Source organism: Zootoca vivipara, chromosome 11 (assembly GCF_965207765.1).
Source record: "Zootoca vivipara chromosome 11, rZooViv2.hap1.1, whole genome shotgun sequence".
In the NCBI taxonomy this organism is placed as follows: Eukaryota; Metazoa; Chordata; class Lepidosauria; order Squamata; family Lacertidae; genus Zootoca; species Zootoca vivipara.
This window is the reverse complement of record NC_142594.1, coordinates 49,338,937-49,627,294: the sequence shown is the minus strand read 5'-3', so window position 1 is coordinate 49,627,294 and position 288,358 is coordinate 49,338,937. Positions and strand designations below refer to the sequence as shown.

General features: G+C 45.6%; 2 protein-coding genes and 1 long non-coding RNA gene across 4 annotated transcripts; all 3 read right to left on the bottom strand.

Moving 5' to 3' along the window:
• Window positions 1–43,637: 43,637 nt before the first annotated feature.
• EXOG (exo/endonuclease G) lies at window positions 43,638–64,336 on the bottom strand. Of its 2 annotated transcripts, none has more exons than XM_035129957.3 (6): window positions 63,385–64,336; window positions 60,084–60,233; window positions 58,874–59,013; window positions 58,213–58,289; window positions 57,126–57,240; window positions 43,638–44,628 (listed from the first exon to the last, which is right to left on the bottom strand). In XM_035129957.3, the coding sequence occupies exons 1-6, from the start codon at window positions 63,590–63,592 to the stop codon at window positions 44,167–44,169; spliced, it is 1,152 nt and encodes a 383-aa protein (XP_034985848.1). In that variant the 5' UTR covers window positions 63,593–64,336; the 3' UTR covers window positions 43,638–44,166. The 2 variants fall into 2 exon arrangements, with proteins under 2 accessions (XP_034985848.1, XP_088509587.1); XM_088653461.1 differs by having other exon boundaries at window positions 63,244–63,739.
• A 14,718-nt stretch (window positions 64,337–79,054) lies between these two features.
• ACVR2B (activin A receptor type 2B) lies at window positions 79,055–203,980 on the bottom strand. The gene is made up of 11 exons (XM_035130394.3): window positions 202,803–203,980; window positions 114,954–115,161; window positions 107,099–107,208; window positions 101,698–101,849; window positions 99,827–99,970; window positions 93,223–93,366; window positions 91,141–91,289; window positions 85,923–86,037; window positions 83,890–84,028; window positions 82,885–83,015; window positions 79,055–80,438 (listed from the first exon to the last, which is right to left on the bottom strand). The coding sequence occupies exons 1-11, from the start codon at window positions 202,852–202,854 to the stop codon at window positions 80,244–80,246; spliced, it is 1,539 nt and encodes a 512-aa protein (XP_034986285.1). The 5' UTR covers window positions 202,855–203,980; the 3' UTR covers window positions 79,055–80,243.
• Window positions 203,981–254,472: 50,492 nt separating this feature from the next.
• Window positions 254,473–256,699, bottom strand: LOC148684308 (uncharacterized). Its single transcript, XR_015946255.1, has 3 exons — window positions 256,489–256,699; window positions 254,870–254,962; window positions 254,473–254,644 (listed from the first exon to the last, which is right to left on the bottom strand). It is a non-coding gene; the product is annotated as an uncharacterized LOC148684308 (long non-coding RNA).
• Between the last annotated feature and the right edge of the window lie 31,659 nt (window positions 256,700–288,358).

The following is a 288,358-nucleotide window of genomic DNA, read 5'->3' as shown; positions in this document are numbered from 1 at the left end:
GGCTGTCCCCCATTTTCATCTTCAAAATGTGGGAGGGCATGAATTTGTGCCCCACCAAAATAAGCCCACGGCGCCCAATGAATTCCTGGCCCAAGCGCAAAGCATTCAAGGCAGGTAAGCCTAAAGGATTAACTTGGTTGCTTGACCGGCTATCCTCAAATTACCAAGCATGGGCAAATGGCGCCCTCTGCCTTCTGGAGACAGAAGGCTGGCTCTCTGCTTTCGATTCCCTACACGCCGTGGTGCCAAAACAACATGCAAATATTCCGTCATGTAATTCCTAAATCGCTAGCTCAGCTGAACCAGTCGTGATCCAATACCAAGTTGAAGGTCTCCAACTCTGAAGCTGTTAACTGTGGACGTCTTTCCAAGATCCCAGCAAATGTGTCATGTGAACTACTAGCGATTCCGCATTTAAAGCTCAGGCATGTGTGTGTTGTATAAGGTTAGCCCATGTTTTTGCCACCCCGCCCCTCCATAATGTTGTGGCCTACAAGTCCCATCAGCACCAGCAAGTTTGGTCAATGTTCAGAAATGGTGGGAGCTGAAACTGAGAACTTCTGGAAGGCTTCATCTTGGCTGCCCCTGGGTTACATTCATGGAGGGAGCCGATCTCTCTGAACAACACGTGTTAGTCGTGGATCTTCCACCTGAGGAGTAGGTGCTGGGAGCCATACATTGGGGGAGGGAAAGCTACCATCATTGCCCTGCTTAAATGGTTCTCAGAAGTTAATACCTCTCCTAGCAATAATATAATCGATGTGCATTCCACTTTACAAAGTACAAGATGACAGAGTCCTTGCCCTGAGGAATCTACATGTAAAACTCACCAGAGGGGAAACACAGAGGGAGTGAGTTGGAGATATGTATGCATAACTCAATCAAGGGCCATATTTAGCCCCAATTATAGTTGTGGTATGGTATGGGGATTTAAGGGTTTGTGTTTGCCAAAGGCAGCACAGAAAAGGTAGGCTTTTGAGGTATCTGTATTTTAACAAATTACAGTTCCCAGGATTTTGGGGGGGGGCATGTGAATTAAATCTGTGGTGTTTACATGGTGTGTACAGGGTTTTTATTTATTATTTCTTTTTTAAAAAATAATAATTTTTATTGAAGATTTTCTTGGTTTACAAAAGTACATGCATTGTCTCTTATTTCAGGTTGTAAAGTTTTTTCTACAGATCAGTTACATTTGTTGAGAGACAGTGTTGAGACAGTATAAGGTTGGGGAAGAAAAGGAAAAAAGAAAGAACAAAGGGGGGAGAGGAGGGGGAGTGAAACCTATTTTCTTTTTTATAGTGGACCTGTGGGGTTTTGTGTCAGCGTCAACTGGATAGGTCCTCTTTCTATTTGCTTGTTACATTTCCTTGGTAATGAGATGCATTAAGTGGTGGTGGTGGGGGGGGTCTTTTTGGCCAGTATTCCTTAGAGAAAGTGATAATTTTTAGAGCTTCTCTCTGCTCAAGACATCCAAGCACTAGCTGTAGAAACCACCTAAAAATGTTGCTCCCAAAAAACGTTTCCTCTTAAGCCAGGGGAACCTGTCCCTTTTTTCCCACCTTGTCCTGCATTTGCTATCCAGAAATTTGCCGAATCTCAGTGTGTGGGGGAAGAAAAACTCTCCACAGGAGTGCCTTACTAGACAAATGCCTCTTATTTTGAGCTCAAGAGGTCATGATTTCACAGCAGCAATAACATTATATCTAATTTTACCCACTTCTTAAAAGATGAACACCCCCCCCCCAGCCGGTATGGATGCCTTTCTGCTCTTAAAGCCACAAAAGATAAAGCTTTCCAGTTGCAGGAAGCAGTATGCCGCGTGCCTTCTGACAGGGGCCATTATATTTGGGGTGGGCGGGTGGGATGTGCCCCCTTGATACTGTGAACTCCCGCGGCCCAGCTTTTCTCCCCCACCCCTTCTCATCCTCCATGGTAAGGGAACATCTGGTTTTCAATGAAGACCATCTTCTTTTCAAGCAGCACCCCCCAGTGGCAGTTATTGCAGGGGGGAAACAAAAAGCACAAGTTTCAACTGAGCAGGCTGCGGCCATTTTGTTAGGGGCCCTTGGCAGCCATCTTGCAAAAGGCCGCTGCTGCGGACGGTGTCAACTTTTCCATTCTCTCAATAGGCAATAAAGCACTTCTGTGACACTTGAAGAAGAAGCTGTTAAAGTAGCATTACAACAGCCACCAAACAGGCCACTAAACCTTATCTCGGGAGATAAGGCATCAAAGTGATTCGATTCCTAGCTGGGTATGTCATTGCTAAAACTTCACCAGCCAGCAGCAGGACATGAAAACTCAATCGCTGCCCAAGTGAGACTGAGGGCGGAGAACAGGTTGTCAAATTCTCGATGCCCATTTTTGGGTAACCTTTATCTTCCCGCTCTTTGCGATAATTCCCAGGAAGAACGGAAGGGCATAAAGCTTTTTGAATGTCATTTTACAGGCAAGCATTAAAATTAAATTTAAAAAACTATGGAGCGCCTCCTCCAACAATGCAAGCTTAGAACGGCCAATGGTGAAACAACAAAATGGCTGCACCATGGTTGTGTCAGGGTGGCCATGTTTAAAGTCATTTATGTTTTCCCGGGAGTCATGGGAGACAGGAAAAGTACCCGACTCCTGAGAAAATGTAAATGAGTTTAAACATGGCTGTGAGATATTCCCCTGAAGAACCAAGTGTGGCTTGAGAGACTCCCAATTCATTTACCTGGAGGAACATTTTCAGCCAGATTCTTTCCTCGGAGTAAAATTACTCAAACTATTTGCCTCATGCGAAGCCGGCAAATAAAAGGAACACAATACTCTTAAAAGAAGCTATTTCTGCTGAAAACATATATACTATGCCTGGATTCTAACAAATTGCATTGCTGTATTGGTGAGTAAGCACAACAATTTGCGATGGGAAAAACAATGTTCCATGCTGTGATACATCCTTGTCATTTTTCAGTGGGTTAAGTCGGGGGTGGCAAGCCTAATTCAGCCCAATGGCCACTTAAAAAAGAAAAAAGAGTATTTATAGCCTGCTCTTCACAGAGTATTTCAAGGCCCAGAGCAGGGAACAAAGTAACAAGAAAAACAATACGCAAAAGTCATGCAAACAGACAAACTAGTCCAACCAACACCAAAGTAACAATTCTGTCGCAAGGTAAACATGCTAAACTACATTGTCAAAAGCATTAGATTTCCAATCTAACCAAATAGCTAGGAAAAAACAAAACCTATGACATTTAAACAGATTAAACAACCAATGGACTTGGCAACTGTTCCCGCCCTGTTTTGCACTTATGGCAGTCCATTCGCTCCCCACTGGCCTCTCGCAGGAAGAAAGCCCCATTCTGTGCAAACCGACCACACTCTTTTGAGCAAACTTAACACCTTTTCACCCCACTCTCAAGAGCTCTCACATTGAGTGCCACAAATTGCCCCCCACAAGCATCTGCAACAGGAAATGCCCACTCTTTATCCATAGAAGCAACAGAGCAAGAAACAAACAAACAGGGGGAAACTCACAGGCCTCAAGATCGGCAAGGCATGCAGGCAGATTCGCTGGCCTCGCTTGCTTTCTCTTCTCCTTGCTAGCCAGCACAAAACAGCACCCAGGCTCCTCAAGGGCCTTGGGAGAAAGGGCTGTGGCAGCACTCCTTAGATAGGGATCTCTAGGCTGAAATTCAGGCAGGAAGCTGCAGCTGGGGCTTATCTCCTGCTTACGAGTCCTGAGGAAACTCACAGGCCTCAAGATTGACATCCATCCAGGCAGGCAAGAGGCATTCAAGAGCACATTCCAGTCAGGGGGTGGGAGACACTTGGGGGTATAAAACCAGGCAATTTAGGGGGTGCAGCCTGGGGAGAGTTTCAAGGGCCAGGTAGAGGGGTCTGAAGGGCCACACTCAGCCTCCAAGTCTGAGATTCCCCGCCCCTGAGTTCAGCTTTAAGTAAATACATGCAGAACATGGGTCGACGCCGTGGGGTGGTGGTGGATGGGCCTAGGGCCCAGTTTGTGACAGGTGGCCACAGGCTCTGGATCCGACACAACTAAATTTATCCATTATTTATTTATTCGATTCATATACCGGTCTTTATCAAAAAGACCCCAAGGTGGTGTACAACATTAAAAGCACATTGCAAAACACGGGTGATCAAAACGTAATAAGGAGTGTACTGGCAGACAGCCTAATAAATCTGTATTTTAATTAATTGCTTTTTATGTTTTATTGTAATTTTATTGGTGTTAGCCGCCCTGAGCCCAGTTTTGACTGGGGAGGGCGGGGTATAAATAAAAATTTATTATTATTATTATTATTATTATTATTATTATTATTATTATTATTAATAAAAGAGTTATCACAATAACAGTCCTCTCCCGGACCACACAAGTGGTTTTGTGTGAATCAGAGGTAGGAAGTATAAAACATGGCTGCTGGAGAGCTGAAAGCAAATCGGATAAACAAAGCAAGTTAGGGCAGAATGGGTACAAAGCAACGTGGTGTTAGGCGAAAGAGAGTCTGCACTGTTTGCTTAGATTGAGGGGCTAACCTAGAAAGAAGGGTTTATTAAGTCTGGTTTCTCTCTTATTTGTTTGGGGGGGTCAGCTGATAGCACACAGACCGCCACCACAACCTGGAGACTGTCCTTGCTCTCTAGAGCAGGGATGAGAAACTTGTGCCCTTTCAGAGGTTGTTAAGACTATAATCCTTATCATCCCTGGCCCCCAGCCCTGCTGGCCGGAGCTGATGGGCATTGGAGTCCAACAGATTCCCTTGTCCTGCTAAAAAGGCTGCGCTGGCAGGCTGGTTGAAAGCCTAGAGCCTTCGTGGCACAAGAGGTTAAGCACTTAAAAGCTCCCACCCCCAGTACATTACCATCATATTCCTGTTTAAAAGCACGACCATTTTCCAGACTGTGATTGTTGTGTAGGTGTGTGAAATTGCTCAGGAGTGTGTGCATAGAGAATTGCTTAATATACAAGACGTGAGTGGCTGGGTGGCTCTTGACTGTGCTGGTTTGAGCTGTAAAAGGCTACCCTTGCAGGACCCTAGAACAGCCCATAATACCCCACCCCAGTCTACACACTTAAATAATTTTCAGGGTTGAGAAGCCACGCGTGACAGACTTTGTTTATTTACAAACTGCCACTGAAATGACTTCCTATGCTTGGGGAACATACGAACATAGGAAGCTGCCTTCTACTGAGTCCGACCATTTGTCCATCCACCTTGATAGTGTCCACACTAACTGGCAGCAGCACTCCAAGGTTTCAGGAAGGGGACATTCCACCTGCCCCACACCCTGCCCAGAGATACCAAGTTGGCTTAGTTTTAACATTGTACTTATGTTGTATTCATTATTGCTGATAGTTGCTTTGAGGCTTTTGTGTGGGAAGTAATGCACGAATAAAATAAGTAAATAAACAATACCTTTCCAGAAATAATCCTATAAATTGTAATAGAATCTCAGCAACTACAATCCTGGAAATTGTACTTTTCAAATGAAAATTATTTGGGTTTCCTATTGCCTTCCCACTTCCCACAGCTCCCTGGGAATCATAGAATTATAGAGTTGGAAGGAGCCTCAAGGGACCTCAAGGATAATCTAGTCCAGGGTTCCCCAGCTGTTTTAGGACTACAATTCCCATCATCCATAAAAACTGGTCCTACTAGCTAGGGGTGATGGGAGTTGTAGTCCAACAACAGCTGGAGACCCAAGTTTGGGAAACCTTGACCTGGTCCAACCACCTGCAATGCAGGTGGAGCGGCTGCTGAATCATTTTAAGTCTGTGGTGTTGATCTGACCCAATAAGGGACACATTTGCAGTGGGAATCAGGAGGCAGAGTATTTCTTGGGTTGACATCATCAAACTCAGTTGGAATTGACTGTTTCTTTATATGAAGAAAGGTGGTTGGGGGCCCTGGGATGGAGAAACAAGCGGTCTTATTTGTCTGGGTGTTAAAAGCGCTGCAGGGTTTGCACTGTTACCGGATTTTACACTGCTAAAGGATTCGCATCAATTGTCTCCTCGGGGAGTTGCTGCCCAGCTATTCCAGTCCCCGCCCCGTGTCCGCCCAACATTCTGCCTGCCACCAGGTCCCAGAATGTGTCATATCAAGCCCTTCATTCAATGGGACTGCGGGGAACAGCATGTCACCATGCGAACGGACCTTCAGGATATAAGAACATCACTTATCTGAGCCTGGAATGGTGTGGAGAAGGTGCTGGCTGATGGGAGATACGGGCAGGCGTGTCTGAAAGAAGAGCTTTCCCTCGCTAAGTGTTGTGGCAGCAGCTCCCTCCTTTCGGTAAGTTGTTTTGAGATTTAGCTCTAATGGACACCTGTCAGAACAAGGGTGGCGGTTTTGGGAAATTGAAATATAAGCGCAAGGAATGTGTTTACGTGCATGTCCTGCCAAATCTAAAGGGTTCGTGGTAGTACTGGCTTTACATAAATACATGGGTGCGTCCCTAATCTCGAGGTAGCCATGAGCCGCCATTGTCCATGCTGGCTTGGACGGATGGGAGCTTGTTAGCCCCCACAGCAGCTGAAAGGCCACAGCTTCCCCATCCCTGTTCTAGAGGAAAAGGCAATGGCAATGGCTCTTGCAGGCATTTGCTTAGAGGAAAGATCTTTCTATTCTGTCCTGTTGCTTTGCTCTCACAAGTCTGCCTTCAGCAAGTTGCAGGGAGAAGTGAGGCCTCAGTTTTAGACACCATGTCCAGGCTGCTTGGTCCTCTGGAAGTGGAGTACAGAGCTTTCCTCAGACCCCGATAATGAAAAGGATGGATCCAGAAACACTAGCATTTCCCTCTCAGGGAAAGGGGAATAGTTTAAGACAGTATTTCCCAAGTTGTGGGCAGGGCTGGCTCTAGGGGTCGGCTGGGTGGCGTGGGCGCCAGGGCACCAGGGGGGCGCCGCGTGGCACGCAGCGCCCACCCACCAGGGCGCCCAACATGCTTGAGACAGCCCTGGTTGTGGGCCATGACCTTCAAGTGTGTCACAGGCTATATTGTTGTTGTTGTTTAGTCGTTTAGTCGTGTCCGACTCTTTGTGACCCCATGGACCAGAGCACGCCAGGCACTCCTGTCTTCCACTGCCTCCCACAGTTTGGTCAAACTCATGTTCGTAGCTTCGAGAACACTGTCCAACCATCTCGTCCTCTGTCATCCCCTTCTCCTTGTGCCCTCAATCTTTCCCAACATCAGGGTCTTTTCCAAGGATTCTTCTCTTCTCATGAGGTGGCCAAAGTATTGGAGCCTCAGCTTCACAATCTGTCCTTCCAGTGAGCTCTCAGGGCTGATTTCCTTAAGAATGGATAGGTTTGATCTTCTTGCAGTCCATGGGACTCTCAAGAGTCTCCTCCAGCACCTCCAGCCTTCAGACAACAGGCACAGGCTATATAAGTAAACTCAAAAGATTTACTGCTTGGGAGCCTTAGCTGGTATGATGAATCTCCCGCGTGACTTTTCCGTTTTGTTTGCCTATGTATGACAAAACTGCTTTCATGCTTGTGACCAAACTGCAGTTAGGCTTGAATCTTGCATTTTAACTCCTGTCTGGCAGCTGGAAGCAGATCCAGAGTGCGCCCAGCAAAAGGTGCTCACAGAGGGAGCCACTCTGAGTGACCACCACCGCAGCTTGCCTTAGGTACCTGCACATCGGAAACAAGCCGCGGTGGCAGTCATTCAAAATGATTCCCTGTACCACCAGCAAATCACCACTGGATTTTTCTGCCAGGGTTAGTCCGTAGTTAAGCAAAGGCGGTTTGAAGTTCTTCATATCTAACACTGCTTACGTAACTGTAATGTTTTTAGAATACATTTTTATAGAAATAACCCACAATCAGGTGGTTGGTGTTCTTGCATTCCCATAAACAAAACTGTGAATAACTATGCAAGTATTATAAATAGTTCAACAAATTCCACATTAATAGGGGCATTAAGTCCATATTTTGCTTGGATGTCTCCAGTAATGGTTATAAAAGAGGCAGCTAAAATGCACAAAACCAACAGCTACCATTTCCCACAGACCAGTGATCCGAAATCCGTATGTACATCTATTCCAGCAGCCTATTCTCACAGTGGCCTAATAGATGCTTGTGGGAAACCCGCAAGCAGGATTCAAGCACAAGAACATTCTCCCCCTCCTGCAGTTTCCAGCAACTGGTATTCAGAAGCATTACTGCCTCTGACGGAGGAGGCAGAATATAACCACTGATAGCTTTATCCTGTGAATTTGTCTAACCCTCTTTTAAAGCCAGTCTACTTGGTGGCCATCACTGGCTCCTGTGAGAGCAAGTTCCGTTGTTTAACTACGCAACTGCCTGAAGAAGCACGTTCTTTTATCTTCCCCTGAATATTCTGACATTCAGCTTCAGTAAATCGGCGGGTCATCATACCAAGTAAATTTGGGCTTGTGCGCCACCATGCTAAAAAGGTTGGGAATCCCTGCTTTGAACTTTAGAATAGGGAAGGCAGCTGGGGCTTGGAGCTGGCTCCTTGCTTCTCCTGCCTTAACCAGAGATTCAGAGAAGACAGCTCTCCAAGTCAGATCCATCTAACTCTGCCTGATTGTCTCCACTTGGTTCCTTTGGCTCCCGGTGGATGCGCCTGTTACTCTGCCAAGTTAAGACTCGGAAGCCATCTTTGATGCTCATGGAAGAACCTAAGTCAGGCATGTCCGACGTCCGTTTCTGGGGCCTAATCCGGCCCGCCGTTCAGCTTAATCTGGCCCCTGTGGCAGTTTATTTCCTGAGGTAAAATCCTAAAAACAACAACTTCAACCCTAAAAAAAGCTCAACAACTTCAATCCTAAAAAATAATAATCCAACAACTCTACAACTTTGGTCGGCCATCACGGCCCTTCACTTCATCAAATCTGGCCCTTCACTTCATCAAATCTGGCACAGCAGAAGGAACAGAGAATTCATAAACATTTGTGAAAGTTATCTGAAAAGGGCTTGGTATTATTTTTGTATTTTTCTCTAAGGGGATTCGGGTTTTTTTTGTGTGTGTGTTGCTCAGGAAAACTCAAGCAAGCCATGCGGCTGCAAGAGTTAATTTGCTTTATGATAATACTATTGCCTCAAGATGTATTTTCCACAGGACTCTCCACTTTTCCTCCTCTTTGCCATAAGGAGGCTTGAAAGGCCTCTATTACTTAGCAACCAAAGCAATTAAAGCAACATAGTTTCCCTCAGGTTCAGGTGGGTGAGGGAAGATTGCTAGAGACGTGTGCCTTTTTATTTTTATTATTATGGTGCTATTTTATAAGGTCCTGTTGACATGCAGATGAATGGTCAGTCATCTGGGTAGGTCTTTCCCACCTTTTCAGAATGGATAATGGTGACTACATTTTTGGATCTATTGTTCAGCAACATCAAGTACAGTACTTTGAACCAGATAAGCTGCACATTTTGAAAACAACCCTTCCCACGCTTCAGAACATCCCAAGAACACTTAAGGTTCAAAGAAAAAAATCAACTTGCGTTATTTGTTACCACAAGGGTACGCTGACAGCCAATAGCTCAGATGAGGTCAAAATGGATTTGATATAAGCAACGGCAGCTAAATATGGAACCTCTCTTTTTAGAGGTGGAGCACCTCTGATTTCCACTCGCTTGGGGCAGCCATTCAAACCTTAGCCTAAATTCAGTAAGGCAAGCGGTAACCAACCTTTTGGGGCCATTTGGAGTTTTGAGGAAATACTGGTAGGTGCCAGTCATGAAATGGTGGCCACTTCTAAATATGTAAGCAGAAAGAGAGACCAAGCCTCTTACAAGTGAAGGAAGAGGCATCTTGCTTGTGCTCTGTGCTTGCTTGCACAGATAAGCTTTTTGCACTTTCCCCTCTGTTTAGAAACAGAAGGGAAGGTGGTTAAATCACTGAGCCTAGGGCTTGCGGTTCGAATCCCTGTGACGGGGTGAGCTCCCGTTGCTCGGTCCCAGCTCCTGCCAACCTAGCAGTTCGAAAGCACATCAAAATGCAAGTAGATAAATAGGAACCGCTACAGCGGGAAGGTAAACGGCGTTTCCATGTGCTGCTCTGGTTTGCCAGAAGCGGCTTTGTCATGCTGGCCACATGACCTGGAAGCTATACACCGGCTCCCTCGGCCAATAATGCGAGATGAGCGCGCAACCCCAGAGTCGATCACGACTGGTCAGGGGTCCCTTTACCTAATGGGCTATGTTCAATGTAGGAGAGGCCAAGCGAGGTCAAACAGCAGCTGAGCAGGAAGAGCAAGCGGCCTCTTGTGGACTGTGAATTTTTGAGGGGATGCTTACTGAGACGATAGGGGGTACGGGGGGGGCACAATGGCAAAGGACTGGTGTAGTGAGACAGATCTTTCAGAAATAATAATAATAATAATAATAATAATAATAATAATAATAATAATAATAATTTATTATTTATACCCCGCCCATCTGGCTGGGTTTCCCCAGCCACTCTGGGCAGCTTCCAACCGAATATTAAAAACAGTACAGCATCAAACATTAAAAACTTCCCTAAACAGGGCCGCCTTCAGTTGTCTTCTGAAAGTAGAATAGTTACTTATTGCCTTGATAAGAAAAAAGTGGAACCTCAATATTTTGTGGGGGTTCCCCACTTTCACCCAAAATAATTTTTTTTAAAAAAAACCCTGATCCTTGGCCAGAACCTCAAAGTGTGACCTGAATTCCACCCCCTGGTGTTTAGCGCTGAACAACAGCAACCCTTAAGTTCAGTACGTGAATACCCCCCCCCCTTTTTTTATTTCCAAACATATTCAGCTGAAGATACACTATCCAGGACACATGTCCCATTTACATCCTAAAAAGAAACCCCAGGAAGCATTTAATGCTTAGTCCTTTGGAAAAAACCCTCTGAGAGAATGCAGGGACAATTAAAACTGAATGCTTGATGGCTTTCATCATGCTTTCATTTTTCCGGATAGCATTAAAATATGTCACTGTTAATTGTAGCAAGCTATATTTCCCCCCTGACAGTGCCTTTCACTTAGCATTTGATGAAAGGATTTTTAAAAATCATATATTTTTGTTACGGAGCGGTGGTTTGTGTGTGTGTGCGTGTGCGTGTGCGCGCGCATCTGCACACGCTTTCCTCAGGACAATGATGTTGCTTTACATTTCCATGTGCTGTACTTACTTAAATTGCTGCACACAATAACCACGCCATACTCTCAGTCATGTGAGAGTTTATTCTCTCCAGTCAGCCATGCACACCATTCACCATATAGCAAAGTTTCTGTAAGAAAGAACACAACTACCTTTAACGAAGCTCATTCATAGCAGGAAAGCTTCGCATCCACAAACCATTTTGTAGTAAAAGGCTCATATCTCCTTCTCCTTCTCCTTTTTAATGCCTGAAATAAAGTCAAAGGTAGCCCTAGAATGACCATATTCTCACTCCTTTCCCGCTACTATGCTGCTAGGAGCTGTACATAATATACACCGTGACCAGACCAAGGGCTAAAATACACGTGACATGAAATGTGTAAATGCATTTATGCGTCGATTTTTCCTGTAATAATAGCAATCACGGGAAGAAGGGGTGAGCAGGATCAGGACCACGATTCGAGGGAAGGGGATATTTAACCCTTTTGTCTTGCTGGCAATTGCCCTAAGCTGCATTGTTGTTGTTGTTGTGTTTATTACTTGCCCCTCACCAGCAGGTCCCAGGGCAGGTTGCAACAATTTTATAATTCCGAATTAAAAACAGTTAAAACAAATTACAGTGGAACCTTGGTTTACGAACTTAATCCATTCCGGAAGTCCGTTCTTAAACCAAAGCCTTCTTAAACCAAGGCGTGCTTTCCCATAGCAGCGGGGAACTCAATTTACAAATGGAACACACTCAACAGGAAGCAGAACATGTTCTGCTTCCAAGGCAAAGTTCACAAACCAAAACACCTACTTCCGGGTTTGCAGCGTTCTTAATCCAAGTTGTTCATAAACTAAACTGTTGTTGTTCATAAACTAAACTGTTCTTAAACCAAGGTACCACTGTACAGTTACAGGAACAGGGTGTGTCCTGAAAACAAACATCTCAAGTATAAAAGGCTAGGGTAAAGAGGTGTGTCTTTATATCCACAGAAAGTAGTGTAGTGAAGTTGCCAGGCACACCTCTATGGGGAAGGAATTCCACAATGTAGGGGCTGCCACAGACAATGCCCATTTCCACGCCACCAGAAACACACTGAACTTCGGGGGGGGGGGTAGAAATACCCCCCCCCCAACACCTGAGAGAGTCTGTAGGGAACAAGGCAGTCTCTCAGATATCTGAGGTATTAAGTTGTTTAGGGCATTAAACACCAGCAGCCCGAGCGCCTTCAATTGGGCCTAGAAACAAATACAGGAGAAGGCGTATAAAATCTTCATTTAGCCAATGCTTTCCCCCTTTCTCTCTCTCACACAGGAAAGACTGACTTTTCAAGATGGTACGTTCTGCTATATATACAACCTAAAAGCAAAATTTCCCTCCATGCATGCAAATGAATGCAGATTTAATCAAATAAAATCCCTTTAACCAAGCAGGAGCCCAAGCAGTTTCATATATATGGGGTCAAATTTGCTAATCATGCTTATTCTTATCTCAAAGTTTGTGGAGAAGGGGCAGCAGGTGTTGCCCCCCCCTCTTTATACACACACACACACACACACACACACACAGAGAGAGAGAGAGAGAGAGAGAGAGAGAGAGAGAGAGAGAGAGAGAGAGAGAAGCAACCAATCAATAAGCTTCATCCAAATACGTGCTGTCCTTCAGAGATCACTTTGAAAGCAGGCAAGAACTTGCACTTATTTTTTTAGAAGCTCCAATTTTGGCAAAGGAAATGTCTTCCTGATTCTGCTCATAATTTGCAACCCAACAAGAAAGAGCATTTCAAATGTCACTTGGCTGATCTTCTTGACTGGTTTGTTTTGTTGAGGGTTCTGTCTTGAGTTATATACCAGTTAAGCAATCCACACAGCTCAGCATTCTTTTGAGGCCCACTATAAATATACAGGTGAAACTCGGAAAATTAGAATATCATTGAAAAGTGCAACTTTTTATTTTTTATTTTTCTTTTAATTTTTACAAATGCTTTCTTTTGGAAATTCCGCAGTAATAAAACAAATACCCTGTTTCTCATATTTTAAGGCATCCCCATAAAATAAGCCATAGCAGGATTTTTAAGCATTCAAGGAATATAAGCCATACCCTGAAAATAAGACATAGTGATAGGAGCAGCAGCAATGCCGGCCGCGGCAGGAGGAGGAGGAAAAAAATAAGACATCCCTTGAAAATAAGCCATAGTGTTTTTTTTTGAGGAAAAATAAATATAAGACATGTCTTATAATATGAGAAACACGGTAGTTACAATCATACAAAAATAAACATTGCTATTACATTTCATTAATTACATTCCATTTATAATTGACCCGCCTAACGACATATAATTACAGTTTCAACAAATAAAGGCTTGACATATCTTGCTTTGCATGCCATGCATCTATCTCATATATTGGTTTCACCTTTTAAGTTGCATTACTGAAATAAATGCACTTTTCGGCGATATTCTAATTTTCCGAGTTTCACCTGTATATAGGATGCGGAGCAACATGGGGATAAAGCAATGCTGTTCTGCAATTCCAACTCACTATCAAACTTTGGTATCAAAGAGTGTGTGACACATAGCCCTGCTGGGAAAAGTTAACACATCATCTCAGACCCTCAGAAGAACAGACTGGAACAGATTTGTTTTATACAATGTGACAATGATTTATTAATTACATCAAAAATGGTGTCTCTCAAATGCATCCAGAACCCATTAACCAGCCTTTCCGGAATGAGCTGTTAGGATAGCCCTCACAAAGCTCGATCCCATATTCTGGTCTTACATTCAGCACATCTGTTTCTGTTTAAATATATTTTACCTGTACCCAGTCTACTGCAGTGAAAACAACAAACAGTCTTATCACACCTTAAACACAAACATATTTTACTATAGCACTTCATGCAGTCTAATCCTCAGTTACGCATATATTATAGGCACATGGTTGTAAGAGGGGAGGTGGAGTTGTAGGCGGTGGGGGTCGAAGGAAATGAAATGCAAAACGTGCAGATAATGGCACTTCAATCAGAGTTAGAATGCGTGCAAAATAAGCAGGGTGACCCTTTACAACAGGCATCCTCAAACTGCCGCCCTCCAGATGTTTTAGCCTACAACTCCCATGATCCCTAGCTAACAGGACCAGTGGTCAGGGAAGATGGGAATTGTAGTCCAAAACATCTGGAGGGCCGAAGTTTGGGGATGCCTGCTTTACAACATGGATACTAAAACAACCAACTGGACAATGCTGAGTTAATTAATATCTGCAGTGGGCTAGGTAGGAAGAAGCCATTTCTTCTATTAAGACCCAAATAGATAGAATTCAACTTCTTGATTGATTGTGATTCAGTTTCACACTGAAGCCTCCATCAGTGTGACCAGCTGCCATTTGCCTTCTTCTTTCCCAGAACTGTTTCCTGCATCAGCTGTGGTACTTGAATGTTCCTTATTTTCCTCTTCCCTTTCTCCAGCACCACACAGGACGCTGAGCCAAGGGGCTACAAATTTGAGAAGATCCATAATTGAGAAGGTCCATTTGGGGGACGGCAAATTTTGGCCTCGCACGGAGTGCCATGTTGCAAAAGATTACCAAAGTCTGCCCCTGCTTTCCCCTTTTGCATTACGTCTCTGTTATTGTAAGCCATTATTTTAAACTATGAACCACTTTGATTGCATTGGCAGAAAGGTGGTAAAGAAATGCAACACATCAACAAACTCTGGAAGATTGCAGCCTGGGGCTTAGAGTGGCTTGCCCAGGCCTGGTGAGTTTAAGGAAAAGAACAAGACTCAATTTGGGGAATCCCTGATTCATAGAGCAGCCACTATAGTGAAGAGCAGCCACACTCATATACTCGCCCTTCTGCAGCCCAGTGTTTGATCTTGCTGAAACTGCCTCCCTATTTTCAGGTTGTCAAATTAGCATTTGCATCAAGTTAATTTTCACATGAGTCACTGCTAAATGATTCAGTCTCTATTTGCACAGCCTTGAAATGGAACTGACCTTTCTCTTTCAGCTGCAGGCACAGGTAGGGATTTTAAAGGGGGAGGAGGGAGGGGGAGCTAGTCACACACACAGAAGCTAATGATCAAACAGCTTAGGTAGCCAGCATGTAGTACACACATGGAGAATTGCTTCCTCTTGTTGCCCCCACTCTTTGATCACTTCACAATCCACTTGTTACCTTTAGAATTCCTAAAAGTGCTTTAGACAAACATAACAGGCTTCAGCATCTAAAAGTATGCCACTGACAAGCTCCAGCACATGCACACACACACACACCAAAAACAAAACCCCAGGAGAGAGTGGTGTGCAAATGATTAACATCTGTTCAGACATTATTTAGCACTATTTCTTATTTTCCTTTGACTGTTGTTGTCGGGAAAAGGTTTTGGAAACAGAGTTGTTTTGGTTTTCCGAAATATGGAGAGCCATAAGGTCACTGGTGTTGTTCCTTCGAAACGAGAGAAAGGGTGGTGAGAGCCGCTGTGATAACAGCAGAACATGTCCAAAAAAGCGCAGGGCAATTTAACCTGGATGGAGAAGGGCAGTTGTTGAGTTCATTTCAATCTGGAGATTGCATATTACTTTCCCCCGTGGAAATGAATGGCACTCAACCACTTAGGTAGGAGAAAATAAAGAGATACCCCTGAATGGAGACATTATTGCATTTTTCTCCTATTAAACATCGTGCCTGTTCCAATCTTCATAGCTGTTAGTGTAGGCAAACATGTGCATGCCCAAAATGCTATTATTCCTGAGAATGTATTCACCCAAGAATCCACCAATTTCGTCTCAAGATGTTCTAGTTCTGAAATCTTTATAATTCAATGCTTTTTCCCTCCTCTCTCTGCCCAATATTTTATTTGCCAGGAAAGAAGTGCAGCTTCTGCTCTAGAGGTGGACTTCAAGGGCAATCCTAATGTAAATGTTAGATAATAATCCCTAGGAAAACGTGTCCATGTGTCTGTATTTATGTCCCTACAGCCGCATAAAGGAGAAGCAACAAGGCCCGCGGGGCTTGGACATAGATGTGCAGAACTGGCAAGTGCTCTAGATTGGAAACAAAAACTGATAAATGTGCACTTTGGTTTTCTGTCCTCAAAAGGGTATCGGGGGCCAAGGAGAGCTCAAAGAGACGCCGCATGCTATCCCCTGACTGTTGGCAGGGTGAAACAGGCAGCATGCTCACAAGGAGCACACAGTGAGCTCCAACTCTGTGGCTCCCACTCGGTTTCCCAGCTTTGCTTGTGTGCTCCAGATTCTACCTATGTTTATGAGAAGAGCTTGGAGCAGAAAAGCATGAGTCAAAGGATAAGAGCCTAATGGAGACTTTGCTTTGCTTTGCTCCTCTAGGAAGACGGGTCTGGCTTTCTGTATTACTGAAAGCCAGCCATAAGGACAGACAAAGACCATAAGCAAAGCGTATCTAGTCCAGAATCCTGTTTTTCAGAGGGTGGTGAGCCAAGTGCCTTTGAGAAGCCCGCAAGCAGGATATCAGGACAGTGGCCGCCCTCTCTCCTGCCCAGTAACAGTGGCAGATACCTATAATCCTGGAGGTAATATTCAGCCAGCCACAATGACTGCTCCACACATCAATGGGGGGCGACTTTTGCGTGGTCGCGCGCAGCCCCCTGATCCCAGAGGGCGACTCCCTGGTACTTTGGGGTTGGCACCGCCTTCCCAGGTAGGATGCCAGGGGTTCTCCACCTACCCAAGCCTAGCATCCAATCCTGCCTGGGGAGGTGTTGCCAGGGGATGGCCAGGTAAGGGGAGGGACTGTCCGGCTCACACAATAGAATTTGAATCTTACCTCCAAGCACCAGTTGGTTCCAGAGCTTCTCCCACCCTCCACACCCTTCATTCATGTTCTTTTGCAGGTTAACCTTTTCTCTACAGGTACACAGGCGCTGCTACATCAAGGCCGCTGTTGAAGGGTCAGAAAGGAATTTTCCTGCATTGGCAGGTTTCGCCTTTCCCATAGCAATACGTCACAACTTTGGTGGTGTCAGGCCTTGGGCGGAATTCTTTGGCGATTTTCCTAGAGGGAGGGGCGTGAGCCGGAGACCTCAACCCCCCCCTTGCGGCAACAAGATCAGGGTATTGGGGGAAGCCTTGACCATGCCAATAGGCGTCATCAAGTCCCCCTTCCAGCAGCGGCGAACAGGGGGCGGGCTCTCTCTGCTTGAACATATGTTCTCCAGAGCCAGCCCCAACCCCCATACATGTGGATAACCCCGAAGCCTCCCAGAACCCCGACTGGGGACTGGGAAGGATAACGCCCAATGCCTGAGCATGTAGGTCTCCCTACATCTGAATCTTAATAAAGTTGTGGCCAATTTGAATCCCATAGCACGTTGTCCTGCATCTTTATTCCGCTCAGGGGGTCGTCTGGGGTTTTGGGGGACTCCGTCTGTCCACGCAATTACTAGTTGCTGTTGATAGCCTCATCCTCCATTGATGTCTAATCCCCATTAAAGCTGTCTAAGTTTGGTAGCCACTACCAAGTTGGCCATAGGGGTGAGCTTTTTCCCTCTTCCCAACCCAGCCTGGAGAAGAGAGTTCACTGCATGTGCACCTTAAAGCACAAATTTAAAAACTACAATCTCAGTTCTTATTTTCTATAATAATAAAAACAGAATATTTAGAAATACAGCTGTGTGGGGTTTGTTTTCCCTCTCTCAAATTTCAGCTCTACTTCTTCATCTTCATCATCTGTCAAATTCAGCATCTTTACACGCTACTATGTCACTGCTGAAGGGGTTATACAATCTCTCAACCCCACCTGATAACTTTGCTCATTCATTTATCTAGCTGGGAGCCATGCTGTTAACAAGAAAAGGAAAAAAGAAAGAACCTGATTTGTGTACAACAATAGTGGTGTTATTTAAAAGCAGTCCTGTTGCACTGGGAAGATGTTAATGGGGGGCTATCTCATCTTTTGAAATAGCACAACTGTTAAAAATCCATCTGGGAGAAAAGAATCTTAATGCAAGGTAATAAAAGGAAAGGTGATGAATTTCCTTTTGTAATTCCCCCCGTTTGTTGCCTTAATTGTTTAATGCACTCCAATAGACAGTAACTCATCACCACCCCATCTCCTTCATTTGATAGGCAGGCCTAGCAAAGCTAAAAGCAGTACCAATTGGGGGGAAATGTGTGCAAACCTATGTCTACCCGCATGTCTACCCAGCAGTAAGAACTGTTGACTCCCAGGTAGGTATGTAAAGAATGGCAGCCTTGCAGTGTATAATTTGCTGCATAACCTTATGGCGAAATATAAATATGTGTATGCATATGTCTGTGTTATATTTAGTGAAGAGTGACCATGAAAAAGATATCAGGAAATATTTTGCAGGCTTTGGGAAAGATTCTTCTCATATTTTTATCATATGCTTTCATTTAAAAATCTTTACTCCCCCCCCCCAAAAAAAACCCCAAGCCTCTAATGGCATGCCAAAATGGGTACAGGGAGGGGAGCACCATCCAGCCAAAGATTTGAAATCTCATTCGTTTGAATTGGAGCACCTGCTTAGATCTCCCCCAGGATGCACTGGCTCCCGGTGGAGTACAGGATCAGGTTCAAAGTGCTGGTTTTGACCTTTAAAGCCTTATGCGGCTTAGGACCCTCGTACCTACGGGACCGCCTCTCCCAGTATGAACCACAGAGGACATTACGGTCCACAAATAATAACATATTGGAGATCCCGAGTCACAAGGTGGCTAGGCTGGCCTCGACCAGGACCAGGGCCTTCTCAGTACTGGCCCCGACCTGGTGGAACGCTCTGTCCCTGGAGACTAGGGCCCTGCAGGATTTGTCATCTTTTCGTAGGGCCTGCAAGACAGAGCTGTTCCGTTTGGCATTCGGACTGACGCAGTCTGACCCCACGGTTACCCTCCCCTAAGGTTTTATTTTATAATGGTTTTATCTTATTCGTAGATTTTTATTTTAAAATTGAATTTTAACATTGTATTAATCTGTGTTTTAACTGAATTGCTTCTTTTATATTTGTGCTGATATTATTTGTTGTTAGCCGCCCTGAGCCCGGTCTTGACTGGGAAGGGCGGGGTATAAATAAAAATTATTATTATTATTATTATTATTATTAAATCAGTTGAACTATGAAATGGATCGTGTCTATAGCATAAAAACAAAAATACAAACTCAACTCACATAGAAAAACCATTTAAAATCATACCATCGTAGCAACACAGCAACGAGTGCCTAAACTTTATGGCATAAAGGTTTTCCCAAGGAAGATTGCTTTAGAAGTTAATTACTTTTTATTTGAATTAAAAATGGCCAGAATTTGAAACTGGCTTGGCTACGGCTACGTGTGGAGACTCACACAGAATCAAGGAAGGGGTGAAGACATAGAATTTGTGAAAATGGCAGTTTTTCCATTAAAAGAAAGGCAGTGAAAATTAAGGTTCGAAGGTTACAGATTGTTCAGACACTGGTGCCACAAACTTAAAATTAAACTTTCTTTTTCAACACTGTCATAGCAACAGATAGTTATGTATGATTGATTGTGCAGCAACTATTTCTATATTTATTACATTTTATGCAAACTCCTAATGTTCAAGCTGCTTTCAGAAGGTTTTTAGGGAGGATGTGTGAAATGGAAATGAGGGGAATTCTGTTGTGAAATTCTTTTTTCATAGGTCAGAGTCACAGCTTTTGGATCTTGAAGTGCTGCTAATTAACACCCTGCTCGTTTGATTTACACCCCCTCCCAGGTGTAAGTTTTGTAGCCTTCTGCAAGGATATTTTGCTCACCGTTGCAGAGCATCACAGATAGGCAACACCGATCTGATTAGAGCAACGGTGTATCCTGGCAAGTTTGTTTGTCTTAGTGGAACCCCAAATGTTTGTTTTATAAATTCTGTTGCAGATGGAATCTGACAGCGATGCTAGGTTTCGAGAGCATACTGCAAGGTCCCGAGAAAGAACGAGAATGAAGGGAAGGGAGAATGAGAAAGAACAGAGAGTGTATTTTGCATATAGCGCCATGCTAGGGTCGGGTATGGATTGCACGATATGGATTGTGCCACGACCTCGACATCCAGCATGAATTTGGGCATGGATTCAAAGGGGTGAGGCATCAGTGGGGCTGACTGAGGAGGCGCAGGGCTCAAACCCCACCGCTGAGCCTCTGACTCCAACAATCAGGGACCTCCTGAGCCTATAAAGACTGCAACTCCCAAGCCTGGTTGCACTGAGGAGGCAGCTTCCACACTCCCAAGGGGTTTGTACTCCACCCTGTGAGCCTCCAAGGCAAGGAGTGCACGGCATAAGATCTTGGAGATGTGACAAGAGTGGCAGGCTCCAAGCCAGAGGGTTGCGCCTTCAAGGCTCTTCGAGAAGCAGAAAGCGAGAGGGATAGTAGTCTGCACCAATTCTATCTGCCAGCCTCCCTGTTGAGTTTTAAGGAGAAGGGGGTCAAAAAGCAGCGCCACCTTCTGGACTAGTTGTGAATAAGGAGGGCAGCAAGTGGGAAGCTGGCTGGGGTCAGAATGAAGTTGCTGGGGCATTGCTCCATTCTCCAGCCTCCACTGGGGCCAGGGAGTATAAAAGGGCTCAGTTGAGACTGCTGTTTTTGTCTTAGCAAGTCATCTGCTTCTGGGCTCTGTCTGTGGTCCTGAAAGCCAGGGCTTTGGGGAGGGGATTCCTGTTCCACACTGAATCCTGCCTGTCTGTTTCCCCGCTTGCTTGCTTGCTTGCTCCCTCCCTCCACCCTAGGCTGCTGGTCAAGTCTGCCCCCCCCAACCCTGCATTCTGCTCTGCTTCACTAGGCACTTGAAAAGGCATTGCTAACCTCATGCGGGTGGGGCTGTGGTCTAAAACACAGAGCCCAGGGCTTGCCGATCAGAAGGTTGGCGGTTCGAATCCCCGCGACGGGATGAGCTCCCATTGCTCGGTCCCAGCTCCTGACAACCTAGCAGTCTGAAAGCACGTCAAAGTGCAAGTAGATAAATAGGTACCGCTCCAGCAGGAAGGTAAACGGTGTCTCCGTGCGCTGCTCTGGTTTCACCAGAAGCGGCTTTGTCATGCTGGCCACATGACCTGGAAGCTGTACGCCGGCTCCCTCAGCCAATAACGCGAGATGAGCGCCGCAACCCCAGAGTCAGTCACGACTGGACCTAATGGTCAGGGGTCCCTTTACCTTTTAACCTGATGCTTATGGCTGCTCCCCCTTCTTGCCTTTTTAGCAAAACAGCAGGGACAGAAGGGCTTAGGCTGTTGGGACAGCTGACATGAAAGTTTAACTTTAAAGCACCCATACTTTCCCAGCAGCATATAGGGTCTAGACTCTAGACAAATGTTTGAAAAGTCAGCAGTGATCTTAAAAAACACATGCCTGATTTTTTTTTTTTTTACATGGGACAGTGCCGTGGGCACACACCCCGTTTTCATATCTGGCCTGTTCTTCCTCTCTTCCAGCTACACCCTCTGTGCTGCTTAATAAACCTTGATTGAATTAAGTAAGTGTTTCATACCAGATACATGGACATGAGGCTAGCCCCATTTCCTCTGCTTTCTAGTAATCTAATCGCAGCTGGATAATTAATGTCTTCTCCCCTCCCCCTCCTAGTGTGTTGAGCTTCAGGCATGTCCTGGTTTGAGGAGCAAACACAGGCTTCCTCCTACACAGGTTGTACAGCTGCATTGCCATGTCACGTGTCTGTGAGTTTGCACGTGTGCAGGCATGCTCATAACTGTTTGTGCATGGATTCCAAGTGGGACTGACAGGACTGGTAGTCCAAAACATCTGGAGGGCTCCAGGTTGGCAAAGGTTGCTTTGCTTTGACTGCTGCATTCATTTACTCTGCAGTGTCTTTTAAAAAAGAAAAGTGGGTGCTTGTTCTTTAGGTTAAAAAAGTGGTTCTTAAAGGGTGCCAGGAGAGGATGGAAACGGGGGAAGAAACATTTAAACATTTCAGTATAATGTATAGTATAGAATAGTAATCGCATCACATCGCATAATATAAAAAAATGTGCAGAATATGGATAGACATCTTTTCAAAATGAAAGCAAGAACATCAAGTGAAATGAAGGACAATCCTAGTTGTGTTTTCCAATGTATTTCTTGCCAATAAAGAATTCGGTGTGGCACAAGCAAATGTTTATTCAGAAAGTGTAGCCCAAAGGAAAAGGTTTGAGAACCACTGGGTTAAAGACAAGCTAGAAAAAGAAACCCAACCATATTGTGAAATGCTGTGTGAGCGTTACATAGCACCTTAATGTTTGTGCATGCTAGGATACATATCTGGGCATTAAATGCAATATGTACCCATCCACTCAGATATCGTAGTTCTAGAGAACCCTGGGGAGAAAGCTGAAACCCAAAGAGGAGGAGCACTCTTCACAATCTGCCCTCACAAAAATTGAACAGGACTTCTCCAGAGTGCAAAAACTGGGAGTGGTGGGAGGGGGAGGAGTGATTTATCTGGGATTCATCCCAGAAGATAAGAAACTGTATATAGTAAATGGGGATGAATGGAGAGCAGGGAACAATGAGAAGACGGGTGCAACAAGCAATATTGATGCAGATATCAACTTATATAAAAACTGCAGTTCATCCTCTCCGTTTACTATGTCAAGTGTGTGTAGCCCTTTGCAACAAGCAGCGCTGATGCAGACATCAGCACCCTCACACCATAGTTGGTCCTCTTGCTTTACTGTGCATGTGCAATCCTATGGCAAAAGCTGCTGGCTTTGAGACCGGGCTGAGTAGCTCCATGTCCTTTTGGCAGCAATATATATATTTCCCATACTCCCAGCTCTCAGGCAGGTGGTTCCCTGCCTGTGTCGACTTTTTTCAAAATGTTCATCCTTAATCTCTCCTTTGTTAAACGTGCCAGCAATAAACCTGCACTATTGTGCCTCTCAATGTTGTTCCAGCGAGATCTATAATCTGCAAGCTTTTCGCGAGGCTTTTCTCAGACTTTGCACACCGTATGTTTTTAGATGCGATTAAGGGGAGGGGCGGACACAAGTCCTCCCCCCCCTTTCTTCTTGGTCATGTTTTAATGTCATGTAGCAAGGGGACGGGGGAAGGGAGTTTTCCAGGAAACAATTCAATCAATTTTGTTTCCTTAATATGCTATAATAAGCACATTATTTGCGAAAGCTGAATGGCGAGAGAGCCTGAAGCGGCCAAGTCAAGCTGCCAGTGGGCCTTAGGCTGAAGCGAATGGCTAGGCAAGGTTTTGTGTAAACAAGCCCCAAGGTGAAGGCTTTTTTCAACAATGCTAGTGGGTTTACCAAACCAAGATCATGGCCACTGGTCCCATCACCTCCTGGCAAATAGAAGGGGAAGAAATGGAGGCAGTGAGAGATTTTACTTTCTTGGGCTCCTTGATCACTGCTGATGGTGACAGCAGTCACAAAATTAAAAGATGCCTGCTTCTTGGGAGAAAAGCAATGAGAAACCTAGACAGCATCTTAAAAAGCAGAGACATCACCTTGCCTACAAAGGTCCGTATAGTTAAAGCTATGTTTTTCCCAGTAGTGATGTATGGAAGTGAGAGCTGGACCATAAAGAAGGCTGATCACCAAAGAATTGATGCCTTTGAATTATGGTGCTGGAGGAGACTCTTGACAGTCCCATGGACTGCAAGAAGATCAAACCTATCCATTCTGAGCCCTGAGTGCTCACTGGAAGGACAGATTGTGAAGCTGAGGCTCCAATACTTTGGCCACCTCATGAGAAGAGAAGAGTCCCTGGAAAAGACCCTGATGTTGGGAAAGATGGAGGGCACAAGGAGAAGGGGACGACAGAGGACGAGATGGTTGGACAGTGTTCTCGAAGCTACGAACATGAGTTTGACCAAACTGCGGGAGGCAGTGCAAGACAGGAGTGCCTGGCGTGCTATGGTCCATGGGGTCACGAAGAGTCGGACACGACTAAACGACTAAACAACAAAGTGGGTTTACCACAGCTATCAATGCTTTGCTTAACAGTTATCGACCAATAATTATGCTTACAGCAAGTTTGGAAAGAGTTCCTGGCTTGCAGCTCCCCTAAAGCGACTCCCTTTGTAATGCTGCAGCAGCATAAGTGGAAAGCGATTGTAGCCACAGCTGGTCAGTTAAGAGAGACTTCATCGGGAGCAGGTCATCAAGAACAGCCTGAACCATAGCCTAATTATTATTATTATTAGCCCTGTGAGTTGCTTGCTACCCAAAGGTCTCCAAGTGATTTAAAACACATTTAAAAACATAAACATAGATACATTATACCATTAACAGATTTCATTATATATAACACTCCCCCTTCCCTCCCAGATACCTATGTCCACCTACTCCTGTTATCCAACAGAGAGAACAGGAGAACACAGAGACATCCTGTCTTCCTGGAGCAGAGCTTGCATAGAGAATAGTTACACCAGAACTCAAGTGTCACTAAACCCCCATGTGCAAAAAAAAGTCCCATGATTAAAAAGGTGTTGCCTAGTCTAGTACAGTTCATCGCCATAGCTGCCAAGTTTTCCCTTTTCTCACGAGGAAGCCTATTCAGCATAAGGGAATTTCCCTTAAAAAAGGGAGAACTTGGCAGCTATGTTCATCGCTCCTCTTTCTTCCTGCCTACATGGGAAGGCACTTGCTTTAATACACACACACACACACACACACACACACACACACACACAGTGTTTTAAACAGCTACAACGCATGTTGTTGTTTAGTCGTTTAGTCGTGTCCGACTCTTCGTGACCCCATGGACCAGAGCACGCCAGGCACTCCTGTCTTCCACTGCCTCCCGCAGTTTGGTCAAACTCATGTTCGTAGCTTCGAGAACACTGTCCAACCATCTCGTCCTCTGACGTCCCCTTCTCCTAGTGCCCTCCATCTTTCCCAACATCAGGGTCTTTTCCAGGGATTCTTCTCTTCTCATGAGGTGACCAAAGCCTCATACAGGAATACATATTGCTCCGCTAGGCCATTTTTGCTTGCTGAGGATGGAACCCGTTCTTCACTGCTGCTAGGAGGTGAGCAAAGGAGGCTGGCTAGGGCTGTGTAATATGGCATCCAGGTACGTGCATGTTTATCTCAGGTCATGATTGCCTGGCATGCATTTTTCAGACCTTAAGTCCTGCAAACAAGGCAGATTAGGCTTTGCTGATCAAGGGGTCTCTCTAGGCTGCTGTCAGCCACTTGGGACAAACCAGGCCTCATAAAGACCTCGCATCCATCTAGTTGAAGAAAAGAAGAACTGAAATATGGTTACATGTTCATTGTCCATTATTTGTTTCATATTGGTTTTTGTGTTTTCTTTTGAAGTTTTCTTTTCTTTTCTTTTATTATTGTGTGTTTGTGTTGCAAAATAATATATATATATATATTTAAAAAACAACAACATAAAGACCTCGGATCCAAAGTGACTGTGAAATTTGAGCAATTTGCCTCATCTGATAGCCTGATCCCAGCCCCACCTCACTTGCTTGTGGCTCTTTCGAGCCTCATCAACAGTTACAGAGTTCTCAGCATTCCCCGAGATACAAATCTGCTGCATTTCAAAAAGGGGGGGGGTTTCACCACAAAAATGCCAGCTTAGAAGCATTTTCCTCAATCACTGTGGTTTTGTTTGTTTAAAAAATAAGAAGACTTAATGTATCTAGTCAAGGTTGGATTCATTTTGAGAAGGCGGAAGAGTCAAACTGGAAAGGTGTGTGCATACACGCGCCGAGACGGGATTTCCTCTTGCGACGTTCCTCGGGGAGCTGTAAATCCAAGCTCCGCTCCAGGAAGACAGGATGTCTTGTACTTCACTCTCTGCCAAAACCTAATTTGAACTAGAATTAGACAGGCATTACTAATGTGTACAGTAACTCAAATTGATTAGCTGGCAATTAGAAAGAGTTGGTTGGTGGCTGCTGTTATTTTTGTTGTTGTTGTTGTTGTTGTTTCAGAGCAAGAGCCGGCACAGCTTTACCTCAAGAGGAAAAGGAATCCTCAAGGAGATCAGGCAAGTTTTAAAATCATAGCAGTGGTCTAAAGCTTTGCTACTCATAAAAAAGCTTGTGCATTAGTGGAATTGCTGTTGTGCTCCATTTTTCTTGCTTTCTCCGCTGGTGAAATGTAGCAGAGTTGGGGCAGGAGTCAAAACACTATGTGCTTCTTCATGCAGTGCACAGTTAAAACTATGGAATTCAGTCCTGCAAGAGATAGTGTTGGCCACCAGCTTGGATGACATTAAAGGAGGTTCATACAAATCCATAGAGGATAAGGCTCTCCTTGGCTACCAGCCACCATGGCTCTATTCTACCCCCACTGCCTCTGAAGACCAGTTGCTGGGAATCGCAGGTGCAGAGGATGCTGTTGCGCTCCAGTGCTGCCTTTGGGCTTCCCATGGGCATCTAGTTGGCCACAGTGAGAACAGGATAGGATGCAATGCTAGATGGGTCTTTGGCAGCAGGATGCCTTCTTCTGTTCTTACTGGCATGGGTTCCAAGTCTGTGCTTTTCATTTCCTGATTAAGGTCTTCTTCATGTTTCACCATGCAATCTTTTTTTGCCAAAGGTTCATGTCTTTGGCAACTAAAAAAGAGACGCATCGTCTGCAAAGACTTGTGTTCCAGAAGTACTAAAGGAGTGCAATTGGCTGTGGGCCTTGGAGACATGTGTATTTTTATAGAAACGACTAGCTGGCCCTGCACACGTTGCTGTGCGTTAGTCTGTGAAATGGAGGGTAATAGCCCCCCTTCAGATACCCCTGAGCCTCAGAGTCACCCTGAGTCGAGGCGAGATACTGTGGAGAGGGCAGGTTTCATCCCTGTGTCGTCGTCCCCTGTTCTGACCCATTACGTATCCCTGCCCTCTATTCGCCCCCCCACCTCCACTTGGCCTAGTCTGGAAAGCGGCCTAGTCTGCAAAGCCAAGGTGAGATATTGTGGAGAGGGCAGGTTTCATCCCTGTGTCTCCCACCCCCTGTTCTGACCCATTACGTATCCCTGCCCTCTATTCGCCCCCCCACCTCCACTTGGCCTAGTCTGGAAAGCGGCCTAGTCTGCAAAGCCGAGGTGAGATATTGTGGAGGGGGCAGGTTTCATCCCTGTGTCTCCCACCCCCTGTTCTGACCCATTACTTATCCCTGCCCTCTATTGCCCCCCCCACCTCCACTTGGCCTAGTCTGGAAAGCGGCCTAGTCTGCAAAGCCGAGGTGAGATATTGTGAAGAGGGCAGGTTTCATCCCTGTGTCTCCCCCCACCCTGTTCTGACCCATTACTTATTCCTGCCCTCTATTCGCCGCCGCCCCTACCTCCACTTGGCCTAGTCTGGAAAGCGGCCTAGTCTGTCTGATAATGGCCGCCTTGGTGGTTTCAGTTGCTTGGTTGATGATGTCATTTGGTTTGTGGGTGTGGCTTAGATTTCACAGGAAGGGAGGAGGTGGAGGAGGGTACTACGCCACTTGAGGGTGCTGTTTGACTTGGTGGAAAACCAGGTCTACACCTGCCCAGGTGTGTGATTTGAGGGATTTTTGCCCCCAACAACGCTCGGGGAGTGGCCTGGATCGTTGTGTCAAAATTCAGGACGATCGGTCAAGCGGTTACGGAGAAAAGTGTAGAACGCAGTTTCACAATTTTTACATTTATATATATAGATAGATGACAGTGGCCTTATAACGATTCAGACCACTGGTCCACCTTTTCTATACTACGGTGACTTTCTAGGAATGCAGGCAGAGGTGTTCCCCATCATATGTTACTTGATTCACTCACACTGTAAATAAATAAGTAAACTGGAAATGCCGAGGCTTAAACCTGGGGCACTTTACCACTGGGCTTTGCCAAATCCTGCACATTTACGGCAATGAAGTGCTTGTGAAACCTCCACAAACATGTGACGGGTTTGGGAAATGATATTGCACGATCCTTCCCAGATTTCTGCAGGTGTATTGGTAACAGGTAGTGCTAGCAAAATTTACCAGGGGCATTTTGCCCAGTCATGGGATTTTAGCTAAAGCAAAATAATAACAACAAACAACAACAACTATAAAGTGAAATTTGAGGCGGAACATAAGAATGAAAATGAAGTGTGCTGGATCAGGCCAAAGGCCCATCTACCGGTAGTTCAGAATTGTTTCCCACAGGCTCTTACTATTGGAATTCCAAGAGAAGCTGAAAGAACAAAGGGGTTGATTAAGACTGATTGCTTCTTTTCAGAGGGATTTTGCAAAAACTTTGCTATGCAAGTCATAGCATTTCCCCCTGCAGCACACAGTATGGCCTTGAGGGTGCGGGTTGATGAGAAGGGGAGGTGTCGAACTAGTTGGCCTATTGGTGGTCCATTCCCAGTATGTGATGAATTCCGACAGAGGACTGGACAGGTTAATGGAGGATGAGTGGGTACAAGCCAAGATAAATCCAATTAACCTCCAGGTTGAGTTGTGGTTTACTGCTTGGTTTCAGTTGCAAGAGTAGCAACAGCAGGAGAGTTACCAGTTGCCTTCATGCCCTGTTTGTGCGCTTTCTAGAAGAATCTGGCAGACAGGATGCTGGAACAGAGAGGCTTCTGTTCTGATCTATCATGGCTGTTCCTACATTCATATTGCAAAAAAAACACTCAAAAAACCTGCCAGGTGGGAATGAAACACCTAAGCCTCAGTCACTTTCACACTATACACTTCAAGAGGCTAACATGTCTATCAGGTTTTCATGGAGGGCAGGTGACCTGAAGTCTCCCACACACAAGGTATGGGATGGAAAAAAATGGATTTGCATAAATTGCATTGATTTGCATAACTTGTGCAATTTATTTTTGAATGGCCACCCGCACTTGTGCAGGATGTGAACTCCTGCTTTGACATCTCAGCCATAGTCCAATTTACAAAAGGGCACTTGCTGCCGGCTTTCTCAGTGGAAAAGCTTGTTCAGTGGAGCAGAAATCCGGTACAGGAAATGGAACGAAACTAGCCAGTCAACCTGCTTGATTTTGCCCCGGGGTTCCCCTGCACTGCTGGCAGCCTCTCCTCTTTTGTCTCACTGTTCAGATGCATCCATCTGGAGCAAAATGCTGTATGAGATCCGACCAGCAGCTGCCTGCCTGCTTCCTCCAGTTTCTGTTCACAGCTAACCAGGTTGAATCTATCTCACTCTTACAGGTTCAGCAAACTCTAAGCATTGCTAGGGGTGTATAAAAGATGTGCCGGAGCTGTGTCGTCTTCCCCTGCTTTGTATTGATTACGGGGCCAAGCCAATCCATAAAGACCTTTATGAAACTGTGTGTACTTATACCCATTTCTGGGCCAGGCAGAACCAGGGAAAATATTTGGTTGGGTAGAGCAATCCAAACTCTGTGACTGGGGAGCATTGGGCACTCACAACAGCCAGGATAGAAAATCGGTGGTAGTGGTTGCAGGGTGTTTGTGTGTGTTATATTTGATTCTATTTTATTGCTGCACCAGATTCATGCTTGCACATCTGAAGAGCTGGAATAGACATCTATTTAGGGCAGGCATCCCCAAACTGCGGCCCTCCAGATGTTTTGGCCTACAACTCCCATGATCCCTAGCTAACAGGACCAGTGGTTGGGGAAGATGGGAATTGTAGTCCAAAACATCTGGAGGACCGAAGTTTGGGGATGCCTGATTTAGGGGAATGGGTCAATATAGGATCCAGCAGATCCATGCCTGGCTCTGCTCTGTGCTCACCTCCGCAACACCCAGTTTCAGGGCCTAATGGGGGGTTCTGATGACAAACCAGGAAGTGGTGGGGCAGCAGCACAGACTATAAAGCTGCTCAGCTAAAGCCTAACCAGTGTTGAAACAACATCTGTCTTGCTGTGTACAATCTAACTCATGGCTGGACAGCTCCCCTGCACATCTGAAAGTCCTCATCCTTGATTTGCTGGGCAGCTCCCTGTAAGGCAGGGTTTTGAGCTGCATGGTAAGAACTGAACACTCAGTGGGGATACAAAGTTGGGTCTCTCTACCCCTAGTCCAACACTCTAAATGCACCATTACACTGGCTCACCTATACCACACAAGCTAACCCATCATTTAAACATATTAGGTGAGTCCTGCCCACATGTGGCTGCAGGTAGATAAAGGGAAACTCATGACAAGATGGACAGGATTCATGTGACTGAATTATACTGAAGAATAGAGGTGGAGGATGGAGCACTCAAAATGGGGAGCCGAGTGTGATGGCTAGACCATCTCTACATACTGTACTGGTCCAAGGGTAAACCAAGAGGCAAGGTCCAGGGCCAGTCCAAAGTCTAGAGAGTCCACGAGAGGTCAGTCCAATGAAGCTGAGGCAGGGAGCAGGGCCATAGCTGCCAAGTACCCCGTATTCCCCGGGAAACCCGTTTTTCCTTACCATTTCCTGGCGGTCTCCCGTTTGAGCTCCTCTCCCGTAAATCTCCATTAAATCCGCTCCTGCCAGCAGCCATTTTTCTGGTGTCAGTTTGCCCATCTATGGACACCAGAAAATGGCTGCCGCTGGCGCCGGAAATAGCTTCTACGCATGCCCGGCGGCCATCTTGGGGGTGGCCACATGGCGACAGCCATCTTGGAGGTGGCCGCATGGCCACCCCTAAGATGGCCGCCGCCATGCAGCCACCCCCAAGATGGCCGCCGGACAACTTCTGGTGCAACTTCCGGTGCCACTGCTATGCTGATCCCGTATTTTTCTGCGGGAGACTTGGCAGGTATGAGCAGGGCAAGAAACTAGGTGAGGTCAGGAGCAGGAACACAGGCAGCAATCCAGGGCAGGTCAGGAGCAGGAACACTGGTAGGAATCCAAGGCAGGTCTTGAAGCAGGAACATGGGCAGAGATCCAGGTCAGAAGCAGGGAGACAAGCAAGAACCTATGGCAGGGCAAGAACTAGAGCACAGGCAGGATCTGGCAATCAGCAATGTTGCTCCCGTAACCTGGGGCAGGATCTGCCGAGGTAATGGCTAGTCCCGATCCCCCGATGACTCACCATCCTGCCTTGCCTGAATGCGAGCACTCCTCCTGCACATACTTAGGTTTCTCCTCCTCTCAGCCCTGAGCCTCTGTAGCTTGGGAGACCCCGGAGGGTTACTGGACCCAGGAGCTGCCTCAGCCCCAGCCGGCAGTGGGCCAGCTGCTAGTGACGAGGTCTCTCCTGCACCTGGACCCAAGGCAGGCTCAGGCCCCAGATTCGGCTCAGCTTATCCTGGTTGCAGGGGAGGCTGAGTAGACGGAGGCTCCTCAGGATCAGGTCCCAACCTCAGTTCAGCCTCCCAGGCAAAGGGTCCAGTGCAGGCTGCGATTCCTCCGGCTCCGAGTCTGAACCCAAGTCCCAGGCAATCACACATACTCATTCATCAACAGTACGCATTGTATAGCTACTACACAGAGGTGGCTTCAAATTGCTTCACATAGTAGCTGTGTTTAGGTATAGCGGCTCATCAGGGAGATCGCAACAATTCAGTCGGCTATTTGTGATGGCATGAAAGAAACCAATGCACCTGTGTACCAGCTTTCATTTTACAGATGGTTTTAAAAAACAACCACAACCACCAGCAGAAGACTATTAAGTACATTGGAACTGGTTCTTTGCACGCTGCAAGTGAAACCTAAGCAGAAATTATGAGCCAGCTGACCTCTATAAACACTCAGGCTTCAAACTTGCTCCGTTTTTAAAAACTGCAAGATTGGACAAATCTAGAAATGTGACAGAATAGAAAGCTAGGCAAGAATTTACCTAACCCATGGCAATGACAAAAGTACAGCCTGGGACAATCTGTGCCCTTCAGAGATTGTCCAGGGCTAAAACTGTCCTAGTTCAGAGCCAGAAGAAGCTCTTTTGTTGCCCCGTCAGCTTCCAAATGGTGCCTGCAAGCACAGCAGCCAAGCAAACGACCTCTCCCTGCTGTCACTCAAGCTTCAAAGAGAAAACCAGGGGTGGTGTTGGTACCAGGATAGCCCAGAGCTGACTCCTATCTGGATGTCACACAGTCCTCAGGGTGGTGGCCCCTGCATGTGGCTGCAACATGGATTCTATGGTTCTGCTTCACTTTGGTGTGCAATGGATCACTTGTGGGTTGTGCATCAACAGTCAGTCAATGTTAAAAACAACCATGTTGTTGTTGTTTAGTTGTTTAGTCGTGTCCGACTCTTTGTGACCCCATGGACCAGAGCACGCCAGGCACTCCTGTCTTCCACTGCCTCCCGCAGTTTGGTCAGACTCATGTTGGTAGCTTTGAGAACACTGCCCAACCATCTCGTCCTCTGTCGTCCCCTTCTCCTAGTGTGCCCTCAATCTTTCCCAACATCAGGGTCTTTTCCCAAGGAGTCTTCTCTTCTCATGAGGTGGCCAAAGTATGTGACCAGCATGACAAAACCGCTACTGGAGCACGGAGGACAGTGACGAGTGCCGGAGCGCACGGAAATGCTGTTTACCCACAGCGGTACCTGTTTATCAACTTGCACTGGAATGCTTTCGAACTGCTAAGTTGGCAAGAGCTGGGACAGAGCAATGGGAGCTCAGCCCGTCGCAGGGATTCGAACCTCTGACCTTCCGATCAAGAGGCCCAGTGGTTTAGACTGCAGCACCACCCGTGTCCCATTGTCAATAGATGACTTGGTAGCTGCTGTTCTTAGATAGAAGATTTGTGGAAACCACAAACTTAACATTGGCTTGGTAGTCATTTCTCTCTTCCCCTGTGCAGGAGTGCTAAACTGTAGCTTTGTGTAGGGATGGGGGTGTTAGAGATCTCTAGCAGAGAATTCTCAGCACTGTAACCTAATTTCATCTCCTAAGGTTGTTGTTGTTTAGTCGTTTAGCCGTGTCCAACTCTTCGTGACCCCATGGACCATAGCACGCCAGGCACTCCTGTCTTGCACTGCCTCCCACAGTTTGGTCAAACTCAAGTTCGTAGCTTCGAAAACACTGTCCAACCATCTCGTCCTCTGTCGTCCCCTTCTCCTAGTGCCCTCCATCTTTCCCAACAACAGGGTCTTTTCCAGGGAGCCTTCTCTTTTCATGAGGTGGCCAAAGTATTGGAGCCTCAGCTTCACGATCTGTCCTTCCAGTGAGCACTCAGGGCTGATTTCCTTAAGAATGGAGAGGTTTGATCTTCTTGCAGTCCATGGGACTCTCAAGAGTCTCCTCCAGCACCATAATTCAAAAGCATCAATTCTTCTTCTTGATGGTCCAGCTCTCACTTCCATACATCACTACTGGGAAAACCATAGCTTTAACTATATGGACCTTTGTAGGCAAGGTGATGTCTCTGCTCCCCTAAGGTGGCACGGAGCTATTAGTTATATTGGTATACTAAAATGGATGTATGTTTGTAGGTATCTCAGAAATGCCACACACAAAAATCTATTATTTGTATTCTAATTTATAAGCCACTTTTCAGCTCAAGGGCCCCCAAAGCAGCATGTAACCAGATATAATACACTAATATGAAAAACATCACCAAAACAGGGGGTTGGACTGGATGGCCCTTGTGGTCTCTTCCAACTCTATGATTCTATGATTCTAAAAGAAGATAATTCCCATATGTGATGGATTTTTGTTAAGAAAACTATTTTACTGGAAAGAACTTTCTGAAATTATTGAAAAGTTGTAAGAAGTATAAGTAACACAGCTTGAATATATTGAAGGTATTGTGCTAAAATATATACAGGAATTTGTTTTTTTAATTTGACAGTCACAGCAAGAATAGCCACCTAGCAATGTGATGAACTGGGCTGTGATCATTTGACATCACATTTCCAGAGCACTCATTCTGACTCATGGGAATTACTAGGACTGACCTACACTATCATCTTAGGTGGTGAAGTTTTCTCAGGGCGTGAGTCTATGAGCTGGTACTATTCTACCATATCATTTCCTAATATTTAATGCTGTCATGACATATGGTGACTCAGCAAAATTGGTCATTTACTGGAAAAAGCCGGCTCTTGAGTACTTCCCAGGAAGAGACTGAGAGTGTTGAAAGCTGCTACACAGATTAAAGGTAAAATTACACATGTTAAACGTAAGGCATTGTCCGTCTGCTACCCCCTTGTTCAAAGTCTTCCATTATATGGAATTGAACAAAGCTAGTTGCCTGCATGTCTTGTACCTTACCTATTTCATGCCTGGAACAGAAAGCTAAGGAACAAGGTCAGCATGTATTATCGCATCTAAAATAGTTCAAGAGCCCTGTGAAAACTCCCCACCCGCTTTTACATTTGGCTAAAGCTGTTGCTAGGGTGCCATATGCATTGGTCAATCACTTTATATAACCAAGGGATGTAAATATTAAAGGAACTGTGCTATGTTTTTGGATTTTCTTGAAGTCCATTCAACACAACTAAAGCCTAGCACCAGAAGAACTATTGCACTTGTCCAATGCAATTGTAATTGCTACTCTTTTAAAGTTTTTGGTACGCTTGTACGTTTTCACAAATTGATGTAGTGAACAAGTTTCACTGCTTAACAGTTTAAGTTTTTCCTGGAGCAGAATGTGGACGTTAAAGAGCAATGGACAATAATGAACTAGCTGTGCTCTGAAACATACAAGGTAGCTTCCTACATCCATATTTTGCAAAACATATTCATAGGTTGAGAGTTGGACTTAAAATACCTGTAAGAGCAATATCTGCTTCAGCCACAGGACCCTGCGGAGAGGACTCTGTGGAAAAGCTGCTTCTGATGTATTCTTCTCTCTGGGGCACCCTACTTGAGCCAACCATTTGGGAATGTGCTTCATCTCTTATATTTATTCACAAATTCTCCGTATAGCAACCATTCCAGGTGCAAAATGCTTATCTCCAACATCTGGTGATGCATAGTTACTTTGAAGAAGATGAAGAGTTTGGATTTGATATCCCGCTTATCACTACCCTAAGGAGCGGCTAACATTCTCCTTTTCCTTCCTCTCCCACAACAAACACTCTGTGAGGTGAGTGGGGCTGAGAGACTTCAGAGAAGTGTGACTAGCCCAAGGCCCACAGCAGCTGCATGTGGAGGAACATAGACATGAACCCGGTTCCCCAGATTACGAGTCTACTGCTCTTAACCACTACACCACACTGGCTCTCACACTTTGCCTAAGCAGAGGCTGCAAATATTTGACAAGGGTGAAGCATGTTGTGAATGATGTGCTGTGCATCAGGACAGATGCAAAGTCCCTGTTATTCCACTGTGACTCCTTTACAACATATTTCCTCTTCTCATCGCAAGGCATGTCAGAAAAAATTACTTCGGTTTCGCATACCATAGAGGCTGCCTGTCCACCATCACCACCATACATGCGGCATGTTCCATCCCAACCTCTATGGTCGGTTCATTTCTTCTTGATAGTTGGACAACAAATGAAGCAGAGCAACCCCACAGTGCCTTAAGGCTATGAGGAAAGATTCAGATGATGTTCACAGTCAGCAAATAGCACAACTCTATTTTGCATCCTCGACATATCAGTCAAAGTTGCATTTTTTTACCTGATAAGGCCAGCCCTTTTCAGTAGGCAACTGTAGGCAGTTGACTAGGGTAGCTACTCTTAATAGGTGTGTGCAAGATTCCCCACCCTCCATTACTTAAAAGACTAGTCAGTTTTGTGTTTAGTTAATTAAAATCTCATTTGTTTTGGAGCTCCCCTTTGTCTTTGGGTATTTCCATCCCACCATCCTTGATCATTATTCACTGGTGCCTATAGCAACAGCTGGTTGATTTGTTCCAAGGCCTATCACACACACATCCGAAAAAGGCAGCTGCCAGAGGGAAAAGGGAAATTCCCTATCTAACAGTGTTTTGTAGTCCTCCTTGTGTTCAAAAATTTATTCGGAAATCCTTTGCAATCCAGTTCCTTCCCTTGGATTTGCTTGCAATAGCCCAAATCCTACTTATGAAATATTTTAATGTTGCTGCCTTCCTTGACTTGCCATTCTCTGAAGACCGACGTGCGCTTAGATAGCTTGAATGAAAACTAAGTCTTTCTCAACATGGTTCATTTGAAACAATGATTGTTCTACAACTGCTAATTTTGCCCTCCCCAGGTGGGAAAGCACCTAGACGCAGCAGTCTGGAGACTATGGCGGCAGTGCACTGCAGCGCAGCATGCCGTGTCGGACCTAAACAGGAGAACAAGAAGACCTACATACATCTTCCTCGACTCCTTTGACCTAATCCATCCAAGTGGACCCTCAATGTATTTTTAGGCAAAACCTTGAACCATTGTTCTGCACATCCTTGCAACTTAAGCGAACACCAGGTATCCCATTAATTATGGCAGCAGGCTGCTATTAGGAAATGGCACCGCTAAAACTATGCGTAGGTGGCGTTGATTAGACAGACTTGAATCAAGGGAAGGTACATTTCCCTCCGTCCCCGCTGATTGCAACTCTTTTGCAGCGTGGAGAGGGAAGCTTTTCCTGTGCACTTATGGGAGGAGCCCATTCAAAAATAACATGGCAAAAGATTGCTGCTTGTCTCCCCAGCAGAGTCAAAGCCCCTATAGAGCACTTTCTCATACAGTATATAATATTTTGTGTGTGCCCTCTCTCTCTCATGTACAGTCATTGCTAGGCAACACACATTGCCACAGGAAGAATGATCAGACCAGGCAACTTGTTTAAATACAGCTGAACAGCTGATGGTTCTATCTGCTATGTGGTGGCTAAATGGAATCGACAAGTTCTGAAGCGGTATGCTGCTAAACGCAAGTTGTGCGGGAAGGGGCAAGAGGGAGGAGATGGGGAAAGAGCTTTTGTGATTGGATCCTGCTTGAGGATTGCTTACAGGCATCTGGGTGGCCACTGTGAGAACAGGATGCTGGACTAGGTTGGCCTGATCCAGCAGGTTCTTCTTATGTTCTTAAGGGAGTGTCCATGCCTCGCTTGCGGGTCTCCTGGGGGCATCTGGTTGGGTTGGCCACTGCAGGGAAACAGGAAGCTATCCTAGATAGGATAGGATTCATCCTGATCCATGAAGGTTCTTCTTAGGCTCTTAGCTACTGAGAGCTGGTGTGGTGTAATGGCAGACACTGACCTGTCAATCAGGAAGTTCCCCTAATTTGAATCTCACATCAGCCGTGAACTCACTTAGTGACCTTGGACAGGCTAGTCTCTCAGACTACTCTGAAAAATAGGAAACAATAATACTGTCTTATGGTGCTATTACGAAGATTGCAACTTGAGAATTGGTGTGAAGCACACTCAACACTTGTGTGGGATGGAACACTGGGGCAGACAAGTCACAACAGTTCCTAGAGTGTCCACTAACAGGAACTCACCTGGAGGGACACCTGACTAAGTTCAGTTCCTGTTCCTCCAGATATGCAGATGAGATGGATTAGCTGGCAGAGAAAAGCCCCTAGCCAGCAGCCATTCTCTCTCTCTTAGCCATTTCTTCTTCAATGGGAACACATCTCCAGAATCTCCAGTTAGGATGGTTCTCCCTCTTGGCCTGCTGACAAGAGAGAGACCAGATGGAGCCTTACTTTACTAAGTAGTCTCCACATGTATATATTTGTAACTTTTCTACGTAAGCCTGCCTTTCTGAGATTATGCTGTTAACTCAGGATGCCATGTGAGTAAACTCTATCTTATTTTAATACTATTGTGTTGTGTATTTCTTTTAAGAGGGACAAAGGGGATTTGCCAGGAAGTATAATATTGAAGTATAATATTGTTGCAGAGGTTCTAACAAACCTAACACTCACGCTTTGCTGCGCACAAAAGGGGAATGTCACTCTGCTGATATTGGAAGCTTGATAACACAAGCTTGGATAGGATCTATTTAATAATATATCCTAATCCACATCCCTAACATTCTCACAACTTGAAAGTGCCATACTATTATTGGGAGTGCAAGTGGGACCCTGCAATGAAATGGGGTGCGTATGCATGTGGCTGTGGGGGAAACTTCAAACATCTCTCTTCTCAGGCACAGGGCTGCCCAGAGTGTGTGAATGGTCAGACAAGTAGCTGGTTCCAACTCCCATCTGCAAGAACAGGAGATCTTTCTGCCTGCCTTGCAAGGTTCTTGGATTCTAGGCACCGGTGCAAAGACTTTCTCTGCCTCCCCTCCAGCTCTGGCCCCATGCTGACCTTCTGGAGGGAGACAGCAAGGAGGAAAGGACCTGTTGGACGACTTCTGGCACCTAACTAGGCCACGAGGAGGAAGATGGATAGATATACAGGTAATTCCCCCTTTGTTTTAGGCCCAAGGTGTGAGGATTTTACTTCGTGGTGACAAGTCTCTTTCCCAACAGGCACGCTTCATCAGTTTTGGGGCAGAAATAGTAACACCATCATGAAGGCACGAGGTGCAACAAGTTGTGTATGTAAATAGCACTCCCAAATTGAGCTTGACCACTGTCTCTTTATGCAGCCGTCTGCAAGGTGTCTGACGAGGCTCCAAGCAGACACGACCAAGTACTGGGGTACATGAGTGCTGTTGTGCTCAGGTCCTGCCCTCAAGCTTCCTATTGAGGCATCTGGGAATTTTTCCACGGTGGAAAAAAATGCTGGACGAGGTAGGCCTTTGGTTCTGATCCAGCAAAGTTCTCCTTTAAGGCAGAGCAAAAGAATGGTCTGGCTTAGGACAAATTCCCTCTGTGGGTGCTTCCAAACAATGTGCTTGTCAAGCAATCGTCCTGATTTCTTTGCAAGGAGATGAGATGACATTGGCTATTCACTCTGATTTTGCCCCACACACTTTCCCCATCACTTTCCTTATGGCAAAAAAAAAAAAAAATCTGCCAGTATGCGATTGAATCCCAGTGGAAAATAGCATCAGTCTGGTAGCACCCTATAGGCTCTAAATGAAAGCACCAGGGGTGGAAACTAGGCCCTGGCTATCAGCATTATGCCTGGACTCCAGGGTAATAGTGGTAGTACAGAGAACAACAGAGGAAGTGTCCCTCAGTAGGTGAAACAAAAGAGATGGCTCCAATAATCAGAGAATTCATTCACCCTTGTATTCCATTGCACAACCCCCAGCACAAGGGTGCCATAGTCTCAGTGGAAGACTCCAACTCTCACTGCTAAAATAGGCAAAGGACTCCCACAGGAATTCTAAAAAATACCAACATGGAACTAATTGTGTGGATATTTTTTTTAACATAACAAACACACACTCAAGCCTCTGGGTATTCCCATCTGAACAGGATTGTTGCAGAAATGTGGGGTGCTGCACCTGTCACAGAATTTGATAGACGGAGAGTTTCAAGATTCCGTTTCGAGAAATAAAAAAGCTCTCACACAACTATACATGCCAGTTCTCATAGAATCATAGAGTTGGAAGAGACCACAAGGGCCATCCAGTCCAACCCCCTGCCAAGCAGGAAACACCATCAAAGCATTCCTGACAGATGGCTGTCAAGCCTCCGCTTAAAGACCTCCAAAGAAGGAGACTCCACCACACTCCTTGGTAGCAAATTCCACTGTCGAACAGCTCTTACTGTCAGGTAGTTCTTCCTAATGTTTAGGTGGAATCTTCTTTCTTGTAGTTTGAATCCATTGCTCCATTCTCAAGTTTATGCCTACGGAAACTAGTTTTAAAACATGCAATGAGCCTCTTGTGCAAGAGCAGAAAGCAGAACATGCTTTTTACCAGTGATCAGGGTGGCTGCCCAGCACTTTTCCTTGGCTTCCAAAGCAAGTATAAACACTAATAATTTGCAGTTTCTGGGAGCTTGTGACCAGGACTTGTAAACAGGGAAATTTGTGAGGGTGTTTTGAGGGGGAGGCCCAGCAAGCTGTGTCACAGTATTCGCAGAACCGAGAGACATGGACAGTGATGCAGCTGTTGCAGGAGCTGTGCCATGTTTGTTTCCCTGCCTGAGAATGTGAGAAACTATACCTACAGCAAGTTCAAACTGGTTGCCTTGCTGGAAGAGAAGATACAGCAACTCAAGGTCCACCCATCCACACTTCAAGCTATCAAGCAAGATGAGGGATTTCTCCATAGAGCAGAGCAAGTTGAAATATCTGAGATACTCCCTGGAAAGTGAAGTTATCTCACATGTTCTGCTGCTGCGTGCTGTATTTCTGCCCATGCCAGGATTTTTCTATTGCTTTTATTTTATTTTATTGGCATTATATTGTATCCATTTCTGAGTGTTTATCAGCACAAACCATATACACTGTGGAATAATTCAGCCTACAAAGCCATTTTCCCCAGGTCACATATGACACCCGTGAGTAGGGTAGGAAAAGGCACAGCTCCCTGCCAAAAGCAGGGTTTGGGGGGATGTGCAAAGTTGTTTTCCATTGCCCACACTGTTTGATTTCAAAACCTGCTTGCAGGCAAATGAAAATGCTTCATCTGATGTCATTGTGACATCAGATGACTGGCCCATGGGGAGTTGAGGAAGGACAAGATCCAGCCTACTAGCCAGATCCAGCTTCCCATCCCTTTTTTAAGTGACACCTCAGAAGTAAATCCCATTGAGTTCAATGAGGTTCACTTTCAGGTTAATTGGGCAAAGGATTGCAGCCTCAATGTCATATTCTCAGCTGCCCCAAGCATTTTCTTTCATATGTAAAGGCAGGATATGAATACTTTAATAAATACTGTAAATGCCCTCAGCCACCTGATTCCTGATCTGTCTCCACCCAGTCTCCTTGATACCCGATGCCCAGAACTGCCTCCCAGAATGACGATGCAGTGCTAACGCTTCCCCACACCCTTCACAATTCTCCCCCAAACCCCAACAGTTCCAATCAATGACCACAGCAAATTTAAAAACAAACAAAACAGTTGCTATCTTTCAGAATGCATTTCTCATCAGCTGGGGAACTAGAGCTTGGTATCAAAATATTTTGCTGCGTGAGACAGTGGCATTACTTTCACGCAGTTGGCGTTCCATTATGTTTTTGTGGAGATGCAGTGACTAAGGAACCAGGAGGCATTTGTATAACCCTGCACCGCTCAGCTGCTCTGTGAAATTCATGCGAGGGCAACGAGAGAATGTGGCACAAACCAAGTGGTAAACAAGGCACAGTGCAGGGGAGAAGCTATTCACAGGAGCAATGGGGGCACATCTCTTCTCACGCTATCACATACTGGCTGTGCAATGTACTCTTGTAAGTGCTCTGAATCGTTTTAGGCTTTTTTCTTCTGCTGCTCTCATGTGGACCAAAGGATGCTACCGGAACATTGAGTGCCTGTGGTGCTGTGGCAACGTCTGGTTGGCATCCATCTTTCTCGGGAGACATTGGAAGAGTGTGCCTTCGGTGGTGAAGTCAAACTGCTGGAGAGTTACAGCGCCTGCTGTGGCTATAGAGACACGTTTTGTTGCAATTGTTGAAGGTTGCCAGCAGAAACTTCTGACAAATGTAGAAACAAAATGGCAAGGCTTGTCTTCTAATTTTTGCAGCTTATGAAATTGCACTTTAATACGAGCACGGGTGGCGCTGTGGTCTAAACCACAGAGCCTAGGGCTTGCCGATCAGAAGGTTGGTGGTTCGAATCCCAGCAAGAGAGTGAGCTCCCGATGCTCAGCCCCTGCTCCTGCCAACTTAGCAGTTCGAAAGCACGTCAAAGTAGATAAATAGTGGAAAGGTAAATGGCGTTTCCATGCGCTGCTCTGGTTCGCCAGAAGCAGTTTAGTCAGGCTGGCCACATGACCAGGAAGCTGTACGCCGGCTCCCTTGGCTAGTAAAGCGAGATGAGTGCCGCAACCCCAGAGTCATCCGCAACTGGACCCAATGATCAGGGGTCCCTTTACCATTAATGAAACATGCAAACCCTGAATGGGTGTCTTGACAAAGATGTACTGCCTTTTCGTACGCTTATCAAAAAGCTGGAATTATCTGACATGTCGGGGTATTCCTCCCACACCATGTTTATTTTTATTGCTTGCTCTTATTCAGAGCTGCCAGTGGCTTTCCATCCAAGGGACTGATCACATCCATACCTGCTTAGCTTCAACTATGCTGCTGTCATTAGGTACTCCCGGACTATTCACTGGGCCTAAGATGGTGTCCTCATTTTAAAAAAGCAATGAAAAGGTGCCAAATACAGAGCCACTATAATTGTAATATAGCAGGCATTTCTGTGGTACCTTGGCAGAAGAACTCTTTTCCTCTCTGTAGCTCCACAAGTCTTTTCTTTTCAGAAAACTACATTTATTTGCTTCATCTGGGTTTTCTGTAACCAAGAGCATTTTGGTTTAACGTTAATGTCAATGTAGCAAAGTAGCAAAAGGGATTTAAGGTCCCCCACCCTGTTGGAAGCTTAAGACTCCAGAAGATCAGCCTTGTGATTATGAAGAAACAATGGCAGGATAAATATGGAAAACCATGTTTCAGTTCTCATCTAATTACTAGAACTGACTGTTTCAAAAATTACAAAATTCCATGGCTATGGAAAACTAGCATATCACAGAGGTTTGTAGGTTTTTAGTTTTCAATGTCAGGGAAGAGAGAGAGAGAGAGAGAGAGAGAGAGAGAGAGAGAGAGAGAGAGAGAGAGAGAGAGAGAGAGAGAGAGAGAGAGAGAGCCCCTGAGCCTTCAGGCATGAAGTCTTCTATCTCCATTCTTCTGTATGTGAATATGAGCAACAAGGGACTGCTAGAGGAAAAGCAGCACCTCCACATGATATCTTCTTCCTCACTGCAGGTTCCTTTCTTCCCAGCCCAGTGCTATGATGGGAAGAAAAGCCCATCCCATCCCACCTGCTGATCGACAGAAGTGCAGAGGGGAAGCTGTAGGTTTTCTTGTGTGTGTGCTGCATGCCTGTCCACATTGCATGTGCTGCTATGAGTATAGTGCAATCCCCATTTTCACTTTGGCTATTCAGCCTTTGAGAAGAAAAATGTCAGCCGCCTGTGTTCTAATAAAAAGCATTTCCATGCTTTCTTATGCTTGTTTGCTGGAGACTGTGTTGCTCCTTTGCTATTTCTGGAGGAAACCCAAGTCCTTTATCATCTGAGAGCAACCTGTGTTGTTGTTGTTAGGCAGTATTATTAAGAACGATACAATGAAGTGTTCTTTCTGTGACTTCAAGTCATTGAAGTTTGATTGTGAATTTTTTTAATATAAAGGTAAGGCAGCCCCAGCAACATTTCCTACAAGAGTGGAAATTTATTCAAAGAAGGAAAATGTAGGCATGAAATGTAGGATTTGTAACTGGGTTATACTGCTAAATAGTACTGCATGTCACTCAATTGACCACATATTATCAGCTGATAGCCAAAATTATCTGATCAGTCATATTGTTTAAAAAATAAGGATCCCACTATGTTGACAGCTTACCATTTTTTATTCCATTATGGTGTCATTTGTTAGCAAGGGCAATAGCGAGGCTACTTGCACTCTAGCCCTATCACAGACAGGGGCAAACCTAGCAACGTAGCAAAGCTTCTCTTACTGGCAACCTGAAATTATAGCAGGCTGTGTCCAAACACAAGCAGAGAAACACAAGCAGCCATTGGTGGCAAAGGTCACTGCCCAGAATTCAATCTTGCTTGTTACAGGAATCAAGGAGGAGGACCCTGTCAATAGGAACTGGCTGTCTGCTCCATAAAGTTCTTGCGAGCATTTAGACTGCGATCTTAGCTGTCAAAAGACACATAACATTTTTCTCTGAGAAGGCTTTCCCCTGCGGCGTGTAGAATAAAAGCAAGAGTCAAAATCTTGGGGAAACGTTTATTAAAAACTTGCTGGGGAACTTCCCCCCGTCCCCTGGTTCTTGAATCATCAGTTTACACAAATAGTCACTTTCAAATGAATTTGTTCTCAAGTGGCATTTCTAGAGATTTAGAGGAATGAAAACAAAGGCTGAAAAAAAATACAGCTCGCAAGGAATTGTATAATACCATTTCTACGGCATCCTGTTAGAAAAGGAAAGTTATATCTAAGGGAGGTCTACTTATATTCCCAAGATGACCATTTTCTATTTTTCTTATATTCCAGAAGAGATTCTGAATAAAACTTACAACAGTTGATGGATTTAGAAAAGGGCACAAACGAGTGACCTTAAGTCTCATTGCCAACCTGTGCCACAGGAGGCATTTAATTTCTCAGCAAAGTGCTGCACTTTGAGTATAGGCGCACAACCAATGGGGAGGCTTGTCCAAGTTTTCTTCTTAGTAGTAGCAGAGTCTCTGTACAACAGTTCCTTAGAGAAAACACACACGCTAAAGAGTATATACGTATACGTATTAACCAGATCTCCCTTCTCTAGCTTCCATTGACTTTTGCATTGCTAATTCCTCCTCCTTCTTTTTGTAAATCTTTAAGAGATATTCGTCAGGCTCAATTCCCTTTTCCTGTAATTCAGACATGATCTTTCCCAACCTTTCCAGTGTCCTTGCGCTCTGCAACTTCCGAGTGGTGATGTACAGAGTGAACTCTTCCAAACTCATCAGCTTACAAGTATCAACCTCACAGATATTTCTAATGTCTTTAGTTTTATTCACCTGTGGGAAGAAAACAAGGCCTGACATTCTCTCCAGGTCTTCAATACTAACTTGGAATTCCGGCAGCTGGCGGTCAAAGCCAATAGCGTCATTGGGTACCACGAAGGCCCCAAGTACCAAAGGATCAGTGGATGTTTCACTTCTTCGGGCCAGAATCACTTTGTAAAGATGTGAAGGTACAGCCACATCATCTTTTCCAATTACCTATCAGCAGAGCAGAGAGATTATATCACTCCAACTCATCTGAAAGGCCATAATCCTCCCAAATCTAGAACTAAAATTTTCTACATAATGTGCAGCTGCCAAACAGATTAAAAGGAACACCATACTGAAGACTCCACTACCCCAATATCAAACCAGCCGCAGTTCTCTCATGTAGAGCTGCCAAAATAAACTCAAGCTTATAATTGACAATGTTCCCATTCATGAAATACATAAATGAAATATGGTAAAAGGAAAACGTGATGACTATCTTCTATAGTTTAAAAACCAAAGACAAAGCCCATGGAATCTGTGAATAGTACAAGAGGCAATCAATATCAATATAATAGATTATTATTATTATTATAACAATGATATTGAAGTAATAGTACATAAGAATTTATTTGAAATGGTCTCCAATTGTAACACATGGAAATTAGGCACAATGTAGTCAAAAAAGCACTAAAAAGACCAAAAATATAAATTTCCTAGTGAAGAAGAATCTATTACAGAGTTATTGGTGAGATCTCTCAAAAGTCTGACAAGGAGACAAGAACAGATTTTGGAGAAAGACAGCACTGTAAAAAGCAGCATAAATTCTCTGTGAAGGCATGTTTACCCTACACACAATCTGGTTAAATAGCAGTGACCCTGCCTTCTTTTATGGTATCCTGGGAACAGATTAGCAGTCTCAATTATAAAGAACAAGAGGGACAAGTGACAAAATGTATAGTTTTCAGTTCAGGGCCATCACCTTTTCCAAGATACTGTACTGTATTCCCTTTCCTTCTCCCCTGCCCTCCATTTCTCATATCCTAACATACGCCCCACACAACAGTCAGTCAGCATTTTGTGATCATCGAGCATGCTCTTTTTTAAATTACTTTATTTATACTTATGCATCATGCAAACACTAAATAAAACAAGTAACTAATACCATAACAGAAAAAATACAAAGCCAGAAATACAAAAGTACAAATCATTCAGCATGCTCTTCTTTGGGCTGTTTTTTTAGGGGGGGGGTGTCTCCCCTCCCTTTTTCTGGACTTCTGCAAACCTTGGGGTTCCCCTTAGTCTGCTGATGCACTCTTGTGCATGGATATAGTAGCTTTGGCTAAATAGATATCAGCTCTCAGAGAATGTTTGCTATAAGTGATTCTTTGATCTTCTGGAAAGCTGACAAGTCTACTGTAGTTGGTTTTAAGGGAGCCATGACAATGAAACCAGTTTTAAACTGGCTTATAATGGTACTGCCAAGCTTGGGGAAAACATTTTATCAGGAGGGTTAAGCAGATGCTGCCTAAATCAACAATGATGTTTGTCTTTTCCCCACAGATTGTTTCAGAACACTGATTGCAAAAATTTCCTCTTGTACCCTATACAACTGATTTGCCATTAAACTGATCAAAATGAAGAGGTGCTAAATTTGCTGTGATTGCAGGAAAAGAAAATATTTACCAAAGTTGGATGTCTTTCATTCATAACACACACAAGTTGTTTTCCAGGTCATAGCTGATTACTTAAAAACAAAATGGTTTTAGTATCAGTACATCAGACTTAGGACCAACACCCTCTGCTTCACATAATAAAGTCACATATATGAGAGCAGGGTTTTCACCCAATTTATGGAACTTCATATAATAAAGTCACATATATGAGAGCAGGGTTTTCACCCAATTTATGGAACTTTTTTCACAAGTCACTGCATGAAGACAGGACTGCATTTCTATTTGAAAGCTACTCTGGGAGTAAAAATGCTTTAAATAGGCACATAAAAGCACACTGGAGCACGTATGCACATATCTGAGGGTAGAGCAAGGCCTGAAAAAAAAACTGCTTCCATGTGACTAGGGGCTCCATGTTGGAAGTATGAAGTATATATTTGTGCAATATCAACCATCTCAGATGCTACAATCAGCAGTATCATCATCATGTTGGTGGTATCATCCCTGAGGGCTGCCCAGCTGGCACTGAACTATGACAAGGTCTTTCCAGTGGTAGCTCCGTTTGTGGAATGCCCACCTAGTGAGGTGTGTCCATATTGACTTTCAGAAGCAATCTGAAAACATTCCTGTTTAGCCAGGCATTTGATGGCTGAAAGGAACTATTCCTGGCAACCTTGAGTTCTCTGGTTAAGATAATGTTTTTATTACAGTTTTTAGAATATTTTTAATATTCCAGTACTGTTCCAGTACGGATGTATTTGCTGCCTTGGGCTCTTTTGGAAGGAAGGGTGGGACATAAATAAATAAATAAATGTATTTATTTATTTATTTATTTAAATATATGTATTTTTTAAAAATAAATAAATGTAAAGGGTGATATATGCTGGGAGGGGAGAAGAACACTGGCAATGGAGGATCATCCCCCTGCTCAGTTGGAAGGATACACTTGTTAAAAATTCTGGAATTCTCAAACTGATCTTCCTCCTCTTTCATTCCATTCCATGTAGGAAGTCTTGAGTGACACACACACACACACACACACACACACACACACACACACACACACGGAGCACTCAGCTGTGTAGACATAATAGCTTTCTTGTTCTGTTCAAAGTTACAGAATCCGTTTTGTGAACAGCATGGAATCATGGAATCCTGGACTTCCGTGGTTCATGGGAGGGAAGTGGGTGGTCTCTGCTTGTAGGGCCCACCCACCCACCCACCCATGAGGCAGAGTGAAGCAGCCTGCCTTGGGTGGTGATATCTTGCGCAGAAGTGCCCACGCAGGTGCTCCACCCACCACAGGTGCAGTTGTGCAGCTACTGCTGCAACTTCCAGCGAGATCTCATGAGATCTCTCCGGAAGCTGTTGCTGTGTAACCCCAGGAAGTGAGGCTTCGGGCGTGGGGGGGGGGGCAGCATAGCAAAGCACCTTCCCTATTTTGCCTCCAGTGGTAAAATGGAATGGACTGCCTCTGCCTTCATGCACAGAGCTCCAACATCCACAAGGATCCATCAGTGCCTCTGGAGCACAACAAAGTGGATAAGGACTGTGTACTTTTATGTGATCAGCTATGGTAGTGCTTTCTTATTTGTAATGGGAGGTAGCAGTATCTTGCACAGAAGTAGCGAAAATACCAATCAACTGACAAATAGAGCAACAACAAGAACAAGAGACTAACTCCCACCACGTGAACGGCACTGCAAAAGACTTTTATGATTACAGTGCATTTTTGAGACAGGTAATGTGCATTGTTCCACATGACTGCTCAGCCCAAGCAAGCTGAAAAAATATCAGCATGTTCATAAGCTATGTCTTTATAGGTTTAAAAGTAATGTCTTCATTCTGAGAAGATGTTCAAGCATGGGACTCTGGATGTTTTATGCCCGAGTGCCACCTAGTGGCTTTTTAGATGTAGGTGCTCTATTCAAGAGCTTGCACATCAATTTCCATAATTTAGATCCGACACACATTTCTCTCGCTGCTTGACTGAGACAGACAGAGAGCATATGCCCTTATGGTAAGTGAACAGAAAGCATCTGAAAACTATTCATGCACACATGTCTTCTTTGATTTGTGATCATCTATTCACATACAAGGGATGATGAGAGTCACCATTTGCATCTTATGCTGCAGCAGCGACACAGTCTGGCCAGAGAACAGCAGTCGCCTTTTTACAGTGTCAAAGACTTGTCGTGATTTAAAAGCTAGCACAAATAAAAACAAACTACAGTATTACATAATGGAATTTGGTCCCCCATCATGCTATCTAATTTACTGTTTCATTTGTACGATTTATATCCAGCCTTTCATCATAAAATGGCAGGTCACAAAATACAAAAACAGTCTTTAAAAATAATAAAACTTAACAAATATGGAATCTGGTCTTGTATACACTGTTTATTTTAAATCATTTTTATACGGTACCACCTTTCATTTTTAAAAAATAACCTCAAAGCATGACTCACACCTCACAGTGTAACTGAGGTGGTCTAGGAAGATACCATGGTTAATTGTATCACAAACCGCTGAGACATCAAGCAAGAGCAACAAGGTCACACAGACCCTGTCCCTCTTCTGGGTCATCCATTAGGGCAATCAAGGCCCATTCCCTCCTGGAAACTGGAATGGATCTAGAATGGGTCTAGATAATTGGTCTTCCTCCCACCTCAGAGCCTTGCAAATGGACTACTAAGTACCTTCCACAAAATGGGCACAGTAGCAACCAGATGGTGCTATAATTAGCAGAAGGAGAGGATCCAAAAAACACAGTTCATAAGGAAATGGAGCAAGACATTGCTTAGAGGGTGGGGAAAATAAGTGGTTTAATTCAGGTGGCGCTGTGGGTTAAACCACTGAGCCTAGGGCTTGCTGATCAGAAGGTCGGCGGTTCGAATCCCTGTGACGGGGTGAGATCCCGTTGCTTGGTCCCAGCTCCTGCCAACCTAGCAGTTCGAAAGCACGTCAAAAAATGCAAGTAGATAAATAGGAACCGCTACAGCGGGAAGGTAAACGGCGTTTCCATGTGCTGCTCTGGTTTGCCAGAAGCGGCTTTGTCATGCTAGCCACATGACCTGGAAGCTATACGCCGGCTCCCTCGGCCAATAATGCGAGATGAGCGCGCAACCCCAGAGTTGGTCATGACTGGACCTAATGGTCGGGGTCCCTTTACCTTTTATAATCACAGTTACAGGATTGCTGAACCTCTATCAATTTTGTTCTGCTAACTTACTATATATAGATTTGTTGACACCACTGGGTTAGTTTGGAAGACTTCAGTATTGTGGGAGACCACAGAGAGTGGCTTGCCACCACACTGTTCTGATTTTGCTGAGACTGGTATAAAAAGGAACAGCTAGCAGAGGCATACCTTTATGTTAGATCTAACATAATTACCTTTACCCGAGTTGATTTAAGATAAGGTGACACCTAGGCTTTCAACAAAGTCTCCTTGCTAGTTGATTCCAGGATGGCATGTCTGTTCCATCAGTGAAGCTTTGTCCTGGGCTGACCAGAAATGCTCTCTCCTGAAGACAGGAGGGACCAGCCACACCAAATGTGTACAGTAAGCCACCATTGTTCAGTTATGATCATCTGTTGTAGTTAAACCTTTTGGGACCAGCAACAAGATATGTTGCACCAGGACCTTGTGGGTGATTTATTCGAAGCTGGGGGAAAATGAGCTGCTTTGTTGTTTTTGTCTATGCTTAACCCACATAAATGCCCCAAATTCACCAGCCACTGCTAAATCTTATTTTATGAGATCCTGTGGCTGAGAAAACTGTATTTATTTCTGGGGCACTCACAGTGAGGGGTGCTAGCCCCATCACCTGCTATTAGCATGTGAGGGCTTTGTTCCAACCTTAGTACTTCCTTTGAGGAAAGTCTTCCCATTTTGCAGCCCACCCAAAGAAAGCAGCTACAACAGGTCAATAAAGAGAGGGGAAATGCCAATCTGCTATGACAGGTAAGTGTGCAAAGCGAATGATTACAACACAAGGGGGAAAAAGAAATGTGTCTGCATTTCTGTCAATTACTGAAAGTATACCTGGAACAATGTTTCAGTGTAATAGCTTCTCTCAGTTTCGTACTGCTGCAGAAATCTGGGTCTCATGACTTTGAATCGTTTGATGGTGTTTTTCAGCTGGAATATTGGTCAAAATTTCTAACTTTACTAGACACATACCACATTATTCATAGGACTGAATGTCAGGAGCCACTGTCCCTTCTATTCTACCCTACCTGGGAGCAAAATAAATTACCCAAAACAAACTGTTTTCACAATGGCTACTGCACAACCCTGAAACTGGCATCAGTAGACGACCTGACCCAAACCCAAATCTGAACTTCTTGTAGGTGTCACAAAAACATTTATTTGAACTTAGCATTTGGTGGTGGGAATACATGCTGGCAATATGATGGGGTTTTAACATTCAAGGCAGAATCCAAATAAAAGTTGGTGTGCAGTTAAGTAATTATAGTGCAATCCCATGTTTAGTCATGATTATGTTGAGGTATATGGGCCATAGCTCGGTGATAGAGCATCTGCTTTGCATGCAAAAGGTCTCAGATTCAATTCCTGGCATCTCCAGGTAGGGCAAGGGAAGACTTAACCTCTGCAACCCTACCACTAGACAGCATAGACAAAACAAACAAACAAACAAAAACAGCTAGATGGACCAGCGGTATGACTCAGTATAAGGCAGCTTCCTGTGTTCCCAAGGAGATCAAAGCAATGTAACTGTGCTGGATTGCATTGTTAAGACCCATTTATTTCAATGGAATTTAAGCATTGACTATGATTGAAAACCAACTGAATAACCATCTGCCTTTGAAACTATTTATTGATTACATTTAGATAAATCTGCATATTACCCAAATGCCAATGTAAGTGCTTTTTTGAAATACCGAAATTAAAATAACTTTTCATAGATCATAGAATCATAGAGTTGGAAGGAACCCATCTAGTCCAACTGCCTGCAATGCAGGAATATGCAGCTGTCCCATATGGGGATCAAACCTGCAAACTTGACATTATTTTAATATTTGATAAACAAAAACTACTTCTAATTGTCAGAAGGAAACACCATCTTTAACAACCTATTGTAATTTTCCAAACAAAATTAGTATTTAAAAAGCAAAAGTAGTCTAAATTTACTGTCCTGTGAATTATAAGTGACCTTTAATCAACTACAACTTTCATTGACTAATTTACCAGTTAAACCCTGTAGTCCTATTTATTCTTCACTTTTTAAATTGGAAGTGGTATCTCTGGGAGTATGTGAGCTAACCCCCACCCTAAACAAATAGATAAGGTTGACTAGCATCACATCTTCCATTTACAAAATGTGGGTTTTATGGCACAAAACTGGCCTCATTTTTATGGGACAGAGAATACACAGAACTCTCTAAAAGTATCAAGTTTTCCAATACAGTGGTACCTCGGGTTAAGAACTTGATTCGTTCTGGAGGTCCGTTCTTAATTTGAAATTATCCTTAACCTGGTGCCACTGTAGATAATGGGGCCTCCCACTGCCACCGGGTCACTGCTGCACGATTTCTGTTCTCATCCTGAAGCAAAGTTCTTAACCCGAGGTACTATTTCTGGGTTAGCGAAGTCTGTAACCTGAAGCGTCTGTAACCGAGGTACCACTGTACAAAAATCCAAATGGGTCATAGAGGCAAGTAGTGTTCCATGCTTCCAGAAAGTCATTGAAAAACCCACCACTTAAAACTTAGAAGAAAAATGCATTTTCACCCAGCCTTTCCCTTAAGTTGGTAATACGAAACATGGTAGAACTTTGCCTGCCAACTGTTCCCCAGATCAAGTGTTCTTTTATATAAATAATAATAATAATAATAATAATATATACTGTTTTAGCAACAGTATCATATAACCCTTCTCCAGCTGTAGCAAAGAAAGTGACCGGAAGAAAATATTAGAAAAATACACCTAAAAAAGAGATACTTGCTCTGTTGGCAACATAAACAGGCAGAGTGTAAGAAGAAATATATTAAGATCTTTGTGAGTCAGTGCCCTCTAGTGAGTGGGCAATGCAATGCTGCCACTGTAAACAAAATTAGTGGATATCACTGGACCTTTGCCTCAGAGATGGCAATTACCTGAGATTTCTGCAGGGTACGGTCAATAGAAATCAAATTTCATCAAGACTTAGCTGCCAGCACACATTATCCAGCGCTGCACACTTCGCCTTGCATCAGAGGCAATGTTGTCAGATGCATTAAAACAACATCCACAGAAACTCTGTGCGCCCCAGTGACCCTTTCCTTCCCGAATGTACTTTAGAATCCTTGAAATCTTGGTAGAACTCTGTAGGCTCAGAAAAATAACCTTATTCCACCTCATCCTCAAACTATGTTGTTCAGCTCCAGGCAAGGCTTTGCCACAAGAACTGCCATACCAAATCAGGCTAAAGAGCCATCTAGCCAAGTGCTCTGCCTCTAATGGCGGCCAGCCAGGTGCTTCAGGGGAGCTCACATGCATGATGGAGATAGCAATCCCCTGTAAGCCTACTACCCCTATGAGTGATCTAATCCATTTTTAAAGCTGCTGGTGCTACAGGCCATCAAAACATTCTGTGGCAGTGATGACCACCACAGATGTGGACATACTGCTCCACTGGTCTGCCCTGAATCAAATTTTAGTCAAGTTCATTGGATGACCTTAGAATTGTAGCCTTTTAGAAACACATAAATCAGAGGAATTAATTTAACTTTCAAAGTGAGCCACAGACAACATTATTGATACTCATTTTTAATCAGCTATCTAGGACCAGAATAACGAGAAGGTGGGGTCCAAAAAATCATTTAACTGCAGTATAATTCTGCAGTGATTTCTAGACACACTATCCTCGTTTCAGAATAAGCCTGTGGCTTCCTTGGGCACAGTGTCTCCAATGAAGTGTTTGGTTTTCCCAAGCTGTTACTTGAGCGATGACATTGACCATTAAATATCTTCCTGAAGATAACATTATTCTAACAGATATCACCTCAGGCCTGGCCCGTTCACTTGAGCTTTATTATAAACATCCTTTACAGAAGGGAACTAACATTGGTGCTGTGCAGAATTCCCTTCTTCATTAGATTTATTGTTCTGGTTACAATTGTCTTAAAACAATATGAAGTATCCACTACTCCATTACTCTCCGGATTCCTGTTGTTATTGGGTGCATTTTACTGCTTTTGTCCTGTAAACACACACCCAGCTTTTCAATCTCAGAAGGCTCTATCAGGAGGAGACTTCAGGGAGCTCCAAGTTAACATGAAGTGAAACCTAAACTCCTAAGGGGCTTCTGCTTGATGTTACTTCAGTATTTACTCCCACTTTGGTCATATGTACTGAAATAGGAAAACCATGAAAGCCAATGAAATATAGGACATGTCTCTTGACCTGGATATGATTGAATCCTTTTGTGTCCCCCTAAAGGTGTAGACAGTACCACTAGGCAGCAACAAATGTATTGTGTCCTGCCTTCATTGTTTAAGGTAATTGTCCTTGAAATTAATGATTAAATGATAACATATTCTTAGGAGATATTATTAGCATTCATATTAATTCTGCATCCCTCCTTCAGACATTGTTATTCTTTTGGAATGATGTTTATCATTTCAATCTTGTGTATTAAATAGAAAATCTGCCTGCTGTGTCTATCACACTCTCTTATTCCCCATCAGCATATAATTTATTTTTTAAAAGCATACAAATTTTCTTAGCAAAATTATGAGTTGGTACTGTTAGTGATACACTTGTTTATTTTCTCATAATGCTTTAAAAGCTACTAGTCATCCCTCCAAATGTAAAGAATATTTGCAGAGAAAATGCCGGTAATGCTTGAGAAATCATAGAACTGTAGAGTCTGAAGGGTCTGCGAGGGTCATCGTCCTACCCTCTACAATGCAGGAATCTCAGCTAAAGCATCCATGACAGATGGCCATTCAACCTATGCTTAAAATCCTCCATGGAAGGAGAGTCCACCACCTCCCGAGGGTGTCTGTTCCACTGTCGAACAGCTCTATCAGAAATTCTTGTTTAGTCGGAATCTCCTTTCTTCTAACTAGAATCTATCTTTTAAACTCTTTCTTAGAAAAAAATACAGTGGTGCCTCGCTTAACGAATGCCCTGCTTAACGAAATTTCTGCTTAACGAAAGGTTTTTTCTAGTGGAGGTTGCCTCGCTAGACAAATTCATTTTATGAAAAATTCGTCTAGCGAATCGCGGTTTCCCATAGGAATGCATTGAAATTCAATTAATGCATTCCTATGGGCAAAAAAACAATTCAATGCATTCCTATGGGATTCGCTAGACGAATTTTTCGTTATAAGAAAAGACCCGTGGAACGAATTAAATTCGTCTAGCGAGGCACCACTGTATATGAAGTTTGTCCGAAAAACCCTCAGTGAAAACAGCTGGTCAAAGTTCTTTAAAAACAACTGTTTATGACAGACAGGTACAGAAAAAAGTTTTTAAAAAACCTTGTCATTAAAACTCAATTAAAAATATTTGCTAAAAGCCCAAAACTGCTTGCCAAGGCTGGCAGGGGAAGGGTTTGTCCCCAGTGTTGTACTCAAAACTTTTTCAGATCAATAATTAGTAAAGTATGATTCCCCAGCATCCTTAGAAATCCATCAAAGAAGCATAATGGTTCAAAATGTAGATGATCTGACCTTCCTCAGAATGAAAAATCCTGAGGTTTCATACAGGAGGTTTGTAAGACCCATTATCCACATGCTATTCACATTTTTAAAATAAAGTGAACAGAATAATTCAACATCATTAACAGTGAAAGGCAAACATAACTGAATAGCTATAATTGAATAACAGGGCAGACATTAATTAATGTGTATGCTTAATCAGCTAATTCACAAGCCATTTAGATTTAAGGTTTTGTAGTTGGGAAATCCCCTCCCAAAGTGTAAGGGCAGTTCTGTAAGAAAATGACCATTCCTAGAGGGCTTGTATAAATTCCCTTCTTTATTTGGCTGGTTTCATCCACTTTAAATCTGTTGGGGGAGGCAATCCAGGGCATTCTCCAACTCAGGGGGGGGGGGGAGACTAGGGATCTGATCCATGCTTATTTAAAACAAATCCAAGCCAGTAAGCCATTTTTGGTGGCAAATGCTTCCTCAGGCAGTTGGATACATTAACACATCACTAAGAGCCTCTGAACAGCTCTCATAAACAGTGGGCTGCATCCAAGCAACATATTCACAAAGTAAACCTGATAAAAATCACCTTGTAATGTTTTTAATATGCCAAAAGTCAGCGTGAGAAATAATCTCTTTGACCATCTTGCTTTCTGGTGGATGTGTTTCATGGCAGAAGTATATTTAACAGTGCAATTCTACACAGTCCTGTAGGACTTTGTTCTCAAGAAACTGTGTATAGCTGGTGTGGGGAAACTTTGGCCCTCCAGATGTTGCTGAACTACAACTCCCATCATCATGACAGCTGTGTTTGTGGGGAGTTGTAGTTCAGTAACATTTGGAGGGCCAAAGGTTCCTCACACCTGGTGTATAGAGATGCTGCCTAATATGGTTTCTCACAGCAGCACTGTATTTATTCATTTGTGAGAGTGATACTATTTACAGTCTTGTTTGCAAAAGAATTCTTATTTTTTCTCAACATATTTCGTTTGATTCATAATTTATCTAGTCATTCTCATTGTTTAAATTAAACATAGTTAGGTTAAAAATAAATGCTCCAAGTCTGTACATAGACTTCAGCAATGAAATCCCCTCAAATAAGAGACTTTCAATGAAATATAAAGCATATATAAGAGGGAGAATCCAGAGTCTGGGAATTATGGGTGACAAAATTATAAATTTTGCATTTAATATGGGTTCAATCTGAGTGAAATGTAGAAGGAAAAATGATTGCAAAGAGAGACATTTAGAAACAAAGATCTGCTAGCAGACAAAAGTTACTAAACTGACATTCTCCAGAGAACAGCAGTCTATAAAGCAAGATGCTGTCATTTTGATTTGCTCTGGACAAAGATGGAAAACCTGCTCCTGCCTCTCCAGTGACACAGAAGAGATTCTTCCTGTTGGCATTCTCTTTTACGTTTTCAGACATACATTTATATTCTGCAAATGTGTCTCCCAAATATCAAGTGTGGTCATCAATCTGTATTTGCAACAAATGCTTTCACCAAGGCAGACAAAACGATGGCACAGACCTTGAGACACACCAAATTCAGCCAACAGATAGCAGCAGCTTCAGATTAATTTCTTTGGTAATGAGAAGTAAGTGGTAACATAACCCAAGCAAGGAGCAATGCCATAAGCAATACTTTGGGAGTTCCTCTCTTTGCTTAAGAGATCTAAAAATAATCACATGTCCATAAGGGCAAAACAAAAACACAAAAACAATAGTCTAAAGTTAACTTTAAACAGTGCACAGCCACTGGCTGAAAACAATTTAAGTGAGCTTTGAAGAGGATATGGCTGTAAACCAGAGCTAAAATAATTATCTATGCATGTTTATTTATTTTTTTAAAAAATGTAAAGCATGTTTTAATCTCATATTTCTAGAATTCACAACATTACTTGCATCATATTACGCAAGTCACAGAACTTCACTTTTCTGGATGCATAATTTTGATTTGTTTCACACACAGTAATCACAGTTTTGTTAAAAATGCACCACTTGATTTCTAGTATTTACTGTCTGCAGAGATGGCATGCACTGCATTGCCTCTCACTGTTCTTACTCAGTTCTGTTTGCTGCCCACAGATTGTCACTACTCCTTCCTCACAATACATGACTTAAATTTTGCTACTTGGGCCACTGGACCTATTCTATGCACGTGATCCCATATTTATATTCATCAGCTGAGACCACAAAGCAAATCCAAAAGCATTACTCACCAGTATAAGGCCTCAAATGGTGCAACCTTACCACTAGTTGTTATTGCCTTTCTCGCACATGCAGTTCCAAGTTCAACTCCTAAAAAAAAACTGCATGGCAGAAACCCCTCCAACAAAATCAAAGGGGACTTTGTTCTAATTATATGGCTAGGTTCAACAGCTTACCTGATACACAACCCGTTTTTTCCCATCATCATCCATCTGAGGTAATGTCAAAGGTCCAGAAACAATCCAGACATCTTCAAATCTTTCAGTCAGTTCCCGGCAATACATTTCTAGCCTGAAATGAAGCCAAAAAAGTTTAAACATATGGACTAGCTTGGGGCTGGGGCATTCCAAACATACCTACAACAGAGAAGGGCAGTGGGGCATTTTAGGGGTGGGATAACATTTCCCAAGCTAAGTATATTAAGGTAAGCATGATGAGCAAATGTGAGCTTTAATTTTAAGTTTATTGCTGTATGGCGCTTTAGCTCGGTAACCAGATCACAAATCAGTTCTCTGCCTTGTTTGCTTCCATTCATATGTATCTTTGCACATGCTTGTGTTATTGTTTGCTCTGTACCATGGGGCAGCTATTAGTGGAAATTCTTTGTTTCCAGCATGTTGAGTCAATACTTTAAAAAGCCAATACTTTATTTGCACCTTTTATATTCAAGTTGATTGGTAGAAACAGTGCTTTGTTTCCAACATGCTCAGCAAGTAGAGGTCAGACTCAGAGTGTATCTGTTTACACTGAGTAGTAGGCGGAGACCCATTCCTGGACTCACCCACATTAGTAGCTACCAAATTAACAGAAACCATTATCATACTGTTTTCCCTGCTTGAAGCGAGCTAATTCTATTTCTGTGCTAGTGTGTGTCTAATTAATTGAATTCCATTCCATTCCATTGGATTTGTAGGCTTTAAAATGCCGTGCACTGTATGCCTTCAGGAAGAGAAATATTATAAATCTCAATAAATAAATATATGAACCCTGGACTCAGGCTTAATATGCCTGCCACTTGCCCTGGGCAGCACTTCTCTCTTTGCATAAACAGACTATAGGAGCTTTCAGGCTAGATCACCAGAATGCTAATATGTGTGCTCCTCCCCGGAGAAAGCTACATAGTTTCTCTAGTTTATTTCTTTATTTTTGATGCTTCTTCCCTTGCCTCCCTCTCTCCAGGTTAGGCTGACACATTATAAAAATGTTTAAAATATCACTAAACAAAATTTTACCTTGAAATTAGTTAATCTAGTAGCAATTTACCTATTCCAGAATCCAGCATTATTCTGAAAGTTCTGGGGTACAATGTTGGATAGATAAAATGTTTCTGCCATAGCCTTCTGTAAGAAAAAAAGAATTGTAAACTGAATTTTGGATGGATACCTAGACTTACTTAAATGCTCAGAATAAAGCAATCAAATGTCAATGTTTCTCTCTTTCAGTAAGAACCACTAAGAACATTCTAATACATTTACACACAGAACAACACTGCCCCAACATCATTCTGTTACATGATGTATTGCATTTCAAGACTGGTGCCTTCAAATTCAATCTGCTTTTTAAATTACTTACTTCCCCCTGGTCACTATGGGCTAGCACAGTCCTCCCCCAATTGTTGGTCTCCAGATGTTCTGGAGTACCTCTCACCATCTCTAATCAATGACCAACCATATTAGCTGGGGCTAATGTGAGTTGTAATCAGTTGGGTGTCAAACTGGAGAAGGCTGGGTTAGCAATATTTTCCAGTTCTCTCAAAGCACTTTCACAGCTCTGTCATTGATTTTAGGAACCATGGATTCTGTTCCAGTCCCATGCTTAAACTACTGCCTAGCTCTGCTGAAAACATGACGTACAAATTGTTTTTAATGTTCTTTCCCCTCCCCTTCAAACAAACAACAGGCCAAGAATTAAGTAGCAGTCCTACTGGTGAATATTTGTTATCCCCAGCTGGTGCCATATGGCCTCGTGACCAGCCACTCCCGATGTAGTCTTCATTCAAGGCAGTGAATATTGGAGGGATGCTAGGATCTGGTCTAAATTTGCAGTGTTTTCTGTCTGCATTGCCTGAGGAACAAAAACAAGTTGTTCAGCAAACCTTTTCTTTTTTTAAAAAAACAGAAACTATACTAAATGCAACTGACAAAACTGCAAAATAAACAGCAATCCTGAACAATATCCTAGAATACAGTCCGTTCACATGATATTGTGATATTGATCTCCATTATTATCCTGTGTGAGCTGGCAGTATGCATTCAAGACTCCCATGAAACTCTGCATTGCAAGGAAAAACCAGTAGGTGAGCTGTCTTTCAGGGAAGATTGTCCTCTATTACTGATGTTTCTTACTGAGAAAACTGGTAAGCCTCAGATGAGTTCTCTACTCCTACACACGTCATGGCACTTTGCCAATCACGCTGGTGCCCCTAGGCACCAACCCAACATTGCCTGCAGAGATCCACATGTTTAAGGGTCACAAAGGGAAGAGGATGTAGAAAGGGAAGGAATCACATGGAAATGAAAGCCTCATTAACTGAAAAAGTCCATATCAATGATAAACAAAAAGAAGGGGTTAATTACATCGATTAAAATGCCTACAAGCTTGAACCAAAACTAGTAGACATCCGTAGGATATGCTCTTAAATTCCACAGACATCCACTAACTATCTTGCACCTACTGTATCAATTTGAAGTCTCACCCATAGATGAAAATAATATTTCTGGGCTAGCAAGCAGCACCTTCATGCTCACATATGCTTTCTTCAGGATTTATAAATTTTGGCTGAGCTTGGCTTCTAGCAGGCAGTGAGGTTCAGTTTTCTCATGTCCAGATCCATAGAGGTAAAGTACCTGCTGCCCAGGTACCTGCTGCCCAGCCACTTCTGCCAACCACATCTATGAAATCTTGTGCTCTTTACAAGACTGAGATTGTTGCCCATTGACAGCTTGTGTATGTGGACAACATAATTTACCCACCTGACAGAAGAATCCTATGCATTTTTTACTCAGAAGCTCCACTATGCTCAATGAGGCTTACTCTCAAAGGTCCTATTACTCATGCACAGCCAGTGAACTGCTTCTAACCCACAAGTAAATTAATTACAAGTGATGTACAAATGCACACAAGAGTTCACTTACCCAAAGTCTTATGTTTGGAAATATGTTCAATCACCCACCTAGGCACTCGTTTTGCCTGATCATAAGATAATGCATGATTGGTGTAATATCTGATCTGTGTTCCAGCTGCAGGAAATCCATACTTTTCCAACACAGTCTCTGTTATGGGTTCTAAGAGAGAAATGAAGAGTTTTAAGGCCAGAACATGTGGGCTACAAGTGTAGCCAGAAAGGCATCAAATACCTAAGAACCCCATTAACAACTGAGAATTTACCCAAGTCTTACAAAACTCTTTTCATTTCTGGTAGTTTCAAGTGTATGAGGCTAAGCTCTGTTTCCATGCAAAGCACCACATACATGGGTGGTGCCAATATTATTGCAATGCGCTCTGTGTAGGGGTACCCTTGGGCCAGGTTGCGATGCTCCAGCTGGTACAAAATGCTGCAGCTTGACTGCTGATGGAGGCAGACTGCTGCCAGCAAGTAACACCAATGATTATCAGCTTGCAATAGCGACCCTTATGTTACTGGGCCAAGTTCAAGTTTCTTGTATCAATTTTTTAGGCCATTAACAACTGGGATCTAGAGTACTACCTTCAGGATTGCCTGGCTTCTCAATTGCCTGATCACTAAGACCATTAAGGAAGTCTCTGTTAGTTGTCCCTCATAGCCCAGGAACTATGCATTCAGTACAGTCAACTGATTCTGCGGAACTAATGATTAAAAATTCACCAGTTTTAATCCTCACAACAACCCTGTGAGGTAGGTTATGCTGAGAGAAAAGTGACATCATTAGCCCATGACCACCCAGTGAGCTTCTTGCCTGATTACTGTTATAAACTAATTATCATTAATATTATTTATTATATTTCCATACCACCCTTCATCTGAAGATCACAGGGCAGTTTATAATATAAAAAAACAAACATGCATACTGTACCATAATAACAAAAGCCTAAACCCCAGTTGAAATGGATTAAAATATCTGTTTCTTCCAAGAGCACCAGGATCTGGTCTGCAATCACCTGTTCAAGAACCTTTCCCAAGAAGGCACTACTAACAGTGTATAAGTTCTAGTGATCCATATTGATTACCTAATGCAGAGGCTTTAATGTAGTGGATCCTACTATCTGGAACACCTTTGCCCTGGAAATAAGGCATGCACTAAGTATTGCACCATGTGCTTTCAACACATGCTGAAAGCTTTACTTTTTACCCAGGCCTTCCCAGATTAGTCTGCAGGCGACGATTTATAGTATACTATGTTGGTTTATTTTATTATGTACTATTGTTCTGAACTTTTGTGCAATGTTTTGTGGTTTTCGAAATGTTAAATGGTTTATACATGTTTTAAAATAAAATAAATAATAATAAATAATAATTGAACTGGAAATTGAACCTGGGCCTCCCTAGTTCAAGGCTGATACTCTAGTCTAACCACTACACCACGCCGGCTTATCCAGAGGCATGTAGGGGCTACTGATGGAAGCAGAATAATGGGCTGGATTGACTTTTGGTCTGATGTGTTCTAACAGCAGAGGAGTCCTGCCACAAAAAGAGATAGGACCGGCCCAGGCATCACCCAGCAACAGAGAATTTGAAAGGGAGGTTGATGAGAGCCTACTTCACTTATCGCAAATTTAAAACTTTCTATCCTTTTTACTTTCAAAACATTTTAAAATGTTGTTGGGTTGAGAAGTGATGTGGGCTTATTGTGTACTTGTAACCTTTTGCCCACCACTTCAGATTGATTTTTTGATAACAGTTATACAAATACACTTAAAGCCACCATAAAATGAAAAATATGTCATTGCTAGCAATTTACTGCTGGTGTGATACAGCCAGACAAAACCACTTTCTCAATACAGTGCTGATTGATTTTCAATGTATACAGGGAGAAAAGAGGCAGATGTTATTTTTAATTCAGTTTATATTTAACAATTCAGGAACAAACCACAGGTTGTTTGGTTCGATTTTTGTGCCATGCTAAAAAAAACCCAGTTGTTTGCATTAAAAAAGTACTACTTTTGCAGAAACAAAAGGAAACAAATGTTTAAAAACAACTTATTTCAACACAAATTGTTATAAACAGAAAGCAATAGATAAAAGAAACCAATACTTTGTTCTCTTGTGCACAATTTTTTCAGACCATGCTGTAAAATGTAACTAGCAGGACTCCTAAGGGCCTAAAATGCCATATTAATGAAAGGCAAATTCACTGTAAATTTGTGCAATACTATTTTCCTTTAGAAATCGCTAACAGGGTTCTAGTGGCTATAGAAGGAAAACGTTTAACTAAAGATAGATAGATATGAATGGGAGACCACCAGGAGTCCCATTTCAAAGTGGAGTCTAGATAAATATCTTTTTAAAAAAATCAGTTTAAGTGTTGAAGAGAAATGTAAGCATTTGAGGAAATGTTAACATTTCATTTTCAGCCGCTTGCTGAAAACAGTATGCTGGGCTAAATGAACCTTTGGTCTGATCTTGGGGAAGGGCGATAATCAGCTCAGTCACACAGGGTTTCCCAAACTTGGGTCTCCAGCTGTTTTTGGACTACAACTCCCATCATCCCTAGCTGGCAGAACCAGTTGTCAGGGATAATGGGAACTGTAGTCCAAAAACAGCTGGAGACCCAAGTTTGGGAAACCCTGGTAGAAGACAAGCTGTCCCCAGGATATTCCTGGTTCAAGCCCCAATGGCACCTGCCTGAAACCCTGGGGAGCCTCTGCCAGTCCTTGTAGGTAGGCAATACTGAACTGGATGGCGCAACGGTCCCGATTCAGTGCAAGGCACCTTCCCATATTCCTATTTAATTTGAAACTGCGCCAGATCAACAATAAGGTAAAAGGTAAGCACTAGGAAAACAACACGGAAAAACCAACAGCAAAAACGTCATGAACAGCAGTACTGTAGTTTTTTGTTTTTGTTTTACATGGCGACCAAACAGCTACCCCAAACCGGTGCCCGGCAGGAAAACAGAAAACTCTCCAAATTATCTCGAAACTGTCAAAATTAGCTGTTGCGTATTCCAGAGAAATCCCTTTATTAAAAAAAAAAGATGTAATATTCTATCAGCAATATGCCTCTCCGGTCTCCCTTTTTTATATGATGCTCTTTTCTGGAAAGCTCTGAGGGCGCAGGCCCGCCGCTGAGCTGACTGAGGGCTGCCCTCTATATACCGGTAGCAGGCCCCACTTTCCCCCTCAGCCGCGCGTCGCCAACGGGCGCCCTCAGCCATCGCTCCGGCCGCCGTGACCGAAGAGCAGAGCTCCTGCAAGCGAGCCGGGTCGGCAGTTGCGCCTGCGCACTCGCTCGCTTACCCTCCTGAGGCGGCGGCAGCAGTGGCGGTTGCTGTTTTGCCGAGGCGGCGGCGGCCGCGGAGCTCTCCAGGGACGCGGGTGGGAGGCGGGGCTCCCCGAGGAGTTTGCGGGCAGCAAGGGCGGAGGCCGCGGCTCCCAGCGCCGCCCCGCACACGAAGCCGCCGAAGAAGCGGCTCCGGGCGAGGCGGGCGCCCAGCGACCCGGCCATGATAGCGGGCCTGAGGGGAGGGAAAGGAGCCTTGCCGCCTCCGCCTGCGCCTCAGTCAGCTTCTCTTTGCTCCGCCTCGTGAGGGGAGGAAAAAGCGCGCGAAAGCCAAGCTCGGCAACGTCCTGAAGCAGGGCAAAAATCTGCTATCCTCACTTGTGCAATCAACTACTTGTGAGACGGGTTGAAGAAAGAGTCCATAAACGTATTTACTGCAGTAAAATGCGCCCGCCCCCAAGCAGGGCCGGCGCAGCCGTGGGTGAGAGCGGCGGAGCTGGTGGGCGGAGGCGGAGCACAGCCCCGTGGAGCGCGAGTTCGGCGTTCCCGCCCACCGCGTTGCGCCCTCCCTCCAGCTCCGCGTCGCGCCCTCGGCCTCGGGGCTTCTCCGGCGGGACAGAGGCTGAAGCTGGGCTGCCCGGGGACGGAGGGCTGCGTGCGTGCCCAGGTGTCAAGTCGCAGCCCGAGCTATTCTGGGGCGCCCTTGTGGCTCAGCAGCAGGGCCGGTGCAAAGGGAAAGCGCCGCGCAAGAAACTGGGAGCGGGGGCGAGTGGAAAAGGCAGGTGATCTCCACGTGCATAGCGAGACGGGCTGCTCGACGCCCCAGCTCGGTCCCACTAGACCAGCCCTGTGGCCTACCTCGCAGGGTTGTTTTGACAAGGAAGGCGCACGAGAAACCCGTTTGCAAAGAGGGAAGGGCCGCAGGAGCAGATGGCAAGCCCCAGCTGGCGGAGAGGATCAGCAGCCTGTGAGGCGCGCGCGCCCGGCCACGGGAGGAAAAGGCCGGAGGTGGGAGCGCTCGGTATGTTAACTTGGAAGCAAACCTTCGGCCCTTCTGCCAGGCAGCAGCTCCCCACGACTGAGGCCATAAGCAGGACACACCCTGGGGTGGGGGCAGCCACTGGTCTCCTTCAGAGACCACCTGCCTCTGGTCCTGGAGCGCCGAAAGGATGATTAGCCTCTGCCAACTTGTCTAATCCCCTTTTAAAGAATGCTTTAGTTGAGATTCCTCCATTGCAGGGGGTTGGACTAGATGACCCTTAGGGTCCCTTCCAACTCTACACCTCTAGGATCTATAAAGTCATCTAAAATGAGGGATCACCACAATCTGTAGCTGCAAAGCTGTAGCTTGAATGCCCTTTTGCTCCCAGTCTCCCTCCCACCCATTCTGCCCCTTCCCCTTCTACAGTAAAAGTGTTGTAACCTTTCTGCAAGCACAACTTTCATAATCCCTGTTTGGTTTTGCCAATTTGAAAGTGGGCAGAGAGAGACAGGGATTTTTTTTTTTGCTGGTTCGTTTTTAAAGTGACAGTATAAAAGAGAGTTGTCAGTTCTTGTTATGTTTCCAAAATAAAGGTTTGTGAGGAATAATTTTTAACTGACAAACAACGTATTTTCAAGAGGAAAAAAAACCTATTCCCTACATTGCATCATCATACTGAATAAACTATATTTGTGTGTGAATTTCAAAAATGTAAAAGGATAAACAAAGTTTTATAAAGGGTCCCATTACCTTCCTCTCCTGACCTGCCTCTCCTGGGGGGAGGGGAGAAGGCCAGGGGCTGCAGTGCCCACCCCTCCCTTTGCCCCTGGATTGCAAACCAGCCATCTATCATGTTTCCTGGGCCACTTCCTGTGTGCAGGACATTTCCTCTGGGGGACTTGCCCCTTCTCCCTACAGCCCCACAACGTTTGCTCCTTGGGGTGGCTCAGGCTGGAGAAAATGAGACTCTTAACCTCAGGGTCCTGAGTTCGAGCCCCCTGTTGGGCAAAAGATCCCTACATTGCATGGGGTTGGACTAGATGAGCCCTGTGGTCCCTTTCCAAATAAGAGTATCATTAGCTCCTTTGGCTTACACTTCCCAATGGAGCAGTCTAATAGAATCATAGAAAAGGGACCCCAAGGGCACATGGACCTCCCTGCTCCAAGCCACCTTGCTCCCCCTCTTTCACGGCTGCCCTTACCCTATTTCTGGCTGGTCCAGCGCAGATCTTGGCTCTTGGCATGGATGACCAAGTTGACCTCAGCACGCTCTGAGAAATACCTCTGCACCCCAGCCAGGTCCTCTGGGTGCCACATTTTAAGAAGGGTGTTGACAAGCTGGAAGGAGGGCGACCAAGGTGGTCAAGGGTCTGGAAACCACGTCTGATGAGGAATGGTTGAAGGAGCTGGGTATCTTGAGCCTGGAAAAGAAGAGGATGAGGAGAGATATGATAGCCATCTTCAAATATCTTAAGGGCATGGAAGAGGGAGCATGCTTGTTTTCGCCTGCTCTGGAGGGTAGGACTTGAACCCATGGCTTCAAGTTACACAGAAGGAGATTCCGGCCTAAACTTCAGGAAGAACTTTCTGATGGTAAGAGCCATTTGACAGTGGCACAGTCTCCATCAGAAGATGGGGAACTTCTTCCTTAGAGGTTTTGAAGCAGAGGTTGGATGGTCATCCATCAGGGATGCTTTAGTTCTAGCATTGCGGGGGGGGGGGGTAGACAGCCCCTGTGGTCCCTTCAAAATCTACAGTTATTTAATTATAAAGTACAATAATTCCACATTCCGTTTTATCTTGGGAAAGGTTTTTTTTTAACTACGTATTTATGAATAGAACTGTTTTATTTGCTTTACAGGTGCATATTTTATTGCTGTAGATGACCTTGGTACTTTGCAGTGAAGGGGGATTAATAAACCTATGCGAACACAGTTCCAACTCCCATACAGATACTTGCTGGGCTGCTCTGCACTTTGTGGGAGGCTGTTTTGCCTTGAGAGGGGGAAGGAGGGCTTTATTCCATCAGAATCCCATTTCTTTAAAAAGAATAAAATAAAAATTATAGAATAAGAAACTACCTGTTTTCCCTCAGCTGCCATGTCTGTTTGTGGCATCACTGACAGTCCATACATAGCTAGGGATGGTGAAACATCTGCCCAGCCCTACTAGGCCTCACATTGGGGGGGGGGGGCACTTGTTAATAAAGAAATGACTGAGGAGTCCCCTCACATCTACTTAGCCTTCCCCTGCATTGGCTAAATAATCACATCCCTCATTTGTGTTGTTGGGATAAATTTATATAATATCCCAATGAACTTAGAGAAGAATATATCTGGTATACTGTACAGAAGAATATCAACAATCTGGCACAGATAATTTTACCCATGGTGTTTTGTTTTTCCAGAATCTGCTAAAACAGAAGGGAGAGGTCAGCCGTTACCCGTAAGGGAGGAAATATTCCTTTGAGAAGCTTCTCCCGAAATGGAAGGCACACGAGACTCTGTAATTCTCTTCTTTGGGAGGTGGGTGTCGTATGGGTGGCCTTAGCAAGCTGAATGCGAAGGAGGCAGGTCTCAGCCCTTTGGATTGTGGCAAGAACAACCTGGGAGCATCTCTCGGCTGCTGTGCTTGTACCTCCTCACTCTCCCAATCGCTACCTCCGCACCCAGCCAAGAACAAAGACCAACATCTCTTGTCCTTCGAGCCCCATGTTGGGCAAAAGATTCCTGCAGGGGGTTGGACTCGAAGACCCTCGTGGTCCCTTTTAACTCTACAATTCTGAGATTCTGTGATCTAAGGGCATTGCTTTCAAGTGAACAACGTCATTCTCAGTGCCCTGAAACACATTTAAAAGGCATTCAAAGGTTCTTATAAAAATAATATTTACTAGTTTTCCAATTGAAATTGTCGTATGATCTCAACAATCAAGCAGAAACCACCCAAAATGGCATGAGATATGAAGTCTTTCTTCCTGTACCTGAGAGATTTGAAGCTGTTAAAAGGGACCAAATGGGGAAATCCTTTCGATTCCTAAGAGGCAGTGAGTTGAGGGAGGCCAGGGCCACATCTATACCATTCGTTTAAAGTGCCATGAAGCAGCTTTAAACACTCGTGGCTTCTTACCCCAAAGAATTCTGGGAGCTATAGTTTGAAAAGGGCGCTGAGAGTTGTTAGGAGACCCCCCCTGTTCCCCTCCCAGAGCTACAACTTCCTGAGCGGTTTAACCACCCATCCTTCTTGCCAGGAAACTGGGAATTGTAGCTTTGGGAGGGGAATGGGGGGGGTGTCTCCTAACAACTCTCAGTCCCCTTAACCACCTACAGTTCCCAGAATTCATGGGAGGAAGCCATGCCTGTTTAAAGCATCATAGCACTTCCAATGAACGGTGCGAATGTGGCCTAATGTTTCCTCCCCTCATTTTTGTCAAACTGCTCATCTTGCCCCTGCATTATGGTATATAAGCTTCCATGAACCACAGCTCGTTTCATCAAATTGATGTTGTGACGTCCTGAAATTCACAGCCATGGTGAATGGAGAGGAGAAGAACACTCCATCTCTTGCAATCCAGCAGATCTCCTCCTGCAGTCTCCAAAGCACCTTCCTTCAGTTATGGCCACGGCCTTGTCCATTGCTCACTGCCAGTATTTCACGTTCATTTCACCGATGAAAACAGGGACGTCCTGTGGTTCTCTTCATGACTTTCATGGCTGGTCTCGGGGAAAAAGTTGCCGACTCCGGACATCCCTGAAAGGTAAAGGCAAACAGGACAGTGTCCACCCAGACACCTCCACTGGTTTCTGTCTGCCTAGGGCATCCATTGACATCATTTCAATGCAAATGCAAACTCCACCAGCCTCTACCTAGGGACATTCACCCGCTGCCATTGGGTGCCTTCCCTCCTCTGTTTGGCTGCCTGTTAACAAACCAGGCTTCCAAACCAGTTTTCATCCATCTCGGCCAGCGTAGCCTCGCGGCATCCACTAGCCTGAATGCAAACTCTTCCGGCAACCATCCACCACCTGCAACCTTGCCAGGTCCATTGCCAGACGACCGCCTGCTTCAGAGCTGAATATCGGCTGCCTTGAAGTAGCGATCCCACCAGCAAGTAAATTTTGAACTTGCCTTCTCCTTGCTCCACAGCATTTCAGTACCGGGTGATCGCCTCCTCCTGCCTACCAGCTTGCCGCCACGGGGCAGGAGACCACTAGAGCGGAGTGCCACCGCTGCTGCCTATTTCTCTCTGGGGAGGGCAACTGCCTTGGCCAACATTTATACCCACTCAGCTGCCTTTTTTTTTTTGTAGCATCACAGTCAACACACAATGGTAGTGGCTGGGGAGGCATCACCATCACCCTCTCAGCCCTCACAATGGTGGGTGCAGCTCAGCAACCATTGGCTCCTTGGCCTATTACCAAGGAGATACATAGGCAAAATCAGGTGGAGAAGGAAGAGCAACTGAAGAGGGAATGCCATTTGCAGTAAACGGGACAAGAAGCCACGGGTCTTGAAAGCAGATGGGCTGGCACCACCCTTGACCTCCCCTCTAATATCTCTGTCGCTCTCAAGTCTCAAGGTGTTCCTTCCACCATCCTTGTTTTTAGATATGCAAGGTTTCTCTGGATGCTGAGGACAGCCTCCCGAGTCCAGTTCATCCACATCCTGCAGGAATCCACTTGTGTCCGGCTTTCCATGGGAGACCTTTAAATTGCTTGAGACTCTCCAGAAGTGGCTTCAGTTTCTTCCCAGTAACATGGAGCTTCTCGCTTCTCGTGAGCTTCAACATAATCTCTGCCAGATTTGATGATCAACTGAGTGGAAATCTACAGTGTTGACTCGCGGCTACTGATCGAGAAGCTCTTTCTCCAGTTGCATTAATTCTCTTTGGCTCTCCTGAATTGAGGATCAGCATTTCTTCATCCCAGCTTTTTTCTCCAAGGAGCTCGAGATGGTGTACGTTGCAGCAAAAACAATGAACACAGCTACCTTGCCTACCAGAGAAGAGACTAATGGAGCACACTTCTGGGTGGTGTTGCTTACGGCAAAGTTTAAGAATGTATGATCTAGAATAGCAGTTTGCAGACTGATCCAGGGGATCCTGAGAGACATCAGACATTGCCTGTGAGAGGATAGTAGATGCAATTGAAAGGCACTTTGTCTTTTTGGATCTGCCACCTCTACAGTGGCTTGTTGGTGAATTGGAGGCACTGCTGGTGTCCTCTCACCCTTGTTCCTGATGCAGAACTTCACTCACCTCTTCTTCCATGACAGAGGAAGTGCCATTTTGTGGTTTGCCTCAGGTGCCAAAATGTCTTCAGCTAGCCCTGCCAGCAGCCATAAGGCCCAACCAGTCTGGCAAGTGCTCTGCGTTAACAGTATGTGTACTCTGTAGAACATTTAAGAATTGTAGAGCCTTTTTGGCAGAAGAAGCAGGTTCAAATGCTTTGAATAAATAAAATCAGTGCTTTTTCTGGGGGGGATGCAGGGGTACACATACCCCTAAACATGTTGTGAATCTTAGTTTGGCCTCATGGAGGGGCAGTATTTCAATATGAGTAGGAAAATAAGAGTACCCCTAAACATTTTAAAGAAAAAAAAGCACTGAATAAAATAACCCACTGTGGCACAAAGGGGTCCCAAGGCAGATGCTCTGTGACTTCTCTTTAGAAAGGTCAATATGGAATGTTCTTTGGGTTCCTTCATCAGACTGAATGAGGATGAGGGGAAAGCTGGCATGGTGTGAAAGTCACAAAGTCTGCAGTTGTAATAGCTTAAAGTGGAGTCCTGGAGGAGACTTGCAAGCTAAGGAATGAATGAATGAATCATTCATTCCTTCATTCATTGAATTTATATACTGCCTTATACCTGGAGGTCTCTGGGCGGTTCACAGAATAAAATCGAAATATAAAACCACACAATACATAATCAAAATAAAAGCACCAACCCCATAACCACCCAGGTTATTGTCAGGCTGAAACCCTAATCCTAGTTATCGTACTTGGGAATAAGCTCCATAGATTTCAATGTGGCTTACTTCTGAGGAGCCATGGTCAGCAAATAGTCATGGCACATGCCCTGATTTTTTTGGGGGGGGGGATAGGGAAGTTGTCCCTACAAATCACCAACACAGAATATTTGTAATTTACTGTTTATTTTAATATACAAAAAAAGATAAATTTGAAATAGTTCTTTCTAGGTTTTTTTCCTCCTATTTGTTGGAGCGGAGCTGCTTCACACAGGGCAAAAATACTACATTCATACTGGTTTATTCGGGCACCCTGAACTTAGCTGAAGCAGCAATACCCAAACTTGGCAGATCTAATTTCAAACATGAGACTCGTTTCTAAAATACCACAGTAAAAAGGAACAAAGATCCATTGCAAATTTATGAATTATGATACAATGTTTCAAAACATTTCCATTTCATAACTGCATACAGTGGATGTCTTCTTTAGGCCATCTTACATATGTATATCTATATTTATATATATAATATATATAAAAAAATCAGCACAATCCAAAAGGGGTTACACCAATGAGCTCAACTCTCTGTATACTTTTTTGTGTTTGTTTGTGTGTGTGTGTGGATACTTTAATATAAATCTTGTTAAGTCAGTAGTACAAGCTATCTCTGGTCTACTTTTTTAAAAATTTTAAGCTACAAGAGTGAAATATAACCTACAACATTTACGTTTCACGTATCTTGGTATACAAACAGTACATTGGAATTTGAGCCAGGACCAATAGTCATTTTAATTATTTCACCATCTGGTAGAGCTTTCTGCATTTATCAATTTCCTAAACTAGTTACTTAATTCTCATTTCTGAAGTTTTCCAAGAATTCAAGTTGGAAATCTTGCAGGAATAGGTTACTGCAAACTCCTCTGCAGGCCTTCTATGTACAAGTTAAGTAACACAGCTTAATAAGACATAACTATTCATCATAAAACTGATACACACATCTCACTATGCTAGATTAGTTTTAGGACTTTTATTTCCTTGAATAAAGCATACCATTTAGAAGTAGTTGATAAAAGGAACAATGGTTTTTTTTAAAAAAGAAAGTGTATTTCATTTTTTGTGCCCCCTCCCTTCCGAATTTTGTTCTATCCTGTGATGTTTACTGTAAGCATCTAATGGTATAAACAATGCAGAAAGCTCTTTCCACAAGAACTGACAAACTGTACTTAAGTCAACTTTACAGTAGGAAATTCACCAAACTTAAGGACAAAATGTGACAAGTATTCACAGGTGAAAGACTGTAGGCTTCAGTTCCGATATTCAAATAGTGGTAGATTGGCAAGAGGAATGCCCTGGCTTTGTGCAAATGTAGGGGCATAGAACTGGAGACCGAGAAGCATGTTTTAAAATCCGCAGTAACCACCTTTTTGCGGTATCAAAGCATCACGATCTTGCTATATGACAAAACTTTTAACTTCATAGGAAGTTTTGGAGGGGACAGGTAGTTCAGTCTCCCCTTCCTCTGTAACCATTAAAAACTTCACAAATATTTTACACTGATAATTTCGAAAGGCATTGGCGGAGGCAAGAAAAAATTATCTCCAACCTGCCACGAATTTCAATTTTGATAGGAAGGTCTCTCTTATATTGGTAAAACAGCATGTGTTTCAATGACCAGGAATAAAAATTGTAAGACTGAACAGATTATTATTATTTTAAAAAACCCAAACTATTCCCCCTACCCCCCTCCTAAAAAACCAAGATCAGTGAAAATAATGCTATAGATTTCCATTCCAGAGAAAATTGTAGTGCTCTTATTTGGAGAAGATCAGTCTCTACTAAAGGGCTCAATATGGATCACCCCGTGCTCTGTCCAAGTTGTACCCCTTTGGAACTTTATGTGCAGGGTCATGATAACCGGTGGCACCTAGCCGCCATGCCTGATGTTCCAAGTAACTTTGACCAGATAACCAGGAAATATCTCCCAATAAAACACTGAACACAGTAGAAATCAAGGAAAGGAAGCACTTGTTCATAACGCCCTCTTGCTGTACATACATCCAACACAATTAGAGCTTGACACACAAAAAAAAGCCCTTTTGGTTTAACTGGGAGTGGGGAAAGGAACCACAAGCTTCTAAAATGAAATGTAAGCTGCAATCCTTAGGGATCCATTTCCATTTGTTTCCTTTCTGCATATAAATTATATAACGTATAACTTATTTAACACTCGTGTGTAGCATGGTTCCTTGTCTGCGCATGTTACAATCTTGCAGCACAAAGAAGATTCCGGAAATCAACACTGTTATAATGTGAAGTTTGAGGTAACTGGTTCTTGAAATACCTGGATCACAGATTGCATCCAGAAACAATGATTGGATAATGAAAAGCAGTTTCTCTTCCCCTTCTCTCTGTAACATCCTGATTTTTTTGGGGGGGGGGAGGAATTAAAAAGAACTTACAGCAGTTGCTTTGCATGAAAATAAATGAAGGCACAAAGAAATAGCTTTAGACTTCGGAAATGAAGAGCTAAAAATAATGTTTCCACAGTTGTGTCTTAATATAAAAGGAAGAACTCTGTCCAAAATCAGGCTTTTTAAATTAAAAGTTGTATGTGTGTGTGTAAGAAACAGAACATATTGAGCAGGTTTTTAAGACAATGAATTGGAAACTTTTTATGTGTGTAAATGACAGAATTATTGATCCTAAATTTGACTACGAAGTGGTGGGCCTATGATTCAAGTCTGGCAGCAGCCTGAGCACCAGAAGCATGTAAAAGGAGGCTTCTGAAAACACATTCACAATTTGTATTTTAGAACATGACACTCTGTGGTTTAAGCAGTTTGCTGAGCTGCAATAGGAAGTTCAGCACCATGAAGACTGCAAGGGGTAAGCCGTCAGTCATAAAAATGGCACATGAAACTCATTTTTCATCATGGTAATAGGCGACAGGAAAACCTTGTGTCGTCCCCTCCCTGCTGCTTTCCAAGCCAGCCAACAATCTGATGGAAAGGGATCATGTGACTGACCTTGCTGTGTGTGGGCTCTTTGCTAGCCAGATACTGGATTAGCTTCCAAGTTGCTCCGGGCCCTCAAAATAACCTAAGATTTTGAGCAAGGATATCAGTCTCACCCTGAAATTCCAAGCTTAAATAGAAGATGCTTGGTTCAACAACTTCAGGGATCCAAAGTCATGAAATCGACATCCTTGGAGTGAAAAACTCAGGGATATTCTATCTCAGCCATGTTGTCTAAGTATATTTCTCAATCTTTTGATTAAGAATTTGGAAGCACCTGGTGTGCACGTTCAACAATTCTTCCCTTCTCTTTTTAGGGTTAACCACTGTGTGTAGCATCAGTTAAGGCTAGGCAAGATTAGCTTTAAACTGGGTTTGCCAATAAGCTTTAAACCTTGGTTGCAAATTCTATTTTCAAGCTTACCATGGTTAGCGTTAACAAAACACTATACTATACTGAAAAGGGAAGGAACAATGGAATTTGTGGAGGAAATAAGTAGTTGGGGGCATATGTGCCTGTAGGGTGCCCTTGATCTCATAACCATGGTTACTAGTTTGTGAAGTGTTAACTTTGCATTGGGATGCTGAGGAAGCAAAAGGCATTTTAGCTCTTTTGAAACTCTTGTTAGTTCACCATCTGTTTACTATGGGAAACTTGGCAGTGCCCCATTACTACTGTCAAAAAGTGAAACAGAAAGCGCCTTTACATTGCCCATTGCTTTGGTTACAGAAAGCAAAAGGCTAACTTTTATAACCCAGAGAAATTTGATTTGCAAATATTAATCAGTGCATTTCAGCAAGATGGGAAGAACTACCTGGAGCCCATTGCCAAAGGAATGCTGACAGAACATCTCTTTACAGATCATATTGTCAATGTGGTACATATACCGGTAGTCACTATAAACAGAACTGTTGGCATGTTATGGAGCACAAATCTGATTTACTGTGGTTTTCATAAATGCTTAATAGATAAGGCCACACAAATTATCACAAAATGCATCAAAATGTATGTTTTCCATAAGGAATTTGTATGAAGGCTACTAAAATATTTTTGATGTAGTAGTGGTGGTAGAATCTTAAGGAGGCCATGAAAAAACAGTCAAAGTCTGGGGCTTTGTTTCTGTTTTCGCAAAAGGGATTATATACAAGAGGAATACATAGCGAAGTCCACAAAGTAAGTTGGCAATTCATGAATTCAGGCCACCTTTTCTCTAGCTAGTTTTAAATCTGGCTTCTTTTTTGCTGCGACTGCACAGGATTCTTGTTTTCCATTTTCCTTGCAGAAACATTGGGCAATATTCGACATTAGCCATACTCAAGAGCACACTACTGAAACAGACTTAAGTCCATTAATTTCATTGAGTCTACAGTACTCTGATTAATGTTGGGTGTCATCCATTATTTTTTTACAAAATAATTTGTGTTACGAAATAGTTTTTTTCAAACACAGTGCAGTTTTCATTCTTCAGGTGTGTATGTATGTATTCAAAGGTCACTTCCCTTCTATATAGACATTTAAAAATACAGTAGACAGCATATTGAAATAATCAAGAAGCGAAACTCAGTGCTGAACATCTGTTTGTTTCTTAACTCTAAAAACATTAGTAGGACAATACTGCAACAGCGTTATGATCGTGCTTTTATATTGCCTTTAGAAAATTTGGATTTCTCACCTTTATTAAAAGCCCACAGCACCTACTGCAGCATATTACAATTGCTACTACAGGCAGACAAATCACCAAGTGTTCTGCTATTCTAAACCAGAGAGAAGTACTTGTTTTGCTTTATAGCTGCCACTTTTGAAAAAAGACATCACTTTCATATTAACAAATTTCAAAAGGGAACAAAGTAAGCACAATTTTAATATTCTTAAATTAGCACAAACAAGTACTTATCAAGGAGTGACATTTAGAAGCCCAGCAGAATAGCTATGTTTTAAAATATAAGCACAGTTATGATTCCTTTAATGCATTGCGGGCTGATAATGCAGTGCTAATGCTGCAAAGATCTAGATTAGCGGCGAAAACAATCTTGCACAGGGTATTTTGATATTGGTTACTGAAGAATGAAGGCTGCACCATAATTAATTTAACCCCTGTAGGATTCCCCTCTGTGTGAAGTGGGAAGATTTAGGAAGCCGAATAAGGTCCAGTCTGCAATCCTATTCCCACTCACCAGGGAGTAAGCCCCAATGAACTTAATTCTTAGAAGACATGTATAGGATTGCACTGCAAGAATAGTCAATATTTCAGGAACCAAAGTAGTTTAGAATGACCACAAAGGGTTGATTTAATGTTCGCAGCAGGTTTGGACTTAAACCAAAATCGTATAGGGGAAGAATTTACTCTCATGTCCCAGTGGCGAACTACTTTATTGCTATATCAAGAAGCAGCTTTAAATCAGGTATACAGAGCCAGCTGAGGGCCGGGAAGACTTAAAAAATACTAGGGATTCTGTGAACCTTCATAGTGAAAGAAAGCTTTGATCAAACTAACTGAGAAAGCTCAATCATACTGATGCTAAAATATTTACTATCAGTTCATTAAGCACATGTATCAGACACAAACGCTGTTATATTGCCAGAGTGGTAGCTGATGTGCTAGGAACGAAGGACACAAGACCGGATGTTTGCGAGCAATAGGCATTTTTATAGCTGACCACAAAGTTTTGCTTAACCAGCCAGTGACAAAATGATCTGTAAGGAGCTGCAAGCAGAGAGATGCCATCAACAGGTATGAAGCGGTTAATTTTGGTCGGGGGAAAAAAAATTGTGCGTCCTGCAGTAAAACAAGTTTAATGCAACTGAGAGTGGGAGATGTGGACATACTTCTCCCTTCACATAAAGGGAAGGTTGAAGTTGTTGTCTAGTAGGCTATGAAACTCATATGGCACTTTCAATAAATACTTTAAAGCTTCTTAAAGAAACCAGAATTTTGTGTGTTTGCTTCTAAAGAAGAGAAAAGCAACTGCTGTAAACCAAGCCTGTTTTAGCTATTACATAAATAACGCTGCAAGAAAATTTAAAAAAAGGAAATCCAAAGCAGCAAAGTTCTTAACAATAATTAAAAGACAGCACATCTTTTTCTCCACCACCATTAACAACCTGGATCGTTAAATCTCACATTGAAGAAGATATATAGGTTCGAGGTGTATTTAAGCTTAATTGTTGTTATTTCACTTCATCCTCTCCGAAGCTTCTGCCGTTCCTCTTTACAACATCAATCACAAAGATAAAAGTTACTTTGGGTCTTTTACACAAATTGTTATGTTGTCCCAGTTTGAGCCTGTTTTACATGTGACCAAATTCAGCCGAACCAGTTCAAGGTTGGGACCTTCCGAGTGCTTAGCTCTCACCCTGCCTTCTTGGGGATAGCAAAAGGAAGGGGTTGTTGAAACACTGCACAAGCCACAATGCCTAGTGGGCCACACAAACTGTGCAGCCCTCTCCTCATTTTGCTCCACAAAGGAGAGCAAACTTAACATGGGTCTGGCTACTCCAATCTCTAGCTAGCACACTCTGTGTTCTGGATTTACAGAGCGAATCCCAAGTCAGGTTTGTGAATCAAGTAAGAGTAGTTAAATTCAATACAGAAACACAGTGAAAAAGCGTAAACGGGAAAAGGCTTTGCCTTAAAAAGTTACCTCTTGTAGTATTTCAGCCAATAAAACGATTCTCATGTTTTAACTATTAGTATTCAGAGTTAGGCTCAAACATGATAGCCTTTAAGAATCATGGGTGGGGGCAACCTAAACATCAAGGAGGGTGTCTGCATTCGTCACATACAGCCATCTCCTGTATTTTAAAAATTAAATAGGTGCACACTCCTCAACTCTGAATACATTTGATCCTTAAAAGTAAATCACACTGGTTTCAGTGGAGTTTACTTCCAAGTAACTAAAATTTAGAATCAATGTGAAAGATGCATGTTTAAGCACTGTTGAGTCTAAAACTGGTTTGGATGTTCAAAAGATGCAGAGGGAGAGGAAGAGGGAGTGACTGCTTCTTCTTCTCACTCTTCTGGACCTCGGTTGTTCCCCCAAGGCAAGGGGTGCAATGCCCAACCCCCAGCAATGGAAATGCATTACCCCCCCCCCCGAATTGCACCTGGAAACATAGAGACACTTGCTCTTTCCTATGCAATGTCAAAAGCAACTCTGTACTGTTTTTATGGGGGATGGGGAAGCGCAATCCTTTGCAGGACACCTGCCTCATCAAATCCATCCAGTAGCAAGCCTACAATTTTTATTTTTATTTTATTTTATTTTTTGGAATAGTCTTAACTATAGGTAGTGAAACTGCCTTGGCAGAAATGGGCTGGGAATGAATAGCCCACAAGAACATATTTAAAGGTAATTTTTTAATACTATTATCGTCCTGTGAGTGTAAATAAAACAACTTTCTTTTGCAGATTGATGTTGTAGCCAGAGGAAAAAGTTAAAATTTCATGAGAACAAAACGAAAAGATGCACTGATCTTTCACTAAAAGAGCTTGTGCTCCCCTCCCACTGCCCTCCAAAAAGAAAGAGAATGGAAACAGCCTTTGCAAAGAACAGTGAATAATGCCCAGAAACCTTTTTATAGGCAGTTATTCTAAAACCGTTTACACTTATTTACAATGGTGCTCTATAAAAAAAAAATGGTAGCACTTCCTAAAATATTTTGGAACTTTTTTTTTTACTTTTTTTTACTTTTTTTTTTAAAACTCCCTCGTCGTAAAAGCCAACTTACATTAAAATATACATACTACAAGACAACACAACTAACAAAATATATAATAAAACTCATACAAGTAGAAAATTCTGAGGTATTTCTGGTTTGAGGTGATCTGTGGTCGTGAAGTTTTTTCAAAACTTTTTTTTTTCAGTTTAAACCTCGGAAGCCACGTAATGCGTTATGTGTGTTCGATTTTTTTCTTTTCTTTTAAAAAATCATTTGCATGGTTTGCAAGTTAAAAAAATATTTAAATGTTGAATCAGCAGCATTAGAAACATTCACTGATTAGAGCGAGTTTATGGCATAAATAGAATCGACTGTATTGAAAATACGCACCGCTGTTAAGATGAAAGAGTTGGGTGACAGAGAGTTCAGAGAACGAAGAAGTTGTCAACCAACTACGAACCTTGGCCTGGGTGTGACAGGCCCCAATGGGACAATGGAACTTACTTCCAAACAATGTCTACCAATATGCTTAGGATCGGGGCTGAGAAAGTACAAATGCACAAAGTGGTTTAAGTGCCATGGCTTCCATTAAAGAAGACTGGGAAATTTAAGTGTTGGGAGGCATTAATGCTTAAAATAAAATAGAAGCCCACAGAACCACATGCCCTGCCCCGACAATTTCATTGGAGATACCAAAAGAAGCTAAAAAGATTTGGAATGGGTTTTAATCTGTCACACAGATGTGTTCCAAGACACGAGCAGACACCATGGTTATCTCCACATATCCAACCATCCCTGACCACTGGCTAAGCCAGCTAAGGGGCTGGGGGGGCACCACATTAGCCAACCCCCCCGAATTAAGCACATTTGGGTGCATCAGGATATAACGGCTGAAATCCAGAACCTTTAAGAATTTCACTAGCCATGGTTCTCAAGCACATTCACTTGGAAGTAAGCCCTACTGCTCACTGGGACTTCTAAGGAAATCAGTTTCCGATCACAACCTTCTGCATTACACGCCAAGAACTGGTTGCAGGCATTAACGGACTTCTTTTTTAGCTTACATGTTTTGTTTTCCCTTGTATTTTTATTTGAAAACGGACTTTTAGAAACTCCAAATATTGCCCCAATCAGACGCCACATGGGAAATTTGCCCAACGCAGCGATTCAGCCCCAAGACCGCGTTCTCTGAACTTTTTTTTATTTTTATTTTAATAGGGGTTTTCTTTTTCTTTTCTTTAAATACCACAGAAGCCTGAGATAATGAAAGAAAACTAATTCCGCCGGCGATTCGCTGTGACCCAACTTTCTCCGTGCTCCACAGCGGTTTTTAATACTCTTGCCTCAAAACTTGCCCCTTCCTCTCATGAACTGTTTACCTGAGAAGTAGCTCCCTAAGCAGGTGTTTCTCCAAAATGCTGCCCGAGTTCAACGTCTCTCTCTCTTCTCTCCCGAGTCCCAATACTAAACTTTCCCCTTTCGATTCTACACCGTCAAAGAGTCAACCTTCTTCTTCTTCTCGGCTCCTCTCCAACTCCCCGCCACCCCCCCTCAACCCCCACATTACGGCGACACCCGTTACACCCGTAAAAGACACGTCTGCTTTTTTTTCTTCCTTCTTTTTTTTTCTTTTTTAAGCTCACTGTCAAAAATAGAAAAGGAACAGCAGAAAAAGAAAAAGTTGCGGGGTGTGAGAGTCTTGTTATGAGGTGTGATCTTATGTAACAGTCTTTTTAAGCTTGCAGCATGTCCTTGCAGATGGGTTTGCTTGGCATCACCGATGCCTCGCATAGAAAAAACAGACCGGACAAAAGAGAAAACCCAGAAAACAGGAATTATTTTTTCTTTTTTTTAAAAAAAAAGGAAAACAAAGCGAGTCCATTGAGGTCTTGAGGTACCTGCACCTTTATCTGCATTCATTAGTCGGCACTCGAATGCTTGCTGAGATGTCCTCTTTTTCTCTCCCCCCCCCCTCGTTTTAATACAGTAGAGCAATGTGCTGGTAAAATTGATCCAGTCAAAATAATAATAATAAAAACATCAACGACAATAATAATAACAATAATAATAATAACAATAAAAAGTCAAGATTAAAATAGCAGCTGCATTCATGTGTGTGTGTGTGTGTGTGTGTGTGTGTGTGTGTGTGTGTGTGTTGGATTGTGGTTTAACTTCTTTCTTTTTTAAAAAATCCAGTGAGTCTGGAAAGACCACCAAAAAAAAGAAAAGAAAAAAACAAAAACCGCGAACCAGGGTTTAGATACTTGACTCTTTGGGCAACAAGTCCACGTTGGTGACGGAGGTCACAATGGAAACGAGGCAGTCCGAGGTAGTGCCGTTGACTGATTTGCGTATCTGAGAAATCCGCTCCTCCACGCAACCTGCCGAGAGCCGTGCCTCTGCGTCGTGGTCCCAGCATTCTTCTATCGTGACACAAAGCTGTGCCAAACCCTGGATACAGAGGGTAAGAGGACAGGGGTGTTTAGCTCATAGGACACCGAGGGTGGAAGTCAGGAATGGCATTAAGCATAGAATCCCACTTTCCCTTCCCACCATGACTGACCCCCGCCTGGCCGCTACTAGCTGCTGCTTCCTCAAGCTGGGATAAAACTGGCTTATGTGTTTATTCTTTGTGTTTACGAAAGGCGAACCATATCACACTTTTTATATTGCAATTTACTCATTTCGGAACATTGATCGCCCACTTAACTATTGAAGGAAAACCTCTAAGTGGTGGGCAACATGTAAAAGAACAATACCAAACTATTATGAGTCAAATTTGTGGAGTCCGGCTTCAACGATTGGATTCAGTCGTAAAGAAAAGCCAGAGTGGATAGGTAAAGGTAAAGGGCCCCTGACCATCAGGTCCAGTCGTGTCCGACTCTGGGGTTGCAGCGCTCATCTTGCTCTATAGGCCGAGGGAGCCGGCGTTTGTCCGCAGACAGCTTCCAGGTCATGTGGCCAGCATGACAAAGCTGCTTCTGGCGAACCAGAGCAGCGCACGGAAACGCCGTTTACCTTCCCGTTGGAGCGGGAACACTTTGATGTGCTTTCGAACTGCTAGGTTGGCAGGAGCTGGGACCGAGCAACGGGAGCTCACCCCGTCACAGGGATTCGAACCGCCGACCTTCTGATCGGCAAGCCCTAGACTCTGTGGTTTAACCCACAGCGCCACCTGGGTCCCAGAGTGGATAAAGAGATGTCTAAAAACAGACAAGAGGGGCATCCTTTGCAGCAGAGGAAAAACAGCATCCTGAAGTGCCCTGAAAGAAAAGGCCCGAACCCAAGTCATCTCCAAACAACAGCCCATGGTGCAAGAAGCCCCAGCCATCTTGGCCAACAGTCAGGAATAATGGGAGTTGTAGTCTAAGACACCTGGAAGGTACTCTGTAGTGCTGCCAATAAGGTGGACGATTGAAGTGATCTAATAGATCTAAATACAGAGGCAGTATTTCGGGTAAACTGGCCAGGAGTAGTCAAAGGCACTGCCATGTTGGCAGGGCTAACTTCTTGTCTTCCCGGTCCAATCTGTAGTCAAAAGAACTGACAGCTCAGACACAGGCTTACTGCTTCAAGATCGAGGCCTTTGTGGCATGTTCTACAGATACTATTTTTTTCAACCAACACAATCTACCAGCCTGGGGAATTCATTTCATTAGTTCAACTCTCTTTTATTTTCCTTATGTCTAAATGGATGCCCAGAAGTGTTCTAAGGAACTGCATCCATATATTAATTGGAGCAAAACCCAGAAATGGTTTTAAAACAACTGCAACAGCAGCAGCAGCAGCAGTAACAACAACAACAACAACAACAACATAAAGCAGGTTTCCTGGGTCTACACAAAATCAACTCCTCAGAAAAACTGGTCACTTAGACCAAAACTCAAAGAACTTTCTATGTAGACAGGGGCTTGAGAATGCCTCTCCCTGACCCAAACGATTGGACCTGATTTTACACCTCTGAATCCTCTGAATTTCTGTTTCATTCACTTTCATGGTGTTTCTTTCATAAATGTTCTTATCCGTGTTTGTTTCTATATTATTTTTAAAATGTTAAATGCTATAAAGGTGCTTTTAAACAGATAATAAGATACATAAAAGCTGAGGAGAGAGAGAGAGGGCTGTGTGTGTCTGTGTATAGAAAAACAGGCCTGCCACTCACATCACATTACACCGCAATCTGCTTTTGAAAGTCCCCTCCGATTAGAACATAAATGAACAAAGAAAGCTGACGTAAAAAGAAAACACTGATCCAAATCTCGGCACAGTGCTTGGAACTAGTTCAAGGTTCCTCGAATTCAAGCCACATTATAATTTGAAATAGGGTTTCTTCTTTTAAATCCAACTAGAGAAACCAGGATGACCTGCTAATCTCCCTTTCTCTTCTCCTTGCTCCTCTCACTGCACTCAGAACCACTGCAAATCCAGGCAATGCTAATAGTATGTAATGCTGATATGAATACTAAAGGTAAAGGGCCCCTGGATGGTTAAGTCCAGTCAAAGGTGACTATGGGGTTGCGTCGCTCATTTCGCTTTCAGACCAAGGGTGCCGCCGTTTGTTCACAGACAGCTTTCCGGGTCATGGGGCCAGCAGGACTAAACCGCTTCTGGCACAACAGAACACCGTGACAGAAACCAGAGCGCATGGAAACGCCGTTTACCTTCCCATCACCTGGTGTGCTTTCCAACTGCTAGATTGACAGTACTAATACTACCACTACCGGTAGTAATAATAAACCCCACCAAATTTTAACCTAGAGGGTTTTGTCTTTTTTTAATGCTGCAAGTCAAAGACTTGTGGTTGACTTGAATGGGGCTTCCTGCTCTACAGCGCGGTACTTTTTTAACCAAGTTGCTAGAGAAGGGATTTAAACAGTATTAATGAGAAAGGACGTACAGGGTGTTTAAGCCAGTGATCCTTGAATGCAGGGCGTATCTTCTTGTGAACCACCACTTCTTGCAAGTCCTCGAGTGATGGATGTTGACCGATCTCCTCTTCGAAAGGCAGCACGTACTCATCTACTGGACCTGAGTTTGAATAGGAAGGAGAACATCATTACATGGCAGAGATCCTTGGGAAAGATAGAAAGCTCTAATTCAGGGTGACCTATGGTTGTGTACACTATCAGCTTAAAACAGAGCTGAGTTGTTTACTTTTTCTCAGTTTGGATCAAAGCTGGGGGGTTGGGGTTTTTTGGGGGGGGGAACCACATCAAAACATAATATTTCATAAGAAGTAACAGGATAGATACAGGATGAATATGGATTATGGCTAACGTCATGGAAGTGAGTAAGGAGGAGCATGTATACTGCCTATGTCTCCACAACACCAGAAAGTGGCAAAGATCACATTTCACACTTACATGCAGGTCCCACTATCAGAACTCTAGTTCTCCAAAATCTGTTACCCAAATAATTATGCCCAAACTTCAGTACATGAATGGCTGGCTCAGATCTCCAAACAGCCAGAGTTTGCCCACTTCCTTACTTGTTTTGCTGGTAAAGGTAAAGGGACCCCTGACCATTAGGTCCAATCGTGACCGACTCTGGGGTTGCAGCGCTCATCTCGCTTTACTGGCCGAGGGAGCCAGCATATAGCTTCCAGGTCATGTGGCCAGCATGACTAAGCCACTTCTGGCAAACCAGAGCAACGCACGGAAACGCCGTTTACCTTCCCGCCGGAGCGGTACCTATTTATCTACCTATATTTACTATTTCGTAAGAGTTTATATACTGCTTGATTGTTGGGGTGGAAACCTTAAAAGCGGTGAGGTGACTATGGGGGTCCCCACTCTGCTGGCAACATCCCAGGTGGGCAAAGGCACTCACAGAATTTCCTGGAAACCAAAGACAGTGGGAGTAACCCTAAAGTTGTATACACAATAGAGACCTTGATACTCACCATCAGCTGCTTTGCACCTGGAGACCAACTCCCACAAGACTAGCCCCATGGCATACATGTCTATTCTGAGGAAGGCGTCTCTCTGGAAGTTTATTGCTCCCTCTAACACCTCGGGAGCCATGTATCTTCTTGTTCCCACCTGAGTCAGAAAGAGGAATCAGCCGCTGGGACCGAAGGGTGGCAAATACAGAACCCCCATCCTTAACTGCAGGTATTTTTCTTCTTTAATTTACACCATACTTTTCCGTCTAGAAGGTGCCCCCTATTTTGGACGACTCAAATTTCAGAAAATGCAGAGGGGGAGATTACACAGGGTTGTTGAGCTTTTGGGAGGGGGGGGAAGATTGCTGTAAATCACTCACACGTCACAAAATCCGCCTCCTGTTTGTCCCCTTGCCGGCGGAAGCTGCCGATCGCCCGCCCAATTGCCGCAGCGTCAGCCAATCAACACCACCCATTGACGCAGCAACCAATCACACGCACAACAGACGCAGCAGCAACCCAAGCAAATGCCCACCCTATTCACTACCCATGTATAAGACAACACCAATTTTTTAGCATGATTTTTCAAGAAAAAAATATAGTCTTATACACGGAAAAGTAAGGTAGTCATCATTTGCAGAAGTAGGTGGAGGAGCAAGACTTTCCCATACCCTATGTAGGGCAGGTAGGGCTTCCCTCCCCCTGCCAACTTGAGTGCCATTAAGGTCATGAATCTGGCCATAAAGCATTCTCCACATTCAACGCTGCAGGGAATTCAGTGGGGTGTGTGTGGATGTGTGTGTTTGTGGACGTATCAGTACAGAGCTGAATGGTGGGGTTGTGCCCCCTCCATCTGCCCATCCCAAACAAAGAACTGTTGAATGGTCGAAGCGTATCCTGCAACATCCAATGTCAGCTTCTAGTCTGTGCAATTCTCTAGCTGTATTTTGACTGGGCTGGTCGCTGGGATGAGCCACCGAGAGCTCTTAGCATCTGCAGCAGAATCAGGCGGAAAGAGTGGCCCGCACTACGCCAGCCAGTTTCGAATGTTTCGCCACATTAAAGAACGTGCTAGCAAAACAACAAACACTTCACAGAGAAAGGTCCCAGGGTAACCCACTCACTGCTGTGCCTGGTATTCTCCTTGCAGGGAGTTGGATTCTTGAATATATTATAATACAGTGGTGCCTCGCTAGACGAATTTAATTCGTTCCACGGGTCTTTTCTTATAACGAAAAATTCGTCTAGCGAATCCCATAGGAATGCATTGAATTTTTTTTAAAAAAAATTTGCCCATAGGAACGCATTAATTGAATTTCAATGCATTCCTATGGGAAACCGCGATTCGCTAGACGAATTTTTCGTAAAACGAATTCGTCTAGCGAGGCAACCTCCGCTCGAAAAATCCTTTCGTTAAGCGAAAATTTCATTAAGCAGGGCATTCGTTAAGCGAGGCACCACTGTAATATAATCACACACACACACACACACACACATTTTTTGTGATTATACTCACTGCTACTGAGTGCTATCACCACTACTATTTCCTTTGCTGATCATGGCAGTCATTTGGTGTTGGCACCCATGGCACTTTTGTCAAGATGTGAGTACTGGCATCTCTCTCTCCTTTGATCCACCCCCACCCCACCCCCACACCGGATCTACAGGTGAATAATAAATTTTTAAAAATAAAATAATTGGAAGCATTCAAAAAATTGAAGCGCCAGTGGTTGAATAAAGTGGCAGAGGCCCATTCTGCCAATTGAGGACTTTACCACCTGATTCTGCTGCATGCGTAGTCCAGGGACTCTGCTGGACAGCACAGGTGGATTCCGAGAACAATGATGTGATCGCATGGAAATGTGGTTTTCCCAACAGTCAAGCCATAGTGAAGGTGACAACTAAGTGTGCCCATTTGTCTGACAACGACTACATCTTGTCCCCAAAAATGGTATAATTTCTTGACCCAAGGAAATGCTGTTGCATGCACTAAGAGGTGTTGCTAAGGGGGTTAGCGGAAGCAGACACTTTTGCTAAGCCGCAGGTCTTACCTGTCCGTGGGTGTCTCCTGGAGGTTTCCCAGGTTCAAACCGTACAGCCAACCCAAAGTCTGCAAGCACGGCTGTCAAGTCATTCTTCAGCAATACGTTTTTGCTCTTGAAGTCCCTGCAAAAAAAGGGGGAAGGATAATAATAATATTAATAATAATAATAATAATTTATTATTTATACCCCGCCCATCTGGCCGGGCCTCCCCAGCCACTCTGGGCGGCTTCCAACAGAAATATTAAAATATAATAATTTATTAAACATTAAAAGCTTCCCTAAACAGGGCTGCCTTCAGATGTCCTCTAAAAGTCTGGTAGTTGTTTTTCTCTTTGACATCTGGTGGGAGGGCGTTCCACAGGGCGGGTGCCACTACCGAGAAGGCCCTCTGCCTGGTTCCCTGTAACTTGGCTTCTCGCAGTGAGGGAACTGCCAGAAGGCCCTCGGCGCTGGAACTCAGTGTCCGGGCAGAACGATGGGAGTGGAGACGCTCCTTCAGGTATGCTGGACCGAGGCCGTTTAGGGCTTTAAATGTCAGCACCATCACTTTGAATTGTGCTCGGAAACATACTGGGAGCCAACGCAGGGCATGTAGGATAGAGAAGGGAAGTAAGGTCACAGATACCATCGCTCTGAAATAGGCAGTTCCAGGTGAAATATTGACTCGTCCATAGCCTATGTGAGTTCCGCTACGGATGTGAGCATGAGAAGTGGGTTTGATCTTGTTCTTTTCATTATCGGAAAGACCAGGAAGTAAAATAAGGCCAACCTGGAGACCAGCTCATCCTACACTGCCACCGGGGGGGGGGGCTGCCCAGTTGATACAGGCCCCCCTGACAGGGCCTTTTCAGTGGTGGCTCCCCAGAGGTGGAATGCCCTGTCTCGGAGTTTCATCCGTCTCCATCATCAACCTTCAGGAGGAATTTGAAAACATTCCCGTTTACCCAAGGATTTGGGGACTGAGTTATTCTGTTCCAGGCAACCATAATATTGTTAGATGGAAGAGTGTCTTTAACTGCTTTAAGACTAACTGTTTTTAGATGTTTTTAATTGTAACTTTTTAAAAACAACAACAACAACTGTTGTCTGTTGTGCATGCACTCAAAAGCTTATACCAAGAACAAACTTAGTTGGTCTCTAAGGTGCTACTGGACAATTTTTTTATTCTTTTATATATTTGTTTTGGAACGTTTGCTTTGTTATTGTATTGTATTATATGTTTGAGGAGGGAGGGAGGGATAGAAATTCAATAAATAAACAAAGACACGATAAGCTTCCAACACCCTTTGCTGTTTTTACGCCATCTAGACTCCTCAGCCAGGCCTTTTCCGGAGAGCTGAGTTAGGTGCTGTAACCGTAGCTGTTGCCCTGGTTCCCTCACTTTTTGTCCTTACCTACCCTGTAAGTTCAAAAGCCCTGGCGATTAAGTCATTCCTGAACTTTCTAACATTTTCAGCGTGGCGTGGGTTAAGAAGAAGGGATGTGGGTGAATATAATTAAATTACAGCCCTTAGGCAGCAGATGGCAAGCCCATGTGTGTTTGGCATTATAATTCTCCTGCCATCAATTCAATTCACTGTGGTAACCCTGCCGGTCGGATCGCGGGACAACCGCGGGGCCCAGCGACATAATTAATGAGGGCAGAGACAATTGTTTTCTGAAATCTCCTGTCAGAATACGTTACGGAGAGAGACACCACAGCAGAGAGAGGAGGAGAGTTCAGTGAGTTCCCAGGGTACAGAATACCCTGCAGGGGAACGGCATCCTCTCGCAATTCTCTATTCTTCTGAGAGAAAGATCTCCCTCACATCCTAAACATTGGAGGTATGATACAACTGGCACCACAGATTCCAGTGGCCCAGCTGGAGGGAAAAGACGTGGCACTGAAATTGGCGAGAAATATTTTGACAGAATGTTATTTATTCTACAGGGGCACCAACTGTTGTCTTCTGCATCAACAGCATCTGGGCCGGCCCTATGGGCAGGCTGGGTGGCGCAGGGCACTTGCCTGCCTGCCCGCCGTGCCCGCCCAGCACTGGCCGCGCAGCTCCGCCCGCCCGCCGCACTGGGAAACGGGGCAGGGCGGGGGCGCCGGAGGGATCCGTCGCACCATGGTGCCAAATATACTTAAGACGGCCCTGAACAGCATGGTCAAGAGAGATGGGTATTGTGGTCTAACAACATCTGGAGGTTGTGTTGTTGTTTTTATCATCATCATCATCATCATCATCATCTCAGGGCTGTTCACAACATAAAATGAATGGGCCTAATTAAGTCATGTGCATTCATTTCAACAGGTCTCCCCCGAGTGAAGCTTCAGCTGAATGCCTTCCCCGTTTTAAGAAAGTAAAACGGACAAAACGTCTGGAACAAAAAAGCCACTGATGACAACAATTGATGCTTCTCTTTCATTTGTTTAGGATTAAACAAAACAACTTTTGTTTAATACTAGGACAAAACGCCCAGGTAACCTTCATGAGGGGTGACCAGTGCGTTGCCATCTCAGAAATCCCCCAGCTTCTCTGGCCAGCTTTGATAAAGGAAAATGCAATAATCTCAGTGGCTGAACACATGCAGAATGACTCCAGCTTTGATACCCAGCAAGCAGGACAGGGAAACCCTCAGGAACTGCTGCCAGGAGATGGGCCAATGGCTTGGCTTTGTCTATGACAACTTCCTGTGTTCCTAGAGCTGCCCTTGAGGCACGTGAGCACCAATGCAATGTGTGAAAGGCTATGAATAAGGTAAGAGTTAATTGCATGGCAGAATAAGACACCTGGCCTAGCCAGATGGGTCTGCTAGAAATTGTTCCGGGTAACCCCGACCCCCATCTCCAAAAGACATCATGTCCCAATGAACTTTTAAAGCGATTGCTAATTGTGAATGGAAGCCGCTTGCTTTTGTTTAGGGGCAATAACAGAAAGCGGCGGTGGAAGGGGGAGAACGTTAGAGGAAGGAAGGAAGGAAGGAAGGAAGGAAGGAAGGAAGGAAGGAAGGAAGGAAGGAAGGAAGGAAGGAAGGAAGGAAGGAAGGAAGGAAGGAAGGAAGGAAGGAAGGAAGGAAGGAAGGACACCCCAGTATGGATTCAAAGAGGGGGCAGTTGCTTACGAAAACGGAAACCTCCTCCTCCTGCACTGCAGGGGGTTAGACTAATTGACTCTGGGAGTCCCTTCCAACTCTACAATTCTATGAAATCAAATTCTGTTACCTTGCTGGCAATTTAAGTGTGTGCAATATAAAGTGCCGTCAGGGGGCAGTGCAGCACTTAGAAAGCTAGGACAATAGTTTCCAGACTTTCTCCCGTCAAGGAATCCTTTCTGCATGGACATTATCCCTACCGGTATATATCTTCCATGAAAGCACTGCACACATACCGCCACCAACCATATCAACTGACAGTGCAAGCCATCTTCCACAGAGCTCCTCTGGCATTGCAGGTACCCTAACAGAGGAACCTCCGAGAAGCTTCCACACAGTCTGAAAGCCTCTGAACTGAGGCCATGCCAAACGGGGCTGGCGCTGATTTGGATTTTCATATTTTCAGCTGTGTTAAGTCTCCTGCAGTGGCCCTGACAGGAAGACTTGAGGCTCCTGAATGTTATTGCAGCATAAGCTTCTGTGGTCCAGATTCTACATGATCTGGACCCCTGGAGACTGAATGTGGACCCTCCACGCCTCATTATCCGGCCCTCAGAACTCTCCCACCAGGCCACCTTCCTCACTGGCCCGACTTGGCACGCCAAGTATCTTTGCCTGGCTGGATTGGCCCTTCGAGATCTGATGGAAGATAGAGGGGGCACGTAGGAACTGTTGACCAGAGCTAAAAATTGCATTTTCTGTTCTGCCCACTTTTGTTTATAGCTCTGCCCAGGGCTGGGATGTGGCCCTCGGAAGCTTGCCCAGAAGGTAATTTGGCCCTTGGAGTGAAAAAGATCCCCCATCCCTGACCATTATCAACTGATGAAGTAGATTCTTGGGCGCAAAAGCTCTTATGCCTTAGCCCAATGACACTGGACGGCCCATCACTGGCTACTCCTCAATGGAGTGTGTGTGTGTGTGTGTATGTGTATGTGTGTGTGTGACCATCTCTCCACCTAACTCACCTCACGGGGCTGTTGTGAGGATAAAATGAGATACCTCCATTTTATCCTGAGCTCCATGGAGGAAGGAGATGCAACACGATCAGTGAGCAAATGAACATTTCGAATCCTTGCTGTGCACCCTTATCATTCCCCTCTCTTGTCCGCTAAGAATTTCACTGTGCTTGAACACCTAGGTGGGTTCACACATGTAAGTAAAATGAGACTGGCCTGGTCACACACTGAGAGTTGTGTCTCTTTTCTTTGTGCTGTAGGTCACAGGGCTTGCTGGATAGAAGTGCTTCTCTCTCTCTCTCTCTCTCTCTCTCTCTCTCTCTCTCTCTCTCTCTCTCTCTCTCTCAACACACACAACTCTTTCTCCCTCTCCCTCCCTCCCCCCCTCTCTCTGCTTCAGAACTGAGAGCGGCTCCTTCCCACACAAACAAGTTAATAAGACTTGAGCAAAACGTCTTCCTTGACCTGACAATGTATTATGAGGGCACGCTCCTTATATAAAGCACCGCATAACACTGTCCTGATGCCTGAGGTTAATAATGACAACAAAAACAGGCCCCACGTTTGCTAAGAGACAGAAACTTGTTCAAAGTAGGGGAAAGAACTTGAACCAGGGTCTTCTTGAATCCGAAGACGGCTCTCTATTCACCGGCACTACAATGACTCATTTATTCCCTCTGCGCAGGCGGCGGCGGGGGGGGGGGGTGTTGCATTTGTTAGATGGCAACCCATTCTCTTCCCATTGCTCTCCCTCCCAGAACGTCTTCCATCATTGCAGCTTATGAAACAGGCACAATGTTATACTTACCATTGCTTGGTCCCGAGGAGCATAACCTGGTAGGGAAATTTGTATAAACCAGACTTTCCCAACCTGGTGCCCTCCAGCATTTTTTTTTTTGGGGGGGGGGGTTGTTAAAAATGGTACAGCCGTGTTGGTTGAGACTGATGGAAACTGTATTAAAAATCAGCAAGGGGGCATAAGATTGAGGAAGAAGGCTCCCCTTCAGACTGGTGCTGTATTGCAGATGAACACAGCTGAAACAGGGGACCTTCTGCATACAAAGTACACACCTTTTGATTTGTGGCACAATTGCCTACATTAAAAAAACAAACAAACAAACCTCACGTACCTGTGTGCTATAGCAGGTTTGTGGCCTTCTCCTTTACACCAAGGGACATCTTCATGCAGGTAAGAGAGTCCGCGAGCCATGGTTTCTGCTATATGACAGAGCTCGTTCCAGCTGACAATGTTCCCTTTCAGGTAGTCGGTCAAAGAGCCCTGGAAGAATCAGAACACGATGTGTAGAAAAGGATTCCCTTCCCCACCCCCACCCCGGCCGCTCAAAGACCCTTATTGCAACTAGATGGTTATGAGGGGCATTCAGTTCATAATATTTATTTATTTAAACAATTTGCCGTTATTCAGAGACAATGGAGTGTGCCTGCCGGGGTGAAGTCAAACCCGCTGGAGAATCACAGCGCCTGCTGTGGCTGCAAAAACCAGTAACTGCTGCTGCTACTTCCCATGTGTGTGTTTTTGTTTTTGCTGTGTTAGCAGCATCGAAGTGACCTCTCTGGGGTGCAAGTCTGGGCAGGATGGATGGAGGTCCTGGACTGCCCAGGCGACAAGGCCTCCTTCTTGGCCTCTTAAACAATTGCTTAGCTACAACAGTCACTACAGTGGTTTGCAAGAATACAATACCAAAGAAAAAGTCAAAGCTATAAAACCAGTCTTCAATTAAAATGCCAGCTGGAATTTTAAAAAAAAAGTCTTTAGTAGGTGCTGGAAATTCAGTAGGGAAGAGGGCTATCTGATGGCTGTGCATTCAAGCCTTGGGGAACCACTAACAATAACCCTTAACTTGGCACAGTAGCCTATGGGCAGCTCATGCAGACTTCTGGGCACTGGAGTTGTGTGCTGGCGATAGTCTTTCCCCATCAATGGTCTAGCCACAGCCTCTTTGCACCAACTGGAACTTCTGGGCCAGGCTCAGGGGGGTGCCCCATTTCAATGGCAGACTGCATTTCAATCATAGCTTAATCCTGACAAAGCGAAGCGCTTTAAGGCTGCCATCCAGTGTACATTTACCTGGGGGTTGTCCCACTGAACACAGTGGGAATTACACCTGAGTAAAAACAGGTGTACGATAATGAGTTGCAAGTAGTGTTCATTTCAATGGGGGAGCTAAAAATAGGCTTCAAGTTTCCCTTCTGGAATAAAACGGAGTTTAAAGCTGCTTAACGTTTGGCTGCATGGCACCAAACTGTCTGAAAAGCCCCTATTGAGTTCCAGCTTCTGCGAAGCATTTCGACAAGGTTCTTGAACCTTAGGTTGCACCCTGAGCAGAAAAACCCTCTCTAAAAGCAGAGGCATGTTTTCATTTTGGGCAGTGGACATAAGAAACCCACGCATAAAAAAACAACCCTCTGGGCTAAGCAGCCTTAACTGTGGCAAAATGGCAGAACCTGATGATGTTTGTATAAGAATGGCAAGGGAGCCCCACTGTGGTTCCCACGTGCGATATTGTGGCTGATGTGCACATACCAGGTTCCACCCGTACAGAGAGGCAGCCACACCCTTGGTGCCATAAACTCATTTCCAGTGCCACCTACCCTACCCTATAAAAAGCATTAATCAGAACCCTGGTAGCGGCGGCGGGGGTGGGTGGGTGGGTTGCACGACCCACCAAGGAACATAGTAATGCAGTGAAATTCAAAACAGTAACCATCAATTTCACATTTATTCAAAGTGCAATTAAAACTATTTAGTTTAATTAATTCTACAAAAGTGATCTAAATCCAGTGACACCAGATTTTCTAAGTCTGATGGCCGCTTGCACCTCCAGCGGTCCCCCTTCTGCCCCCTTGCCTCTTAATTCCCCTCTAGGCAATCCCACCGTCTCTCAGGAGGTGGAAGCACTGATAAAGAGGGTCTTTGAATTGGTGGATAAAGGAAAGAGGTGTAGGATCTGTCACTAAACTCCTTCCTCACTGTTTATCCCATCTCTTTCCCTTCTCTTTGTTTTGCCCTGCTCCTGGGAGGGTTAGTGGGCTTTAAGAACCTGCCTCACCTCTCGGCTTCCCCTACAAAGGGGGACAGAGGTGTGTGTGTGTGTGTGTGTGTGTGTGTGTGTTTAGAGCTGCTTCCCCTTCAGTTTGCTTCAGGTCTTCCTGCAGCTATCAAGATGACAACACAGTCACACATCTGCTACCTTGTCATGGTAAGCTGTGATCAGCCACAGCTCTGCCTCCAAGTTTGTTCCCCGCTTCTCTGCCGCGATGAACTGCAAAAGGTTTTCGTGCTTCATGCCCGGGGTGTTGAAAATCTCCCTCTCGCTCTGCCAGGATTGTTTATCCTGTAGATAGGGTGGAGGAAAAGAAAGATAAATGCTTTGGGGGGGGGTTGCCGTGTGGAATGGGCAATCCTACAAAAATGTGCATTCGTGAAGCTACGCAGCTGAAAATCTCGTACAAAAAGCCTGGGATTTAAAAGTTCAGTAAGGTGCTGAGAAGTCCCTGTTAAGAGATTCTTAGTGCTCTTCCCCACTCGGCACAGAACTCTAGGAGCGTTTGCACAAGGGCTCTTAAGAAGTGGCTTCTTCAGAGGTTCATTTCAACATCAAAGTATGGTCCATACACCCCCTCAGCCAAACATCTGATTGCACCCATGCATATTCACCTATGAATATTGAAGTGTTTTGGACATGCTGCCAGTCTTTGTCAACAGCACTGGAGCTAAATGGAGAGTCTGACCTAGTATATGGCAGCTTAATGCTTTGCAACGGGAAGAGACTTATATTGCTTTCTTGCGGGCAGGATAATCTCCCCAGGAGAAGGAAGAATTTCAAAACTTGTTTGTTGCCACACTATTCCAATTCAGTCGCTTCTCCGTGTCTCCATTTAAGCTTGATGGGCGTAACTTTCTAGTGTCAAGCTTAACTGATGCTTCCCCCTTTGCAATTTTTTTGAACAATGCAACTAAAATTACATTGGTACAAAAAACCTAAGAGAGGAGAAACTGCACATGTGTTTGCACGTAACACAAAGCCATGGTTTGTTTTACATGCAAATGAATAAGCGACGACTCCTTTCTCCAAAGCTTGGCTTATTTTCCAGCTGCTCTGAGAGCCTTCTGCCTCTGTGGCCTTGCAAGTATCTGAGGTGGGGTGGCCAAACAACCCATGGTTAAGATAGGTTGCTGGGTTCGGACCAAACTAGAGTTAAAAGTTAAACAAGCCATAGTTCATGAGCCAACAACAAACCTTGATTTCAGATTGTGGTTTGTTGCTAGAAAAGAAACCATAATTAGGCTGGAGGGGTGGGTTCAGATATGCAAACAAACCTTGACTTTGGTTGAACAAACCACGACTTAGCTTTATGTGCAAACCATGCCATTGTACACCACCTGAGATACCTTCTTTGGCAAAACAACACACACACACAAGTTGTATTAAATAATGGAACTATTCCTACAAAACTCCAGCTGGAGAAATTTTGCAGTTTCACTTAACTAGAAAACGTAGAGTTTCAAAATGAAAGTTCTGTTATCCAACATTTCCCACCTATCCGTTGTGTCAAAGAGAAAGGAGAACCAAGGAAATGTCAAATAAAGCTTAGCTAAAGGTTTTCAAAAGCAGCACAGAAAAAGAACAAGGACTAGATAGACATTAACCAGATTTAAACCTTTTGTGTGTAATCTTAACAGTTACAGCTTTCTAATCTGGATTAGGGCAGGATATCCAACTAGTTAGTCAGAGCTGGCTTGGAACAGATGACATTAAAATCTTCTTTAAATCCACGACGGCAAACAAATTGTGGAGGATTAAAAAGAATAAGGGACAGTGTTTAAAGATTTCTCAGAATATAGCCAAACTACAGACTTAAGAACTGGTTCAACAATCATTCCCACAGTCATGGGGATCCATAGGAATTTTACTTCTGTGGGGAAAGAGAAATAGGGTTCCCTGGTAGAGAATTCTCAGCATCTTCATCCTGCTCTCAAAATTATTTGGGGAACATCGCAGGGGATTAAACTGGCAGAACAGAAAGTATGGGTAGGCCTGCAGACAACTTGTAGATGTATACAGTATATGCTTCTCTGTTCCTTAATTCTAGTCATGAGAACTCTGAAAGCACAGCTGAAAATTGTGCACCAAGACAACTTAAGCAGGCATCTATAACCTGTATGCAGACCCATTAATCCCCTTCCACACCTCTCTCCTTGCTAATCTGGTTTCATCCTCCAATCAACGATGGGAAAACAATGTATGGACTTCTTCGACATCACCAAAACTGGCAATGGTGCATACGATCAACTTCTGGCTTAGGGGTGCTTCCAATGCTGCGTAAGCAGAGTTCCACTTGTGCAACAGGATTATTTTTTTAGAATCATAGAATCATAGAGTTGGAAGAGACCACAAGGGCCATCCAGTCCAACCCCCTGCCAAGCAGGAAACACCATCAAAGCATTCCTGACAGATGGCTGTCAAGCCTCCGCTTAAAGAACTTCAAAGAAGGAGATTCCACCACACTCCTTGGCAGCAAATTCCACTGCCGAACAGCTCTTACTGTCAGGAAGTTCTTCCTAATGTTTAGGTGGAATCTTCTTTCTTGCAGCTTGAATCCATTGCTCCATGTCTGCTTCTCTGGAGCAGCAGAAAACAACCTTTCACCCTCTTCTATATGACATCCTTTTATATATTTGAACATGGCTATCATATCACCCCTTAACCTTCTCTTCTCCAGGCAAAACATACCCAGCTCCCTAAGCCGTTCCTCATAAGGCATTGTTTCCAGGCCTTTGACCATTATGGTTGCCCTCCTCTGGACACGTTCCAGCTTGTCAGTATCCTTCTTGAACTGTGGTGCCCAGAACTGAACACAGTATTCCAGGTGAAGTCTGACCAGAGCAGAATACAGTGGTACTATTACTTCCCTTGATTCTAGATGCTATACTCCTATTGATGCAGCCCAGAATTGCATTGGCTTTTTTAGCTGCTGCATCACACTGTTGACTCATGTCAAGTTTGTGGTCTACCAAGACTCCTAGATCCTTTTCACATGTACTGCTCTCAAGCCAGGTGTGGCCCGTCCTGTATTTGTGCCTTTCATTTTTTTTATTTTTTATTTTGCCCAAGTGTAGTACTTTACATTTCTCCCTGTTAAAATTCATCTTGTTTTCGCTTTGGCCCAGTTCTCTAATCTGTTAAGGTCATTTTGAAGTGTGATCCTGTCCTCTGGGGTATTAGCCATCCCTCCCAATTTGGTGTCATCTGCAAACTTGCTCAAGATGCCCTCAAGCCCATCATCCAAGTCATTGATAAAGATGTTGAATACGACTGGGCCCAAGACAGAACCCTGTGGCACACCACTACCGTAGTTACTTCTCTCCAGGATGAAGAGGAGCCATTGATGAGCACCCTTTGGGTTCGGTCAGCCAGCCAGTTACAAATCCACTGAATGGTAGCATTGTCTAGCCCGCATTTTACCAGCTTCTTTACAAGAATATCATGGGGCACCTTGTCAAAGGCCTTGCTGAAATCAAGATAGGCTATATCCACAGCATTCCCTCATTTTCTCTGATTCTCTCTGGCTGCCCCCACCAAATCTACTCTGGGCATTTCCCCAACCTTCTGGATCAGACTTTGAGGGGCATGGGGTGGGGCTACAGGAGGAGGTTCTGTTGCACAAGCAGAAGTTTGTTGCATGAGCAGAACGCAGCTTTGCTTGCAACTCTTTAAAGACTTGGATGCCCACAAGCTGTAGGCATCCTTTGAACAAGTGGGGAAACAAACTAATAAGCCACAGTTAACCAGTGTTTCCTGTGACAGGAAAGCTTAGAACTATGGTTAATGGCTTCTAAGCAAGCCAGGATTTGTAAGATCCTGTCTCGTTTGGAAGCTGTGAATCGGAGTTTCCTGATTCACACATCGTCAAGCTAAGCTAAGGCCGACTGCAGTTTTCTGACTTATGAGGGAGGAGCAAAAAGGCACCAATGACTCAGCACCAAGCATTTTCTCTATAGCGCCAAAGTGGCACACTGTTCTGTTATGTTTCCAGAACAGAAAAGAAGTGTGGACATTTCAGAGGCGTGTCTGTTTAGAAAAGAACCAAAAAGAAACAACCAAGAAAACAATGTTAATTGTGCAGGAGGTTAAGTGCTGTTCTTAGATAAATGTGTCACTGATTTTTTTCCGGTACAAACAGCAATTTAAAATAGGCTATTTGCTTTCAGCCCTGGGCAAAAGCCTTAATACACAAAAATTGGGGGGGGGGAGTTGTGTGGGTGGAATGCCTAGAGGTCTCCCAAAGTTTTCTTAAAACAGAGCCACCTCTGATAATCACAAAACACTTGATTGGCTCAGATTTATAATGCAACCACAGTGGAGATGATACACCACTTTTGCAATTAACCATTGAGCAGGTGGCTTTTTAAAAGGTAAGAGCAAGCACAGGCGGCGATTGCACTTTGCATGGGTAGAAAATCCCCCGTTGGCATCAATGCAAGCATATTTTTTTTGGGGGGGGGGTACCTGCAAAAATTCCATGGCACCACCCCATCAGCTAGGGTCTCTATCTGAACTGGGGGAAGAGGGGGGCATCTGCAATTTACTTCTTAAAACCCCATTCACGCAACTGCTTATTGAAATAATGGAGCCTTGTCTAGTTTGGCTCTACCACGAGATCCTTTCCGAGACCTTTTGCGTACTGCAGAGCAAAGTTCTTTCCTATCACTACCAAAACAAAATATGTTAACATCTGAACTCAAGCTAAGGTGCCCTGCAGATGTCAATGTGTGGTTATCAGCCCAGCTCATAAATAGCAAGCGCTGCGGGAGGTGGGGAGATAAATGTAGTGGGAGCCCTTGAACGTTTGTGTCCAGCGAGGATGCTAAATGTTGCCCCCTTTATCACAGCAGATAGCCAACCTGAAGGCCCAAGAGTTCAAGGAATTCTACATTTGCTCATGGGGTAGACCTCCCAGCTCCAAGGGCACTCCCCCTCTTCTATGCACCTTAGCCATTTTCTTACTGATTGAAATCTATGTAGCTGAAGGAGGATGGCATTTAATAAGACGCTGTATTATGCAGCAACAGAGAATCCTGCCACAGTCACTGAGTTTTACCCAGATCAGACCCGTATATAATAAAAAATAAACTGGCAACTTGCTGCTGGCACCAGCCAGATTCCTATAGTTTCCACTTCTGCGTGCTTGGTCAGTCTCCAGACTTTCTCACATATTCTGTGTGCAGCCTGCATGTAAGAGACCATCTCCCTGTGGTCTGGTCTCACTGACCAATCCACCCACATAACTTAGCAAAAAGAACACTAGATGTTGGGAAGGGCGGCAACGTTCCCCACTGTAGTCCTTCATTCAGGCGCTCCATGGCGTCTCTGCAGGTTTGTGGTTGAAGACGGGAGACGACGCATCCATTGCATTATACTGTTCATTGTTGTTGTTGTTTAGTCGTGTCCGACTCTTCGTGACCCCATGGACCGGAGCATGCCAGGCACTCCTGTCTTCCACTGCCTCCCGCAATTTGGTCAGACTCGCGTTCAATATTGTTCATATTGATTTTTAATTGCATTTTTATTGCATCTTTTATTTCTTGTATTGCATCTTACTGCACTGGAATTTGAATGGTATGAAACACAATACATAAGAAATAAAAGAAGCAATAAAAAATACAATTTAAAACCATACAGCATCCAGCTGCAATACAGGCAGAAAAAACCATCAAATGGTCCACTAAGACCCTCAGTGATTCTCAAGGGGTCCAAAGGGCGGAAGTTCAGGAAGCGCCGACATAGTGGGGATTTCATATCCCAATATCTTTTTAACGAGACTTTTAATTCTCCATCAACCCACAGTACTTTTATATTCTGTCTCTCAATTATAATTGCTCGTGGCAGCATATAATGCAAAACAAACCAAGAGTACACTGGGGACAACCATACCAAAGTCTCTGGATAGCTCAGTTGGTAAGAGTGTGGTGCTGATAGAACCAAGGTTGCAGGTCTAATCTCTGTATGGGATAGCTGAATATTCCTGAAATTGCGGGGGGTTGGACTAATATCAGGCGTCAGCAAACTTTATCAGCCATGGGCTGGTCCACTGTCCCTCAGACCTTGTGGGGGGGACCGGACTATATTTTGGGGAGGGGAAATGAACAAATTCCTATGCCCCACAAATAACCCAGAGATGCATTTTAATTAAAAGGACACATTCTACTCATGTAAAAACACGCTGATTCCTGGACCGTCCGCGGGCCGGATTGAGAAGGCGATTGGGGCGGATCCAGCCCCCGGGCCTTAGTTTGCCTAGCTACGGACTAGACGATCCTCAGGGTCCCTCAGAGTCTATGGTCAAGAAACAAAGAAGCAGCAAACAAACCCAAAGGAGAAGGAATAAGGGACTGCAGAACCTCTGGGCCTCGATATGGTGTTGGACTACAACTCCCATCATGCCCTGGCCATTGGGCCGTGTGGCTGGAGCTGATGGGAGTTGGAGAAAAATAGCATCTGGGGAGCCACAGGTTTCCAAACGCTTGGCTTGAAGTCTGAAACAGCCCATGCGGTCTCCAGGTGCGCCAGTATTTCCGACCCTACAAGTGGTCAATCAATTAAAAACGGGCTCTGGTTAAAAATCAAGTTACCAACGAGAGGCGGGCAAGAAAAGGTTCCTGCATTGCAGAGGGATGACCCCCGCAGTCCCTTCCAACTCTACAATCCAATGATAATATACCTGGACTCCCTGCTCCAAGCAACCGTTGGGAAGCAAGTAATTCTGAACGGCAGGTACAATGCTGGCACTCACCTGTATGGGGAATATCTTGACTGCCACGTAGTCATTCATCAGCTGAGCTTTCCAGACACAACCAAAGCGGCCCCTAGCCTTGATCTCCAACAGCTGCAAGGGTTTAAGTCCAACCAACGGAGAAGGGGGTGGCAGACCCGGGTCCTGCGAACAAGATGTGGGAGATGATGTAGATAGACAAGTTGGAAGTTGGGGACATTTTTGTTTCAGGTATGACCCAAATGTGGGGTTTTCCCTAACCCAGGCTAATGAACTGATGCTGGCTTGGCAGATGCCTCCCCCAGGATAAAATCAGAGGGTTCCCAAGGAGCCTACAGGCAGTCTTTCTCATTCCAAACCAGGAGAAGCATCTCTTAGGTCTTCCAGCCTGGGCCTGGTGACATAAATGTAGGCGAGGGACTCTCCTTTTCCCAAGAAGCTTACTCAGGACTTTGCCTGCCTTTCCTGCTACCTTCCTTGGGAAAGTGGACCACCACTTCTGTTACTCGATGCCATTCCTTACACCCACTATTTACCTTTAAGGTCGTTTTGCATGTTATGTAGAAGCAATCCTAGGTTGTTGCCGCTGCAGGTAAACTGAATGGGGAAGCTGCAGCCAATCTCAGCCCCCTGGTGAGTGTACCCATATGAGACATACTTGCAGATATCTGGTTGTTGCATGCCTACGTTTAACACGTGACTGTTTTAAAAAGCTGAAAATGTAAATTGCCCAAGTCTCCAGACTGTAAGGGCTCGACGAATACAAAAGTCTGACCTTGGTAAGTTTTATCCCAATGCATTTGAAAAGGAATAATATGTTGTTCTCAGTGGCCTTAACACTTAAATGTACCCATCAGTACACTTTCAGTGCTAAGGAATGGCACTGAATTGTTTCTGAACCTCAAAAGTCTGATTCAGTAAAGAAAACAATGAAAAGAAATAAAAGAAAAATTTCCACCACCCCCCTTCCAGCGTTTCAGTTGACTGGCTTTAGCGTCATATTGTTATTCAACAGGAAAATTAGGCCAATGCAAACTCAAGCAACTTTTCACCCAACAGTCACAGAACTTTTAAAAAGTAATATTCTGTATGAAATATTCAAGGTTGATTTGTGGTGACTATGGTATTTTTTCTTGGCAATACCTTAACCGCTCTGCCTTCCCCAATTACATTTGCAACAGAATACAGTTTTGTTTTTGTTTTTTGTTTTAAAAAAAACACAACAGCAACAGCAAGAACTGGGTGGAAAGGTCTGTTTAACCCAGGCATCCCCAAACTTCGGCCCTCCAGATGTTTTGGGCTACAATTCCCATCATCCCTGACCAATGGTCCTGTTAGCTAGGGATCATGGGAATTGTAGGCCAAAACATCTGGAGGGCCGCAGTTTGGGGATGCCTGGTTTAACCCATCATCTAGCCAAGTAGTAGCCAGTTAAGACACCTCTGGGAAGCTCACAAACAGTGCTCAAAGGGGCGGTTTCCTTCTCCTGTTTCCCCCCAGCATCTGGTTCTGGGAGGTAAACAGCCTGTGTTCATGGGATTGCGCTAAGTTAAAGGCGCTTTGCAGCATACGTATTGTGCAGTCAAAACATTGTTGCGCAAGCGGAAAGGCAAGTACATCACTTAAGGTACTTACACAACAGGTTGCACAACAGCAACCAGCTGTTGCACGAGGGGAAAGAAAACCACGTGGCCGAAGACTGTCGTGCCACAGATTCCACAGCAAGAACCGGCTATTGCCCAAGGAGAATCGGCTGCTGCGCAGGAAGCTTCTCCCCGTTTATCTGCCCAGCTCTCCCTTTTAAAATCCTGTTTGCAGGAGCAGATTCTGCAAATGCTTAGCCGCCTGAAACCACCCTTACGTTTCCCAGGTACCCCTTGCTTCTCGCCTACCTCACTGATGTCGACGTGCCCGTAGGGGGGCTTGCGGTGACGGTACATCCAGAAGGCAAGGAGAATGGCGATGGAGAGGGCAATGATGGGAAGCAGAGAGTAAACCAGAATGTTGAGCAGCGAGAGGCTTGGCGGCGGAGGCTCATAGACCACTGGAGGAAGAGGAGGGTAGAAACAGTAAGGATCCCAGGCACGGTGAGAATTGTCTTGCCGCTTAAGACGAAATGACCCTTCGCTCCAGCACCCCAAGGCAGAATTCCATCATCCTGGCTGGATTTGGGTTCTTCATTTATTTTTAATTTGTTTATTGCGTTTATACCCCCAAAACAACCCTGTGACGTTGGCCAGGCTGAGGGACAGTGGCTGCCTCCACGGTAACATATGGCTTAATGGGGATTTGAGTTTATACAAAATGTAATAGGCTATTAATATCTGCATGCGTAATAGGATAATAACACTTTATCAATTCATATAAGACTGTATGGGAGTTTATTACATTGCATTTTTGTTTATGCACCTCTTTGTTCTCTGTTTTCACACACAAACAACCACACCGACCGTTCTGCCCTCACAGGGGTCAGTTATTTAGTGATAGCAAATCTGCATATTAGTACTGTATTAGGGTGAAGGAATAACAATGCTGCCCCTTTAAGAAAAGATAGTGCCTTTCCTCCCTTTTGAGACCCCAAGGCAGGTTGGGAAATGTAGGCACAGCAATAGTCCACTTCTATTGGCTCTGCCAGAGAGCAGGAAAATACGTCCCTTCTATTGGCTCTGGCCAAAGCGGGAAGAAGCCTCCCTTCCTCCTTTGTAATCTAGTGGCAGCCTAGTTATGGCAAAGCCCAAGAAGAAGGGCAAACTCACTTCGTCCTTATAGAGCTCCACAGAGAACTTTATGAAAAGCTTCTACTGTAATCATCTTCATTCAGAGCCATAGAACAGACTATTGGAATGTGAGCAATATTTCTACATGTGCCTTGATTATCTTCAATAAATCTATGTATGAGAGATTTGTGGAGTTTTGTTAATACTATCCACAAAGAGAGAGAAATCTCCAGACAGAACATGAATGATGCGTCTCTTTCTCTCTAACAAGAATTTGCAACTGAAAGTGGTTTACAAATCAGCCTTCCCTTTGTGCATGTGAAACCAGCCCTGTGGGTCTCCCAGAGCAATTTACAAATGCAAACAAGGTTCTCAAAGTATCAGCCTGCAAGCTCCCTAGCCCTGGGATTTTCCCTACCCTCTGCCTTGAAGAAAAGTGCATCCTGCTTTTCCTAGCAACTCACTGAAAACTTATGCAACTGAGTAACTCTCCTCACCCAGCAAACCTCCTCCATTGCAATTCCATGGACGTGCTAATTCTCCACTGCAAAGCCCACTTTTCCATTGCAAAGCCCAGGTACCTTCTGAAACAGCTAAACTGAAAGATTACAGGAATAAAACCCTCGAGAGAAAGCCACACCTCATCTAGTGTAGAGATATAGTACTGCAGCCTTCCAATTTTAAGTGTACAGTGGTACCTCTACTTACAAATAACTCTACTTACGAATTTTTCTACTTACAAATGGAGCTCCATCCGCCATCTTGGATGCGGTTTAGATAGGATTTTTTCTACTTACGAATTTTTAGATAGGGTTGCTTCGACTTACAATTTTTTTCTCCCAATGCATTCCTATGGGATTCAACTTACAAATTTTTTTCCGACTTACAAATGTGTGTTCGGAACACAATTCGTAAGTAGAGGTACCACTGTATTTGAACCAGATTCTTAAAGAAAATGGGAGACCATTCTGAAAACACAACCAAACAGGGGATGAGACAGGAAGCAGCTTCTGATACAACTAATGGTGGCACAGGGTCTTCAGCTCAAAACAGACTTGGGAAGCTGACCCCCAAAATGAGAGCTACCTTAGAGAGGAACAGAAGGCAAATCAGCTAAGGCAGCTTGACAGAGCCTGGGAGAGGTTGCAGAAAGACATTCTGGAGACGGATGGGGCAACACTCCTGGAGAATATGCCTCACCAGAGGACCCGCCTGGTGCAATGGACATCTTACACAGATTGCCTCTCCGCCATTTTTGCGCAACTACAGCCTAGTGATACCTGCGATGAGTGGCAGCTTCTCAAGCAGGTGAACGGCCAGAGGGACTCCACTTTCCATGAAGCCATGAACGCTTTGGAGAAGCGCCATAAAGGAACAAGAAGCAGGGCTTCTCACAGAGGCTGACAAGGCAGCTGATAGACCAAAGACGCATTCTCAAGACAGTGGGCCAGGCTTCTCTACTGTTAAGGTCTTGCTCCAGCTCCATCGCAAGTTCGTCAGTAGCCACTTCAGGGCGCCACTCCTCACAGCACAAACACTCTCCTTGTTCTCGCCGCTCCTCGCTGACATGGAGCTCTCATGCCCACTCTTACGCCAACAGATCGTCTTATCCATCCAGAGCATCATGTATAGCAGATGAAGTAACCCTCACAAAGGATGAGGCGGCAGCTGCGGGAAAGCGCGCTGAGAAGGAAGAAGTCTTAAGGAGAGAAGCTGCGGCTCTTGAAGCTAATCTTCGTACCTTGAAACAAGAGGCAGCAGCTGCATAGGTTGTCACACTCCCTCACCCTCATCTTGGATCGATCGCCAATCAGATTCTCAATCTGGATCCCGAGGCACCGATTCTGCTGCTACTAGGAGCAAACTGCTCTGACCTGCTTTGGGGCACCTTTCACCAATGTGGGCCGTGACGTCTTCAGACCTTGGAATGTGGTTTCATCCAAGACAAGGGGAGGTCAAGCTAACAGTAAGCGCTGGGCAGTTCTCTTTACGTGTTTGAGTATCCGTGCTGCCCAAATCGAGGTCCTTGTGTTCATGGGACACTTCCAGCCTCATCAATGCCCTGAGAAGATTCGTGGCTATACGTGGGCCTAGCAGACTCCTTGGGTCTTGGTTGTGGCACAAATTCTGCGGGTGATTTCTGCATGCAACCCTCAACATACAAATATGTTGCATCGCCCCTTCCAGTCGCTACACACCATTACCTCAAGTTAGAGAAGATAAAAAAGAGTCCTGCTATATCAGGCCAATGGCCCATGCTAGCGCAGGATCGGGGGGGGGCATGTCCTGCTTTGCCACCTGAGGAGGAAGCAGAAGTCTCACTTTCCCCTGCCCTGTCCCTCTCACCATACCTGCTACCACCAGCACTGCTTCTCTGCCCACACTCTTGCAATTTCGGGATCATGCCCGATCTGAGCAATTTGGGGTGTGGTTTTAGCTGATGCTGGCGGCACTTCTACGCTGGCAGCAGGGCGCCTATGGGGCACCCACCTTAGGGGCTTCTTTTGCCCCTTCTTTTGCCTGAGGCCTCCTCCTCAGTCTGCTTGATGGCAGAGCTGGCTGCGCCCGGCATTCTGTCCTCCGTGGCCAAGCCCACCAGCAGAAAACTGAACACAACAGCACTCTCCCTGCCTGTGATCAACTATTATCCAGAGGCATGCTGCCTCCAACAGTGGAGGCAGAATGCAGCCATCACGACTAAGCTTTCAGTTGGGAATAGCTTCAAACTAACCACCTGGCTGGGTTAAAGGTGCTGGTACCAGTGTACAAAGAAGCATTATACTTCCTGGGACCAAGATACTCAAAAGATTGTCTTGCCCTTCATATGTGAAATTGATCACTATACTCTGCATGGGAGGGCCTCCTTGTAGATACCATCTCAACAGGACTCCTCTTTGGTGGGGGGGGGCTACCTTTTGGAACCATTACATCTCAGGCAGGCACTGTCTCCAGGGCCGTCTTAAGCCCACCCAGCGCCCTGGCGCTAGGTCCCTCCAGCGCCCCCCTCCAGCGCCTCTCCTAGGGCCCGGGAGTGCCAAGCGGACCGCGGCAGCAGCGGGAGGCCACCTCCGAGGACTCCGCGCTGCGCCTCCTTCTCGTTTCCCCAGCGCTGGGTTCTGCTCAGTCAAGCTTTGCTACCAGCGCGCGCACCGCGGGACCAGCAAGAGCTGCTTGGCCACTGTGCGCACGCTGGTGGTGAAGCTTGACTGAGCGGAACCCAGCGCTGGGGAAACGAGAAGGAGGCGCAGCGTGGAGTTCTTGGAGAAGGAGCACAGTCCTGGCCAGATCGCCGGAACCCTGCGCACACTTGGCGCCCTTCCAGCGCCCGACGTTGTGGTTCTCCGCATCACTAGCCTCTATGGCTAGGACGGGCCTGACTGTCTCTCTCTTCACTTTCTGGTGTATGCCGAAGACCTTCCTTTCCCCACCAATCTTTTAAGTGAAGATTTTTTTTTACCCGAGTCTGCATCAGTACTGGCCTTCATCTTGTATACAGATAAATGCTTTTGCTCTTGGTGTTTTTCACAGTTACATTGCTAGATGAGTTTAAGTGCCCCGAGTCTCCCAAGTTTTTTAAGGGTGCTGCTAATGAAAAGTTTCACCTTGGTCACTTTTCTTTTTTAAAAAAATGCACTTCAAAAGGACTATAATGTGTTGCTCGCAAATGGTCTGTTTACCCCCGATCTGATTCAGCAAAAAAAGAAGGGAGAAAAGAAATTATTTTTCCCTCCTGCATTTCAATTAGCTTTGTCATCACATGTTACTCTTAACTAAAAGCATTATTTCGAAAGGGAAAATATATATATCACAATGCACCTTGCTCTAGCTTTCTGTCTGTGGCTTATACCGCTTGGCCTAGATTTTGATTTTAACAGAGATCCTGGTTTTGAATTCTTGTTTGCTTCAAGCCACCTGATTATTTGGGCCAGCTAGTTCTGGGCTTGAAAGCTGGCTTGCCCAAATCTAGCCTCTGCACTGGGGGAGGGCCGTAGCTCAGTGGCAGAACATCTGCCTGGAAAGCAGAAGGTGGCAGGTTCGATCCCCGGGATCTCCAGGTAGGACTGGGAAAAGACCCCTGCCTGAAACACTTGGCTGCCCCCTGTGAGTGAGAGTAGACCATGCTGAGCTAGATGAATCAACAGATCGTTACACAGCAGCTTCCCATCTTCCTCAGCACCACCACTTACTATGCCAGCTGCCATTTGGACAAGGGCTAATTGAGAATCTTAGCTAAATCTGTGTAAACCAGACTATCTCATTCTCTTCCCACAAACGTTCTGCCTGCAGTGATGCGCCCCAGAAATCCTGCGACAGAAAAGGAGCGCCTTTCTTTTGCTTCACGGGTGGAGAGAGACTAGCGTGCAATTCATCTCACCTGGAAGACCGAGAAACAACTAAGCGACATTCTGTAGAAACTTAAAATTTTTGAGAACTCCTCGACTTTGCAATATGAAATGCCACTGCTCTAATTAGGTTCTGTGTTCTATTGCCGAGCCAGGAATTCAAGGTTAGCAGAAACCCACTGAAGTCAGCTTCCAATACAAAGAGTTTTGTTCTTGATAAACAAAAGCCTCACCTTCTGGGCCAGTAACTTCGGGTAAGTGTGTGAACTTTTCATTGCAGTAGTTTCCCTCGCAGCAGCAGAAAAACACTTGTGGGCTCTCTTCTGTGGCCACACATTCCTGCCTATATATATAAATATATACAGCAAGACAACACAAAAGAAAATAAGATAAAAGTCAGTGAATTCTTATATTGCCCTTAGAAGAAAGGTGCACAAGGAATTATCTTTATCCTATTTAATGCCGGCTTTCTGCTGTATTTTGCCAATCCACTGAACCTTTTGTTATAAGGAGGCAGAAAGCTCGCCGCATGAGATCTCAAGAGCCCTTTACGCGCACAGGAACTTTGCAGAAGGGCGAGTTAAAACTCTTAAAGGTATAGCTTTAATATACAAGTTTAGCTCCTATATCCTTGCGCTTTGAGAACATATACATGCCCACACGTTACTTCCCTCTTGTATGTCAAAGGAAACAGGCAGAAGGGACAAGGAACCTTTTCAACACCACACAGAGCCACTGCAGCAATGTATTATGAGATGGAAGGCCAGGGCTAAGCGACCTGAAAATGCCAGCTGCCCCCAAGTTTCGTCCCCAGAGGCGTGTGCAGAGGGGTAAGGGACATGAGACGGCATGGTTCTTTCATGGTGCCATTAGAACATTTCCCAAAGTTAAGACACTATAAGCAGCAGTTTGGGGGTTTGCTTGCTTTTTTTTTTTTAGAAAAACAGTAATTTACAGGTGGAACTTTGCTGGCAACAAGCTAAACGCACCCTGTAAATGATTCCAGCAAATGCCTGCCAGCACAGCATTGCCGCAATTAAACCGCACCTGTATGAAAGTGGGCGCGGCCCTCTGCTTCAAATGACTGTGCTGCAAATGATGTTTGCCCCAGAGCTCGGAAAATTCCATTTTTCAGAGGAACCCAATCTCGTTCTCGAGTTCAACAGGTCCCCAAAGGAACAAGTTCCACTTTGCGTTCGTCCCTTTACAAAGTGAACTAGTTCCGTTCGTGTTCAGTTCACAGTTCAATTCAAGTTCATCCAAATGACCCTCGGAAACTTCAGCATTTGGATCGTTCAAAGCTGTGGTGCTGAACTATAAAATAGGATTTAAAAGCCCAAGGGAAAAAAAATCAAAACTAAAGTGGAATGTGAGTTGTTTACTTTCCCCTTAAGCTCTAAGGCCTGAAGAGTCTAAATAATAGTTTTTTAAATTAATAGATAGATAGATAGATAGATAGATAGATAGATAGATATGTAAGAGAATGAACTTGTCTGTATCCTCCTTCCATTATTTCCTCCATCCTGCAACAAATTAGTATTTGCTATTAGCACAATTGTGGTGTGTGTGACGCATTTGAGTTTGTCAAAACATTTGAGTTTGAATACTCAAGGGAGAAAATGTGGGTGAGTGGGTCGTTCACCTGCAATTTGTTATTTTGCTACAAGAGAAAGGGCTTGGCGGGTAGCTTTTGTGGGGATAACCCTGTGAATTAAACACGGCACTTTCCCCATATTACAAAACAGGCGTGGAGACTGAGTGCGAGAAGGCAACAGCCTGACCAAGACTATGCAGCTAGCTCACTGACTGAACTCAAATTCTGGACCAAGGATGCCCTAGCTCAAGCTTTCTACTTGCATCACAGCACCAACTCTTCCACTTATCCATGGTTGCTTTTGAAGTGTATAGACTAAACCCTTCAAGGAAGCAAAAATAGCTTTATGATATGTTTCCGAACCACAGATTTTCCTTCTTCTGCACCAGTCTGACCTGCTTCCCCTGGTCAAGCGATGATCTGAGCCAATGTGATAAGGGAGAATGATTTGTGGCAACTGCTTCCTGTGCGATGCTATCGAGCAATTGAGTTGCAGCTTATCAGGCAGCAAGCTCTGAGCTCATTTATAAGTTATGCCCGTTGATTCATTTGCACAAATAGCTGCTCACACTTGTGGCCAATGCCTCACGTAGGAATTGCAGTTCGCTCCAGGAGCTCTGTACTGATGGAAAGGGAGAAGACAAGAGAACAGAAACTTTGGGTAACTACCTCAAGCTGTCTGTAACAGAAGCAACCGGTATATGCCGACAAATTTCCCTGCAGTGCCCTCTCTCCTTTTTTAAAAGATTCCCCCCCCTTTGTTTACTTTCCCCCCCTCTTTGCATAACTTCCAGAGAGGATTCAGTCAGTGGCTATTGATTATATCAAGCTTCCTCAAACTGGGCCTTCCATGTGTTTTTTTGGCCTACAACTCCCATGATCCCTAGCTAGCAGGACCAGTGGTCATGGATGATGGGGATTGTAGTCTCAAAAAAATCTGGAGGGCCGAGGTTGAGGAAGCCTGGATTATATGGACCATAGCATAGTGGCAAAGCATCTGACTTGAACACAGAAGGTCCCGAGATAAATCCCTGACTATTATTTTATTTAATTAAATTAAATTATAACGTGTGCAGAGGCAGGTGACCAAGATGATCAAGGGTCTGGAAACCAAGCCGTATGAGGAATGGTTGAAGGAGATGGGTATATAGCCTGGAAAAGAGGAGACCGAGAGGGAGATATGGTAGCCATCTTCAAATATCTGACGGGCTGTCACATGAAGGATGGAGCAAGCTTGTTTTCTCCTGCTCTGGAGGCAGGAGAACCGACGGCATCCAAACCGACGGCTTCTGAACCAATGGCTTCAAGTTACAAGAAAGGAGATTTTGACTAAACATCAGGAGGAACTTTCTGACCTCAAGAGCTGTTTGACAGTGGAACGGCCGTCCCTCAGGAGGTGGTGGACTCTCTTTCCTTGGAGGTTTTTAAGCAGAAGTTGCATGGCCATCTGCCATGGATGCTTTAGTTGGGATTCCTGCATTGCAGTGGGTTGGACTAGATGACCCTTGGGGTCCCTTCCAACTCTACGATCCTATGAGTCTATAATCATTAAATGTGCATCCCACCTATCTTCCTCCCAAAGGAGCCCATTCTCATTGTCCACCTTTTCCTCAGGGCTCAGTCTGCGCCACTTCCCAAAAGGAGAGGGCAAACTCAGGGTAGCTCAGTGGCAGATAATCTGCTTTGCATCCAGGAGGTTCAGAGGTTCGATTCCCAGCACCTCCAGGTAGGGCTGGGAAATGATTCCCTGCCCCAAACCCTCAGAAACTGCTACCAGTCAGTGTAGACAGTACTAAGCTAGATAGACCAATGTTTTGACTGACCGTGTGCTCCTAGGAATTGTTTCTGCTCTATTAGTTATGGTCCTCCACTTTCAGTTATTGTTTATTGTTAGAAGCACATCTCCTGGTATGCCCCACGGAGGACCTTAAGGTCCACAAATAACAATATTTTTGAGATCCCGAGCCATTAAAGTGGCTAGATTGGCCTCAACTAGGGCCAGGGCCTTTTCAGCATTGGCCCCGACTTGGTGGAACGCTCTCTCAGAGGAGACGAGGGCCCTGCGGGATTTGACATCTTTCCGCAGGGCCTGAAAGACGGAGCTGTTCCGCCTGGCCTTTGGGTTTTGATTTGGGCCGTTTTAAAATGAGGCTGCATTTTAAAACAATTTTAAAATCTAAATTGTATTTTAAACTGCATTTTAATCAATTGTTTTTCTTTCTTTTACGTTTCATTGTAATTTTTTGATGTCACCCACCCTGAGCCCGGCTCTCACTGGGGACGGTGGGGTATAAATAGACATTTATTATTATTATTATTATTATTATTATTATTATTATTATTATTATTACAATACCATAGCTGCCAAGTTTTCCCTTTTCTCGCGAGGAAGCCTATTCAGCATAAGGGAAAATCCCTGTAAAAAAGGGATAACTTGGCAGCTATGCAATACTGGCCTGGGGAGAAAGCCCTCAATACATTTCAGAAGTCTTCCAAAGCCTTTGGCTGACGGTAAGCAAAAACCTGAGTAATCAAGGGACAAGATACAATGCATGTGTATGTGTGAACAGGTGCAATGGGGAGGCAAAATGAAAACAGCCGCTCTAAAAGCAGGGCCATTATCACCCTGGCTATTAAGTGTGCATTTCTGCTCTAGTAGGCAGCTCCGAATGACTAAGTTCTCTTTTTCTGCAGCACGTGGCTCTCAGAAGAACACGCTGCTCTCCACGTAATTGTACAGAACATTTCTCAGGGCACGCCAGAAATTATCGAGCATTTACTGTGTGAAAACACCCGAAAGCTCCGTAGCCTCCTGGATTTCACAACTACGAGGAAAAGCAGGCCTTTAAGGTTTGCTCTTATATGTAGATACACCAAATTAAAGGAGTGGAAAAGATGGGATTTAACAGGCCTGCAGTCATGTATAATAAAACTGCTCCTTGTTGCTGAAAAGATGGGAGTATTCCTTCCCTCCTCTATCGCAACCCTTTCTGGTCCCCAGTCTCCAGTGGTTTTGCGAACTTTCCGCAGGTTTTCAGGCATGGGATAATTTGATGGGGGCAGGCTAGTAAACTAATTGCAGTTACTTTAGTATAAGGCTCGCCAGTGACGTGGCAAATGGGGCTTTTTGAGCACTTGTGCTTCCAAGGGCGGGGAGAGGCCAGTAAACAGGAAGTGATGTCATAAAGCAGCGCCGGATTTAAGGCGATGCAGGTGGTTGCCCTGCACAGGGTGCCGAGCTGAAGGGGCGCAAAATAATAGTCAATAATAATTATTGTAAAAATAAGAAATATCTAAGGGGGTGCACCAAGTGTTGTCCTTGCTCAAGGCATGTTAGCAAAGTACGCCCCTGTATAGAGGAGAGGAGTTTGGGTCATTTATTAAGAGGGATGAGGAAACCGTGGTTCTTTCAGGTGTTGCTTGACTACAGCTCCCATGATCCCTGCCCACTGGCCATGCTTCCTCGGGCTGATGGGAGTTGGAGTCCAGCAACATCTGGAGGCTTGCATATTCTCCCTTCCCCCCCCCCCCGCCCCCATCCTCATGGGATTCTTTTAAGAGGAGGGTATGGCAAGCAGAAGTGGCAACAGTAGACGCTGGCATTAGATTACTCGTCGTCATCATAATTTATTCTCATTTATACAGGTGAAATTCGGAAAATTAGAATACCGTCGAAAAGTGCATTTATTTCAGTAATGCAACTTATTATTATTTCTTTCAGTAGCACCTTAGAGACCAACTAAGTTTGTCATTGGTATGAGCTTTCATGTGCATGCACACTTCTTCAGATATCTGAAGAAGTGTGCATGCACACGAAAGCTCATACCAGTGACAAACTTAGTTGGTCTCTAAGGTGCTACTGGAAGAAAAAAATAATTTATTTTGTTTCGACTATGCGAGACCAACACGGCCACATACCTGTTGTTGTTGTTGTTGTTGTTGTTGTTGTTGTTGTTGTTGTTGTTGTTGTTGTTGTTATTTATAATTTTTACAAATGGTTTCTTTTGGAAATTCCCCAGTAATAAAACAAATAGTTACAATAATACAAAAATAAACATCGCTATTACATTTCATTAATTACATTCCATTTATAATTGACCCGCCTAACGACAAATAATTACAATTACAACAAATAAAGGCTTGACATATCTTGCTTTGCATGTCATGCATCTATCTTATATGTTGGTTTCACCTTTTAAGTTGCATTACTGAAATAAACGCACTTTTTGACAATATTCTCAATTTCCGAGTTTCACCTGTAGAAGCAATTCATATGCTAGGTGCGCTACACAAATAAAAAAAAACCCACGTATCACAGCAATCCATAAATTAAAGGCGACCAAGAAATACGCAGCAGCACAAAGCTTGAGATGGGGGTGGGAGATATTGGCAGGAGGGGTGGGGAAAATAAAGGGCACTATACCGGCCAAAAGATGAGAAGGAAAGAGCCATCCCACCACCACAGCCTATGAGACTGGGAAGAGGACGGGGCAGTGGGTAAAGGTTAATGAGCCATAGAGAAGCTTAAAAGTGTTAAGAGAAGATATAATGAAAATGTGTTATCGTTGGTACCTTACCCCAGTGAAATTGGCTAAGATTTATAAAAATAAAAATTCAGACCTTTGTTGGAGATGTAAAGTAGAGGTAGGAACAATGTATCATATGTGGTGGGGGTGCAAGGCGATTAAACAATTCTGGACTAAGATACATGAAGAGGTGAAAAGAATATTTAAGAGCACAATTCTTAAGAAACCAGAAGCATATGTGATGGGCTTACGGTAATAACTAATGATATTCCCAAAGACAAAAAGAACATATTCCTCTACGGGACAGCAGCGGTGAGACTACTAGTGGCAAAAAAAAAAAAAAAATTGAAAACAGGAAAAATACCAGAAATATCAGAATGGAGAACCAAGATTTGTGAATTTATGGCAATGGCAAAATTAACAGCTTCAATTAGAGGCAGCTCCAAGCAAAAAAAAAGTTAACGAGAGATTGGGAGTGTGTAGAGACATATATGGAAAAATATGGTCATGGAAATAGATTTTAATATAAACATAAAAAGAAATACTCGCAAGGATACAAGATATTACAAAGGATAGAATCCTTAATTGTTAACACAACAAGAAACAATAATATAAATACCAATAAGATTGGAGGGAAGCAGAAGGTGGTATCTGAAGAATTATTAAGAACCTTTAAGAACATGATATAAAAGCAAAATGATATATGTAATTGGAAATATGTTGATTGATTGTGGCTGTAAGCTTTTTATTTTCAAATAAAAAGTAAACATAAAAAAGAAGAAGCAGCCTAAGAGTGGTAATGCCAACTGGAGAAATCTGGTTTCTGTAGGAGCAGGAGGAGAAAAAGACTCCGAGAGGGAGATCGTGTAGCATGGCTGATCTGCTAACTGCCGAACAGCAATTTAGAAGGCTGAGCAAGGCAAAGAAATGACAAGGAACATAAACTAAATTAGGAAGATTAAAAAAGCAGGGGGACGATGACGTGCGGGAGGGGGCTGAGAGCAACATCGCTGGCTAACAGATGCAATGCAGAAATAGGAAATGAATGAATTGCAGAAAAAAAGTAGGGCGGGGGAAGAGAACACTTAAGCCCTAGGAAGATAAGAGAAACTGCAGGAATAGAGGGAACTGCCTTATACAGAGTTGGAACAATGGTCCATCAAGCTCACTATTGCCTACACGGACTGGCAGAGGACATTCCCAGCCACTCAGCCATGGAGGAACAGGCTGAGACGACAACCCTAAACACTATTATCTAGGAATAATTCTTGTTAAAGTCATTGTGGCTTATTTCTGAGTGGACATGTATGGCTGTGCTCTTCAGCTGAGGTGGGGTTTGTGTGTGTATTTGGAAATTAACCAACTGTGAATGGAATGAACAGAATTGTCAAGTTGCAGTTAATATAGTAAGAATTGTAGATGTCAGCTGGTATTTTTGTTTCTTTGTCTTTTGTTATTTAAATTATTAGCAAATAAAAAACTATTTAAAAAGATTTATTTATTTATTTATTTATTTATTTATTTATTTAAAAAAAACCACCAGTCCATTTCAATGGATACTACCAGGGCTTTTTTCCCCCTCTCGCACCATTGCCATGATAAGAGAACAAGGGAGGTGTTCATGTTGAGATCCGGCACCTCTTTTTCCAGAAAAATAGCACTGGATAAAAAAGTGTTTCAGCCACTCTGAAAACTCAAGTGTTTGTGTAGGACGGGTGGCAAAATTTGCATCCATTGCTCCGCCCACTTTTGCCTCTGGCCCCGCCCAGCGCTGACATGTGGCCCTCCAGATGCAAAGCGGGAGAAGGCTCCCCCAGCTTGGCGTGGAGCTGCTATAAAGAAAGCTCCCAGCCTGAGTGACTTCATGGCTGAAGCTCTAAGCTCCATGGACAAGAGACACCCAGGCACACATGTAAGAAGGAGCGAGGGGTGTGTTGCTGCTCCCTGGTTCTGCCTGTGCCCTCTCACCTGTCGTAGCAGTTGAAGTCGTCAAGCCAGCACCCTTTCTTCACCAGTTCGATGGAGCCGGAGTTGTTTCTCCAGGAGGCGTAGCAGTGGAGGCGTTTGTCCTTCTCCCCTTCACAGCGCTCCACCCCGCTCTGGTTGGTCTTTTCCAGCTCCCAGTTGGCATTGTAATAGATGCACTCCCGGGTCTCGGCCTCACCATGGCCTGGCCCTGCAGGGGAGAAGCAAAATGGACATCGCTTAATGACAACAGTGCCCGGGTATGTGCCGTCACTACCACGTGCTTAGCAAGAGGGACAAGACAGCCATACCAGCACGCTAAAGGCTAACACAGTGGTTCCCAACAGGTGGTCCGGGGACCCCCAGGGGTCCGCGAGCTATGCCAGAGGGGTCCGCAAGATGCTATTAGAATAAAAAATATATTAAATATATTTCGCATGATAACAGATTTTTTGTTTTGGCCGCTTCCTGCATGAGCAGAGTCTAGCGCAAAACTAGAATTAGATAGAGGCAGTAGTTCTGCTGTATGCCGTTAGGTGGCTCTTTACAAACACTACTGTTTTTCAAAGAGGCAGCGCACGCATTCTACTAACGCTCACCTCCCCAAGATGCTTTGCGCATGTTGGCTTCATTTGTGCGCTACTGCGCAGGTACCCTGTCTTCTCCATTCCCCTCCCTCCTCCCTGGCGCGCGCTGCCTCTTTGCAAAACAGCCGTGTTTGTAAACAAAGCGTTGTTTTTCGCGGAAGCTACAGTTCGTGTAGTTAAAAATGGACCGTTGGTTAAAAAGTGGTTCATCTCATTAAGAACTGAAAATTAAAACTTAATGTATACTGATGGAGTACTCTGTTGTAACTGTAAAAAACGTATAAATATAAAATATAAAAAGACTCTTAATTTGGCTCTCACTTTTTAATTTTAGGATTAGGAATTAATGGGGGTCCTTGTCACAATAGCGGCTCGATGAGGGGTCCTCGAGAAAATTTTGTTGGGAACCCCTGGGCTAACAAATTTATTATGGCGTGAGCTTCTGGGGGCTAAAGTTCGCTTCATCTGATGCACCATTTTTTGGTAATCCTTGAACACTTACGGAATAATACATTTCCTACAGTGACGCTTGGCTATTGTTTCATCTCTGCTATAAGCCCATGGCTAGTTGGCTGCCCCTTGGGTTGCAAGGATAACAAGCATCATACCCAACACCACACAAAGAGCCAGTGACAGAGAGGAGGACGTTTAAGTTATGCCTCCAGGTCAAGCATAGGCAAACTACAGCCCTCCAGATGTTTGGGACTACAATTCCCATCATTCCTAGCTAACAGGACCAGTGGTCAGGGATGATGGGAATTGTAGTCCCAAACATCTGGAAGGCCGGAGTTTGCCTATGCCTGCTCCAGGTCCTCCGAGGTGCTAGGGTTGTTGTTTTTTAAAGGTATGAAGGCTTGCCAATTGGCTTACTGAGAAGGGAAATTTACATGCATATTCTGCCCAACCAAAGTGTGATGAAGCCTAAGGGGTTTAACTATTGACACCACCAGAGGAAACATGATGAGGAGCTATAAGCTTCAGAAATAAATAGCACGAGCCTCTTCCGTATGTATTTAATAAGGTGTCATTTGTACAAACTGCACATACTGTACTAGATTCACCACAACAGAAGATCCTGTTGCCCAGCAGTTTCACAGCAGCCTAACAAACAAACAAACAAACATACACACTGTGTTTGTTTTTTCAATCTGAAGAAAAACAGGAATGCAAAACCTCAACACTTATCTCCAACCTAGAAACATGCGCAAACCTTACAGTTCCAGTAACACACAAATGTTGAAAGGTGCATCGCACACAGAGGCCGCCCTCCATTTCTCCTCCCCCGTTCACAAAACAACAACAACAACTGCAAGTGATTAAGCAAAAAGTACTGTAGGTAGTATAGAAATACACACATTCCACCATTGCTCTTTCTTATCGCTAATATTAAATTAAAAACCAAGGTGCTCAAATTAGCAGTTGCATTGTTTTCCAGGCTAGCTACAAAGTAAGCACTTCGTTGAGAACTTGGACTGGGATTGGCTGAGTGCTACAGAGACCCAATTGACAAAAATGTTTGCAGAGCTTATCCAACTTCAAATAGATGTGGGACAAGAAAGAGTGTGTGGCTTTGAAATTCCTGGGTTGTTGCTGTTTTTAATTGCTTGACATTCTCCTTGGGAGGGCTGCTCCCATCATGATATTATTATTTATTATTATTTTAAAGAACGGTTTTATATAGACTATATAAAGTCTATCTAGCGAACCCATGTTGCCAAATCCAAATCCAAAACCGTAATAGGAAACTGCATATTTATGATGCGAGTTCAATGGGGCTGTAATATTCTCTGGCAAACGGTATCCATTATGCTGTTTGCAGCTGTGCTATTTTGGGGGGATAAAAAGCAGCAACTACAGCTTCCTTAATCAGACATCTGGCAACCGTGGTATTATCCCACTTTGTCCTTCAGTCAAAAGGAGAGGCCATCCTGCTGTCGGATGTTCAGGAGCCAGGGTATCAGGTCAAAGCTCGTGTGTGCTTGGGAAGCCATGCAAAAGACTGCTGCAGATTTAGGAGCACAGAATGCTACCTTCTACTGAGTGAGACCAATATGCATCTAAGCTCAGTATTCTAAATGCTGACTGGATAGTGGGTCTCCAGGGTTTTCAAGGCAGAGAATATAGGTGCCCGGAATTGACCCTGAGACCTTCTGCATGCAAATCAAGATGCTCTGCCACTGAAATGCAACCTTTTAAAATGTGTTTGATGTCAGGAAAAGCTGCAGCGGGGTCAGAATCCACAGGCAATGCTTCACCACCCCTTCAGTCAATACAGCAGCCTCCCCCCCCCCAAATCATGGGGAAATCCTTTTCTCCGAGTCGGAGGATGTTCATTAGATCTATATATAAACCTGAGCTAAAATTCAGAATCCTGAGCTACGAAACCCCAAGTGTGCTGTCAAGAGAGGCAGAACCCTGCAGCCCGTGAAAATGACACAAATTTGCATCTATCTCCTCGCCTTGCATTATTTATTCTCTTGCAGCTCATCATAGGGAAAGTAGAGAGAGCTTTCCAAGGTGCTTTCTGCATTTTCCAAGGCACAGCCTACACACCCAGGGCTGGCAGAAAGCAGATCAGCATCTTTTGGTAGATCAGCTAAGTAGACGAACTCCCAGTTTTGGAATGTTAGCAACAAGAGCAAGGAGTAGGCTTTGGTCTCACACACTTAACTTGCCTGATATATACAGGTAGGTAGCTGTGTTGGTCTGCCGTAGTCGAAACAAAATTAAAAAATCCCTTCCAGTAGCACCTTAAAGGTAAAGGTAAAGGACCTCTGACAGTTAAGTCCAGTCGAATGGCTCTGGTGTTGCGGCGCTCATCTCGCTTTACTGGCCGAGGGAGCCGATGTTTGTCCGCAGACAGTTTTTCCGGGTCATGTGGCCAGCATGACTAAGCCGCTTCTGGTGAAACCAGAGCAGCGCGCGGAAACACCGTTTACCTTCCCGCCGGAGCAGTACAGTACCTATTTATCTACTTGCACTTTGATGTGCTTTTGAACTGCTAGGAGCTGGGACCGAACAACAGGAGGTCACCCAGTCGTGGGGATTTGAACCACTGACCTTCCGATCAGCAAGCCCAAGACTCAGTGGTTTACACCACAGCGCCACCCGCTGTGTATCTGAAGAAGTGTCCGTGCACACGAAAGCTCATACCAACAACAAACTTAGTTCGTCTCTAAGGTGCTACTGGAAGGAATTTTTAAATTTTGTTTTGCCTGATACATGAGCAAGTTGTATATCTCTGAGCCTCGGTGTTCACAAATTGTAAAATAGGACCTTTCGGGGTTCAGACCCCTCATTGGGCAAAGGATTCCTGCACTGCAAAGGGGTTGGACTAGATGACCCTCATGGTCCTTCCAGCAACCTGACAATTCTGTGATGCTATCGCCATGTCAACATGAGCAAGGATACCATCAGCATCCTACCCGAGAAAAATACAAAATGTTTTTACGAAGGTAACGATATCTTTGCTGTTGACAAGAGTCTCCTCTTGCTTTGTATGTTGTTATTTCACAAAAAACATAATTAACTTGGATTTATTTATTTACTTGCATATCCAAGGTTTTAACACGCTTCCTTTAAGAAAGGGTGCACTCTCAGAAAGTGTTACGGGTAATTATCTGGCAATCGTTTTGTGCCTTAAGCTTCCGTGCAGGGTGGTTTTGTGGCAAGCTTTGCCCTCTATAGCAAAACTCCTTTCTCCCTCCCCTTTTCAGCTTCGTTCATTCATTCATTTTATATACCGCCCTATACCTGGAGGTCTCAGCTAGAGAGCTAGAGAGTTCCAGAAAAACGTCTACTTCTGCTTCATTGACTATGCAAAAGCCTTTGACTGTGTCGACCACAGCAAACTATGGCAAGTTCTTAAAGAAATGGGAGTGCCTGATCACCTCATCTGTCTCCTGAGAAATCTCTATGTGGGACAAGAAGCTACAGTTAGAACTGGATATGGAACAACTGATTGGTTCAAAATTGGGAAAGGAGTACGACAAGGTTGTATATTGTCTCCCTGCTTATTTAACTTATATGCAGAATTCATCATGCGAAAGGCTGGACTAGATGAATCCCAAGCCGGAATTAAGATTGCCGGAAGAAATATCAACAACCTCAGATATGCAGATGACACAACCTTGATGGCAGAAAGTGAGGAGGAATTAAAGAACCTTTTAATGAGGGTGAAAGAGGAGAGCGCAAAATATGGTCTGAAGCTCAACATCAAAAAAACCAAGATCATGGCCACTGGTCCCATCACCTCCTGGCAAATAGAAGGGGAAGAAATGGAGGCAGTGAGAGATTTTACTTTCTTGGGCTCCTTGATCACTGCAGATGGTGACAGCAGTCACGAAATTAAAAGACGCCTGCTTCTTGGGAGAAAAGCAATGACAAACCTAGACAGCATCTTAAAAAGCAGAGACATCACCTTGCCGACAAAGGTCCGTATACTTAAAGCTATGGTTTTCCCAGTAGTGATATATGGAAGTGAGAGCTGGACCATAAAGAAGGCTGATCGCCGAAGAATTGATGCTTTTGAATTATGGTGCTGGAGGAGACTCTTGAGAGTCCCATGGACTGCTAGAAGATCAAACCTATCCATTCTTAAGGAAATCAGCCCTGAGTGCTCCCTGGAAGGACAGATCGTGAAGCTGAGGCTCCAATACTTTGGCCACCTCATGAGAAGAGAAGAATCCTTGGAAAAGACCTTGATGCTGGGAAAGATGGAGGGCACAAGGAGAAGGGGACGACAGAGGACAAGATGGTTGGACAGTGTTCTCGAAGCTACGAACATGAGTTTGACCAAACTGCGGGAGGCAGTGCAAGACAGGAGTGCCTGGCGTGCTATGGTCCATGGGGTCACGAAGAGTCGGACACGACTAAACGACTAAACAACAACAACAAACCTGGAGGTCTCAGGGCGGTTCACAGAACAAAATCAAAATATAAAACCACAAAATATATAATCAAAATTTTAAAAACCAACCCAATAACCCTCCCCCCTCAAAAAACAAACAAACCACATTTTAAAAGAGCATAGAATGAGATAAAGAAATTGGAATAAGGAAATTATTCAAAAGGAATAAAACCTTTATTACTTTTCTTTTTCCCAAACTGCTAATAAAAGGCAGGCCTTGAGATGCAGAGAATGTGTTTAAAAGGACACATTATAACTAGCTCACACTGGTGGGAGGATGAAGTGAAGATTCTGTTTCTTTGAACAATCTCAAGACTTTTTTTTAATGAAAAGGCTTTGCTTTACAAAGTATTCCCCACCACCACCAAACAACAAAGGATTTATGATACTGTATTCAGTTGCTGAACATGGCTTAAGCCAAGAAAGAGAGACCATCAAGTGAAGAGTGAGGATAAAAGCTTCCATTTGACATTACGTGGCCTGCTAAAGTAAGCAATGCTTTTGGACTGGGAAGTCTGGGGTTCCAGTCTCCATTCTGCAAGGAAGCTCATTGGGCAGCCTTTGGAAAGCTTCTTTCAGCTTTGGGGAGCGTTTCACCAGATCTCGTTCTGCAGATCAGAGGCAAGACACATGAAACAGCCATCACCAAATGAACAGGAAGCGAGGGTCGCAAAAAGACACTTGGAAGTCAAATAAATCCAAACTTCTGGTTAAGGTAAAGGTTTTAGCACAGATTCCAACACAGGCTGAGCAAATGAGCTGTCCTTTGTAGCAACATATCTGTGGAAGAACAAGAGGAAGGACACAGGTGGTGGTGAGGAGGTGAACAGAACATCCCATTCCTGCACCACTAAGCTTTTTTTATTTATTTTACATTTGCTGTTTTCGCCCCCACTGCCATGAGGACCCAACCTGTGTTAGAAACTTAGATACGTAAGAGCTAGGCGCCAAAGCTCCTTAAACCAAGGTTGCAGTCGCCAAAACGGAACGTCTAGCTGCCATGCTGGGGCAAGACATATTTTTTAAAGAAGAAAAGTCACTTGATCCAGGGACAGTCCACATGTCTCTTGGTCTATTCCGACCTCTTTTTTCTTAATGTTGACAAGGACCGTTCATAACGTAGGGATATCCTTCACAACTGTGAGCAGAGCGGCTGGGTAAGTGAAGACAAGTGACAACAATTCACTGTAACGCCGTTCGCTGCTCCTGCTTAGGCTGCACAGAAAAATCACTTTGGTTCCCGAAATTCATTCCGATTGTGCAGATAAAATATAATGTGCAGTAGTCCAGATCCAAGGATTCCCCAGGCATGCACCTCCAGATGGTGGAGATGTCAGGCGCCATCCTGGCGCCCAGGCATCATTATTTGGTCGCAAGTGGCCAATAGTGAGGTGCAAAATGCGCCTGGCCCCTGGCTAATTTCGAACGCTGGACTCAGCATGTGCTCACTTTCCGTCTTCTTCCTTTTTTTTGGTAAGAAGCTGAAGCTGCTAAATTCCCCATGTGAAGAATTCTTACTTTTTGGATTTGCTGGCACTGCACAAAACCACCTCCTGTTTGTGCATATATCGCTGTCGGAACTTAACTACACCAGGCGTCTTACAGCAATATTTCCCAAACTGCGAGTCACAACAGGCAAGTAAGCCACAAGAAATAAAAAGTCAATTAATTACTAATTGAGGGCCTCTGGGAGTCCAAATTGTGCCTTCGACAGGAGGTGGCACTGCAAGTGCCCTGCATCTCTGCATGATGTGGCGTTCTAGATTCTGCCGCACACATGGGCTTCTGAGGCTTACCTGTATATACATTGGGTGCAACATTCGTTCTCACAATGTGAAGACGAATCAGAATTTTTTTTAAAAGGTAAAGGACCCCTGACAGTTACCGTGTTTCCCCTTTTTTAATACGTAGTCAAAAAGTAAGCCATGGCAGGGTTTTTAATCATTTGAGAAATGTAAGACATACCCCGAAAATAAGCCATACTTCCGCGATGTGCGGAGCAAGACCACTGAGCGCCCCAACCAGCTAGCGGGACCCAGCACGCTGGCTGTAACAGGAGGAGGAAGCCTGCCGGGTCGGGTCGGTGCCCGGAAGCGGCGGCGGCAATGCCGATAAAGCGTGCAGCAGTGCCGCACGGAGCACCGAGGGCACAAGCTAGCAGGACCCAGCTCCTGCAATGCCGGCCGTGGCAGGAGGAAGAAGCCTGCCAGGTCGGGTCATTGTCCGGAAGCGGCGGCAGCTGCAGCGCTAACAAAGCGCGAAGCAGCGCCGCACGGAGCACCAAGGGCACGAGCGTCAGGAGGAAAGAGAGAGAGGCTCGTTGCTTGTGAAGAGAAAAGTGTGGGCTCGTTGCAGGTTTACCTCACAGCTGAGGGGGCAGCAGGGGCCAAGCACCTTCCCACCCCTCCCCAGAGCCCAGCCCGCAGGCTGCTCCCCTCAGGAAATGCGGCTCTTCCCGTCCCCGAGGAGAGCCGCCGGCCCTGGAGCGCCTCTCTGCCGCCCGAGCGAGGCTCTCGAAAGGCCGTCTCAGAAGCGGGCAGCTCCCTTACGCCATCTCCGTATCCCGCCGGCGGGGTTACTCAACCCGTTCGGCAGGACTGCCCCCGCCCCCGCCTCTTTGCAGAGTTTGTGCAGCTTGTGCGGCTCTGCCTAACTTCTTGCGCGGCAGGCAGGCGGGCGTCCTCCCATCAGCGCGGCGAGCTTTGCAGAATCGGGTGCTGCAACTCGGAAGCCGGCCAGGCGAAGCTTAGCTGCCAATCAAAAGGACAGGGGTGTATGCAAGACGTTCTCCTTAGTTGCTTGGACCAGTTTGGTGATGGTGATAATTATGCCCTTTGTTGAATCGGTAGAATTGTAGAGTTAGAAGGGACCCTCGGGGGTCATCTAGTCCAACCCCCTACAATGCAAAAATCTCAGCTAGGTCATACATGGCAGGTGGCCATCCAGCCTCTGCTTAAAAGCCTCCAAGGAAGGAGAGCCCTTGACTCAGGATGGGTAGGAGGGGAAAGGGAGAGAATGCATAAGGATCCCAGGTTTAACCGCCAGGTACCCCCAAGTTTGAAATCCTGGAGAGCTGCTGCCAGCCTGGTTGACAGCAATAATGGTAGAGGACACACGTAGCATGACAAAAGAATAATTTTTTTTAAAAAAATCCCAGTTTCAATTGCTGCCATTGCTTGCTGTGTATTATGTATTGTATTTAAATAATCACCTTATTTTCTTGTTTCATTTAATGGATGTTATGTACATCATGTTGTGCATTATGTTACAGGATTATGTTGTAAAACCTGGATAGCTCAGTTGGCTAGAGTGTGGTGCTGATAATGCGCGTGGAAGAGAGCGCCGAGCATCCTGAGCCAGTGGGACCCAGTTGTACCGGCATTTTTAAAAAAGAAAAGAAAAAAAGACACCCCCTGAAAATAAGCCACCGTGTGGTTTTTTGAGGGAAAAAGGTTATAAGACGGTGTCTTAAAAAGGGGGAAACACGGTAAGTCCAGTCGCGAACGACTCCAGGGTTGTGGTGCTCATCTTGCTTTACTGGCCAAGGGAGCAGACAGTTTTTCCGAGTCATGTGGCCAGCATGACTAAGCCGTTTCTGGCGAAACCAGAGCAGCGCACGGAAACACCGTTTACCTTCCTGCCGGAGCAGTACCTATTTATTTACTTGCACTTTTTGGCGTGCTTTCGAACTGCTAGGTTGGCAGGAGCTGGGACCGAGCAACAGGAGCTCACCCTGTCGCGGGGATTCTAACCGCCAACCTTCTGATCAGCAAGTTTACACCGCAGTGCCACCCGCTTCAAAGGAGGCTGCCCATTGTATCCCTGCATAATTTTGCCTCCTTCAAATAAGACATGTGCTAAGATTAGTGCCTCATAGAGAAACACGGGCAACTGTTGCTCTCACATGCCCCAACAGTTAGCCTTTTCGGCTGTGAGAGTTAAGTGTGCCTCATGTCCAAAGTACTCCCAGCCAAGGAAGTTCTTCTCCTACACAGAAGCAGTCATTGCTCTTCCCCTCTGGTTCTTGGGAGACAGCGGGGATTCGAGCGCACCACCCCTCACCTTAACAGCCTCTTCCAACGCTCTCTGTGGCACCGAACCCCAGAAATCGCTGGTCCCCTTTCCTGGGCCAGCCCCCCGACCCTCTGCCTCCACCACAACTCCTCAGAGCCCTGCCACTTCACCTCTCAGGTGTTTGTGAAACATGCTGCTCGTATGATCTGAGCAGGGGCGCCCCAGTTCAATAGCCAACCCCTAAAGAGATTCATCAGGGAAGAAGTTTCAGATCTTCTCTGAAATGTGCTGAGTCTACCAAGACTGACCCCACCCACCCACCCTCCAGAGCTTCCCTATTGATTCTCCTTGATATTTTCAAATACCACAATTCCAAATTCAATTTGGTGGTAATTTGGTGGTGGGGGTGGAGGGACGATGTAATGCATGTAAGCAGGCAGGAAGAAGATGAAGTCCAGAAGGTCAAGTACCGGGCAAACTAAGCCCCCGAAGAACGAAGCTGTGCTTGTTTTCCTTTCTTTGCACCCTGTTCCACCTGAGAAATCAAAGCTCAAAAGCTGGCAGCCTTCTAGGCAGGTTGAAGCAGAGAAGGGAAATAAAACTGGACAATATTATCTCTGGGTTGCCAAGGCAGATTGTGTAAAACGTCGTTAAGGTACCATGGAAGAAAACTGCCTTATTGCAAGGGACCCCATGCCTTGGCAAAAGTTTTTGAAAGCTTCGCAAACTACGGTGCCCAGAATTCTTTGAAGGAAAGAAGGCGCTTAAAGCAAAATGTTAGAAACTCAGATATATGCTGGTGTCAAATGGCACCTTAAATCTAGGTTGTGGTCGCCACAACAGAATGTCTGTTCAACAAGGGCTTGGACTATTCGCCAAGGGTTCCTTCCAATGCTACAATTCTATGATTCTACAATCTCAGCTACAGTACATTGCTTGACTGTAGCTTGCTCTTATATTTCACTTGTCCCAGTATGCAAGAAGGAGAAACACACACACACACACACACACAGTGGAAATGGTATTAATCACAGACTGAGGCCGGTTTTTAAACTGTGGTGATCAACCTGGCGCCCAGAAATCTCATCATAGTCACAATTGGACCCGTGTCAGTAGCAAAACGCGCCTGGCTAATTTCTAACACGGTTTTAAAGGTATATGTGTGTGCACAGCCTAAGGCTCCAGGGAAGGCAGGATGAGGGCTTCTGACCACCACTACTAACCACAAAGCCAGCAGATTACTGCTGTTGTATTTATTTATTTATTTATTTATTTATTTATTTATTTATTTTAAAGCCAGGCGTACCATACTTGAAATGCCTGGGTGGAATCGTTGTTAGCACAGAGCCAATAAAAGTGTGCGACAGCTCTGTTAGCTGTGGCTACAGGGCCCACAAGCAACCCACTTTGGAGGGTGGATGTATGGAACTTGCCCCTCACCCTCCACCCCCACCCCCAACCCAACATGACCCTCCTGTGGAAACAGCCGCTGAAGGATTTTGAATACAGTACTTAGGCAGGGGGGAGGGTCCTGTGGGGAGGAGCTGCTCTGCCTCCATGTTGATAGCGACAGTAGCAGCAGCAGCTCTTCAGGAAACTGCTAAAGGTTTCAAGAGTGAGAAAGACACCATTCTCAATTTCATTATCGTTTTGCTCCAAGTCACACATATTGGCCATTCGTTGTCAAACGCCAAGACCCCCACCCCCCAAGCATCAACAAAGGGAACTGTTTGTTAATATTTTTATTCTGCCCTTCCTCTTCCCCACCCCCCTACCCCCACCCCCACCCCAGAAGCTCAGGAGCCCAGGGCTAAGTGCCGACTGGGACATAGGTCTCCCCAGCTGCAGTTCGAAACTCTAAAGCAGACTAAAGCATCCGTGGCAGATGGCCACCCAAACTCTGCTCCAAAGCCTCCAAGGGAGGAGAGTCTGCCACCTCCCAAGGGAGTCCGTCCCACTGACTTAACATCTCTTACTTGTCAGAAAGCTCTTCCTGATTGCTCAGTCAAAATCTCCTTTCTTGTAACTTGGATCCATCAGCTCAGGGGTCCTACCCTCCGGAGCTGGAGAAAGCAAGCTTGCTCCGTCTTCTGTGTGAAAGCAGGAATGGGTTTCAAAGCAGAGGTTGGGTGAAACATCTGTCCTGGATGCTATGGTTGAGATTTCTGCATTGCAGAGAAGGTTGGGCTAAATGACCCCCCAGGGTCCCTTCCAACTCAACAATTCTATGCTCTACGTCGGGATCTGCTGCCCCCGTGGATCCTGCCACCTGAGGTGGCCTTGCCTCGCCTCGCCCAAGCGTCCTGAAGCTGTGAGCGATGTGCTCCTTCCACCAGGGGGCAATGGAGCACTCTTGGCAAGTGGCGCTGCGGAATGCTGTTTACAAACTCTTGCCTGTTTGCAGCAGAAGTGTTGATTAGGGGACTCTTGACCTTAGCATGGGTGCATGAAAGAAAGAAAGAAAGAAAGAAAGAAAGAAAGAAAGAAAGAAAGAAAGAAAGAAAGAAAGAAAGAAAGAAAGAAAGAAAGAAAGAAAGAAAGAATATAGAGAACGAAGCATGTCCTCTCGCTTTCGAAGTTTCCCTTCATTCAAAACTGGGAACTGTTTAATAATTTGTAGCAGCAGAGAGCACCTTTTCTTAATCTGCTTTCCTTTTAAGATGGCAATTTCACCATCGTAAAAGTGGCTTTAAATCATCTTTTTTCTTTCCTTTCTCGACACTTACCACCCCTCCCCAAACACATACCACCGGACCCTGATGTGAAACTAGCCTTGGACGAAAAGCAAAACAGGAGGGAGTGAGCAAAAGGGCCATGGAGAGTCAGGAAGCGAGGCAAGGTCTCGCTTTTGTCAGGACACACTGGTGCCTCAAGGGGACCAAAAGGAAGCCAAGGCATTCCTGAAATTCTTCCAGGGGGCTAAAGAGGCAAACACACTAAAATAGAGACACTGGGGCCTTCCAGCTTTCGCATTCCAGTGGAAAATCCTGCCATCCCCCCACCTACCCATCCCGCTGGCAGCCAAAGACTGAACAATTAGCTTCTCCCCTAGTAAAAAACCATTGTATTTGAATGAAGCCACAAAGGAATGTTAGCCCCCCCCCCCAAAAAAAAACAACCCACACCAATAAAGAGCTTCCAGGAATTGTTCCTGTCACAATGATATTGGTGTTGTTGAAAGCAGGAGGCGACTTGGAGGACTCCCTTTATTTCGCAAAAGTGCGTCCGTTCCGCCTTTATTTCACACCATACATTTAAAGCAACATTGCTTCTCTCAAAGAATCCGGGGGGGGGGCGTAGTTTACTCCCCTGCAGAGCTATGGTTCCAAGCACCCTCAACAAACTACAGTTCCCAGGATCTTTCGGGATCTGCTTTAAACACATGGTGTGTATATAATAACCCAGCTCTTCCATCACCGGCTGTCAGAAAGCCTCCTGCCCTCTTAAACAACTTGGCCTCTGTCCTTATTCCTGGAACGCCTCCCAAAACACATAGCGGTTCTGCCTTTCTATATTCAAGTTTCTCCATGAAACCTGCCTTTTCCTGGAAGCTTTTAGCTTACAGCAGGCATCCCCAAACTGCGGCCCTCCAGATGTTTTGGCCTACAACTCCCATAATTCTTAGCTAAGAGGACCAGTGGTCAGGGATGATGGGAATTGTAGGCCAAAACATCTGGAGGGCCAAAGTCTGGGGATGTCTGGCTTACAGCCTGTGCCCCCCTCAGGTGTCCTTGGACTCCAACTCCCATCAGCCACCACCAGCCAGCATGGCCATGGGAATTGTAGTCCAACATCTGGAGGACTCTGGGGTTCCCACCACTGCCCTAAGCTATCTTTCTCCCTTTTGCTAATTCTCTGGTTTTCGCACCGTGGAAAGCTGACGCTTCTGTGGAGCTGGCATCCACATTCTAATACACTGGCATGCATTCTTGGGCTTAATGGAAGAGGGTGGTTTTGATCTTTTAAAGCCCTGAACAGTTTGGGAACTGAAGAATCACTTTCTCCTATTCATGCCTCCTTAGGGTGGTCAACACGAGAACAGGGCCTTTCCTGAGGTGGCTCCCCATATGTGGAATTCTTCCCTCAGGGAGGCTCACCTGGTTGGTGCCTTTGTTACGTATCTTTAGGCTCCGTGTGAAAACCTTTCTCTATAGTCAGGACTTTGGCTGATGAAACTATCTTGTCCCAGTAGCGATGTATGGAAGTGAGAGCTGGACCATAAAGAAAGCTGATCACCAAAGAATTGATGCTTTTGAATTATGGTGCTGGAGGAGACTCTTGAGAGTCCCATGGGCTGCAAGAAGATCAAACCTATCCATTTTGAAGGAAATCAGCCCTGAGTGCTCACTGGAAGGACAGATCCTGAAGCTGAGGCTCCAATACTTTGGCCACCTCATGAGAAGAGAAGACTCCCTGGAAAAAGACCTTGATGTTGGGAAAGATGGAGGGCACAAGGAGAAGGGGATGACAGAGGACGAGATGGTTGGACAATGTTCTCGAAGCTACCAACATGAGTTTGAGCAAACTGCGGGAGGCAGCGGAAGACAGGATTGCCTGGCCTGCTCTGGTCCATGGGGTCACAAAGAGTCGGACACGACTAAACAACAAGGGCCTTTTAAATGTGATGGTGGGAGGTGGTGGTTATTGGTTTGTTTCTGCATTTCTGTTGTGTATTTTTGTGTTCTCATTTTGTATATTTATGTTGTGAACCGCCCTGCGATCTTTGGGTGGAGGGTTTCATACAAATTTAATACAGAAAATAAAACTATTTGGCAGCTGAGATCTTGCTGTGCGTGCCACTGGACAACTGAGCCCGAGTGAACACATATTCTAAAACTTCAGTGCTGGCTCCCAGAAACCTTTCAGTATTATTTTTCTCATAAGAGATATGAAGGCACCGTTTGGGTGAGCCGTTTCCCTGTGGACGCAAGTATCTTCAAATCCAGATATCTCTCTTGGTAGCAACGTGCTTTAAAAACAAACACCACTCTCATTCCAATGCAACTTTTGACTCCACGCGGCAACTTATTGGACCAATATATTTCTCACACATACACTCGGCATCGACAGCTAGGGCTGTGTGCTTTCCAGCTGGCTTTTGTGAACTTTGATAATGCACTGCAGTTAACCAAGGACAAAAGGCAGCAAATCTGTGATAAGATGTCACACACAAAAACGCACTCACTCACGCACACGCAGACAAAAAGCTGAATTGGCCATCTGCTGCCAGTGTTCTGGGCATGCATGAACAGGCTAATCCTCTAAGCCATATGCATGGCGGCCCTTCTCCAAATTCCACACACTGAGCACCATCTCTGGAGGAGGAGGAGGAGGAGGAGGAGGAGGAGGAGGAGGAGGAGGAGGAGGAGGAGGAAGAAGAAGAAGAAGAAGAAGAAGAAGAAGAAGAAGAAGAAGAAGAAGAAGAAGAAGAAGAAGAAGAAGAAGAAGAAGAAGAGGGGGCCGCAGAACTGGCTTCACAATAGGTCGGTCACCCATCATTAACTTGCCTTTTTGAAACGGGAACACACTAATGGAGATGGATCTCTTATTCAAGGCTCTGTCCAAACTATCTAATGCAGCAGAGGACTGTAAGAATCAAGACATCCCTTTATTCGTTAAAATTTATGTCCTGCCCTGTGCCAAGGGAACAGGCCAGATTAGGCATTTTTTACATTAAAAAATACTGTGTGTGTGTGTGTGTGTGTGTGTGTGTGTGTGTGTGTGTGTGTGAGAGAGAGAGAGAGAGAGAGAGAGAGAGAGAGAGAGAGAGAGAGAGAGAATAAGCCCATCTATATTATAATGAGAGACTCGCCCTTTCTGTCCTGAAGTGATGTTAATAGATTTGCAGTTCGTTAATGCCTTCAGAGAAAGCTTTGACAATGCAGTTTTGCACAAAAGGCATCGTCCTGCGGAAACCTAATAAATAACACCTAATAAAAACCCAATAAACATCTGCACCATGTTCTTCAGCTGTGCAAAGCACATCACTTTGTTGGTCTTTCCTGCATCAATATTATCCCCGTGTCGGAGGTGAAGGCAGCTGGGTTGAAGTTGAGAAATTCATCAGGCCATCTACTAGGTTCATGGCTGAAGCAAACTTTCAGCCAAGGACTTCCAGGCTTGTTCCGCCCTCCGCCCCCCCTGCAGAGTCCGTACACTAAACCCTCCCTTGGATTCCAGAAACAGAATCCATTTGCCTCCCCAAACTTCCAGTACAGTAGCTGTATTTCTAGCTTCAGGCTAGCACACATGCACATTTCATGCATGCTATTTGCCAAAAGTTTCAAACTGTTACTTAACAGCATTTGCAAAACAGTCACTTGTCTCTTAACCAAAGTGGTAGGGAAGACTCCGGTGGCAAAAAACAACAACCCCACAAACACACCCACCACCCTGATAACCTGTGATGCTGGAGGACAACTTCCATCTACCTTGACCATAGACCATGGGTTGGTTGTGGCTAATGGTCCATAGCTCAGTGCTAAAGAATCTGCTCTGTATGCAGAAGGGGTCCCAGGTAGGGCTGGGAGGAGACCTCTGGTCTGAAACCCTGGGGAGCCACTGCTACCGGTATTACTGAGCTAGATGGGCCAGTGGTCTGACTGTATAGGGCAGCTCCCTATGGGAACTGGAGTTCAAAACATCTAGAGTTAAGTCAACTCTTCCCATCCAGGGACACCTGAGGGCTATGACTGGGCCCACAGTTAGAAGGGTAGGGCCAGGTAAACAGAAGCTCCGGTCAGAGTGAAAGTGGGCAGAACCACCCCTTTTGCAGGAGCTGCTCCTATCTAAGCCAACGAGGGTGCTTTCCAAAGCAAGAACAGAAGTATCGTGTCCAGGTCAAGGGAAGTAATAGGACTGCTCTATTCTGCTTTGGTCAAGCAACACCTGGAATACTGTGTCTACAATTTAAGAAGGTTGCTGACAAGATGATTAAGGGGAAGAGATGTGATTTGTTTTTGTTTAGTCGTGTCCGACTCTTCGTGACCCCATGGACCAGAACACGCCAGGCACTCCTGTCTTCCACTGCCTCCCGCAGTTTGGTCAAACTCATGTTTGTAGCTTTGAGAACACTGTCCAACCAGGCTTCCTGTAGCTACAAGATGCAGCGTTGCTTTATGGCAAAACGCACCTGGGTTTAGAGCAGGGCCCTGATACCAGATACGGCGTTTAACCTTGCTAGTTTAGATGTGTCATTAATTGGGGACTTTCTCCCCTCGTGCGCTTGGTGTCCCCGGCCAAGACACTGCCAATTAATCCCCTTCGCAGCTTCAATTCTGTCATGCTATACAGTTGCTGGGGCTACGTGGATGCTATGAGCAGGCAGAAGGCCCCGTGCTCTTTCCATAGTTACATCACTGTTTTCTTTCCTATGAGAAATCCAGGCCTTTTCAAACTCTGATGGGCTGGTTCAATTATCCTGGGGAATTCATTTCAGCCTGATTTGTTTAAGGGATCCACGATTAAAATGAACTGGAAGGCTCAGGCCCCATCGGCAGTATGCATTCAAAGCACTATAATGCTCAAGAGAATCCTGGGAAGTGTAGGTCTGTTAAGGGTGCTAGGAGCTGTCGGGAGACTCTCATTCCCCTCACAGAGCTGCAATTGCAGGATTTGTACCTGAGGGTAGTTAAACTGCTCTGGGAATCCAGACCTGAGTTGTTAACGGCCTCGTCAACTTAATACAAGGACTATGAACCTGAAATTAACACAAGAACCCAGAACCTGACCCTTGCCCACTTTCACTCAAGGGCTGTCGTCCACAGCTGCGAAATTAAGCCCTTGCCCAAGTCATCAGCCACTTGTTGCTTCCTGAAAAGTGGTTAGTCTCCAACCTACCCAGTGCTAGGAAAACCCAGTGCTAGGAAAACACCTTGCGCCCCCAAACTCACCCTTAAATAAGGTAGGTCCTCATCTCCACAGTGCCCCAGAAATGCAGCGACTCTCTGCAGTTTTATAATTTGAAATGGAAATGCCCGGCCCCTAGAAATATTTGTTTAGATGGGGAGGGGTATAATTTTTTAAAAAAATATATGTTATATATTATTATACACCCCAGACCTATATTTCAACATTCTTGGTTCCAGCATCAAACCCTTCGGCCGTCGGGAACAACAGATTCCTCAAACTCCCGTGTACAGCACAGCTTTCCACAAACCATCTACTAAAATAGATTACAGTATAAGCCTTCAGGAAGGACACTTGTCTTTTAAATACTTGCATAGTGTATGGCTGTTTAAATATTAATAGCGGTTTGGATCATCTCGAGTGGGAAAGTTCAAAGAGATCCCACTTGGTAGTTATTTGCACATTTCCAAGCTGAAGCGGATTTTTTAAAAAATTGCTTGTTGTTTTTTAAAATAAATAAATAAATTGCATGATCCCTGTGGATATTAGAACGGGGGGGCGGGGGGGTCCTGTTTGGGAGCTGAGCTGCTTTCACTCTGCATTTATATCACCGTCAAAGTCTTCTTTTAAAAGGATGTCTTTGTCTTATGCCTTCCTTCACCCGGGGCTGAGAGATCCCACTTGCGCAACTTTCAATAGTGCAACAGCACGCATTGCCCGCCCACCCACCTCCTCCTCAAGAACAGTCCTTGGCCCCTTGAGCAAGGGCTAAACTACATGTTACAAACAGTTGTGCATATCTTTTCTCAGATTTGGGGGGGGGGGGGGACAACAACCAAGAACTGAAATCAGCCTCTGTGGAGCAGCAGCAGTGATGATGCTGGTGGGGGCGGGAAGGCGCGATTTCCCACCTTGCATAGAAACAAAGCAAGTTGCCTTAATACAGGGTGAGACCCCCTGGCATAGCTGCCAAGTTCTCCCCTTTTTTAAGGGAAATTCCCTTATGCTGAATAGGCTTCCTCGCAAGAAAAGGGAAAACTTGGCAGCTATGCCCCCTGGTCCCTCTGGTTCAGTATTGCCGATACTGAATGGCAAGGCAGCTCTATGTGGGGGTGCCTGGGATCGAACCCAGGAGCTTTTTGCATGCAAGCCAGATGATCTGCCGCTGAGCTATGATGGCCTATCCTCCAACTAGCCATTTCTGTGCTCAAAACGATCCCTTCCTCGAACTATTTTGCTCCTCGTGCCAGATTCAAATGGTCACATTTTGTATCTAAGAGGGAGGGGCATGTCACACGCAGGCATGCACTCAGGCTGCAATATTAAAATCGACACATCAGTCAACCAAACCTTTAGCTGGTTAACCAGCAGGTGCCAATTTTAATTAGCGTTGGCAGATTTTAATTAATAAGGGTTAACAATTTAGGGCATCCCATCTTTTATTTATCTGCAGCTACCTTGGATTCTTGCTTGTTGCTGAAACGGGAAATGGAGGTGAAAACAATACAGCGTACCACTACTTACGAATGTTTCTACTTACGAATGGAGCTCCGTCCGCCATCTTGGATGCGGTTTAGATAGGATTTTTTCTACTTACGAATTTTTAGATAGGGTTGCTTCGACTTACGAATTTTTTCTCCCAATGCATTCCTATGGGATTCGACTTACAAATTTTTTCTACTTACAAATGTGCGTTTGGAACGCATTAAATTCGTAAGTAGAGGTACCACTGTATGCCAATAGTATATGTATTAGAAATGTGGCATTCTTTCAAAAACAGTGACTGGTTTTATTTGTTGTACTGTACATTATCTATAATAATAATAATAATAATAATAATAATAATAATAATAATAATAATAATTTATTATTTATACCAGCCCATCTGGCTGGGTAATACAGTGATTCATCCAGTATTAAAAGCTTCCCTAAACAGGGCTGCCTTCAGATGTCTTCTAAAAGTCCAATAGTTTTTTATTTCTTTGACATCTGATGGGAGGGCGTTCCACAGGATGGGTGCCACTACCAAGAAGGCCCTCTGCCTAGTTCCCTGTAACTTCACTTCTCGCAGTGAGTGAACCGCCAGAAGGTCCTCAGCGCTGGACCTGTGTCCGGGCAGAACTATGGGGATGGAGACACTCCTTCAGGTATACTGGGTCGAGGCCGGTTAGGGCTTTAAAGGTCAGCACCAACACTTTGAATTGTGCCCGGAAACGTACTGGGAGCCAATGTAGGTCTTTCAGAACTGGTGTTATGTGGTCTCGGTGGCCCTTCTTTGAGGTTTTGGCAATATGCAGTTACTTTAATCAGGATGAGTAATCAACTAAAACAGTTCGATCAGTGCACAGCCCTAACATGTTCTCACCGTCAGCATTCATAGGTATGCCTCTTTCCGCCATTACCCTATGCTCAAGGCAGCTCACAACATGTACTACAAAATAGAACAAAATTTAAATTCCTTGGAGGTTTTTAAGCAGAGGTTGGATGTCCTGGGTGCTTTAGCGGAGATTCCCCGCATTGCAGGGGGTTGGACTAGATGACCCTCGGGGATCCCTTCCAACTCTAGAAGTCTATGGTTCTCTGAATAAGTTAACAAAGACTATCTCATTTTCATAGAAACGCAGAAGGTGCCTCCAGTTGAGAACTTTGCGAGAGCTCCAGCTACAAGCATTATATCTGGAGCAAAATCTCCATCTTACCAACCCATAACTTAGCCTGTTATGTTACTTCCAAGACGGGTCTTCAGCTCTTGCTCAGGAGCTCAGAAGTGCAATATTGCGAGGGGAGGGGGGGATTCTCTGCCTCTGTCACAACAGGGAGAACACAAGAGAGAGGCAGCTAAACATGCACTTTAAGAGAGGAGAGCTCTCTTGCTCTGTGTAGCACACGGTTCAGGTAGAGGACGTGGTTCACTTAATCATTAAGTGTTGCCCCAGATGCTGGGCTGGTAAAATGTCACAGTAAATCCAAGCACTTCACTTCTTTCTGGCTGTGGATCATTTTTTGATAATGAATCAGGTGCAAACTAGAAATTTCATCCGGGCAAGGCTGAATTATGTCAACAGCAGCTTCAAAGTACGGTACACTAAACTGCAGTTAGAAACAGGGGAAGGAAAACACTTCCCACATCGGTGGGGGTCTGAGCCCCACGTTGAACAAAAGGTTCCTGCATTGCGGGGGGAGGGGGGCGTTGGACCAGATGAGCCTTGTGGTCCCCCCCTCTTCCGATTCTAGGATTCTTTGATCTGCAAAGATTTTTGAAAGCTGCTGTCCAAAATACCCAGAAGGCACCAGATTGGGGGAGACCGCTCTAGGAGTATAGGCAGGGTCAACGGAACAGAACAAATCTCCTCCCACTCCAAAAAAATATGGCCCACTCTAGCAGACATCTGGAGGACTGTGTACTTATCTCCATTACAGCCATGCTAAACCTATTCTACAGACCAGCCTTCCCCAACCTGGTACCCTCCAGATCAGGCATCGGCAACCTCCGGCCCATGGAGGCCGTTTATCTGGCCCACGGGCCGCCCGTGAACCGAGCCGCACGCTCGGCAAGTCCCCCCCCCCGTGCTGCGGTAAAGCAGCGCGGCGCGGCGCAGCGCAGGTACTCGTCGAACGGCGCCAAAAACCGTGTCTGTGCAGCCACAGAAGCGATTTCTGGCGCTGCAGACATTTTGGAAATGGGCAGCCAGCACTGGAAATTGCTTCTGCACAGCCACGGACATGCGCAGAAGCGATTTCCGGTGTTCCGGAATATGGGCAGCGCGGCACGGGAATCCTCCAGCCCACGGGCAGAAAACGTTGCCGATGCCTGCTCCAGATGTTGTTGGACTACAACTCCCATCAGCCCCAGCAAGCACACAGTTTGCAATGGCTGCTGTAGCCAGCAATAGCCTCCAATTTCTCCATATGACTTCATTCGAGGAAAGGAGCTGACCCGGAATGTCACAAAATGCAGAGGTCGCCACGAGTAGTTTAGTTGGCTTTAAAGAAAGCTCAGACTTCTCTTCCATGAACTTGTCTATCAATGGCTACTATCCATGCCACCGAATATTCAGTATTTTGGCACTGAATAAATAAATCAATAAATAAGCAAAGAAAGCAAGCAACGTATGAATTAGGATGTAAATTAGGGTACAAATTGCATCACGAGTTAAATGGGAAGTGCAAATATGCCTCGCGTGTGCAATTTGTTTTTAGAATAGAAATATACAGAATATGGCTTGATTGTGCAAATCAATGTTTTAAGTGAGGGCCCCCCCCCAATGTTGCAGAATAAACCACACTACACTGAGATTGTAAACCTTAGCAGAAGGGTCTTTTTGTGAGCTATGCCCATCTTTTCTTGTCAATTTCCCACTGAATTCTCTCTGCACATCTGGGAGATATTAGTGGAAAAGACAGCTCAGATCCATGAGGAGAGGGGAATAAGCCAGGAAGGAAAAGAAACAACCATCTGCTCAGACATACTCCACATATTCTTCCCTCAAAAAGTTAAGAAAATCAGTGACCCTTACTCAATCCAAGCAATGGCATTTCTCGGTTCATCAAAGTTTGCCCTTTTCTCCTCTCCCCCCCCACTCGCACCCCTATGAAAAGACTCCCAGGAATCCCTGGAAGAAGAAGAAATTGTGAAATTGCATTCATGGTAAAACAAAAGAATGGCGTCATTTCTGCAGTTTCGAAAACTCAAACCCTTGCCCTGATGTTTTGCTCTAAACCACAACTTTGACGCCAGCTTTAAGGGGGAAAGAATTATTTGAAAAGTTACACCACCACCCCAATTTTCAACCTTGCAGAAAATGGGTTTTGCAATGTTGATGTGCTGGAGCATGAACTGATACACTGACAAATCCTTCTCTCCTACATGCTGTTTTCTCCATCACCCAATGGACTATTTAAGGAGGTTTCCGCAGTGAATTCATACAGGAGAGCCTTTCTTGAGAGGAAATAAAATCCTTCGAATATGTTCAGGGCTTCACCTGACTCTTGGGTGACCCAAGTGAATGGGTGTCTAAGAAAAGGGGAGGGTGAATAGAAATGGAAGAGAACAGAGGACTTGAAAAGAAACTACAAGAGGGGAAAGAGCACCCGGAAATTCTCCTGCACCTGAGCTGTCATGATCAAAAAGATGGTGCCATTCCAATGCTTCATTTCTGCATTTTTAGGAAAACAGAAACCTGCTCTACGCCTTCTAACATTTGTGTACCTCATTTTCTCCATCATGGAACCAGAGGAAGGGTGGATCCCACACAGTCTCCCCCATCTGGGCATTGACCAGAACCAAACCTGCTTCAGATGGTTGTCTGATGTGCCTTTAGACCATTACCCTAAGGCAGGGCTTCCCAAACTTGAGTCTCCAGCTGTCAAAACAATTTGCCACCAATTAGCCCTACTGGTTCATCAGATCACCTGCAGTCTTCTTCCCCGCCACTATCGCTTTGTGGCGCTGTGGAGAGCAAGACCGGCCATTTCCTCTTCCTGTCAGCTGCCCCAAGTGGCACGGAAGAGTAAGGCGCCTCAGCCACAGGATTCCCCGGGTTAACCTTGCTGGCACCTTACGGCCATTTAGAAAAACCACTAAATATCCTTTCTATTGTTCCTAGCACGCTGCAATATAATAACCACAAGTTACTTTACCATTAAAGGGACGCGGGTGGCGCTGTGGGTTAAACCACAGAGCCTAGGGCTTGTCAATCAGAAGGTCGGCGGTTCAAATCCCCACGACGGGGTGAGCTCCCATTGCTCGGTCCCAGCTCCTGCCAACCTAGCAGTTCGAAAGCAAGTGCAAGTAGATAAATAGGTACCGCTACAGTGGGAAGGTAAACGGTGTTTCCGTGTGCTGCTCTGGTTTGCCAGAAGCGGCTTAGTCATGCTGGCCACATGACCTGGAAGCTGTACGCTGGCTCCCTCGGCCAATAACGCGAGATGAGCGCAGCAACCCCAGAGTCTGTCACGACTGGACCTAATGGTCAGGGGTCCCTTTACCTTTTTACTTTACCATTCCCTTCCTCTCCCACGCTTGCAACGAAGGACATTGTTTTAAAGGTCTCAGTTGTCACAGCCTCTGATCTGAAGTCTACATCACCCTTTTAAACAGATGCTGCTGCTTCTTTTTTTAAGGGTCTGCTGCTTCTGTTGAAAATTCATAGCTGCTGCCTCTGACAAGAAACGCTTAATTTATTTACTTTTTAGGAAAAGAAGCAGCAGCTTATCAAATCACACAGAGTGTCTTTGGCTCTTCTGCAGGGAGCCTGTCCAGACACACGACGCTTCTCCCTGCAGGCTGCCCTGGCTGCAAGTTCCCGCTGAAGCGAGTCGCGGCCAATTCACTCAAAAAGCCCCAAGCGAGCTGGCGCCCTGCATTACACGCACTCCATTCCCTGTCAAAGCGCCGGCAAACTTGAGTGTTTTCCTTGGCCGATCGAGCAGCCGAGCTGAACTGCTTTTGCCTGCTTTCCAAACACAACAGGAAGAAAGTGATGACAAGCTGAAAGAGGAGCATGATTAAAACGTAGGAGCTCGGGGCAAGGGAATCAGCAGAAACTTTTAAAACACACACATTTTAACTTACTGGAAATCAGGAAAGGTGTATTAGTCAAGACATCCAACGCGTGAAATATATGACAGGCTGCAACTCTGAGCGGCTTTCCTGTACAATTTGTTCGCCTTGATGGAAAACAAGGAACTCTGTGACAAGTTGTTGAATGTATGTTAAGTATTGCTAATGAGTTTGTGTGTGTATAAGGCACACTTAGATTATACAGTCTACTAGCAGTGCTAGAAACTGAGATGTGAAAGCTAGGAGCTAATTGGCACCTTAATCCTAGGTTATGGGCGCAACAACAGAATGTCTAGGCACACTTTTTTTCATAACAATAATACAAAGCTGAAAATGAATGAACTGCAGCTAAAATAAAATTAAAAAATCCTTCCAGTAGCACCTTAGAGACCAACTAAGTTTGTCATAGGTATGAGCTTTCGTGTGCATGCACACTTCTTCAGATACACAGTGTATCTGAAGAAGTGTGCATGCACACGAAAGCTCATACCTATGGCAAACTTAGTTGGTCTCTAAGGTGCTACTGGAAGGATTTTTTATTTTGTTTTGACTGCGTCAGACCAACACGGCTACCTACCTGTAACTGCAGCTAAAATATTATGTTCATTTTTCACATGGTCTAGTCTTTCCCATGCCCACACCCCTAATATTCTTTAGAGGGTCTTCAGAGAAGTGGGGAGGCAGAAAAAGGTCCTCCGTTCCTTCCACTTTGCAGTTTTCATCTGAAATCTTAGGCGCTGTAGTGGACCCAAAGCCCATGAAACTGTTCGCGCTAATGAAATTCCCTGTCGCAAAATGCGCCTAGAACAGTGGGAGTTTCGGACACTGCCTACTAGATCAGAGTGCTTGTGTTTTGCTGCTGGATTTTAAAGAAGGCAGATAAACTGACACACCATCACACACCAAAAAACCCCACACAATAGCACTCCTTTGTTCAGGGGTGGGGAACGAATGGCTCTCCAGGTGTTAAGACTCCAGATGCCTTCATCCCTTACCACTAGCCAGGTCTGTGGCTGATAGGAGTTGGAGTCACTATCCTTGCCTGTGGTGGTGGAGGAGGAGGTGGAGGAGGAGGAGGATATTCTTTCTGTACATAACAAAAGAAAATGTGTGTATGTGTTTGAGAAAAACAGGGGGAGGAGAGAACACCAAAAGGCAACTTTTAAGAATGTACCCATTCCTCTCCATCCACTCGGCCAAAATCCTGGTTCAAACTGTCCAACTCCTGCTTTGACCACTGCAAGATTTCTGCTTGTCTTTGACCTTCACAACTCAGACCTTTCTCATTGCTATCCAAAAATCTGCTGCCACAATTATTCACCTTTCAAGTTACTTGGGCCATAGAAAGCCACCTTGCACCAAGTTCTGTCCATTTGTCCATGTGGTGCCTCCTTTGACTGACAGAGGCCCTCCAAGGCTTCATGCACAGCCTGTCCCATCAATCACCCACTACATGGTAGACGTTGAAACCCCCCCCCCCCCGGCATTCTGCACAGAAAGCACATACTCCACCACTGAACAGCGGCCCCTGCTCTCAGGCACAGAACCCTTCCCTTCCTTCCCATCCCCTTTCCATATCCAGCAAGAATTCCATTAAAAACCCCGGGAATTTGCCCCAACCATTCCAGCCCTTGTTTCTCTTTATGTCCCTCCAATTGTAGAGATGGAAGGGACCACGAGGGTCAACTAGTCCAACCCCCTGCAACGCAGGGGGCTCTGAGATTAAGAGTCTCATGCTCTACCGACTGAGCTGGTTTAACATTTTTTATTCTGCTTTCTTTTGGTGGTGGTGGTGGTTATTGTTATGTTTGCACTTTTTCCATCAGCAAATCAATAAAATATTAAATATGAGAATCGATAGGTGTACTGTACGTTATTTCACCTAATATTATTTGTGTGTGTGCAACGGCCCCCTCCCCAAAATGTACCCATTTTTCTATGTGGCTTTTGTTTAGAGAATTAATCAGTTGTTAAGAGAATGAATCAGTTGTTAGAACATGAGTCTCGGGGTCGTGAGTTCAAATCCCACATTGGACGGAAGATTCCTGCCTTGCAGGGGGATGGATTAGATGACACCTTTGTGGTTCCAACTCTAAAATTCTATGATTCTAAGTGCAAATTTCAAAGGATAGCTGAATTTCCATTCATTTGTTGCTTTGAGAAGCATTTCTCTCCTATCCCTGATTTCTTATGCGCATGCGCGCGCGCACACACACACACACACAGAGTAATGAATCCACACTTCCAAAGATCTCCAGCATGCAATCTACAATGTGTGCATGTGCGCACATCAAGACAGCCAAGCGTTCCCTCTCTCTGGTTTTGCCTGAAGGCCATTCCCTGAACTAATTACATCCAGCCAGTTAATGGCCACGATGCTACAGCTGTGCAATGCTGTTAATTCTTTCCTTAAGCTAAATCCAACTGCAAAGGCTCGGCTTGACCTCTGCCCTCGCCCCTGAGCCTAATGGCTGGGAGACGGCAGGTGGTCCAGCCTTAGCTGGTTCAAGAAAGGTTAAATTCGAGGAAAGAGAAGAAATCCATGTCAGGGGTTATTCTGAAGCAGAACAAAAGGCCCTGGTGCAGCACGAACCATCATTTCCTCTGCCTTGCAGCAAAGATCACCATCCATCTCCTGTGGGTGGGGGTTGGGGGGAAGCAAGGCAATGAATGCCTTGCTTCAGCCGGCTAAATAAACAAGGCAGAATGTACACTTTACTTCGAGGAAGGAGTTTAATGCTGAACCAAGTGTTACGATCAGTAAAAAATGCCCTGGCCTAGGGATCCGCATGAAGGAGTGTGCAGAAGAACCAAAGTGTTTAGGCGGGGACGCAACTTGTCTGCACACAAAGAGGGGCTCCCTGGTTTTCGCCCCTATATAAAGGTATCCAAGTGCAGTGATTAATTCTGTTCCCATAGAAGAGAAGAACGCCAGACACCCAATTTATGTGATGGAAAGAAAAAAGACCAAAAGATTATAGCGGAGCCCCATTGTGGTAACGGCTTCCCCCTGACCTGCCCCACCAAGGGTGGACTTATTTTGCATCCCAGATCGCTGGCCATCTTAGGAACCAGATCCCCAACCCCCCAAAAAAACAGAACCGTGGGGGGGGAGGGGGAACCACAGACCACAAGTGGTTGCATAGGGGGGGAAAGGAGGCAGGAAGAATCCTGTTCCATGAGTGTGAATTCCATGAATGTAAACAGCAGAATTGCTCAGCCAAGGAACACTAAAATAGCATCTCTCTGCAGCCCACTCAAGCCAGGCGGTCACGAAAGGGTTAAGATGAACCCAGGCCCACCTAAGAGTGCAGAAACCTTTATTTATAAGGTGCAGGAGGGTGACATTTCTCCGTTCCAGTTCCTTTCCCCCCTTTAACCTTCTGCCACCGTGTCACCCTGGCATTTGATCTTTCGCCTCCATTCATTTATTCTTGTCACGGCTATCCATCATTGATTTTGTTCTCAGAGGGGAGGGAGGCCAGCCCTGACGCTGGCCTCTGGGCTTCCCACGCCCACACTCTGGCTCGCCAGCTCTGATCTCCAAACAAGAGCAAGGCCTGCCCTGGGTGCAAGTCGTGACCTTTGCTTGGGGCGCAAAAGGGGCTCCGGGGACCTTTTATCACGCCGTGGAATTTCGCCAGTGGAATTTCCATTCTGGGACCAATGGCTGCCCCAGACCAAGGCAGCTCGACAGTCACAGATATAACTTGCACATTGGAAACTCTCGAGTGTGTCGTTCCCCCCCCCCATGAGCTTCATACCCATCAACTCCCTCCCCCCTTAAAATGAGGCATCTCATTTTCTTGCAAGAGGTCAAAATAACCACTGCAATCTTGTACAGCACGTTTTTCAAGCATAGCACCCCAAGACACAAATTTTGGGGTGACATACAAGATCACTGCCCCCCCCAATGGTTTGGGGGCAGCAATCTTGCACAGCGGCACTGTGTCCCCTTAAAAACACTTAGAATCATAGAATCATAGAGTTGGAAGAGACCACAAGGGCCATCCAGTCCAACCCCCTGCCAAGCAGGAAACACCATCAAAGCATTCTTGACATATGCCTGTCAAGCCTCTGCTTAAAGACCTCCAAAGAAGGAGACTCCACCACACTCCTTGGCAGCAAATTCCACTGCCGAACAGCTCTTACTGTCAGGAAGTTCTTCCTAATGTTTAGGTGGAATCTTCTTTCTTGTAGCTTGAATCCATTGCTCCGTGTCCGCTTCTTGGGGGGGGCATGATATCACACAGGTCACGTGACTCATGCAGGAGTATGGATTTGGAAGATGGCACCCCAGATTTGCACCGTGTCATGTTGGAAGGTATGCAGCTTATTCACACGTGGGAAGTGTTTTTAGGGGGAGCACAGCTATTTGGGGGGGGGGGCTTTGCTGGTTGAACATGCAACAGGAAGCTGCAATAGGGAGCAGGGACTCAGAGCACTGGGTTCCCTAGGAAGGGAAGTTCATCTGGCACCCTCTGTGCAAAAAAACAAAACAAAACACTTTTGGTCCCTGCAAAAATACGCTTCTTTCCCCACCCCAAGGCTTTTTATTACTTTTTAGTGGTTTATTACTTCTCACAGCGGAAATAGTTCTAGGGATTTATCTGTTTGCATTTCTCAACTGCTTAATATTTTAAAAAATCTCTTAAGCACTATGCAGAAATGCTGCATAAAAAATACCATAAAAATAGCGTTGGAAACCAGTAAAACGGTATTATTAAAAAGAGGGTCCAATCTCACGGGTCAGGGAAAGCCTAGGGGAAGAAGAAGACGCATCTTTACGAGACATCTGCAAAAACTGAAGGGTCAAGCTTTGTTTATGGCAGAGGGACGGGCATTCCGGAGTGCAGGGGCAAAAGTAGACGAGACGTGTTCTTTTTTTTACATAGACATGGTTTTGTTTAACAGGGGGACGTGGTTGCTTGAGATGTAATTATGTATATTGACTTCTGCATTTTCTTTTTTTTCTGTGTTGCAGGTTGCCTAGGTTTCAGCAATGCACACATTTTATATGATGATAAAATAACACAACAAACAACACAAACTGACAGTAATATTAATAAGTGGAATGGGGAGGGAGGATACACATAATTTGCTAGATTGGATCATAGGAATCACAGAGTTGGAAGGGATCCCAAAGGTCATCAGGTCCAACCCCCCCCCCCTGCAATGCAGAATGTGCATGGCTTGATCCAGCCGGCCTCAGATCTTGAGGAACCTCCCTGACTGAACCCTCAAAGCCCCCGGGCTGGTTGGCTGCATTCAGATTTGGGGGCCACCCTCCCTTTGCGAGCTACCAGAAGGTAGCTTTGTGCCGCTTCACTGTTATAAAATCTACTCCTGCATTAGGAGGAGGACCAAAGGCAGCCTGGCTCCACGCCTCTCCACCCGCTCCTCAAACTCTCCACACCCTTCACTGGCCCCCGCTTTGCACCCCAAAACGGTCTGGATCATGCCCTTTAAATCTGATATGGCCTCTTTCTTGCCTGGATGGGAGATAAGAGAATAATAATCTGTTGAGCGTGCGCAGAGAAACTAGCCTGTTGTACACAGGGAACATTGACACTGCTTGCCCCGCCCACTCTAGCCTCTGGCCCCTCCCACAACTGGCATGTGGCCCTCGGAACGTTGCCTATAAGGGAATGTGGCCCTTGGGTTCAAAAACTCCTGAAGCGGAGCAATACCTCCTGAATCCAGGTCTTCAGGTCATTGCCCTGAGCAAAGAAAGCCGGCACATTTAAGGTCTCCATCCAGACACATTTGGGCCCTGAGGGTAATTTTGACAAACTCCCTGTTTTCTACAGTCCCGGGCAAAACTAGGTCCCTGATGACTCTGCCATATGTGATTGGTGGGGGGCTGCAGGATTTATACGGGCATCTCCTAAATGGAACTGGTATATCAGCACACAAAAAATGTGTTTTGGGTGAAGATGGTTTCATCCTAGTCTCATCTTGTTTTGATCGCTGCTGCTGCTGTTGCTAAAGATGTATTTATTTTTGGCTAAAAGGGAATACTTAAAACCAAAAATATTTTACGTCCCACCAATTGTGTCTTTTAAAAAATAAATGAATAAATGAAGAACTCCAAGTTGCTGCTGCTGCTACTACTCCCCCTCCCCCCACAGCAGCCGCTTCTGTTGTGCCCAAGATCAAAGCAGCATCAGCCATTAAAATAGTTGAAAAGAATTGTCACAGGGCTCATGTTTCACAGGTCTCGTACCTAAAATATGTCAGAAGCCTGTTAATCTTTCTTTCCTTCTTCCCACCCTCCCACAAACATTAAAGAGCTATTCAGCTGGTAAAAGTAGCATTTCCAAACTGGGCAGAAAGCTGACCAAAAAAAATTAGTCCTTTTTAAGCAATTTTAAATGGTTGCAAAAAAAACAAACCCAACATATCTATGTCCCCCATTAGAAATCTTAAAAGGGTAAATAAATCTTAAATATGCACACACTGAGAGAGCGAGCACTGGCCACAAAGATGGAACTTCTGTCATGCGAAGTGGTTCAAAGAAATTCTGTGGCTACTGTGTGAATAGGGGAGCTGGTGAGTCAGAGCAATTAGAATGGGTTCCTATCAGTGGTTACGGGTTTTCTTGTAATATTATTGAACCACTGAGGCCCAGGCCCTTAGCAGAGATGGCCCAGGAACCCAGGGCATCTGATGTGGGGACTTGCAGTCCTGGAATAGGAGTAATTCTGGCTCCAGAGCTGGAAAACAAAACCAGCTAACCCCAAGCCCACTTTTTGTTGCTAGTGGCAATTTAGGAATACATACAAACTGCTTGCTTGTGCGTGCATCGGGGCCGGCTCAGCCGTGAGGCAGGTGAAGCAACTGCCTCAGGTGGCAATATCCACAGGGGTGGCAGATCCTGATTTAGATCTTTCTCTCCACCACCATCTTGTTCCTGATGTAAATCTTCCTTGGCCCCTTCCTCCCTGGCGGAAGGGAATTTTGGGTTCTGCCTCAGGTGGCAAAATGTCTTGGACTGGCCCTGGGCATGCGTACACCATTTATAAATGTAGCCAGGATTCTCTGGTTCCTGGCGTCATATCAACAGAAAGCCCAACAGCAGATTAGGCCCCTGTGCAACTCTGTGGCAAAATCTTCTTTTACGACTTGGTAGGACGGAGGTGGCTGAGCTCATTTGGGGGTCCAATAGCTCACGGTGGGCTCTGCGTTATGGGCTCTATGTAAACCTAGAAGGAATGCACAATACTGCTAAGAAAAGGCCTGTCTAATCCAGCCTCCTCCTCATCTCAGTGTCCTTACAAGATGCCTATGGGAAGCCCATAAGCAAGACATGAGGGCAACAGCCCTCTCCTGCTATTGTTCCCCAATAACTGGGATTCAAAAGCATCTTGCAAATAGCCAACATGACTAGTAACAGTCAATAACCATGAATCTGTTAAATCTCCCTTTTAAGGCATCTGACCTGGGGGCTGTGTTTGTGGTCATGAATTAAAGTGGCATAAGAGTGTTTTAAATGCATAGTGTGGATGTGATCCAGAACCCAGGGTGAACCAATGGAGCTTTTCATTCCCCACACAGATTTCCCTAGTAATTGTAGCTTTCGGGGCAGGGGGCATAGGGGTGTTAGGGGAGGGGTAGTGCCTTTGGTGGGGGACACGTTGCGTTCCTTCTGGGGTATTTTGTCCGCCTTTGGTCCCCACCCTGCACTCAGCACTCACTTGTAGCTCCTAGAAGCTGCTAGCATGCGACAGCGGTCGCACCCTGGAAAACAGCTTCAACTGGCCAGTTAAACCAGGTGAGGGGAGCTGATGGGTCTCAAACCCTCAGGGAGTTAGGGGCTTCCCCTGCATGCGGAAACAGGCTCCGGAGGATTGAGGGTACGAGACCCATAGTGGGTCCATCGGTCAAAAAGGTGTTTTCTGCATGTGCCATAGAGGGAAGTAGGGGCTGGTGGGAGCTCGTCCACCTGGGACGGTAGCCCATCGAGGAGAATGAAGACTCTGATCCTAAACCTCCACTGCCTTGCGAGATATTTTCTGGAGAAGAAAAGGCTAAAACTCTACACCAGGGGTCCCTATACTAAGGCCCGGGGGCCGGATGCGGCCCAATCGCCTTCTAAATCCGGCCCGCGGACGGTCCGGGAATCAGCATGTTTTTACATGAGTAGAATGTGTCGTTTTATTTAAAATGCATCTCTGGGTTATTTGTGGGGCCTGCCTGGTGTTTTTACATGAGTAGAATGTGTCCTTTTATTTAAAATGCATCTCTGGGTTATTTGTGGGGCATAGGAATTCGTTCATTTTTCCCCCTCAAAATATAGTCCGGCCCCCCACAAGGTCTGAGGGACAGTGGACCGGCCCCCTGCTGAAAAAGTTTGCTGGCCCCTGCTCTACACAAATCCAGAGTGGAGTCCCTAAGACAGTTGGACGGTGCCTTGCACACCTCCTGCAGCCAAGCTGGTGCAAAACGTCTTGCTCTGCTTTCCTTTGGACCACATCAGAAATGCCCCGGGGTGGGGGGGCGGGGGCGGTGCGGTCTTGTGGTTTGGGCAGCCCAGGGTAAAAAGGTAAAAGGTAAGGAACCCCTGGATGGTTAAGCCCAGTCAAAGGAGACTATGGGGTTCCAGCGCTCATCTCGCTTCAGGCCAAGGGAGCCGGCGTTTGTCCACAGACAGCTTTCCGGGTCATGTGGCCAGTATGACTAAACTGTTTCTGGTGCAACGGAACACCGTGACGGAAACCAGAGCGCATGAAAACGCCGTTTACCTTCCCGTCACAGCGGTACCTATTTATCTACTTGCACTGGTATGCTTTCGAAGTGCTAGGCTGACAGAATCTGGGACAGAGCAACGGGAGCTCACCCTGTCGCGCGGATTCAAACTGTCACCATTTTCAGATCAGCAAGCCCAAGAGGCTCAGTGGTTTAGACCACAGCGCCATCCACTCCCCTGGGCAGTCCAGGACCTCCATACACACTGCCCAGGCTTGCAGTGCTTCCTTGCCAACATAGCGGTTTGACTTCACCCCTGGAGGCGCAATCCATTGTCTTGAGAGACAGAGGAATGCCAACAACAGGGTTGGGGGGGGAGACTATAGTTCCCAGGATTCTTTGGGGGGGGTGCAGATGTGCTTTGAATGTATGGTTGGTGTGTACATAGCCTAAGACACATCATGGGTCAACCTTACACACACACACACACACACACACACACACACACACACACACACACACCTTACTAGCTAGCCTGCCCAAACACATGGGCATGGTCTCAAAACAAAAACAGAGCCCTTTTCCCCACCCTCAGTAAATTTATTCTGCCTGTTTGCCTGAAGGCAATTTTCACTTGGCTTTCTGCAAGACTATGTGGAGTTAGCGCCCCACCAAAAAAATGCAAGGATCAGGGGGATGCTTTCATTATTTGGGGTCTATTTATAGTATCTTAGCATATACAACTGCTTTGCTTTCCAGCTCTTTCCCCCCCCCCTTTGTCGCAAGCGCTTGAGCACAGCGAATCACACAGCTATTACGCTAAGGCCATCATTATAAAAAAAGGGGGTGGGCGAGAGAGAAAGAGGGACCCACACAGAGCGGAAAGGCGCACAAACACACACCTCTGATGCCATCTAAAAAAACCCAAAGAAAGACCGTCTTCCTCCCTCCTTCCCACACTACCTCAAAAACACTCGGCTGCAGAAGCAAACCCGCTGTTTGGCAGCCAGCCAGCTGGAAACCAAAAGGGGTTTTCCTTTCCTGCTGCTCACCCTCATTCAAGAGCTTTTTCTCCGTACACAATGCTATTTATAGCTGTTGGCAAGAAACCAGCCGCAGTTCAGCCACAGAACCACAGATTTGACTAATGCGTGTGAGCGCACTCGCGCACAATTATTCTGCTTATGTTATGGCCTTGTATGAACAGCATGACACATGTAAAAACGAGACCGAAGCTGCAAAAAAAAAAGGGAAAATGTCCACAGAGGATGCCCCACATTAAAAGGGAGGAGGAGACGCAGGGAGGATTCAGCAAGCGCGTCTGGCAGAAGTTTGTAGCTCAGGAGTGCAAGAATCTATGTGGTGTGGCTGCAATGCCACAGCCAAACATTTGCTTCCTTCCTCAGAGCATTCCCCCCACCCCACCCCACCTCGGGTTCTTTTTAAGAGCTTCTCCAGGCTGTAGGGTTTTTTTGGGGGGGGGGTATGGTTGAGTTTCTTTATTCTGCAACATTTTATTGGGGTGGATTTATATTGGAACACGCATCCAATTTATGAGCTGGTCTGTGATGTTACCACGTCACAAGGGAGTCTGGAGGGGCCCATTGTGCTCTAATGGCGGGGTGGGGGGGAACTGGACCAAAAAGAAAAATCTTTTAATTACAGGCGTCAACAATAATGAAAGTGTGATTGTGTTTAGGCACTCCAATACCTTCTTGCACACAAATAGCCATTAAAGCACATTTAAAAAGAGAGCATCAAGAGAGACTTGCCCTGAGACAGAAGCCTTCTGAATGTGGGGATCTAAAAAGGAGATCAGAATTTCTATCATATGGAGAGGGTGCTATAACCCTTACAGGCGAGGAAAAAAGTGAGCAAATGAGAGCATCTGCCGATTTAGTTGTCAGCTTTCAGAACACAGGAGGATGGGAATGGAATTGTACAGTATGTCTGAATGCTCTCCAATCATGTCGAAATAAAAATAAGTCTCCCTGCATGCAGAAAGCTGGCACGGAAGATAGAACGCTAACAGAGAAGCCTTCTACCTGCTATGCTAGCTTTCAACATGCAGGGAGTTCAAATAATGAAAACTTTCCCTTCCACATCCCCCTGTGATTTACAACATACTTTTTTTTCCAAGCAGGCACTGAGTTTCAAAAGTTTTCTGCCAAAGGTTTATCCTCTTGTAGCAAACCCTGATTTGCCGTTTCCAACTTCATGTGAAAGTGCTCCTCCCTATCATTAACAAAATTATGAAAGATAAGCACAGTTACTCCTGCATTGTTTGTAGAGGCAACAAAGCAGCAGCTCTTGGTGACAAATTTTGGATTACCATTGTACATCCAGAATTCCTGAATGAAACTTGAGATTGCTTAGCCAACAGAGAGAGCTTCTGTTTTCTAACTCGTACTCCCTCTCCACCCATTTTCTCTAAAGTGTGAATGCTTCCAAAAGAACACCTTACAAGTCATTTCCTATTGTGCATTGTAATTATCTGTTATAATAGGGAATAAAGGCTTAATTAGCTTTCAAGCTGCAGATATGATTTAATTAGCTTTCACGCTGCACATGGAACACCTGTCTAGGTGAAACCAAAGCTTGCTCATTCCGTTTCGAAGGGAAGGTCAGGCTTACGGATTTGCAACCATAAAGGTCTGTAAGCAATTGGATTTTAAGAGCTGAGGGTACTTTCTTCTCTGCCTTAATTAGCAGCAGCTTGACTAAATGCAGTGCTGGGAGTCAGATTATTTCCCCCTGTGCGTGCACACTGCAGATATGGCACCTGGCTGCCTTATAGCACACTACGGACAGTGGTGCATGTTACACCTTTTGAGATGTCACAAGGCGTGAGAGTGGGCTGATTTTAGCACTGGTTGCCGAAACAGAAGCTGCCACATTTGTTTCCTGTTCTGCAGGGCTGGGGAATTCTTGACCAGTGTGCAGACCGTGGTGACGGAAGCCTAGGTTTTAAGGTGCCATTTGGCGCCTAGCCTTCATATCTCAGTTTCTAACAGTGGTAGAAACCCATTGTGAGAGAGGTGGGGAGTCTTTTCGGCTCCCACTGCACAAGCCAACTTTGAACAGGTAGGCAGGGCAAGTTAAGTGGAAACACACATGGCCAACAAATGCCAACCGCCGCCCAAATCCCAGCATCAGAGCTTGGAACGGGGAGCACGGTAAAGGTTGCAGAGCCTGCTCCATGTTGTCAGGAGTATGGGCAGGAGTCAGGCGCTGGGGCCTGTAGTGCTTTGCAGGACTGGGGCCTGCCTCAGCTTGTGCTGGAGAAGCAAGGAGTGGCCACTCAGGTGAAGGCCTCAGCTTGTGCTGGAGAGGCAAGGAGTGGCCACTCAGGTGAGGCCACTTGATACCTCACTGCACCTGGTGGCAGGAGCTGGGAGGGATAAAAGCTCAGCATTTCCCTTCAGCTCTTGGCCACAGCAACGCTATCCCTGCCTGGTTGCCTCTGGCCTCTTGCTCCTTGGACCCTTGCCTTGCCAACGCCTTGCTCCTCAACCCTGGGATCTTTGCCTTGCAGATTCCTTGTTTCTCGACTCCCAGACCTTTGCCTCTGCCTTGCTCCTTGACCCTGCGACTGCCTGCTGCTGGACCCTCAGCCCTGCACCTGTTCCTACATCACCATCTTGCCTCTGGTCCTGACGTCCTCAGTCAGGGCTTCAACCGCCCACCGACCGGACCATGACACATGTGGATCCTTTCAACCTTTTGCAATTCTCCCACCCCCCCGCCTTTCCTCCCACCCCCATGTCAGAGGTGTGCGAGTGCTAACCTCACCAAAGCCCCCAGGGGCCGGTAGACCTCACCAAACCTTTCCCTGCCCCAGGTTCAATGACCAGATTGTTATGAGGCAGTTCTGTACTGAGCTAGGAGGAGGAGGAGGAGGAGGAGGAGGAGGGAGAAGATCACCTAGGCAATTTTAAAAAATAAAATTCCATTCAGGATTGACTCTTAGCAATTCCTGTGTGCTTTTCACTGGCCTGTCCTTAACGCGGTAGCTTATAAAGGCTTGATCAGGCAAACAAATCAAGAAATGGTTGTGCACATGAAGCTACCAAGCTAGGAAATGCCAGATCCAAAAATATATCTTGTGCAAGGGAAATGTGAGTTTCAATTATGCAGGGTTCGCTCCTTAAACACCAGTCGAGAAAGGGCTTCAGATTTATATATCCACTGAGAAAGCTCAGCGGGAGGAAGCCAGCGTTAAGTTCTTTTAAAAATATGGCTGAGAGTACGCTAGCTGCATGATGAAGTCAAACAGGTGATTCATGAAGAATATGGGGGCGGGGAGCAAGGAGTGGGGGCAAGGAAGGAAAGGGCTGCGAAATCCCGGATGCAACGTCTCTGAAACGACAGCTCTATCTCTGTCTGCTTCTGCTGGTAGGCCACACTTAAATTAAAGTGTCTATTTTTAGAACCGTGGCGCACATGCGAGGCATAAATAGAATGAATGAAATCTAAAAGCGGAGAGGCATGCTCTGCCACGCTTTGGAGTGGCACCAATACAGGCTTCCAGAATTCCCAGGGTAGGATTAGTGGGCACTAAGTCTCTAAAAAGCAACACAATGGGACATTTCTACCTTCACAACACACACACACACACAGAGAGTTCCCAACTTGGCTATATCTGCGATGGCTCAAAAGCTGCAGATGACTCTAAGAAGCCAAATAATTTATTTTCTTAAAATTATTTATTATATTTATATGCCACCTTTATCTTCAGAGGATATTTCAAGGCATTGTGCATGGTTCTCCTTCTCCATTTGAACCTCGCAACCAACCTGTGAGGTAGTTTAGGCTAAGAGATGGTGAGCTGAGTGGGGATTTGAACCCTGCTCTCCCAGGTTCTACTCTGACAAGTCACTTTGAGAAGAGATTGGGTGGTGGCCCAGGGCCTCAGCACAGCATTTCGAAGTCCCTTTGCCCCGAATGCCCTGTTCTCCGCACGGCTTCCATGCACGCCTCAAGGCGATGCGCAAATCACAACAAGAACAGCTTAAAAACAGTTAAAAGAAACAACAATACGGAAAAGCAAAGCAAACAAATTAAAAAACAATACACAAAAGTAGACATTCAACTGGGAAAGCTTGTCAGATAAAAAAAATGAGTCTTCAATTGTTTCTGCAAAGTGCAGCGCCTCTTATATCTCTTGCTAAGAGTTACCACGGACCAGGCTTCTGGCATCTCTGGGGCTCGTGAGAGAAGCTCGCCCAAAGACCATAGTAACCTATCGTGTTTACAAGGGACAAGGCAGTCTCCCAGGTAACCCGGTCCTGAGCTGTGTAGGGCCTCATACAACAGCACCAATACCTGGCAGCAGACTGGGGGCCAGTGCAAATCCCACCAGCGAGGTGTTTGGTGTCGGTGGTGTCAAATGTTGCCGCATGCTGCACCAGCTACAGCTTCCGGACCAACTGCAAGGGTGACCCATTGCAATAATTCAACCACGTTGGTTCTAAGGCGGAAACTGAGGGGCCATGTAACACTTGAGTGGGGGTGGGGTGGGGGTATGTTTGGCCCCTTCGTTGCTCACCCCTCATGCAAAGACTTTGCTTTGGCATTTTAGTGCTAACTTGTGAAAAATCAGGTCTAAAATTTACAGAAGCAACTCAGAGTAGCATTTTCTCTATAAATGCATGTGTGTGTGTGTGTGTGTGTGTGTGTGTGTGTGTGTGTGTACACCCCCCACCCCTCACAGTTGTATCTTGTCCTTTGACCAAAGAGCTCAGGGTTATGTACTGTAATCAGAAATAGGGCAGTGCCTTAAGACATAGCCTTATCAGTTGTGGCCCCCAAAATATATGGAATAGCATCCTAAGGAAGCATCCACCTGGCCCTTTCATTGCTCCCTTTTAGATGGGCAGCGGAGACTTTTTCGTTTCAGTTTGATAAGCTTTCAAACACCACTATATCTAACGTCTTTCATACCACTAATGCCCTTTTCTTAGGTTATTTTATTTTTAATCTTGTTGCTTTACTGGTAAATTGTGTTCGTTATTTTGTGCAACGCTTTAGTTCTGATCATAAGGCCCCTTGAATATTTTACAGGAAATATTTATAAATGTTGAAGGCAATGTAAACGAACAGAGAAACAAACAGGGTCTGCCTGTTTTATCCTCCTGACTCTGGCTACATTCACACAGCGGCTTATTCGGTTTGCCGAATGTTCCCCTAACTGTTAAATTCTGCATTATACTTGAGCAACTTCATACCTCGGGTTGCGAATGCTGCAGGTTACACGTTTTGGGGTTGCCCTCTGCACTGAACCCGGAAGTACCAGAATGGGTTACTTCCGGGTTTCGCCGCTCGCACATGCACAGAAACACAAAATGACGTCATGTGCATGCGCAGCAGCTCCGAATCGCGTCACGCGTGTGCGCAGATGCGGCGCTGCGGGTTGCAAACGCTGCAGGTTGCGAACGCGCATCCCGCACGGATCACGTTCGCAACCCGAGGTAAGATTGCAGGATCGAGCACAGGTTTAGCACTCATTTTCCACATTAATAGCAAGTGGGGTCCGCCCCCGCCCCCCCGGAAGCAAACAAACAGGGAATGAGCACTATTGCAAACACACCATAGCACTGGGCTACGTTGGGGCTGCATGCACCAGCTTGAAAGCCAAGTGTGCAACTCCTTCACTTTCCTAGTCGTAACTGAGTGGTACACCTGCTTTCCATGCAGAATGTCCCAGGTTTTAATCCTCGGCAATTCCAGGAACTAGAACTAGTTGGAACTAAAGAGAGGAACTTCTCAGTAGCCATGCCTAGGATCTAAAGCCCCTTTCTGTGGGAGGCTAGTCTTTCTCCCCCTCTCTCGTGGCCAAAGGCCTTCCTTCTTTAGAAATGCTTTTGAATAGTATGTTTCCCAGCCTTGCTTTAATTTCTCTTGCTAGTGGTCCTTTTTAATGCTGATCGCTTCTGCAGTGGTTGCAATGAGTGTGCGCTTTTTTAAACACGGCGCTGCTGGTATAATCCTTTATTCTGTTGCATCTTTCTTTTTAATTCCTGCACTTTTGTCTTTGGTGCTTTTAAATGGGTATGAATGTGTTTGCTGAACTCTAAAGGAAAAGCAAGGTAAACACACACACACACACACACACACACACACACAACTTTAAATAAAACTAGAATGGAAACTGAGAAAAGCACCACACGCCACTCCACAGTGCAGCCCTCAGTTTAACAAATTGTGCTATGGAAACCAAGTACTGTACGCTGTCTTTTGTTTCCGATTCAATCTCACTTCATAATGTCAAGGCTGGAAAGATGGAAATAGTCATAGGTGCAGCTGTCATGGCGCAGCCATGTGTGTACACAAAAAGCCACTGCTTTGGGGTTGCACGCAGAGCACTTTGCTCACTTGGAATCTTTGCTCATTTGGAAGACATTTGTATAAACCACAGACAACAAGGCAAGTGGCTAAATGACAGCCTTTTTTGCATGGTGCAGGTTTTCAAAACAAGAACTAAACCACACATTGATGGGGAGAAATGTGGCTCCCACTAGGGCTCATACCTGCCAAGTTCCGGCCTGAGAAATAAGGGACTGGACCGGAAGTAGCGCTGCCGCCATTTTGGAACTGGGCGGGGCATGCTCAGAAGCGACTTTTGATGCTGCTCTGCCCTGTTCCAAAATGGCCACCGCACCAGAGGTCGCGCTGCAGCCATTTTGGAACTGGGCAAAGCAGCATCAAAAGTCGCTTCTGAGCATGCCCCGCCCAGTTCCAAAATGGCCGCTGCGCCAGAATAAACCGGAGGGAAACAAAAAAAATCCATTTTTTCGGCTGGGGACAGCTGGTAAAACGGGGGTTTCCCGGGGAATACGGGAGACTTGGCAGCTATGCTAGGGCTGGGTGCTATCTGGTTTTCAACATTACGATATATCACCAGCGAAATATCACAATATCACAGTGGCAGTGGGCCTTGCTGGGACAACAGAGCGTCCCGCCGTACTTCCCCACAGCAGCTGGGGGGCCTTGACAGCGGTGGAAGGCCTTAAAATATAAGGAAGCAGTAAATTTAATAAAAATATTAAATAAAGTTCCGTATAATATATTTAATATATTTTCAACTAAGAGTAGTTTAAGTGATTTACTAGTCAAGTTGCATCTGCTCCCCCACTCAGAGGTCCAACTTAGAGGTCCAATCTACGCATGCATAAGCCCCACCGAGTTCAACTAAACTTGCTTCTACTGTACTTTCCTGGGAGTAAGCCTCATTGAATTCAGTAAGGCTTGCTTGTGAGTATACACACATTTGCTTGCACTGCTTACTGAAAAACACCCTCCCCATCATTCCCACACAGTACCCAACCTCCCAGGCAGCCAGCTAAATCTTCTTCCCTCCATCCCTCCCCCCACAGAAGCCTTCCCCACCCCAAGCCCTCATCCCACCAATCTCTCCCTTTTGATCAAAGGGAGGAAGGGAGGGCAAGCAAGCAAAAAGATAGTCTCCTTTAAATTAAAAAGAAACAAAAACCTTCCTTTTTAATATGGAGGAAAGTTATTTAGCGGGAACCAACAACATAAACACCACCACCAAATAAAACTAAAAACTCTTCCCTCTCTTTTTTTCACTGGTGTGGGTGAATGTTAGGGGCAAAAGAGGAGTTTTCCAGTTGTGGGATCAAAGATACTGGTGAAGCTGAAAGGGTTTGCTGGTTTGTGTGAAGGCTTAGACACGGGTGCCTACAAATTATCTGCAACGTACAGTGGTACCTCGGGTTGTGGACCCGATCCGTTCCGGGGTGCCGTTTGCACCCCGAAAAGTCCGCAACCTGAGTGGAGCTTTTGCGCATGCGCGAAAGCGCAATATAGCGCTTCTGTGCATGCGCGAAGTGTGCAGATCGCTTCTGTGCATACACGAAGCACGTAGAACGCTTCTGCGCGCATGGCGAAACACAGAAGTAAACACTTTCGGGCCTGCCGCGTTCGTAACACAAAAAGACGCAACCCACAGTGGACGCAACACGAGATATGACTGTATCACTGTAAAGTATTACTTCCTGGGAAGCGATTAAGCTTCCCTTTTGTTCACCGGTATATTGCCTTGTTGAAACACTTATTCAATGATATGACAATCTATCACACAGCCCTGGCTGCCACATTCCATGAGGCCACCACAAAAAGCATATCTGCCCATCCCTAAAAGCAGCAGTCAATGAACTAGGAGGTCAGGCAGGGGAACACTGAACATGGGGGGCAGAACATCTAATCAATGCTTTTCCCACCAAAAATTACTGGGAAGATGTTTGGGAGGGATGAGAGTTGGTGGCTGCCCGTGCCTTCCCCAAAACATTAACTCGGTGGTAGGACATCTGCTTTGCATGTGGAAGGTCCCAGATTCAATTCCTGGTATCTGCAAGTAGGGCTGGGAGAAATCTCAAGCCTGAGCTGGATAGACTATGGGTCTGACTCACTCACTATAAGGGGTTAAAACAGGAGCACTCCAGGGAGGCAGTAGTTCTCAGCTAGTGTTAGAAATTCCCCAGGAGAACATGGTTCATCCCCTTCTCAGTTAATCTCTACAATGACCCTGTGAGGTAGGGTTAGGAGGCTGTGACTGGCTGAGTGAGGATTTGAACCCTGATCTCCCAAGTCCTAGTCCGACACTCTAACCCAGGGGTCAGCAAACTTTTTCAGCAGGGGGCCGGTCCACTGCCCCTCAGACCTTGTGGGGGGCCAGACTATATTTTGGAAAAAAATATGAACGAATTCCTATGCCCCACAAATAACCCAGAGATGCATTTTAAATAAAAGGACACATTCTACTCATGTAAAAAGACCAGGCAGGCCCCACAAATAACCTAGAGATGCATTTTAAATAAAAGGACACATTCTACTCATGTAAAAACATACTGATTCCTGGACTGTCCGCGGGCCGGATTTAGAAGGCGATTGGGCCGCATCCGGCCCCTGGGCCTTAGTTTGGGGGACCCCTGCTCTAACCACTACACCCCACTGGCTTCCTATGGGGCAGCTATATAAATCAAGTAGGTAAATAAATATGGGGAAAGCAAAATGTCACTCGGAGAAGGAGCTGAAAATATTTTCCGTGGAAATTTGAATTTGTCCTGGATTGTTTCATTTGATGTTTTAATGCGTTGCAAACCGCTTCCGAGATTTTTCCTTTAAAATATAAAGCTGTACGGAAATGAAACGAAAAATAATGACCAACTTCACTGGGGGAAAATTGCACCTAGATAGTCTATTGTGGCGACCGTAACCTAGGTTTAAGGTGGCATTTTGGCGACTAGCTTATACACCCGAGTTTCTAATGCTGGTTCTCACCTGACCTCTGGTTCATGCATGTTGCTGGTGCACACCAAGAAGGCAGGGGATGAGCGGCAGCTAGGTCAGTGCAGTGCAAACCCGTCACCGGAGCCCATTTGCCAATGCCTCGCCCCTTTCCACACTGCCCTGGCACTCAGCATCACTGGGGGTAACAGGAGGCGAGGTGGGCATCGCTCCCCCACTCCTCCAGCTGCTGGTGGGTTAATGACCAGCAGTTCTAGGAAAGGGAACGAGCTTTTGTCCTGGACACCATCCTGTGCTCCCTTGAAATCCTGCTAGCTCCACTCCCACTTCCAGAGATTTACCAGGCATTTCACTCTTTTTAAGTTCTGAAGCTCTGCCACCAAGGCAGCAACCAACCACCCCAAGGATGCTTCCAGTTCAGGGAGAGTCCCTCGCTCGGTAACAGAGCACTGGTCTTGCACGCAGAATATCTCAGGTTAGACCGCTCGCACCTCCAGTTAAAAAAAGGTTCAGGTGTAAAGGTGATGGGAAATACTCTCTCCTGCCTGGGAACCTGGAGAGCTGCTAGCACCAGGAAACAGAACAAGCCCCCCCCCCAAGAAAAGAGGCTGCAAAGACAGGTTTGCTAACTTCCCCTCTGCTGGCAAGTCCCCTTGTTTTCATTGCACCAGTGTTGACCTACCACTGGCAGAAAAGGGAACAAAACGAGGCCTACCCAGTCAATGCAGCCCCTGTGGCTCTGCATAAACTCTGCTTACATTCTGTTTTCGAGGAGCCTGATCTATTGACATGGCAACTGTGAAAGCTCCAGCCCAATTTGAAATTTAAATTGCATTTCTCCACTGCTCTATAAATCCCAGCAACAAACTGCCCCCACCCTGCCACGGTTTTGAAAATGCTTTTCGCCATACAGCTTCCTTCCCTCCCCCCCCCCTGGCCAAAAAAAATTCCGTGCCCCCTCCCCAATCCCTTTCTTTCCCAGGAGAATGCTTCCATACACAACTGTTCTCCTCAAAAGGAAGAAGGGAGAACTGAATGAGGGGGGGGGAGAAGCGAAGCACCTCTATTTTAATGCAAATGTTTATTATCCTGTTGTAGAGCAGCAGGTGTTTGGCCACCCCACCCCCCTTTTCTTCTTTTTTTTTGGGGGGGGGAGTGAGGGGCCCAGCTACTTCTGTCTGCAAGTTCCCAGCGAACGGGGTCCCTCCCGTTTAAAAAAACCTGTACAAAAGTTTTTAAAAGAAAGCAAGCTTTCGTAAGTGACATGCAGATTGGCATGAAGCGAGAATGTTTGCTATGTAAATATGACTCTCCACTGCAAACACTGGAAAGCCACAAGGCAAAACTGTGCTAATGCACTGATTGTGGGGATTTTTCAACACCGAAAGCTTGCAAGATGAGAGAGTTGGTTCGATTTCAGACCAGCCGTTCTTCCGTGCCCAAATGCAAACACCCGAAGCCAGAAGCCCCCTTTTTAGTTCTCTTCCATACAGCAATACCTTTTTGTAAGAAAACAAAAATCACAACTTGCTGCAAGGAGCAGGAAAAACCCACCAGGACACTTTGCTGGGATATTATTCTGAAGGCTGCTTATCTAAGATGTACACAGAATGCGTTGCACGCAAATGGCGAACCAGCAGGGGGAGCACAAGCAGCTTTCAGAACTGGAGCCTCCAATGTAATCAATGATACTATTAAACAAAGGAAATTAACAATACATCTCCAGATGGGAAAGGAATGCATTATTCATTAGCTGCGTAAAAGCAATGCCCACAGGCCGCCATCCGGATCAGGCCCCACAGCCTATGCCATTCAGACCCATTCAGCATGGCCCATTTAGAAATAAAACAAGTGGCACAAAGGGGAAAGGATACCTAACAGAGGGGAGATTTGGAAAAAAACCCTTGGAAGCGAGCTCAGATTTGTGGCATGCTCTGGGCTGCGCACACAGCTCCTGGCTACATCTAGGACAACAAGGCCTCTCTGCCGACCTGCTTGGAACCAAAAGGCTCCTTCCTCTCTTCCCAGGACAGTCCTGACTCCTGCAATGGCCAGTTCACCTGGGTATCACGTAGCCTAACAACATAGCTATGAAAAGAGTTGACACACTTGGGTTTGCTTACTTCCCTCTTCCCACCCTGTTCCTTTGTATCGCTTCTGTTAAAGACTTCAAGCCATTGTTTTTTGAGACTGAAAACTGCCTTTGGAGCCCTGGCAGAGAAGTGGTACATGAGTGCGAAAAGAGAATAAATAAATAAGAATCCAGGATTGCATTGGAAAGAGGAGGAGGAGGAGGAGGAGGAGGAGGAGGAGGAGGAGGAGGAGGAGGAGTTTGGATTTGATATCCCGCTTTATCACTACCCGAAGGAGTCTCAAAGCGGCTAACATTCTCCTTTCCCTTCCTCCCCCACAACAAACACTCTGTGAGGTGAGTGGGGCTGAGAAACTTCAAAGAAGTGTGACTAGCCCAAGGTCACCCAGCAGCTGCATGTGGAGGAGCGGAGACACGAACCCGGTTCCCCAGATGACGAGTCTACAGCTCTTAACCACTACACCATACTGGCTACACTACACTACACTACACTATACTACACTACACACACTAGCATAAATAATGACAACGAAGCTAGGAACCTAAGCTATCATTCAAACCATAGAAGGTAAAACTCATGCCATGTTAGCACCACAAGGCAGCTTCGCCACAGCTGCCGCTTATAGTTTTCAGGCTGGCATGTGCGCACAACAAGCCCCGGCCTCCCCAGGGAACCCAGTCCTTCTTTGTAGAGTGTTATTCAAAACTCTAATGAAAAAATACAAGTTTCAAAAGCTAGACCACAGCAACACACACATCAAGTTACTTCTGTTAAAACTTTCACTGTCTATTCTACTTAGAGCAGGGTTGTCGTTGCTGTTTTTGGTATGCACATGTACTATTTACTGTACTTTTCTGTGTATAAGACTAGGTTTTTTTCTTTTAAAACCATGCTGGAAAAAATGGGGGACGTCTTATACATGGGTAGTGCATAGGGTAGATGTTTGATTGGTTGTTGCCCCGGCTGTCAGCGACTATTGTGCGTGTCATTGGTTGCTGCGTCAATGGTTGGCGTTAATTGGCTGACGCTGCGGTAACTGGGCGAGCGATTGGCAGCTTCTACCGTCGTGGGGACTTTGTGACATGTGCGGGTGAGCGATTTTCGGCAATTCCCCCTATAAAAAAAGCTCAACAACCCTTGGTAATTCTCCCCCCCCCCAAAAAAAAGCTCAACTCTGTGCCATCTCCCCCCCTTTTCTTAAATTTGAATCCCCCAAAATACATGGAAAACTACGGTAGTTATGCGTTTTCAATTATGCTGTCATACCTGGGAGAGTTTGGGGAATGGCCAACCTAAATTATACAATTCCATACGTACATTCTGGTATACCTGTATCAGCTCACCTGCAAGTTTGCTTCATCTTTATTTATTTTTAATCTCTCTCTCGCTCTCTCTCCCTCTCTCCCTCTCTCGCTCTCTCTCTCTCACACACACAAACAAAACAAAAACAAAAACACCAGCTTCACTAGCACAGCTTGGCTTAAAAATCCAGCTTGAACACAGAAGCCAAAGTGCAGAGGTTCCTTAGCGCAGATGGATTAACACATGTGGGAATTAACCGACTGTAATATGGAAAGGAGGGTTGGGGTCAGACTTGGTTATTCGCTGAATTTAAAAAATGACCAAGAACTCTCTTATTCTTTTTTCTTCTTTCCCACCCTTCACTATATGTTTACAAACCAGAGTGTCCCGAATTGATGAAGGTTAACCGCCGAGTTTTTTAAAAAAGAGGGTGGTCTGCTAAGCTTTTTTTCCTAACTTGTTCACATTGAAAGCACTTCAGTAACTCCACACTTCTTTATTTCATGCAATCTTACAGATGTCTGGAACTGGAGGCAGATAATGCAATTTCCAAAGTACAAAAGGGACTGACAAAGAGACCCTCTGCTCTGGAAAGCAAACTCCTAAACTACTTCAAATTATCACACCAGTCGTCATGATAACCTTTACCGCAAGCAGTTTTCGCCACGCCACCATGTGAAATGGGAGTACCCTGCATGGGAGGAAAGGATCAGAGCATGTAGAACTTTAATTTCTCTTATTTACAGAGCAGCCTGAAATGGTTGGCCTGAGCTAACTATCCTTATCTATTAAAACAAGGGACGGACATGGTGTTTGAGACACACTCCCTTGCTAGTATCTTCGCTCATTCATAGGTTGCCAAGTCAGTACTTGAGTAGTTCTCTGCAAATTTGCCGGTCAGTCTGGAGATGAGGCACACACAGGCTTTACTTCCTATTTCCTCTTTCTCTGCCTGCTCACTGTAGGAAGGAGGACTCCGGTGTCACAGATAGACCATGGGGAAAGCTGGCAGGAGAAGCCACCGCTGGCCCCTCTCCAAATTCAATGGAAATGTAAAGGTACCAGGGGAATCTAAGGTCTGTGGCCTAGTAACCCCTATTCACAGCTCTGCAAACTGGCCCAGTTTTCACCTAACACTAAACCATGGTTTATAGTTATGAGGATGATGGTAGGCGCTCCAGTTGGAGAACAGCCTTTACCAAAGGTGTCATGGGCTTTGAAGACACTCGAACTCAGGACGCAAGGGAGAAACGTGCTAAGAGGAAGGCACGCGTAGCAAACCCACACCGTGGTCAACTCCCGCCTGGAAACCAATGTCCCCACTGTGGAAGGACGTGTGGATCCAGAATTTGCCTCCACAGTCACTTACAGACTCATTGTTAAAACCATGTCTATGGAAGACAATCTTACTCGGCTACGAGTGATTGCCAAAAAAGACGAAGAAGGAACAAACAAACAAGGAAACTGGAAGTTTCCACTTCTGTTTTAGATTAACCGCAGTACAGTATGGCGTTGTGTCCAAACTGTTAACAGTCAATGTTAACTATAGTTTGTTGGAACACGCTAGCTTCTGAAACTATGGTTTGAAGAAGCTGGCTTGTTTCTATAAACCATAGTTAAGATTAACCGAAGTTTGTCTTAGTTTGGACATGTGGCTAATCTAAAATAGAAGCAGCTATAGCTCGGTGGTCCAGTTCGTGCTTTGTGTGCAGAAGGTCCCAGGTTCAATCTCTGGCGAAAGACGGTTGCCTTAAATCCTGAAGCGCCACTGTCAGTGTAGGTGCTATAGAGCAAGGTTATTATTCATTCATTCATTCATTCATTAAATAAATATGTATGTATGGACCAAATGACCTGACTTGGGATAAGACAGCTGCCTTATATTCTGCTGTGTTCTCCTCATGTTCCTCTACATCCCTCTAAATTCTCCTTTTGTGCAAGGATTCATTCTCATAAAGCTCAGCTATGGTCTAGTGTTACATCCAATCCAGACCACTTATCACTGTTTTACTGTTTTCATCTTCCTAATCGGGTGACAAAATGGGTCAGTCCAGACTCCTTGATCCTGCCAAGCTTCCCAACTCATCCTGTATTCCAAAACTTCCATTCTGACCCAAACATTTATTGCGAGAGGGTTGAATTATTATTATTATTATTATTATTATTATTATTATTATTATTATTATTATTATTATTATTTTAGGGCGGAGGGATCTTTCTTTCTGTTTTCCCCTAGCCGGAAATGGAACGTATTTTATTTCAGATAAAGTGAAATGCTACTGTTGTGTCCAATTCATGCAGCTACAAATCTCTTAAGAGATTTTGAGATTTAGAATCAGAAAATCGTAGAGTTGGAAGGGGCACCATGAGGGTCCTCTATAGCCCAACCTGATGCAGTGCAGGAATCTTTTGCCCGATGTGGGGCTTGAACCCACCGCCCCGAGATTAAGAGGCTCGTGCTCTGCCAACGGAGCGATTTAGACTGAGACGGTAATCATAGAATCATAGAGTTGGAAGAGACCACAAGGGCCATCCAGTCCAACCCGCTGCCAAGCAGGAAACACCATCAAAGCATTCTTGACATATGCCTGTCAAGCCTCTGCTTAAAGACCTGCAAAGAAGGAGACTCCACCACACTCCTTGGCAGCAAATTCCACTCCCGAACAGCTCTTACTGCCAGGAAGTTCTTCCTAATGTTTAGGTGGAGTCTTCTTTCTTGAAGTTTGAATCCATTGCTCCGTGTCCGCTTCTCTGGAGCAGCAGAAAACAATATTTCTCCCTCCTCCATCGTTAATGTTAACGATGAACATAGTATCACATTTGACTGGGTTGCTGGTGACATGCTTAGGACTCGGGTGTTGGGGAAAGTGCTTTAAAGGGCTGCAGAATAAAGACTCTAGCCCAAGAATGCAATCTGAGACTCTGCCAAGCACATTGCTCCTGTGACATGGTGACAAAGCCCCGCTCCTCTTGTTTCCCAGCTGCCTCAGATTTCTCCATCTCCTGCCTTGAGTGAAATAAAAGACACACACACACACACACACACACACACACACACAAGCATGTGAAACTGCTTGTCCAGCAGCAGCAGCAGCAGTAGTAGTAGTAGTTATGTAGGATAAATTGCTTATGTGATTACAGTGGTACCTCGACTTATGAACGACTCGACAACCGAATTTTTCAACTTACAAATGGGGCTAATGGCCGCGCACTTACGAATGTCTCGACATCCGAAAGGAAACCGCGGCGGTTTTAGATAGGGATTGTTCAAATTACGAATTTTTAGATAGGGTTGCTCCGGCTTACGAATTTTTCCGTTTCCAATGCATTCCTATGGGAAATCGCGTTTCCAATGGCGTTTTTCGACTTATGAATTTTTTGACCTACGAAGGTGCCTTCAGAATGGATTAAATTCGTACATCAAGGCACCACCGCAGGTCCTTTCTGAGCATGACATATACAATACACAGCTGTGTTGTATTCAGGGCAATAGTTTTCTATGGTTTTAAGTGTTCCGTGTCCCCAAATGTCAATTCGCCTTTGGGGGAGGTGGGAATTTTCAAATTATAGCCAAGAAGCTTGAAATACCTGCTTGTTACCCAATCAGCCAATGAGTGAACACTTCATTAGCAATTAATATATCTGTTAAGAAAGCTGCACTTATTTTTAAAAAGCAGACGCATTTCCCCACCCCAACAAAATTGAGTGATCTCTATAAGTAACTGACGTTCTCAAGCAGTTCTTTAACAGCAAGTGTGGGAGTGGATTTTTTTTGATGCTGATATACTGCAAGCAACTTATGTATCTGCTGGTTCTGAAAGTTTGGGGATTCTTGACCGGCATTTAATGACAGAACATTTCCCTTTCAATTCACACACACACCTGACGTTAACCTGTATGCTAATGCTAGTTTGAGTTTTCCTGTGCTCATGCTTACGTAGCTTATGAGCGTATGCTTATGAGTTGCAAATCGTAGTGAAACAAAATGCAACGCAAGAAAATGAAGAAACAAAAAAAAATACGCTTTGGGGGAGGAAACGTACAGCACCTAGCGCAACACCGTTATCGTCTGGGGGGGAGGGAACACTATCAGGAGATGCAATCAACTGCGCCTGAAAAATTAAGCGTGCAAAGTGTGCGCTCTGCCAATGAGCTTCCCAACATATTAATGTATAATTTCAGCAGGGCTTCTGGGATGCTAAGATGTTGTTGCAAAAAATCTTGCCAGAGAGCCACTAATTACACCCATGTGGAGGTTAAGAAACAGCAGCTTGCTCAAGTTTTGCCATCCAAGAGGTCTGCCCATGGGCAATTAATAATAATAATAATAATAATAATAATAATAATAATAATAATTTATTATTTATACCCCGCCCATCTGGCTGGGTTTCCCCAACCACTCTGGGCGGCTTCCAGAAGGATATTAAAATACAATAAACTATTAAACATTAAAAGCTTCCCTAAACAGGGCTGCCTTCAGATGTCTTCTGAAAGTCTGGCAAGAAAGGATTCGATTCCTGGCCTCTGAAGACCCCCAACATTCAACCCACCAACTACTAAATTAACATCTAAGACAGGGCCCTTTCATTATGCTACATTTCTAGGGTGAATGACACCCATGATGTGTCAAGTGCCTGCCTAAAAATGTAATGTGTGAATGCAAAAAAAAGTGTGCCTGCAAACACATACCTTGCTTGCACAGCTGCCCTCCTTAGGGAGTTCCAACTGAGCTGCAGCAGCTCCCTGATGAGTGTAGAGTCTTCGTAATGTGTGAAAAGGCTCACCACATCCAGTCTTGCGAAAAATTCGTCTTGCAGGGCATTCATCTTGCGAGGTACCACTGTACTTACTTTATATAGCTGGCCCGTAGCAAAAGAACTCTAGGAAGCCAGGGTAATGGTCCGCGGGCCGGATTTAGAAGGCGATTGGGCCGCATCCGGCCCCCAGGCCTTAGTTTGGGGACCCTGGGTTAGAGTGTCAGACTAGGACCTGGGAGATCAGAGTTCAAATCCCCGCTCAGCCATGAAGCTCACTGGGTGACCTAGGTAGGGCCAGTCACAGCCTCATAACCTACCCTCATAGGATTGTTGTAGAGGTTAACTGAGGAGTGGGGTGAACCATGTACCTCTTGGAGAAAAGGGTGGGATGTAAACGCAATTTTTAAAAAATCTTCTGCTTACCTGCTTCAGAAAGCTGGAGGGGCCAGGCAGATGGAGATGTCAATTGCCAGCCTGGCATCCAGAGATCTCCACATGGCTGCAATCGGACTCTCGCCATTCGCAAAACGCACCTGGCAAGTTTCTAACACTACTTATAGCCCATGCTTGGAAGTTAATCCATAAAAGCAAAAGAGGTAACAGTATATGCTGCTAAATGCTCATTTCTCTGCTTTAAAGGAATACCTTTGTGAGGAGCTTCCTAAGAGGACAGGGAGGGGAAATATAAGCTGCTTCTTCAGAAGTCCTGTCCCCAATTTTGTACGTAGTCTGTTTCCCAGGGGTATGTGAGAAGAGAAGGCGGGGTGGAGGTGGTTGAAAAACAAGCCATATAGCTTCTTTCAATGTGTGGTATTTTGCGCAGGCAGAATTGGGTAAAGGATGCAAAACAGCTGCCGCCAGAAGAGGAGTGATCTATCTTTTTTCTCTTTTGGGGGTTGTTTGTTTCCCTAGTTTCCCTGGTCCACAGATCTTGCCAGCCAGCGAACAAGCACGGCACTGATTTGTTGCATTAATCTCGCCACAAGATTTTTAAAGGTCTGCATAAAAGCTTTTTTCTTCTCTCTCTCTCTCTCTCTCTCTCCCCCCCCCCCAAGTCCGGAACCTTTATTTTAATCGGAGGCTTTAAACCTTGCGCGCTGCAAAGTAACAAAGCACCACAATGCGTTCCTCAACACTTGCCTGAACCGCTAAAAATCGCTGCATGCAGTTTGAGGTTGGAGTAGCTGAGTGTCTGGTTACAAAGTTTGGCGGGGGGGGGGCGGTGGCAGATGAGGGGGGGGGAGAGAAACACCCAACACCAAATGCCAAACCTCGATACATGCATTATGTTGAGTGCCTGGTCGACACAGACCCATCGTGCCCCCACAGACAATAGACCGCTATTGAAAAATAAGTTAACAAACTCAGCCATTTGTGGACGCGATGCTAAAAAGTTTGGCTCCCTCTCCAATCTGGAGGTGCGCAGGAAGCAAAGTGCAAAAATGAGTCCTGCCAGGGCGGACGTATATGCTAGCTGTGAGAGCTCTTTTGAGATAAGACCAATCAAAGAGTCTTGCAGAAGTCTGCATCCCTCCCCAAAGTCCTTTTGCCTGACTGATGCTTCCTTCAACCTCGACAATGCTTCTTGTTTCCCTGGATGGAAGGATGTATTTGTGAAGAAGCTCCCGACTTTCGTGTGGCTGGGATGTATTCTACCCCCCACTAGCATGCGGCCCTTGGAAGGTTGCTCAGGGGGGAAATGTGGCCCTCACCCCTCCCCTCCGTCTGCTGCAGAGCTCACTCCATGGGACTGCACTGCAAACCACTGTTTTTCTTCAGCTACCAGGTCAGCAGTTGTTTAATGTACACCATTCCCTGAGGAAGGACAGATCGTGAAGCTGAGGCTCCAATACTTTGGCCACCTCTTGAGAAGAGAAGAATCCTTGGAAAAGACCCTGATGTTGGGAAAGATGGAGGGCACTAGGAGAAGGGGATGACAGAGGACAAGATGGTTGGACAGTGTTCTCGAAGCTACGAACATGAGTTTGACCAAACTGCGGGAGGCAGTGCAAGACAGGAGTGCCTGGCGTGCTCTGGTCCATGGGGTCACGAAGAGTCGGACATGACTAAACGACTAAACAACAACAACATTCCCTGAGGACAGAACTAGCCATTTATCAAGACATTTGGGATTCCCAAGCTGCTCTCCCCCCCCCCCCCGCCGCCGCCTCTCTGATACTGAAGGTGGCTTTCCTGGCAGAGAAAAGCAGTGGGGGGTGGGGAGTTTGCAGACAAAAATAATCATAGAATTCTAAAGTTTGAAGGGATCCTGAGAGTCTTCTAGACCAACCCCCTGCAATGCAAGGAATCTCAACTAAAGCGTTCGCAACAGGTGGCCATCTAACCTCTGCTTTAAAAACCCCGTGGAAGGAGCTTTATTAACTATGAACCCCAAAATTTGGGATCCTCTCCAAACTGGTGCCAAAGTTTTTGCACTACCCCCAAACTGAGTAACTGAATCAAACCAAACCAGCTGCGCTGAGCTGTGATATCTTACACAAAGGTAATCATATGACACCTGCAGTATAAGGCAGAATGTGCTTTGCAAGTACAACAGCAAATATTTGTGCAGTTACGTTCCCTTCAGATCTTTGTACTTTACCACTCGCAGGACATTTGGGACATTTGTAGCAGGCAGATGACATGATCACCAAATATCAAAGTGGCACCTGCATATTGGTGATGAAGAGAAATTGCTGACATCTTTTCATTTGCCTTTTTTAAAAAACAGTGCTCTCTTGCTGCTCCAGACAACTTTCTTTCCAGGTTGGGTGGATGATTATCCTCGAAGCATGTTGGCGCTGTGGTCTAAACCACAGAGCCTAGGGCTTGCTGATCAGAAGGTCAGCGGTTCGAATCCCCGGGACAGGGTGAGCTCCCGTTGCTCGGTCCCTGCTTCTGCCAACGTAGCAGTTCGAAAGCACATCAAAGTGCAAGTAGATAAATAAGTGCTGCTACAGCGGGAAGGTAAACGGCGTTTCCGTGCGCTGCTCTGGTTCACCAGAAGCGGCTTTGTCATGCTGGCCACATGACTCGGAAGCTGTTTGCAGACAAACGCCAGCTCCCTCAGCCTATAGAGTGAGATGAGCGCGCAGCCCCAGTCGTCCGCGACGGTCAGGCGTACCTTTATCTACAGGTCCTTGTTCTAGAGGTGCGTCTCTAACGCAACTTATGAACTGTGACCTGCAAAATCTGCATTCTGCTGTGACTTTCCAATATTGTTGTGCCAGGCGCTTTCCTCCCTTATATATTTTAGTTCAAAGCAGACGGACAAAAGACACCAGGCATGTTTTGGGGTGTTTTTTTTTGCTTAACATGCTGCTGTCTTGGCAGCCTGTTTTAGCAGTGTATTGATGCAGTGTGTTTTATTGTTGTAATAATTCCATAGTATTGCTTGGTTTTTCATTATCTGATCTTTAATGCCAGGTATCTCCGCCCTGGGAATATCTGGTGAAGGGCTGATTATAAACATGACAAAATAAATAAAAATATATATACTGTATCTGTTTGCTTCTTCGTTTTACACACTGCTCTTCCTTCAGAGACCGGCTTACATAAGGGTCTCAGAACAGATTTGATACCCCACAAGTGTCCCAGAAAAACCAGGACGCCCCGTTTTCTCACGAGAGAATACCAGCCATTTTGGACACTGTGATCTCATGTGATCTCGGTGCTGCAATCTCCTGAACATTTCCGGGGGGGGGGGGGATCCTGCGGATGGGAGTTGTAGTTCAGCGACATCTGGAGGGCCAGAGGTTTCCCCACACCTGATTTATGGCAATCTTTGAAACCAAGGGAGGTGCTACTGCTTGGGGGGCCATAGGACGGGGCCTTTTCAGTGGAAGCACCCCGATTGTAGAAGCTGCTCTCGAGGAAGACAAGGGAGGCCTTCTCCTCTTTTGTTGTTTAAATGGCTAGCTAAGAACGGTTAGTTCTGCCTGGTTTTGAACAGGTCCTACTTTTATCTCAGTATCATTTTGCTTTTATCTGTTCTCTGCTGGCTTTGAGCACTCTTCACGATAGTATTTTTGTAAACTACCATGCTGGTTCCTTTTTTTTTGCGAGGAAAAGAGATGCGTAGAAATGCTTTGTAAATTATTAATAAAATTTTACAGCAGAACTTAGCTTTTCTTGGCTAAATTTTAGTGCGGACTCCTCCCCCCACCCCACCCCCTACAAGCGCAGAACACCCCATCTCTATTTTGCCTCAAGCACAGCTTATCACATACTGCAAGAAATCTATGCTATTCTCCGCAAACCCTCCCCCCCCAACGTCCCCTCACCTCTCCAAGACACAGCAGCTGTATTCCTTCAGAAAACTAGGAGAATTTCCCAGGCCGAGTAATGAGAAAAGGCTACGGTTAGACTTTAAGAACTACAGACACCAGCAAAGCAGATGGAATTAAGCAGCCGTCTCGGGGTGCAACCGATGAGTCAATGGCAGGGTGGGAGGATGGCACACAGGAGAATCACAGAAATGTAGTTGGAAGGGACCCCAGGGGGTCATCTAGCCCAACCCCCAGCAACGCAGGAATCTCAACTAGATCATACATGCCAGGTGACCATCCAATGCCTGCTTAAAACCTCAGAGGAAGACTTCCACTGTCGAATGGCTCTTACTATCAGAAAGTTCTCCCTGATGTTTAATGGGCATCACCACTATACCACAACGTTTTTGTGTGTTCCCCTGTGTGTCTGGCTTTAGTTGTAGTACAGCTGTTTTAGTCTAGGAGGCAGGGAGAAGAGCAGTGGGAGGCAGCGGAAGGGCCATTAAATTCTCCATGTACACTTAGGGCGTCCCTGTTATGATTGGCTTCTTATATCCCTGCATGGACCTAGTACTTGAGCTTACATGATCTTCCCATGATTTTCCTAGCACTCTTTTTTTGCTGGCATTACGGGTAATATTTGAAACACTGCGTAGCGGCAATGCTTGAGCAAAAGAAAGAAAGAAAAAGGGTTTTCATCTTCTGGGAGAGAAGTGTGGTAAGTCGAACCAAAATATGGAAGCGTGCCTGCCGGCTTGCGAGGGAATGTACATCCTGAAGTTGGGTGTCTTAAACGTTCTTTGCCAAACCACAAGGAAATGGGCTGGCTTGATATTGTTATGATGAATTCCTTATTGGTTTAATGCAAAACAAGTGTTTCATGGGAGAGATTCATTCTGATAGATAGATAGATAGATAGATAGATAGATAGATAGATAGATAGATATAGATAGATATAGATAGATAGATGATAGATAGATGAGAGAGAGAGAGAGAGAGAGAGAGAGAGAGAGAGAGAGAGAGAGAGAGAGAGAGAGAGAGAGAGATGCATGCAAGTCTGTGCTGCAGAGTAACAGCACCCGCATCAAACCGATCATGCTCATGAATCTCTCCAACTCAAGTTCTGGATCCTGGGGAATCCTTCACCCCCAACAGCTACTACACCAGGGAGGGACCATATGAGAATTCCCTTATCTGCCACAAGTTGCAGTTAAGAGCTGTCCTAAATAAATGCCTTTCCGCTAGCTGAACTGCCTTGCACACGCCTCCTGCTCTATCCCTTTTTTGGCATGGAGGGGCTCCTGGCTTTTAGGCTGTTCTGGGCCACTGCCTGGAATACAATATACAGCAGGGTGCCTTGGAAATAAATACTATGTCAATTATATATATATATATATATATATATATATATATATATATATATTAATGGAATGTTGGAAAGATGCGTCTGTGCAATGTCATAAACTGCATAATGCACAAAGGGAGCAGAGACGACTGCATTTAACGCAATGTCCCGTTGCGCGGTCCCAGCTCCTGCCAACCTAGCAGTTTGAAAGCACGCCAAAAAGTGCAAGTAGATTAATAGGTACCACTCTGGTGGGAAGGTAAACGGCGTTTCCGTGTGCTGCTGTGGTTTGCTAGAAGCGGCTTAGTCATGCTGGCCACATGACCCGGAAGCTGTATGCCGGCTCCCTCGGCCAGTAAAGCGAATGAGCGCCGCAACCCCAGAGTCGTCCATGACTGGACCTAATGGTCAGGGGTCCCTTTACCTTTACCTGTGTTAACAACAACCCTGACTAGAGAACTGATGTCCTAACCCTTCCATTCTGATTCTTTAGCTCTCTGTAGTAAGGTATCTCATTACTACACACATACCACCCTCAATAATTCAGTTCCTGGCAACCAAAATGTGCATCAGGAAAGAAAGCTTTTAAAGACATTCCTCCACAAAATCTCTCTTGCACCCTCCTTCAAATCACTCTTGACCGCCTTAAGCCCCCTCCCCAATTTGCAACATGAAGCTAATAGTACTGACCTGAAAATATTTCAGGTCCTTCTCTACGTGGCATTCTGTTTTCCCCAGTCGCCAACCTGGCATCCAGAGATCTCCACATGGTTACAATTGGGCCCGTGCCAGTCGCAAAATTCACCTGGCGCCTGGCTAATTTCTAACACTGATGATAGGTGGCATTAAGTTCAGAAATAGTACAATGGATCTAATGGGAACTTCGTTATTCAGTACTTTTGCTTTATTCTAGCCATGTAAAAGTTACAGGGAACATTCCAGCCATGCGGAAAGTCATCAAGTTCTAAACAGTCTTCTCTATTCAGGTAATAAATGGGTATTATCACAGTTCAGGAGCACATTTCAGACAGGCAAAAGCAGCGCTTGAAGAACTGGTATTGTTATAATAAGGCTATTATTGGATTGTAATTGAAAACTAATTAGAAATATTATTATTATTTTAAAAGCAGCACTTGAGGAGGACTTGCAGCAAGACAATTTAACAGGTGTAGCCTGGGGAGGAGGCATGGCCTGGAGAGAGGCCCAAGGGCCAGGGACAAAGGCCTGGGGGCCACATTCTCCCTCCACCCCCACCCCCCACCCCGGCCGCCTGAAGTTGAAAGGTGTAAAGAAGGCCGGAGATACTTTTATTTTAAAAATGAAAACAAAACAACCCACTGCTCTGATAACCAGATTGTAAGCTAGCCTTTTATGAAACCGAAGTCTTATCTTTCCTGTGGAACAAACACTAAAAGAGCAAACAAAACAAGCCGGGATAAAAGGAGCAACAGAGATAGAAGATGGCCATGCAGAAGGGATTGTTTTGTGGGAATTAAATCCATTAGCTGGGCTGGAAAGGAACAGGTCACGATCTTTCCTGCCGTCTTTACCCCAGGAGAGGAGCCCCATTGGTTTCAGCTTATCTCCCGCAGAGTTGTGTTGCTGCAACCAAAATGAAGAAATCGTAATGGCACCACCAACTTTTCTGATAAAGAGCTGAGGACGAGCAGACCCGACCGACAAACACCCCACCCCCCAATCCGCCTGAAAACGAGAATATTCAAAACAGCCCAGAGGCACAGACTTTTTAATATCTGTATTAAATGCATGCAATTAAACGGCAACGTTTGGTAGCAAACATCTCTGCAGGGCAGCTGCTGCAGCTGCTCGGCTTCGTCAAGTTCTGCCTGTTAAGAGTGGAAGGCAAAGGCATGGGTGATGCATTCCGCAGCGGCGCAGGAGACTCAATCCCCACAATTCGATGGCACGGCCAAAAGCACGCTTAAGAGAGCTGGGCGTAAACCAGAAGCCTTGGTCCCTGTCCCAAAAACTCTCCGCTCCAAATCAGAGGGGAGAAATACCTCCAGGTTCACAGGGCTCCAACCTCGAAAGTTTCACAAACTGCAGCAGGCAGCCTTTGCCAATCTGCTGCACTCCTAACAGGGTTCCCATCAGCAGCCCGAGCCAGCAGGCAGGACTATGCTGGCGAAGGTTGCTGAGCACCCTGTCCCATCTGACTTCTTCCCCCATCCCCGATTTTTGCACAGGAAGGTAAAAGCACCTCCTTGGTTTTTCAAAAGACTTTCCTAGCCTAGACAATGCTGGTTTCCCTTTTAAATTGTTTATAGTTTAAATTTAATAGGGTTTAAGGCTGTAATCCTATTCATGCTCACCCAGAAATAAGTCCCATTCAACCCAGCAAGGCTGACGTATGCATAGGTATGCATAGACTTGCACAGCGAACCTGCAAAAAAATATTATCGTTGTTGTTTTTTCTTCTTCTCTTAGCATTTGTAGGAATTTTTAAGTGGTTGATGTGATTTGATTGTTTAAAAATATTACAATTGCATTTATAATAATATCTGCAGAAGTCATGGCGTATCAAATATAGCTGTGCAATACTGCATAAAGCACCTCTGAATATTAAGAACAATAAATAAAATCTTTAAAAATAAATACTTTTTAAAAAGTAAAAGAATTGCACAACAAGGTGTTACGTAGCTCTGATTTTACATTATTCTATGTACCTCTAAGCACTTCTTGTTGGGAGGTAAATGCAAAGGGAATGGGAAAACACATTTTCTTTACCAGACTATTTTTTCTGTGCAAAAAGGTGGAAGATTTATAAATTTCCTCCCCACAAACTTGTTGAGGTGATGCATAACAAAATACAGTATAATACTTATAGAAATCCCATTCAGAGCAAGCTGGCTTTAAAAACCACAAAGTTCCAAAGTTAAGCTGCTATAAATCCCTGAAGAAATCAAATAGCCGCAGCACTGATTTCACCCCAAAGTCCTAACTGATAGGATTCCAAAGTCGGGTGATTGAATTCTGCTAGCGAGTCCTTTTAGTAAGAAGTCTGGGAATCTCCAAGATGAAGGAACTTATATTCAATATCGTATAGATGCCGTGCAAGAATCAATCTTCTGAACGGAGTACAATTAACTTCCACTACTTAAATAAAGTATGCAATTAAGGCATGTATCTATGATAATGCAGCCTGCTGTGAGTTTGCTACACTGACAGCAAGTGCTTTTCAAAGAACCGGTTTGAATATTCATATACAGTCATACCTCGGTTTGCGACCACCTCCGTTTGTGACCACTTCGGTTTCCGACCACCATGGACCCGGATGTAAACATGTTTACATCCGGGTTCCGTGGCACGTGGATGCGCAGAAGCGATCTGCGCAGAAGCGCGCATGCGCAGAAGCGCTCTATTGGCGCTTCGCACACGCGCAGAAGCGTGCCTCGGGGAGTGACAAATTCGGGGAGCGACCAGCTCCCCGGAACCAATTGTGGTCGCAAACTAAGGTACCACTGTACAGTGTACAGTGGTACCTTGGTTTACAACCATAATCCGTTCTGGAGGTTCGGTTGTAAACCAAAACAGGTTGTAACCCAAGGTGCGCTTTTGCCAATGGGGCCTCCCCCAAAAATGGGTTGTAATCCAAAAAAAGGGACACGCACTTCTGGGTTTGACATGGGAGAAGGGGCCAATGAAATTCCTCATTGTGGCTCTCCACTCCTTGCCTGGCACTCCCTGAGGTGAGAGGAGTTTATGTAGGCTTTAAGTAGAGTGCCCAGGCAAAACACCTGCCTGAGCCACGTAAGACTCAATTTAAGAGCCCTAGGCCCTCAACAATTCGTTGTTAACCTCCAAAGACCTCTTTGTCACAGGAACACCTCGAAAAGCCTGCGATTCCTGGCTTGTAGCCGCGAAGCAAATCAGAGGAATGGCCGGCAGCAACCTTCTTTTTCAAGTAAGGAATTATTTTCTCTCCAAGACACAAAGGTCATTTCATGTACGTGAGAACTGTTCGGCTGCAAAATAAAATAGTATGACCTTTGTCCTTCGGAGGCTGCTCCTTACTTGATCCGCAGCGGCGCTGTCGTCTAATGTAAAGCAACGCATGCAGTTAGTAATCAAACTTAAAGGGACAGAGAAACAATGGAGGAAGAATGCCAGTTAGGAGCTGACACAGAAGCTGCCCAATTAATTTTGAGCTTCTAAAAACTACATCCAGCAGGGAGGCCAAATTGCATCTCACAAGAGCGTTCCCGCCCTTCCTAATGCGCCTCGCTTGGCAATTAAAGTGCAGCTCCTGGACAGGAGATTTATAAAAGTATCCTTGTGGGCCACAGAAGGAAACATAGGTGTTATCAGAACGCAGTTGTGCTGGGAAATGTTTGCCCAGCTGGAAACAGGAACGCATGCGTTTGCCAGAGCAGCCACATTTGAATTTCATTTCACAATACAGATGCATTGAGCATGTGACAGTGAAGCTTCTGGCACCGATTGGCTGAGCTGGCGTGGTGGCACAGAATGTTGTTTCGACAAACATTCCAACTGCTCAGGGAGGAAAGCAGCTGGAATGCTTGCAGTCCCCTTTCTCTGGGGGAAGGGGAGGTTGTCGGATGAAGTTTTTTTCAATCCCAACCATGCAAGACTTGAAACATGAGAGTGCCTTTGTAGGGCCTGCCTGAGGGCGGGAAAAGAGGTCCCAGAATGCAGGAAAGCAAAGGGTCAGGGGTCCCAAGTGAAAGGAGTCCGAAGGAAGAGTGCAGAATAGGCAGGAGACTGAAAAACAGGGTCATGAAAAACGGGTAGGTGAAGGAGGAGTGGCATGAAAGAAAGAGCAGGAAAAACAAGAGGCAAGAAGAGGTTGTGTGCTAGATACAGGGAGAGGGCGCTTGACATACGAGAGGCTGGCGACTGTATTTTTTGGCATTCACAATGGTAGACCCCAACTAATGGGCTAACTCAAAATAAAGCAGCTTCCTATGTTTTTCTTAGCAGTAGCCAATGTTATGGACTGGGAACAGAGGAATGCATAGAGTAAAGTAATAAAAAACGCATACTACGTTGTACTATGTGTGATGGGAAGGAGGGCAAGAACTCTATTGTGGGGCTGCCGTTCAGGGTGGCAGCCATGAGTGTCTTGCAATATGGAGTTTTGCCTTCATTTACAGAAGGACGCGGGTGGCGCTGTGGTCTAAACCACAGAGCCTAGGGCTTGCCAATCAGAAGGTCGGCCGTTCAAATCCCCGCGACGGGGTGAGCTCCTATTGCTCGGTCCCTGCTCCTACCAACCTAGCAGTTTGAAAGCATACCAGTGCTAGTAGATAAATAGGTACCGCTCCGGCGGGAATGTAAACGGTGTTTCCATGCGCTGCTCTGGTTCGCCAGAAGCGGCTTTGTCATGCTGGGCACATGACCAGGAAGCTGTACGCTGGCTCCCTCAGCCAGTAAAGTGAGATGAGCGCCGCAACCCCAGAGTCGTCCGCAACTGGACCTAACAGTCAGGCGTCCTTTTACCTTTACCTTTACAAATAGGAACGTCATGGCCTCCGAGAAGCACTGCACATTATCACTCTGCAAAGATCACTTCAGGCCTTTCTACAGAACAAGCATTGCGTTTCCCAACAATATCTTTTGCATTTTCCTCTGTTGGAACGCTGGGTTTTGCGTAGGCCTGCAAAGTTGCTACATCTGGACAAATGAGTGACTCCTTCATAACCTAATTAAGGGTCAGTCTTACACATACCTATACAGTACACTGTCGCAGGTCCCACTGGTTTCTTCAGAACAAGCATGCATAGGATCAAGTGCTTTTCTTCTTCTTTTTCAGGATGCAATCCACTATCACAAATAATAAGACATACCAGCTGCAATATGGCAGCAGACAGCTCAAATAAGCACAGCCACAGCCAAGTAGGGGTGGGGGTGGAGAACCAAGGATGCCAGCCCGCCTTCCAAAGCTCCATTAAAAACCCACAACTTATCACGTTAGGAGGAACGCTTTCTAATATCAGAAACCTATAAAATATTTCTCATAGCATCAGCTTCAGCCAAGTCCAATATTTTTCCAACTCTAAAAGTGGCCCCCTGAGAGAAATTTAGGTGGACATGTTTTAAGAGGTTAGTGTTTTTAATTTTTAGGATTTCCAGATACCGCAGAAATTATGTTTGGTCTAACAAGCAAGTTGTCTTGGAGAAAGAAAGAAAAGGAAGGAAGGAAGGAATGGCCTCAGTCCAGTATACCTGAAGGAGCGTCTCCACCCCCATCATTCTGCCTGGACACTGAGGTCCAGTACCGAGGGCCTTCTGGCGGTTCCCTCGTTGTGAGAAGCCAAGTTGCAGGGAACCAGGCAGAGGGCCTTCTCGGTGGTGGCGCCTGCCCTGTGGAACGCCCTCCCATCAGATGTCAAAGAGAAAAACAGCTACCAGATTTTTAGACGACATCTGAAGGCAGCCCTGTTTAGGGAGGCTTTTAATGTTTAATTGTTTTATTTCATTTTTCTGTTGTAAGCCGCCCAGAGTGGCTGGGGAAACCAAGCCAGATGGGCGGGGTATAAATTATTATTATTATTATTATTATTATTATTATTATTAGGAAGGGAGAGAAGCTCACGCTGAGCAGGTTAGGGCACAAGTTAATCATTGGGGGAGGGGACCTATCGTCAGGATATCTGCATTAGAATTTCCTTCCACCAGCGCTATGCATGTTGCAGCTAACATCTATCTAGCTATGAAGAGCTGCCTGATTATTGAGAAGAAGAAGGAGAACAGACATCCAAAAAAAGTCTCCTGGAGGAAAAGATGGGACATTGCTAAGAAGCAAAATTTCCAACACAGTTCGAGAGGTCCGGGGTGGTGGTGGTGGTGGCAACACAAGAATGGGCCTCTTCTGCGGCGGCTCCCCATTTGTGGAATGCTCTCCCCAGAGAGACTCACCTGGTGGCTCCATTATAAATCTTTAGGTACCAGGAGAAAATGTTCCTTTTCAACCAGGCGCTGGGCTGATTAACATTCTATGCCCTTTAAATGTGTTTGTGGGAGGGGGGGTTACTGGTTTGTTTGGTTTTGTTCTTGTTTTTATTACGTATTTTGTGCTTGTATTTTATTTATGTTGTGAACAGCCCCAAGATCTTTGGATGAAGGGCAGTATACACATTAAATAATATTTTTTTTAATGCCTGCTGTCCTCTTCCTTCACCACCACACACCACTTCAGCCCTTTTGCTACCCTGAAAACCCTGCAGGGTTGCTGCTTCAAGGATATTTCACTCCCTTTACAGTGCCCACGATGTAACTTGCTCTCCTATTTTGCGGAAGGGGGTGGTGGAGGGAAGGCGCTGTGCAGACCTGACCAAACTAGTTTGCCTTCTTCACCCCAAAAGCAAAAAATACCACTTGAGCTTTCTAGCAATCGACACAGCTGATCTAGGGTTGCAAAACGTCCACGTTTAACGAGGTTTCATTGTGCCAGTGAAGAGAGAATTTTAACAAGTGAAATTTCTCCTGTCTTTATGACACAGTTGCACAAGGCCAAGCTCTCCTCTCTTCTTCCTTTCCTTTTTTAAAAGACAACTTCGAACCCAGTTGAAACCCAGCACTTTTAATTACAGGGTGGGTTGTGGATTTCTCATTTATTTCTCTTTTGTTGGGGGGGGGGCATCCGGACCTACAGAGAGCCACAAAAGCATTTGGCCTGTTGTGTTTAAAAACAGTGTCCAACCTACAAAAACCTTGTGTTAGAAAGGAACTGAACTGTTTCTCCGGCTTAGTTGCAGAGCTGAAGCACAGAATATCAAAGGTCATCTCTGTTAGCAAACTCCAATCTTTGCCTGTGACATTGAAATCTGTATCTAGAACATATCTATGGGGGCTTCCGGGTTCAGCGCCAGCGTCGATCGGCGGGGCTTCGTCTCGTCTCCGAGACGGCCCGTCTCTGCTAGGAGTGGGGAGGGCAGCGAGAGCGACGCTGCGCCCCTTAGAACCTCGGGAAGGGCGTCCCGAGGGCAATTTGCTCAGCACAGACCCAATCCGGACTCCCCAACTCTTCGGCTAGCTCTAATAAGAGCTCCGGAGCGAGGAGGGTAGAAGTCGCGGGGGCCATTTTGAGCGGCAACGTTATTCTAGCAGGGAGAAGCTTCAAGCCGAAGGCGGAGAGCGCTGGATTCTTCCGAAAATAAAATGATTGGAAAAGACTGTAAGTAACCTCATGATTTGGATTATTATAAAACAATTTGGATCTGGGAGAGAGGGGAGAAAAGAGGAAGCCACCCCCCCCCCCCACGGCAACAAAAGAGACAGTAAATAGAAACCCGAGGCCATAAACAGAAGATTTACAATTCAAAGGATCCCTCAAAGGCATCAAAGAGAATCTCCCCTTTGATGCAGGGTGAAAAGGGGAGAGAGACTGCGGTTTATGACTGCTCTGCAATAAGAGGTACAGCCTAAGAAAAAAAACCTTTCCACTCGGGAGCCGGCAGCCCAGACAACCCAGTGAGTTGTCAGGATTTATGAGTCAAATTTTACTTCACTTTGTATTTCTGGACTTTGTGGAATCTCTTTTTTGGCTTAAGTGTTTGTGAAATGTGAGTTCGAACTTTATTGTTAATAAGACTTGAAGAATGCAGCCAGCTTGTTAAAATGGAGTCGAAAAACAAACTGTGATCATATTCCACCCCACGTGACAAGTTTTGACCTTGGCAGGACTGAAATATGTCAACAAAAAAGTGTTCCCCTGAGTTCCAGCGGTCTGTTTTGACCTTAATGTGGGAAACAAGAATAGAGTTATGTCAAGAGGAGACACGACGGCAAGAGTTACAGGAAAAATTCCAGGAGGTGATGGCGGAATATGATTTTTTAGGAGATGAAGCTTTGGACACTGAAAAAGATGAATGTGAGAATGACAATGATGGGGAAGGAAAAGAAGAAGATGAGGATTGTGATGATTCAACACAAAATGAAGCACACCACGAAAAAAATGATGACTCTACTCTACAAAAAGTTGGATGGAGTGCCCTGCTTTTGAGGGGGGCACGATTGGTATCATTGGAACTCCAGAACGCCCACAGGGAAGAAGGAAAAAATATGCAGAGAAGAGAAGAAATTCAGGGGTCCTGTATGGTGGCCTGGATGACAAAAGACTGTAAACAGGGGGTGGGGTGAAGGGAAAGTGATGTTGTGATTAAGGATGGATTAACAGGTTTATAACTGGTCTGCTGATTTTGGAATTTGCTGGATTGGGGGGGGAAGCCGGCAATCGGGGATGTAAGGTTAAATTGAGAATAGTTATAGTTTTAAAAGTGAATGGATTTTGGAAAATGTGAAAATATGGAGGCTTATAGAGGGAGAAAAAACAAAAAATTAGGCACGGGAAGAGAAAATGGGAGTTTGATTTCTCAGTGATTTGAATATTAGATGAAAATGTTAACAATTGATTTATAAGTTGTATAAGATGCAAAGGTGTATTTTTATAAAGTAAGAAACTGTTGCAGATGATAAAAAAAAAGGGATGAAAACCGGGGAAGGGGGGGGAGGGGAAGCCCACAAAATATGGTTTTACAACTATGAATGCAAGAAAATTTTTTTGTTTTGTATTGTTTTTTCTTTTTTCTTTTTTCGCTCTTTCTTTTTTTTCCCCCCTTTTTTCTATTTCTATTTTTCTCTTTTTTTTTTTGGTATGACAATAGATGGTTGGATGGATGTCCTCCTGCGTACTGCCCTGGTTTGCTGGAGCTCCCTGGTGGCAGGGGGGGGCTTTGGGGTCAGGGGAGGGGGGGGAGGACAGAAACCCAAGCATAAAATGGACCATCTCTGACTGTTCACATACATGGGATACTTCTGTGGCAGGGGAGGACCCATGTGGGTGGGTAGGAAGGAGGTGGAAAAGGGGTTTAAGTATGTACCTTTTTTTTTTGCTTTTTTGTATTTTGTAAAATTAATAAAAAGTATGTTCAAAAAAAAAAATAGAACATATCTATGGGTGCCTTGCCCACAAAGCCGTTCAGAGCACCTACGGTTTCAACATCGCTAAGGCTTTTCTTTCCAAATGAAGTGAATAAGCGAACAGCCCAAACTGTTCAGTGCTCTGCCTTTAAAAGGCCCATTTGCTTTTAGGGATTCTGTAGGGTGGGTGGGAGGGTTAGGGGAAAACGACCACACACCGTCAAAGTGTGGCCTAGTTTAATGCTTCAGCCTGGTCTGCGCAATAAAGCAATCAAGGGGCGATGTCTTATAACGCAACTGCCTAGAAGCTGGTCATATCAATCGGCTCACAGCACAGTGCCAACAGTTCTCCCAGCCCAGTGCGACCAGTACTTGTTTCCAGCTGGCACCAGCATGGTGAATAATTACCAGAACCACCGCAGCAATCTTCTGCTTGCAGAGGTCAGAGGTAGTCAACGTGGCGCTCCTCAGACATTGCTAGAAGACTACAGCTCTCTCATCAACCTTGGCCACTGGCCATGGAAGCTGGGACTGACAGGAGGGAGTCTGACAACACCTGGAAGGCACGATGTGAATCTGGCACAGGTGAACCAGGCCCCAACAATTCAAGCAGTAAAGGTGGGTCGTGACCTGGCTTTCCGTCCGTAGAGAGAATCTGGAGCTCCCATAGCAATCCGCTAGGTTGACAGAGCTATGGCTGCCGTGCACATGCATTTATGCTGCAGAAGGAAGGGGAGACAGTAGCACATTTTGTATGGCCTGCTTTAAGCACAGTCTGGTGGTATCTGCAAGGAGATTTGCAGGAGGGGAGCAGAGGTCAGCAACAAGGAGAACACCCGACACTTCCTAGGATTACAGGAAAATACTGTATTGGGCTGGTGAGTGGGAGATGCAAGAGAGGGGGGTGTAGCTGCACCCCTCCCCCCCGTGTTATTATTGACTGCATTTGTTACCCTCCCTACACCATGAGGTCCCCGGGGCGGGCTGCAACATAATAATAATAATAATAATAATAATAATAATAATAATAATAATAATAACAACAACAATTTATTATTTATACCCCGCCCATCTGGCTGGGTTTCCCCAGCCACTCTGGGCGGCTTACAACAGAAAAATGAAATAAAATAATCTATTAAACATTAAAAGCCTCCCTAAACAGGGCTGCCTTCAGATGTCTTCTAAAAATCTGGTAGCTGTTTTTCCCTTTGACATCTGGTGGGAGGGCGTTCCACAGGGCGGGCACCACCACCAAGAAGGCCCTCTGCCTGGTTCCCTGCAACTTGGCTTCTCGCAACAAGGGAACCGCCAGAAGGCCCTCGGTACTGGACCTCAGTGTCCGGGCAGAACGATGGGGGTGGAGACCCTCCTTCAGGTATACAGGACCGAGGCCATTTAGGGCTTTAAAGGTCAGCACCAGCACTTTGAACCGTGCTCGGAAACGTACTGGGAGCCAATGTAGATCTCGGCGGCCGCTCCCAGTCACCAGCCTAGCTGCCGCATTCTGAATTAGTTGCACTTTCCGGGTCACCTTCAAAGGTAGCCCCACGTAGAGCGCATTGCAGTAGCCCAAGCGGGAGATAACCAGATTAAGATTAGTGAAAGCAATTTTCTGCCTCAATTTTTTGGGAAGTGGACCAAGGGCTCGGAGCAGCAGTTGGTGGGTCCTTCACTTAGCGCTCCACAACCCACCTAACATTGCACCGCAGCCCAAGCATGTGGGGCATGCGCACACACGTTCATTGCAATCAAAAGCCAGCAGCTTTTCAAAGCCAGTGGAGAGCAACAGCTTAATGTACAGACACTGCACAGAAAGGGGAAGTGGAGTGAAATGAGGGAGGAGAGAGACAGCGCAGCTGAACAAAGCCATTATACCCCAATTTCACATCCCTGCAACATGAGCAGCTAGCAGGTTGCAGGAATTTAAACACACATCAGCCAAATTTTACACCTCTCAGATGATTACTTGAGAGCTGTTTGTCTCTGTACAAGAGGGAAGAAGAAACCAGAGTGACACTCCATCAGAGCAAATAAATCCCCCCCCCCGCCCCAGTTAACTGAGAATCTTCTCCACAGAAATACAGAGAAGGCTGCAATTACCCCTGACAGTGTTTCTAAGCTTGCAGGAATTTGGGGGCTGAAATAAATGGTTTCTTTCTCCTTCAGAAACATTCCTGTATCTAGGTTTAAAGTCTGAGCAAAGAACATATTTGAGATAAGGCATTTTGAAACTGTGTGTGTGTTTGTGTGTGTGTGTGCGCGCGCGCATCCGCACTTTTCACTGCCACCAATCAGAGCCTGGGAAAGAGAGGACAGATACTGACAGAGCTCAGCCAGGAGAGAATTTGGATAGACGGTGAAAGAGCAACGCATTTTATCCTGAGCGTTTGCAATCACACACCAGGATCTTGTTATGTGAAGCACCCGTACCCCCCAAAAAAGGGGGGGAATGTGCTTGTGATGGTAGTATGAAAAGGAGAGTTAGAGCACAAAACGTCTTCTAAGAGTTATGTGCATCAAGAGGGTATGTTCCCAACCCTGGGTCTCTCCAGGTGTTTTCGACCGCAACTCCTATCAGCCCTGACCATTGCCCATGCAGGCTGGCTGGAAGATGTACAGTGGTACCTCGGTTTAAGTACACAATTGGTTCCGGAAGTCTGTACTTAACCTGAAGCGAACTTTCCCATTGAAAGTAATGGAAAGTGGATTAATCCGTTCCAGACGGGTCCACGGAGTACTTAAACTGAAAGTACTCAAACCGAAGCGTACTTAAACCGAGGTATGACTGTGTACAGTACTCCGAAATATTCCGAGGGCACATTTAAGGAAAGTTTCTTTCTGAGACAAGAGCAGAAATGTTGGCGTCTCCCACAATACTGACACTCTGAAATTTATCTTGGGGACAACCACATTGGGGAAAGCTGCTTGCAAGAAAGAGAGGGGGAAAGTCAGCATTTTCCACTGTTCTGACAGTCGCTGAACTTGCCTGTTTCAAAGTTTTTGAAGAAAGCTTAGAAAAATCGCCTCTTTCCTTCGGAAGCATCCAAATGCCACCTTCAGGAAACTGCAGCGTGTAAATAATGTGAATTTACAAATTTGCTGATCAATGAATTAGCTAAAAGCCAGAGAGTTAACCAAGTTATTAAAAAGGCCATTTTAACTGGTTTGACAGACCAATTAAATTAATCTCCCTGCATGTTTACCTGCAGCTACTGAATTGGGGGAGGGGGGCTTACAGCACAATCCTACTCAGAGTTAAGTTTGTTTAGAATTGCAGTCTTAATGACAAGTAATAGAAGACCCTGCTGGATGGGTCAGTGTGTCTGGCTATTAACCAGAAGGTTGGTGGTTTGAGTAGATGACCCTTGGGGTCCCTTCCCTTTCTACAATTCTATGACCCACTACCAGAAAAGGTTCGGCTTATTGGAGTGCAAAACAGGGCCTTTTTGGTGGCTGCAACCCAGTTGCAGAATTCTCTCCCAAAGGGATGTGAAAGAAGCCTCAACCCTGATGGTCTTTGGGATGGCAGTGAAAACATTCTTATTCCATGTGGCTTTTTAATGTTTTTTAAACATACGAATAAAGGGGTGGGGTTTTTTTGGGGGGGTTGACCTTGCTCCTTTTCATTCTAAGTTCTAATTTTTGTTAACTCATGTTCTTTTGCATGGTTTTATTACAAGACTTAGTTTATACACATACATATATACATATATATATATATAGTCTGAAACCCCCAATAATACTGATTTGATGCTATGGGAAAGGTTCTAAAAATATTACAATCTAGCTTGCTAACACTTCTGAATTAAAGAGGCTTAGGCTAGAATCCCATGCATACTTATCTCCTGCTAAGATCCAGTGAATTAAATGAAACTACCTTTCAAATGAATGCCTTTTAGAATGAGGCTGCTGGAAGCCTGAAATGTCTAGATAGGAAATGAACTGAGAACAATCTTGAACAGGAGTTGCTATGAAATAATGCTTTTGTTTAATTATTAAGACTTGGGTAGGCAAACAGTAGATCCCAATGGGCAGAGAACAGCTGTTAGCTCTAACAGAAAGCCATTCACGTTCCAATCTTGGAACTCTGAAATTCTACCAACAATAGCTGTAAAATGACTCTAGTGCAACTCGGGAGTTTTCAACTAGCTTTCATATTTAGAAGAGCTATTTTTAGCTAACTTTGGTTTGTCAAACGTTAGCTTTGAAGAGTTTTACACTTCAGTAATGCCACCTGCAAATAAATAAGTGAAAGTATCTCGCCTTTTTTTTTTTAGGGAAAAAAGTTTGCATAAAAACACTCCAACCATCTCTCTTGTCTCCTCGGTTTGTATTCTTTCACCACCAATTCATTCAGGTTTGCTCACTCTTTGCTGGCACATCCTTGCCAATCAGAAAAGGCAGATGAGCACATGAGCACTGCAATGCTATGCACACTTAATTGGCAGTGAACAACATTAAACACAGTAGTGCTTACTGCTGAACATGCATAAAACTGTATATACATGCATTACCAATCCACGATTTGCACTGAACCCGGGTATTTTGCTCCCTAGTAATGAAAGCGCCTTGTATCTGACTCAGCAAGCATTCACTTCGGTTACCCTTCCATCCTTCCACATTTCCAGTCTCGTGACAAAGAGCTGAATACATTTCTAAAATGTAAAACAAACGCTTTGCAACGGTTAATTCTAAGCCTCCGAAATAGCGCCCTGCTTACAAGAAATCCACACGGGCTCCATGGAGGGAGCCAAAGGATGAGCGCTCCAGAACACGCGCAGAGTTTTGACATCTCATTCTCTGACCCGGTGAGCCTCTCTGAGCCAGGAAGGTGCCTATCCAAGCACACGAGCAGATTAATTAAAGGCCACTTCATACATTACATAGCAACAATCCAGATATACCACCCACGCTGGCTCATCGAGGCGCCACAAACTATCACGAGTCTCTCGAGCGGACCTGCATAACAAATGCATTTCTAAACGCCTGCCTCTTGCATTCGTACTCGCCAGGTTTAATTAAGCGTACACTGAAGACACACAGCTACTTTATATGGAACGAGACCAACAGACCACAGCCCTGCCAGTTCCAAGTGGCCAAGTCTTTTCCCACAACAAACTTCTGCTGAAAAACTTGCTCTCTCCAATGACCTTATGCAAGTTTGTTCCTTCTCACCTCCAGAACAGGGAAGTGGCCTTGGGAGGTGGTCTTTTGCTTTGCCTAAGAACTTCTTCATACACAAGGCTTTCTAATGGGCCATAGCTCAATGGTACAGTGCATGTTCCAATCATGAGCCCGTTTAAAGATTCCTAGGCAGTATCAGAAACTCAGACATATAAGCTAATCAGCAAATGGCACCTTAAATGTACAGGCTCCATTTCCCCCCTCTGTGAGGCTTACTGTTTTATTAGTGCTATAATTATTGGCAGAAGCTAGGACAGAGCAACGGGAGCTCACCCCATTGCGCGGATTCGAACCGCCGACCTTCCGATCGGCAAGCCCAACAGGCTAAGTGGTTTAGACCATAGCGCCACCCGCTCCCTAGCACTTCAAAAGCACACCAGCGCAAGTAGATGAATAGGTACCACTGAGGCGGGAAGGTAAACGGTGTTTCCGTGCGCTCTGGTTTCCGTCACGGTGTTCCGTTGCACCAGAAGCGGTTTAGTCCTGCTGGCCACATGACCCGGAGAGCTGTCTGTGGACAAACGCCGGCTCCCTCGGCCTGAAAGCGAGATGAGCACCGCAACCCCATAGTCGCCTTGGACAGGACTTTACCGTCCAAGGGTCCTTTATCTTTTACGTTTGTTATTATTATTAATTTCATTTCTATACCACTTTATATTTTAAAGAAAAAACCTTGAAGTGGTTTACCACACATTAAAACATCAAACAAACTCAAGGTTCAAGGAAAATATTTCAGATCCTTCTCTAACTGACATTTTTCTTTCCCCATCTTTATTTACCTACTTGATTTATAGAGCTGCCCCATAGCAGAAGAACTCTAGGAAGCCAGGGTGGTGTAGTGGTTAGAGGAGGGGTCAGCAAACTTTTTTCGCAGGGGGCCGGTCCACTGTCCCTCAGACCTTGTGGGGGGCTGGACTATATTTTGGAGGAAAAAAATGAACGAATTCCTATGCCCCACAAATAACCCAGAGATGCATTTTAAATAAAAGGACACATTCTACTCATGTAAAAACACCAGGCAGGCCCCACAAATAACCCAGAGATGCATTTTAAATAAAAGGACACATTCTACTCATGTAAAAACATGCTGATTCCCAGACCGTCCGCGGGCCGGATTGAGAAGGCCCGGGCCTTAGTTTGGGGACCCTGGGGTAGAGTGTCGGACTAGGACCTGGGTGATCAGGGTTCAAATCCCCTATTAGCCATGAAGCTCACTGGGTGACCTAGGTAGGGCCAGTCACAGCCTCATAACCTACCTCACAGGGTTGTTGTAGAGGTTAACTGAGGAGCAGGATGAACCATGTACTTTGGAGGAAAATGTGGAATCTAAATGCAATGAAGAGCTGACCAGATTGCACGAGGCCGACTGATGGCCTCATTCATACGAACACAGAAAGCTGTCAAACCAAGGGTGCATTAGAGTCTCTCTTGAATTTCAGCTTGGAGGTTGAACCTGGGACCTTCTGCAGGTAAAGCGCAGCTGCTCTGCCACTGAGTTACAGTCCTTCCCCAAATGCCATATGTTCAGAAGTATATTATACCCATCATACCTGGATCCGAAACCATCTTTGGAAGCTTTGCGTTCCATTAGAGAAGGAAAGCTGAACTTAAATGAACGGAATTGCTGTCTTAAAATCGCAAATGGAACTCCTACACCCAACCTAACTGTATTTCTGCGTGATTGCTGTTTTCAACCAAAAAAGGGAAATGTCAAAAAATGGGGAGAGCGGGGAGGGAAGGGTACAATTAGTATATTATAGCAGATTATTGTTATTACCAAGCAACCGCAAGATGTTTTTTGGAAAGTTTCAAGAACTGCTGGGTGCTGCCAAACAGATGTGGGAGCAATCAAAAATACTGGCATATTGACTTGAGAACATGTGTTGTCTCGGCTGCAAGAATTCATGGTTTGGGAAGAGGAGGCATTCCAGTCCCTGCCCTTCATTCCTCCACCCCACCCCACCCCAAAAAGTCAGTTGGGTTTTTTTTACATAGACTGGTGTGTATGAGAGACATAGCAAATCCATTTCAGGCTCAGATTTTACTAAAGCAAAACGCCGTCCAGTGTCTGCAATTAAGTGCAACTTGAGACACCTTTGCTTTCTGATCCCCTCTGAAAGAAACCTGAACAACTGAATTTCTCAGTCCCCCCCCCTTTGGTTTTAAAAAAAACCCCAACAACAACAATGGAGCTCTCAACTCCTTCGCATTTTCTGCACAGAGATCTTTAAAGACACATTGATTTGATGGAGGTTAAGAGCAGGCATGGTTTTGATCTTAGGTTACCGCAGAAGAAGGGGACACAGCAGGTAATTAATTTGGAATTCTCGAGAAACCATAGAAGTGTTTCAAAAGCCTGGGCAACTAGGTGCCTGGGGTTTTTTCTGGTCCTGCACAAGACCGGCGGTTCTGCACAAGACTTGTAGGATGGAAGCCAGAGAGACCCACTTTAAGCAGAATCAGTGACAGGTGGAGCCAGAACAGGTGAGAAGCAAACCAACTAATTCAGGGGCAACCCTGATAATAAGGACTGGTTGTAAGTAAGCTGGCAGGCAGGTGGGGACTGGCTAAGGGCAGGCTAAGGTTGGTGGAGCAGTGCTCCCCCCCACCCCATTTGGCCAAATGCACCAGCCTCTATGGCCCAAGGCTTTAGGAACTCATACTTCTGGGTTTGCTGAGTCTATGGAGCATAAGTTTGCTTCCGAGCACAGTTCAAAGTGCTGGTGTTGACCTTTAAAGCCCTAACCGGCCTCGGTCCAGTATACCTGAAGGAGCATCTCCACCCCCTTCGTTCTGCCTCGACACTGAGGTGCAGCGCCGAGGGCCTTCTGGCGGTTCCCTCGATGCGAGAAGCCAAGTTGCAGGGAACCAGGCAGAGGGCCTTCTCGGTGGTGGCGCCCGCCCTGTGGAACGCCCTCCCACCAGATGTCAAAGAAATAAACAGCAATCTGGCGTTTAGAAGACACCTGAAGGCAGCCCTGTTTAGGGAAGCTTTTAATACTGGATGAATAATTGTATTTTAATATTCTGCTGGAAGCCACCCAGAGTGGCTGGGGAAACCCAGCCAGATGGGCGGGGTATAAGTAATGAATTATTCTTATAATATATTATTATTACATAAGGAAAGAGAAACAGGAGAAGAGACAGAAGCTAGTGGGCCAAGTTCGCTCTGGATGTTGTTGTTTTAATTTTAAACACTTCCCTGGTGCTTCAAACAGGTTTTAATTGTTGTTCTAAATTTTTTTGGTGAGCTGATCTTTTGATAGTTGGGACAGGAGGGTGCAAATATTCAAAGTAAATAAAGAATGCCCTATGATCCATTTGCCAGAACAACGGGATCCCTTCTGCTGACAGAGGAAGGAGGGGCGGACAAAGTAAAACACACTAACCGTGTGTGTTTGATGGAGGGGAGAGAAGTTTCATAATCTGCAGGACACAAGCTGCCTACTATGTTGGCGGTGGGGGGGAAGGGAGGATCCTCTCGAATTTGAATATTCCATCTATCCATCCATCCTTCCATCCATTCATTGCATTTATGTCCCCACCTTCCTTCCAAGGAGCTCAGGGTGGGGTGTACCTGTTTCTCCTCCTTAATCCATCTTCACAACAACCCTGTGAGGTAGGTTAGGCTGACAGAAAGGTCACGCAGTGAGCTTCATGGCTAAGTGTGGGATTTGAACCCTGGTCTCTCCTGGTCACTCTTGACGGCTGCACCACATGCATCAAAGGAAACTACTGTCACCCTGTGGTGTGTTGTTGTTGTTGTTGTTAAATGGATTAATACAGGTGTATCCTTATCGCCCTTTAATCCAACTTGAGCTGGGTGAAACAAGACTACTGTTCTGTTTACAGCGGGGGTGAACAAACCTCACGCTACTTAGGGATCTACTTAGTATTTTGCTAATGAAAAGAAAAATCCAAAATCCGCCAGTCAGACACAAGTGAAAAAAATAGTGGTTTAGAAATAAAAGAGTACCTCTGAGCACATGCTAAATCCTGGAATTTGTTTCCAGTTAAGAACAGAGCCCTGAGTCCATACACTCAAAATCTGCTCCTAGTTTCCACCCAAGCTTTGTTTCAGCAGCCAAATTTTAGGAAAGAGAAAGTCTCTTTTTTGTTGTTGCTGTAATTGTTAAGCAATTAGGGGCCAGAATACTGGTGCATATACAGCAAATCATCCGGAGAGGTACCAGTAGATCCCAATCGATCTACCACCCATTCTGAGCAAAGCCATAATCCTGAAACGAATGTCAAACTCCTGAGTTTTGACACTGCAGCCACATAGATGAGCTTTTACTGTGAATTTACTACATATGCGAGCTGGAAAATCCATAATTCACACCTCACAAGCACCCAACATGTGTGTGTTTTTTAAAATAGTGATTCATTTCTTGACTGCTTTTTTATTTTACCTTTGCTACTTTGGGTGTTGTTGTTTTTTGCATCGCATGATGGACTCTGGTTGCAAAGCAAGTGCATGTCTGATAAAGAAACAAACAGGTGTGTGCTGAGCAGAGCCATTATCCCTCAGCATAAGCCCCACCATTTGCAACATTGAAATAACAATGCTGACCTTTAAAAGCAGAAATGCTGTAGGAGAAAGTTACCTGAAAGGCCGCCCACGCTCTTAACAACCTAGGCAGGTTCTGAAAATGGCCTTGGGAGGCCTCACGACAAGAAGGATCGCTGGATTGGTGAGTGCCAGCAACGGGGCCTTCTCATTGGTGGTCCCGCACCATTGAAGTCCCTCCCCCAGGAAGTGCATATGGCCCTATCCTTGACAATTTGTTGTTGTTTTCTTTTGCTTGGTATTTGGCTGGTGGTTGTTTCATGCTTGCCTTTTCATGTTTTAACTGCCAGCTGCCTTAACTTTCAGTTTACTGCTTTTGTTTTGATACAGCGTCCCGTTTTGTTCCTAATGAAGCCCAGCACTTTCTCCCTGCCTCCACAGAGTGAATTAACGTTTCCGTATAAATTATCTACCATAAACCTAAGCTCTCTTTCCTGGGTAATGGCAGCCCCTACTATAAAGTTGGCCAGGAAGAATAAGTATATAGGATCATACAAATCACAGCCCAACCCCCTGCGATGCAGGAATATTTTCCCCAACATGGGACCCGAACCCACAACCCTGAGATCAATTCTGTGATTCTATAAAACAATATGTCCCTGGTACGATATTCCTTTTAGGGCTGAGTCACCGCGATTGTGTGCATGAAAAGGTTGCATATTGTACGGTTTTTCTTCTTTTACACGCAAAGCAGAAACCTTGGAAGTTTATCTGCAAGGATCACCATCTGTCACCGAAGAACATGATTCCTTTACGCCAGAATCATAGTTAAGACTGCTGGACCATCACCTCGGGAGCCCAGGGTTCAAATCTCCGCTCAGCCATGAAGCTCACTGGGTGACTATCTCTCTGCCTAGCCTACCTCACAGGGTTGTTGTGGGGTTAAAACGGGTGGGTGGGTGAGAAGCACATACATCCCCTTGAGCTCCTCGGGAGGAAAAGGTGATATATCAAGGTAGTAAATAAAATAAGTACTTTTTTAAAAGAAAGATATAATTTTTTCCTCCTGGGTCAGACTTGCTGCCACGTGCTTTCAATTGCAATTGTGAATTTTGGTGGCCGTGTTCAATGCTCACGGGTTCGGCACTTCCTAGCTAGTGCTCAAACTTTACCCTGACAATTTTTGCAACTGCTTTGAAAGGGAGTTCTCTCCAAAAACAGGGAGTGCCGGGGGGGGGGGGGCAATGTAGCAAACACTTTGCATATTTGATTACAGAATACTCAAAGGTGGCAACCTGTATCTGACACCAACACCGTGGGCTTCTTTGCAACTTTAATAACGCCGTATTCGGTTTCTCTATTCGAGAAGGGCCTTGAGATCCTCCTCCTTCTCCACACAGGGCGTCGCTGTCCTAATTATCAAAAAAAGCAATATTGGCAGCAAGCGGAGCTGAGGGTGAGAAGCAAAGCTGAAGAGCCCATTGTCAGAAGTTCTGAAAAAAAAACCACCCCCTTCTTCTCCTCAGATCAGAAGGCACTTGTTATCATTCCATAACAACAACCGTACACACAGAAAATGCATGTGCTCTAGGAAGAAGCAGCTACAATTGCGAGAACGCATATTTTAAGAGACACCGTTTGCAGTTTCATAAGCGATGTGAGCCTTCAAATAAAAAATAAAGAGAGCCTCTTCTACCTTTTTAAACGGAACATTAAAAACAGATCAATTGTGATTATGGATAAATGTATCACCTGCCCTTCGTCTGCGGGGCAGGTTGCGACACCTTTTAAAATTCAGGGGGGGGGGAATAATAAGTTTTTAAAATTCATTCACAAGAATAGGCAAGGCCAGGGTACAAAAGTGTGGCTACAACCATTATACATTATATAATGTGCAACCACGATTGAGATCTGCATTATATTGCTCAGTGAGATATCTCTGCTATGGAATGGGGCAGTGCAGGGTACATTTAAGCACAGGTGACAAAATTGCATGCCATTTTTGCAACAATGTTTTGGCTCTTTGTTACTAAAAGGCATCAAGGAAAATAATAATAATAATATTTCTTTCTTTGTTTGTTTATGTTTACAGTCTCTGTATAGTCAGTGTAAAGCTATACATGCAGTACAGGCAAAAAGAACCCTGCAATGGATTCCAGATAAGAGGCCTGGGGAAAACTTTGTAGAGCTGCTGCCAGTTGAGCCAACACACTGGAGTTCAAGCTGTCTTTCATACAGTTATCCTCTCTGGAGAATCAATTCCCACTCGCAGTAGGAGAGCACGCTACCGCTGTCAAGCCAGGAAATGATTAAATATTACTTTGCACAGAGGTGCAAAAATACATTCCTCCTTAGGAGTCATTTCTGAGTGTTAGAAGTGATGCCATTAATAAATAATACCTGTGCTTGAGACAAGGATGCAGTGGCACAGCTCCAGTGCAAAAAATACACACTCTGCACAGAAAGGTACTAGATTAAGTCCCTGGCTCCTTATGCTGAAAAGTACTGCAGAGTCGGGCATTTCCCCCAAGCCCTTGCTAAGCTGCTGCCAGTCAAGGTAAGCATGGCTAGATGCACTTTTGATCTGGCTCATAACAAGGTGGCTCTGCAGAAGTTCTAGCTCTCTATCTGAATGGAACTTTGCCTTGAACCCTTTGAGGATGCTAAAAACAAAAGAATTGGGAGCGGGAAGAGGGGAAATTCCAAAAGCAAGCTTAAAAGCAAACAAAATAGCATTTACATGTGAGCAGTGCTGGAAACTCAGATATAGGTATAAGCTAGGCACCATTATGGCTCCTTAAACCAGGGTTACAGTCGCCAAAATGGAACGCCTAGTTGCCATTTTGGGGGCCAGATGGCTCAAAAGTAGTGTTTTTCCCTTACAACTTTTTGGTTCCTGACTTTCATTCTGATTGTGCAAATAAAATATAACAGGTAGAATACTGCAGGATGTGTTGCTGGTGTGTGAAAACAGCCAAGATCCAAGAATCCCCAGGCATGCACCTCCAGATGGGGATGTCGGGTGCAACCTTGGTGCCCAGGCATCTTCACTTGGTTGCAAGTGACCGATAGTCAGGTGCAAAATGCGCCTGGCGAATTTTGAACGCTGCATGTGAGAAGCAAGCTTCTGCTTCATAGCCAATGGAAATCCAGGAAGAAGAGGCACACTTTCTTAAGCACATGGGCTGTTCTTGAATAAGGCTGCTCCTGAATAAGCCGCTGTGTCGCTTTGAGCTTTGCCGGAATAGTTTATTATGCCACCTCAAACAACAGTGTAGTGTATGAGCATTTGCACACAGCAAGGCTATTTTAAGAAGGAATCTCCAGCTCATTGCCGCTGCCCAGCCTCTTCCTGAGATGAAAGCAAAATCTAACTCTGCTGAGAATTGTGTTTATCAAGAAATAAACAGCAGGTTCAGGGAGATCCCAGGAAAGGAACACATGAGAACACGTGAGCCTAATGGTGCAGAACCCTATGCTTGTCTGAGTCTATTCGGAAACAAGTCCCAGTGAATTCAATGGGACTTAGTGACAGGTGAGAGTATGTACAGGATTGCAGCCTAAGATTCCCTTCCTCTCACACTAAATTCATGGCACCTGCCCAGATTCGCTGCCTGAACTTCTCACTTATTATTACTGTATATATTAAGCTCATTCACAAACCGTCTGACCTAAATGGATCAGGATTTCAACCACTGCAAGCCTTTAACTCTTGCTGCAAGAGCAATTATTATATAGGATTACGGTTTACAACAAATCTGGATGTTATTACCGTATTCACCGCTCTAGCATTTGCAAAGCAGGAACACACCACATGTGTTTTCAATCTTTGCTCCCCTTCCTGCCATTTGTCACCAGCGAAGAGAGTCAATATCACACACACACACACACACACACACACACACACACACACACACACAGGTGGAGTTTGTACCAATGGTAATAGGGCGTATCTTAACATAACCTTGCTATGTGCACATGATCATACGCTACTGTTGTTTGAGGTGGCATAATAAACTATTCCGGCAAAGCTCAAAAAAGGACACAGGGGCATAATCCCATCATAGCACATTCCAAAATTTGGAGGACTCACAAATGTAGCAAGGAAAATGCCCCATTAAAAACTCCAGACAGCAGAAGGGTACCAGGCCAAGTTAACAGTACGCACATCCTGAAAACAATTGCACATTCATGACTCAGTTCCAGTGGAAATAGCAGGACTGATTTTTGCAAGAAACTGTGTGCAACTGGTCTGTTCCATCTGAGCTGTGTAAAATCAGAGCAACTTCTAACCAGATCTTTTATTGGGGGCGGGGGGGGAGATCAACTTACGTTTTTTGCGATTCATGGAGGAGAAGCAGAGAGCTCACATTTATGCAAGTAGACCATTTGGATTAGCAGGAGGTTTTGCAAAACTTGAGAACAAAGGTGTGGTGCAGTTGTTATATAGAGTGTTGGACTAGGACTGGGGACACCCAGGTTCAAATTCAGGCACGGACCCCACTGAGTAATGTTGCTCCAGCCACAGTCTCTCTGCCTAATCAAACTAACAGGGCTGAAGTGAGGATAAAATTGTATGTGTGCACGCATGAGAAGGGTAGTGGTAGAATGAATCATGGACACTATCTTGAGCTCTTTGAAAGAAATAAAGCATATACATTTTAATAAATTTATTAAATTTGTCAACCAGCTCTTACTGAGCTGAAACAGCTCTTAATGACTGTTGCATATATAAACTATACCTTTAAAACATATTCAAATGTCATTTTTACCCCCTCAAAGAATTCTGGGCATTGCTTACCCCTCGTGATTCCCAGCAACCCTTAAAAAACTACAGGGCCCCAGAATTCTTTGAGGAGCAAAATGTGCTTTGAATGATGCTTTCTGTGCAACTGACCAAGGACTCAAAACAGCAACTCGTTCAGCTAAATGAGCAAACAAAGGCAAGAACAGACTTTGAAGCAGGCTCCCCCAAACAAAATCCACTTCATAATGAGGATTTTGAAAACACAAAATCACACACACACACAAAACAGCTGTCTCTTTGTCAATGTGTGAATTGTTGCACAATTCTTAAAGAGGTGGTTTCTGAAGTTAAATAAACTGAAAGATCAATGGATTTGTTTAAATAAATATAATTAAAACCCAAAGGTCCAGCAAGAGTTTTGGCTGTTAAGATATTGTAGGTTGTCCTGACCACTAGACAATGAGGCAAGGTACTCACTTCCCAAGCCAACCCCTGCCATAGAGCATATATCCGTAAGTCTTTCATGTGTCCCAGGAAGACCCTTTTGTCATAGATACCGTGACACACTTGTGTAGAACTTATTATCTGCTCTTGGCAAGTTGTGCTGATCAAACTTGTAGGGCTCTTGGACTGCAATTCTCCACCAGTCAACCCTGTGAGCACGTCCCATTGAGCTCAATGGGAATCACATCTCAGTAAACAGGTATCCGTTTGTACCCCTTGCTACTGCACAATTTGTGGGGTCTGATTCACACATAATGGGTTTTATAGCCCAATAATGATTTGCTGAGCACCTGAACCCTGTTCAGTAGACTGTGGTTTGTTTTCTAGCAACACACCATGATGTGAAGCCATGGTTTGTTGGCTTACGAAACGTGGCTTGCTTTAACTATGGCCTGGTGTTCTGCCCAAACCCAAGCGCCTTGCTTAACCATGGTTTACTTGGCCAACCCACCTCGGGTACTCTCCTAAGGCAGAGGAACAAGGCAAGAAAAGCTTTGTGGGGTGCGGGGCAGAAATCAAGCATTAGAGAAACAAGCCATGGCTTGCTTGATCATCTGCAATAAACCATGGCTCAGTTTTATGTGCAAATGCAGCCTGTGTGTTCTAGCCCTGACCTTTTTAGGATGGAGCAAGATAAGAGTTCTAAATATAACACAGCAATAGAGGAAATTTCCATTAAATGTTTATCTGGAGTGAGAGGGCATGGAGCTTGTGCGTTGTGGTGCTGCACACCTAACAATGTAAAACCGACAAGAGGGTTTTCCTTTTCACTATCGAAAGGAGAAAGCGGTGAGAAGAGAGAGGGAGAGAAAAGGGGGTGAAACTTGTCAAATTGCATCAGAGCAGTGGAAATAAACAGATTTTCTTTTTTTTAAGTGTGGGGGTGGAAAGCTCCTCACCACTGAATGAAAACACTATGCCAGGCATAGGCAAACTCGGCCCTCCAGATGTTTTGGGACTACAACTCCCATCATCCCTGACGACTTCTCCTGTTAGCTAGGGATGATGGGAGTTGTAGTCCCAAAACATCTGGAGGGCCGAGTTTGCCTATGCCTGCACTGTGCCTTGGCGATATATCGCTCAGGACCATTATGTGGGGGCAGACTGCAACAACAGCTTCACTCAGCGGTATATCACTGGTGAAACCGCCATTGCACTCTGCCCTGGCAAGCTGAATCGGCAAGGCTTGTTCCTTCCTATGCTTCTTTAAGCTGCTTGGCTGAGGAGCGCGCTGCTGCCCTCACCTCAGCCAAGCAGTTTTACAGAGCCCCCAACCCGCCCCTGCTTGGCAACCTCCGCCTTTTCTCCCTCCCGGTGTAAGGCAGCCAGGCGGTGTAAGGGCTCCTTGATGCTGCTGATGGGCCCAGCGATCGTCAGCAGCCTCCAGCAGCTTTGCCTGGCAGGGTGGGCTGCGTCGTTCCTCCTGGGGTGATCAACCCCCCCCCAGAGGAAAGAGACAGCGCACCCGCACAGGCGAAGGCGAAGGCAGACTAGCGGGCTCCGTGCACTTGGCTACTGCAGCTTGGTCCGTCTTTGGGGAGTGGTGGGCAAGCGGGCAAGGTAGCTCACTCGCCCGCCCGCCCCCCAGAGAAGACAGAGGGAGCTTGGCCAAGGAGCACCAAGGTCCTTGCTGCTCCAGCGCAAGCAGCAGGGGACTTGGGGCTGGCTCAGCTGGGGGAAGGAGCCTTTCTGCCCCCCTCCCCCGAACATCTCGCCGGCTGGGGCCTATGCAGCTTTTTTCAACATTTGCATGTTTGGCTGGGGATACACCATCGCCCAGCCCTAGAAAGCACAAGCATGTACTCAGCAGTGGCTGCATGCAGGGCTGAAGATAATCATTAAAAACCCTACACAGCTTAGGACCCAGATATTTTATGGACCACCTTCTTCCATAACAATCTACATGAGGTCTTTCTCTGGGTGCTTACACCATTTGAGGTCCATTTGAGGTGCATTGAAAAGCATATCTGCAGGCCTATGGAAGTCCCACTGGGAGATGTCATTACTATCATTTAGGTACCAGGTTTTTAAGAACTACCGTTTCCCCTTTTTAAATACGTAGTCATAAAGTAAGCAATGGCAGGCATACTTCCGCGCCGCGGAAACCAACCCCCACAGGCACCTCATGCGGCCGGCACTGCAGGAGCGCGATCAGCTGTGAAGTGGCGCTCCAAGAGCTCCGCTTAACAGCTGATCGCGCTCCCGCCTTGCTGGCTGCATCCCCGCACTCCTTCTCGTCCACCGCCGTCCCTGCCGCTTCCGTGCTTGCCGCCACCACTGGGCTCACTGCTTCTTCCTTGCCTGGCCCGGCCAAGGAGCTTGGAGCGCCCTGCAGTGGCGGGCGGAGCACCTGAGCCAGGATTGTGCTCAGGATTGCAGCCTTAATGTTATGTGTGCATAAAACATCCTTTCGTTGTAAACATTGTGACCAGACAAGAGTCCTGATATTTAGAGTGGCATAATCTATATCTAACAATAGATTTTTGTTAATAGGATCCTGGACACTAGTTCAGGAGTGTTGTCTTTTTAAAGACCAGCACCATTAACCTTGCTACAGCACTTCATTGTGTTTAATTAGCAAGCTAATGAAGACCGCCTCCTTCCTTCCTTCAACCACAAGAGGATAAATGCAGGGCTCTGGGAAAAAAGAGTAGACTTACCTGTTTGGAATTCAATTCATTGCTGTGTAATGAAATATTTAACAAATATATACCCTAAGTTTTGCAACACTTCAGCAATATGTGCTCTGTACAACAGAACTTTTTCTACAAACCGTATTATAGCATGGGGTTTTATTGGGGGGGGGAGGGGGGAAGACAAACACAATGTCTGAACATTTGGGCTGCAGGGAAATTTGCAAACAAAACACGAGGCATGAACATAATGTTTTCATCAACATATCTTCAGACACTCAAAAAAAAATTCAAAGTACACAACAGTGTTTTTGCTGCTGCTACTTTTAAAAAAGTGACAGACCGTCATGTTTCACTATTTGTAGCAAGTTATTACTAGAGATCATGCCACCACATGCAGCTGAGGTCAAGCAGCTTTTAAATACAGGAGCCCACTCTTCTCTCACAGTACAAAAAAATACCCCATTCACCTAATCTTCCGACAAAGTACAATAGAATTGTGGTACTGAGTTTTCATCAGTATCAACAGCTTCTGCTTAGTTTTATTAACTGCGTCTTCTAGAGGGCTAGAAGGCAGGCCTGTTCCAAATCAAAAACACATATACCATATTTCTTAATTAAAAAAGAGACAGCTTAGGCCATTCATAAAAACAGATGTTCACCCACTTGCCCGATTCAACTGACCATCCTGGAAAGAGTCTCACAACACACACGAAGCCTGTGTTTCCTTTTTTCCTTTTAAATTACACTTCCTAAAAGTCAATAAAAGCATTTCCCTCGAAGCAAACCGCCAAGTGGTTTTGGACCGCGAGGTCACTCCCAGGTAAGTGTGTAGTAGACAGAGGACTGCAGGCTAAAAGGCAACTTTCAATTTGATCCCACTATGAGTGCTAGTGTGGTGTACTGTTCCCAGTTATGTTTTAAACAACAAAGCAGTAGAGCCGCCAACCCCTCTTATCTGCAAATAAGCACACAGGACTACAGCTAACAAGAAAATAAAACGAATGTGTACGCAGAGAGAAACAAATCGTCTAAAAATTGCTCCTGTATACAAAACCCTGCTTCCAACCAGCAGAGCGGTGTATGGTTACATGCAGGCTGGATTTCATGAGTAGAAACACAAGCACACATCCCTAGCATTGTTGTCCGAAGCTACCCTGCTCCTTCCAGAAATATCGGACAGCACAGAGAGCTCCCATTGGGAAAAAAGGACCACTGAAAACAGGAAAACAACAGCTGCAGCAGCACACCCGGTTTAAAACCAGAAGCCGCCGCCGCCGCCGCTATGATCTTTATTATACAATACACCCAGAGTAGGGGGAGTGGGGGGTAGCCTACTCTTCTCCATGCTTGGTGTAGAGCGTGACAAGTTACTACACAAGAGGAACCTTAAAAAGAGAGCAACGCGGAGGGTGGGGAGCGAGCTAACAAGGGAGGTGCTGCAGGCAAACAAGTTGGGGGGCAAAAGCTACGTGTCGTTTCTTCCCCCCCCCCGCCACGCGTGATGTGCGAATAAGCCCCCTCTTTCCTTACGCTGGCAAGAATGGGGCGGGCGGAGGAAGCTTCCTAGTGTGGGAAAGCGGGGCTGGAAAGGGGAAGGCGAGCTGCTACTGCTGCTTTAAAAGATACAAATCAATCCCTCCACGCCATGCTGCTTGCTATGGGGCCGGGCAAGTTACGTCAGCGCCTGTTATTATTCCGTGGCCACGAGATTGGTGCGGGTGTGCGCGTATTGCGCGCGCGCTGCGTTTTCGTCGATGGAGACGGCAATCGCCGTCCACGTTTCTCCACAGAGCCGCCCCCCCTCCCCACTCTCCCCAACACCACCAAAAAATAAAAACCAGGGGCGAGATTTTCTCTCTCTCTCTCTCCAGACCCCTCCCCCACCTCCTAAAGCCATCATAACAAGGAGGCAACAACAAAAGCAAGGCGAGGACCCAGCCATGGCTCTGGCGAGCAGATCGAAAGGAAGGAAAGAAAGAAAGAAAGGGCGCAAACCCCCTCCTCCCTCCCTCGCCACCTCGAAACCCACCACCACCATCGCCTCCTCCTCCTCCAGGAGAGGAAAGGCTGGGGATGGGAGGCGGGAAGAGAAAAGCAGATTTACTGCGGATCAATGCGGTGGCAACAATAAGACTGCATTTCCATAACAAGAGAGAGAGGTCTGGCACAAAAGTTGCAGCCCTGGGCTGCGAAACATCAATTGCTCCGGACTACAATACACGTTCCCGTCCCCTTTGCTCTCCTCTTATTTAAACCGAGCTCTCTCCACCTCACCTCCCACCCCCACGGGGGGGGAGTGTAAAAAAGTAATTAAGAAGCCAGACAACGCTCAGGCTGGCACGAATGTAAATGAAGTTGCGCGCACACACATGCACATGCACCCAACAAAAGCAAGAGAATTTAAGAAAAGAAAAAGCCAGGAGCCAAGCACAAGGCAGTATAAATAAATTCCTTTGGGACAGTCACTTTGAGTGGGGGGGAAAGGCCTTGCCAAGCCTCTCCTCACTTCTCCCTCCGATTGTTTACATTTGTAACTTTCATCGTGACATGCTAGTAGGAGGCAGGGTTTAAATAACAATAAAAAGAGGCTACCAAATTAAAGCGAAAGTTTAAAGTATCACAAAGGGGGCAAACACGAGAGGGGCGGGACAATATGTTCTCTCGTCCCCACCCTCTCCAAAATTCAATTAACTTACGTCCTGGTGTTTTACAGTTAGTTTGAAAAGGAGGATCACCCCTTTTTTGCAATACATTAACACAATCACAGCAAAAATAATATGAACCATCTTGGCAAAAAGGCAGCCCCCCCGAAACCTTGAGGAATCACAACATTTCACGAAGAGGCAGGTGAGAAAGGGGGCTGGATTTAAACGTGGGCAGCCTTTCAGACCTGTTAAAGCACACTATTCAAAGGTGCCTTTTTAAAAGGAAAGTTGCACAGTAAGTGTAAAATCTACCCCCAAGGGAACTTCCGAAACAAGAGGAACGCTAATGGGGAGTGGGAAAGGGGCTTTCAAGGGATCAAGTTTAAAATCAAAAGGGAAAAAGAGACCACAAGACTATAGAGAAATACAGTAGTAAAAATCCAAGGCCTGGAGTGTCTTGTGTGTTTGTGTGTGTGTGTGTGTGTGTGTGTGTGTGTGTGTGTGTGTGTGTGTGTGTGTGTGTTCACCCCGGGGAAAGATCTTTCCCCGGGGTGAAAACACACATGGCACTCGAGGCGAAGGGAAAACTCGGCACGTTTTATTCTCCGCCCCAAATGCCTCCTTTTCCAACTGATGTCAACTATTATCTTTGTTTCCAAATGCACGCCTCCAGACACAGAGTATTTCGGCAAGCACCCTTTTAAAAAATGATAATAATAATTATCCACCTTTCTGATCAATATCATGCTGAGCAAAAGCCCCCTCCTTCGCGACTTGCAATTAAAACACGCGGCGAGAGAAAGGAGAGGCTAGAAAGCAAAAGAGAGAGAGAAAACACAAAACACCACACGATTGCCACCAAATGCAAAGTTTTGTCGTTCTTTCCCCTTTTTTAAAAAAGGGAAAAAACTAACAGGATTAACTCTTACGTTTCCCCCCACTTCGCGTGTTTTTTAAAAAATAAATGCCTCCAGTGCATTTGTTCCTTTTAACGCCATTAATGTTTGCAAGCCTTTTAATTTTTTAAAGGGGGGCTAGGGACAAAACCGAAGTGCCCACCCCAAACTTTTTCGTTACTTACGTGTGCAGAAAGTCCCCCACAGGAAGGCGAAAGTTAACCACGAAACCATCATATTCCTTTTTCTCCTCGTGGCTATTGTTTACTCCTCCTCAGCAAGGAGGAGGGAGCGCGTAAAATGAGGGGCGAGAAGAAATGAACGTGATACCGGGGCGAGAGAGACGGGATCTTTTCTTTAAAAAATAGATAGCTATATAAGCTCTTTTTAAAAATTAAAATAAAAATAGAAAAGGCTCCTTCTTAAGAACGACAATAATTTTAAAAAACAACAACAACACGACGACACCGGAGATTAAATCCTTCAGTTTCCAACAACGTATCCGAAGTCCGAGAGAGAGATGATTCAAAACGAGAGAAAATCCTCCAGACAGGTGGTTTCTGCTCCTGTCCGGTTCGGGGGCGCAGGGATACAGGCGTCCCCCACCAGGGCCAACCCCGAAATAAAGCTGGCCAAGTGTTTCCTCGCCGGGGCGACCGTGGGGTGGCGGTTGTGGCGCTGCTCGGAGAGCCAGGCAGGCGCGCAAAGCTTCCCTCGGCGACCTCTCCCCAAGAAGCCCTCGCCGGCCTTTTTTTCAGCAGTACCAGCAGGGGGGCCGAGAAGACATCCAAGGAGGGGGAGGGGGCACGACATGAACAGGAGAGAGACCGAGAGAGACCCCCCTCTCCTTCGCGGAATTGTCCTCTCTCTTTTTGTTTTCAAAGAAGGAAATTCAAGGAAATCTCCCCTCGCAGAGGCGCAAGCGCGCGCGAGAGAGGAGAGCGCACAGCCCAAGTCCGGCCACCTCTCTCAGAGGGAAAGAGCGAGGAGGCGGTAGCAGCGGCGGCACCGGAGCAAACTTTGCAATGGGAAGCCACCGAGCAAAAGAGAGACTCCGCTGCCGCGCAAGGAGACGAAGGGAGAGCGGAGGAGCCGGCTGTGGCGGGGCTGTGGTTGTCGGTGGTGCCGAGAGAGCGAGGAGAAGAGCCGCCGCCACCGCCGCTTCTGCTGGCACCGCCGCTTCTGCTAGGGGCGCTGAGGACTGGCGGGTAGCGAGGTCCGCTCTGAGGCATCGCTCGTTGGCTTTGGCGCTCGTGGAAGGGGGCTGGCAGCGCGCGCGCCACAGCCGGAGCAGCAGGAGGAGGAGGAGGTGGGGGAGAGGAGGCTGGCGCTGCAGTTGCCATGTACAGAGGCGCGCGCCCGCACACACTCACGCGCGCGCATATATACATTACCCCTTCCCTCCCTCCCTGCACGCAGAAAAGCAAAACAAAACCCTGAGTCGATTCCAAAATGGCTTCTGCAATTGGGGGGGATCTGAATTGGAGAGGAGATGGTGGGCGGGGGAGTGTTTGTGTGCGTATATATATATATATATATATGTATATATATATATAATATGAGAATTATGAGAGATGGATCTAGGTATGCAGTATGTATATGTACACAGACACGCGCGCACACGCACTTAAGGAGCCAGCCGGGGGAAACCCGGATGTTTGATACAAAGAGAGAGAAGGGGAGGGAATCGTGGGGGGAGGGGGAGAGAGAGGCGGGACCAAGGAAGGGTCTTGGAGGATGCTTAGCCGATGACTGGGGGAGGGCGCCTGTTTGTCAAGGCGCACCGAGGGGGCAGGGCTCGGCCTCGGGAGGAGAGGCAAGGGTGGGAGGGGAAGGAGACCGGCTGTCAGGCAGCGCGCGAAGCTCGAGCAAGTGTGTTTTTCCCTCTCCTGCGCGCGACTCGGTCTTCAGGTAACCGATTCCCACGTTACGAAGAGAAGCAAATCCGGGATTTGCCCCTGCGAGGCCAGAATGACCCTCGGAAGCGAACGCCGGCGAGGAGCAGCTGACTTGAGTGTCGTGCACACGAGTGCGTTTGTTGTTGCGCGCACGCTTTGACGTTTGGAATGGTGCGCTTATAAGAATTGCTTGGAGTTGACCTAAGCCACCCTTGTCACAAAATGTAAGGTGCGAACCCAAATCCTGAATATTCCCTGGTACCCTCCTGGTGAAGGCCCCTGGACTGGCCCCTGACAGAATGCTAAACTGAGTGCAAGTTGGGTGCAGGCCGGATGATTTAATCTACAGGAGCTTTGGCATTGATAAGGCAGGGTGTGGACTGTATTAACGAACACAGGGAGCTGAGGGAGAGATATGCCCCGGAGGCTTTTGATAAAGCATTCTGGGAAACCTAGAAAAGACCATCCTTTCCAATCGTGTATGTTCAAGCATGCATCCCAAGGGCATCTATTTCCTCACCGTTAACCTTTGCAGGGTATGTGCGAAGAATTATCTTTTTTTTTTGTTCAGAAACCAGGTAATTTTTCTTTTGGTAAGCTCTCTTTATCAGAAAGCTTATTTCCACTACTGCCCTTAAGCTGAAGTTCTGTGCCACTTAGTAACCGGCAAATTACATTTGACCTGGCAAACATATATAATGAAGCTCCGGTTTCAAAAATAAAATAAAATGTTGCCCTGGGAAGAGGCAGTTTCTAGCCGATCCCCGCCAGACCTTTTTCCAGCTCCAGGTTGTTTATTCCAGCTCCTTTTCATCCAAGATGCATGCCTGTCCTTAGAAACGGGCATCTGGCCAAGGGCGTAGCCAGGATCAAAACTAGGGGGGGGCAAGCCATGATCATTCAGGGGCGGGGCCACAAAGTGGGAACGTGGGCGGGGCTACAGGGCCAGCTGGCCTGACGACATCGTGGTGGCGGCAGCGGCGGCAGCGGCCACCTTGTGCTTCTGGGGCTGGCAACGGCGGCGGCGGCTACCCTGCTTGGCTGGAGAGGACGGGAGGGTCGGGCAGGCAAGAGGGGGTGACAAGGTGGGCGAGGGCAAGGCAAGGCACGGCCGCAGTCACGACGGCTCCGAGGCGTTGCTGCATATCAGCATAATATTTCAACCATGTTGTGGGTTCAAGCCCCACCTTAGGAAAAAATTCCTGCATTGCAGGGGGTTGGACTAGATGACCCTTGTGGTCCCTTCCGACTACAATTCTATGATTCTATTGATATATTGCCATAGCATATGCATCATTCTGCTTTCTTGAATTGTCCTACTCCTAGGCATAGCAGCAAACGCCTAGAGGCCTAGGTGCCTCCCCCCCCCAAATACTAGTAAATACCGTATGTGAAAGAGTCATCCCCCCCATGTTGATGGGCTTTCTATGTGGGGCTTATCTGCCCCCCCCATATTTTATTAAGAATGGAAGAGGGAGGGAAGGAAGGAAGAAATAGAGAGAGGGATAACTCATATTTGTGGGTGCCTCTGGGTGACGCTGTGATGCTGGAATTCTGCAGCAAGAGGACGGGAGGGTCGGGCAGGCGAGAGGGGGTGGCAGGGCGGGTGAGGGCGAGGGAAGGCACGGCCGCAGTCACGACAGCTCCGAGGCGTTGCTGCATATCAGCATAATATTTCAACCATGTTGTGGGTTCAAGCCCCACCTTGGGGGGAAAATCCTGCATTGCAGGGGGTTGGACTAGATGACCCTTGTGGTCCCTTCCGACTACAATTCTATGATTCCATTGATATATTACCATAGCATATGCATCATTCTGCTTTCTTGAATTGTCCTAGGCATAGCAGCCAACTCCTAGAGGCCTAGGTGCCTCCCCCCCCCCAAAATAAATTACTGGTAAATACTGTATTTTAAAGAGTCCTCCCCCCCCATGTTGATGGGCTTTCTATGTGGGGCTTATCTGCCCCCCCCCAGTATTTTATTGAGGATGGAAGAGGGAGGAAAGGAAGGAAGAAATAGAGAGAGGGATAACTCACATTTGTGGGTGCCTCTGGGTGACGCTGTGATGTACAGGAGCCTTGTAAGCAGCTTTCTCTCTGCTTGATTTACAGCAGGCACGTCCAACAGGTAGATTGTGATCTACCAGTAGATCACTGGATGTCTGTGGTAGATCACTGCTAGATCACTGGCACCCCTAAAAAAAGCTCACCCAAATTTTTCCTCCTCCCTAAAAAAAGCTGAACTATGACCTGAAGCCCTAAACAAAAATGGGCCTCCCTCCCTCCTAAAAGAAGCTCAACAAGTTTGACCTAAACCCCCCAAAACAGGGCTTCCCTTCCTTAAAAAAACTCAACAGCTTTGACCTGAACCCCCCAAAAGGGGGTAGATCACTCCCAGTTTTTAACTCTGTGAGTAGATCAGAGTCTCTTGGGAGGTGGCCATCCCTGATTTACAGTATACAGATGCAGGAGGAGGGGCAGACTGGAACACCAATGCTTTTTATAAACATCACTGTGTCTATCAAAGCTACAGCCCCCCCCTTCTTATTCACTTCCTTTTAGCCTTGCAGGGCCACCTTAGTCAAATTGAATCCTCTGCACCCTCATTAAATCGCCAATAGAACTGTTAATGCGATCCCTGAATGCCCATTAACAACTCCCACTGAATAACAATAGGGTGAATAGGGTGGACCTTGCCTGAAGGGATATTCTGCTCCATTGTCTTAACTGCTTAAGTACTGGTAGCCACTTTGCTTTATTTATTTGATGTGTTTTTGTTACAGCTGTGTTCCCGCCCCCAGCAAGCGGAGAGCTGCTCTTGCTAAAGCAAAGCCCTTTCCACTTCAGTTTTTGGAGGGGCAAAGTATTGGTTATGGTCTGTAAAATACAATATTTTTTTGCTTCTAGGGGGGGGGCAGCTGCCCCCTCCTGCCCCCCCTGTCTACACCCATGCATCTGGCACCCCATAGAAAGAAAATGCAGCTGGATTGATAGGGAAGGAGCAACTTTGCTTAGAAAAAGGGGGGGAATGATAAGAGGTGTATAAAAATTATGCATGGTATGAGGAAAGTGGACAGATATAAGTTTTTGGCCCTCTCCAATAATACGACAACACTGGGGCAATCCAATAGAGCTTGAATGTCTGCAAGATTTGAGATAGGCAAAAGAAAGGACAGCAAATAGTTAAACTTTGGAATTATCTCCAGCAAGAGCCAGTGATAACCACCAAGTTTGATGGCTTTGAAAGAGGATTAGGCAAATGCATGGAAGATAAGGCTATCCATCGGTGGCTACCAGCTATGATACCGTAGCTATGCTCTGTCTCCACAATCTGAGGAAGCCTGCCTCTTAATATGGTCCACCAGTAAGCAGGAATCTTCTTACCTTCCTGAGGCTATTTTTTTTGTTTTTAAAAGTCGTGCCTCCTTTAAAACATGCATCTTGCCCCTCTGTACCTCCACTCTTCTCAAGGGCACGGCGTCGGTAGCAGCAATTAAATAAAACGAAGCACGGAACAGAAACAAAACGTCCAGTTGAATTTAGAACGGTTCCATGTTTGCCTGCTTCACCTGAGCTCTTGAAGGATGCCCAGCTCAAATTCAAAAGTCTGAAGGCTCTTCCAGGAAGCATCTATTTAGGTCAGGGTGGTCCCAACTCAAAGCCTAGTTAGCACTTTCCCAGTTTTGGGAATGAGGTGAGAGAGCTCCAGGACCCTCCTCACTTAGCTGGCTTTGGGAAGGCAGTGGTGGGGGGGCCATCAGATTTTGGCCTCGCTCCCTCCCCCTCAGGACAAGACAGTGGATTCTGCGTTGAAGGACTCTTGCAGCCCACTTGGTGCAAGAAGTTTGGCTGCCCTGTCTGATCTAGGTTCAGGGTCTGATGCCTGTTCAGGAAGAAAAGAGGCCCACAGTTGTGGAACAGCCATTGAAGGCGACTTTCTGAAAGCAGAGAGCACTTGGTTGGTTTTAATGCAGTGGTGCTGGTGTAAAAAGAAGTGGTGTGGGGCTGGCTGAGTGAGGCAAACACCTCCAGCAGCTGATGCTGAATGTTAGAAAAGGGCAGAATTTTTTTTAATTTATCATGGTTGTATATTTCTTGCCTCAGAGAGGGAGAGGTGTTTGTGAGATTCTCACATGTTTGGACTTGGGTATTATATACCTTGAACATAGGCTGCTGCCTACGTCAAGGCACGCCCATATGACCTTTTCTTGAGCGTTCATCCTTGAGCATTCATTCTTGCTGAAAAGCGTATGTGGAGGTTAGATTATATCTGGTCTTCATGGAGCGTTTGTTCCAATTTGTTTGTCCGGTGGCTATACAACAATGAATCTCAGTCCTGCATTCTTCCGGATATGCTTGCAGGTCATTTACACCTCTTATAATTAATCATTTATCCATCCCACACCTTTTGGCGCATTTCACTATCACTTTCCTAACTGCAAAAAGTCTGATTATTACCATATTTACGCAAATCTAATGTGCCATCTAATGCACACCTCAGCTTTCAAAACCTTGAAACCAAAAAGGTATTTGCTGGTGCCATCAAATCTAATGCACACCCTAATTTTCACTATGTAATTTGGCAAAAAAAAGTCTGATTATTCTTTTTAAACAGCTGTGCTCACAGTGTTTCTCAAACTGGGGTCTGCAGCTGCCATTGGACTACAACTCCCATTGTGCCTAGCTAGCAGGACCAGTGGTAAGGGATGATGGGAGTTGTAGTCCCAAGTTTGAGAAACACTGTAAGGTAGCAGAGCACTGTAATCCATTATAATGTTGGAAAGCTTAATTTACTGAATCTCTTGAACCCTTTCTGCAAAATAGGGACAATCTTGAGGCATCCCTCAACATACTGCCTGGCAGTGTGGCTCTCCAGAGGTTCTCTACCAGCCATACCTGCGGGTGCTGGGCATTCAACCTGGCACTGAAAGTTCCCCAAAGGCATGGTACAAAGGCCCATGAGACCACTACTTCTTTGCCAAAGCTAAGCAGGCCTGGGTCTGGTCGGTGCCTAGTTGGGAGAATCTCTTGGGTGGCACATGGCTGTGGCTTTGGGTTCCACGATGAGAAAAAAAGGCAGGGTATGTATGTTGTTCTTGGAATCCATCTGCTTCAAGAAACAATGGAGTGTGCCTCCGGGGGTGAAATCAAACTGCTGCCTTAGCAGCACCCAAGCGACTTCCCCAGGGCGCAAGCCTAGGGAGTGTGCATGGAGGTCCTGGGCTGCCCAGATGACAAGAACTCCCTCTTGGCTTCACTAATTGTCAGGAGTATGGGTAGGAGTCAGGCTCTGGGGCCTGTAGTGTTTGCAGGACTGGGGCATGCCTCAGCTTGTGCTGGAGAAGCAAGGAGTGGCCACACAGGTGAAGACCTCAGCTTGTGCTGGAGAGGCAAGGAGTGGTCACTCAGGTGAGGCCACTTGATACCTCACTGCACCTGGTGGCAGGAGCTGGGAGGGATAAAAGCTCAGCATTTCCCTTCAGCTCTTTGCCACAGCAATGCTATGCCTGCCTGGTTGCCTCTGGCCTCTTGCTCCTTGGACCCTTGCCTTGCCGACGCCTTGATCCTTGGACCCCTGTCTCGCTGACGCCTTGCTCCGTGGACCCTTGCCTTGCTGACGCCTTGATCCTTGACCCTTGGGCCTTTGTCTTGCCGACGCCTTGCTCCTTGACTCCCAGACCTTTGCCTCTGCCTTGCTCCTTGACCCTGCGACTGCCTGCTGCTGGACCCTCAGCCCTGCACCTGTTCCTGCTTCTACATCACCATCTTGCCTCTGGTCCTGACGTCCTCAGTCAGGGCTTCAATCGCCCGTCGACCAGACCGTGACACTAATGTGGTCCAAAGGAAAGGAAAGCAGTACTTTTGGGACTGCAGGAGTTGCTGGAAGGAGGCATGTGCAAATCCAGCTGACTCCGCCCTGGATTTGTGTAGGGTTTACTCCAGGGGTCAGCAACCTTTTTCAGCTGTGGGCTAGTCCACCATCCCTCAGACCATGTAGTGTGCCAGACTATTTTTTGGGGGGGGGGTGGAATGAATGAATTCCTATGCCCCACAAATAACCCAGAGATGCATTTTAAATAAAAGGACACATTCTACTCATGTAAAAGCACGCTGATTCCTGGACCATCTGCGGGCCGCATTGAGAAGGCAATTGGGGTGCATCTGGCCCCCGGGCCTTAGGTTGCCTACCCCTGGTTTACTCCTTAGAGTTTTCTTCACCTGAAAATATCCCCAGAAGCAGCAGAGGTTTAGGGTCAGTGTCTTCCTTCTCCCAGACGGGCTCCCCTCCCAGCTGGACGAGCCCCATCTGCCCCTCACTTCCCCCTACAGCACCTGCAGAAACCGCCTTCTTGACCGATGGACCCACTATGGGTCTCGTTCGCTCAATCCGCCTGAGCCTGTCTTCACATGTAAACGAAGTCCCTAACTCACTGAGGGTTTGAGTCCCATCAGCTACCCTCACCTGGTTTAGTTGACCAGTCGAAGCCATTCCTGGAGTGTGGTTAGGCTTGCCAGACTCAATAGAGGACAGGACTTCTGTGCCTTTAATTGCCCTGCTCTCTTTTGAGTCTGGAAACCTTAAAGAGAAACCAGCAGACCCTTTGCTTCAAAGGGTCTGGTTTCTCTTTAAGGTTTCCAGACTCAAAAGAGAGCAGGGCAATTAAAGGCACAGAAGTCCTGTCCTCTATTCTGGCAACCCTAAGTGTGGTCACTGTTATAAAATCATATTGGGGGGGGGGGTTTGCAGGACACCATTATTAATGAACAGAGAGGGGTGACAGAATTTGACAGCTGCAATACCCAGAATCCTGTTCAATGCCATCTTCCCTGTCTCCCCACCCCTCCCGCTAGGACACGACCCTGCCTGAAGGAAGGCTTAAGGATCTGCATATGCACAACAGTTAGCATAAACTCACACATTTCCCCTCTCCACCTCCCCTCCGCCCAGAACAAAACAGTGTTCCAGAAGAAGGGGGGGGGAACCGCCCAAATCCAAAGTGACACTTTTCTACTCAAGTTAATAATACAGCCTATTATATGTTCTCTTACCATGAAATCTCTATCCGCTGCCTCTGTATTAGAATTGCTGTTTTATATCTTAGAACTGTATATGTCAGGACTGCTACCTTTTAATTAGAAATCCCTGTATTAGGTATGTTTTCCAGGTATATTTTTTGTATGAACCCTGTATGATCCCAACCCACCTGAACCTTGCCCTACTACCACCCTATACCCATTCAAGGACACACGGACAATAGAGGGATTAGCTGGAACAACTTTATTCAAATAAATTGCCATCCTCAACGTAGCCCACCCTTCCATGGCCTGGAGGAAAACACCTGCCGGGCGGACTTCCACCCCATGGAAATCGCCAGGAACTGCCCCACCCCTGCACCCATCTCGACTGATTGCCCTTCCTGCCAAACAACAGGGAGCACCATCAGCGACAGGAGAAGAGCGATTGACATCTCTCCATCTGAAAGGAAAAGTCATCTCCGCACCCAGCTAATCCGATCCCCCACCCGTCGCCCTTGTCTCCCCCTCCCTCCCAGTCCAGAGATTTCCATGCAGGGACAGGAGGGTATATAAGGGGACTTTACCATTTCCCGGGGTTCCTTCCTTCTTTCCAGAGGCAGGGACCCTACAGCTGTAGCTTTGCATTCTGCAATAAAGGGATCAGTTTGTTTTTCCTGACAGCATCGTGTGGTCTCTGTCATTTTCCCGGCGGAGCTGAACTTAGTGCAAATTTTGGAGCTTCCGACCCGCGTCTGTCCTTCTTAAAAGGCAACGCATTTTGGGGTACATTTTTCATAACATCACTGTCATGACAGTTTCCAGGAACCACATGTGGGAGTGGAGTGCAGGGTGGAGACCAAAAGTGGTCAAACCACCCTAGAAGGAGCACAACGTAACCCCCACCAGAGGTACTCCTCAGCATCCCAAACTCCCATTGTTCTGGACGCATTTTGCCACATTAATACATTAGTCCGAGCTCTGGGCGCAATACTGCGCCTCATATTTCAGATTAAAACTGCCACTGCTGGAAGGAAAAGAGGATCTTTTTCTTTCTCCCCACTTCCAGCCACTCTCTGAAGACTGGAGAAAGAACCCTCATAAGAATATTAGAGGGGGGGGGCAGGAGAAGTATAGATTTGTTTTTTTGCAGTCTTAAGGTGAGGACTAGATCATCTGAAAAATGAACATAAGACTTTAGCTGCAGTTCATTCATTTTCAGCTTTGTATTCTTGTTATAAAAGAAAACCTAGGTTTAAGGTGCCATTTAGCTCCTAGCTTTCGTATCTCAGTTTCTAACACCGGTACTACCTCTCTCCTAACACCCTATAAAAATAAGCAGCAATCACATGGTTCAGTTAGTACGAAGCATTTTTTAAAAAAGCATGTCCATTAAGAAGACATGAATTAAAAACTACTTGAAACTTACAGCTGTGGGTTTTTTTTAAGTAACAAAACAAAAAACCAACACATTATACTTTTATTTCTTCCCCTCTGTGGCTAAAACAGCTTGGGAAACAGAAGGGAAATCTATCAGGGAAATGGCAGGAAGGGAAGGGGTTAAAAAGCCTCCCCAGCCCAACTCCCTGCCCAAATCTGCTTTTAATCAAAGGAAATGTCAAGAACCCCCCCCCCCCCCAAGGATCTCTGCCACATTTCTTTTGGCCTCAAAGCCAGTGATCAACAGGAACCAAAGTTGCTCTTGTTGCTTGTTGTATCTGTAGATTCCCACCCAGTTTCATCACCAAGGCAGGAAAAATAAACACATCCTTGCTTTGAAACACTACAAAATCCAATCACTTTGCCTGGTAATATTGAATTTGGTTTGTTTGTTTGTTTTTAAAGAGGGGGAAGCTAATATTTATATGACGGAAATGTTATAGTCATTTATTTAAGAAAAACAGCAGCTTACAAATATAAAAGTAGCAACATTTCAACCATTAAAACGCAAATCATCAAACTAAAAATGGCAGCAAGAAGCCCACCACCCCTGAAACAGACAATATCTCAAATACTTTAAATGGGAATAACTCTGACCTTACATAACTCTGTGTGGCTTTAATTGGCCTGAAAAAGTCAGCACACAGCAATTATATATGATTCACATTAAAATCGCAGGTCACCAGTTAACCGTTAAACAAAAATTATTTTACTCAATTGTCAGCGTAGTCTGAAGCGGCAGTCAGAGAAACAAAAGTCTTACTTGGTAGAGCCATGCAAAAAGGTCCCCATCACTTTGAGAAGGACCTGAAAAATTTCACACTTGGGGGGCAGGTAAAGAGCAAATATAAACTGCAAAACCCCAGAGAGATCTCCTTTGATACTTGGGTCCCCGTTCCCCCCCAAAATGTTTAATCAGTGTCACAAGTCATGGCTTCCTCTGTCTCACACCTATCTAAGGATTACTGTGTAGGCAGGTTGATGAAAGGATAACTGGTGAGATTGTATCTTGGACTGGATACTTTGAGCTCCCCAAAAAGCAAGCGCTTTGAGAGGTCTGCAAATAAAATGTGGATCAGGGAACCGACAGGTGACATTTGTGTACGCATTTCAGGACAGCCACCAAAGGAAGCGCTAAAACTCTGTGCCATTGTTCAGAAGAAGAATCCAAATTGGTTTGTTTCTTCTTCTTTTAGTTTGCATTTGATTAGGGGGGCGGAGAAAGGAGGAAGGAAAGAAAGAAAGAAATTGCTCATTAATGTGTATTTAAAAGATTTTTAATAATGAGATGTGGCAGTTGGAGCTGGCATTCCCGAGTGTTTGCTTAGGGAGGGAGAGGAAACAGTCATTAAAGGTTGTAAAAAGGACTCTTGAATGGTGCTTCACTTCTATGGGGGAGGAATTCTCTGAGTGGGGCAAAGAGGATTCTCTCTGCACAGGTAACCACCAGCAGCCCTCCACTTGAGATAAGATAAAGGTGCAAGGTGGAGAAGGAGAAAAAATGGACCTGTGTAAAATGTCAGGAGAAATGCAGAAGTAGCCAGTGTGTTTTGATGGGTAAAACAGGGGCAGATGGACCTGAGAGCTAGGTGGAAAGGGCTCCTTAGCAATTGACTGGCATAGAGAGAGGTGAAATGCAAGGGCTGCATGTCTACTTTGAGGATAAAGTCTACTGCCTAGTCTACTTTAAAGATAAAGAAACATAAGGAAGCCTTTTAAGTGGAAATACCAGCCTATATGGGATGCGGGTGGCGCTGTGGGTTAAACCACAGAGCCTAGGAGGGCTTGCCAATCAGATGGTCGGCGGTTCGAATCCCTGCGACGGGGTGAGCTCCCATCGTTCGATCCCAGCTCCTGCCAACCTAGCAGTTCAAAAGCACATCAAAGTGCAAGTAGATAAATAGGTACTGCTCCAGAAGTGGCTTAGTCATGCCACTTAGTTCGCCAGAAGTGGCTTAGTCATGCTGGCCACATGACTGTATGCTGTACGCCGGCTCCCTCAGCCAGTAAAGCGAGATGAGCGCCGCAACCCCAGAGTCGTCGGCGACTGGACCTAATGGTCAGGAGTCCCTTTACCTTTACCAGCCTATATCTATACTGGATTTGGAACTGTTTGTATACATTGAATTGCAGAGCCTTCTCGGTAGTGGCACCCGCCCTGTGGAACGCCCTGCCATCAGAGGTCAGAGAGATAAACAACTACCTGACATTTAGAAAATACCTAAAGGCAGCCCTGTTTAGGGAAGTTTTTTATGTTTGATGTTTTATCGTGTTTTTAATATTCTGTTGGGAGCTGCCCAGAGTGGCTGGGGAGGCCCGGCCAGATGGGTGGAATATAAGTAATTTATTATTATTATTATTACTAGTGGATTTTAGCCCGTTTAAAAACGGGCGCTAGAGGAAGCGGCCTGCCGGGACTGGCTTGGCGGTGGCGGGTCTTCCCGCCACCACCAAGCCAGTTCGCAGCGGGGGCTTTTCGCCGTTTGCCTTCCCCTGAGGGGGAGGCAAACGGCGAAAAACCCCGCCGCGCCGCAATTCGGCTCCGGGACTGGCTTGGCGGTGGCGGGTCTTCCCGCCACCGCCAAGCCAGTCCGCAGCGGGGGGTTTTCGCCGTTTGCCTTCCCCTGGGGGAGGCAAACAGCGAAAAACCCCGCCGCGCCGCAATTCGGCTCCGGGACTGGCTTGGCGGTGGCGGGATGTTCCCGCCACCGCCAAGCCAGTCCGCAGCGGGGGCTTTTCGCCGTTTGCCTTCCCCTGGGGGAGGCAAACAGCGAAAAACCCCGCCGCGCCGCAATTCGGCTCCGGGACTGGCTTGGCGGTGGCGGGATGTTCCCGCCACCGCCAAGCCAGTCCGCAGCGGGGGCTTTTCGCCGTTTGCCTTCCCCTGGGGGAGGCAAACAGCGAAAAACCCCGCCGCGCCGCAATTCGGCTCCGGGACTGGCTTGGCGGTGGCGGGAAAAAGGGGAGGAATTCCTCCCCTTCTTCCCGCCGCTGCCAAGCCAAAGCGGGCCTCCCTCCGCGCCCGCTGCCGCTTCGGCTTCCTCGGGTTCCCCGAGGAAGCGCCGTCCCATGCCGGAGGTGTGCGGCAAGGCTGCCGGGGGGGGGGAGCGCTTCTCTCCCCCGCCGCCTCACCGCGCACCTCCAGCATGAGTCTGGGCTTCGGAGCGGCGGTTGGCGGAGCGGCAGTTGGCTGTTCCCTGTGTCCCGAGAGCACGGGTCCAATCCCTGTGTCCCTGGTTGTCCCTCCGTCCAATCCCTGTGTCTCTGGGGGACATGCGCAGTACCCCAGGGACACACGGGACATCTGGACGCAGGGACAACATGGACATTATTATATAGGATTATTATTATTATTATTATTATTATTATTATTATTAGCGTTTTCCTGAGGAATTGCTTCAAGATATTTTGTGGGAATCGATGCATAAATGGAGTCAAATGAATAAGAAAGGAGATTAGGGATCTTAGATGCTCATCAACAGTTAGCAGTTATCTAAACGTTAGTAATTATTTCTAAATGTGCACCTATACATACCGGTATGAATATGCGCGTGCAAATCTGTGCCCTCTCTTTGTCTTCTTGGTAGCTGCTCTTGTGTCAAAATCAGACAAAGTCCACTCGCACAGTCTCACACCAGGGTGAAGGCATCTGAACAGCCAAACATGGCTGGCCCAGTTACATCTATAGCTCAGCACTGACTTTATTTGGGTTTGACGTTTGCATAATGTTTAAGTGTGGCTATTTAGATGTAGTAAAAACACAATTAATAAACTTATCTACTAAACGGCGCTGTGTACCTGAAGGAGCGTCTCCACTCCCATCGTTCAGCCTGGACACTGAGGTTCAGCTCCGAGGGCCTTCTGGCGGCTCCCTCACTGAGAGAAGTCAAGCTGCAGGGAACCAGGCAGAGGGCCTTCTTGGGAGTGGCACCTGCCCTGTGGAACGGCCTCCTGTCAGATCTCAAGTTGATAAATAACTATGCAACTTTTAGACGACTGAGTTCTCTGAATGAAGATATCTGAAGGCAGCCCTGTATAGGGAATTTTATAACGTTTCATGTTTTATGGCGCTTTTATATTTTGCTGGAAGCTGCCCAGAGGGGCTGGGGAAACCCAGTCTGATGAGCGGCATATAAATAATAACATCATCATCTCAGGGCCGGTGCTAGGGTTTTTTTGTGCCCTAGGCGAGATCACCTTCTGGCATCCCCCCGGCCAATCATATTTCAAACACAGGGCGCCAGCCCCCCCAGGGGGGCCGGCGGCGGCCTCCCCCCTCCCTGCACACCGCCAGATAGCCGGTGGGATGCAACCAGCCACTAAGCCCCATGGCTCCGTCGCCACCACCCCCACCTCGATTGGCGCACGCCCCCTCCCCAACCCTCCTTGACCTGCCCCCCCCCGCGGGCAGCCGGGCGTGTCGGCGCCGCTGCCACCTACTTCGCCTCCCATCCTGCGCGGGGAGTACCGAGGCAGCAGAACCGGGGCAGGCGGGGGCGGGCAGGCGTGAGGTTCTACAACCGGAGCACTGGAAGGGCGCGCAGAGTCCCGCACCACTCCAGTGCCATGCCCCTCATCCCCCACTTGCCCTCCCGCCGTCGCCCTGAGGGGAGGTAGGTGGCCCCAGAGGCGGAGAGGTGCGAAGGCGGCCCTGCCTGCCAGGTCCCTTCCCCAGCCCCGGTTGGGGTGGCGCGGATGGTGGGGCGTGGCGCTCCCAGCCTCCGTGAGCGCCTGTTGCAGCCCAGAGCTTCCGGGCCTTGCGGCAGGTGCTCTCCTGTCTGCCTGCAGCCCCGGAGACGCATTGTCGCACTCTTGCTCGCCGTGCTGGCGGAGAGGGAAGGCGGGCCGGAGCCCTTGCTCTCCCTTCTGGGCACGGCGGGCGGGCTGGCGGGCGGAAGGCAGCGGCAGGGGGGGAGGCTGGCCAGTGCCCCCTCCATTTCGGCACGCTAGGCAACTGCCTAGTTCCCCTTAATGGACGCGCCGGCCCTGATCATCATCATCGCCCTGGAAGTTCCATAGCTCAATGGTAGATCTCCTGCTTCGCATGCAGAAAGCTGCAGGTTCAATCCCCAGCATATCCCCGCAGGGCTGGAAGAGACCCCGGTCTGATACCCCAGGGAGCTGCTGCCAGTTGGTGTCCAGGGGTGTCCAACTCAAAAGAGACTGCCATCTACTCACAGAGTTAAAAACTGGCAGTGTTGAGCTTTTTTAGGAAGGAGGAAGGCCCATTTTGAGGGGGTTCAGGTCAAAGTCAGGGGGGGTTCAGGTCAGAGTTTTTTTCAGGGAGGAGGTAAAATGTTGAGCTTTTTTTAGGGGAGCCACAGTTGTTCAGCATCTTTGGAGGGAGCCAGTGATCTACCAGTGATCTACCAGTAGATCACGATCTACCTGTTGGACATGCCTAGTGTAGACATTACCATACCTGCCAAGTTGCTGTCGGAGAAATAAGGGACCGGACGAAAGTAGCAGACCGGAAGTAGTGCTGCCGCCATTTTGGAACTGGGCGGAGCATGCTCAGAAGTGACTTTTGATGCTGCTTTGCCCAGTTCCAAAATGGTCGCCGGCCAGTTCCAAAATGGCCGCCGCGCCAGAAGTCGCACTGCAGCCATTTTGGAACTGGGCAGAGCAGCATCAAAAGTCATTTCTGAGCATGCTCCGCCCAGTTCCAAAATGGCCGCCATGCCAGAATAAACCGGGGGGAAACAAAAAAATCTGTTTTTTCAGCTAGGAACAGCTGGAAAAACTGGGATTTCCTGGGGAATACGGGAGACTTGGCAGCTATGCATTACTGAGCTAAGGGGAGCAATGCCCTGACTCAGAATAAGGCAACTATGTTCCTAGATATCACATCTGAGAGGCTGCAATGTGTTTCGTTTTCCCATCAGCTTCTGAGATATGGCCCCTGGCATATTTTCTCTTTGCATCCCTGCCTAGCTAGACATGCGTGTACGTGCTACACTTATGGCAAGCAGCAGGAAAATACCTGTGGTTGTCCGAATAGCTTGTCAAAGACTCCAGTGGGCTGGATGTGAGCTGAGCTCCCTGACAAGGTTTGGGAAATGTGGTCCTGAGGATTCGGTAAGAGGGCCCAGGGAAGAGAGCTGAGATTGCTGGAGGGATGTGATTGGCTGGGTGTTGTGATGAAAGGGAAGGAGCCGTTTGGAGGAATTGAAAACTGCAGAGCCTGGGAAAACTGGGGTGAAGAGAGTGCCCATTCATCTGGCATGCAGGGGGTGTGATGGGTCACCATTTCAGTGTCTCCTCTAGAGACGTAGATTGCCCATCTCTGAGCCTGGAACATCCTTCAAGTCTAGAAGCTATTCAAAGTCCTACATTTTTTATGGCACCATCTACTTCTCCCTGTTTTTAATTTTTCCCTTCTTAATTAGATTCTTTGTACCGGGGTGGGGGGGGGGAGAGAGATCTCCCATAGTAATTAATGCATTTTTCCTCAGCTCTGTAGACCATTACAGCAGTTAAAATATTAAACCGTGTTCATTGCCAAATGGAATGGCAGGCAAGCAGGAGGCCTCGTTTATCCATCCGTCTCCCTCCCTCCTCCACCTCCCCACATGCACTTTATCTCCATCTCTCAAATTATCCTTTGCAGTCGCCGCCTTTGCATTTCTGGGGTAACTAACAAGATTTGCTCGTTTGTATGAAGAATATGCGAAACAAACAATATTGCGCTTTATAATCCAATATTTTGAATTTTCCCACGGGCACTGGTCGTTCTCGCGCAGTTATGTTTATTATTCTGCGTGCTTTAATGCGTTGATTTTTAATATGAGCTGCTGAAAATGAATTTGCGGGAAAGGGGAGGGTTGTTCTATTCAGCCCCACTTTCACTGGCAAGAGAAACAGAACTTTGCAAGAAGAAAATCGTAGATCTGTTAAGGAACTCAAAGGCTGTATACCGTAACTAGGGTTGCCAACCAGCCAGGGAAAAACCTGCCCAACTGGTTTTTTTATTTTCAAGCCAATTGCCGGAAAGGCAAAAAGCAAAGCTGGTTTTTCATCTTCAACCCCCCCCCCCATTTTTAAAAATCTATATACCTTAATAAAGCAGTAAACAGCCTTTCTGCCATTGTGGGGGCCACACATGGCAGGGCAGTGAGTGAGCAAGGGCCACATGCCAGTGGGCAGGCCTAGACCCACACATTTTTACCTCCCCATCATTCCTGATGCAGCCAAGATCATTGTTTCCATACTCAGTTCTCTGCATTAATAGCTGGAGTGGGGAAGTTCAATGTCCAATGCATTTCTGACCTCTCAGGCCTTTCATCAGGGAGTTTCAGAAGATACAGAAGTTCAGTCTTTCATTAAGTGGTTGCCGTTTCCCTACTACTGTAGGTGGAGACCGCGTAGCAAGAGGCTGAGCTCTATTTGAAACTCCAGGATGAAGGACCTGATAGGCCCGAAACGCAATAAGTAATAAGCTTTTCCTCCTACGCCTTTGCTTCCCCACCTTCCCCCATTTGTTTGGGATGGCCCATCTTTGGCGCACTGGCTATTAACAGTGAAAGAACAGCAATCTCTGGGACCTATCGACATCAAAAGAGAGGGAGCCTTTTCTGTGGCTGCTCCCAAGAGAGGTTAGGCTGGCTCCCTCTTTGTCATCCTAAACCAAGGGGCAGACAGTGTTGACCTCTGGGCTGCTCTCAGGGCAAACAGCATTTTGATAGCTAGTTGTAAATGTGTTGCACTGCATTGAATTACGTACTGTTTTTAGCTAAATAAAAAAAAATCTTTCAGTAGCACCTTAAAGACCAACTAAGTTTTTATTTTGGTATGAGCTTTCGTGTGCATGCACACTTCGTCACAAACACTTAGTTTGTGTTCATCACTTTCTGTTTTAGAACGTTGTTTTCAAATGTCGTAAGCCTCCTTGAATCCCAGCTCTGGAAAGGTAGAGTGTAAATACATATATTATAGCAGGATATTCTTATGATGCTTGGAACCATAAGGGTCTGTTGGTTGGCTGGGGAGGCAAGAGGGGATCTAGTTTTGTTTCAGTTAGTTTATTTGTCATCGTGGTTCTGTATATGTTTGTTTGCAGAGTGAGGGAAGTCTAATAGTGTGATACATACAGTGGTACCTTGGTACTAGAACGGCTTGGCTCCCGAACGCCGCAAACTCGGAAGTAAGTGTTCCAGTTTGCGGACGTTTTTCGGAAGCTGAACATCTGACGCTGCTTCCACTTGGGTGCAGGAAGCTCCTGCAGCCAATCGGAAGGCACGCCTTGGTTTTCGAATGGTTTCGGGAGTCGGACTCCCAGAACGGATTAAGTTCAAGAACCAAGGTTACCACTGAACTTTATTCAACAGATAACGTCCTCTGCATTCTTGAGAACCTATTAAAGTTATTGAAATACAGTGGTACCTCTACTTACGAATTTAATGCGTTCCAAACGCACATTTGTAAGTAGAAAAAAATTGTAAGTCGAATCCCATAGGAATGCATTGGGAGAAAAAATTCGTAAGTAGAAAAAATCCTATCTAAACCGCATCCAAGATGGCGGACGGAGCTCCATTCGTAAGTAGAAACATTCGTAAGTAGAGTTATTCGTAAGTAGAGGTACCACTGTAATATTATTGGCTGCATTAGGCTTTATGGGGCCAGGGTGAGGAGAACACAGATTAAAGCTTCAGCTCCACGGATACAGTCAAAATGGCCGCCCCATGCCGCTTTGCAGGATGATCAGCTGAGCACTGAGGAAAGGTAGGCGGGGCTCCTCGGCGTCTGGCAGGCCACCCTTCGAACAGCCAGAGGCCACATGCAGCCAACAGGTTGCCCGCATGAGTTGTAGGTGACTAGATAGTTTTTGCACCAGGCTGCAACCCCAGGCGAACCGAAAACTGCTATACCTCTGGCCTCATTGGGCTCTGCAGGGATTTGTGTGTGTGTGGGGGGGGAAACCCTCCCCGTATCATAATGCCATTGCCCAAGTCTACAGTGCAACTGCACTTATGTATAGTTCAGGCACCTCAAAAAGGACATTCTGGAGCTGAGTGATTAAGGAGCAACCCCACCCTGACCATGAGGAATGATTGCATTTGAAACTCCTTTTTAAAAAAAGGCAGGTAAGATGTCTGGGCCTGATTAGAGATGTATAAAATACTGCATGGCACTGCGAGAGTGGATACAGAGATGCTCTTCTCTCTCATAATAGTAAAAACCAAGAGGGTCACCCAGTGAAGCTGGAAGTTGAAAGATTCAGGACAGACCAAAGGAAGTGCTTCTCACGCAGCACATCAAGTTAAAATGTGGAATTCAAGTCTCTCAACTTGAATGGCCTCTCAGGATACTAGTCATGTTGGTTGTATATTACCTCCAGCATCAGAGGCAGTAAACATCTGAATTCCAGTTGCCAGGGAGCACAAGTCGAGAGACTTCTCTTCTTCTTGAGGGATTCCTGTAGGCTTCTGCTTGGCTGCTGTGAAAACAGGGCTAGGTGAGCTTTTGCTCTGACCCTGCCAGCCTCTCCTTATATTCTTAAAAATCTCCCCACCAGTTTATAGTTTGATTCTTCCATGCTTTGCGTCTGGAAGCCAGAACTGCCAGATGAATTTGCAATAACCCCTCCCTCTGTTTCCTCTTTGGACACGAGGGCAGCCCCTGCCGTTGATATATACGCTGACCCTCCCACCTCACCTCACCCCAAAGCGGGGAAGTGCTTCGTTAGGATTTATTACGCCGCAATCCATTTTTGATTAAAAATGATCAATCAACCTCCGTTGGATGTCATCCACCCCACTGCACCCCAAACACACAACACATGCCAAGCACAGCAGTGCCTGCCAGCATGGTGCAGCCTAAGCAATGGAGAGTAAGGGGGTGGATTGAAGGTGCTTAAAAGCCATAAATGACTCAGGTCTCTATAGACCCTCTCAAGACTTGAGATGCAGCAGAGGGGGCCCTCCTGATATTTGCTCTGCCTTCAGAGGCTCAGTGGGGTTGGCAGCTCAGGAAAGGGCCTTCTCTGTGGTGGCCTCTAAGCTGCAGAACTCCCCACAGAGGTGTGTCTCATACCTGCCAAGTTCCGGCCTGAGAAATAAGGGACTGGACCGGAAGTAGCGCTGCCGCCATTTTGGAACTGGGCGGAGCATGCTCAGAAGCGACTTTTGATGCTGCTCTGCCCTGTTCCAAAATGGCCACCACACCAGAAGTCGCGCTGCAGCCATTTTGGAACTGGGCAAAGCAGCATCAAAAGTCGTTTCTGAGCATGCTTTGCCCAGTTCCAAAATGGTTGCCGCGCCAGAATAAACCGGGGGGGGGGGGGGAAATCCGTTTTTTCGGCTGGGGTCAGCTGGAAAAACAGGGATTTCCCGGGGAATACGGGAGACTTGGCAGCTATGGTGTGTCTGGCAACTTCATTATACAGCTTCTGGAGAATGCTGAAGATGCACCTCTTTACACTGGTTTGTAACACTTGAGGTGTATGTTTTTACAGCCCACCACGATTGCAAGTTGTTTACATTGTTTTTAACACTGCACTTTAATGTTATAAACCACCTAGGGACCTTTGGGGTGAATCATGGGTAATATAAATGTGTAAATGATACGTGGTGGCCCTTTTCAAGTTAGGTGGTGTGTGTGTGTGTGTGTGTGTGTGTGTGAGAGAGAGAGAGAGAGAGAGAGAGAGAGAGTTTGAGGAGCGTTGGTGCACCTCAAAGGCAATGTTTCATCATGCCACAACTCTGATTTATCATCCTTTCTAGCACCCTCTTGAAAATATAACGATGACCCAGGAGTATTCCCTTTTTCTTAGAGAGAAACAAAGCTATGGTGCAATTTAGTTATTTAGCTTTTTGCATAGTCCTTACAAGTAGTCTCAAGAACTTGGGGGTAAGGCACTGGGAAATCTCAGGTCAATGCCTCAGGTATCTTTTTCTCTGCGCCGTCACAGCCATTCTCCAACAGGAGAAGGTTCCAGAATAATCTCTGCTGTGCTGCAGTGCCACCACTTTAACAGCCAGAGATGGTACAACAGCTTTGCTGGCCCAGCCTGATCAGGGGACCTGAAAATGAACAGGGACCTGGCTGGCAGCCCCCCCCCCCCGCTTTGGCCTAGATATTCAGCCCCAGTGTCTGAGATTCCCGCACCCCTGCGATGAGGGCTAGAAGCTTGCTTTTTCAAACTGAAGTTGTAATTATCAGGATGCTTAATTCTGTACCAGGAAGTATAATTGTGGCATGGAAATCTTATGGAGGAATGGAATGGGGATATCAATTCATGCTGCCACCTCTCCTTCTAGTCTTTTAATTTGTTCCCCAAGACAAAAGAAGACCCAGCTTCCATAAATGCCTGGCTTTTAGAATTAAGGATGCAGTTGCAGGCACACTTGCTTGGGATTCTGTTCCACTGAACAGGATGGGACTTTCAAGTCAACTTGCCCCAGAAGGTCTATTGTATTCAGTGGCAAGGAAAGTGTGCTTAGGATTGCAAGCTTAATCTTGGGAAATAATTCGAAGTTCCTCAGTGAAAGATTTTGTTGTTGTTGCTCAGTAGCGAACGGGCAGCTCCGGATAGAATTCCTCCTGCTGCTAAGGTGACTTGCCTTTGCGAAGCTGATAAGAGTTACTTCCCAATGCTTCAAGGGCACATGAGAATAGAAAGAATTGTCTGTGGATCACCTGTAGAAGATTCCCTCCCTCCCTCCTTAGATCTCAAATTAGCAGCCAAAAAAAGTGAGTCATTATACATCCTTGCCATATGTCACTTCAAATCAATAAGGCCTTCTGCTCAGCTAACAATCATTTCCAACCATTGCTATTAACAAGAATGCACATCTTCACAGCAATAATTCCACAGCGACCATCTTCCGCAGACTACAAATGAAGGAGAATTGCATTGGGAGGGGAAATGGGCAAAACAAGCATACCCGATATATATATACACGAGTACAAGAATGCTTATACACCAAGCATCGCAATTCGTGTTGTTCATGTTCACCTTGAAACACACACATCCCCAAATTATGTGGCGGTGGAGAAGAGTGAAGATTTTATATCCCTATTCCAGACATTGATTGCATTACCAGGGAAGGAGTAGATTTTTCAGTCTTGCAATAAACAAAGGGGGGGGGGCTCTGCCATTATTTTACATGAGGGATTCAAGGGCATACTGGGAAACGTAAGTTTGTGTAACGAAGGTGGATTCAAGTGTTCAGTCACCCTAGTGCAACAATCCCACATCAAAGAGGAAATTGACTTTTTGCAGTTAGGAAAGTGATAGGGAAGCACATTGAAAAGTATGGAGTGGGTGGGTGATTGACAGAAACGCCTATAAACACACGGCAAACTTTATTCCAAACCTTTATTGGCATCATTTACAAACATTTAAAACAAACAGACAAAAAAAAAGAGTCCAGTATGATCCCGTCACCATCAGTACAAACACTTGCCAAAGGGAGGGGAGGCCAGCAATCTGTTTCACCTCAGTGGGTCTCCAACAGGGGCAGGATCCTGTAATGTACTTTGGCGGCAAAAAGATCAAATAGAGGAAGTCAGCTACAGTCCTGGTACGCTCCTGATCTCTCCCCTGTAATAGGAAGTGTATAACCTCTATCTCCGGTTTCCAATTTAGAATACTGTAAACAGTTGGTCCAAGTATTGCTGGCGGAGATCATCGTACATTTTGCATTCAAGAACCATGTGAGCCAGAGTTTCAATCAAGTGGGCATCACATGGGCAGATCCTGTCTTCTTCTGCCGTCCCTGCACACGACAAACAAATTAGGATGAATGAAGGACGAGCGCTCATTGTCTTATGGCCTCTCCGCAAACCAGTCAGAAGGAAGTCTCAATAAAGTCTGGGCACATAGCCTAAACCTCCGTCACTAATCCCATTCAAGGAAACATAAGGAATAATAAGCTTGTTCCCAAGTTACACTGAATGCAGGTACGAGCCCACTCTACAGCGTGCCTGAGAGTGTAACCACATTCAACTGTGTGTGTACACAGATTGTCCTCTTGTACACAGATACCAATGGGGGGGGGGCGTGAACCCTCCTTACATTTCTGTGAAAAGAGTGAGGGATCTCTGCTAATGAATGTTCAGCAACCTTAGAATCCTGCCTCCATCACTTACAACCAGGGGCCAGCAAACTTTTTCAGCAGGGGGCCGGTCCACTGTTCCTTAGACCTTGTGGGGGAGTGGACTATATTTTGGGAAAAAATAATAATGAATGAATTCCTATGCCCCACAAATAACCCAGAAATGCATTTTAAATAAAAGCACACATTCTACTCATGTAAAAACACACCGATTCCCGGACTGTCCACGGGCCGGATTGAGAAGGTGATTGGGCCGGATCTGGCCCCTGGGCCTGAGTTTGCCTTCCCATGCAATACCCTATAGTTTTATACCATGGAACATTTCACAAGCCCTATCCAGTTCACTCTTATGCGTTGTTGAAGTTCATCTCCACTACTTGTGCAATGCAATCCTTTGCAGGGTCAGGATGAGTGCTGTGTAGCCAAAAAAGCAGTACATAAAGATAACATAACATGACATGTTTGCCCAAAATCTGGAAGCTGGCAGGACTAGGGATATTTACAGATAAGTGAGCACGCTAGAAACTATCCACACATTCTCTCACGTCTGTGTAGAAGATCCGGAGTGGTCCCCATTATTAAATCTCATGGCTGAAATTGTTTATGGGTTGCAGGGTTACGGCAGCTAATTAAAAAGGGTGCCACAAGAGTAGAACAATTTTGTTTTCTGTGCAGCTTTTATAATTCCACGGATAACGGCGTATTAACATTCTGTTTGTCCACCTGTTAGAAGAGGCTGATCTGAAGAGTCATAACAGTAAAACAGTGGGCGACAACTTAATGAAAAATTGAGCTCTGCATTTAATTTCCTTTTTAAGTTCTAGCTGGGCATTCAGAGAGATCAAAGAGGCTCTGGCGTTTGCAAATGATCTATGATATCAAGGAAGCATGAACACACTTTGGCATTTGAGTGAGCGTCCGCTTTCAAATACCAATGTTTAAAGCAGAGTAATGGAAATAAAGTGTACACATTACGTACCACGATACCAATCTATAATCCATTACAATCTATCGAAGCTCTTGCAATCGCTTGCCAATTTAATTCCACCGGGGATTTTTAAAAAATAAAATGAAATTGGAAATTATCCTGAGCATATCCTGATCAGAAAGGCTGTGCGGTATAGGGCATGGGTCAGCAAACTAAGACCCAGGGGCCAGATTCGACCCAATTGCCTTCTGGATCCGGCCCGCAGACGGTCCGGGAATCACCACATGGATCGGCGTGGATCTGATTCTGATCGTTCGGGCTGTGCCATTTTCTTCCCTCTCCCTCACACACACTGTGGCAGCACCTCCTCCCTCCCTCCTACTGGCTTCTCCCCGCCCTGCCTAGAGGAGGAAGGGGGCTGGGCTTTGTTGGTGCCAGTCCCTCTCCGGAGCCCTTTCACATGCCACTCATCATCCCGCCGCCGCCAGCCCCTGCCACTCGAGCGGCCGCTATTTAAAGCAGCCCCTCTCTGGAGCCCTTTTGCGCGCCGCTCATTGTTCCTCGTTCACCCTCCCCCCCCCCAATATAGTCTGGCCCCCCTCCAAGGTCTGAGGGACAGTGGACCGGCCCCATGCTGAAAAAATTTGCCGACCCCTGGTATAGGGGATACAAGCATGTACACATACTGTACAGGAAACTTGTTTTCCTTTGCCGTGCTGTGTTTTATTCGATGTCCACACCATTACCTAATTAGTTTTCCCCTCACATTATCTGGTAGGTTTACCCACATCGGAATATCCACAAGCTCCTATTGAATAAAGCCATAATCTGCTCATGCGCTGTCGTCTGTGCATGTGCAATTGATGCCTGAAGTTGTGCACACATTGGCTGAACTGCAGCTCGCTTTTCCAATCGGATGGAAGCTGCTTTGAGGGACAGTGTATTTTTCAGGAGGCTGTTCCTAATCAATAAATTTATTGTACTAGCCAAAATCCATGACAAAGCCACACAGTTTAAAATACAACTGAAACAGCTGCAAATTAAAACATTGGCCACATACTGCGAGATAACAGATAACGAGACCACCACGGCTACACTGCCTGAGTTTCAGTGTAAGCCTCCGAATCCCCTTTACACAGGGCCGGCTCTACATAGACCCCCGGTGGCGCAGTGCACCATGGCGGGGGGCTGGTAAGCAGGGCGCCGACCTGGCAAGGAGGAAACCAATTGCGCCCTGTGAGGGCGGGGCGGGCGGCGGAGCGATCTCCGCCCCTCAGCACCAGGGCGCGCGATCTGCTCAAGACGGCCCTGCCTTTACAGCTTTCGGCAATTTTATCCCGTTCCTTCTCCCTAATCTTTTTTGCTGCCAGAGCAAAAAGGGCCACATTGTGTGTCGCTCAGGCATTGTTAAGGGATGTGGGTGGCACTGTGGTATAAACCACTGAGCCTTTTGGGCTTGCCAATCAGAAGGTCAGCGGTTCGAATCCCCACATCAGGGTGAGCTCCCGTTGCTTGGTCCTAGCTCCTGCCAACCTAGCAGTTTGAAAGCATGCCAAAAAGTGCAAGTAGATAAATAGGTACCGCTCCGGCAGGAAGGTAAACAGCGTTTCCGTGCGCTGCTCTGGTTTTGGTGTTCCGTTGTGCCAGAAGCGGCTTAGTCATGCTGGCCACATGACCTGGGAAAACTGCCTGCGGACTAACACCAGTTCCCTCTGCCTGTAAAGCGAGATGAGCGCCGCAGCCCCAGAGTCATCTGCAACTGGACTTAACTTTCAGGGGTCCTTTACCTAAGGCATTGTTGTCACGCAACAGCCACTGAACCCTTTCCAATAGGGAGAACCTGCTTTATTGTACAAACAGAGGTTTAGAAAGCACCCAGGACTACTCACAGGAGACTTTTGAGCACTCAAGTTGTGTGCTAGCAATAGTCTGTCCACATCAACAGTCTAGCCACAGCATTTGGCATACATGAATTCATCCTGATACATTTGTGGGGTGTTTACACATCTTCCCATTAGTCATTTGTCCACCCCGCACTTTTAAATACATTTCCCCACCACTTTCCAAACTGCTGTCTGATTATTTTTAAAGTGGTTGTGCTAGGATGATGTAGTGCTATAATCTGCTTTAATTGAAGGAATCTAATGTACTAGTATGAGCTTGAATCTCTCCTGCAAAATACTGGCAGACTGGAGGTAACTTCCTTCTGCTCACCTTCCAGAAGGTTCTCCAGCTAGAGATGTAAAATGTACGGGAATTTTGAAGCTTGGAAAAAACCCCAGTTCTTTCCGTTTTTTTTTTTTCCAGGAAAAAACGGAAATCTTTGGAAAAATTGAAAAAATGCTACTACATTAGTACTTCTTTTCTCTTTTCCATATTGAAAGTCATTCTTGAGTGTTGCCGACTTCCGGTGGGTTTGAGTGTTGCCGACTTCCGGTGGGTTTGCGGCCATCGTTAGGAGCGCGGAACGCTCTCTTCGTGGAGGTTCCGAGAGTTTCGGAGGTTTAAGGGGTCTGCTAGGACTAAGCGGACCCGGTCACTTCAGGGGGGGCTACCCTGAAGTTCGGGTATCCCGGCGGCGTCCTTGGCTGCTCTCCCTGCCTTTTGGTTTCTTTAACAGAGACCGGAGGGGGGATCGAGCGGTGGATGCGAGGGGATTATCTCCGACTCCGTAACTCGAAGTCTCAGGCTCCGGTTGGGAAGCAAACCGCCCCCAAAAAAGAAAGCTTGCTGCATATTTATTCAGCTAGAAGAAGAGTATTAAAGAACGGAAGAATCTTTGCAGCATTTGAAAACAGTGGGGCGCAAAAGGGGACTTTCTCCGCTTTGGCGTTAACATGGCGCTTGAAGGGGCGTTGCAGAGAGCGTTGAAAAACTCTGCCTAAGAGTGTGAGTACTGAGATATTCCTTATAACATCTATCCCTCAGGACCTTTATGAGTAAAACTGAGGTGAAATAGAAGACTGTCGTTGTCCCCCTCCTTGTAAACCAAAGGGGGGTTGGGAAGTTGCTGAATGAAGATATAAGGGAGTTTCTGAAAATAGTGGGTTTGAAACCTACGGACCTATTTGTAATATCGTGGATGTGAACTGAAACTTGGAAAAATAAATAAGCAATAATGCAATAAATAAGCAACAAATAAACAACAAGCCCATAAATATAATAAGAGACTTTGGAGTAAAAAGGGACAATAGTTCGAGAAACTTGAGAGGGTGAGAGCCCAGGAATTCAGGAAGTGGCTTAAAGGGACACTGTCGTGAGCAGATCGAACGGACCGAATCTGTCTGAACTGGTTGGTAAGAAACGGAGCATTTAATCTTCTCTTCCCTCCTGGACTCCTCCTGGACCCACCACCAAACGCTCTTAATAAGAACTTTCTTGTAATATCGGGCTGTTACTCCATTTGGACTGGTGATCATGCTAGGAGGACTCCTCCCTGCCTATATAAGACTTTGATATTACTAGGACACCTTTCTACTGAGGGACCTGGGAATTGTGGGGTAGAAACAGAAGATTGAAAGTGGAAGGGACAGTGTGCCAACGACGGAGAGAGATTTTGTGTAAACAGACTGCTGAAGGATAAGTGGAAGAAGGAAACAACATAAGAGCAACAGAATTTAACAAAGTAACGAAGGGAATAAAGGACTTAGGGGGGAAAGTGATATCTGTACCAATTGTATCAACTGTAAAGAGAAGGTCATATTTTGTAGCACTATTAGGTTGCTAGGAATTTTTATAGAGGGTAGAAATTTGAAAGTTCAAAGGGGGGGGGAAATTAAGGTGAAGAGTAAGCCTAATTACTGTGACCCAACCCCAGGTAAGGGAAAACTAGCGACCTTTAGTGGCGACAAATAGAACTACAGCTGAAACATAAAGTATAAAGAATAAGGAGTTGCTAAGAGGTGCACACTAAAGCCCATATAAAAGATTAAGGTTACACCCCGAAGGCAAAATGAGAGGCGCTAAGACGGGGACCCCAGCAGAGAGGAAAGGCTCCAAACAAGAAGAAGGTAAGGAAGTTAAGGATTGGGAAGGATTATTAGGAGAGATTAAGAAAGAAATTAGACAGAGTGAGCAAAACATTGAGAAAAGATTGGGTGATATACAAAGCTCTATAGATGAAAAACTTGAAAAGGCAGTGGGGGAGATCTCCCAACAAATAAATGATATATCGGTAAGAACAAAAACAATGGAGGAAACAACAAAAAAGGTACAGAAGGAGGTCAAGGAGACAAAGAAGGAGACAGAGTGGGTGAAAGGAGAAGTTGAGAAGTTAAGCAAAATAAAAGAGGATATTTTGGATAATATGGCCCTATTAGAACAAAGACAAAAACAATTGAATTTGAAATTTAGGGGAATTAAAGAGGATGCAAACGAAAATATTAGAGAAAAGCTGAGTATGGAAATTGCAAAGTGGTTGGAACTCGAAAAAGAGGAAGTAGAGGCAAAAATTCTAAATGCATTTAGAATTAAAGTAAAATCACCTAAGGCTAAAGCGAAGAAGTTACCGGGAGACTGCTTAGTAATGTTTAATTCGATGGATATAAGAAACACTATCTTGAGTCAGAGTTTTACGCAGAAATTGGTGATAGATGGGAGAGAGATAATTGTCTTTAAAGAGGTGCCAAATAGAATTTTGCGCAAGAGGGACAGTTATCGTGAGATGGTCTCCATCTTAAGGAAGAACGATATTAGCTTTAGGTGGGAAACTTTGGATGGAATTTCGTTCTACTTTAAAGGAAAAAGATTTACTATTAAAGGACCCCACGAAATTGATAAATTTAGAAGGAAATATAAGGAAATTTTAGGATGGGAAAAAAAGGAGGATGAAGGGGCGAAGGGGGGAGAAGAGGAGGAGACAGATGAGAAAAGTGGAGAAGAAAATTTAGAGGAGGAAATTGAAGAGGCTGAATCAGAAGATATTAAAGATATTGAGAAGGAGATATAGGAATAATTCAAAAGATATATAAAAAATATTGATAATAACTGAATAAAGATTATGGCACTAAAAATACAATCGTGGAATGTAAATGGTTTGAATTGTAAGAGTAAAAGGAACAAATTTGAATATGTATTGGGAAAACAAAAACTAGATATTATTTGCTTACAGGAAACCCATATTTCAAAAAAGCATAGAAGAATTTTAGTAAATAAGAAATTAGGCTTGGATTTTGCAACTGTGGATGAGAAAAAAAGGAGAGGTGTAGTTCTATATATAAAAGAAAAATTTGAACCAAATTTGATTTATAATGATGAAGAGGGGAGGGTAGTGGTGGTACAAACAACGATGTGGGGAGAGAAAGTATTGGTTGTCGGTGTCTATGCTCCAAATCAAGGGAAAGCCGGTTTTTTCAAAAAATTGGAAAGAAACTTACAAGAGTTCGCGGACCAGAAAATAATCCTGCTAGGAGACTTAAACGGTGTAGTAAGCCCGGAAATGGATAGAACAGTAAGAAAGAAGGACATGTTTGAAGGGAAACTACCCAAAAGTTTTTTCAAGATGGTTGAAAATCTGGGATTAATTGATATTTGGAGATATAAATTTCCAACCACGAAACAGTTTACATATTATTCCAATTCAAATAAAAGCTCTGGGAGAATAGACCATATATGGTTGTCAAAAGAACTAATCCCCAAAGTGAGAAAAGTTGAAATCCAACCAAGAACCCTTTCCGATCATAGTCCAATGTTTATGGAATTAAAAAAAGAAGATGTATCGTTTAGATGGCGAATGAACGAAAGTTTATTTAACGACCAAAGGGTGGTGGAAAAAGCTAGTGATATGATGAAACAATATTTTGACTTAAACCTAGATAAAGAAACGAATTTAAATGTTGTATGGGATGCTGGTAAAGCGGTAGCGAGGGGTTTCTTAATCCAACAGAATAGTATAAAAAAGAGGGAGAGGGATAAGAAAAAAGAGATACTGATACAAAGCCTTATGGAAAATGAGAAGCTGTTAATTAGTAAACCAGGGAACCAGCAGATAAAACAAAAGATATCTATGCTACAAACCCAGTTTTCTACAATGATAAACCAGGAGGTGGAGTGGAAGTTGAAATGGCTAAAGCAGAGAAATTTTGAATACGCCAATAAATGTGGTAAGCTCTTAGCCTGGCAACTAAAAAGGCAACAAAAGCAAAACTATGTAAATAAAATACTGAAAAACGAAAAGATAATTGAGAACCCAAACGAAATTAGGAAGGAATTTCAGAGGTTCTATAATGAATTATATCAGAAAGGTAAAGAAATGGAAAGTGAGATGGATAGATACTTGTTATCTTGTAAGTTGGATAGAATAACAGAAGATCAAAAAAGCCACCTGAATGAATCAATAACATTAGAGGAGTTACATGGAGCAATGGCAAGATTGAAATTAGGAAAGGCGCCTGGACCTGACGGGCTTCCAGCTAAATTTTATAAGGAATTGAAAGAACAGTTGTCACCAATATTGTTGAGAGTCGTAAATAATATCTTAACAAATGGTGTAATACCTGATTCATGGAAAAATGCCTTTATTACACTAATACCAAAAGGAGATGCCGATTTGTTAAATATAAAGAACTATCGCCCAATATCGTTGCTCAACACCGATTACAAAATCTACGCGGACATTTTGGCAAATAGATGGAAACAGGTTCTGAATAAGATTATACATAAGGACCAAACTGGATTCCTGCCAGGACGTCATATGAGGAATAATGTAAGAACGGTTATAGACGTCATTGAGTATCTAGATATGAGGATAGATGTGAAGTCTGCTTTAATATTTGTCGATGCCGAGAAGGCATTCGACAATATATCATGGAAATTTATGCAAAAATCTTTGGAAATGTTGGGCGTAGGAGAAACTTTTCTGAATGGCATCAAAGCCATCTATAATGAGCAAAAGGCCAAACTTATAGTAAACAGTGTACTAACCGAAGAACTAAATATTGAAAAAGGCACGAGACAAGGGTGCCCCTTGTCACCTTTATTATTTATCTCGGTGTTAGAAATACTAATGAAAAAAATAAGGGAAAATAAAGCAATAAAGGGTATAAAATTGGGAAGGAAAGAATTTAAACAAAAGGCATTTGCGGACGACTTGGTTCTAATGTTAGAGGACCCGCAGGACAGCATTAAAGAAGCTCTAAAAGAAATAAAGGAATTCGGTACGCTTGCCGGCTTTAGGCTGAACACTGGAAAAACTAAAATGTTGGTCAAAAATTTAAGTAAACAGGAGATAGTGGAACTACAGAACGAATATGGCATAATGGCAGTCAAAAAAATAAAATATCTAGGGATATGGATATCACCCAAAAATATCAACTTATTTAACAACAACTACGAAACAACTTGGAAGGATATAGAAAAGGATTTAGAAAAATGGAAAAACCTAAATTTGTCATTATGTGGCCGAATAGCCACAATAAAGATGAATTTACTCCCGAGGATGCTTTTCCTTTTCCAAACACTCCCGGTAGTTAAAGGGACAGGCTGCCTCGATCAATGGAGGAGAAAGATTTCAAGATTTGTATGGCAGGGAAAGCCCCCAAGGATAAAGCACAAATTGTTAATAGACAAAAAAGAACGGGGTGGCTTTGCCCTGCCAGACTTAAAAACATATTATGAGGCTGCCTGTCTAGTCTGGGCTAGGGAATGGATGGCTTTAAAAGATGTTGACTTATTAGACCTGGAAGGCTTCAAGAACAGGTTCGGGTGGCACTCGTACCTGTGGTACAATAAGGTAAAAGTGCACAAAGGATTTTTATCACACGTATTCATAAAGCCCATCTATGAAGTATGGGAAAGGTATAAAAACTTACTAGAAAGAAAGACCCCTCTGTGGTTATCACCAACTGAAGCCTTGACAGTTAAGAAAAAAAATATGGAAACTAATTGGTTAACATATGGTGACATAATAATAAGATCAGAGGAAGGCTGGAAAATTAGATCATATGATCAATTAAAACCTAAAATGACCAGCTGGTTACAGTATTATCAGGTCGTAGACTTATTCAAGGAAGATAATAGGAGGAACGGTTTTGAAAGGGAGAAATCTAAATTTCAAGTAGAAATTGTGGAAGGAAACAAAAAGATGTTGTCACATATGTACGAATTTATTCTCGAATGGAACACCAAGGATGAAGAGACAAAAGACGTCATGATCAAATGGGCAAGGGACATCGGTCACAACATAGAAATTGATCTCTGGTTAAAATTATGGAATTCTAATATTAAGTTCACCGCGTGTACGATACTAAAAGAAAACATTATGAAACTTATGTACCGTTGGTATCTGACCCCAGTTAAGCTAGCGAGAATTTATAAGAAACAGGACAGGAAATGCTGGAAGTGCGGGGAGGAGGTTGGAGAAATATATCACATGTGGTGGCAATGCAAAATAATCAAACCCTTTTGGGAGGCGATTTATAATGAATTAAAAAAAATGTTAAAATACACATTCCCAAAGAAACCTGAACTATGTTTGTTAGGCTTAATTGGGAAGGAAATAAGAAAAGAAGATGTAAGAATATTTATGTATGCCACCACAGCAGCCAGGGTGCTCCTAGCCCAGAAATGGAAATCCACTATGGTACCATCAATAGTGGACTGGAAAGAGAAAATGGTAGAATATATAGAGCTAGCTAAACTGACTGGAAGAGTAAGGGACCAAAAAGATCAGAAAACCGAGAAAGAATGGGGAAAATTTACGGAATATCTTAAAACATACTGCGAAACACCAATTGTATCTTTTGTGACTTCATGATACCTGCATCTGTAAATAATGGAGATTACATAGGAGATGATAAGATGTAAGAACACTAACAAGATTCTGTTTTATATGAGCGCAAGTTGTAAAAACATGATTAATAAAACCAAAGATGGGAGAAAGGGGAAGCCGTGTTCGGCAGAACAAATGTAAAATATTTTGTAATTAAAGGAGATATCCCTAAAAAGATATAATCAGGGATATACTTTTTAATTTAAGTTGTGATTATGTAAGAATATTTGATTATGTTTATTTATGAAGAAACAATAAAAATTATGGTTAAAAAAAAAAAGAAAGAAAGTCATTCTTACCTTTTTAAATTAAGTACAGTATATACTTCCAGGCCCTTTTTGTTGCTCTATATTTTCTTCCAGTGCTTTGAGGCCTAGTGAAGAGGAACAGAACCAATACATACCACACGCATGCAAAAACAAAACTGAAACCTTTTTTCTTTTCTGGTGACAACAGCACCTCCTAAAGGAAGAAATGTATCTTGTACTTGCATTGGAGAGTTCAGTTTGTAACCTAGGACTTGCTTGTCCTCAGGGGAGTAGGAAGATAGGGGCGGGGTGCCCCGGGCAGCGCGACCCCAGGGGTGCCATCGCGGCTGCCCGCCCCGCCCCCAAAACACACGCACGCCCCTGCGCGTGATGTGCCCCGCCCCACATCGCGCCCCCGCCCCTGCGCGCATCCCGCCCCGCCCCCAGAACACGTGCCACGTCCCTGGGGCAGCGTGCCTGCTTTCTGCCCCCGGTGACGGAGCATGAAGCTCCGCCCCTGCTTGTCCTCACAGAAATTAGAATAATCTGATACCATACATATTTTTTAAAAATGATGTATAAAATATTTGGACCCCTTATCTTAAAATATTTTATTCATCATGTTAAAATAATCTATTTTATATTTTTCCAATTTTTCGGAAAAAACAAAAAAGGCTTCAGGAAAAAACACCGGGGGGGGGGGGCACGGCGCCCCCCCCCCGAATTTTTCCGCCCCCCCCCCCGCCTTCACATCTCTACCTCCAGCTACTAGCTCCCATGGCAACAAATCAGCTGTACTCTGCCAAATCTTTAGTTATGCAAAGAGAATCTACTTTAGAAAAGGAACTGGTTTGATGCATATGCTCTTACACACATTCTCCTCTCTCTCTCTCTCTCTCTCTCCTCCAGACTCAAATCTTACACAACAGGGCTGGGAAGCACCCCCAAAGGACACCCAGCCCCAGTGTTAACTATAAACCTAATCAATAAATATAATGAAATATCATTATGTGGCATATTCCGCCAGGCAGTTCTTCCAAGAGAACTCTGCAAAAGTTAATAGTAAAGCCTTCTTGCCCAGGAGTCATGTTCTTGCCTCTCTTCCATTTGTTGTGCCTGCTTAATTGTGCCCAAAGCAATCTTTTTGGGCCATCCATTTTTTGCTTTACTGTGATGGCGAATAAATTGCTCCTTTGCGGCAACCTCACTGCGTAGGAAACGAAAACTGGAAACTTGGGAACCAACATTCGCATTTATGTTGATGAAGTCTCTATTTTAAGATGTTGTTTTCAAAAATTAGATCATCGCTTGTAATATAAATGTGGCTAATTAGTCTTCTGATCATTAGCACTGTTTTCTCGCTGGGGTAAAACTACTCCAACTTGTAGTTAATCTTCAAATAAAGATGCTTTTTAATAATCACGGGGCTTTGGTTTAATACATAATAAATGTCATGTGTTGGGCTTAATTTAGCTCTTCGCCGAGGAAAGCTGCCTTTCCTAGCTGAAGGAAAGGGATTGTTCACTGGACACCATGGGGACACTGCAGTATATGAAAATGAAGACAACCGTTTTGGAGGAAGGCCCTGTCCCAGGATGTTCAAACTTCAAAGTGAACTGAACACTCAGCAACAGGTAAGAAGCTTTTCCAGATGTCCTGCTGATTCATCCTTATTTGCTTCCACAAAGCTTCCACAGTGGTTAGACTATGGGCTCATACATTTAAAGCAGTATCATGCCGTGTTAAACAGCCATGGTCTCCTACTAAAGAATATATGCTCCAATATTCCTCAGAAAATAGGGGCATTCTAGTCCACCTCAGTAGCATGTCCCTATTCCTGAGGAATGTCGTTTGTTAAGGACCTTGAGAGTCATTAGGTAAAGGTAAAGGGGCCCCTGACCATCAGGTCCAGTCGTGTCCGACTCTGGGTTTGCAGCGCTCATCTCGCTCTATAGGCCGAGGGAGCCGGCGTTTGTCCACAGACAGCTTCTGGATCATGTGGCCAGCATGACAAAGCTGCTTCTGGCGAACCAGAGCAGCGCACGCAAACGCCGTTTACCTTCCCGCCAGAGCGGTCCCTATTTATCTACTTGCACTTTGATGTGCTTTCGAACTGCTAGGTGGGCAGGAGAGGGGACCGAGCAACAGGAGCTCACCCCGTTGCAGGGATTCGAACCGATGACCTTCTGATCAGCAAGCCCTAGGGTCTGTGGTTTAACCCACAGTGCCACCTGGGTCCCTTCCCCTTAGAGAACTACCTACACTTTCCAGAGTTCCCACTGAAGTGAAGAACTAAAAAAGGGGTGGTGTATACTTTTATTCGGGCAGGTAGAAATCGGAAATTCGTGCAAAGAACTGAAAAATGAGTTCGTTGGGGAGAGGAATTGGTTGTTAAACCACTCTGACAATTGTGGCACGCTGACAAACTCCAGTTCCCACCCACGAGTCCTTGGGAGAAGCCATGACTCTTTTTAAAGTCGTATGATGGTGCTTTAAATGTGCAGTGCGGATGGGGTGTCCCGACTTTATTTTGATTTGTTTGCAGGATGCACAGAACAAGGAGCATCTGCCCTGATTTGCTCTCAGGGTGTTTACAGACTTCCTTGTTTATTATTTGATTATCTCGCGCTTTCCAGATTAAGGGGGGGGGGAGAATCAGGACCCCAGTGGTGGGAAATACCCTCTGTTTGAGATGCTGGAGTAAATGTTGTTGTTGTTTGTATCCCACCCATCTGACTGGGTCTCCAACAAATCTAAGAACATAATAAAACATCAAACATTCAAAGCTTCCCTATACAGGGGTGCTTTAGATGCCTTCTGAAAGCTGTATAGTGATTTATCTCCTTGACATCTGATGGGAGGGCATTCCACAGGGAACTATTGAACTAGATAAAGGCTACGGCACCTCAGGCCCAGAGGCCAAATCATAGAACTGTATAGAGTTGGAAGGGACCACGAGGGTCATCTAGTCCAACCCCCTGCAATACAGGAATCTTTTGCCTAGCGTGGGGCTTGAACCCACGGTCCTGAGATTAAGAGTCTCATGCAGCCCTCCAGTCTGCCCTACCTGGCCCTCTGAACTCTCCCCCAAATACGCACCACACTGCACAATGACCCTGTTTTACACCTGACTCTGCCACCCCACCCCACCCCTGGCTACTGGCATGTGGCCCTTGGAAGGCTGTGCAGAAAGGAATGTGGCCCTCAGGCCGAAAAGGATTTGGGGGCCCCTTGACTGGATGGACAAGTAGTTGTGTTAGGAAATCTGCTGAACAGCCACGATAAAGAGTACCCCATCAGAATCTCCCAGAGGAATTCGATTCCTGCGTTGAATCGGGCTCCCTGTGCTTACACCAATCAGCTCTGCATAGACGAAGTCGCGAGGTTCTCTGGATTGTGGCCAGCAGGAAGATAACCTTGCCGCCAAACAATTAAGTAAACATCAACTGGACATATGGAATTGATTTTGAACAACCGTCAGTATGACATTTATATGCATTAAGGGAGATATTGTCAACGCAGTGCCCTGAAACATAAATCTGCACATAATCATGAACATAACCATACATCTGCATTGTTTTTTGTTTTGTTTTTAAATGCAGAGCCCAAGATCCAATTGGCAGGTGAATGGGCACCAGCCCAATAAATCATATCCGTTATTGCTATTTGTTTCTGTAGTCAGCTTCCTACTTTAATTTAACTCCCAGTTTAGGGACCCAGGGAAGAGCACTTCTACGGTTCTAATGAATATTGTATGCTTTACAAGCTTTTAGTCACTTCACCCTCGTGTTACTGCTACTATTTCCATATTACAAATGGGAAACTGAGGATGAGAGAGGGTTGTACCTGTCCAGCAATTTTTTTTGGGGGGGTTGCCAAGTTGCCAACCTTGATGATAGATTCCCAAGCAAACATGCCTGCCTTCTGCACCCTCCACAGATGAAGGCATCTTCTGTCTGCGCCCCTCCCAGCAGTCATTCCTTCTCTGGTCACTGCTATGGATGCACAACCTGAATGCCTGCCTACAGGCGCTGCGGTCGCCTGCAAGGGATTCCCATATGGTGTGGCTTCATGTCCTGTTTGCAGAAATCTTTGTAACCCACAGAGTTGGTCTGCCAATGGGCCTGCTCCCCGTGGAGCACATCCTTGGGAATCCTGCCATCTTCTGTTCCGTGGACATGACCAAGGCAGCGTAGACGTCGCTGAGACAGGAGTGCAAATGTGCTGGGAATGTGGACTTGGAGAGCACATCTTTGTTTGAGACGCCTGTCTTGCTATGTGATGCCCAAAACCTTCCTGATGCTCCTTATTACAGTGGTACCTCAGGTTACAAACACTTCAGGTTACAAACTCCACTAACCTAGAAATAGTACCTCAGGTTAAGAACTTTGCTTCAGGAGGAGAACAGAAATTGTGCTCCGGCGGTGCAGCGGCAGCAGGAGCCCCCATTAGCTAAAGTGGTGCTTCAGGTTAAGAACAGTTTCAGGTTAAGAATGGACCTCCAGAACAAATTAAGTTCTTAACCAGAGGTACCACTGTAGTTGTTTATGTGATTTTTGTAAGCTGCTCTGAGAATTTGACAGGTGGAGTTGAAATGGCTATAACAAAACAAAACCCAGTTCTCTTCAGTATTAATCTACTTCTGAAGTAATAATAATAATAATAATAATAATAATAATAATTTATACCCCGCCCATCTGGCTGGGTTTCCCCAGCCACTCTGGGCGGCCCCCAACAGAATATTAAAAACCCTAAACTTCCCTAAACAGAGTTGCCCTCAGATGTCTTCTAAAAGTCAGATAGTATTCACATTTGGAAACAACACCAAATGAAATGATGAAAATAAGAAGCAGAAGAAGAAGAAGAAGAAGAAGAAGAAGAAGAAGAAGAAGAAGGGAAGCCGACAAACAATAATATGAGAACATACATTTGAAAGGGGTTAAAAATCCCCTTTTTTCTCTTTTTTCCTTTCTATTTTTTTTCTCTTTCTCTCTTTTTTCTTTTCTTTTTCTTTTGGTATTTTCTTTTGTGGAACTCGCGGTGTAACCTAGCGGATATATGAAGTTGAAATAATAATGAAGGAAATGATTTGTATTATCGTCAATGTAGAAAATCTACGGTAATAAAGATTATATTATTTTTTTAAAAGTCAGATAGTTGTTTATTTCCTTGACATCTGACGGGAGGGCGCTCCACAGGGTGGGCGCTGAGAAGGCCCTCTGTTTGGTTCCCTGTAACCTCACTTCTCACAGTGAGGGAACTGCCAGAAGGTCCTCAGACCTGGACCTCAATGTCCAGGCTGAACAATGGGGCTGGAGATGCTCCTTCAGGAACTATTCTGCTGATTTGGGGTTCTCTGAAGCTGCAGGATGCATCTTTTGAACCCGATGGAGATACCTAAACCCCATCCTGGTCTCACTACCTGTTGTTGTGCATGACTAATTGTACATGGCAAGAGCTTGACTGAGGCAAGTGGCTCAACTCTGAGCCACATAGCTGCTCAAAGCTAAAAAGAAGAAGAAGAAGCTAGATATAATATTGCAACATTTTTGCACCCCTTCAGATCACATCCCAGGAGCTGCGTGTTAAGAGGGAGAGCTTTGATGTTTCAAAGCTCTGTTTTGTCAGTTCTGATATCAATTAACTTGTACCTGACCTTTTGCAAAATCCATCACGCTTATCATTAACAAACTTGCAGCGTGAGCAACATGAAAGCAAGCGAGGGCCATTTTTGTACCAGCAGTGCCTCGTACGAATTAGCACGTAACCTGCATGTCGATTGTCACGTGTGGTGACTGCGCATGTATGCAGTTTGCTGTGCTTACATTGCTCTGTAATCCACTTGAACATGTAGCGAGATCGCAGGCATCATCTTCACTTCATGCTCTCTCCCCCCCAAAGAAAAGGGTGTTCAAGTGTCTCACGACAATGAGAACATCACAGTTGTGCTAACTGATAGCAAGTGATGACAATGTAAATGAATAATCTGTCACAATAAGTGCTGGAAAATTGCCAGAAGAAAGGAGAAAATGCTGAGAAAATGCTGGTGATTTCTTTGTTGTCGTTCTTTGAATAACCAGGGGTCAGCTATATAGGCAGACTACGCATGTGCCTAGGTAAAGGTAAAGGACCCCTGACAGTTAAGTCCAGTCATGAACAACTCTGGGGTTGCAGCGTTCATCTCACCTTACTGGCTGAGGGAGCCGGCGTTTGTCCGCAGACAGTTTTTCGGGTCAAGTGGCCAGCATGACCAACCCGCTTCTGGCGATACCAGAGCAGTGCACGGAAACGCTGTTTACCTTCCTGCCAGAACGGTACCTATTTATCTACTTGCACTTCGATGTGCTTTCGAACTGCTAGGGTGGCAGGAGCTGGGACTGAGCAACTGGAGTCCCATTGGGGATGAGCTGGGACTGAGCAACTGGAATCCCATTGGGGATTCGAACCGCTGACCTTCCGATCGGCAAGCCCAAGGCTCAGTGGTTTACACCACAGCACCACCTATGTCCCACGCATGTGCTTAGGGCACCAGCAAAACACACACACACACAGTGATTAAAAAAAAAAGAAATTGACATTTGATATTTCAAAAAAAAAAATCAAAGGAGTATCCTACTACTAGATCTTTAAAAATGCGAGAAAAACAGATTCTGGCATATGTTGCAACAAATCTACATGTTATTAATGATATATTCTCCTGAGTTATATGTACTTGATTTGTTTTCCTTTCAAATATAGATATATAGTGTATGCTGTGCAATTGGTTTTTTAAACTTCAGATAACCAAGGTAAGAGGCAGATTGAAAAGTGACCAGTAAAACTTTACAGTTTAGGGAAGCTTTTAATGTTTAATAGATTATTGTATTTTAATGTTCTGTTGGAGGCTGCCCGGAGTGGCTGGGGAAACCCAACCAGATGGACGGGGTATAAATAGATGATTATTCTTATTATTCTTATTCTTATTATTATTACAATTTAGTATTGGTTTTATTTTGAATTACATATGTTGGAGCACATAATTTCCCCCATGTTTAGGCCCCCTGAAGGTCTTAATCGGGGTGTGGGTGTGCGTGCATTGTTTTGCTTGTTATTATGTTGTGTATTTTTGTGGTTTTATATTGCAAACAGCCCTGTGATCCTTGGGTGAAGGGCAGTGTAGAAACTTAATTCATCATCACCATCATCTGGCCCTGCTCATTCTTCCCTTTGTAAAGAGAGATTATGTAAGATGGTGGCAGACCAGTTCAGCTGGCCACAATTTCCATGAGTGTGACAACACTTATTCCAGGCACTGCAAGGACGGGAATTGCTGCCAGCTGAATCCATGTGCCACCAGTTCACACAATTTATTTCACCATGTGAGTGTGAAATAGGGATGGACAGACTGCTCATGAAACAGAGGAAAAATCAGCACGCACCAGTTTCTGATGTTTGCAATACTACAGCAAGATTTCTTGAGCTGCACACAAACATTCATCTTCAGGCTTTTGACAGCTTGGGTCAGTGGCGAACTTTGGGCTCTCAAATTTCAGAAGCGCCCTGTGCGATGCTAAAATTTGATACACACACACACACACACACACACACACACGCCTCTCTCGCTCTGTTCTACAGCATTGTTTTGGTGCCCTTGCAGCATGGCTCCCGGAGCCACCGGTCACACCTCTGCTTGGGGGAACCTACAAATTGGTGTGTACTTATGCAACCCCCACAATAATACATAGCTGATGGCAGAAATGCAATGATGAACCCCCAAGCCCCTTACTCTTTAAAGGTGGGGGGGGGCACATTAAAACAGAGAGATTGAGATCCTTCTCAATCAGGTTTTTTTTTATTATAAAAAAAGATGCCTAGTTGTCATTTATAAGAGAAAGAGAGAGTGTGTGCAAGCATGTGGTGGCAGGGCTCAGAAAGCGTTGGATGACCAGCTGTGCTGAGCTTAAATTGCAAGCTGCTTGGGGCAGAGTCTCTTGTCCTTTTTAAAACACCACACACACTGTAGGTGCCATGTAAATACAGTGGTACCTCGGTTTATGAACACAATTGGTTCCGGAAGTCTGTTCATAAACTGAAGCGTTCATAAACTGAAGCAAACTTTCCCATTGAAAGTAATGGAAAGTGGATTAATCCATTCCAGACGGGTCCGCAGAGTACTTAAACTGAAGCGTTCATAAACTGAAGCATGGGTGTAATTGGTTCCAGAAGTCTGTTCATAAACTGAAGCGTTCATAAACTGAAGTGAACTTTCCCATTGAAAGTAATGGAAGATGAATTAATCCGTTCCAGAAGGGTCCGTGGCGTTCATAAACCGAAAATTCATAAACCGAGGTGTTCATAAACCGAGGTTCCACTGTACTTGCCTTGCGCAGTGTGATGGCCGGGATGGAATGGAGCACAGGGGGCGTAGAGAGACTTTGTGGCTGTTTGGGTGTCTGAAAACAAGGAAGATGGTCAGTGGGTGAATTTTACAGAGTGAAAATACAGCCAGATCTTTAGCCACAGGTCTTTAGCAAGTATAGATTTGTGGTACTTTTCTGTGAAAGTCTAGGAGAGTGGAACTGGTGGGTGGGTGGGGGGTGCTTTTGCAGGGGACAAACACTGTGTGAGGGTGCTATCAGCCAGTGTGAAACAGGCTGCTCCCAGAATATTTGTGAGATAAGATAATTGTGCAGTTGTAGGTGACGGTATCAGAATCCCAACATTTGCTCTAATTAATGTTATTGCGCCGTGCTCTCTAACTGCAATAAACTTGTCACTCGAAAGATTACAAGCATGCAGCATTTAATGATATTAATACTAAAATGCGATGCCCAGTTTATTGGGCCGGCATGAAAGAGCAATCAATGAATTTCGTGATAACTATGGATGTGTGAACTGGTCTGTAATTAAGATTTGATTAATCTCTAAAACTCAGTTTAACTTAGATTAGACCTGCATCGATTTGTATTTCTTCACAATTACAGTCTTGGTATAGCAAACTTCCCAGGTCATTATAGAGCTGATTATCACCCTGGAAAGGGATGGGGGGGGAAGGGGGGGAGTAAATGGATTGAAAGAGAGTGCTACTATACCTTTCAAAGTATGCAATTGCATATGAAGGATAGAGTAACTACAGGAAAATATAGACTTCATCTAAAAAAAACAGTTCAGAGCAAATGCCTTTACTGCTGTTTCAACCTGACTTGGCGAGTGAAATACCGGCCATACAGCGAGGTAGTGGCTAATTTTGTAGTGCAGGATCTCATCATGATGGCACTTTAAAGTGTAGGACCATGCCTGGAAAGATCGGAGGAAAGGTCAGTGCAGATAAACCACCAGACGCAAATGTTCTAGATTAATCCAGAACAAAGACTAACCAGAACACATCTAATCCAGAATTGCAAGCATCAATTTATTTTTACCCGCCCCCCCCAAATGCTGCCCCTTCCTGTTTGTTCCAAAATGGCATAGAAAGAAGGGAGAAGAAAGAATCCAAAAGAAATAAGGGGGAAATTAGCCAAAAGGGAGGGACTCGGATAGGATAGAAGGATGCGGAAGAAAGCTGGGTGTTGCCCATCTGTGGTCCAGATCAAGGGTGGAGAACCTCAGGCCCCCACAGCCACTTTATCTGGCCCCGAGGACTCCCCTAAGCCACATACCCCACCGCCCTTTGCTTCACACTGCAGGTGAGTTGACTGGCTAGAAGGTGTCCTCGAACTACAATAACGCCTCTTGTTTGCTGGATGGAGGATAGAGAGGGGTGTGTGAATGTACATAGAAGCTAGTATAGTCGTACAAGGGTCAATTTTACAATTAGTCTGGATGACATGGTGTTAGATGGAGCAGTGGTCTGAATAAGACAGCTCTCTCTCTCTCTCTCTCTCTCTCTCTCTCTCTCTCTCTCTCTCTCTCTCTCTCTCTCTCTCTCTGTGTGTGTGTGTGTGTGTGTGTGTGTCCAGTCTAGACAGGGAAACTTGGAAAAAGCCAGAGTTTTTCAATATTTACGACAAGATCTCGGTGCCAAAAGGAAGAGCCAAATGGCCATCACTGTGGTGTTGCTTTTTGTATCCAGGGAGCTGCAGGAGAGACTTTAAATAACAGATGGGAGTCCCTTGCTTTCTCAATGGTCAGCCCTTCCAAGGCTCATATTGCAAACTGCAGCATTTTGCACTGTTTACACTCCCTCGCTGGAGGAAGATGAAAGCCCATCAAAGGACCAGGAATACAGCAGTTTGACAGGAGATGTAATGCTACACAAATGATTCCATGTGGGCTGCAGAAGGTTCTCACAAGTCAGAGTCCGTTATAAAACAGCACTGTGGAAAGGGAGTTGATTTAAAAGAAAATGAAAAAAAAAAACGCCTGTCGCTCCCAGTCGGTTGTAAACATATCCCCTTGATTAACCTTCTGCCTGTTTATTCATCAATTACATTTGAATAAATGTGCTTATTACCAAAAGGCTTATAAAGTGAATACTCAGAGGAAAAGGTCGCTATTAAATATTTTCTTCCCCATCCTACGCGCTAATCACAAACTCATCCTTTTGAAGAGCCTATCCTTTTGAAGACAAAATGGCACAATCCAGTCACAGAACCTGCCCTCCTGTGGCACAGTGGGTCAGTGCGTCTGGCTGTTAACCAGAAGGTGGGTGGTTCGAGCCCACCCAGAGATGGCTGCATTGTAGAGGGTTGGACTAGATGACCCCCGAGGTCCCTTCCAACTCTACAATTCTCTGATTCTAAGGGAGGTAACGGCAGGCTTGGAGGAATTGCAGAGGTAGAGCAAAACTGCGAATGAAGTCAGCCTTATCTACATACAGTATGTCGCCTTAGATTATCCCTCCTCCGCAGCCACAAGCTGTGTCCACACATTATACCTTTAAAGGACATTTGACATACATTCTAAGAATTCTGGGCACTGTAGTTTGTTAAGTGTCACCGGGAATTGTAACTCTGTGAGTTGCAACTACAGACAGTGCCCAGAATTCTTTGAGGGGAAGAATGGGCTTCAAATGTATAGGCGACTCCCCACTTACATGGGGGCTATGGCCCGGGTCCCCAAGTCCATAAGTGAAATGCGCATTTAGTGGGGAGTCTCGTCAGAGCGGGGGGTCCAGGGTGATTGCCTCTTATTCTACAACAAAAAAGTTCAGAGCTCTTCGGAACCCTACACAACAAAAAGCAGCCCATACTGTACCTTTGCCTCCAGATTGCCAGAAAGGGCAGGGAACAGTGTGTCCTGCAATACGGCTTTTCGCCCAACAGCTGTTGACCAGAGTAACGCAGTGGCAGCTCTCTTGCACCATTTTGGAACCCATAATTTTTTTAAAGCCTTAAAAATCTATTCAGGCTCCGGGAAGGGTCTCCTCACGAGCCACAAGGTGTTTCCATCTCTCTCTCTCTCTCTCTCTCCAGGATCTCAATTTATTGGGAATAGGAACTTAGGTTGGGCAAGGGAGGCTGCATGATAGGATACGGACTAGCGGTGGCTGACCAGGAATGAGAGAAGGGGAAGGGCTGTGGCTCAGTGAGAGAGCATCGGCTTTGCATGAAGAAAACCCAAATAATAATAATTATTTCAGCATACAAAAAGTGAGCCGATTTCTGCACCCTCTCCCAGGACCCTCATAACTTACTTCTTGAGCATCCAGGTTAGGATGTGGAGACCCGAATAGGGGGCAATGAACTTTCCCACATTGTTGTTGTCTGTTGTTGTTGTCTTTTGTTGTTGTTGTTGTTACAGTAGTATTAATTTTCTATCCCACCCTTCCTCCCAAAGGAGGGTGGCAAACAATGAAGCAACAACATATGCAATCGAAACATATTTAAAACGTTACGGACATCTGAAAACATGTACGTTTTTAAATCCTTAAGCACATTTTAAGTACACTTGCTGTGACAGACCAGATTCTCCCTCTCTCTCTGAAGTCTGCGAGCTACCTGGCCTAGTTAGAATTCAGATGCGACTTTAGCTCGACATTGGTTTCCTTCCAAGCTGTATCGCAAGCTCGAATTATTAGAATATAAAATGCCACCTCTATTAGGCCACCTTTTTTTTGAAATGAAACCATAAATGTCTTTTGAAGTGTTAACAGATTTTACAAGGATCCGAAGGATACAGCCTGTTCGTTTTGACATCTCTGTAAAAAAAAAAAAAATGCTGCCTATGTTTGAAAAAAAGAGAGGAAATAATGAACAGTGCCTCCAGGGAATTCATGCATGGTATTCTCTTTGTGGGGATGTGTTGAAAAATATATATTATATATTCCCAAAAGCTGCCTTTTTGCACCTGCTTCTGCGGTACTGTGAGAGGCCCACCTGGGTCTACAGGGGTCCATTGGAAGGACAGTTTTGTATCTGGTGAATATTTATGTAGACATTCGGAGAATACACAATGGTTGGTTCTCTTTGTGTGTGTCCCCATAGTCCTTTTCCTTGGCTGACCAGTCCTGCTTAGGACTCTACCCATCAGCCTGGCATGATTCCTCAGGTGGTGGCACCCAGTCAGGGCCTGATGTTGTAGCTTGTCCTGGGTACCTGGTTCTGGAAGCCTCTCTCTTGATTCCCCACAATGCAACACCATCCTGGTACATTGTGGGAGGATTTAAATGGTAACCACCACCACTACACCTCCACATAGCTGGCAAGTCTCCCGTTTTTCGCAAGAAACCCCCGGATTTAAATCCATTTCCCGCTGGTCTCCCGACTTGAAAAATATCCCATAAATCCCCCGGATTTGCAGCTCCTGCCGGTGCCAGCAGCCATGTCCCATTGTCCCAGCTCCTGGCTGGCTGCTCGCTCACTTGGCTGAAGCGATTTCTGGTGCCCAGACATGCAGACACGGGCAGCCCGGCACCGGAAGTCGCTTCTGCGCATGTCTGGACATGCGCAGAACTGATTTCCGGTGCCGCTCTGCCCATATCTGGACACCGAAAATCGGGCAAAGCCGGCAGAAGCGACTTCCGGTGCCGCGCCGCTGCTGATCCCTTATTTTCCTATCCGGAAGTTGACGCCTATGCACCTCCAGTGTGGTTATGGAAACTGCCATTTTAATTACTCAGAATCTCTCGATATACTGTTGGGTCACATGAACAACATGCATTCAAAGCGCTCTTACACCACTTATCCCAGAATCCTGGGAATTGTCGTTTGTTAAGAATGCTGAGAGCGCAATTCCCAGAATGGTTAAACCATGAATCCCTTCCCTGGGGATTGTAATTCTGAGAGGGGAATTGGGGGGGGGGTCTCCTAAAAACTCTCAGCTCCCTTGACAAACTCCATCTCCCAGGACTCTTGGAGGGGTGGAATGTCATGAGTATTGAAGCGGTACGAATGCATTGTGTCCATGTGGCCTGATGTCAGGGGCATTCTGGGAAATTAAAATGTGACCTGGGCCTGTAGAGGGCTTGCAGCCCCCTCAGACCCGGAGACACCCCTGGACATGAGAAGAGCCTGCAGGATCAGGTCAATGGTCCAAGTAGTCCAGCACCCTGTTCTCTCAGTGGCCTACCAGCTGCCTGTGGGAAACCAGCAAGCAGGATCCGAGCACATGAGAAACTCTCCCCTTCTGCGGCTTCCAGCAGCTGGTATTCAGAGCATAGCCATTGTGGCTAGTAGCCATCAATAGCCGCCTCCTCCACAAATTTGTCTACCCCTCTGCTATGTACTGTGCTGAATCCTAGAACAATAGGATCCAGAATGCAGCAGTCTGATTGGTCCACAGGAGCCACCCAATCCAGCTCCAGGTGGAAGTGAATCAGCAACCTGATTGGCCTGCAGGAGCAGCCAATCAGGCTGCTGGCAGAAGTGAATCTGCAACCTGATTGGCCTACAGGTGCAGCCCTGAAGTAGCCAATCACGCAAGGCCCATTGTGTAAATGATGTACAGTGGGAGCTCGACTTATGAGCTATTTGACATCCGACGTATTCGAGTTACGAGCAAAAAAAGTGGCCGCGCGCTTACGATTTTTCCGACATCCGAATGGAAAACCCGTTCGTGGCTAGATGCGGTTTCCTCGACTTATGAGTTTTTATATGTGGTTTCCTCGACTTACGACTTTTTCCGTTTCGAATGCATTCGTATGGGAAACTCAACTTACGAAGTTTTCGACCTACGAGTGTGCGTTCGGAACGGATTAAATTCGTAAGTCGAGGTCCCACTGTATATAAGCAGACGTTTTGGGGTGGGGAAAGAGCCATTCTTCTTTTGCTACTACGAGCTGAATAAAGAACATGAAATTCACTTTTGACTCCGAGTATATTTCACCCTCTTTTAAAGCCATTCAAGTTGGTGGCCGTCCCTGCCTCCTGCGGGAGTGAGTTCCAAAGTTTAACATGAAGAAGTGCTGCCTTTTTATCTGCCCTGTATGGTGCTGAAGAAGTGCTGTCTTTTTACCTGCTGTGTATGGTTTGACCAGGCCATGGACGGCAGCTTTCCAGGGCTTGAGTTTTGAAGAGCCATCACTCCTCCCCCCCGCCTCCCCACTCCAAGAAGGCGGACCAGTTCCCTCAGCCTGTGCCTCGCCTTTGTGCTACTCTATTGTCTCTCCTAAGCAGCCCAGTCAGCCTCCGGCCCGGGGCTTTGCCAGGCCCTATTCATAAGAAAATATTTTCACACAATGGGGACACGTTGGCTCAGGGAACATGTCATGGGTGTTGATCCGTGAAGAAAACAGGCCTCTTCTCTTTTTTTTTGTCTGCGGTATATAAGGAAGAACTTTTTTTTCCAACAGCAGGAACAAAATTGTGTTATGCTTCACGGGATGATTTCAGGGATAAGGCTCCGAGAGGGCAGGGGGTGGCAGGAATAAACCAAATAGTATTATCATGTGTCTTTAAGGTGTATGCAGGAGGAGGAGAGGGAAGATGACAAAAGATAAGATTCCCCTTCCATTTTCTTTTTAGCCAATAAACTATCTTGTTCATAATTGATCGGTACCCTGAGGTGCTGACGTCGCATCAAGACTGCGTGACGGGGAGCAGCACTCAACTGCAGCCATGGCACTCATGACTTTTTTTTTAACCTTATGGGGCATTTGCACAAGGTCAGGGGGGACTTATGACCCTCCAGCTGTTGTTGGACTCCAATCAGCCCCACAGCCAGCCACAGCCGAAGGCCAGGGATGATGGGAGTTGTAGTCCTGCAATGTTTTGGAAAGCTACAGGTTCCTCATCTGAAATATACTCGGAGTCGAGAGTGAATTTCATGCTCTTTATTCAGCTCGTAGTCATCAAGGAGAAGAAGAAAAGAAGAATGCCCTTTTCCCAAAACCATCTGCTTATATACATTATTTACACAATGGGCTTTGCGTGATTGGCTACTTCAGGGCTACACCTGTGGGCCAATCAGTTTGTGGATTGACTTCTGCCAGCCGCCTGATTGGCTGCTCCTGCAGGCCAATCAGGTTGCGGATTCACTTCCGCCTGGAGTTGGATTGGGTGGCTCCTGCGGACCATTCAGACTGCTGATTCTGGATCCTATTGTTCTATGATTCAGTTCAGTACATAACATCATCCAAGGCAGTTCTTTTCTAGGAGGAGGGGAGAAGGAGAATCTCTGTTTCCTTTTTGCTCCATTTCCTGAAGCGGTCCTTTTTTGAGTGCCCAGCCTTCGTTCCCACAAAAATCAGCGTAATAATGATATAATAATAATAATAATAATAATAATAATAATAATAATTTATTATTTATACCCCGCCCATCTGGCTGGGCCTCCCCCGCCACTCTGGGCGGCTTCCAACAAACATTAAAATACTGAACATCAAATATCACAGATTAAAAACTTCCCTAAACAGGGCTGCCTTTAGGTATTTTCTAAATGTCAGGTAGTTGTTTATCTCTCTGACCTCTGGTGGGAGGGTGTTCCACAGGGCGGGTGCCACTACCAAGAAAGCCCTCTGCCTGGCTCCCTGTAGCTTTGCTTCTCGCAGTGAGGGAACCGTCAGAAGGCCCTCGGCGCTGGATCTCAGTGTCCGGGCAGAACAATGGGGGTGGAGACGCTCCTTCAGGTATACAGGACCGAGGCCGTTTAGGGCTTTAAAGGTCAGCACCAACACTTTGAATTGTGCTCGGAAACGTACTGAGAGCCAATGTAGGTCTTTCAAGACTGGTGTTTTGTGGTCTCGGCGGCCACTCCCAGTAACCAGTCTAGCTGCCGCATTTTGGATTAGTTGTAGTTTCCGGGTCACCTTCAAAGGTAGCCCCGCGTAGAGCGCATTGCAGTAATCCAAGCGGGAGATAACCAGAGCATGCACTACTCTGGCGAGGCAGTCTGCAGGCAGGTAGGGTCTCAGCCTGCGTACCAGATGGAGCTGATAGACAGCTGCCCTGGACACGGAATTAACCTGCGCCTCCATGGACAGCTGTGAGTCCAAAATGACTCCCAGGCTGCGCACCTGGTCTTTCAGGGGCACAGTTACCCCGTTTAGGACCAGGGAGTCCTCCACACCTGCCCGCCTCCTGTCCCCCACAAACAGTACTTCTGTCTTGTCAGGATTCAACCTCAATCTGTTAGCCGCCATCCATCCTCCAACCACCTCCAGGCACTCACACAGGACCTTCAGTGCCTTCACTGGTTCTGATTTGAAAGAGAGAGCTGGGTATCATCCGCATACTGATGAACACCCAGCCCAAACCCCCTGATCTCTGTTGTTAAAAAGCATGGGGGAGAGGAAAGAACCCTGAGGCACCCCACAAGTGAGAGTCCAGGGGTCTGAACACTTATCCCCCACCACCACTATCTGAACACGGCCCAGGAGGAAGGAGCGGAACCACTGTATGACAGTGCCCCCAGCTCCAAACCCCTCTAGATGGTCCAGAAGGATGTTATGGTTGATGGTGTCAAAAGCCGCTGAGAGATCCAGCAGAACTAGGAAACAGCTCTCACCTTTGTTCCTAGCCCACCAGAGATCATCAACCAGTGCGACCAAGGCAGTTTCAGTCCCATGATGAGGCCTGAATCCCAACTGGAAGGAATCCAAATGGTCCGCTTCTTCCAGACGTGCCTGGAGTTGTTCAGCCACCACTCGCTCAATCACCTTGCCCAAAAATGGTAAATTTGAGACTGGAAGGGAATAACCACTCCTGCTATGCGAAGCAACAGGCTGGGCTCCTTACTGATGACAGGTAGATTTAGTGGCTACTGGGAGGGTCCTATTATCCTGCAGGAAGTTGGAACCTTCCGTTAGCTGCAGCAGATCAAAGTTATTGGAAGGGGCTCAGTTTGCTGATATGAGTCGTAGACCAAAATTCCTGGAGCGTTGTAGGTTGGGGAAGGCTATTCTCAAATGTATTTAATGTGAAGAACTAGCACTTCCATGTCATCCAGCGTAGCCTGACATGGGTCTTGCCAGGTACACAACACTCACACACCCTGCCCAGTTTATTACAGTGGCAATACCACTCCTGGAGATGATGTCAGTGTTTCTGCTGTGAAAAAAATGATATCAGAGCTGAGCTCCAGCCCACTCTATCGCAGGTGTCAGGGACTGGTTGGATGCAGAGGAATGGTGGGAGGAACCACCAATCAAAGGAGGCTCAAAGTTTGGGGAGGGGTGGTGGAACAACAATGAGGGAGGTCAGAGGGAGAAGACTGGGGAGAGAAGGTGTTGGAAGCTGAAGGGGTGCCAGGACTTAGTGAGCGAGGAGAGTCTATGGCAGAGAGAAGAATCAGAGGCAGAAGCTGAGGAGGAGGAGGAGGGAGGCCAAGAGGCAGAGATGAGTTGAACTGATGGAGCCACGGGAATCTCCAACACCTGCTGAGACAAGTCCGACAGTGGAACGGTCTCCCTTGGGAGGTTGTGGACTCTCCTTCCTTGGAGGCTTTTCAGCAGAGGACGGAAGGCCATCTGTCAAGGATGCTTTAGTTGAGATTCCTGCCTTGGGTCACCCCTTCCAACTCTACGATTCTATGATTCTCAGATTGGAACAATTAGAAAGGGAGAGAAACTGAAATCGTCGGATTCGTGCACCCCAGGCAGAAGGGAGGGTTGCCAACTAGCCCTGAAAACCCTGCTCCTGTGCTTTTAGGCGCAGGCTGTTGCACAGAAACCAACAGGAAGAGCTTGCACACCACAGTGGTCTACAAGGTGCTGTTAAAGACGCAGCTGCAGGGGCCAGTTGGAGAGCTGGCAACCCTGAACAAATTGCTGTATGGCTTCCTAGGCTATTGCAAAGCCTGTGCACTTGCTTTGGAAGGGGGGTTGGCGACTATAGTTCACTGTCTGGAAATAAATACGGTACAGATTGTAGCTTCTGTAGTGCTAGAGGGTTTCAGCAACCAGCTTCCCCACAGAAAGATGTGAATGGGAGAGACTTGGCACCCAGCTCCCTCCCTCCCTCCCTCCTCTCTGCAGGCGGTTTCCTGAAATGTATACTGTCCTTTTAACCGAATCCTTAATATTTAATATCATGCTAGGATGAAGTCTGATTTTTACGGTGAAAAATGTCAATTTCCACAGTTGATTGAACTTGTTTAAATGGCAAGCTGTTTAGTTGTATTGAAAACCATATAAACAGATCAGCCTACTTACTAACAATTTTTTAAAAGAGAGAGATCTTTTATGCTTAAACGTTTTTCTTCTTTATATATATATACATATTTAAAGAATAACCCTGAAGATCAGCTCGGATGGCGATGCTCTTTTTATCTTCCTCCCCAATGGCAGATTTATTGGAATCCATAAAACAAGCCTCTGGATCTAGCAGCGAAAAAGAATTTAAAAGTCAGCTGAGCTGAGCCCCCACAATTTCCCCATAATTAACTATCAGCTACTCATTGTCTGTTCAGTTAGGTTCCTTTTGCATGCTGCATTTTAATATAATGAATATAATGGTGATATCAGGAGCTCGGCAGTATCTTGTAAACATACAAATCTTGAGGCTTAGCTGAATTAGATTGTTTTAGTATATGTGAATATACTCACCCGGCCACCCAACCAGAGATCCACATAAATTCACATATGGCTTTCTGTGTCTTCATCCTCTCCTCACTTTCACACTTTCCTCCATCCATGATGCTAAAACAAAGCACATTTTACTCATACGGTCCACATACTGTACACACAGCATTCACACCCCTTCAACAATGCCTGCTTCTTTATTGAACCCATTTTCACTGACAGAGGACAACCCTGCCTATCCCTAGCGTGTCCTGATTGTGTTTTTGACAAACCGCTGGAAGAAGTTAGGGTGTTCGTAAGCATTCCACAACACCTCAGCCATTCCAGCCTACTGAGGTCAGACGTTTTACAATTAAGTAGATATGGAAGTTTCAACGTCTTCAGCTTTTGTTCACATCAGGGTCTGGGATCCTCCTCCTCCTCCTTTTGTTGAAATTGCCTGGTTTCAGGGGTAAATCAGCAGCAAAGCAAAAACCCAGAACGCCCACTTATCTGCATGTTCTGTGTTTTAATTTGATACCTCCTTCATCTCTCTCTGATCATAGGAAGACCTGGAATAAATTATACACTCCAAAGCTGACTTTGACACAAAGCCCAGATGCATGTATTAGGGAATCAGCATTGTCAAACTCTTTTCTAAGTTTGGAACCAATAAAGTATTCATGGACGATGAGGAGAAGGGGAAAAAATTGCAAACCATTTCCCCCACTAGCCTACAGCTTAAAGATAGTTGGATTCCATTTTAAAAGAAACACATAAACACCTGTGCTTTAAAATAAAAATAAATACATCATGATTTCAACCAGAGGATGCAGAATACACATGAAGCACATAGTAAGTTGATCTTGTCTCACTTGTTAGGGGAAGGTGCCTTACAGCAAGTCAGGCCAGTATAGCCTACTCTGATTTGCAGGAACCTCTTAAGGTCTTCGACAGAAGCCTTCCTGGTCCTCTGAGTTCCTGGAGATGCTGAAGATTGAACCTGGGGACTTTTGCATGCAAGCCACATGCTCTAATCTAGTCCCGCCCCAGGAGACTCTTGAGAGTCCCATGGACTGCAAGAAGATCAAACCTATCCATTCTGAAAGAAATTAGCCCTGAGTGCTCACTGGAAGGACAGATCGTGAAGCTGAGGCTCCAATACTTTGGCCACCTCATGAGAAGAGAAGAATCCTTGGAAAATACCCTGATGTTGGGAAAGATTGAGGGCACTAGGAGAAGGGGACAGCAGAGGACGAGATGGTTGGACAGTGTTCTCGAAGCTACGAACATGAGTTTGACCAAACTGCGGGAGGCAGTGCAAGACAGGAGTGTCTGGCGTGCTATGGTCCATGGGGTCACGAAGAGTCGGACACGACTAAATGACTAAACAACAACAAGTCCCACCCCTAAGGACACTGCTATTATATATCCTTTCTGTAGCTTCTTCTGTGTAAATGGGGATTTACGGTGCAATGTCACTGAAGCACAGGCCTGCACCCCAAGGAGCTTACAATGTACGTTTTGGATGGGGGTGCGGGGGTGGGAGCAGGAAGAGGAGAAACAATGGCTGAAAGGGCAAAGATAATAAGAGCGAGGTATGTATCACTCTCCCTAGCAAAGTAGGAAGAGCTGAAGCAGTGATAATCAATTAAAATCCTTACCACTTCACACACTGCTGCAAGCAGAAAGAGTACGGAGGGTTGATAAGACTCTCAAAAACCTTCTCCTGTTGCTTATATTCCTGACCCAACCCTGGCATGTCCATGCTAGTATTTGCACTGATTCCTCCAAGCCCGTCCTCACACACAGGCTGCTACTGTCTGCCTTGTGTTTTATTTGCTATCACAGGGAGTTGCTAAATACGCAGCAATGACCTGCAGACCCAATTTCCACAAAGTTCTCACTTGTGCTCGGTTAAAAAGAGCTGTCCTTTGTTCTGGAGGCTCACAGGTGTTTCTGGAATTTTGCAGTGGGGGGGGGGGGAAGGACTTGTGCAATGCTGCAAACATATTCATCGCTGTCAGCTGCTGCGGGGGGGGGGGTGCCCATCAAAAGCACAGCAGCTATAAGATATAAACTCAAGAAAATATAAACTCAAGAAAAGGGTTTGAAGGATTTGCCTCCCATTCTTCTTTCTTTGTATACCTGCACTTCAAAATCAGTTCGGGGCAAGCACTCCAGATGAAGATTTGAGTGCACCATGTAGGTTTACCAGGCCTGCAGTTAAGTCCTCCAAGGTTCCTAGTCCTCAATATTTGTGACACAGTTAACAACTGAAAATGCATGTGGACCAGCTTTCTTCCATCTTACGAAAGCTTCCTTGCCTGATCTGAGGTGATTCTTACTCATCACAAGTAGCAGCAGCAATGAATGACATTTTGCAAAGGATAGCTCATGGTTCCTTTTAGGAAGCTAAGACTAAAAAACAGGAAGTAATCTGGTCACAGATCTCTCCTGTCTTGTTTCATTTTGTCTTTGTAGTTTGGCACATGTGGCCATAAAACGACCAGGCTCATTCCTGCCCAGAAGTCGCCGCTTGTTTATAATGGACATTTTAAAGCCAAACTTAAATATTCTTCAAGGCGACTTCTCGTTTAGTTCCATTACACAAGCATGTGAGGAAACTGACCCGAAAGGGGAAAAGCAATTTTATGCTTAGAACACTCTTCTGACCAAATACGGCATTTTTTAATTAAACCACCCCATGCAAAGTGACTGCCTGTCTCTTGTTTTGAGACCAATTGATATCAAAGCTATCCTTACAAATCAATATTTTTTTCCTGCCAAAAGGAAAGGGGAGGGGAGAGAATGAAAACATCCCATTGCATCAGCCAAATTCTATAAATAATTGTATTGGGCCTGATTTTTAATTTTTTTTTATTCTGCTGGGTCGGGCAGGAGGGAAGCAAGGTCTTGCTTCACCAGAGCAGAATATACAATCAAAACATGTGGGGACACTTAACAGCTTTTCTAACTGTGTTACATAATAAGTTTTCTCCAAGAGGAACACGGCACAGTCCCTGTTTACATTTATATCCACTCAATGGGCATAATCAAGAGCTCTAGGCCACAATAGTGTGAAGTGTGGGGAAAGTCTTTTAGGGCAGGAGAAAAAGGGAAAGTAAATTGGAAAATTTTAAAAAAAGATCAAAAATGTTCCCACAATCTGTGGAGATGACTAAAAAGCTGAGATGATCGGCTTGCAAGGGTTGGATGCAGGACCAGCAAGGATGGCTCTGTTTCTCTCTGGTTTTTTTTAGTTATTTGCACAGAGCTAAACTTAAGACTGTTTATCTGTAGTCTGGTGCCCGTTGCAAGGCAGGGAGGCCAACACTAGGTGGCACAAGAGCTAATGACGGACACAACCAACGAGTTTTAGTTTTGCCCCCATCTTCCTCCCGGCTGAGTCTGCAAGGGTAACACTCTGCTTAAACAGGAGGAAGCTGGCAGTAAGCAATAAAATGGCAGATAGGAGCTTGCAAAGGGCTAAATGAAGTTGGTGGGTGAGCCTAATGGCTCCCTTGATCAAATGCAAGAAGCTTTCTTTACCGCTAGTAGTTCAAGAGTTCACACTTCCCTCCTAAACAATACAGCTGTGGAAAGAGCGACTAAGGAGATATCCCATGCCACCTTTCTACGGACTCCCAGAACTAAGTGAATTTACCGGGAAGTAAGTCCTGTTCATTTCAATGGAACCCAGACTCGATAGCCACCAAACTGTCAAGGAATTGAAGGAAAGGCTATAGTATTTGGGTGTTGTGTTCTAACAGGGCACACGGCATGGAGGTTTCCAAAATTATAAATACCGGTAGTTGGACGTAAGAAGATAAGAAGAGCCTGCTGGATCAGGCCAATGGCCCATCAGATCAGCACCCTGTTTTCTTAGTGGCCAACAAGATGCCCTAATGGGAATACCACAAGCAGGGCCTGAGTGCAACAGAATTTGCTCCGCCTGCAATTCCCAAGAACTGATATTCAGAGACATATATCATTAGCACAGGATTTCAGAATGGGCCGCATTTTTTCTAGCAACTATTGTATGTCCAGATACTGTAATTAATACCATTTCCAGTGTTGGGAGGTTTGTTAATGAAATGTTGCTCTCCATCCCTCTGCCATTTTTTAAAAGCACAATTTTTCTTTCAGTCTCCCTCTACCCATAGCTGCCAACTCTCCCGTTTTCCCCGGGAAACCCCCGTTTTTACTTACCTTTTCCCGGTGGCCCCCCGTATCACTTCGTCTCCCGTTTTTCTCCGTTATTTTCTCCTGCCGGTGGCCATTTTTTTTCTTTCTGATTTGCCCTTCTATGGGCACAAAAAATGGCCACCGGCGGCTTCAAAAGTCGCATCTACGCATGACCGGAAGTGTGTAGATGCGACTTCCTGTATCGGCGGCGGCCATTTGGTGCCCATAGATGGGCGGGCCGACACCGGAAGTTGCGTCAATGCACTTCCGGTCATGCGTAGAAGCTACTTTTGAAGCCGGCGATGGCCATTTTTGGTGCCCATAGAAGGGCAAAGCGACACCGAAAGTTACATCGACGCAACTTCCAGTGTCACACGGCTGCCAGTCCCGGATTCTGCAGTCCGGAACTTGGAAGGTAAGCCTCTACCCTCACTTAACTCAAACTTCTACCATTATTTAAAACGGCCACTTTCCCCCTTTCGGTCTCTCTCTGTTCTCGCATGTACTCAAACTTTTCCCCTTTCCCATTCCTCAGGTGCCGCACGTGTGAGAGAGAAAGGATTTAGAGCCCTCAAATATTTGCTATTCATAGTACAGTAGTACCTACTTTACTCCAACCACTGCTGTTGTTTAAGACGACCATTTCCCTCTCACTTCCCGCCACCCCTGCTTTAATCAAACTTCTGCCATTGTTTTAAACCACCACGGCTCCCCCCACCAGAGTCCCCCTCCTCTCACTACCATGCCACAGCCACAACTGTTGTGCAACCTGCCTTTTGCTCTTGCTCCTTTACCCCTCCCTGACTTTATGGATTGTGATGCAGCACCACAGATTCTCCAGTGGGGGCTACGTGATGACATACTTACATTATTATTATATCTACTATCTCTATCTCTCATCTATCTATCTATCTATCTATCTATCTATCTATCTATCTATCTATCTATCTAATCTATCTATCATCTATCTGCACAGGTTCTAGCTATTTCAAACAGCTACCCTACATCTAAGTGAGTTCCATTCATGTCTTGAAAATACGAAGAAGAAAGTAAAGCACACATCATTTCAAACATAAGCATGGGCTTGAGGTTCTGAGAGGTGCAGGCTTTTACTGCGAAACCTTTAAAAGTGGGGAAGCAGAACTACTTCAAAGTTAAAATAAATAATTTACTGAGATCCAGACTTTTCCAAGGGGCTCTTGAACAACTTGTAGACTTGATAGGGTTTTTTTTTAATTCTTCCTTTAGGCAAAAGTCCAGGGGAAGAGAAGTCCAAGCATTTCTCTCTCCCTCTCTCTTACGAGACATGCCCTGTTATATTATTTAGCAGGGCTTTTGCTCATTATAGGAAGCTTGGAAAGGAGTCGAGGCACAATCTTTTCCTTTCCTTGTGCACTTTATACACAATGTCTGGCGCTTAATGCATCTCAGGCAGTAGGGCTGGGTGATATATCGATATATCATCCGAAACCAGATTGAAGTCCATATCCCGATACCAGTTTCATAATTTTTGACCTGGTAATATATCACAACTCATGATGTGTGTTAGGGCTGAGTGGTGCCTGGCTTTCAACATTGTGATACACTGATATATCATGATGTCTGAAATAAGGATGTAATTACCCTGTTTCTCATATTTTAAGACATACCCATAAAATAAGCCATAGCAGGATTTTTAAGCATTCAAGGAATATAAGCCATACCCCGAAAATAAGACATAGTGATAGGCGCAGCAGCAATGCCGGCCGCGGCAGGAGGAGGAGGAAAAAAATAAGACATCCCTTGAAAATAAGCCATAGTGGTTTTTTTTGAGGAAAAAATAAATATAAGACATGTCTTATAATATGAGAAACACGGTATGTAGTGGTGAATAGGGCAATGTCCTCGAAATGGCTACTACTTAAGGGTCTAAAACGGATGCATTTTTACTTACCCTTAACATATTGTTACAGCTGTAATTTTATAGTCCAGAGCGACAAGGGAAGAAGGGAAGAGAGAAGTGATGACTGGGTTCACGGTTTTCCCCATATTACTATTTTTTACATAGCATACGCACACATCGTGATTCATAATGTAATGCCAGGCTGAATATTACGAAACTGTGACCATGATGTGGACAGATTTTTGACAATGCATCGATACACCGAAGCCAGCCAATGCCTCTAACTGGGCTCTGTCCTTATCTCAGACATCGTGATCTATATAGTATACAAAAATGTAAACTGGGCATGTCCGTTCCTCTCTAATGTTCAACGAAACCGCTTGACCGATAGCGTTGAAATTTGGACACAACGCCACATGTGAATAAGAGAGTAACTTAAGACACTTTCCATACACAGATGCCATACCCGGGCCACGTAAAAAACCCCAAAACCTCGTGTTTCAGAACACACAACTCACCCAAAAGTGCATGCTGGGAAATAGAACCCAGAAGCTGACAGTTCCTTTTCCAAGGGTGGGGGCCAAGGAATAGAGATACAAGGTGGAGGCCTCGGCTCTGCTTTACAGACTAGGCCGAGTGGAGCCCTGAGTGGTGGTGGTGGTGGGGAGGAGGAGGGGCCCGAATAGGTCATGGGTTGAGCCAGGGTGGGGGGAGTCACAGGGATGACCCAGGGGGTGGTGGGAGGGGGGACGGGATACCTCATGGGTCGCGACAGGATGGGAGTAATCACAGGGATGAGACACAACAACGGGGGGGGGGGGACACATAGTCCATGGGGGGACGGACACATCCTCCCCCTTTCCTGGGAAACAAGGACCCTGAGCCAGGCAAAGCAACGTGTGACCAGGCCAGCTAGTATATCAATATATTGTGATGTTTAGTGGGTGATATCGCCCAGCCATATCAGCGAGTAGTGCAGTTAGGTACTTCTAGACTCTATAATCCCCCCCCCAAAAAAATATACAGGTATATAACTTTAGTTGCGAAGGGTGCGATCACATCCCCTCGCCCTCTATGTCATCCCGTGCTTTACAACTGCTTCTGCATTTGCAGATAGAAAGGAAAGAAAGAAAATGCTCTGAGCACATGCAGGTTTGCGATTTAAGCCCACATAAACCGTAGTACCTTCCCGGCGACGGGAATAACAAGGAATTTGCTTCTGCTGCCCTGATGCTGAACACATTTCCGGGGGAATAAGCACCATTTTGTTGTAGCAAAGGGTGAAATAATAAAACGAGCATCCGGTCCGGTCCCCAACGAAGCAATGTTTGCTAGAATATGAAGAAACGAAAGCAAAATGATGAGATTGTTTGCTCGTGTATGAATCAGTGGCCACTTTCTTGTTAGTCATGTGGGGCGGGGAGCTTGGACTGTGGGGAGGGTCCATTGAAGCAAAGGGGGAGCTGTCCTGCTCACCGCAGTTACCCTCCCCGGCAAGCAGCTCCAGTGATAGAGCATCTCCTTTGTGTGCAGAAGGTCCCAATCCCCAGCGTCTCCAGGTAGGGCTGGGAGACAGCCCCTGCCTGAGCCCCCTTGGAGAGCTGCTGCCAATCAGTGTTGATAAAACTCACGCAAGAAACTAAGGATCATCATAGCCAACCACAAATGAACAACCACATTCTAAGACAAATCCTGATCTCTCCCACCAACAAAGAAACACGAACAAACAACAGAGAACCCGCACAAACGATGCTGACGCCGAACCCCTACACATATCAAGAAAAACAGAAACATCAGCAATCCACCACACCCAACTCCCCATCCCACCCACCTCTTTCCCCCCTTCCTCATGTCTCAACAAGTAAAATTGATGTGTAAAAATGATGCATGGAAAAAATATATATAATGAGACATTGCACTACCTTTGTAACCCAAGAAAATCTTTAATAAAAATAATTATATTAAAAAAAACTGAGCTAGATGGATCAATGGTCTGACTCAGGATAAGGCAGTGTCAAGGACTGGACGGGGGAGGAATGGTGGAGACCCCCCCCCACCGCGAACCTTCCTGGGAAGAGGAGGAGAGTATAGATTTACAAGAGTGGTTTGCAGAAGGTCATAGTTCAAAGGCTGTAGAGGGAAGAAGCTGGGAAATACTGGGGGAGGAGCAGGAGGAAGAAGAAGCACCAGGGGAGAGGCAGCTGACAGACTCAGTGTCTTTAGACAGCATTCCTGACACACACACACACCCAGACCTTGAGAGTAGGAGAACAGAAAGCTCAGGCCAGTCGACACAGGGGTGATGTATAATAGGAGAGATGGAGGGGGTGAGACTTTACTCAGAGCAACGCCATTATCCAAGAGGCAACATCCTACGTTTCCCTCTCTGTGAATATTGAATAAAATACCTTGGTAAGAGCTGCTTGTTTTTTCCATTACTGGCAGTCAGCCGTGAGGGAGGGGGAATCGGTTTCCCTGAAGCCTGACAGGCAGCTGCCTCTGCTCCTCTGTTCTTACCTGCTTTCATGGGTTCACATTCGCTCTCAGCTTCCGCCCCCGGAGTCAGATTGTTGCCTTTGAAGAACTCAACGGGGAAGAGGCTAGGGGGACAAAAGTCGAAGTACGTGGCTCTCACTCTGCTTGTCATCGGCTCTGGCTCCCCCTCCCCTTGGCAGTGGCAGACCTGCTTTTTGGGGGCCCTGAAGCTTGAACTGTTAGGGGGGCTCCTTTGCAACGAGCAACGAGGTCTGGATAGCCACTGTTAACTTCTTCAATGGGGTTGTTCCGTGACAGATCACCACATTTTTATTTTTTAAAAAAATTAACTACAACATCTCAGATTTTGATTAAAATTTTTGTACTGGATTATCTCACGTTATATGAAGCATGTTTTACAACCCACCCCCTTTTTTCTAGCATCGTATTCATTTATGGTTTCATCACATGAGAGCTTCTTTGCAGTCACTTTCTAGAGACAATATGCATAAAGAATTTAAGTGCTCTTCAGCATAAGAGCTAATTTTCTGCGACACTCCACCTTTACAACATCTGTGCTACCGGCTCTCAAACTTTAGGATTGCTGAAACATATACAGTCGTACCTTGGTTCTCGAAAGCCTTGATGCTCATATGTTTTGGCTCCTGAACGGCAAAAACCCGGAAGTGAGTGTTCCAGTTTTCGAACATTCTTTGGAAGCCAAACGTCTGACGCGGCTTCTGCGGCTTCTGATTGAGTGCAGGAAGCTCCTGCAGCCAATCAGAAGCTGCACCTTGGTTTTTGAACGGTTCGGGGAGTCAAACGGACTCCCAGAACGGATTATGTTCAACAACCAAGGTACCACTGTGACTCAAATTGGGTCTACTAGCAGGGCTGTTTTCCAGCGAGGACTTACCGGAACTCAGTTCTAGCACCTCTCAGGTGGGCATCATTGCTAGTGTAAGAGAACAAGCGAAGCATTCATGGTGAGTTCTGGAACCCGTTTCTAGAAAAATTGCATTGTCTACTAGACCCATTTTCTTTAAAGCACTTATGGGGCCACTCTGGGATTAGGCTCTCTGAAGCTTGAGCTTCATTAGTTTCATCGTAGATCTGCCCTGACCACTGACCACCTTCCCAAAAATCATATAGAATTTGACTGGTGTGGACATGCTCTAGATTGGATGTATCATACCTGCTTTGTCCTCTCCATTCAGCAGAATGCTAAGGGGAAAGCTGTTAATATTTGGATCAGGTAACAGAGAGATGCATCCTCTAATTTGCCTCCCAGGCTTGACTATTCCAACCTCTCTCCCCCCCCCCTTCTCTTTCATGCTATTAAAGCCAGTAACGGGTAATAAAGGCAGCAATTATTTTTGCATTGCTGCTTGCCCACCGCCGAGGCTCTGCCCCCAGCCTCTATTCTAAGCAGCATTCAATATTTATTCATGTATGTAAATTCCACCGGTCAGAATCTTGACACATTCACGGCGTAACATATTTCATTCGGTTTATCCTCTGTAATTGTTCCCAACTGCTCAACAGCTCTGAATGATGAGCTCCATTGAGAGCAGGAGGTGCGGTAAGTGTAGTGCCTGGCTTTTTTTCATAAATAATCTCGCCGGTTTCGGAAGACTCTAAATGACCTTGCTTCATTTGATTTTGGCACTGGGAGGCCGTCTCCGAAATGTACTTCTGCATTTCACACTTGATGGGTTTTCTCCCCTCTTTATTTTGATTAAAGGAGGGGTGGGAGTGGGGCACCAAGTAACCGATTCTATGGAGTCGCTACCACCAGCACCACAGACAATGAGAATAAGGATGCTAATGCTTAATAAGGAATCTTTAATATTTAATATTGCCTACTGAATTTTGACCAGAAATCTTCTTATAAAAGCATCAAACAGCCCTTCATGTAGGCCCGTTCTGGATCCCTTGCATGATTCAGTTAATCACAAAAATAATGTATACGTCACGATGATTAACAGAACAGAGTGTTTGTTTATGTGGCAAAGCGTTTCTGATTCCACCTGATCAGCTGCTCTGATAAAAATGAAATGACGTTTCCAAGGTGGCAGGTGAAGAGCTTTGAGGATGGATTGTTCGGGAGGACTTCATTTGCTGGAGATTAAGGGATGCTGGTACTATCCTGCACTGATCTGTCCATCATGTATGTGCATAAGGTCTTCCTCTTTGCTAACATGGTTGGACATGTCAGCATCTCTATAGCAATTATTGATAAGTTGGGTCAAATTTGCAGATTTGTGGTTTCTAAATTGTGTGCGTAGGTTGGTTGCTGTTTTGCCTATGCGCCGGATATGACACGCCCATTTTTGTGCGCCCCATGATATAGAGTATATTGCAGGACCTGAACCCCCTCACAGAACTACAGTTCTCATGGTTTAACAATCAATCTGTTTTCCCAGGGAACTCTGGGAATTGTAGTTCTCTGTGGAGGGGGGAGCCATGATGGCTCACAGTGGTATAAGAGTGCTTTAAATGTATTGTGGAGATGGGACCCAAGAGGGTGAGGAACTATAAAATATGGAGAGCAGATGAAGTTAGCAGCTTCAACAGCCACCTTCCCTGTGTTGAAATTATTTCTGAATTTGCATCTATGCACATAAGTTACCACATGCAAATTGGTGCCCACTTCTGGCCACTTTTTTGGGGTGATTCAAAAGCTCTTTGGAGGCAATGTATAGCTGCCCACTCTATGCCCCACCCAATCTTCCATCAAAATGACAGTGACAAACCCAAGGTAAACAATAACACCCAACAAAGGGGGGTGGGCACGTCCAATGTGGCAGTACTGCCCCTCCAGAAAGCATCTAGTAGAGATTCCTGCATTGCAAGAGGTTGGACTAGATGACCCCGGGGGTCCCTTCCAAACCTACAATTCTATGATCTCAGTTGGGGCCTTTTAAAACCTGGCTGTTCGACTGCTGACCATTTTGACTGTGAACAACTGCAACATAAACTAATTTGAAGGTGGGTGGTAGGAGGGGCTTAGAGGGGATTTCACACCCCAGTGTCAGGCTTCAGGGAATCGGCTTCCTCCCCACCCCCTTTTGGCAGCAGATAATCAGAACAAAGAGAAAGGAGCATTCTTACCAGTTAGAAACTTTAATGATCACAGCGAGAGAGAAAGGGATCCATTCCTAGGAATGAAGGTGCTCCCAATTAAGGGTTCCACCCACTCCCCCCTATTCCTCCATCCGGTCACTTCTGCCTCCTGCAACTTGATCTCTCAGTCACTCTGCTTTCTGCGGCTGCCACCTTATCTGCTCTCCTTGACCTTGGGCTGGGAGGATGGACGCTTTCCAGCAACAGTGAGTCTCTTAACTCTCTCTCTCCTACGGTAGCTGTTCCCCATCCACTTCTTCCCAGCTTCTGCCTTCTGAACTATGTCCCTCTGCAAACCACTGTTCCAAATCTATACTACTTCCCTGCTCCTGGGCAGATTCAGGATCCCGATCAGGACGAGGGGGAGGGTCCCACCATTCCACCTCAGTGCAGTCTTCCTTAGCACGGTCCCTGACACCCAGAAAACTTCAATTCCTGCTACCCCTATTTGTGTGTGTGTGTGTGTGTGTGTGTGTGTGTGTGTGTGTGTTGATATTTCATTCCAGTGCTAATTTGTCACCGCCTTTGCCAGGAATCCCAGTGGAAGGGCAGCAGCGCCTTTAAATGACTGTGCCACAACATACTACACAGAGCAAAGACCCAACTCACTCTTCTTTCAAATTGACTCTAGCAATGCTAACCCCCCACCTTTTCTTTTGCCAATAACTTTGCCTCTTATAGTGCCAAGATACTTGAAGGATATCTCTCTGTGTGTATCCCCCCCCCTTTCCAATTCTTTCCATCCATCATGGTGTCTCTGCTCTCAGTATTTCCGAGGGTATTAATAAAATGTACCCTTACCCCCCCCCCCCCACACACAAAAAATGTTGTTTGGCCTTTCCTGCCTAATTGATTTGACCTACAGGTGATGTTGCATTTGCATATTCATCCGACCTCTTAAGCCGCAAGGGTTTGGGAGGCGAACAGAGGAGCCCACTTTGAGAAGAATGAGTATTGACACAGTGCGCCCCAGCCTGCCAATACCGAGGGCAGTTTTAGGTGATGCCAAATGTGGTCAACTCAATCAACTCGACAGAAAAATGAATAATTTCATAATGCAAATCGATACGTGAAGTGTGCGTGCATGCACACACACACAAAAGCTCCAGTTTTGTTTTGCTCCCTCCCATTTTCACTTTGTCACTATGAGCAAGACACAGGATTGAATTCGAACCACAAAGTGGAGACAGCGGACCCGGACATGATTAAACAATGGGGGTGGGTTGGTGTGTATGGCATGATGGTGGAGAAACAAGCTATGCATAAACATGAAATATGGCCTTACCCTAGGAAACTGTAAAAGGGAGTGATTAGAAAATCAAAAAGCGAAAGGATTTCATGCAATCAGTAGGAGAGGTCCATCTAGCGAATAATGATATGAGAAGCCTTTTAAACAAATATTTTAAAACGAAAAGGTTCTCTCTCTCTCTCTCTCTCTCTCTCTCTCTCTCTCTCTCTCTCTCTCTCACACACACACACACACACACACACACAGATTCTTTCTGAGTGAGAGTACCTGAAATTCTACCAGTAAATATGGAGGCTGTGCTTATGACCTGCACTAAGCTTATGTTCATACGCTTGAAAATTAGAGGTGTAAGCAAACATACCAGCATCAACAAGACATTTTATTGCATTTCTTCTTCTATCACACAAAAGGAAAGAACAACTCTCTGAAGATGGAGCCTGCTGCTATAAAATTGAGGACTAGTAACACATGCTTGGAGCTGAAGAAGGGATAGCTCAGCTGGCAGAGCACGAGACTCCTAATTTCAGGGTCATGGGTTCGAGCCCCACGTTTGGCAAAAGATTCCTGCATTGCAGTGGGTTGGACTAGATGACCCCAGGGTCCCTTCTATGAAATATGGCATTCTGCTGAGGGTGCTGGGAAGAAAGAGGAAGGCACATCCTGAAAGACTTATGTAAAAACCTGTACGTTCCAGCTCTCTGCTCCCTCCCTGCCTCAAGCGTACTAGAAGAAAACTTTTCAGCGTTTGTTTACATGATAGCATGGAAGATCCAACAATTGCTTTGGGGAAGCAATTAACTTTTTATAGGTTTCCACTAAGATTTTACATTTTTTATGGTTTATTTAGTGTTTGTGAGTGTGTGTTCTTAAAGAGAGGCAAAAAATTTAGAGAGTTAAAATGTTCATAATGCAACAACGGCATAGCATGCATCAAAATTACGAGGGGCATGCTGTTCCTTGCAAGAAGGAAGGGAGAAGAAAATAAATTAAAGTGAGCAACGCAAGTACTTTCAACCTTCAGTGTAATTTCTGGACTCCTGCCAGTTTGTGTCATCATTTGTTGTGTTCAAAGGAGAACTTTTTTCTTTCTTTCAAAAAAACAAGGAAACAAATAATACAAAATAATAGCACCTAAAGGTTACTGTATATAACCCCTCCTTATCTCTTTCGGCTATATGTTTTCTTTGCAGGGGCTCCTCTGTCATTGCAAGGGCTTCTCCACTCACTCCGACGGAAGCCCTAGTACAAGGGTGGAGAGCCTTTTTCCAGCCTGTGGGTCAGATATTCACTTCCCCCAATGAGCCATTCTGACAGGTGTTATTTTAAGTACTTGGGGTCCAAGCCATCTAGGGCCGTGATGGGCAACCTTTTGAGCTTGGTGTGTCAAAATTCACCAAAAAACCCGAGCATAACTTGGGTGGTGTGTCACTTTGAGAGAAAAAAACATAATTTCACAATATTTACAGTTTAAATAACAAAATGTATACTTATAATATATAACTGTATTTAATAAACCAAAAACTAATTATTTAACCAAACCAAACCAAAAAACCCTTATTTATCACAAAGGGGGAGCTGCTGACCAACGTTTTGGAGGTTTTTTGGGGAGGTGCAAAAGTTGCTTTGCTTTTTTGGGGGGGGGGAGAGAACAGAATTAAATGACAAAAAATACCTTCGCTGGAACTAACACGCAGCACCGATATAGTCTGCCAAAGCGCCAAAAAATCCAGCACAGTTTGGGTTAAAAAACGAACGCTGTTATACCCAATCATAGTCTGCCAAAGCGCCAGAAAAAAGCAGCACAGAAAGGGTTAAAAAACCAATCTCTGGCTACCAGCAACAACAATAACAAAAAGAATCCGGGTTTTAACAGTGGAGACAATCTGTAGGAGGAGCGGGAGAACAAATGGGGGGGGGACAACAACAGCACGAATGGGCCAATGGGGCGTGTGCCAGCAGTGAGGGCTCTGAGTGTCACGTCTGACACGCGTGTCATAGGTTCGCCATCACTGATCTAGGGCTTTGTACACTGGTACTAGAGCCCTGAACTGGGCCTGGCAGTGAACTGGTAGCCTGTGCAAAGTTTTCAGGACCAGCGACTCAATAAATCATACATTTCCCTCTTTCCCTTGAAAGTGGGGGTGGTAGCTGACCTGAGGATTGAACTTGCAATGTGGCATTACGCCCTAGATGTTTGCAACAACAACAAATTGCCCACAATCAAGAGAGAGATCACATTGCAAACAAGTAGAGATTGCCAAACGGCCATTTGGCAACAATGCGAAACCAGAAGCCTCACTTTGCTCAGTCAACAACACTTTATGTAAGATGTTACTTTAATTTTTTCTTCCTTTTTTAAAGGAAGTCCCCCCCCCCCATTGTGAAAGAATAATTGTATAAGCGAGGCTTTCTTGACAAATGCTTTCTCCCTTTCCCCATTAATTTAATAATTAAAAAGTACAGGTAAAGGACCCCTGACAGTTAAGTCCAGTCGCGATTCGAACAACTCTGGGGTTGCAGCGCTCATCTCGCTTTACTGGCCGAGGGAGCTGGCATACAGCTTCCGGGTCATGTGGCCAGCATGACTAAGCAGCTTCTGGTGAATCAGAGCAGCACATGGAAACGGCGTTTACCTTCCCGCCGGAGCGGTACCTATTTATCTACTTGCACTTTGACGTGCTTTTGAACTGCTAGGTTGGCAGGAGCAGGGACCAAACAACGGGAGCTCACCCCGTCATGGGGATTTGAGCCGCCAATCTTCCGATTGGCAAGTCCTAGGCTCTGTGGTTTAACCCACAGTGCCACCTGCGTCCCCTCCCAATTTAATAATTGCATCTTACCTATGAACTGAGACATCTTTTCTCCCTTCTGTAATTCCTAAGATATATTTTATCAACAAAGAAAGACCGAGAGACCCGGCAGATAAAAAAGGACAACGTGTGAATTAAAATAAGCGAGTCAAGAGCACAGCACAAACTAAATCATGTTCCACTACCTTTCATATTTCAATTGCTCCTTAAGATCAGGAAGAGAGTACAGCCTGCTCTCAGCAGCTGCGAAGACACCGTCTTCCTTCTCTTTCTCACACACCGATTAACTCTTCCGGCACATCAATAAGGGCAACAGGGTGGCTGAGGAAGTCAACCCAAGCTCATTCATTCAAGACTGGTGCTTGCTTTGGGAATGTACCCAAGTTTCATCTTTGCTTCCTACAACATCCATCAATCATGAGGTCAATGTTCACATAGCACACGACAAAGGACACAGTTCATTGCCCCAAGTTATCGTGGGGCCTTTGAAAAAGGACAGTTGTCCTCCAGATTTTGCTGACCTCCCTCTCCCATTGGTCGCAGCCGGCCTGCCCAGTGGTTAGAAATAATGGATGTTCTAGTTCAGCAACATATGGAAGCAGTTGTTGGCGTCCGCCTGTCTCAAGAGACAGTGGAGTGCGCCTCTGGGGGTGAAGCAAAACTGCTGTGTTTGCAGCACCGAAGTGTCCTCTATGGCAGTGGTCTTCAACCCCCGGGCCACGGACCGGTCCCGGTCTGTGGATCAATTGGTACCGGGCCGCCCAAGGAACATTTAAATACAATTAAATTAAAATTATTAAATCAAAACAATCTAAATAAAATATAAACAATCAACGTCCCCCCCCCCTCAGCGGGCCGCGGTAAAATTATCAAACGTCGACTGGTCCACGGCGATAAAAAGGTTGGGGAGCACTGCTCTATGGGGTGCAAGTCTGGACAGTGTGTATGGAGGTCCTGGGCTGCCCAGATGACAAGACCACCACTACCCCGCCAGCCTCACTGATGTGGTCCAAAGGAAAGCAGAGCAAGACATCTGGCACCAGTTTGGCTGCAGGAATTGCAGGAAGGAGGCATGCAAGGCGCCATCCAACTGTCTTAGGGACTCCATTCTGGATTTGTGTAGGGTTTACTCCTTAGCCTTTTCCTATATGGGCTACCTTTCCCGGTTGATGAGCTTCATCTGCCCCCCGCTTCCCTCTACAATACACGCAGTAACTGCCTTCTTGACCATTGGACCCACGATTGGTCTTGTCCGCTCAATCTGCTGAAGCCTGTCTTCGCATACAGGCGAAGTCCCTAACTCACAGAGGATTTGAGTCCCATCAGCTCCCCTCCCCTGGTTTAGCTGACCAATCACAAGCTGTTCCTGGGGTGTGGCTGCTGTCACATTCTGACATCCTCTAGGAGCTCAGGTGAGAAGTGAGTGAATGCTTGGCATGGCCTGCATGAAGAATACCTGCTTCACCAAGCTGTTAATAATAGAATTGTAGAGTCAGAAGGGACCACGAGCGTCATCTAGTCCAACCCCCTGCAATTCAGGAATCTTTCACTCAATGTGGAGCTTGAACCCATGACCCTGAGATTAAGGGCTTTGCGCTCTACCAACTGGGCTATCCGGCACATGCTGAGGTGGAGAACCTTTTTCAGCTGGGTGGCAGGATTCACAGCAGGCCAACCTTCTGGAGGGCCAAAGTGTGCAGGTCCTGAGGGAAAGGCAAAAAAAGCGAAAGAATGTTTTGTTGGTTCCCACCCCTTTCCCCCACTGCACCTTACTCGATCCATTTTATTATTGCTTCCCATCCCTTCTCCCGCATTTGGCCAATGGTGAGGGATGATGGGAGCTGTCACTCAAAATACCTGGAAGGCCCCAGCCTGGGGACAGCTGGCTGGAGTCTCCAGAGTTTGCAAGCCCAGAGCTCTCAGGGACACAAAGGAGAAATGCCAGTGAATGGGCGGCAGAGTTCAAAGCGCCAACAAAGGGAGCCCCTCACAATGGTTAACTGCAATCTATTATCTCCACGGAATTAATGCCCATTCATGAGTGGGGATAAATGATATCCTGTCACCGAAGCATTTTGCTGAGAAATTCATTGTGCTCTTGCCATGCGGCGAAGCTGGTGCCAAAATCCACACACTGGGATTCCGCTGGGCAGGGACCGTGGATCTCAGCAAAGTGCCCGAGTCAAAACCTTGGTGCTGGATGTTGACAGAGGTCGCTGAGTTTCCCACAGTATCGGCCCCGGAGAGACCCTGCAAGGGAGCGAAGGGAAAGCGAGGTGAGCGATGGCAAGATGGGAGCAGGCTTTGTGCGCACGTGGAATGACGTCAGCAGATGAGTCATCCGTCGCCTATAAAGGAAACTATACAAAATGACAAAAAGGCAGAAGTTGGGAGCCTGAGAGAAAAGTCCTGCAGGGAGGGGGATAAAGGCTGAGGAAATTCCTTTGCTTGGTGCTCAAGTAGAGGGCTGGAGCAGTGATTCCTAAACATGGACACAGCATCAGTTTTTAAATAATCATAATCATAATCCCTGCTCATATTGTTTAGGAGATTGAAGGAAGACTGGGGTCAGGGCTTGCTGTAGGTTTGTGCTCATTCTGGGTAAGATCCTTCATGCCTTTTGTTGTCCCCCCCACCTTGCAATGGGTGATGAGCAGCTATAGCTATCCTCTTCATCTCCTGATCATCATCATCATCATCATCACCGCCTCCAAGGAGCTCAAAGTAGTGCACTCCTCCCCACTCTTCATTTTATCCCCATAACTATCCTGCAAGGTAGTTCAGGCAGAGAGAGAGAGAGAGAGAGAGAAATAGAGAGAGAGAGAGAGAGAGAGAGAGAGAGAGAGAGAGAGAGAGAGAGAGAGAGAGAGAGAGAGATATGATAGATAGATAGATAGATAGATAGATAGATAGATAGATAGATAGATGATAGATAGATAGATGATAGATAGATAGATGATAGATAGATAGATAGATAGATAGATAGATAGATAGATAGATAGACAGATAGAAAGATTAGATAGATGATAGATGATAGATAGATAGATAGATAGATAGATAGATAGATAGATAGATAGATAGATGATAGATAGATGATAGATAGATAGATAGATAGATAGATAGATAGAGACTGGCTCAATGTCACCCAGTGAGCTTCATGGGGATTTGAACTCAGTCTCCCAGACCCTGGTCTGTCGCTCTCACTGCTACACCACACTTTCTCTCTGTTCTCCATCCACCATCATATAGATGGGCAGTGTCACGGGCATGCTCCCCTGATCCATATTAGTGGCACCAGGATTCTGGCAGATTTATTTATGAGAACGTAAAGAGGAGCCCAAGGCCCATCTAGTCCGACGTCCTGTTCTCGCAGTGGCGAACCAGAAGCCTATGGGAATCCCACAAGCAGGACCTGAAGGTAATAGAACTCTCCTCCTTTGCAATCCCCAGCAGCTAGTATTCAGAAGCATTACTGCCTCCAACAGTGGAGGCAGAACATAGCTGTCTTGGCTAGTAGCCATTGATCTATGAACAGAACATGTTGGGCAGTAACCATGCTCCTTGCTCTATGTCTCTCTGGACACTGTCAGGTATGGCTAGTGCCTCTTTGAAGAGGTCCATGGCAGCAGCAACTGCATGCGGAAACAGAAACACTCCCACGTCACCAAGGTGTGACCCTGCTCTTCCTGGGACATAGCCTGGGAAACAGGTGAGGTCACACACAGTGGCATAGCAAGGTCAGGTGGTACCCGGTGCAGAAAATTTATTGTCACACCCCCCAAAAAATTTATTTTTATTTTTTTGCCTGCAAAAGTGGTTTGACTCTTTCTTTCTTTCTTTCTTTCTTTCTTTCTTTCTTTCTTTCTTTCTTTCTTTCTTTCTTTCTTTCTTTCTTTCTTTCCGGAGCCAAAGTTGGTGAGCTTTTTGGGGGGAGCCAAAGTTGCTGAGCTTTTTTTAGGGGTATCGTGTGCCTTGGATGAGGAGTCTGCCACCCGCCCAACAGCTGAGGCAAAAGCCGGAAGCCTGTGCACGCCAAAGCCAACAGCATCTCTCACAGACATTGACTGCTACACAGCATTTTGTCACACACATAAACACACACACCCCTGAGGTGACACCCGGTATAGACCGCATCCACTGTACCCGCCTTGCGACACCTCTGGTCACACCCACCCACCCCGCTGAAATATGTGGATTGCTGGAGCTCAGCAAAAGAGTGCTGAATTAGCTCTTCCTGTCTCCAGTGGGTTTAGTTTGTATGTGTCCCTGGACAGATAGATGCATAGCTTGTTAGGTTTTGTATACTGCAGCTCTGTGCTAAATCAACTGTTGTCCGGTCCAATAGAAGCATTTCAAAAGAGCCTGCTAGAATTCACAAACAAAGCAAATCCCACTTCCCCCGGGAGAGTGTTCATAGGGAAATGCATGGATCCAAGGAGATGGGTGGACATAGAATCATAGATTTGTAGAGCTGGAAGGGAACCATAAGGGCCATCTAGTCCAACCCCCTGAAATGCAGGAATATGCAACTGACCCATACGGGAATTGAACCTGCAACCTTGGTGTGATCAGCACCACGCTCTAACTGAGCTATCCAGTAGGGAAGATGGGTGATGAAGTGCAGGTGGGTTCTCACGAGGCAAAGCACAGTGATAACAGCAAGAACCTTTATTGAACTAACAGAACTGGACAACAGGGGGCAAAGCAACTGCTTATATACATTTCTGAAGGCCTGGGTCACTCCCACTCCCAACGTGATTGGCTATCTACAAGCTGCAAATCATGACTCAGAGTTTAAGGGCCAATGGCAGAGGCCCAAATCCTGAAATGTTCTGTGATTGGATATCATGTATCGAATCAGAACACAGGAGTTCAGAATCCAGACTTGAGCTCAGGCAAACACAGACCACTGAATACATAACAGGTGAAGTGCCTAGTTTTTTGCTTCACACAAGGAAGAGCGACATAAGAAACCGTCTCGGCATCTAGAGCAATAAATCCCACCCACAATCCAAATGCACCCTCCCTATTATCATAGCTGTCAAGTTTTCCCTTTTCTCGCGAGGAAGCCTATTCAGCACAATGGATTTTCCCTTTTTTAAAAAAGGAGAACTTGACAGCTATGTCTATTATAGAAAGAGCAACTACCACCGTCCTTGCATTTTCTCACAAAAATGTGTGTGATTAGGCACCCTGTTAACTAACAGGCTTCTGGGATTGCAGTTAAAACTGGGTGGAATCATGATTTTTCGCTTGGGATTACAGGTTTGTATTCTGAATCAGGATTTATGGACCTCAGAGCTATCGCTAATTACTTTGTAATGGCTCATGGTGGGAGCTGTTCTGGTGCAGCCCCCCCCCCATTGCATTCAGGTAGCACCACTAGGATTCAGGAGTTGCAGGCGCCATCACACCCATTCAAATGAATATTTAAAGCCACCAAGAGATAAAAGGGAAGAATTTTCAACACATCAAAAGAGAAACAGTTGTAACATCTAATAGGATGAGAAGCCGGCCCCCTTATCATGCAAAGGTCCTGCCAAAGGGGTTCAGACATTGCTTACTACCCACAAGAATTTAACAATGAAAACAGAGGAAAATGTACTAAATGGATATGAAAATGTGAAAGACATGGCATAGCTCAGATCTACAACTGAGAAAATAGCCTGTGAAAATCTACTTTTAAAAAAATACTGTGTTTGGATTCTCCAGCAAAGAAAAAGTTTCCAGGTCTGGCTTGGCTTGTTAATTTCTCCGTGGGCACAGACGGTTATATGGTGAGATTATAATAAAATGTGTCTGTGTGTCTAGACTGAAGTACTCAATTAGCGAGTTTCTGGTTGGGTACAAGCGACGGCACACTGAAAGCAGCAGCAAAGTCCTACTGATTTTTATGAAATAGGGTTGTGGCTGAAATATACGGTAAATGGAAGGCAAATTAGTCAAGCTTAGCTCTATGCACACAGTACGGCATGATAACCTTGAGGGCCTTCTAGTGGCGCTCTAGATATTATTGCCCTCTGCTTAAATGGTTTGCTGTTTCAGTGGCAGTAGGTTGGTGGCGCATGGCTTAAGCAATTTTTACCACTGCAAAACAGCACCTAAGCTTTGGCCAACACTGTGTGTTCCTCACAGGTTCCCAAACAATGCCCAATTTAGGGGCAAATAAAATCTGTCAAGAGATTTGCTGACTAGCAATGGACTTGTTCATGCTTCTCATGAGCTATTTTGTGGGTGATCCGGTGCTTCCATCTAGATGTGCCTGATCACCCTCCATCAAAAGGTAGGTCTTCAAAAGGGGCTGCAAAGAACAATAGAGACAGTAGGTGCCACCACACAGAAGGCCTACATCAAGGCCTCCTGATGAGATGGTGTCTGCAGGAGGACCCTTTTCTGCAGAGCGCAAGTGGAATTCTTCTTCTTCTTCTTCTTCTTCTTCTTCTTCTTCTTCTTCTTCTTCTTCTTCTTCTTCTTCTTCTTCTTCTTCTTCTTCTTCTTCTTCTCCTTCTCCCTCTCCCTCTCCCTCTCCCTCTCCCTCTCCCTCTCCCTCTCCCTCTCCCTCTCCCTCTCCCTTCCTTTTCCAGACCAGGACTCAAGGCAGCTTACACAAACTAAAACAGCGCAGATAATACATATGAGGCTAAAAACATATAAAAGATAATAAAATAATAATTAAACTGCCGTAGAATTAAAACAATATGAAAACAGATCTGTTATCTATGATTCCATGATTCAACTACAATACAAATAATAAAAACAGCACAGCACTATTTCAAAGTCCTCACCTTAAAAAACAGTCAGTCCCCCAAAGCCTGTCCAAATAAAACAGTTGTCACACACACACACACACACACACGTGTGTGTGTGTGTGTGTGTGTGTGTGTGTGTGTGTGTATATATATATACACTGTTTTACAATTTAGACTATTCATTTAAACTACCTTAAAATAGGAAAGACTTCCCTTCTTCTCTTTCCATGGTTCATTTTGCATAACATAAATCCCTGCATTTTTTACATAAACTAAACCATTCAGCATTCCATTATTACATCCATCAAAACTTATTTACGCTGTTGAATTTATCTTAATGCTGCCAACGTTTTCAAGTGCCAAATAAAACAGCCTTCACCTGCCGGCACAAGGGCAACTGGGAGGGAGCCGCTCCCTGTTCCAAAGTCTAGCGGCAGCCACCGAGAAGCCCCTCTCCAGCATATCCATGAAGCGTGCCTGTGAGAGTGGCGGAACCAGGTGAAGGGCTTCCCAGAAGAGCCCTGGGTGGGTTTGTATGGGAGAATACAGGCTGAGTCCAAAGCCATATGGGGCTTAATAGGTCGTAACCAGCACCTTGAATTTTGCCCAGACTGGGAGCCAGTGGCACTGTTGTAACAAGGGAGTCATATGAGGGGGTGAGGCAATCTTTTAGCGCCAAGACTAAGACAATATCAACATGACGGTGGCCCACTTGCCCAAACCTGAGAGTGCCAAGATGAGAGGTGGAGTAGGCAATTTGCAACATTTGTCTTCAGCCCGATGTGTGAAGCAGGAATAAAACCATTACATATAATGGCATTTCGCCGAAATAATTACTGTTGCAGAGGGTGAATCTCCTCTCCCCCTCCCCTCTGAATTTGAGGGCTTTAACTGGTAAAAAGCTAGAAATGGTATAATGAGTTTTCAGTCAATTGCTTTTGACTGTCAATATAAAGCCAGCACTACCATCCCACAATATCATTATGCAATCAATAGCAATTAGTGTCTAGTCAAGCCCGGGATTTTAATCATTCACATCAAAATACTCTGTCATTGCATTGTTGTATGTAAATATCCGAAGATGTGGGTTGGTTTGCAAAAGGAATGAATCCCTTCATTCCTCTTAAGAAATCCGGAAGGTTTCAGGGCTGAGCCCATGGGGTGGCTGAGCAAGGGTCAAGATCAAACATATCAAGAGTCATGGCCTAGAGATCAGCCTTATCTTGAGGCAGACCATGCGAGGGAAAGACTTTGGTCCTTTCTGCGTGCAAATGACAGACTCTACCACTGACCTGTTGTCTTTCAATAAGTCTGAATAAGTCTCACCGAACGCACAGCCGTGGACATGCCTTAGACCTGGTGTTCACCTCTATGGATGTTGGTGATCTGACATTAAGTAAAAGTGAAACTAAGATCACTTCCTGGTGCAACTGGACTTCTCCACGACTCTTCCCCTCTGCAAGGAGGTGGGACCGATTCAGATGGTCTGCCCCCGCCACTTAATGGATCCAAATGGTTTCCAGAGAGTGGTAGGGGATGTTTTATCCCATGTTGATGGCCTTTCAGCTGATTCCTTGGTGGCCCGCTGGAATGTGGAGTTAACCAGGGCTATTGACTGTTTGGCGTTTCCAAGCACAATTCAAAGTGTTGGTGCTGACCTTTAAAGCCCTAAACGGCTTCGGTCCAGTATACCTGAAGGAGCGTCTCCACCCCCATTGTTCTGTCCAGATGCTGAGGTCCAGTGCCGAGGGCATTCTGGGGTTCCCTCGCTGCGAGAAGCCAAGTTACAGGGAACCAGGCAGAGGGCCTTCTCGGTAGTGGCACCCGCCCTGTGGAACGCCCTTCCACCAGATGTCAAAGAGAACAACAACTACCAGACTTTTAGGAGACATCTGAAGGCAGCCCTGTTTAGGGAAGCTTTTTAATGTTTAATAGATTATTGTATTTTACTGTTTTGTTGGAAGCTGCCCAGAGTGGCTGGGGAAACCCAACCAGATGGGCGGGGTATAAATAATAAATTATCAAACAGAGGGCTTAGACAAAAGTGCATGCTGGGAAACAGAACCCAGAAGCTGATAGTTCCTTCTCCAAGGGTGGGGGCCAAGGTATGGGGAAACAGGGGGAGGGGCCAACACTCCCCGGAGACAACAGAGGGCTCAGACGGGGGGGGGAGCAGGGGGCTTGATAGCTTATGAGTCAGGACAGGGTGGGGCCTGTCATAGGATGTGCCGTGGGGGCGGGAAGAGGGCTCGATAGCTCATGGGTTGTTTTTATTGCATGTTGTAAATTGCTTTGAGACTTGTGTGGAAACTGAAAAATAAATAATATTTTAGAGCTATATTTTGGTAATCCATTGCTTTATTTATGCCTAGGACCACCAACATTTTTAGGGTTATTGGTACATTTGAGGTTTTGAGTGTTCGCTGGATGTTCCCTGGTCACTTCTCTCCACAGTTCGCAAAATTGCTCCAAAGAGACAGAGACTGATAATACACTTCACTTTTCCAAGTGATTTGGGTAAAAGTTGAATTCAGCAGAATTCATCTTAGCCATTAAAAGCACATAGAGCTAAAATATGAAGTGGCAAACATTATTACTCTTTCAACTTTTTCCTTCACCTTTATGTACTTTTCAAGTGAGGAGAAACGCTGATTATCCTCACCACGAAGGGGCAGTAAGTGGTGATGATGAGCTCAGAGGTTTCATCCAAGGTTCACGTCAAGGTATGGGATGTTTTGGGATTTATGGGATGTTTTGTTGTTTTATTCTATATTTACATCATTCTGGGCTTTCTAGGGAAGAAGGGGGATTTACCAATGCAATGAAGAGATGGATGAGAAGCTAGTGGTACCTAGGCCCTGAAATGATTTTAATTCCCCACTCTAAAAAGCCCTGGTGAACCCTGGACCAAAGTAGACTGCCACTTTTGACAGAACCGTCATAATGTTCTACCATGAACTGCCAGGCACTTTTATTCCAGACCAGAGCCGTCTTTCCCATAGGGCTTAGTGGTGCATCATGCCAGGGCGCTGGCCTCTCAGGGGTGCCCCAGCAAGTGGGGGAGCTGCGCAGCTTTGCTGGTGGCCTTCCCTTTCCCCGCACGCCAGCCAGCTGTGCCCCGCCAACCATAAGGCTGGTGGGCGTGCAGCTTCCCTCCCAAGCCTCTGTGAGGATCGCTCTCCTCCCCAAGGAGGCTTGGGAGCAGCGCAACTTCCCTCCCAAGCCTCTCTGGGGATCACTCTCCTGCAGCGTCATGGGGGAGAGTTGCGCCCCCCTCCATGGCCAGCAGTGTGCAGCTACGGCCACCCCAACACTATCCATGGTAGTTTGGAGTCGCTGGGCAGATATTTGCACCCCGGCACTGCATCTGCTAAAGACGGCCCTGTTCAGGACTCTTAGGAGTTCTCAAACCAGCAATACCACGATGTACACAGATCAATGCTCCCTTGACAGAACATCTAGCTGAGGAAAGTTAATTGAATTCTTACTTACATTACTAGGCAAGTTGGCTTTTTGGGAGGGGGGGAGTGTGGAGAGAGAATCAGAATAAGAAAAGGGGAAGGGGAAAAGAAACACAATTAATTGGTCCAGTAGTTCTTGCTGCGGATCCCAGCTTTCGAGTACAAACCTATAGCAGGTGAGAGGGAAGGTCTATAAAGAATCCTTTTGGATATGCATCTAATGAGCCACAAATGGTGAACTTGCAGTAGTGTTTGAACAGTAGGTTTTTATTACTGGAAGCGATGAGCAACATGCATGTCCTACTTCTCTCTCAAGGAACACACTCGTCTGAGCAAACATTGCAGCTGTGCTCAGTTTTTCTCAATGGAAAACCTTGTGCTATCTGTGGAGGGAGGGGTGGCGAGATGCCAGGGCAATGATCAGAGCCACAGCACTTCGTTGACTCTGTCATTAAGGAAGGGCATGAGGCAGCTGGCAGCGGTAGCTGAAGCCCGTGTGTGTGATAATTAGATTGGCTGGCTATAATCCTTGAAGGAGCCTCGCTTCTCTCCTTGCTGTGGGTGGGAGTCAAGGAGGGTTGCCAGGTTGCAAGCAGGGATGTCAGAAGGCAGCAATTTCTGTTCCGACCTGTATTCAGCCTTGTTTCCGTTCCACTGCAGTTCGGTTTCCACCAAATACTATGTTATTCCTCTGGCTGTCTGCTATTGAATATAGTATATGTAGCTTATGGGACACGGGTGGCACTGTGGTCTAAACCACAGAGCCTAGGGCTTGCCAATTGGAAGGTCAGTGGTTCGAATCCCTGTGACGGGGTGATCTCTCGTTGCTCGGTCCCTGCTCCTGCCAACCTAGCAGTTCAAAAGCTCGTCAAGTGCAAGTAGATAAATAGGTACTGCTCCTGCGGAAAGGTAAATTGCGTTTCCGTGCGCTGCTCTGGTTCACCAGAAGCGGCTTTGTCATGTTGGCCACATGACCCAGAAGCTGTCTCCGGACAAACATCGGCTCCCTCGGCCAATAGAGCGAGATGAGCACGCAACCCCAGAGTCGTCCGCGACTAACGGTCAGGGGTACCTTTACCTTTTATATGTAGCTTATGTAACTACTTATGTAACTTACATAACTTGTGTTCATTTCATTTGTATGCTCCAATTGAGATTCCTGCATTCTAAGAGGTGGGAATAGATGGGTCCCTTCCAATTCTACAATTCTATGATTTCAGAAATGTCAAAATAATCTAACCCCCTATCATTAATTACATATAGTTTGTGTCCTTTATCATTATCATTATGATGATGATGATGACAATTTGAATGAATACCAATTTTGCTTTTTGATATACTGCCTTCCATCAGAAGTCGGTGCAGTTTACAACATACAACACAAATGTACTATCTAACATGATAGCTATACAACAGAAATCAAAACAAGTATACAATTACCATTATAATAAGGAACACATAATAAAAGACAGATTCTTGTAACAGCAACAGCATAAAAAGATTTCTGTTCCTGACTACAGATGAACACGGGCAGCAATTTCTGCTTCCTTCTCCACTAGAATTCTCTGACATCCTTAGCTGCAAGCTATAGAGTTCCTTCATATTCACCACCAAACTGGAAGATGAGACATTTTCTTCTTCTCCAGCCTTATCTTCTGCAAAACAATGGCTTCTGAAGATGCCCCTGTTGCCACAGGCATTCCCTTGATCTCTTAACCTGAGCCGAATGTTTTAATTTCTGCATTATTTTAATGGGATTGTTTTATTGTATATTTTAATTATAGATGCTTAGGTTTTAACGAGATTGTTTTATCCTGTATTTTAATTATGGATGTTTATATTTTAATTTGTGTGGTTTCTTTAAAAAAAAAATACTTGTATTACTCTTAGAAGCCTATTTTGGCTGTAAATGGTGGAATACAAACAGCAGTAACAATGCAACAACAACTTAGTGCTCAAAGCCCTGAGTTGCATTATCTAGTTGATTGAAGGCTAAAAGATTCTTGAAAATCAAGGAGGAGGGGAAAAAAACCCAGAAGGCTGGGTCTTTGCCAGATTATTTGCTTATATAAAAAGACTCCGTAAAAAGGAAAGAGATATCTTTGCAGAGGGAAGCGGCTGCGATATCTCCTCTTCCCCATCTAAAGTGATTGTTGATTGTTGGATGGTAGGAGACCTGGCCAGGAGCCTGGGTTTTAATTTCGCAGAGTCACTCCGCTGCTCCTGCTGTTAGGGCGCTTCTTGTGCAGAGCGTGGCTTTGATTCATTTGAAAACTGAATGTATGCAGCAGATAATGGAAGATTTGAGGTTTTCTTCCAAATCGGAGCAACATGACTCACATCAGAAAAGCCAAGTTAGGGAGGAGATCTCAGGAGATATGGTAAGTCCACACAGTCTTTGAGAGAGCAGCAACCCCATCTGACACTTAAAATAGTAGTGGTGGTAATAATAGTAATAATAATTCAATTGATTAGTACCTTGTTAGATAAGGAGTCTCTGGATGATACAAGCGTAACATGTAATAAAAAATGAGAACAAGACGCTGCAATAAAAGCCACACAGTAATCTGTAAAACAGGTGCAATAAAACAGCAGGAAAAATATATAATCAATAAACATTACCAGTAATTAAAATAATGTAAAATATTGGTATCCTGCCTCTGAGAGAGAGAGATGCACTGCACCATCTATTGTTGCACTCTTGGTAAGAGTTCTTCCTGCTCCTGAGCTCAGGGGCGACACTCTGCTAACCTCACATGAGCAGGATAACACCATACAATTGTACTGATAGCTGTGCTGTAATGCAATAAAAATCCTTTGACATCCCTAGAATGAGGAGCCTGTCACAGGTGTTAAACCTACAATCAAGCTCACGAGGAGCCTGATTTAATATCTAATAAAACAATCTTACTCCACGGTTTTCTGTCACTCTTTCCTGTACTGATCAATAGAGAGGAAAGGGAAAATATGACTTGGGAAGTGAAAGCTGGCTCCAAAGTGCGTTGTGTTGCTATCACTGTCAAAGTCTGCAATTTGGCTCCCCCCCCCTTTTTTTGCTTGTTTCTTTCTCCAGCGTAAACTCATTTGTTGGCATCCTCCAGTGCAGGCCTGGGGTCAAGCTAGGTGTTATGTGTCGGGCAAGCATAACCTCCCGGAACCTCAACAGTTCAGTCTGAATTTGAATGGTGCCCAGAGACAAGCGAGAGGGCGAAACCACCTCAACTCACTGGCATTTCAGGGGGTGTTGCATGGGCATACCCAGCATGGGGCAGGGGGGGCAGCTGCCCTCCCCTAGAAGCAGGGCAGCTGGAGAGGACAGGCAGGGGCGCTGCCTGCTGTGCTCCGCCTCAGGCTGCTTCGCTGAACCGAAACGGCATGCATACATGCAAATGAAGTGCCGTGGAGCATTGTGGGGCAGCACTTTCTGTGCTGTGCTCGCTGTGAATTGAAAGAGTGTGGGCTGAAGTTAGCCCAGGTCCAGGTCCAGGTTTCCTTCAATGGAGGGAGCTTTGTTGCTGCTGCCTCTTTTTAGTCACCGCTGCCATTAAAGGAGCGGGCAAGGCAGGAGTGCAAGCGCGGGTGGCTCCGTGTGCTGCCTTGCAAACGGCCCCCTTTTTTCTGGGGTGCGTGCATGTTGACCATGCCTCCTGGGGGGATCCTGGCCACGTCATTGCCAGCTAGCCAATCGGGTGGCTGGGGGGCGTGGCTGGTGTGCCCCCCTAGCTTTGATCCTGGGTACGCCCATGGGGTGTTGGGTTTCGGGAGAAGCAGGGAAATGCTGAAACCTATCACAGTTCCCCAGTCGGCTGACTGTTGGGGTGGCAGTCTCCCCTTTTCAGACCGTTTCATGAAGCGAAACCAGCACAAAATATTTCTTGAACTGCATCTCTCCAAGAGCCAGTGCAAGCAGACACAAAAGACAGGCAAAGATTGTATGGAGGAGGGATGGGTGCAGAACCTGCTTGACCACCTCGAACATCATGCATTACACAAGGGCGGAGGAAGGGGTGTGTGTGGTGGGGGCGGGTCACCCCGGGTGTCACCACTGAGGGGGTGACAAAATGCTGGGCGGCACTCACTGCAGCGTGCCCGAGCCACGCGTCTCTCCTGGGAAACGGTCCGCCCCGTGGCTCCCCCACAGCTGTAGGGCAGCTGAGTGGGAGGAGCCAGGCAGACTCCTCAGAGGCCCCACAGAGTGTCCTGCTCCAGCTTGCCCCACCCTCACCCCACCCCTATGGGCGGCTCGCCCTCCCCCTGGGCACGCCGCTCCAGGTGCCCAAGCTACTTCCTCCGCCGCTGGCTATACATTGCCCTGGGATCCCCTTGGGAATGCAGAATGGTTTAGAAATACAATACTGAGTAAATCTTGTTAAAGAGAGTTGGGGCGAGAACACAGCCCTGCTTCTCACCGCTCTTCGTAGGGAAGGTATCTGGGGGTGAGTCGTCATATTGAATGATGCCACACATGTTCTCGTGGAAGGCCACACCGGTCTCGACACCCCCAAAGGTGCAGTCCTCCGTTGTCTCCCAAAATAGACAGATGCCAAAAACAAATCTGGTGCATAGTACTTGCCCTGCTGCCCATCTATTAGGTATAGAGACAGATGTTCTAAAATGGACAGCTGACGTACATTGAGCTATTAGGTGTAAATGCTCCACATGATGAGGAACTCTGAGCCACCCCGGTTCCTGGCTTCATAGAGCACTGAAGGGGCATCCTGCCATAGGCAAGAAGTCAACTCTTTTATGGCTTTCAGTCCTAGGAGCAAAGGATGGGACCAGGGCCAGCAAGTCATGACTCCCTTCCCTCCTTTCTCCACACATTCTCTGGATGTGTGGAGGTGGCCTGAAAGAGGCTCAATCCCTATTCAGCAAAGTACATAAGTTTTCTTTCTTTTCTTTAAAAAATATATATTCATTTTTGCATTTAACATTCACATTCAATAATAATAATAATAATAATAATAATAATAATAATAATAATAATATATTTATACCCCGCCCATCTGACCGGGTTCCCCCAGCCACTCTGGGCAGCTTCCAACAAAATATTAAAATACAGAAATCCACCAAACATTAAAAGCTTCCCTAAACAGGGCTCATAATCATAAAAGTAGAGGATTCCCTGAATCCTTGGACTTCCCTCTACCCCTCCATGGGTTCCACTGTTAATCTTTTTCAACTGCATCATATACAGTGGTACCTCGACTTACGAATTTAATGCGTTCCGAACGCACATTCATAAGTCAAAAAAATTCGTAAGTCAAATCCCATAGGAATGCATTGGGAGAAAAAATTCGTAAGTCGAAGCAACCCTATCTAAAAATTCGTAAGTCGAAAAAATCCTATCTAAACCGTATCCAAGATGGCGGACGGAGCTCCATTTGTAAGTCGAGTCATTCGTAAGTCGAGGTACCACTGTAATGTTCTCCATATTTCCTGAAAATTCAGTTCTTACCATAGTTCTTGTCACATTACAAGTGTTGCTAAAATCCTGCCAGTGTTTTCAGTTGTTTACAGTGTTCTCCAAGGCACCGTAGCTTATAATTCCCCCCATTCTTTATTAAATTTATTGTCTTATTGATTTCTGATCTTCCCGGTCATTTTCGCCATTTTGGCATAGTCCATCATCTTTATCAGCCATTCTTCTCTGGTAGGGACTCTGTCTTCCTTCCATCTCTGGGCCGAAAGTATCATCACATAAATAAATACAGTAGTCTTTTCTGCTCCTTTGGTATTTCTGCAACTCAAATTTCTAATAAAAAGGTTTTTACACAGAAGTTATTTTAGACATTTTTTCCAACTCATTATAAATAATTTCCCAATATGCTTTTGTTATCTTGCATGTCCAACGTGTAAAGTTTTCAGCTCTTCAGCGGTTGGGCTGTTTGGCATGGCTAACTTGCCCTAGACCAGAGCTGGGGAACCTCAGTCCTGGAGGCCAAATGCAGCCCTCCTGGCCTTTCTATGTGGCCCTTCGGAGTCTCCTCAGGTGTCACCTCCTCCGTAGCCACACCCCAACTCACCAAGCCGCGCCCTTCACCAGCCTTACTTTTGCACCCTCCTTGCATGCTTCGTCCTGCCTGGAATGTGTCCTTGCGCTCCGGCGGTGCCTGTTTCTAGCCTGAATGGAACATAGAGAAGGGTGTGTGAGTGTCCTTAGAAACCAGCCTGCTGTACGAGGGTGACACCTACATTTCCTTGCCCACTTTTGCCTCTGGCCCCACCCGCCACGGGTATGAAGCCCCTGGAAGTTTGCCCAGAAGGGAACGTGGCCTTCCGTCTGCAAAATTCCCCCCACTGCTGCCCTAGACTAAAGGCCTGCAGGGATTTGAAAGGAGGGTTGATTATAACCAAAGGCCCCACACAGCTGTGGCAGGAAGCCCCCCCAATAAATTGCCCCCCCCCCAAGGAAATGTGGTCCTCAACATCAGCAATGGAAGGTTCCTTAGACTGGCTCTAGATTGACATGTTTGACACAACGATATACACAAAGAAGTTTGCAGCATTTCGATTCCAGGCTGGGTACTTTAAGAAGCGAAATTATAACAAGCCTCCTTGTTTCCTAACAAAACAAGCACCCCCCAAGCTTTTTGTCTTCTCCTGACAGTATCTACTCCCACGTATTTCAGCAGATGACACTGCGCTCCTGTCAACTAATTGATCCGGCAGTAGCACTAAATTCATGTTCCAAATACACCCCGCAGGGCGACAGCTGAATTATCGAACCAACACCTGTGTGTGTGTTAATGCCATTCTGGCTTCTGCCATGCTGAAAATACAAGGAATCTCCTGGAGTTAGCTGTATCCTTAGGAAACCCTTGCATAACAGTGGCATTTCCTGGAAAGCAGTTGCGTTTACCATTCGTTTCCAAGACTTGCCTTGTCCTAGTGAGAGCTCTGCACACTGCAAGCTAGCGTTAGAACGGTGTTTCTAATATTTGTTTTTGTCTCTCATAAATCTGGAGAGGTGAGTTCTGGAGTACTGGATTAATATGCCTGTGGAGCAAACAAACCACTGCTATTAGGAAGGCTGCTAGAGCTGCAATCAACTTTCAGTGGCTTAATATAGATAATGTATTGTCACATGCCACTCCAATCTCTAAACAGTGCAATATCCCAAGGGTTTCAGGTGCTTACCCACCGTTTGTGTTTCCTTTTGAAAATGAGGCACGGTGGAGACTGTGGCGTCTTTATGATATATGGCTTATTTACACATATATACAACCCAAGCTTGTGATGGAGGGGCTCATAGCATTAGATGACCATTTGGCCCAGAATCCTGTTCTCATAATGGCCAACCATTATGGAAGCCCACAAGCAGCACTTGAAGGCAACACCACTCTTCCTACTTGTGTTCCTCAGGAACTGGTGTTCCGAGTTATACTGCCCCCAACAGTGGAGTTTTGTTTCTCCCATAGCAACAGCCTTGGGTTCAAGCAGAAATCTGGAATAGTTCTCTCTCTCTGCTTACTTTGCTTCTAGGTCACACCACTGCACTCTCAACTCTAAACCCAGGCTTTGTCCTTCTAACTATCTCTGAGTTGAGGGAAGGGCCCCACCCATTTGTCATCTAGCACAGAGCTACCTTTCC

Coding starts and splice junctions, on each gene's coding strand:
- EXOG (XM_088653461.1), bottom strand. CDS start 63,592: ATGGCCGGGTCGCTGGGCGCCCGCCTCGCCCGGAGCCGCTTCTTCGGC. Junction 57,241..58,212: donor AATGCTGGATTCTGGAATAG/GTAAATTGCTAC, acceptor GCTTCATTTCAG/GCTAGAAATGTATTGCCGGG. Junction 44,629..57,125: donor AAAAACGGGTTGTGTATCAG/GTAAGCTGTTGA, acceptor CTCTGCTGATAG/GTAATTGGAAAAGATGATGT.
- ACVR2B (XM_035130394.3), bottom strand. CDS start 202,854: ATGATGGTTTCGTGGTTAACTTTCGCCTTCCTGTGGGGGACTTTCTGC. Junction 101,850..107,098: donor CGAAGTTACTGGCCCAGAAG/GTGAGGCTTTTG, acceptor CTCTTCCTCCAG/TGGTCTATGAGCCTCCGCCG. Junction 86,038..91,140: donor AAACCTGCTATAGCACACAG/GTACGTGAGGTT, acceptor CTTTTTTTGCAG/GGACTTCAAGAGCAAAAACG.